A 287,176-nucleotide genomic window follows, 5' to 3' on the forward strand; every position below is an offset into this window, starting at 1 on the left:
CTCAAAATGGGTAAATTTTAAAAGAAATTAAAATAAATTTCATTTTTCAGACATTCCCATCTTTTTGCATGTGCAAAGTTTTTGTTAATATCTTGAAAAATCTAGCAGAGCCAAACCTGGCAAGGACACCTGCACATCTAATTAAATTGTAAAACGCTGCTGTCAAGGAGCTTTCCTTCAAATGAATGTTAAGCAAGTTTTCTCTTGTTTTCATGAATTTCATGAAGGGTTGATTCCCTGAAAGTGACCTGTTTCCCTGCAAACCATTTTCCTCCACTGTAGGCATCTATCTGTAACTCTAAAGGCTGCTCTGACTGAAAAACCCGTGTTCCAGCAGGTTGGAATAATTGTGGTGAAAACCAACTCAAGATGCAATGGAAACTAGCTGTACTTTCCTGACCATAAAACTATTCCTTACACCAAGGGCTCTGTCAAACAAGCTCTGCCGAGTGGCACTTCAGGGACAGAAACAGCAGCTGCCTGCTTTACATGGTTCCTTGCGTGTCACTCAGCTTGGTACCTCAGGGACAGCTCAGGCACCATCCCCTATGGAGATGGAATATCACAGTCCTCAATTTCTGATATATTGGCTTAACTCAGGTATTTCTGAGCTCAAGTGGAGGCTGGTGACACCAGCTGAGCATTCACAGAGTGTGTTCAGTGTCATGGACAGGGGCTCTTTGCTCTCAGCAGGCAACACATGCTTCAGAGTCTCAGTACCACCATACAAGAAGCATTTTGATTGTGTCTTTGCAGTCCAATTCCTACATAAGGCTCAGGAATCATGAACTACATGGCAGAAAGTCACAGGAATCACAGCAAACCCAGATGCCCATCCTGAAAATGAGGGATCCGCTGAGGCCTTGAGCAGACAGTTGGAGGTCACCAGGGAGGCTGGCGTTCACCCAGCATGTCCCCATGGCAGGCAAGGGGCCTGGACTGCCAGCCATTTTCTCCTCATCATGCTCACCCAGCCCTGGGCCCTAGAGGGCCTGGCTTCACTGGTGTCAGAATTTTGGGTGGCTTGTTCCACTCTCCTGAGTACTGTGCTTCTGCCCTGAATGATCTTGCGACTCCATTTCAGCATCAAGCAAGTGCTGAGAGGGGCAGCCTAGGGCAGATGTGACTGCAGGCATGGCATTGTTAGGTTGCAATGCTCCTCATTGTGTCCTTTACTACAACAATAAGAAACTGTCCCATTGTCACAATATTGCAAAGGTTCCATAGCATTGTGTTCTTATGGCAAGAGCTTCATACCTCCTTAATGTTTCTTGTAGACAGCTCCTCTAAGCACTGCCTCTTCCTTCTCCTCACAGCAGCCACCTAGCTCCAACACCTCAATCACCCAACCCACTCTTTTATAACACTCTTTTCATTGGCTACAGCTGTGGCCTGTTAAAGTCAGGCCTGCTCCTAATCTTTAATAATTAGCCCAGCTGCAACTCTTTAGGGATAAGATTACTTTCTATACTAACTTATTTTCTTATATTCTATCCCCCTACACTGTCCCATGTTTTATTCTCCATATGTGTTGTAGTGTGTTCTGTTAGTTTATTTAATTACTCCCCTATTTTCTGTATCACTCCCCCATTTTCTGTATGGTTCTGCCCTCACCAGTTTTTCCCGCCATTGTATTGTCTATCATTTGGTTACCTTGGTTACTCCTGCCTCAGTTTATGTCAATCCTCTCTGTTATATAATTTCCCCTCCCCTGGGTTTCCTTATATGTGAATTTGTTCTCCTCCCTGGGCCCAGTCAATCACTCCCCTCTCCTCCTAGTTTGCCAGAATCTTCTGTGCTTAGGGAGACTTGATTGGCTGTGGCTCCGGGGCCCCTCCTTTACATTGTTTCTATTGGGTTTTCTCTCATACCCGTTATCCTAAGTCCACTCCCTCACCTTCCCCTATTGGTTCCTTGTAAACCCCGCCCATGAATTCCTCCTCCCTTTATAATCCTATTGCACCCTTTGTTCTTGGTCACTTGCTGGTAGATATGTTTGATTCAACATCTGGGTGTCTGTCACTCCCTGGCTGACAATAAATCTGATAAGTCCCCAGTGAGTGTCCGGAGTCATTGCTCTCGTCGGCCAGCAGCGATTCCGTCTGCTGTGAGCGCAGCCCGAAGCCTTCTGATGCTGAGGGGTGCTCACACATTTGCAGCTGGGTGTTGGCCGCCCTTCTGCCAGCCCGACACCTGACTTTAAGGCCACACCTCGCTGCGCATATGTGAGACACAGAATTCTAGCAGAGTTTTTCTTACCCTCTTGTTGTTCCTCACTGCCTCATTTTGTCTCTTGACTAACAGTGAAATACATGGCTGAATGTATAGAATAGACAGTTTCTTTAAGCTTGGCTTGACCTAGTGTATTTTGTATATGTTAGAAGCCAAATATAAACTAGGAAGTGATGTGGGCAGGTAAGGCTGAGCTGATGTAGTTAAATTGGTGTAATATTACAACTTTATGCAATTTCCTGTGTTGGCCAAACACTGAAGAATTCCAGATGCCTCATTCAGATATTATCAATGACTGTTTCAACAGCATGTAGATATTATTCTGGGACTGTTCCATATTTGAAATCTCAAATATTATATGTATTATTGTTGTTTATTAAAAAGCAGTTTACCACAAATTCTAGGCACTGAAAAATGGTGTTCTGAGTCATAAAATTTGTACTCAACCTACCAGAATAAAGCAAGAATTGTAATTGCCCTAACTCCAACTGCCTGAACATTTAATTCCCAAAGAGTCTTCACACAAACTGAGGAAGACCAAATATATATGTGAATTTGTAGATTTTTGTGTGCAGAATGTTGAAGTTTTAAAAGACAATAAGTATCTATTTTCTATTTAAGTCTGAATATATTGCTCTGCAAATGAGGCAAAATTCTTCTGTCATGAGGCTTGTCTATCATGAGTGCCATAGGAGTACTGTAATGAAACCCAAAACATTTTATCAAAGTTTTCATTGAAAGCATTATTCTGATTGAAATGTTCTGATTTTCTAGTTGCTTGGCATTTTGTCAGCCCTCTAAAACCTCTCCAAAATGGGTATAATTTGCTACAGCTTCAGGATTCAGGACTGGTCCATTTTATTTGTATACAGCACATTACCTCTATAGAGTGCAAGGAACTTTGGTCCCTTCTATTATTGATTTTCCTTAGACTTGTTGGTATTGTCCTATTAGCAACTGTTTTCATTATCTAACACAGGGATGGCAGACAAGGAAAGGTAAGAGCCTTTGTCCACAGAGTGGACAAAATGTATGGCCATGCTGAATTGGATACAGAAACTTTCAGCAGCAACAGTTTCAAATTGGAGGAACCTGTCACATTTTCTGAGGATGTTGTCCCAGAAGATTCTGCTAGATATATTCTTGTGGAAGAGGTTTTACACTGACTTCTGTGAGCCAGAGAGAAGTTTGATAAGAGGATCCATGTTTACCCCTGAAAGAATTTTCTACCAAGGCAGTTGACATAAAGACCAAGAAAGAAGGATAAATAAGAGAAATCTGTAACTGCCTCTTCCAATAAACACTTTGTTTGTCTTTACTGACCAATGAGAAAAGTGTAAACTTATGAGTCTTGTAAGAATGTATAAAAAGCATGCATGTTCTAATAAAACTGGGTTTGAAGCCTTCTGAAAATTGAGTGTTGCTTGGTATTGTGACAGTCTCAACTATGACATATTCTGATGAATTAATTGGAATTGTCAGTGGCTTTGAGAACATGTATACAGAAAAAAATCCTAGAAAATGCAAGACCCACTCATGTATGCAGAAGAGTCTAATTAACTTTCCATGTCACAGGGTGAAATGAGTTGTTAGATGAATTTCCTTGAATTGGAAAGGCTTGCTTGCTGTCACCAAAATCACTGCTCTTCTGATAGCTTCTTGCTTTCTTCCTGAGATACTTTCTTCACTACCATTATTGATATAATGGTTTTGGCTATCATAACATGAATGCATTGCATACCGCAGAAATTACAATATTGTTATATGTATAATATAAACATATGATTTATATGAAGTATTATTTAATCATTCACAACTGAAAAAATTTTAAATGTGCCAGGGTAATTAATATTTCAAGATTAATAAAAGCCTAACTCTTATCATCTGAACCTGACATCCTCTGTCTGCCTTATTTCAATCCAGAGAAAAAATTATTTGTTTTGCAGCCAGTTCAGTGGTATGTAAAAATTGTGAAGAAGATATTGAGATATTTGAGCCCTACAGAAAAAGTACTCTGTGTTGTACTTCAAAAGGTGTGTCAGTATGTATTTTGGAAGAGAGAAGAAAAATGTTATAAATTGGATTGTGGCATAAAATGTGCAATATTTTTCTCATTCCCTACCTTCATCATATCCAGGTTTCAAGTGTGAAAGTCACCATTTGGGGAAGTTTTTTAAAATGCATTTTTTGGATCAGTTTGAAAGGAATAGAGCAGTCAACTTTGTTCTGCAATGATCACTGTCTGGTTTCCCTATAAAATCTCAAAAACCCATTCTGGAGTCTGTCCTATTTTATTATTTGCCTGCCACTTTTCTCTGACACAACCTGAACTTCAGGCTGCTAAATTAACTGGATTCAGGACTGACAGTACACTGTAGGTCGTGATTTTAAGCCACGGATAGAAGCTCAAGCCCTGATGGCTGCATATGTCACTCCCTGACATCACTGCTCCAAAGGATGTACCCCTCTTTGAATTCCTATAGGACTTCGTTGAAACCTCTGATTATAGCTCAGCCCTACACTATGGAGAGAGCCAGCCTGATACATGGAACAGTGGGCCAGGTTGGGATGTGTCCCAGGGACCACAGGGAGGCTGTAACACAGGGCTGCCACTTGCTGACCCATTCCCCCATTGCCATCCATCTCTCCTCCCACACAGCCCCTCCATGGCCACTTGTCCCAGTTCTGCAGCACTCCTGGTTTATTCATAACCAGTTACAGAGGGCACAGACACCTCTGATGGGCTTTGATTGCTGTCTTTAGCTCCACATGCATTCATGAGGAATCAGTCATCTGAGCTTCTCTTTCCTCACCTCCCAGTTTGCATTGCCAGGCAGGAAACACCATCATCAACCTCCTGAGATATTCAGTACCAGATAAGAACAAATTCTGTCTGCAGGGACACTTACCACAGCTGCTTAATTGCTCAGAGAACTGCAATCCTCACTCAAGACACAGAGCCAGGCACACATCATCAGTGCTCTGCCTCAGTGTTCTTTGGGTCTGCACACACAGGATAGAGTTTCAACTCGAGTCATCCTGAAGATGCACTTTGAAACTTGAATAAGCTTTTTTTGCCTTCCTATTTCAATACAGATAGAGTTTTTTTCCTGTCATAAATGCAGAACTCAATCTCCAAAAGCAGTCCAGCAGTGTGACAGTTGCACAAGTCCACAGAATCCATGTCTCCCACGGCTTGGAAGTCAGGTTGATGGCAAAAGCCAGTTCCACCACCCAGTTACAGATGTCTGGGCTGTCGGTGGAAGATGTTGAGTGCAGTCTTTGCACTGGTGCTGCTGAGGTCATGTTAGAACTTCCCTCCTGCTGAATCTGTTGCAGAAGGAGTGACTGGTTGGTCAAAGGAACAATTGAAATTATAGCATCTGGACACAGCTGCAGGGCTGCTGCCCCATGTCCTCAGTGGAGAGAGTCAGGCAGAAAGACAGATGAACAGAGGAACAGGAAAGTGCATTAAAAGTCTGAACTCTGGGTAAAGTCCAAGTGCTTTCTTATTGTCCTGCATAGTCTTTCAGACTGCATCAGTGTTCCAGGAGTTTGCCCAAAAAATCTGCTGCTTAGGTTCCTCTGAGAGCCATACTTAATAATTTTTATCCTGAACTCCAGGTTAGAGCAGTGGGGAAATATTACCAGAAAAACCAGAGGAAAAAAAATCTTCTTCCAAATGTCACAGATTCCAAAGTGATTTTGCTTCATTTTTCACATGGGATGAGGGGATATTCCTCATCTCAGAGCAAAATTAAGCATCTTACCAGCCACCCTCATCCATCACTGAAACTGTAACTAAGAGCTGAAATGCAATGGTGCTGTCTGTACATCTGTTCTGTCATCTTCTGATTCTTCCATAGCCAGTTTTTGGCTGGAATTTTGGCAGGGAAAAGAATTTTAATATATAAGTTGGGAGAAAAGGTATAGAAAATGAAGGTGAAAGTAAAGAAGTAATGTGTTTTAATAAATGAAATATCAACAACAATATGTGCACAGAAAATGTCAGAGCTTACACCTACAAAGAAGGACTTTGGGTAGAGGGGACCTTCAAAGACCACCTCATACAACACTGCCTGCCATGGTAGAGACACCTTCTACTAGAGCAGGTGCTGAAAGCCCCATCCAGCCTGGCCTTGAATACTTCAGGGGATGGAGCAAATGTCAGAGGAGTTCCAAGGTGGCTTTTGTTTTCACTGCCAGGCCATCAGGACACTTGCACATCCCTGAGGGTAGGCTGACAGTCTTCTTATGAGTGCAGCAGGCAAAGGAGAAAATCAGAGCTCCCTGGGGTTACATTCCTTCCCCTGTTTGCTCCTCCAAGGTTTCCTGTAATCTGTAACCAAACCACAAAGAGAGTGATGGTGTTCTTTTGAAACAGCCACAAGTTCCTCCTCATTTAGAAATGCTGATGCCCTTTGGATTTGGCAAGAAAACCTTTTTTTTGTTTTTTTTCTGCAGGTGGTGAACAGACCTGGCTGATCTCAATCCAGGTGTTTAGCTGAAATCAGTACCCATTTTAACTGCACTAAGCAGTTCACTAGCTGAGGTGTGCATTTCCAAAAAAGCATGTGATGGGTTACTCAGGACAGCTGCCCTTGGCACATCATGCTGCAGCAGGGCTGATGGCCAGCCCGTAGCAGGAGATGGCATTGACATGTCCCCATCCCTGCCCCATCACTGCCCCATCCCTGCCCCATCTCTGCCCCATCACTCTCTGGGCAGCAGGTCTCCAAACCCACTTCCCCTGGGTTGCTGCACTGGGCAAGGAACAACTTCCATGTGAACCAGTGGCTGACCAGGATTAGCTCCCTGAGCTGCTCCATCCTGAGCAACTGCTAACTTGGTACCTGACACTGCCTGCAGGCTTCATCCTGGAATGAGCAACCCTTCAAGAGGAAGGCAACCCCTAAGCAGGGCTGCAGGAAACAGGGTGCAGCACTCCATAATGAAACATCACCATATGCTTGCTCTGGTAATTAAAGGAAGGGAAAAAGAAATCCCAGTAACTCTCTATAAAGAAACACATGAAGAAAGGACTGCTCTTTTAAACCCCCCTTTTTATGAAGTTTTCCATAGTAATATGAAAGTTAAACTGTAAACCTGTTGCATTGATGTCAATACAGAAAAAGCAAAGTCAGTACCATGCATACATGAGTACACTGTGTCCCATTCCCAAGGACACAGCTGCTCAGTCAAGGGATATCTTTCGTAAAAAAGATCCCACAGCCAAGAGGTAAATGACCATGTAAACTAAGATCTTGTGAGAATACAGCTTCTGAAGCTTTGAGTTATTAATATTAAAGCAATTTGAATGACAAACTTATACCTACAAGAGTTCCTTAGCTGACATAGGTTTAGGTTTGTGAAATGCAAATGGTTTCTTTAAAAAAATAAATAAATAAATCTGCGGATCCACATCTTTGTGCTGGGTTCTGTGAAGTCCTGTGCTGACATCAAGTGGTCACATATTTTTCGTGCCAAAGGGAGCCAGACTGGCTGTGCTGTGTATGCATGGGATGATTTTCATTGTCACAAGAAGGTAAAGGCAAGTGGTCCCAGGCCCCTGGGGGGCTGCAGCAGCAGCCTCTGGCAGGTGGTCCGTGGGGATGGACAGCCAGAGGAGCATGGAAAAGCAGCACAGCCCCTGCAAAGCAAGGCAAGGGAGGTGAGGTGAGCCTCCACAGTGGCAGACACAGGAGATGCTGTCTGACACCCACCAAATGTGACCACTGGCAACAGCTCTCCCTTTGCTAGCCAAGAAAGCTCTGGCTGGGACAGGGACAGTGAGGCTTGGTGGCCTCAGGGGACTGGGGAGAGCATGGAGAGCTCATTTACTGAGGAAAGATGGACACACAGCTAACCAGAGGATGGGAGGCTGTCTTAATTAGTTCTGCAGAAATACCAGGGAGGGCAAAACAAATACATAAGGTCATGAACTGGCTGTGAATAAAATTAAGCTTGGTATTAGAAGAGTTTTAACTCCAAGTGAACTTCTGGAACAACAGCTTTGCAGGAAACTGCAGGAAAACCCTTCCATAAAGGAGTTTTAAAGGGCAGGTTGATAATTTGCTGCAGGTATTGTGGCCCATGATGTGAGCTGTAACCTCAGCCTGGGTTGGTAGGGACTGGCCTTGGTGAGGGATGTGGTTTGTTTCCCTCATTGGCCTCAGTACTCACTGAAGCTTGTTTTCAAAGGTGCAGTTGATGGGAAGTGCAGTTTTATTTGTGGATTTACCCATGGATGTTCAGGTCAATCATACTTTGTTAAAAGAACTGCATACTCAAATAATAGCTGGGGATTTATGATATGAAAACACAGAATGGTCTTGGTTCATAACTGCATAACTCTATAACATAACATGAAGTAAAAATCCACTCTTCCTCTCACTGGTTGCTGCTCTGAGTGTAGAAATGGTTCCTGCTCTTCCCAGGAGCCAGCCCATTCTGGGAGCCCTGCAGCCACACTGCCATTGCATGCCAATGGGTTTATCCTTCCTCTTGCCCAGGGCTGGGAAGCAGGGTCACCCTGTCCACAGGGTGCATACCTCAGCAGCCCAGGGAGTGTTTCTGTCCTCTCCAAATCTCCTTTCACAGACTCCATCTAGCTGTGCATCTCTGGATGACTGGAATCCTGATATCAGGAAAAGTTTTCCATGCTCTCCTTCATGGCTGGGCGTTGCAAACCAAAGAGTGAAAAAGAAAAATGCCATATCCATTCAGATGCATCCCTAGGGGGAGAAAATTAAGTCTGTGGGCTTGGTTGCTCCAAAAGCTGGTGGGATTTGCTCATTGCCACTCGGTGAATGTTTTGTGGGGACGATGTACTAAAGGGCCACGTCCTGTAATTGGTCCCTGAGGTCAATGCCCAGCCTGTGCTTTGGTATGGCACTAAGAAATGTTCGTGCTGTTCTCCATGCACGCTGTGTTACAGTAAGTGAGTGCTGGCCATGGGAGGAGCACCCAAATCCCAGAGCAGCTCTCACTGGCACTGGCAAAGGGCCCTGCAGTCGGCCAGGGCACGGAGAGGAGGGCACTGCTGTGCTACTGAGCTGGGCAATGATTTCTTTGGTTTGCTTTGGGTTTGTTTTTTGGGTTTTTTTCCCCATGTGTTGACATTGCAGCCGTGATTTGCCCTTAGAGGTTTTGTTTTCTCATGAGCAGGTGGACTTTAAACTTCACCATCTCTGCTGCGGCCATTTCCCACAGGAGCTGCAGGAATGCAAGCAGGCACCTGAGGCTCACAGGGTAACCATGGCAAGCTGCTCTTGGATGATGTTCTTCCTTCTCTCTGCCCTTTTCCCTCAGACAGAGCAGGCAGGTATGGCTTTCCTTTTGTTGCTCCTTTGGTTCTGATTTGTGCTGCTGCTTTTCTAAAAACCCCAGTAATTTTTTACCTTGTATATGTTTACTTTGTAGCACAGACTGAAATCAATGAAAACAGTCTGTGCCTTATTTTCTTTAAATTTCTGCTGTTTATTTCATGCAGCTAAGTGAAAACTGCTGTAAGCTAATGGGGCAATGGAGTTTTGAAGTACCATCATTTATGCCAGGGTAATATTTTGTCTTTCCTTACAATTTTTAGAGTGTCCCAGGTATTAAAGCGAATTTTGTTTTATATTTCTATTGCTGCTGAAATAAAAATGAGAGAGTCCTACGGAAGAGGCCAATATGCATGGTTGTTATAGCTTGAAGAAGTTTATGTTTCTGTATTAATCTTCCACGGTTTGTCAAAAATAAGGAGGAGCCGGGCAAGGGAGAAAAAGGTGGTGTTCTCTTAAGAAAATCAAAACACCCTGCAGCAGAAGTTCACTGCCAGCTGTGCTGGATGTGGCAGAACCACTGCACAGAAGAAATATGTGCTGGAGGGTCAGATAAAATTTAAAATGCAGAACAGAGTCATGAAGCTTTTCTTTTTTTAATATCATGTGCAAGACAGTTGCTTATAGGATATCCTTCAAAAAGATAACTTAACTGTACACAGTGCTGGAATAATTTTGCTATTGCTCCCACTTTTCCCAGTTCTATGATTATTGATTACTTCAACCAGCAGTGCTGGGTCCCCAAACACTGTATAAAAGAGAAAAAAACCCCTGAATATCCTGTGCCCCAACACATTTACTTTCCAAGCACAGAAGGACTGGCAAACACGTGCTGACACACATGGTCACACATTGCTTCATGGGGAAGATGAGGCTCCAGGCTGGCACCAGCTGCCCAGCTGGCAGGCAGATTTTGATGGAGGTGTCATTTGCAAAAAGGAGTTTTAAGATCTGTTAATTGGTCTCTCCTCCTCTTTACTCAAATCTGAAAGATTACAGTGTCTTCCACATGAACAGTGGTATGGGATACAGCCCTCTTAGCTATGAGCATTGCTGATGGGTAGTTTTTATTTACTCCCCTTAAGAGAGAATTGATTGAGAACTCAGCCATGTCATGGCTTTACTTCTCAGCAAAAAAAAAATTGCCATGAACTAAGACCAAAGAGCATCAGTTTGGATCCACCACCATAACTTAATACCACTAATACTCACTTGTACCAATGCATCTGAGACCCCTGTGCAGTCACAAAATAGCCTTTACCTTTTATAATAATGCTTTCCCCCTTTCCCTGGCTGTGCCACCACACCCTGCTCTGTATGTCTTGTGCAGGAAGGGTTTCAAATTCCCCCTGCCTGGGAGCAAGTCAGGCATTCCCCAGAAGTAAAACCTCTCAGCTCCTCAGGTGAATTTGGGCTACAACAGTAGAGCTCTTTAACTATGTAAGTTTAATATGGCTGAAACCCCAAATCTACCAAAATTATTTCTCTTAAAAAAGAAGGTAGAAGTATATAAGGAAATTAACCTAAGTACTTATATTAGTGTTTTGTCATTCAATGTTGCAGTATTTATATCAGCTCATGATGCAAACAGTGTTATCAAGAGACAGAGACGTGCCAGTTCCATCCTTCTGGAGGAGGTCCTTCAAGGCAGCTTGGAAAGAGAATGCCTAGAAGAGAGATGTACACATGAAGAAGCAAGAGAAGTATTTGAGAATGATGAAATGCTTGTAAGTATTTTGTTTCCCTGCGTGCACATTTAAAACTGCTGCTATGATATTTTACTTGTGAAACACAAGTAAACCCATTTGTTTGGGTTTCTCTCCATGTGAAATCTCTGCATTTGCCATCTCAGCAGGCAGCAAGCAGGTGTCTTCCATGGTCAAAATGGAAATGAGGAGGTCAGCTCTGATATTGTTCAAGTCCTCTCCAGAAAATGATGTGTCATGCTGCTTGTGTTAGTAAATCATGTGGCTGCTGACTACACACAGAAAGATAGCATCAGCATCCCTTAGGGACCAGGAGGTGAAGAAGAGCACCTGGAGGGCAGCACAAAGGAATTCCAGCCACTCCAGACAGTAAACTGGGTTCATCAGGGCCCAACTCAAATGCCTTTATGCAAATGCATGCAGCATGGGAAATAAATGATAGGGTTAGTTCTTTCCAGGGGCACTGGAAAAGGTTGTCCGGAGAAGCTGTGGATGCCCCATCCCTAGAAGTGTTCAAGGCCAGGCTGGATGGGCCTTTGAGCAGCCTGGTCTAGTGGAAGATGTCCCTGCCCACAGCAGGAGATTGGAACTAGATGATTTTTAAGGTCCCTTCCAACCCAAACCATTCTGTGATTTTATGGCTGGGACAGAGGGAATCAATACACCAGCAAGCTGCGGGACCTATAGAGAGAGGCTCACTTGGTGAGTAGCTGCAAATTCCTTTGCACCAAGGGTTCTCCAGACATACAGAGATGGATGCTGTGCCCTTTAATGGGAACCTGGATGGAGTTTTGCTTGCAGGGAAAGCAGAGGAAAGAGCTGTAGGGCTGCCATGGGCAGCTGTGGTGCTTTGGGGAAGGGATGGGCAGAGGTGTGGCTTTGGGGAAAGCAGCTCCAGGGTCCGCTGCAGAACCCGGGGAGATGCAGGGCACAGGGTGGAGGTGGCCAGCAGTGGTGCCCACAGCTCTGCCCTTGCTGACCCCTCTGCCTCCAGCAGCACCTGCCAGGGCCCAGGGGGATGGGACAGGATGGGGTCCCTTCCCAGGCTGCTGCACGCCAGACAGACAATAGCCAGCCAGTGTTTTCTGGAAGCTGCATTGCTAAAGGATCCAGCTGTTCCTCTCTGGCCTGTGAAGTGTTTATTTTCCTGTACAGCTTCTTAGGAAACAATAAAGTAAGCAGTAGGCAAAGCCCCTCCCTTCTCATGTGTATATTTGCTAGCAGCACATTATAGTTGTGCAACTCTGTAAACATTAAACCACTGTATATATTCTCTCATAACATGTTTTTTGATTTAGCAAAATATTTATGACATATTACATTACTTGGGAATTAAAATCTATTTTCCTTTTTGTTTTTTCACCCAGAAAATGTTTTGGGATATCTACTACGGTAAGCTGGCCTCTTGATTTCTCTCCTTCATGGTACTGTCACATTATGAAATGAACATGATTCAGTCTGGTTTTCTAAGAATTTATTCTATGAGAAGCAATCAGTGTCTATTTGTCATGTCTGTAGTAAAGCAGAAGGAAAATTCTTGATGTGAAATAATTTTTAAAAAGCAATATATAGCGAAAACCATTTAAATCTGCAAAAACAATAAAAGTAGAGGATGAGTAAAGGTTATCATAGTAAATAGGCTACTTCTTTTACTGAATCTGAAAAGGAGCCTGGGACATGAGAAAGTATGTTTTGCTGATACAATAGAACAGCACAGTTCTACCAGCAAAATCTCCCAAATACAGAATTAGCACTTAAACCTGGACAAGATAAATAGACATTAAAAGCTACTGAGCTGTCTACAAACTCTGCACAGTGGGATTGCATCATTCTCGGCCAGGTGCCAAGGTGAGACACAAATCTGTGGAAGCTGAGGAGGGCCTGACTAACTAAGTGCCACCTGAACAGGAGGCCTGTGGCACCAGCTCATGATGACTGTGCCCTATTCCCTCTCTTTTTTTTGTATGCTTCATCAAGTTTTTCTCTTGTTTTTAACTTAGCTATTATTAATTTCTAGTCTTAGATTTAAAGAGCGGAAAAGGAGGTGGCAAAACCAGCAGTCAGTAATAATTTTCTGCTCAAGCCACTAAATTACTTTGTCCTGGGAACCACTGCATAAAAGAATCCCATCAGAGCTATAAAGGTTATGAAGAATGATGCTAAATATCTGGCATTTTATTACTTCTGTGAGGGTGGGATTAGTTTCTAATTTGAGTCATTGGATATTTGTACTAAGCATGTCATGCAGGCTTCCTCTCTAGCCTAGGATAAGAGAAGGGAAACCAGTTCAGAATGGTCCCTCCAAACAAGCTTGGCCACAGTCAGGACACATTATTGACTTCAGCCTCAGGGATGGCTTTCTTATTGTAATTAAAAGCAATATGTTCTGTCTCCTTCCTAAAGAACAGCAGTGTGTGTTTCCTTCTCTGTGATGTCCTCTCTAACATTTCGGAGAGTGTTGCCTTTGAAAAGTGGCTTTTTCCTCCTTGCTAAACAAACACATTTTTTCATCCTGTCTTCCAATAATCTCGTTTTCTAGACCTCTGGTATCTGTGTTGCTTTCCCCTGAAAGTCCAGGGTGCAGTGGATAAATCTGCATTGTGAATACAAGAGGAAGCTTGTATTTGTTTGTTTGTTTGTTTGTTTTTTATTTATTATAAAGGCTGAGCACCCACCCAACTGCTGGGTCACCCCCCAGCTCTGTTCTGCAGTTTTGTCCCTTCAAGTCAAAACTGATGCAGTGGCACCTTGCTGGATGTCTGCTATCAGGGCACTTTGCCTGAGCTCACACTTGTCCCTGACCCTCGTTTATCAACAGTATAAACTTGGCCATTGCCAATCTCTCTTTACACATCACTTCTCAAAAGTTTTGTTCAAGCCTTATAGAAGTCTGCTCACTGAACGACAATATCATTGGAGACATTTCTATTTTATGATGTTCACTGATTCCCCCTAGGTCCCTATTCTATAATATGATTAGAATTAAATGGTTTGAATTATTTGATCTTGAAAAATATATGTTGGTTTTTACTTCCCACCTTTTAATATTGCTGTGTGCTTACAGTTTAACCATAACCTGCAAGTAAACAGAAACCAGGCCAATTTCTCTATACTTTGAATCTTCTCTTTCCTCCTTTAATAGAGCTAGGTGCTGGATTTATTTTCTTTCCAGCACAGATTTCAGAGGCTTGAATCCATCTAACTGCTTCAGGCTGCAGGGGTAACCCCTCCCTAGCTCCAGCTCCTCAATTCTGCCTGCTCAGCTGTGCAGGTGAGATTCCCCCAATTCACCCAAAAACCCTCTCTGGAGGCCTGCATTGTGCTTGGATATGCTGGTGGCATCTGGCTGCAGATGGGTTGAAGGTGCTAACTCTTTCAGCCAGCATTTTAGTACATATACACTCAAAGACACATGTGTGCCCATAGCCTAGGCAGATCATGATTGGTGTTTTTTTCCCAGTAGCTGGGAGAGTTTTCACTTTTCCATCCCCAAAATGAGGTAGGGCAGCCTGCTGACTGAATTAACCTCTCTGATGAGGTGTTCATTTTTAGAAAGGTTGGACAGCACGTCCCAGCTTAGGCTCTCCTGGCTTGCTCACTGATAGCCTATGTCTATAATAAGTAGTTGCTACTTGGCTCATGTTTTCAAACTGCTTAGGAGTCATTCCTGTGGGCAGCTTGAAGAGAAACTGGCAGCTCTGCCTGGTGCTTCAGTCACAGTGAGGACACCCTCCTGTTTCAATGCTCAGTTCAGCAGAAAGAGCAAGCTTGCTGGTATCTGAGCTGCTGCAGGATAATTGTGCAGATATAGAAAAGTTATATTTCCTCCTGTTTTGATGTTGCTTGCTGTACACTTGCTCTATAATTTTGATGATTTGCTATCCAGTACATATCAATTTTAACGTGGGAGACCTAAAACACCAGTCTTATGTCACATTTGTAGAAAAGCAGGAACTGTGACTCAGTCCTTTTTCCTGAATCGGAGCGTCCATCCTCCAGCAGGAGGCTCTGCTCTGGGCAGCTCCCGGCCTCTCTGACAGGGGCTGCACCTCTGGAAGGAGATTTGAGCTAAAATTTCGCCTGAGGAGCAGTTCAGTGGCACTTAGCCCATTTCCCTTCAAGCTGCTCTCACAACACCTCTCTGAAGAGCTCATGTGCTGGGATTGGGGCTGTGTAATTTGGGATCTGTGCTGGTGCTGACTCCTCCCTCTCCGTTTCTTCAGGCGGCAGGAGGTGCTCCTCAAGCCCCTGCCAGCACAATGGTGTGTGTGAGGACAGCATCCGTGGCTACACCTGCACCTGTGCTGAGGGCTACGAGGGAGAGAACTGTGCTTTTGGTAAGGCACTGCCCCCTTCTGAGGAGCCCCACGTCATCTTGTCACAGGCTGTCCCCATGAAGCCATACCCAGCTCTCCCATGGTGCCGCTTCCCATGGTTTTGAGTAAAACACACAGTTCTGGCAGAGCAGGGTGATGTGTGCTGCCTGCATGCAAAACATGGAATCCTGAGGTTCCAGAGGCTGTCCCTGTGCCCTGAGCCTCCCTTATCTGGGAATGCTGCAAAAGAGCTGAAACCAAACCACCTCATGGGTACACCCCAAAGCCAGCCCTGCCACTCCACCTGCGCTGCCTGGCTGCTTGTCCTGCTGTGGTCCCAGGCCTGAAGGACCAATGCTGCAGAGACAGGGTCCCTTCCCAGGCACCCTGGTGCCTCGGAGGCCACACACCCCCACAAGACAGTCCCTGAGGACAGAAGGACTCCAGAAAAAAAACTGTTTCCAGTGCAAGTGAAAAGTATAAAGTAAAACAGATGTGTTCTGGCACAGGAAAACCCCAGGCCAGATACTACATTTTTATATCTGCCAGGTTCTACTTTCCAGCCCTGACATCAGGATTTCTGCTGGTTCAGAGGGCCCCTGGGGTGGGAGACGCCCTGGCTGCAGCAAGGCAGGGTCGCTCTGTGTATAAGGGGTGTGACTGTGACCAGCTTCTGGGGAGCACAGAAGGTGACACAGCTTGGACCAGTGCTGTGAACTAGATCATCTCAGAGCCTTAGGCAGCCCTGTTATACAAGATTTTTTGCTACCTATGAGCCAGATCAAATAACATTTACTTTGTGCTAAAGATTTAAGTGATTGCTTAGCTATGCAAAGTCGAGCATGTCTTGAAGTTCATACTGCCTTTCTCTTTTTCTTGTCTTTGGTAGCTGATGTATGCAAAATCAAACAAGTATGCAAAATGAGAGCTACAGGTTTTTGTCAAAACCAGAAACCTTAGCTGCCTTTTTCCTCCAGCAATACTTGTCTTCATAAGGTGCAGCAGCTCCCCTTGCTGCACATACTTGGTGTTTTGTTTAAAAACCCTTGGCACCCTTTCCCAGAACTCAGAGGTGCAGTGTGTGCTGCAGGGGGAGCACAGTTTGCAATGAGTCTGTGAATGCTGCAGAGACTCAGCTTCCTCCAAGTTCTGCTTAACAAGGGGAAAAAACATCCCAGTGGTGAATACTACCAATCAGAGTCCCAGCCCACATCCACACAAAGGGAATTTAAAAAAAAACAGAGGACTCAAGCGATGAAAGGATACTCCATGTTTTTCTTCTGCTTGTTCTGTTTAGCTAAAAATGAATGTCACCACCAAGCAAAGGTAGGATGTGACCACTTCTGCTATCCAGGAAGGGATTCCTACCGCTGTTCCTGTGCTGATGGCTACGAGCTGGGGAAGGATAAAAAACAGTGCATTGCATTAGGTAGGTGTGGGCATGGAGGTGAGGGGGGCACCTGCTCAGGGCTGGGTGGGCAAGCCAGCATATAACAGATGGGATCAGCCTGCCTTGAGCCTAAAGCAATATTACTGGGCAGAAAAAGGAAACTAGGGAGCACCACCCAAGAAGCCAAAGTAATGGCAAAAGAAGGGCTATTTGATCAGAATGTTTAAGTAGGAATCAGCAGAGGGGGCTTGCACCACCCTACACATCACTCACTGGACCAGGTTTTCCACTCCTGTGTTTGGTAAAGAGCAATTCTGCTGAACATGTTTGCTTGGGAATGAAATTCAATTGATTCCTATCAGGTGACCCATGGTCTAATAAATGAAGGGAAACATTTGCTGCCAATTTAATTAGCTTGAAACAGTAGCCCTTTTTAGTTCTTCAGTCCCATATTAGGTATCTCATTCAATTTCATCCCCTTACAAAGCAGGTCTACACAGCGGTATATTTAGACCTGTGTCTGTATTAGCGCAAGTGGGGCAGCCAAATAGGAGTTCAGCTGTAGAGCCACACTTTTGGTGGTGACAGACTGATGTCCACACTCAGTGCACACTTCAGGTGGGCTTTACATCAAACTGGCCCAGTTCAGTCCTGTGGACTGAGCACCAGGCAGCTGTGTGCACCTGGAAGGTGCCCTCTGGTTTAGCTTCACCTGAGCAGGATCCAGTGTGTGTGACCCAAACCTAAACCAAGTGGAAGTGTGACAAATGCAGGTAACTGGGTGATCCAATCAAAAAGCATGTGTGCTGTTTGGACCAGATGAGAAAGGCATGCATGTCCCTAGAGTGGCAGCTGTAACAAGGAAAAACCAGCATTTACCTTGTCCAGGCTGGGCCGCAGCTCTCAGGTATTTGACACAATGTGAATACAGGCTACAAAGATGAAAAAGCAAGATGTGCTAATAGTTGGCTGGAGAGGAAGCCTCATTTCATTAGTGCAATGAAGCACAGTGAAACCTGATCACTACAAGCCTAACACAGTGACCATGTTCAGCCCATTGCTAAACTATTATGAGTACAATTGCCAAAGAAATTATTCCAATTTTCACCAGCTGAGAAGTTTTCATTCTCCTTTTTCTTTGCACAAAAGCAGAATCCCAAAGTCTGGGTGGAACAGTAGGCATTTGCAGGTATTAACTATCTTGAAATGATACTGCTATCTTGAAATGATACAGCATGAAGTTTTGATTTTTTTTTTTTTTAATTCATTTGTTAGATGCATGTGCATGTGGCAGACTTCAAGACAGTGATAACCTTATAAGTGAAACCAGGAAGAAAAGTGATGAGCGATTTCCTTGGCAGGTATTCCCCACAATTCATGAAACCCATCACTTTACCCTCACATGGATAGTGCTATCTATTGGTTTTTTTGCATTTTCTTAGGTACTGCTGCTAAACCCAGAAGGGAAAGGCTTCTGTGGAGGAGTGTTGCTAAAAAGTAACTTCGTGTTGACCACAGCAGAGTGTGCCCTTCTGCACAGCCATTTTCAAATCAGGGTTGGTTCTGGTAGGTGATTCAACATTTTTCCTTGCTGCAGCACATTTCAGTATTGACAAGCTAAATTTTAAACAAGCTTACTAAACTTCTTGCTGCATAAAAATGTTGTTAAAGGAAACAAATATGATGTTATTTCATTTAAGCACCTCAGCTACTCAAGTCGAGTAGCTGAGCTAGAACTACAGCTACCCCCCATTCCCCTTTACAAGGCAAGCAGAGATAAATACCTCTTGAGCACAGAGCAGAACTCAGCACTCAGAGATCAGCTAAACATGATGGATTGAGCGGTGACTTGTTTCATGCCAAAATCCACGTTAGTGCTGCTTATTCATGCTTACTGCTGAAATTATTCATGCTCCTACCAGCATTAAAAAGCTGCCAGTGTTATTATTCCTCGTTTCCCTTTACTGCAGAGGAAGAGGCCTTTAGCTGTACGTGTTTCTCAGCACAACCAGGCAGCTTGCATGCAGCTTTCAGGTCTCTGATAAACCATTCCTAAGAGCAGACAAATGTCATTGCTCCACAGGGCCTAATGGAACAAGTGGAACTGGGAAGATAATGCAGATCAGGGAGAAGCACATCCACATCCGCTACGATGAAGACACTGGTGAGAACAACATTGCATTGCTACAACTTCAAGAGCACGTTGAATGTGACAGCTCCCACCTTCCTGTGTGCACCCCTGAGAGAGACTTTGCAGAACATGTTTTAATTCCAAAACTGGCTGCTACAGTCAGTGGCTGGAGAGTGGAGGGGGATGAACTTCAAGGCGAAGAGCTGCAGGTTTCATACCTGCCTGCTGAGGACTGCAAGCAAATCCTCAACGTCAGCCTCACAAACAGGCAGTTCTGTGGGCACCTCCAGGAGGCTGTGCACAAACACCTGGCTGGAGGGAGCTTTTTGGTTACTGAGTACAAGGGCACATGGTTTCTGACTGGTATCCTGGGATCCTGGCCACTGGAAGACACTGACTGGGAAACGCTGCTTTTCACCAACACTGCAAGGTATATGGTATGGGTTAAACAAAAAATAAAGTAAGACAAACACAACCAACTCCCAAGCACCAAGCCCCTACCAATCATTGCAAGGAAACATATGGATGCAGCCAGTACTCCCATTTGACTCTACTACTATTTGCAGCAATGGAAGCTGCAACAAAGACATGTATTTAACTCCAGTTTATACAGAAAAGCCTGTTTGTCTTTCCTTCTGCTGACACACAGTACTCTGAGTCATGATACAGTAAACCTAGTTATTGAACTAAAAACTGATTTAAAATTTCCCAGAACTGTTCATCCTAAACCTCAAACCATGTTGAATATTTTTTCTGTGATTTCAAATGTTGCTAGTACCCTGAGGTTTGATTCAGCAAATTCATATTCTTTTTTCAGGATTCATACAAGTAAAACGTAAAAGACACGGGGAACGTCAAGCTTTTAAATGTCTATGTTGAAGTAGCACTTGACATTTTCATCACAGTAAAAAATGCTTCCCCTCATACATGGAATCCATGTTTTCCCTTATGAATGATGCCCATGTCAGTGAGAGGGTAAAATAAAACCCAGCTATCAAAGACAACAAAAAATAAATGTTTTATTTGTTTTTAAAATAATTTTAAAACCCCCAAACTAAAATCTCAGTCTGGATAAAGTTATATTGTACCACCCCCAAACAAACAAACCAACCCTCAGGGTAGTAACACTTAAAATACTGGATCCAGTGGTAGTGTTTTCCCCAGAAGCAAAATAAAACAGAGTATGGATAATTTAGCTACATGAGTTTTTGTTCATCATAACAAAAAGTAAACAAAATATGACCAGAATTAAAAAGAATCACAAAGCCATCTGTGGGCACCTACCACTCAAACCCATATATATTACTGACACAGTAAAGCTTTTGGTGTCAAACACTTCTCTATTTTTTTAAAGACAGTTTGAAGAGAGTATTTAATACCAGCAAAATTATTGAGACTTAAAGAAAAAATGGAAACCATGTAAGAAAACACTACTTCCACTCTGAAGAATGGATTAACACAAGTAACAAAGGCTGATACTTCTCTATGAAGGATAAACACAGAAATAGTAACATGAAGTACTTTATAAAAGCTTTTAAGTAGCTGGGAAGGAATTTGGAATGCTTTGCTTTATTTCTTCATGAGATACTTTGAATGATCTAAAAAGCCTGTGGAAACAACCATTTCAAAGTCAACATTTCATTTCAATGCACTTTGTAACCCTGGCAGCCTTGGCCATTCTGGGAAAGGAGCCACAGCCAGTTCCTGGTATTTCAGTCCTGGACATGTACCAAGCCATTGCCAGTGCTCCTGGGGTCACTGGGAGCAGCTCCACTGGGCAAGCTGAGTAATTGAAGAGCACTTGCATGGCTGAGATGCAACACTCAACAACACACTGTTGACAGTGGAGGAAATGGGTTCTGCTTGCTGACCACAAGCTTCTGATGCTGATGGGATATGTAGCCTTTGATGTGACCCTGGCAGAGGGAGAAAAAGGCAGAGTTAGTACCTAGAGCTGGAAACACAATCCCTACAAGCCATGCAAACTCCTACAAGCTAACCACAGCAGAGCTGTTTGTGCTCTCTCACCACTGCACTACTGCACCTAAATACCCATGAGGGTCCCTGGGTCACCCTGGAGAGCCAGCACAAGGCTGGAGCCACCACCCTGTTTGTGCACCAAGGGTGCTGTCACACTGAGAGCCTCCTGCCATGGAAGCCCATGGCTCTGCTTACACTGCCTCCAAGAGACAGAGCTCCACAAAAGTGTTTCTAAAGTCACTCTTGTTCACTTTAAAATGAGAATTTTAACCAATTAGCATTCAATACCTAATAAACTAAATGACATAGTACTTCCTTTTCAGCATAGTGAAAGAAATCTCGCAGTGACCTAGACCACATCAAATAATGTTTCAGAAACATAGTGGCTAATTTTCTTGCTGACACTACAATGATGCTTCACAACTTCTGATTTAATACAAATATTTAGATTTCAAGCTTTTATCCATTCATAAGCAGTTGAGATTCACTTAGAGTAAAAGACAAAATGTGGAACAGAACCAAAGAAATCTAGCTCTGTTTTTTTCTAATTTGAGAAGACCAAGATGCTCCTACTTCAAATGCAGAACAAATCTTTTTGGTGCCACTTGAATGGTTTGTATTTTTAAATCAATGTTTTTACATATACAGAAATGTCAGTATTGAATTTTTAATGTGAAATTCAACTTCAATTTTAACTGATTCCTGCAAAAAAAAGGCAGGAACTAGAGGAAGTCCTCAGGGCAAATGAAAACATTTTACTTTGAGCAGAAGTCTCTCAAAAAAAAAAAAACACCACAAGAAAACCTGGGATTACTGATGAGTTTTTTGTCATAAACTATTATTCTCTATCTAATATTTTTCACTGTCAGAAGTGTGGAAGCACCAGACAACAAGTGGTGAGCACTTACCAAATAAATGAGGTTAGCTAAAATACACTGGACTTCATCAATATCAACATCATCTACTTGCATGAACTTCAGAGCAATCAGAAAAGCATCTAGAGATAGCTGATGAGTTTTGAGCAGTAAATATCTGAAAGAAACAACAGGAAAAATGTGTTATTGAGAAATAATCACTTTAAAATTCTGTTTCTTAGAAAAATGGTCTTTCTACAATAATTCACCTTAACAGGAAGTCAGCTCTCTCAGAGAAAACTAAGGAGCATATACAATTCTACCCCAGTTCCAGGTGAAACCATATTAAATCTGCTTTTCCAAAAATGTAGTTTTTGTTATGCTCACACTTTCTTGAAGAGATTCCTGTATGTGATGATTTTCAGCTTCTCAAGGATAAGAAAGATTCCACATCGAATAAAGAAGGTCTCATGCTTTGTTAGAGCATCATTCAGAAGGAGAAGATTTCCTTCACTGCAAGGATAAAGAAATGAAAAAGTGAGAAGGTCTCACACCAGTGAGAAAAGAAAGTATGACTTGGTAGGAATATGCCTCCCCAGCCTTCCTCAACCACCCCAAAAAAACACTTTTTTACTTAATACTTTTTGAACACAAAGCAGAAAAGCAAGCATCATACCTCACAGACTTTGTTACTTCAGCAAACTGCATAAGGTCATACTTTTTTAAGAGCTGAACTGTTGGCATATGGCCCTGAAAAATAAATGGTGTCCAAGTTTTCCAGGGTAAAGTTAAATACATTTTAAAGAGAATCTAGTAAAAAAAATCTAGCTAAAAAAATTGTTATGAGAAAGAAAGAATTTTTAACCACTTTTTTTTTTTTTTTTTGCTACAAAATAAGAAGTGAATAAAAGTATTTGCAAGACAACCCCCTCATCTCTCTCAAACACCTCAAGTCACAATAACTACTGATTTATCATGATTTAGGGACAATTGATATTTAATATTAGGGAGCAACTATCAAACTTGTAGAATCACGATCCTGTGACACGAGGCCTTGGCAGATTCAAATTTCATGTCACAGTTGTATCATTTAATCTACAAACAGAAGAACTGCAGGAATCCCATGCATTTCCAAAGGAATATGAGCAGTGCTTCAGCCTTGTCAAGTGTTATCTCAGTCTGTAACAGATTTTTTTCTTCTCTATGCGTCCAGTAAATTTAAAGAAACAAAATTAACTGAACCATCTACAGAATCAAAAAGAAACTTTGCCTTTTATCCCCTGCACAGCAAAGATCAGAATGCACATTGACTTGGTCAGACTTTAAATTTAGTTACATCATCCTATGCTGTTGCTAACTCCTTTCCTGGACGAAGGATTAGCTGAGAGCAGAACTGAGCTGCAGGTTTACTGAGAGCTGTTAGGAACAAAAAAAACCAACACACAAGCTATTTTAGTAGTTTGGAGTTAGTGTTAATGTTTGGGCTCTGATTTAAAAAAAGCAACTGTAAATACAATGACCTTTATCTAGTTTCTTTAATGCCTCCTGTACACTAAAACTGCTTTAGAAAAGCCACAGTAGTTTTAGGCACTAACAGACCAACCAGTTTAAGGCACCCAGTTGGGACTGGGACAAAGATTTAGGAAGACTGTTAATAAAGCTTTTAGGAAGACTTTTTTTCCTTTATCAACCCTACCACTGATTGATCTGAAAACAACCACTAAGAAAGTCAACAAATAAATAAGGAAAACAGAAGTTAATTACCATACCCACTATACTCCCCCTTTACCCACTTGACACAGCAAGGGATTGGAAAGGGAGCACTGAAAGGAAAAAGCAGGGAAGTCATAAACAGGTCAGGGGGAAGGTGGAAAATGGCAACTCAATAAAGGCAGGTGATAACATTCTACATGGGTAACTTTGGGAACAGGGCCAGAACAGGAAACTCTAAAATCTACTTCCTGCCCCCTCACTCACAATGAATTAATACTCAGCATAATCCACTAATTCAGGGATACACAAATGTTAGCACAGCACATGGGAAAAAACAGGAACAAGAAAAAGAGGTGCTTAATTCTTTTAACAGAAATATGAAATAATCAAATAGTAACAAGTCTTCACTGATTTTTCAGAACCAAAATGCTCTGCCTCATGACCCTTCTGACATGCCTTGAATGGGAAAATGTAGGAGGTACAAATAAAAAAGCCAAAGACAGGCTGTAGCTGTGGCAAACCCCTCTCAACAGTCCTCAGACATCTGTTTGCACACCCTCCTTTCTTCCAGCAGCTGAAAGAGGCAGACAAATTTGTTCTATTGAATCCACACCTTCCCTGGCTTTTGTGTGCAGCTGATCAGCAGAGAGGCACTCTGCTACAAGACAGAAGTCACATTGTTGAGAGCCTCTCCAAAGAATTCAAACATACCTTCATTAAAGTAGTAAGATCAGGTTGCACCCTTAGGAGGGGTTGGGAGAAAGGTGGGGGAAAGGAGGGCCGGGTTGGTTTTGTTTGGGGGTGGGTTTTTTTTTGTTTGGCTGTGTTATTTCCCCTCCTATCTCCTTTCCCATGTTGCTGTAAATGACAACTCAGCAGTTTTTGCCCTCACATAACAAGGAGTGCATTTGCTAGCTCTTACAGGGGTAAAATAGCCTCTGAATTCCACTAAGGGAAAACCAAGAAAATACTGAGCATCAGTTCTAGTCTGCACGTGTACCCCTTCCCCTTATTCAGGAAAGTAGCATCTACTCACCAACAACATTTTTACTGGCAGCAGGTAGATCAAAATCATTCTTTTGTTCTTCTGGCTGGATCGGTGACAGTGCTCAAAGGCAAATGACAGATACTCCTCAGCTGCAAGCACAGGTAACACAAATCAACACAAGAATGGATTAAAGCTGTAACCCAAACTCTGTGCTCAATGTCTATCTCTCTTGAACACATAACATTTGAAACTGCATAAAAGAGAATCATGTCACTCAAAGTACATAAAGTTGGAGATTCACCCAAAATACAAAGTATTACTAGAAAGGTAAGTTCTCCTTCAGAAAGTCAAAGAAAACTCGTCAAGATCTTCATGTCAGACATTACAGTTACAAGTAATATTGGATTTTTCAGCTAATTTCAGTAATGTTATTGTGCTCCTATTACAGAAGCAGAGAATTTCAGGAAGTGCTGGTAATACACTCTACTTCCTAAATTGAGATTAGGTTCTTCAAGAGGTGAAAGCTGAATGTAATGCCCACATCTCCTGAGCTGCAGAAATGGGCCAGTGAGACCACACAGCATAACAGCATGAAAATCTCTCTGCAGCTTCCACCAATAGAGAAAAAATGATAAGCCTTAAAGGCAGAACACAGTTTGGAATAACAGAGCCAGCTCCAGAAGAGATGTTGGTCAAGGGCTGCAGTTAGTGAGGAAGCTGTACCCCTTAGCTCTAGAAGCATTTCTGTAAGCAAAATCTATTAGAAAATTAGAAAATGCAGTTTGTACATCTTCCAAAATCAATGGATCGAGAAACTAGAGTTTGCTACACTACAGTTTGCTGAAGATTTCCTATGTAGCACACAGCAACTTGGAGATTTGAAGGCTCCCTTGCAAAACTTTTACAAACCTATTCTTTTGGATGCTCACACATAATGTATAAGACTGTAGGGAGCTTCAGTGACACAAATATTTTAAAGCTGGGCATACACTACAATTAGAAGTGTGATGTAACCTCATCTCTGTTCCGAGTCAGCCTGTGGGCTTGGACCTTTCAGCATAACTTTTCCTTTGATCAGTGCAATTCTGAGTCTCACACACACAACTCCAGCAAGATTTCATGCCAAGCAGCAAGACTTTAAACTGGCTCACAGTACCTTGCTTAAAGTCACTGTCAAACATGGCCTTGCGTCCCACGTAGTATTTGTAGGTGACTCTCTGTGCCATGCTGTACTCATCCTTCAGATTTGAGCTGTCTATTGCTCTAATTAAGGGCTTACAGAGATGGAGCTTGTTAATCTGTTGAAAAAACAAAATAGCACTTTAATCAGCATGCAGATAGATGGTATCATATAAAAACAGGGTGGGTTTAACTTAGAATATGAAATACAAAACACAGCTTACCAGACTTGAAGCCTACCTTAAAATAAATTTTAAACAGCTGATTCACAAGAAACAACATGCCCCACTTCTTGGAGTCTTCAATGCCTGCTCGACTGTCACAAGGAAAAAGAAAAATCTGCTAGTACTGAACATTTTAAGAAAAGAATGGCTTTGTCCTCACAGTAAATTCATGCCATAGATATTCACTCCATAGTATTTTTAGGGTAAACAGAGGTGTAGCTCTGCTACATATTTTCTCAACATAATGAAAAGATGTCATGCAGAATATTGTTCATCTGCATCAGGGTCCTCACTCCAGTCTGCAGATAACACACACAAGCACAGCAGTGGCTTATAATACCTGAGATGAAAGAAAGACCCAAAAAACCCCATTTTTTCCACTTCAGAAGTGTTAAAATTGCTAACACTGGAAACCAGAGCCACCTCTTTTCCATCTAATTAATTCTAATGGAGCAAACTTCACAATTAAAGCATTAATCACCTTTCCTGAGAAACAGGGAAATAATCAGTCCCTCCCAACAACCTCTGCTAGGAATGCTGAACCTGAAGTGAGGGTTCTCCTTCTGCAGTTAATAGTCAAGAGATTAAGACAATAAATGAGAAGAGACAAGCCTCAGAAGTGTTCATTCTAAGACCCATATATGGTCCAAGTATGGGAAAATCTAAAGCAAAGTTCATGAAGTTTTTAGCAATTTTCTAGTGCAAGTGCAGCAGGGGGACCTTCACTTACGTGTCGCTGGCACAGACTCGAAAGCAGCCCATCAGCAGCTCTGCTGCCTTTTCCAACATGTCACCCACTTTGCTTTTCCCTTTCTTCACAAGCTGCTGATCTGCCTAGCAAGAAACAATATGCAATTCTACATCATTGTTCACTGGGTTGCAAAGTTTAATTTTAATTTAGCATTTTATAAAGTGTTATAGCAAGAGATCTGTCATGGCTGCTATCTCCCAAATCTAGAAGGCAGTCAAGCTCCCAGAACAAAAGAAAACACTCAGAGAGGCTCCTGGACATATACTCAATGCAGAGAAGGACAATCCTTGGAAAATAGCTCTGATCACTATTACCTTTAGTATCACTCAGCTTAATGTAGCTCTCAGAAACCTAAATTCAGGTTTATCACCTGAATTGGAGCATTAACACTTCAACTCGAGTGTACAAAGACCAAGAGCCTGGAAAAAATTATGGAGTTTTAGAAATTATCAAGTTTTAGAATTGAGTCTTAGAATTTATAATTCAGTTTCTCTCCACAGCCACAAAGACTAGATGCTATTTCTAAACCATATTCAACAGTTTCCAGTAGTGACACACACTGCTGGGACCTGAGACTTCCAGAAGAAAGACAAAACATATGTTACAGCAGAAAGAGGAAAAAAAAATTCAGTTGTCAACATATGGGAAAGATCCACACACTGACTAATGGAGAACTCCAACAGAAAAAATATAGCAAGTAGATATTTATTATGTGCTTTTTAGAAAGTTTTATTACAGTGTTTGCATTCTCACTAGCTGAAACATAAATAAAAGAAATGGAAATGCATCCTACTGCAAAAGTCTTCTCTGAAACCAGATCCTCTGAATACACTAAGGTTAGAAGATAGAGTTTAAACACTTCCAGCATGACTGATTCAACACTACCCTTTCTCATGCATCTCAGAGAGATGGATTTCCGTCATTCAAACTGAGAACTGAGACTCGTTGCAAAGCAGTCACAAACACAAAAAATACTCCCTGTGCAAGCATTCCACATGTGGTTTTGTGGGTAAGTGGGCATGAGAGAGTGATGAGGGGAAAATACTGGATATTGTCAAACCCTAACCTCACTTGAACCCCAGCTTCAACGCTTCAGGTGAACAAAATCACAACTCTGCCACTTACCTTGGCCTACAAGTTCTCAATAGATCCCTACACAAGCTATTTTAATTCACCAGCCTGAGAAAAATAATGTAAATTTGGGGATTGTTAGCATGTCAGCAGCTGTATGGGCTCACCAAGGGCTCCAAAGAGAACCAGAAGTGGTGCACACATCTGGAAAAGGGGAGCAGAAAGTTCCCTCTTCAGATCTGGTGAATGGTTGGATCAGCTTGGTTGTCTGTGATACCTCCAATTTCCACCAAATGCCAGGGAAAACATGTAAATAGTGACTTACACCACATGCCACTCAATAAAGAAAATATTTATCCCTTCATAAGTTCTAAGCAACTGCTGGGAGTTGCATTCAGATCCTCAGAACTCCTCTAGTTTCATCTGCAAATAGGAGGTGGACAGATTGAACAACCTCACTTTTCAATAGGACCGGATGAATTTAGCATGTCCACAAAATCCTAAACAATGAGTTAAAGAGAACTGAGCAAAATTAGACTGTGTAACAAACTCTGTAAAAATATTTCTATAGTGGAAATACCAAACAGATAAAAGTAATGAGGCTGTTAATCAGATCTACTTACATTATTAGCAAAAATTCGAAGATCAAGGGCTACAGAATACATAATAGGTAAGGCCCTGGAAAAGAAAATCAGAGTATACTTAGTAGGTGCAAATCAAGCAATAAGTAAGACATGAGAAATAAGCAATTTTTTTTGTTAGTTGGTCATACAATTAGAAAAGTATATATTAATCTTTAAGTGAAGAAGAATGCACTTCTTAAAAGGACAGTTCTTCAAGATCTCAGCATTTCAGAAACCCTACACTACAAAAATTATGTCTAAAGTCTTTTTTTACTGTGGCCTTAATAAAATTCCACTTCTCTTTGAACAAATCATTCATGTATTTACATATGGAGCATTCTATGTAATCAAGCTCAGATGTTTAGATTCCACACTTTGGACATGAAAACTCAACCAGGCAACAAAGCCAATTAGGCTTAACTTTAGCATCACTGGGGATAAATAAAACTAGAGGTATAATTTTAGTTTGACTCCAATGGTATTATACTAGGAAAAGATGAGGCTATTCTCTAGTAGCTTTCTACCATGTACTCACCAATTTTCTTCTTTATGTGCCTGAAATGCTCGCAGGAAAGATGTACTGCATTTAGGAAAATTTAAAATGCCATGAAACAAAGCACAGATTTGAGAAACAGCTGTTCAGTGGTACCATATATGACTTATAGTGGTACCATATATGACTTATAGTGGTACCATATATGACTTCATGAAAGACTAGAAATCAAAACACCATCAAGAAGTTGAGGAGCTGAGTTGCAGCATGGAAGAACATGAGCAGAGCCATGCACTCCTTTGAGTGGCAGCAGCAGTAAGGAACACTGGCAGAGATAAGATAGAAGCTTCTTTATCAACATCTTCCCCTCCAGCCACGTACAAACTGCAAGGTATCATAATGACTTGAGACTCTCCTATATTCTGGGAGGAATTAATATTCTATTTTAGAGCCAAGTAAAACATTCTTCCTTAACCCTATAGAAAGCTGGAAGAAGAATGTATCTGGATTTCCTTGCTCAGAAACCTAAACAACTGAAGTGTATTGGGAAGCAGACCACATTCTATTAGATTTTTAAAAACCATAAAGAGAACTTGGTCTACAAGAAGTTAATCTGAAAACAATATGGAAGATTTATGGAAAAGGATATTGGACAATAACTGTTTGGCATTTGTATGCTTCTATGAAGTCATGGTTTGCAACAGCATAAGTACACCTGTCAAAGAAAAGGTGCATTAGTGCATCAGAAAATATACATAAATGAAATACTTATTTTTGTGTCCTACCAGGCATGAAGTTTCACAGGTTATTTAAGGCACAAAGGAATATGACTAGAAGCATTCCTAAAACACTGGCACAAGTATTTTAATAGAGCACTAAGATTGATAATTGTAGAAAACAGATGCTAGAGATGAATAGGTATTTGTTCTACATAAGCTAATACTTATTGACACTGTCACAAAGATTAAATTTTAAAAATTCAAGACTGTTGAAAGAGACTAGATGCAGAAAATTATTTAGTAAAAGCCTCGCAGAATTACTTAGATACTAAGCTCTCTTAAGAGTACTTTTATCATTAAAATTCCCTTTTAAAAATATTTATTTCCCTCACTTATTTCACTCTAAATTCTTGTGCAGCTAGTAGGCAGAGGGGAAACAGCAAGCACTGACAATGCTGTGCCAATGGTCATACACAGATGACAGCCAGGTACATAGAGCAAACTTTATGTGGAGAGGAGAAAGAAAGTCTTTATTTCCTGCAATTCTAGCATTATTTATAAGAGTAATAAATACCAAGTTTTCAGGTGTAAGCCCTTTAAAATAGGAAAGTGAACTTAAGGATATCCTTCCCCATCCCTGCTGCACACCTCACAATTGACTTTACATTCTGGGCCCATCTTTACCTTAAGTGGGCTGCAAACATTTCATCATACGGTGATTCCAAAACTTGTTGGCACTTCTCCTCTGGAGATGGAAGCTAAGTGTAGAATAAATCAATAAAACATTAGAGGAACATTCAATGCACCAGAAACAGAACACCATATGCATATTTTGTCATGGCAGTTCTCACAGATTTGCCAGGGTTGGAAAGGACCTCTAGTAGGCATCTACCAGAACTTAGTTACATTAACAATCCTACCCAGAGTAATGAATTGCTAGTGTGCATTCTGTCTCCAGAACCTGAACAGCCAGCCTTAAATAAAAGCATCCAAAACACACAAACACCAAGCCCTTACTACTCACTGCTTTTTTGTCCACAGTGCCTTCCATGGTGCTATGCTAACAACTAATACTGGTCAGAAAGGACATTCAAAACTGTATCTGTCCATAAAACAATTCAAAATGGAACACAAAGAGCCAACCAGAAAACAAAAATTATATATAGTATCCTTGTAAAAAGAAAAGGGAAGCAAGCCTACATGGGGATCCTACCTCAGCCTGTGAAACAGATTTCTGAGGTTTCTCTCCAATGGAAAGGGACCTACACATAGAGCTGGGAAAACTCAAAGTAAAACAAAAGGTCAGAAAACACATCCTCACCTGTAGCCTTGGATTTGCAACATGTGGATGTTTAAATGAAACTAATTCTGCACAAAATGTACCATCTCTGGTCTCAATGGCTTCTTGCACCTACCAAAGTAAACAGTCACATTACAGAATAAAATCCAGCAACAGGCACACAACATATTTAACCAACATAACAGCTACAGCAGCCACCACCGAGTTACCACTGCTCATACATATTAATATCAAATCAAATGCAAGTTTTTAAAGGCTTAAAACTGAGTAAATAATTTTGTATTTCCAATACACCTATTGTTCAAAAAGGTCTCAGGGAGAAGGTAGAGAGAACACCATTGTGTTTTTTTCCTTATTTGTAGGATGCAAGCATATGTATGTACATGGGTTTAGCACTGTAAAACAGCAGATTTGGTTCAGCTTTTTAAAGTTACAGTTGGACTTATAAGCATCAAACACAGATGTAAAGATGCAATCTTTGAGAAATGCTTTAAAATGAATACAGGAAAATTTAACATGTAAATATCATTGCAAAGGCAATGTCTGATATTAGATTGATATTCTATCTGTATCAAATCCTTTTGAAACCTGCTAAGATTGTAAATGTTATATTCTGTGGAAGAATGGTTTAATTCTGCTTCCAGCTAAAGATAATTCCTTGTAAAAGCAGTCTGCTTGGGCAGGTTATTGTGACATCAAGGTGGAAATTTATTCAGTTATGGAGGTAGTTTCAGGTATTACTTCTTAAGAGTTTCCTTCCCATTGCTTGTGCTTTGTCATATTTTTGTCTCCCAATATGAAAAATAAATATTTTTGAGGTATGGAATACTCATACCAAATGGGATAAAAACCCATAGACTAAAATAGCAAGAAAAAAAGGAAAAATCAACCGTTTAAACTCTTTCAGAAATTTGCGTTTAGCTTTTATTTCAGGAAAAAGACATAATTTTATGTTTGCAAGATAGTTTTTCCTCTTGAATGGAGTTCAATGGAGCGTCAACCTAACAAAACGTGGACTTTTCAGAGCAGACCGCTGTCCTGGGAGACCTCAGACGCTCCACTTTTGGAGACTAAGACCCAAACAATTGCTTTCTTTTTGTGCCTTAACTAATGGCAGATGAAGTAGGATGGTAACAGCGACGAGAACACGACGGTCCAGCAAGAGCCATGCAGAGCGGGGACACAAAGGCTTGTCACTGACATCCAGCTGGAACCCCTGCGGCTCCTGACCCCATCCATCCATCCATCCATGGCAGCACTTGTGTCCGCACTTCTGTGCATCTCCGAGCCCGCATCCCTGAAATCCCTGAGCTGCACTTGGCCCTGGTTACACACACAGCCCTCCTGGCCGTTCTTACCCATAAATCACCTCAGAAACCCCCACACTCTTCAGGCACATCCCTGGCACGCAGACGGCGGGTGCCTCACGCACACTGAATGAAAATATCTCCCCACTCATCCTACGGTGATTTATTCCTTAACCAAGGCACCAAATTTACAGCAAACCCGCATACTCACACAGGGCCCATAGATTAATTTAAAAAACTAATTTAAAAATCGTGCTTACTTGCTGCAGGTACTGGTTAATGGTGATGTGCGCCATGGAAGGAGCGGAGCTGAGGCGGGCGCCGCACACCGGTGTCACCGCGCGAGCCCCGGAACTCCCGCGCGCTTCCGGATCCCGGCGCGGCCCAGGGCGGCGGGAGCGGCCGCGAGCGTCACGTGACGGACCCCAGCGGCCGCTGCCCCGCCCATGGCGGGTCCGGGGCGTGGCTTCACTCGGACAGCCAATGGGAGTGAGCGGTGGGCGGGGCAGAGGGCGCGCGTCAGAGGTAAACCTCGTGCGCTGGGGCGCGCCGCGCGCTGAGGTGTTGCTGTCACCCGTGCCGCCGCTTTACCCTCGGCTTGGACAGCGAGCGGGCTGTGCCCTCCGTACGGCAGGAGCCCAGTGGCGGGGCACTCCGATTACTTCCCCGGGAGTGCTATGGAGGCTCGCCTCCCCTTTCTCCTCGCTAGCTCCGTTGCCCACCGGGAGCGCTGGCGAGGGGTCGCGGTGAACTCGGGTGGAAAAAGTTCAATTGAGCATTAAACTCCCGAGCGGGTTGACTCCTAAAGGCGCGGCCGCCAGGGAGATGTGTGGCACCAGGACACGCTCCATGTTCGTGCCCACTGGGCTCGGTTGGGTTTGGCAGGTGCCGGTGAGCAGGACGCGGGCGGCCTCTCGGGCTGGTGGCTTTTGTGGGCGGGAAGGGGCACTTTGTTCCGGCCACCCTTCGGCGGGTACCAGCAAACAGAGCCAGGGCAAGCGGGGCACACCGAGGGGCTGCTGCCGCCGGCGGCAGGCTGCCCCGGCCCGGGAGCCATCTTGTGAGCGGGGCTGGCGCTGCCCGAGCGCCGCGGGCCGCCCGGACTCGGGAACGGGCTCGAAGCCGGAGCTGCACCGAGCCGGCCGCCGGGGCGGGCGGAGACGGGCGGGCGGCTATCGGTGCCTCCCCCCGGCGGCACTTGGCAGCAGCCCGCGGGCAGTGGGGGAGGGCGGCTGGGTGGTGGCGGCGGCGGAGGAGGAGGGGAGCGGAGGCGGGGACCAGCCGGCCCCGGCTCGGCCCAGCCCAGCGCGTTGCCCCGGCCGGACACGGCGCCCCGGGCGGAGATGGCGGACGAGCCGCAGAAGAAGTCGCACTTGTCGGCCTTGGTGGGACACACGAACGGGCTCACCAGGCCCGCCTCGCTGACCGCCACCCGCTCCCCGGGAGGGGGAGGAGGAGGCGGAGGCGCGACCGCCTCCTCCAAGAAACTCGTGATCAAGAACTTCAGAGGTGGGTACGGGGCAGGCCGGGCCCTCTGTCCTCGCAGGTGCGCTCGGCCCGAGCTTTGTTTACTGCGGCCCTGGCCGGGCCCCGCCGCCCTATCGGCGAGGGGCGGCTGCGGCGGGGCTGATAACGCCGCCGGGCTGATAACGCCGCCGGCACCGTGCCCGTGTCAGGGCTCCCGGGGACACGCGTGGGGCTCCGTGCGGCGCGGGGGCAGCGACCGTAGGGAGCGGGCAGGAAGCCACCTTAGTGTCAGCGCTGATTAAAGCCAGGCAGGGTGGTTGCCTCGCTAAAAGTAACACGGGCGTCAAACACGCAGCCGGGGGGTGAAGCGCGGCGTGCGAAGGCTCGGGTGGAATTAGTGACCCCTCTGAGAGTGCCAGAGTTACACGGCCAAGAGCACAGAGGCTTGGCACAACCTGATGGAGCAGCCGGGAGACAGACATTGCTGCTGCAGGCTCCCCTTGAAAACGGGTGGCCGTTTTCAAACTACCTGTGTCTTACTTCACAGAAAGACCCAAATTACCAGATAATTACACTCAGGACACCTGGCAGAAACTTCATGAAGCGGTGAGAGCAATACAGAGTAGCATTTCTATTAAATACAACCTCGAAGAGCTCTACCAGGTAAGCTACGTCAGGTTTTGGTTTCGTTTTTTTGCAAGTAAACTGCTTTGGCATGCATTCAGCATAATGTATTTTGATTTCTTAAAAGCTTTGCTAGATACTCTGTTTCTTGTCAGTTTTTGTTTATCAGTTCCTCCAAGAGCTACCATGATCTGGGCCTATGAAAAAGCAGTTTCTGTTGGAAGGCACAGAAAGCTATTCCTGGGCAGGGCTGAGATCTAAGTCATAGTATGTTCAAAACTCTGCCCACTCAACATGCTGAAAACAGGATGTCACTCTTAATAGGGTTATGAAGTTACATATTTTGTGATCATTTTTGTACATACTATGGTCTCTTGTAAATAGTAATATTGAAGTATTTGATATTAATACATTATAATATTATACTTCTATACCTTTTGGGGAATTAAAAAGGAATCTTGATTGAGTAGGCGACAAACTGTCACTTTATCCACATTTCAGATTACTGTTACATTTTCATAACAATCAAGATCTTAGTTTTTCTGTTCAAGTGGTAAAAAAGCACTTCTGGAACACCTGGGCTACTGGAGCAGGGGCTAGTGAGGGTAAAAGAGAGATGGGCTCCTGAGCCATTTCTCTGCTTTCTCCAATTATATGTGCTTTAGTTCTATGTTATTTCAGATGTATGTGCTTTGAGGTATTTAGCTGAAGTTGCAGCTCTTTAGAGTGATCGTGCTATAAAAGATTACTGATGTGCTAAATTGTGCTGCATAATGTAAGTTAGTTATGAGTTTCTGTGGGTGCAGATGTTTGATCTGCAGATAGATGTCCTTGCCAGACCAGGACTGCAAACATTATTATGCACACCTCAAATTTTCTAAATGTTTAGTTGAGGTGCAAAGGAGAGACTGTGAGAGAGGAGAAGGCCAGTAGTCAGTACTGGGTCCCTGTTCAAGAAGATCAGGATAGAACTAACTATACTTATCTCTTTACTTAAGGTATGTAATATATGGGTCTAAAATGGCTGATTATGTAAATGTATATTGACTTAAAATAATTATTCCCTTTAAATTGAAAGCTTGACTGTAATATATATATCTATTAATACGTGCAGTTTCGCACAGTTTGAATGACATAATGCATTTTATTGTTTTAAATTCAGCATTTGAAAAACCCTGCTTTTTCATGTCTAACAAAAAAAAAAAAAACCAAAAACAAAAACCAGCCCACAGATGCTTTGAGTGTTACCTAACTTGTTTTCAGAGGCCTCAGAAACGAGATTATAGTAATATGGCTATGAAATCACTAGGGTACATGCTTGAGTTTTGGCAGAAGAGGAGAGATTTCAGATAAACTGTGAAGGGAGAACTGTACTTCTTGCTTTTTCTCTTTGCCTGCTTATTTGTAAAAACTGTGCAAAGCTGATTGAATAGTCCTTAAGGCAGCAAATCAGGAAGATTTCTGCACAGTGGGTAGTGGTGTTCAGTGTGCCTGTGCAGGGACAGGTATTTACTGTCCTGCCAGAGGAATAAAAGATGAGGTTCAGCATCCATTGGAAACCTGATCTGTATTTACAGATCATTTTAACTGCCTGTTGGTGAGCATCGAGTCATCCACAGGGGAAAATATCTCTGGGTCCATCAGTTCTAATATCAGGCCTTTGTGGTGGTTTTTTTGGTTTGTTTATTTTTTTGAGTTTTTATCTGACATTATGGGAGGAAGTGAGAGGCCTGCTGGAGTTCAGTGCACTCAGTGGGCTGCTGTACCAGCCTACAGTTGAACCTTCTGATTTATTTATTTAATTTGGCACAGTGGCTGAGAAGAAACTGAAGAACAATGATGAGGCTGAGTGGGAAGCCTGAAGGATACTCCTTTCCAGGCATTAGAGGCACCATGGGATCAGGCATGAGGTGCTTGGCAGAAATGTAGTCAGTGAGCAATGGGAGGGTGGCAGCCAGTTTTTTGTGACTAAAATAGAAATGATGTCTGAGATTGGTGGTAGATTGCACAGATTTTGATAGAAGTAGCTTATACTTGATGGGATAGAGAAAGTGGGTCAGTACAAAGAATTGCTGAATGAGGAGTGAGTGATAAAAATAATGGAAAAAGAAAATTACCTTTGCAGCAAGGTCCTAAATAACCTGAATTGGGGCAGCACTGCCCTTTTGGAGGACATAGAACAGGACAGTGTAGTAGCAAAGAAAAGACAGTAGAGCAATGAAGGAAAAAAGTATGAGAGTCCTGACTAGACTTAGACTTGGACAGATGGAGTGGCTATAACATTATCTGCAAAGTGATTGTGTGAATACTGTTTGTTGCAAGTTATCATTTTACTTACCTTAAGACCAGATGAAAAATATAGGCACTGTTATAATTTTGTTTGTTTGCATGCTTTAATGTTTTAAGTAAAAACATTTAAATAAAAACAGATTAGATAGGTTAGAATCCTCTGGAGCAGAGGAAAACATTTTAGTTGTCCAAGTGACATAGTGCTTTAAATCCTTGGCAGTGTTCTGTGCAATATTGCCTCATGATATAACAGCAGTTGATATTAATGTAGTGATCACCAGAACATTTGGTTTTGGGCAGAATTGGCCTCCTTAGTTAACTAAGGATAAATACTCAACTAAATCCTGTGAGCTCCCAATGAATGATTTCAAGTCTTTATGTAATATAAATATATATAGTTAATGTGGGGTTGATTGTGGGGATTTTGTTATTGTTTGGGATTTTTCTTAATTATTTTTCCTGTCAATTTACATACCTTTGTGTGTGATTCAGCAGAAATACTTGGGAAGAAATAAGTTGATAAAAAGACAAGAAAGGAGCTATACTCACCATTTAGACAGACTGCTTGAAATGTCTAACCTAAAGTTACAAAGAAATTAAAATATTTGGTATGGTTGTGTTCCTGCCCCACAAAAGCACTTGTGTGCATACTGAAGGATGCACAAAATGGACCTTCTGGAGGAGTTCTACTGCTGAGCAGTACTGAAGGAGGCAGAATTCTGATAGTGTTTAACAGCACATCTGAAATATGACCCAAATTGTGATGGTGGATCTTGTTTGTGACACAAAGTCTAGCAGAATAAGAGGGGACCAAAATCAGGAAGGACTCCTGAAGTCTTAATTTTTCTACTTAACTTTGTTTTGATATTTTGGTTTTGTGCACAGCTTGAACATGTAACGCTGATTTTTTTTCCCTTGTAAGCCTTAATTACATAGACACAAAAATTTAAGTTGGTTTTTTGTCTCATTCCTTTGTCTCAAACCTTTTTTGGTTTTTAGGCTGTTGAAAATCTCTGTTCCTACAAAGTCTCTGCTACACTGTACAAACAGCTGCGACAAGTCTGTGAAGAACATGTGGAGGCACAAATCCTTCAGTTTAGAGAATATCCTTTTATCATGCACAGAAGTGGTTAGAATGGTTAGTTTAAATAATTATTTTTTAAAACAAGACTTTGCAAAAAATGCACCAGAAATTGTCCATGTGTTAAAGAGATTCTTTCTTATATGTTTTTAAATCAGTCATAGGCAACTTTAGTCATCTGGGTGAATAATTTTTGTGTATTGATGTGTAGCATCCTAGTAAGAATTTATTTATCACTTTAATAGGGATGCAAATTTTACACTAAATCTAGAAAATGTCAATAGGACTGTGAGATTTCTCAGTAGGTATGAATTTCTGTGGCAGGTGAGTAGTGATGCTTATGGCAGCAATAGCTTAAAAAAATCACAGTGATTATCAACAACAGTAAAAAAAAAAAAATCAAACATAGTGTCCGTGTTTGACCAAAATAACTACTGGTCAACAGTGATGTATCACAGAGGCATTCAACAAGCCCTCAAGTATTTTATGTATACCTTGGAAGGTTCTTGGAAGAGAGCTCTAAGTTCAAGAGATCATTTGGCTGTCTTGGGATGCATGGAAGGATGAAGTTTTATGGTAAATTTCCCCATGGTTTACTGAAGTTACATTGCTGGACTTTTCTTCTGGCTGAATGAGTCACAGAAGTGGCTGTAGATCTTCTGTGGACACCTGGCTGTAGCCAGCCCTGCTTCCTGAATCCAGTCAAGCTTTACATGCTGAGAAGGTGCTTTACATCATAGGTGTCTTTTGTGTAGTAGCCATGGGCTTGCACTGCTGGAGCGGCAGATGAATAGTCTGTGTCCACCTTGGTGTCCCCAAATTCCTGGAAAATGCCTTAGCCAGCAGATGATGGATGGAGAGTGACATATTGAACAGATATTACAGCACTGTGGCTGCTGGCATTGCTTCCCAGCTCTCTATGGATTTTTTAGCAGAAAATGATAGAATAAAGTAGAAAAGATAGGATAAAGTAGAAAAAACAAGGGGCCAGGGCCCAGAACAAACCTCCTTTGCAGGTGAGTGCTTTAAATGTGCTTTGAATTGTGACTCTCCATTTCTTGGTTCACTGCATTCCCCAGGTAGGTGCCTACACTCAGAAAATAATTTTGGGTTTTTAATAGTACATAGCACCGACATGATTTCAGGCTGTGTGGTTTTGGTTTTGGTTGGTGGTTTGGTTTTTGATTTTTTTGGTGCTTTTTTTTTTGAGTCCCATTTATGACATCTGGCTTCTACCTAGCACATTAGTGCAGTAGTGTTTAACATACCTGGTCTTTGGGAGCCAAATCTTATAGTCTTCTTTAAAGCAGTGTACAACCATTTTTTGCATTCCTGCTTTTTCAGACTTCAGATGACGTTATGAAGAAAACATTTTAAAACTAATGTTTCCAAACTTTGCTTTCACCTTGCCCTCTTGACAGGGTGATGGTGGATTGGAGGGTTGAAAATTTAATATTTTCCGGGTGTGCTGCTTTGTATCCCAAGGACATAAGATCCTTAAGATTAATCAGATTTGGCCACAATGAGTTGGAAATGATGATAATGTGTGGGAGAGGAAGGTAAAGCCTCATTTAGATTTACTTGTGAGATACATGAGAACTGTTTTATTTGTAAATAACAGTTGGATCTGTTGTGTAATGAGGAAGACTCTGTAGATTACTTAGGGTGACCTGGAGATGTATATGAAAAGAGTGGTATTTGGATTTGTTGAGGATTATTTAGAACTGTAACTGCTTTTAAGAGATTAGGGTCACTCCTGTTGTGCTCAGTGTGAACTCATTAAATAAACAAAATAACCTCTCCATCCCTGTCACCTCAGTTGGTGACAAACGTGTGTCTGACGCTGGTGGGATTTCTTGTTTAAATCTATATTAAGGTTGCACAGTGCAGCCACTAGATGGTATTACTGAAGAGCTGGGAGTGTTATTCCTTGAAAACACAGAGAGGCCTTTTGGAGAGCTGCCAGCCACTGTGCTGGGCAGCTCTGCAATTAATGGTTTATCCCTGGCAGGCACAGTAGCATTGGAATATCCATGGAGCAGCTTTGCCTAATGGCTGGCAAAGATCATCTCCAGAATATGGCCTCTAAGGATACTGGCAAACTAGTTTTCCTTAATGGATGCTGTACAGATTCTCTGGATAGTCTTTTATTTTTAAAGAAGATAAATAAATGCTGGCAAGATCATTGCAGACAAATGGTAAGTTGAATGTTTGTTCAAAGTATCTATCCTTGAGGTGTGAAATCTGGCTAAAATTAGTTTGTCATAGTTTTAGCTTGGGACTGCACTGCATCTCCTCCTCCAAGTGTTAGCATTGCTTTTCACTTTCCCTTTTGCTGGCTGAGGGAACTTCTGTTTTTGAAATGTAGGTTCTGTTAACTCTGACTTTGATAGGTTCATTTAAGGATTGAACATCACTCAAATATATTGACCCCGTTTTTCCTTTGGGTGGAAAGAAAAACTAACCAAGGAATGATGAAGTTGTTTGCTGTTCATAATTAAGTAATTTGGGGAGTCTTTGCTTTTAAATAACTCCAAGAACTAGGTTAACTTGTAAATTTTTTTTTCAAAGCAGAGATTATTATCCTTACTATAGAGCTAAAAAACAGAAAGGATAAAGAACTGAAACTTGCTTTCTATCTGCCTTTTTTTGTCTTCTGCCTCCACAATGATTTATGTTACAGAAAAGGTCCTCTCTGAAAAACACTCTATGAAAACTGTGCCTTTAAGAACTCATTATTATAATTCCAAACTAACATTTTACAATGAGTTTTTGTTGCATTGTCACTTACTTAGCATTGGCTGCTGATGCCCCATATGGTTAAATTTCTATTTTCATTCCTCAAGTGCACTGTTCTTTCCTTTCCTGTGAGGTTTGGGCAGAGGTATATGATTTTTATCTGAATTAAAAATGGAAGGTGTTAGGGGAACTATTTGAATTCAGCAGTCTGATGGAAAGAGTTGAAGATACTGCCTTGAAAATGTAGTTAGTGTGAACCTGTGTTTTCATGAAGGGGATTTTGCTGTGAACACTGTTTGATTTAATTACTTCTAAGCATTCTTTTTTTTTTTTTTTCTTCCTTGAAGCAGCAACCTATAGCAAGTGGCTCTCTTGCCCATGTGCTGGGTTAGCACTTGTGCTATTTAAGAAAAAACCCCACCTTTATTGCTGTTTTACTTTAATATGCTTGGCCAGTAGCTATATCAGCCTGAGAATTGCTTCAGGGGCAATGAAATCTTTTAGGAGTAGGTGGGCAGCTGGGAATAGAAATCTCTGTCTGGCCTGGGGGGAGTTCCTGACATCCGGAGTTACGCTAATGCTAAACTGGGAGTTGGGCAGCCTTCTTATGAACAGAGGTAAAAATGGATTTTGAATGTAAAAGTCTAGTAAGCTACAAAACCACCTCCTCCTCCCACTTCTTTATTAAAAAAAAAATAATACATTTTTATACCTTCTTTTGACTGTTGGATTTAATGTATCTCTATTATGAATTTGGCAGCTAGCTTTTACTATGAAAAGATCTGTTGCCCAGCTTATTACTGTCTTAGTTTAAACCTTTGTTTGTTTTGTTTTTTTTTTTTTTTTTTTAATTTTAAAGCAAGAAGCATGGCAGCATGCTATTTCAGGGTGTTTACTGACTGTATTGGAGGTACTGTTTGAATAGTATGCCAGTATACTGATATACCTTTGTATATCAGTGGTATAAAACTCCTAACAAGCTAATAAAGCTATTTAGTTAATTATGGATGTACTTGGGAATACCACCAAGTAATAGTATTAAATTCAATAGATTGCATACCAGTGTCTGTACAAGTCACCATAAAAGTTTAAAATACCTACATCAGTAAATGAGGTGTGTGTCTGTGATGTAGTTTTTCAAAGTTGTTTTATAATTTAAAATACCATATGGAGGTGAAGAGAAAAATATTTTTATTATATGTTTCAGATCATGATCAGAAGCATTTTCTTATTTTTGGATCGTACATATGTGCTTCAGAATTCAGTGCTTCCTTCTATATGGTAGGTATCCATGTAAGTATTCCTATAATCTTGAGAGTGTTGATGTGCTATTACATTTTCAAAGATTGAAAATAAATTTTTCACATTATATTTGATCTATATAATAGATCTCTAAAATTTTGTGTCAGTTTATGGAGATGCATGTGTCAGCATATGTGTGTGTCATGTCCTCCTTCCCCAGGAATACTCACTATCAAGGGTGGGTAAAAGAGGAAGGCTTTTGACAAAATTCAACATTCAGCTTCTTGCTCTGTTTTTTTTAAGTGAGTCAGATACAGTGACAGGGTGCAGATTATCTTTCCAGCTCTGGTCACTTGATGATGCTTTTGTACTTTCAGCTCATCATGGTCACATCTTTGGGCATTCTGCTTTAAAGCATCCCCCCCTAAGGGGCATTTTACATCATTGCCAAGCAAACAAACCCAGGCTTTGCCAAAAATTTCTGGTACTGCTACTACTTTATCTGAAGCACCCTCCCCACCAAAAAAAAAGTAGATAAAGTACTGAAGTAAGCTTGTCTTTTCCCTCCCTGGCTGGCTGCTGTGCTCTTGTGAGTTCCTCATGGTGTCTGAAGAGCCTGGTGTCTTTCTGCAGCCTCTTGCTTGTCCAGTGGACATCTTTTGTTCCCAGCTTCAGCAGTTTTCCTCCAACTCTGTGTTAGGCTTCTTTTTACTAAACATTGGTGACAAGGTCTGTTCATACTTTGTCTTATTTTTCTCCCACTGGTAAAATTCCTTTTATTGAAATCCTGATGCATGTGAAGAAGTCAGAGGTAACAAGTTCTATCTAGGATTGCTCAGTTTTCAATATTTAACAGTTGGCTGCTTCATGGCATAGAGGCACCATTCCTCATCATCTTAGAATGAAACAGGAATCTGATAGAGGTGGTAAGATCCTAAAGATACAAAGAATTCATGCTTTGAACAAAACTTATGAATTACACATAGAATGTCTGATCCAGGGAATTTTATATTAAGGTACATGATCAGTTTTGTTTGGTTTTTTATTTAATGAGCAGAGAAACTTATAGTCTGTTATGTGAAAGTTGGACAGGCTGGTAACAGTTCTCCACTGAAGTGTATGCCTCTGGTAGCATGTGATCTGGTATTTTTAGGGTAATTCTTGTTACTGTTTTGTTAGAGGATGGTATCAAAAAGACTACACACACTATTAATATATTTTTTCTGTATAATATATATACACACTATATATTTTAAACATATATATGATTTTTTCAAAAGAATCAACAGTGTGACTAATTTTCAATATTTACATAGGGATATGGGGCTAGAATTATTTAGAAACCATATCATTAATGACAAGCAAGTTCAAACCAAGACTATTGATGGAATTCTCCTGCTGATTGAGCAAGAACGAAATGGTGAAGCTGTGGACAGGAGCTTGCTGCGGAGTTTGTTGAGCATGCTCTCAGATCTACAGGTGAGTACAGCCAAATTCACTAGTAACAGCTTGGTTTAGAAACACAGTGTGGATTGCTGAGTCGTGTTTTGTTCAAAAATTATCCTGTTCACCTAGTAAATGTGTGTAAAATCTGGCTATTACATTGGTATGATTGCTTTTTTACCCCATGTGCAATCTTGTACTGTTTTTAAAAGAGAACTCTTGGCCTGTTTTCCTTAGCAGAGGTAATGGCCTCAGATCTTAATACCTTTGCAGTATTTTGTCTGTCTTAATCACTCACTGTCTCATCCTAATGCCAGATAAATGTAGGAACAGAAAAATCCCTCTCTGTCACTGTAAAGAGGTGTCACTTTGTGGAGTCCAGATCTTGGGTCTATATCACAAAAACATCACTCTGCTGGCAACTTCTTAGAAATGCTGAGGATAGAATGGGATGCCATATTAAGGCCAAGGTTTTCAGATAGATCATGTCAAGCTGCAACTTACTGGAACTTTCCATGAGCAGAGATAGTAAGCACCAAGGAGACTGACAAGTGCTGTGCTTCGGGCTTCCACATGGGTTGTCCTTGAGTTAAGGTTGCAGCCTTGTGTGATCTGCAGTGAAACTTTGGAGCTATCCTTCATTCCTCAAACCTGCTCAGATTGCTCCATTTCAGAGTGGCAGTACAGCATTACAAAACTGGCTGAAGGTTTGAAGGAGTTTGAAGAGGCAGGCTACATAAAAAAGCCCTTTCTGGTTAGGCAGCTTACCTGGTTTTCTGCCTTTCATGTTAATCCTCTTGACTTTAATCTGTAGCTTCCTCTCTCATCCCAGAAAAACGAGTCTGTTTGAGAGAGAAGCCATTGAAAAAAAAATTAGGTTTTTGAAAGTGATAGAATGGTTTGGGTTGGAAGGGGCCTTAAAGATCATCTGTGACGGTGTTCACAGGGGTCTTATGATGAGGGGAGAGACAAGCATCTGACTCTATATTTCAAAAGGCTTGATTTATTATTTTATGGTATATATTACATTAAAACTATACTAAAAGAATAGAAGAAAAAGTTTCATCAGAAGGCTAGCTAAGAATAGAAAGGAATGATAACAAAGGTTTGTGGCTCAGAGTCTGAGCCAGCTAGGCTGTGATTGGCCTTTAATTACAAATATCCACATGAGACCAATCACAGATCCAGTTGCATTTCACAGCAGCAGACAATCACTGTTTACATTTTGTTTCTGAGGCCTCTTAGCTTCTCAGGAGGAAAAAATCCTAAGGAAAGGATTTTTCATAAAGAGATGTCTGTGACAATCATCTAGCTCCAACTTCCCTGCATTGGGCAGAGAACCTTCAACTAGTAGTCCTTAAGAGACAAAAAGTGGTCAGAATGTAATGAATTTTACAGCTTTATGTGTTTTGGAAAAAATATTTTCTTCTATTCTTCCACCACACTCAAGGAAAATTCCCTTTTTCTTTCCACTGTCCCTCTGTTTACATATGAATCCATAGTTCCTCAGACTCTTATAACTTTTTCTTTATGTAGTTGTTCTTTCTGGCTTATTTCCTTTCTATAGTAAACTGTTAGTCATTATGCAGAGTTTTTTTTTTAATGTCTATGATTGTTATTGGTGCCTTTTTTGCACACCTCATTTGTTCCCTGTAGAAGAAGTTCACCTTATTTGATAGAATTCATTTTTCCTGGGCTACTGAGAGAAACTTAGCAGATCTGAAGATGTGTTACTCAGCATATTAATATTTTACTGATGACAGTTACCTGGTTTGTGCTAGTTGGAAGGAGTTTTTTGCTACAGAAATATGAGTGGGAGTTTAGATCTTGGGTGAATTGGATGTCATTGCTGTGATGTTGGGTACTGGTGTTGGGCTGTGTACCTTAAACAGAAGCTTTTTAATTTAGACTGTTCAAGAACTGATGACTGAAACAAATTGTTGCTGCTCTGGGAAGCTAGTTCTGAACTCAATCATTCTGAAATCAGTGGGCAAACAGAAAACTTGTTAATGTAATGTTACATTGACATTTCTCACAGCTGTGTACTTCCTTAAAATTTTACTTGCCCTCTTACACCTGACTAACAAAAATGATACTGTTACTGTGAGCTTAATGTGTGTAACTACATTGATTTCTCGAGCCAGGTTTACAAGAAATCATTTGAACAGAGGTTTCTGGAAGAGACAAATTGTTTATATGCTGCAGAAGGCCAAAGATTAATGCAGGAAAGAGAGGTAGGTGCATGTGGTTGATGATGGCTTTTAAGTTAGTTTTATCAACTCTGGGATTACATAAGAACTTTGGTAGTGCCATGGTGTATTATCCAGTGAAATTTACTGGCACACAGGTATTCAAAACACAGTATGTTGATATGGACCATGGTATTGTATCAACAGAGCAGACCCCAGGTTGTACTGGAATTTGATAGATACAATTGTGTAGTAACAGTGACATTTTTGTAGCTAAAGTCACATTATCAACTATAGTACCTTTAATATGAAGTAACATTGATTAATAAAAATACAGATTATGCAGTACATAACAACATTCTGTTGGAATAGTCCTTTCCAATTAATGTACTCTTTTAAAAAGGTAATTTGTCATGGAACAAGATTAGCTGCCTTTCATACCTCTATAGTTGAACTGATCATTCTCTTGTCTTGTTAGGTCCCAGAATATCTTCACCATGTTAATAAACGTTTGGAAGAAGAAGCAGACAGAGTTATAACATATTTAGATCACGGCACACAGTGAGTACAATTTTATTTTTTTTACTGTAAGTCAAGCATTCTTCATAAATCAGTATGATTATCTATGGTTGTAGAGACACTGAGATAATGTCTTCATTATCTTACAGATAGTATCTTGTTGAGAGTGCTTATGAAATAGCTTGTTTTTTTAAGACTTTGGTTTTATCAAAAGTTAGTTCCTTAAAATAAAAGTATATTTTCAGTAAGAAAGAAGACATATGTTCAGAAATATTAATTCTGTATAGTGCATTTAAAAAAATTTGTATAAGAGCTCAAATTTCCATTATCAAAACAGCAGCTGATTTTAGCCATTCATGAACTGATAACATCTTTAACCACAAATCTCTTGAGGGAAGGAAAGACTCATTAGAAAAAAAAGCAAAACCACAAACAAACCAAAACCCAAACAAAATCTGAAAAAACCCAGAAGGGCAGAGGTCATGATTATCATTTTTAAACAGTCCAAGGTGAGAGCTTAACAGTACATCAACTGCTGCCAATGCACTGTGTGAGGTAGCTTGTCCTTTTTCATGTGGGTTTTAAGTAATAGTTTGTGTTTTGTTAAATTAACACACTCCTGCAGGAACTGGCACTACATAAATCCATATAGAATTTATCTGTAGCAAGTGGTTGCTTTTTTTCTTTAGTTAAGAATGTGACATTAAATTTATTGGGTTTTAGTCTTCTGGAGGATTTATTGGCATGTCATTTGGTGTCTAAAACGATAACTGAATAAAAATTATATTTTATATATTTTATCTTCAGACATTTTATATAGATGTATAGATATACACATATGTGTGGTGTGTGTCATGGCACATATTTGAACTTGGATCTTCCTGTAAATGCTGATTGCAGGGTGACTAGCTTTTTCTGGTGAAATCACTCATATTGAAATATGTGGAACTTTATAAACAGAAAGTTATAGCAAATATATGCATTTATTTACTGTTCAGGTTAAAAAAATAGGTTGATACCATTGCATTTTCAGTCTCGGTAGACATCAAGTGCTTGCATTGAATCTCACCCTTAAGGGCTTAGAAACCTACTTTTAGTAGGGTTCATGCTATTTTTCTCCCCTTGCATTAAGAAACAGCAGTTATTAAAATTAGAGCACTTGAGTGTTCCTGGGATCATATTGTTTCTCTGTGTGTGCATGAAAACAGCAGAAAGGATGCTATTTAGCAGGATAAAGGATGCTATTTAGCTGCAGCTGGCTTGATCTTGAGATGGAAACAGTACTTCTAGGACAAACACCATTCCAAATACTTCAGACAGCACCTGGGACAACACAAGTGTGTTGTTGCAGCCCACAGGGGGATTCTTTCAGCCCAGCAGTACATGCTGCTCTGGACAGCTGACCAGTTTGTGTGTCACCTTGTCAGTCAGTAGGTGACCAAGGTACATGGCTTTGAGGTCATACAGAAGGTACCTTCTGACTCCTTCCTTAGCCAGGATAAATACTGATTTTGATTGCTTGCTAGGATGTAGTGCTTAGCGTCTTGGCTTCAAGCAGATAAATTGTCCCTTCTCCTGTACTCAGAATAGGTCTTGCAGGGCAGGGGGTGGTATTTCATACAACCCTGTTGGAAACAGCCAGCAGCTGCAGGTAGCAGTACTTGGAAATGGCAGGAGATATGGAAAAATGGCCATGTGTGTTAAAAACAAGGGTCTGTTTAAACAGCATTTCATGTTCACTTATGACCACTGAAAGGAACAACTAGAGGAAATGTCTGTGATGTCCTGACACTCTCCTGGAATCTTCCTGTTTTCAGCTCAGTGTATTTATTTTCTCAACGTGCTGGCGTTTGTGTCTTTGTATCTCAGAAATACTTGCAGTCTCTGATAGGGATTCACATCAGCTTTTCTGTCTGTGCCAGGCTTTGACAAAGGGCTCCACAGGTGATAAAGTGCCTCCTTTCAAGTCTGGTGCCCAGTAGCATTGCTGATGACCCCAGTTCATTCATTGAAAATAAAAGTGATCTGTCAGTTCCCTTCAGCCCTTTCCTGCCTGTTAATGGTATCCCTAAGTCCAGACATTGCAGTTGTCTCTCTTGTAGCTGCTGCTGCATGTTTTGGTCATCCCTGCTTCCTTCTCTGACCCTTTCCAAATGAAGGACCTAAACTGGTGTGTTGGGTGGAAGGTCAGGCATGTCACTGATGGCTGTTTCAGGAAAGAGGGTGTGTTAGCAAAGGTACCCTTTCAGCAAAAGTGAATCCTCCTGCAGGAATGGCTGCCATCAGTCCAAGCTGAGCACCTCTCTTTCAGGAAATCCCAATTAAGGTTCTGAGAACCAGTTTTGTAATACTTAATCCATAAATAAATAGTTGGTCTTAGGTTGTTCCATTCTAAGCAGGGTAGAAGTTTAAACATTGGAATTAATTAATGAAGTGCCTTTGCACTTCAGACATTTATTTTAGCTTTTAGGTGATGAAAGGTGTAAGGAAAAACTTCCCATTATTTTTCAGTCCTGTCTGAAATGCATATATAAAGGTAAAAAGTTGGGCATATTCAAGGAGAAATTTAAAATTTTTTCTAAATTTGTCTTGTGCCTCTTGCTCAATTTATGCTTGTGTGCATACATAACACAATTAGCTGAAAATTTTACAATTAGTTGAATTAACATAAGTAGTGTGTATTATTTTGGTTTGAACTTCAAACCCTTGGAGGTTTTTGGGTAGTTTGCTTGTTTGTTTCCAGAACTCAATGACTTTTTTCCAGTTATGCTTTTGTATTTACTTTTGCAATGTAAGCTTCTCACTTCTGCTGTATAAGGAATTTCATTTTCTCAATTTATTTTTATTTTTAAATTACATACACAATTTATTGTTCTTGTATAACGTGATGGTTTTTGTCTTAATTTGTAACCTGTAAGTATAAAATTGTTGGGTTTTTTTGCATTATAATGTAAGTTATGCACAACTACACTGTGACAGAAGGCAACTCTTTATAGTGTAATGCTTCTAATATTTTTTCTTGTATAATTCAGGAAACCACTGATTGCATGTGTGGAGAAGCAGCTTCTAGGAGAACACTTATCAGCTATTTTGCAAAAAGGTATTTTTTAAAATAATTGTAATCTTTGATTAGCAGTGGAATCTCACACTCTGCAATAGCTATAAATTCCATGGCTTTTACTTCAGGAGGTATATTAGTCATGGGAAAAACTTCCATAAACACAGAAGACCAATCCTGGGATTGTTACCCTCACTGTGAGAAGTAAATGGTGTATTTGGAAAGAAATGTCTAAAATCTAATTCCATATTTGTAAAGTCTGCTAAGCCTCTAAATCTCCTTTAACTTGCAGCAGTGGGCTTAGGAATTAAACCTTGGAACGACTTCTTTTCCAGAATTATATAAACTGCTAAATGAGAGCTGCAGTTACTGTTGTAGCTTCTTTTATGTGATAATCACACACCTCAAGTGCAATAATTTCAAATATTCTTGTGATTGTGTAGTTTAAGAATCATGAGTTACTGGAACTGGCAGCGTTTGAGGCAATGAGCTTTCCTATGCCTTTGTCTGTCCCTTTTGTCTGGAAATTTCAGATAAGAACTGCAGCCTTCTTAGGAGGTCCTTATTCATACATTAGTGTGTTCAAATTGCCATTTCTTTGTTCCTCTAAAATTTTAATATCTCCTTTTTTGCTGAATTTCTGGGTCTGTTCAGTATTCACTGATCTTTGAATACTTGAAGTTATTTTTTCTTTTGCTTGCGGTAGCTATGTTTTAGGTTTTAGATCTTCTAGCAAATTGTCCTTACATCTGTGTTTTCTTTTATGTTGCAAAACAAATGTCCCTGGTAGTCTGGTATCTTCAAGCTCCCTCACATCTATGTTTAACACTTTCATGTTATACATACCCTTTCTATGTCTTTTTTTTGTCCCTTTTAAAGATGAATTATGCTCAGTTTTATCTCAACTACGCTGGGAATAGCTTGTTTCACTGTTTTCAATACATTTCTAGAAATAAGCTTGGTCACTTCATCTTAGCTATTCTTAAACTTATAAACAGAAGGTAAAAATAATTATATTTTGCTGATATGTGTTAATTTTGCTTGCTCTTTAATTCAAGTATGATTAAGTAACTTTTATCAAGTGGCTTCAGCAGAAAGTATGTGGTCTTGTTTTAAACTGAACTTTTTCTTGGTTTACAATGTGTATGAGCCATCCTTGTAAATATGGAGAGACTTTTACATTTTTTGAGCTCTCTGGTTACTGTGCTTCATCACTCCAGGATTGTCAGATCAGGTTTTGCATTCTATGTCTCTACTGGAAAAAATAGTAAAAAAGCTTCTATTATCACTTGACTTGCTTAGTTTTCTGTATTTATTTGATCTAGGACACGTTTTAATTTGCTTATGACATCTTAGTATTCTGTTCAAGTAGAAGAAGACACTGTTTTTTGTAGGTTTTCTTCATGAAGTCAAGGAATGTGAAGTAATCTGTTTGCAGGAGTAAAAGCCTTAAAAATGCAGGGTCTGTATAAGAAACCTTTTTTCCCTTATATTAGTATAACTGCTGTTGACTAGATATTGGGGTCAGATCTAGTGGTGGGGGTTTCTTTGTGAGTAAATAGATTTACTCATAGGCTATAGCAGTGCTTTCTGGAAGCTCTGTGAATCCTTTTATCGGAGGACTTTGCTGCATATCCTTTTTGTTTGTCAAATGTGTGACTAAATATTTTTTTTCAGTTGCACAGCTCATATTAAAGGAAGAGGGAAGGCTGTATGTTGCTATCTAGCTTATAATAAAGCAGATAGTGTTCTTTAACTGAATAGGAGGTGTCTTTAATTGAATAGCAGGTAATGGGATGGGCTTTTCTTAATTAAGAGAGCTGGGGTTATTCAGCATGGAAAAGAGAAGGCTCCCAGGAGACCTCACAGTGACCTTCCAGTGCTTAAAGGGGCTTATAAAAAAGAGGGGGCAGATGGCGATAGGTCAAGGGGGAATGGTTTTAACTAAAAGATGAGAGATCTAAGATGAGATGTTAGGAAGAATTTCTCTACTATGAGGCTGGTGAGTCACTGGAATATGTTGCTCAGAGAAGCTGTGGATGCCCCATCCCTGGAAGTGTTCAAGGCCAGGTTGGAAGGAGATGGGAGCAGCCTGGTCTGGTGGAAGGTGAACCTGCCAACAGCTGGGGATTGGAACAAGATCTTCCAATCCAAGCCTTTCTGTGATTATTCTTTGATTTCCAGGATTTTAACTCCATGTTCAATGAAAAGAGAGCACTAAAACTGTGTATTTGGGACTGTGTAGTCCATTGTCTTACATTTAAAATATCTTTTGATATCTCAGAAGTTCAGCAAATCTTAGAAAAAAAAAAAACCAGCAGATAAAAGTTTACCTGGCATCATTCTTGCACATTGCTTGCCTTTCTGAACATGTATGTAAATTACAATATACAGTGAAAGTATTTTTAAGCTGAAGAATATAGCAGAATATGGGATATATTGGCAGTGATTCACAAGTCAGTTTTTAATATAATTTAAAAATTAGCATTAATGAAATATATTTGCTGAAGTAGGACAGTTGTATAGTGTCAGCTACACTGATGGTGGGAATTGTCAACCTCTGTAAAATCAAGCTTTTTGCTTTTAAAAAAAACTGTCATAAATCTTTGGTGCTATGCTCTGGTATTACTAAAGCCTCTGTAACTGACCCCAGAGTACTTCTGATTACACTGGAACTACATACATACTCTCAAATGGGAAAATGTGTATGAAGTTACTTGCTTGTTGCATTCTTTGGGCTTCACTTCTCCATTTGTTAGCCCAAAGCTTAGCCTCGTGTAGGGTGAATCAACAAAGCAAAAGTTGCTTGAAATGAATTTGTAATCTTGCGTTATTCCATTGGTAGGAGTGTAGGTTGTTCCCAGCACATTCTTAATCTAAACACCTGGCTCACCATGCTCCACAGGAAAAAATAGTGTGAAGTATTTATCATTACTTTAATTTTAGGGCAATTTATTTAGCTTCCTGTTGTCTCTAGTGGTTCTTGATAAAACTATACCCTTGAAGTCAAGGTCTCTTCATAACCATTCTGCAAAAGGCTCACAATCACCACCTTGTTGGGAAAGCATTTCAGTTGGTAATGCTGGTATATTCTCTACTAGAGAATATACTGGTATATTCTCTAATAGAGATATTAGAGATATACTGGTATATTCTCTAATAGAGATATCCTCTGATATGTGTCTAATTGTATTTATGTAGCTGTATTCAAATTTCCTTTATTTCTAATTAAATTTTTTTTAGGACTTGATAACCTGCTTGATGAAAACAGAATATCAGATTTGACCCAGACATACCAGCTGTTCAGCCGGGTAAAAGGTGGGCAGCAGATCCTTCTGCAGCATTGGAGTGAATACATCAAGGTATGTCAATGATCTATTGCTAATGTAAAAATTTGTGCTGTTACAAATTTCCTCTGTCAAAGCCAAGAATAATATATAGGTGTATCACCAAATTTCTGTTTTAAGTAAATATGGGGAGGGATGTTAATGCTTCTGCCTCAGTAACAATCACATGATAAGAAACAGCAACACCTACTTTGGTTTTAAATTTCTACTTGGAAGCTGCTTTCTTTATAGGTTTGAACATTATACAGGATGTTTTTGATTGCATTGCTTTAAATAGAACCACATGCACATGTGTTTAGACTATGCTGGACTGTACTATGTGTTGTTTTGCTGCAAATACACTCAAGTGTTTACATACCTGCAAAACCTGTTATTGTGCTGCAGCTTAGGCAGTGCTACTTGTAACCAGCCTACAACAATGTTGATGGATTTTAAAGCTGTTGGGAAGGGAATGCTCCTGTTGAAAATAATCCATCAGTCCTGTTTAGATGGTTTGGGTTTGTTTGTTAGGCATAACATCCATAGAGTATGCTGCCCCAGAGAGCTTGCACTCTAGTGCTCTTGGAAGATGAAGGCAGGAAAGTGTCACAGACAATTTTTCTCCCTGGAGTTGATAATTCCTGATGTCAGGGCTCTCCCCTGAACTGCCCATGTGTTCATCAACCCTCAGGATTAAGTGCACAATATCAGTTAATTCCAGAGGTGCATTTTCTGCATACCTATGTCTGGAGCTCAGCATGATCCACCAGTGCTGCAGCTCATGGTAATGGAACATGGTTACCCTCTGTCCCAGGACTGAGGAGGAGTTTATTCCTTAGGATGTTGCCAATTGAATGGTGGTGCTGTGGCTGAGGAGGATCTTCTTTCTTCTTCCTTTCTCCCAGACCATGCTCATCACTTAATCCTAGTGCTGCCTGCCACTACACAGGCTCTCCTGTGATCTGTTTTATCACAATACCTGGGCAAGGTCAGCTTAATCCCAGGTTTAGTGAGCCAAGGAGACTCACAGAAAAGTCCATGTGCTGGTCCAAGGGAAGAAGTAGGAGTTCAAGATGGGAAAAGGAATAAGGAAAGGAATCTCTCATAACAGCTGTTAAATTGTGTTATCATACCCTGTGTTTCACAGAGACAGACTTCTTACAGCTTTAAGATGGTTATGTACCCACTCAAAAACCTAGAAAACCTTTTCTGTAAGTGTCAGTAAATCTTCTTCCAAACATTGTGTGACAGTGAAGAGAGCCTTTAAGAACTTCTACTGTTTATCTTGTGAGCCAGTTTACTGTGGTAAGGGTCTGTGTTCCATTGCAGTCAGCCTTTTGTGAATTCAGAGGCGCCATTTGGCTTTTTGCATCTAGGTTTGCTGTTTCAGAATGGGGGGAAGCCTTACAATTTATGAATGTACCTGGTAGAGACTGTGAGATGCTAAAATGTTGTGTTAATGTAGGGGAAATTGTGACAAGTGGAAGATCTGATGGACTGGCTGACCATCAGAGGTCTCTTCCAGCCCAAACTGTTCTGTGATTCTGTGATACACATGTTGGTTCTGAGTACCTTGGGAGCCTTGTGTTCAGCTTTACTCTGAAATGTACTTGAGCAAGATCTCCATGAAAGATGACAGTAGCTAATTAGATAATGAAATGGAAATTCTGAGGCTGGAGAAGAACTTCCCCCATCTCTTCTACTGTTGTTGACTAACATACTTCAGTTGGCCAAAATGTACCCATTGATTACTGCTTTGCTTTTGCTGTGCCCCCTTTCTCACTTTGGAAAACTGATCATTCAGTCCAGGGCACTGATCAGTGTTACTAAGCAAATGTTAATTGTCCAGTAGGTGAAAATCCTCCTTTACAGGATATTTTAGATTAGACAAATGGTGTTCTGTCTCTGAGATAATAAATGTAGGAGCAGGAAGAGAAAGTCAGGTCTGTGGCTGCTTCTTGTGCCTGAGAAAGTTTTGTTTCCCTGCAAGTCAGCTAGGATCATTTTAGTTTAGAGCACTTGATGAAAAAGAAATCTTTGAGGGCTCAGCTGCAGCCCTCAAAGTTTTGCTACCTGTTTAATCAGTTAAGCTCTCTAGTGGGTTTAATAAAAATAGTGCAAAGTTTTCCTTCATACTTAACATTTCTGAGGCAGTTTCCATTTAATTTATTTTACATGAATCATAGTTCTGTATCGCACTGTGAACTTGCACATCATAGTCATGTCTACTGTATATTTTTTTTTTTACTTTTGTCTTAAATGTAAAATAATCTTTAAATCAAGCACTAATGTTTGAAATCCATCAATGTGTCTAGTTTTTATTTTGAATTTCAATGCATCTCATTTTTTAAAAACTTGAAGTCATAAGTAGTTCTGTAAATAAATTCATTTTCCTATGATACTTTTTATAAGGGTAAATGTGTCTGTTGGGGGAGATAGGTAGCACTCTAAAGTATTTTACTATCAAAAGTGTTTGTTTTACAGAACTTTGGGACAACAATAGTGGTTAATCCTGAAAAAGACAAGGATATGGTGCAAGAGCTTCTAGATTTTAAGGATAAAGTGGACCATATCATAGAAGTGTGCTTTCAGAAAAATGAAAAATTTATAAACTTGATGAAGGAGTCCTTTGAAACATTTATCAACAAGAGACCAAATAAGCCTGCAGAATTGATAGGTACACAAATATTTTTCTGTAAAATATTTCAAAAATCTATAGAAAGCATGGTAATGCTGCTGAGTGTGCTAGTGCAATAGTGGTGCAGTCGCATTCTGCTTTAGGAGACTGGTTTGGGGACAGCCCTGAGAGCCTGGGTGTGCTGCCAGGGGCTGCTGCAGCTTGTGTTACCTCCTGTCCCTGCACTGCTGCTTGCACAGGGCCTGGTGCTAACAACTGCTCGCTGCAGCACGGGGCTGCCACGGGAGGAACTGCCCAGGGGGAGAGCAGCTGTGGCAAGCAAAGGGGAACTGGCTTTAACTGTGGTAGTGGAGGAGTTCTGTGGGTGCTCTGGATATCTCAGAAAGGAGTAAGTGCAGCCCATCCATCTGCCTTGAAGGCTGAAGTTGGGTTAACAATTTTAAAGCCTTCAGATACAACGAGTTTTAATAGAGGGAAAAAAACCTCACTGCCTTGATAGGAGAACTTGTGCTTATTAAGGGGAAAGATAATAACAAATACTTTAAAAATATTTTTTAGCTTATCCCTGATTGAGCAAAAGCTATCCTGACAGTCTTGCCTGCTGAAAAACTGGAGCTGTGGCATTTTACACCAGGAGAGGATCCTGCTCCTTGGTTGTTTGTTTTTCCTCTGTACTTTGTTTTGCCTTTATTTGGCTGATTTTCCTGTCTTCGTTCTAAAATCAGCTTTATGTAGGATAGATTGCACAACACAGTGATACTGGTTAAAGCCATTATATGGGCTGTTGTCATTTGTGGATCATGGTGTCCCAGCTCCCACAAAGGTTTTCTTCTTACCCAGAAGGTTGTATAAGGATACTAACATGGCTTAATAAATACTTAGCTAAATTCAAGGCTTAACCTTATTTCTGGCATTCTGAAACTACTAACTGGAAAGCATTGCTTCTGTTAAAATTTTAATATGCTCCTACCAAGGAGCATGAGGGACATGGTAAAGATGTATAAAAATATAGTCCTCTTTATGTTGTTTGTTTCTGTTTCTCATAAAATACATTCATATACATTGTACGCTTCCAAAACATTGTCTTTCAACAAGTAATGTGCTTGTATAAGACAAAATCTGGGAATTTTTAATGTATTAATTTTAATTATTAGACTGTGTTAATTTTTTGCCTTGGACTCTTCCTTTTTGCAGTACCTTTCCATTATATATAGTAGGGCTCCAGTAATATTCCAGTAATACAGTAGGGCTCTGTCATTCCACTGAATACAGGGATGGGAAAATAGAAAATGTAGTGCTTATCCTATGTTTTAACATATATTAGTACTTAACATATAGTAATATTTCAAGCAGGAGATGCTTAAGTTGGTTATTTTAGATCTATTTTTTAAGCTGTTATCTAATTTCATTTATTTGTAGCAAAATATGTGGATTCCAAGTTAAGAGCTGGTAATAAAGAAGCAACTGATGAAGAGCTGGAAAGAATCCTTGACAAAATAATGATCATATTTAGATTCATTCATGGTAAGCAATAGCAGTTTGCTGTTGATGCAATTAAAACTGTTCCCTTTGCTATTAGCAGGGCTGCTTTCCTCTGAGTGCAGGAGATCTTTTTCAGCATGATTTTCTGCTCAACTCTGTCTTTAATTCAGGTTGCCTTACTCTTGAAGGAGCACAATAAATATACAGGGGAAGACAAGTAGTTCTGTGGAGATTGGCGAGTTACAGACCTTTCAGAGTCTTGTGAGTGGAGACCTAAGAGTTGGAGGTGTTGCTGGAAGTTTTTTAACATAAATTAACCATGGCGGTAACCACAACTTCTCCTCTAATGACAGTACAGACTTTGCTGTCCACTTATGTATGTTGTAGGTACAAAGAATGAAAGCTCAGCAGCTTTCCTTGACTTCTTTTTTCTCATGATAGCTGAGAAGAAACACAGAGGAGGGTTCAAAATGACAGGAAAAAGTGTTATTGCTGAGTTTCACTGCCTTTGAAATGCATTTCCCCCATGAATTAGCAAATCCCCCCCTGTCTTAGCAAAAACCTTCAATGTGTTAGGATTTTTTTTTTCTAGATTGGCTATCAGAAAAAACAGTGGTCTAATCCAATATAGATACATTGTCACTGCTCTGGGGGAGATGGAATGTGTGTCCTGGGCTGGGGTGGAATAGCAAGAATTACCTAATTCTGTATTAGTTTGTCTGACATCTGTGGGGTACTCTCCTCATAAAAATCCCAAACAAGTACAATATGATGGGAAAGCAGTTGAGTCATAAAGTAGTATCATTTGCATAATTGAATCATAATTGCAGCATTTTTGTCAGATGGAGATGGTGAATGAAAACAGTTGAACTGGCAGCTTGTCAGCCCAAGAGAATAATTTTTGTTAATCTGAAATTTTCACCAACTCTTTTTCTCATCATAGTTTTTGTAGTACTGAGCTAAAAGCATGGATTTTATTTTGAGCTGTCTGGTACATAAGAGCTCTTTCAAGAACAGATGATAATTAGTAGGTAGTTTCTGGGTATTGGCCTTTTTGATAATATCTTGATGCAGCTGGTTCATGAAACTTCATGAGGACAGGATGGAGAAGGAAGAAGGCTACTATAAGATGCCCAAATTGGAAGCTGTTCACAAGGAATTATGAGGGGCTGCTGTAGGCAGCACAAATAGTGCCTTGGGTTACAGCAAAATTGTTCCTCTTAAAAGGGAAACACCTTGCACTGTCATATGGGAGAAGTTTGTGGGTATCTACATGACTCTTTCATTTCAAAAGGCTATTGGCAAACCATGTGAGAAGACTTCTGCTAAATTTTCTTTCCCTTAGGCTTTTAAAATATATTCTTTAATATATAGAAAACCTCCCCCCCCCCCTTTTTTTTTTCTTAATAAGTCAGACCAGTGAAGGGAAAATGTTCTTCTGGACCCCAGAGTAATTTCATTTGATTTGTAGCTGATCCAGTGGGAAATACAGGGCAGCTCAAGTTCCTGGGGCAGAATAAAAAGAAATAAGTAACCATTTTGCAAAATATGTTGGAAATTATTAAAATATAAAAAGAACAAATTGTCTACATGTTTTTCTTCAGTGCTACATAATGAATATTCTGCTAATCAGCTTTTCATGAGAAAGGCTTGTGTCACAAACCTGAAGGGCAGTGATGCAGATAGAATGTATTATTTAAATTTTTTTTTTTGTTTCAATTTCTTTACAGGGAAAGATGTGTTTGAGGCATTTTATAAGAAAGACTTAGCCAAAAGACTGCTGGTTGGAAAAAGTGCTTCAGTAGATGCTGAGAAGTCCATGTTGTCAAAGCTTAAACATGGTAGGTGTCTTCAGATATGTTAAATTTGTATTACTTTTTGGCATGCAAATTTGGAATCCCTGTTTTCTCATGCTTTTAAGTGACAAGCCAAATTTTAAGTAATAGCTGTTCAGCTCTTAAATATTAAGGGAGGATGTAAAATGTGTGTATATATATCAGACCTTTCATTATGCTCATCAGCATCTATAAGGCTGACTTCTTAGGTATGAGAATGGTTTATTTGATGTACCTACAGAGGAGCAAAATCCTGAAAAGGTACCTATTTGTGGGTGCTCTGTAACCTGGTAAATGTGGCTCAGCTGTCTCAGGTAAAATGTTTATCACTTAACTTCTGTGCTTCTTTGTAATTGTGGGATCTTTGGGTTTTTTTTGTGTGTGACAGAATGTGGTGCTGCTTTTACCAGCAAACTGGAGGGCATGTTCAAGGACATGGAACTGTCAAAAGATGTCATGGTACAGTTCAAGCAGGTACATTGACTTTTGTATGCTAAATTTTTCAGTCATGAGTAGACATGTAATGGTGCTATCCCTTGGAATAAGCTAAAATTAAACAAAACTGCTTTTGAGCAGGTCCTAGTAATAGTGTCTACTTGCCTTTCTGTTTATACAACAGAATTTATTTACTGTATTCAATAATTTTACAGTTTTATTTGATTCCTTTTAAAGTAAATTAGTCTAAATACCAGATAGTAATTTAGTTGACTGACATCCTTGGAAGTCTGTGTCACTTTGTTCTGGTAAACTGGTGCTGCTCTGATGAATTTGTTTGAACAGCCCACACCAGAGAAACTCCCTGAAGGTTGCTAAGTGCACAGAAGCTGTGCCTGTCTCAGCCCCAGAGTTTCCAGCTTGTTGGTGACTGATGAGGGCTTGCAGGAATTACTGTACATGCTCACCCTGTTGATGCATTTCTCTCTGGGTACTTGTTTTGGGGCCTTACTGAAGGCAGGATGCTGGGTTAGAGACCTGACCCAGGACAACACCTGTAATAAAATACTGTAGTCACTCTTCTATCCCAGATTTTGCAGTCTGGCTTGACTGATGCTCTACTTCAATTACATTAAAAAGTTTTGTCTAACAGATGGAGGAGTCCAAGGAGATCTTTTTGATCTTACAGTCCTTGCCATGGTTTCTTTTCTTTGGCTTTATCTGTATGTGATTAAAGCTTCTTTGACCTTAGTACCCTGTATAGACAGAGGTCTAGAATGTTTCAAGGCATGTTGATCTTTTCTTTGTACTCCCAACCACTTGCTGTGTTTTGAAGTTGGGGAAGTGGTCATTAGATAGTTAGTCAAAATCCTGGTAGAGCATGTCTAACCAAGGTTGTGGCCTGTAAGAATTTTTAGTTGTTACACTAATCCTAAATTTCTAACTTCAGTGTATACATTTTCTAATTTAGTATCCAGATAGCATACTTGAATAATTTTTGTCTCTTCTATTTTAGTATATGCAGAACCAGAGTGACCCAGGAAATATAGACCTGACAGTAAATATATTAACTATGGGATATTGGCCAACTTACACACCTATGGAAGTCCACTTAAATTCAGAGGTTGGTGTTTGAAATCTTCTTCTAAATACGCTTTAACAAATTAAATCATTATCACAGGGTGCATTAATGCCCTTCATTTAAAGTTTTTCTGCTAGATATCTAATGTGTAATTTATGTAATTGTAAGGATTCCAGAATTGCAAAAAATAGAACATAGTGGATAAAGTCCACTCTTTTGAGATGATTATTTCACTCAGTGTGGGGTTTTTTTTACCTGCATAATAATATCATTGCCTTACTTAGCATTGCAGTCAGTTACTTAAAAGTTTGAAATGGGTCAGTTCACTTTAATTTAGTCAATCTTTAACTACACTGGTTAGGCACTTTGAACTAGTCAATAGTTATGTTTTTGCAAGTTCCTTTTTGCAAAAATCCTTCATGTGTTCCCTCCAAATGTGTCATACAAAAGTATCCCCTGCATTTAAATAGTATTTGCTTGAAAAATGATTGTTTCCAAGTTGAGAGATTCTTGCAAAGCTCCTTCCAGTAGGGATTTAGGTTGAAATGTGTATTTGGAGTCCCTGTTTCCTACAATACCTTGTTTGATCAGAGGTATGGAAAGTACTTCAGAGGCCAGAGGTGGTAATGGGGTTCCCACTCAATTTGGAAGATACGGAAGCTCTGGTACTCTTGTTCCTGAGGTGTCTTTTCCTCTGTGGCAGACTACATCTGAAGGGTCCAACCTGAGAAACACATGATGGAAAAAGGAGGGGTAGAACCCCCTTAGTTGGAAGTAAGAGGGTGTAAAGTAGTGGCATTGGACTGGAGTTCCATTGCATCCACAAACTACAGGAAGAACTTAGGAGCAGATGGTACTAGCCAGTGTAAAGGTGTGAGATGGATGCTTTTTGTCCCATGACTTCTAGGTCAGATTCAAAGTCAGGGACAAAACCAGTATCTCTTTTGAGGTTTAAAAACCTTTACAGGGAATTTATTTTACTGTTATTCAAAACAAGCAAATTAAAAACCCAAGGAAAATGCAGTTATTTTTGAATTGAGGCTTTCTTATATGCATAGTAGTACCAGTGTACTTGAGAGCAAAATTTTGCTCTTTGGGTTTTAAGTTTTTCCCACAAAAGAACCTATTATGAAACATGGTTGAAGAGAATAAAGAAATTACATGTGTGAAATCATTTGGTATCACTGCAAGATATAATGCTAGTGTTTCTTCTCTTTTCTTAACAGATGATAAAGCTTCAAGAGGTATTTAAAACCTTTTACCTGGGAAAACACAGCGGTCGAAAACTTCAGTGGCAGACCACTTTAGGACATGCTGTCCTAAAGGCAGAATTTAAGGAAGTAAGTTTGCTTACATAATGCTTTGCCTGTTAGGTTAAAATTTAAGTCAATTATTTGGAATCTAATTGTGTGTTGCATTTTTTATAAAGGTAGTAATATTTTTGTGGAGGAACAATCACAATTCAGTACTGTTATTTTGTACAGAAAGTAGGCTTTTTAAAATTAAACTGAAATACCACCTAGCTAACAAGACAACGATATTTGATAGGAATTGTTGCTCATTCCAGTAAATTAAGTTGTAATAAAGCAAAAAATAAGAAAAAGAACACGGCAATTTTTATCTGTAATTTGGGATTGTTTTGATTGTAGAAATCCTGGTGATGCTTTTGGTATGCTTGACACAAATAAAGAGACTGAAGGGTGTCAGTCATGTGATGGCTGTGGTCAAAATTTAAATGCTTGTTGAATATTTAACTGTTAAATAGCTGCAGTTTGTTCATGTGGTTTTGTTTTATCTCATGCAGTCTCTTGCCTTGTAATAGTGCAGCTTCACTGAGCCACAGCAAAGACAGAAAAACCCTTGAATTCTTCTACCTACTTGTTGTGAATGTTAACTTGAGTTAATTACAGACAAATTCACTCTTGATAGTGGCAACACCAAAATGTCATATAGTGTAATTAAAATGAAGTGAATCATGTGAAGTAAATACAAGGCCATTCTAATGAGCTTCTGCTGTGTATTGTATTGTCACTGTTAGGGGAGCAAAAAAAGGAGATTTTATAAATATCCTGTTTCCTCAATACTACATTCAGGCAAATTGTTCTGTGTGCCAGGCATTCTAAAATGCATATCCATTCTTCTAGAAATAGAAAAATTAATGTATACTTTCTGTAACTGTCAGTTGTAGGGGATACAATAGAAGATTCTCTCTGAATATTGCTATTATGTGTTGTTTCTCTTTTAGGGCAAGAAGGAGTTTCAAGTATCGCTCTTTCAGACATTAGTATTGCTTATGTTTAATGAAGGAGATGAATTCAGTTTTGAAGAAATTAAAATGGCTACTGGCGTAGGTAGGAAGAACACTTCCTTATTTTTAAATTTATTCATCAAGTGATTGGCAATTATGATTTGGTATGTGAAGGCCTAATATTAAGAAGTTTGTCACAATCATTAGGACAAACTTTATGTGCCAAAGGAATACACACACACCAGAAGAGATGAGGAGAACACACTGCAGGTGTTTCTTAGTGTATTTTCTTGGTGTGTAAAATTGACCCTTCACAAAATTATTAATAAGAGCTGTGTGGCATGTGGTACTTCTAACAACATATTAGATTTACAAAATGTTTCACTGCAATTCTTAAAGTGTAAGTGGTGATAAAGACTGTTGTGTGTACAGATTGTTTTTGCTCCTGTTCAGTTTCACATACTATATTTTGAAAATGATCTATTGTAGAATGCTCTCAGATGGGGGTGATTTAAGAGGGTATTTTCAGTTGAACTGTTCTGAGAGCTCACCTGCCTGTTGCCCATTCCTGTCACTGGGGTTCCCCTTCACAGCACGTCTGACGTGTTCAGAGCAGCACTGTGTGCTGGTGTGTACTTTGTAGCTCTCTGCCTCTGCATTTGAACCTGGAGGACAAAGAAAGCTGAGGAAGAGTACAGTTTTGTCTTTAACCATCTGCAGGATCTGTCTTGTGTTTTTATGTTCCTGGGTGGGCTTTTTTCCCTGCTTTTTTCCCTGAATTCTTACACTCTCTTGAAATAGTTCTAGCCAAAACATGGTCATCATTACTCTCTGCAAGTTTTGCATCAATCAGCAACTTATACCCTGTAGTCCTTCACATGTTGAAACTTTAGATCAACCTAATACAGCAGTACCTAAAAGAGTATTTGAGCCCTTAAAAGTACTAAAATATTGTAATATATTTACTGAAAGACTGTAAAATGGGGATACCAAGAATCCTTTTGGTTCAGAATGATGCATTGCAGAAGGAAGTACAGCCTGGGTGCTCCATTGTCTCAGTATCAGTGCTTCAAGTCACTTAGTCATCCTTTCCCTTAACAGTAAGGGAGCTGAAAAAATCCATGCCAGTGATGATAATCATCAGGATAGTCTGGAGAGGCTCAGTAGGTTGGAGTACCATGTTTACAGAACAAACACCGGTTCATGCAAGCCTGATCCAGGTCCTGCTTTCTCATCTTGGGTTGCTGTCCCTTGGAGCTGGTATTCTGGCTGCCTGGCAGCAACAGATAAAATCTACTGCATGGAAATCCATTCCATTATAGCACAAAATAAGGAATTCAATAGACTGTTTATAAGGCAGGTAGATGGAATTGATAGTTAAGAGCTACCTCTATATCATTGCACTGAGCTCCATGTCTGTAATTCTCTCCCCTTTGGAGAAGTAGTATAGAAATTTAGGTGGTGAGGACAGCTCATGGTCCATGGGGGTTCCTGTGAAGCCAGGATGAATAGCACAGAATCACAGAATGGCTGGGATTGGAAGGAATCTTAAAGATAATCTAGTTCCAGCCCCCTGCCCTGGGCAGGGACACTTTCCATTAAGCCAGGTTACTCAGAGCTCCATCCAGCCTGGTCTTGAACACTTCCAGGGAAGGAGCATCCAGAACTTCTCTGGACAACCTGTTCTAGTGTCTTGCCACTCTGACAATAAAGAATTTCTTTCCAATACCTAATCTATTGTTTCAGTTTGAAGCTGTTCCCCCCTTGTCATGTCACTACATCGTCTTGTAATTTACCAGTCCCTCTCCATTGTTCCTGTAGGGATTAACTGGCCATGGTTGGAACCTGTGTTTTCCAATCACTGTTACAATAAATCTTCATCAGCCTCTTTAATGAGATTGTCCCTGGTGCATTAGGACAGTGAGAAAATGCATAAACTGTTACTCAAAGGAAGAATGGTCACCTTCTCTCTGATTCTGCTTCTTCAAGATGTGTTATTCAAATATATTCCATGTTTTTACTTGCCTGTCAAGGGAGCCTCTAGGAGCTGTAGTTTTTACTTCTACTTCAGGGATTGATAGGTAATTGTAAATTCCTTCCCTTTGGCATCCTGTAACCTGTGACTTCACTTGCAAAGCTCCAGAGTGTTTTAACAGCAGCCTTGTGTTCGGGCAAAAACACAGCTCAGCAATCTGCATTTACTGAGAATGAAACACACAAAATGTCTCAAATGTCATAATGCCAGTTTAGCCCACATTGTTTAAAGGGTTTTTTTTTTAAGAAATCACAGAACAGTTGGAAGTTTAAAAGAAGGAAAAGGTTGCTCTGTGTAAAAGCTCAAGTATTTTAAAAATAGCAATAGTGTTAATCTTTTACTCAGCTGTACCTCAGCACTAGATTGCAAAACCTTTCAGGAGATCCAGCACATTCAGTGATAATTTTATACTGTGACTAAAGTATTCTAGAGACTGCAGAGGCTGTTTCAATGCAAAATCTTGATAAAAGACTTTGCAACATAATTAGAATGTTTAAGACTTCATTTTATGTTGTCTAAATGCTTTTAGCCTTAAATATTACTAGGTAAAATTTTCCTCACACACTTGTGTCTACTACTTTCCCATTTTGGGGGAATTTTGACTATAATAGCTGTCAGCTCTACCCTCCCACAAAACTTCATCCTGTCAATTTAGACTTCTGTGTTTTTATTTGATTATATATTCTTTGCTGTGTGATAAAAACACTGATCAAATCTTGAAATAGGTGACTTTGAGTTTCTTGTCGTACACTGACTTTTTCTTTTCCAAAGTCCTGTTACTACCACACATAACTAAAGCAATAAAACTAAGTTTGTGTTAATGTGAAATCTTTTCTGAGACTATTTTGGAAGGAAAATTCACTGAGATGAGCATAAATCTGTCTTTCTGATGTATATAATCCTGTGCATGCTCTCAGCATTTAACCTGTGAAAGATGAGACCAGGTTTGAAGACTGTGTGCTGCTTCTTAATTGGAACTTAGATGAAAGTATTAACATAAAACCACTGGCTTTTCAATTTATTTCTAGATTAATCCTATACAACTCCTGATGTTAATGTTTTGTTCTGCTTTCTCCCATATTTGAACTCTTCACAGAGGACAGTGAATTAAGAAGAACCTTGCAGTCTTTAGCTTGTGGAAAAGCAAGAGTATTGATTAAAAATCCAAAGGGCAAGGATGTAGAAGATGGAGATAAATTCATCTTTAATGGTGATTTCAAGCATAAGTTGTTTAGAATAAAGATCAACCAGATTCAAATGAAAGAAACAGTACGTACTTTTTGCATTCATTCAGTTTGTGTTATCTGTTTATCTGCATATCCCATATGGAAAGATGTAATCTCTTGTATTTTTTTCATATAAAGAAACAAATATTTAAATTCAAATTATAATTAATTTTCAGAGTAGTCAGGATGACTCAGAGAGGCAACAAAGACTTTAAAATCACTGAAATTGAAAACTTGGGTTGCTTCCTGTGCTTGCAAATTTAAATGGCTATATATTAAAGGGATCTTGTAGATGTTTCAGTCCATCTAGGAAGTTTCTATGGTATTGCTGAACTCATGAATCAAATGTCACCCTGTCATTCTATATTTAGCAGATAAGAAGTCTATAAAAGTTAAGGTTGTCCCTGATTCTGCAGTGAAAACAAACCTTTTTTTGTTGTATCTGAATTCCCATTCTTGACACAAGGTGACATATTCTAATTAACAGTGACTTGTTTCTTTTTTGCCTTTGCATATTAAATTCCCTGATGGTCAAACTGGAGTTTGACACAAAACACTGCTGGGTTTGGGCTGTCAAAGTGTTATGGGCTCTCTCAAAAATCTTAGGGGAGTTTCTAAGATTTACTTTTGTTTATCAAATACTGTAAGACACATTTTTTCCTTTACATTATCCTGAATTTTCTCTTGTACTTGCTTTAGCAGTACACTTCACAAATCACTTAGCTCTTGGAATGCAGCAATGCATGCATCTGTCTCAAAGATAAATAACAATGCATGAGCTTCATTTTATTGTGAAGGTTAACTATAGAGATAGAATAAAAGTAGCAACAGAGGGTGATATGATTTGTGGTGTTGTGTTGTTCTTTAGGTTGAGGAACAGGTCAGCACAACTGAAAGAGTATTTCAGGACAGGCAATATCAGATTGATGCTGCTATTGTACGAATAATGAAGATGAGGAAGACTCTTGGTCATAATCTTCTTGTTTCTGAATTGTATAATCAACTGAAATTTCCTGTAAAGGTAACTCATGTTTTTGTTTGTCAAACCATCCTAGATTTATCTAAATATATGTAATATGTGTTTCTATTTAGCTTGTCTGTAAGAGCAAGAAATGTGAAATATCATAGAATTAAACCCAAAGAAGAAGGTATTGTGTAAACAGAAATAAGTCAGAGTATCATACTACATCAATTATATACTATGATGCATTTCTTATGCAGCTTTTAGCAGTATTTTTTTAATATGTTTGCCTTTGTATTACTAACTGTTATACTAATCTCATCTTTTCTTGTAGCCTGGAGACTTGAAAAAGAGAATTGAATCTCTCATTGACAGAGACTATATGGAGAGAGACAAAGACAACCCCAATCAGTACCACTATGTTGCATAAAGAAGAAGAAATAGTTTTATTTAAAAAATTTTAAAAACCTTAAAAAATAAAAACCAAAATCATCCACATATATCTTTAGGACACCAAATACATATGCTGTTCCAGACTTTCCTTTTAGCAGATTTCATGCTGATGTACATTATTCAAGCATCTGCATGCATTGCTGTGGAAAAGAAGCAAAATGACATTAATTGATCACCTTTGTCAAGACTTCTTACTAATTTTAAATGCCCTGGGGTTTTTTTCCCTTCAGTTAATCGTTTGTTCTTTTGGGTTCTTCAAAATTTAGTTTTACAGTTTTCTTTTACAATGTCATTGAAGTTGGATGGAAAGGTAAAAGCACTTGTGTGAGAAATATTTCTGTCATTCAAGTCTGGTTTCTTCATTTAGGTGTTCCTAACTGCATCCACAAAGTCCCTAAATGCTGCATTCTTTAGCTACAGTTACAACTTGGGTAACTTTTTAAAAACCCTTCATTGATGAACGTGTATGTACAAGCAGTGTTGTTGAAATACACTGAAGTTTTGCACCATGAAAACCCTTAAACTTGTGTTCAGGTAATTTTCTTCCAAGTTATTTCAAACTTCAGTCTGGTTTGGATAAATCAGGTTTTGAAGTGAGATTCTTGAAGTGCCAAGAGGACAGCTGCGTTCGTGTGTGTACTGAGCTGTTGGATTCTTTAGCTAAAATATGGATTGTTCTATTATTACTACTTCTGCTGGCTTGGGTGGCAAAGATAGATCTGAGTCAAGGAGGCCCTACCTCATTTTAGGGCAGCAGGTATATTTCACTGTAATTGCTGTAACATTTAGTTCTGCCTTGAAAATAACATCCAGGGAACCTACTGTACAGCGTGCTCCACTTTAAGAAAACAAAACCTTTTTTTAAAAAAAATACTTTTATGGTCTCAATATTGGGAAAGCATAGCTTTTTGTCTTGAAAGACTGAGGACTTTGTGAGTACTTTGTTACATATTGTACATATGTAAGTTGATTTGAATTAAAGAGTGAAAGACACTGTAGATCTATTAGATAACTGTAACCATAAGGAAGACACCTTTTCTGGTAATACTTGCAAGACTCTTTGTTTTTCTTATTTGTCTACTGGTATGTTTCATTCTGAAAAAGAGCTACCAAAGGAGTTTTGATCACTACATAAAGGAGAATTTACCTGAGCAATATTTTCTTGAGAGATACCTTACTAAGTTTATGTAACGTGGGGTTTGTGCATCAATTAAAAGGCCATTTCTTAAAGTAAACAGTGCTATGAGGTGACAACTTGTGGAACTACGTATTAAAAGTCCTTATTCTGTCCTCTGGTGTTATTAATTGTATTGCATTCTGAATTATTTTTGTTCCCTTTGTGTTTGGAAACTAAACACGTTTAGCTTATCATATTTAAAGCATATTTAATATTATAATTTAATGTAGACTTATTTTAATATTTGAATCTTCAGTTAATGCAAATAAAATCTTTGATGCATATTAAGTATTAATTTCTTAGCCTTTGTGAGGATGTGGCACTTCAGTTTATTTTTGAGGTTGGTTTTTTAGTGTTCTACCATTCACTATGTAGTTCACTTTTTATGTATTTGGAAACCAGTCAGATCCATCTTACCAGACTTCTAAACCAAAAAGGAATATATGCCTGACAGAAAGGTAATGGCCAGAGAGGCTTTGGCTGCACTGAAAGCTGGCAGTAGTGTGCAGGAACTGTTAGGAAGCAGTGAGAATGTCCTGCCTGCCCCTTCTGAACCCCAGTGTTCTGGTTCAGTAGTTTTAAACAATAGCTTAAAGCAGTGCTGTTATCCTGAAGATGACTGAAATGGTTCTGCCTCAAGAAGCAATGTTAATTAAAAGTGCTGAGATATGCAGTTTTTCTTAATTGCCACAGACTAAGGGCTCTTTGGCCACTTTATTCTGGTCTAGCAATTAAAAATGAATTGTTCCACAGCAGTGGAAATTATGAAGCCTGTCTTTCTGTGCTGTATGCCCTTGGTACCCAGCTGCATCATCCCCTGCAAATAGCCTCAAGCAGCAGTACTCAGAGGGGTTCTCCTTGGTTCTCTACCCATCCCCTTACCCCTGAACCTACAGAGAATGTCATGATCTCTTATCCAGAAAACTTATCCAGACTGGTCTGCAAGTGGCTTCAGAGGTTCAAAAGCTTTGGGAGAGATTGACAGGCCAGGTAATTGTGACTCTCTTTCCCAGGTCCTCATTATTAATTTGATTTCCTCAAATTTTTCTTACTGGGACATTTTATGTGCTAAACCAAACAGGTAAGGAGTTATTTTATTAGTCAGCATGGAAATCACTTCTCCATAGTGGAAGAGCTGCATTTGATTGCTTTTCAGTAGCTGGTGATGGAATTTGGCTGAGCAGTCTGACTGCCTGAATCAGTTGGTTCTTTGGGGTCACATTGCCTGAGTGTACCTGTACCCACAGGGCAGAGGTTGCTAAACATTTCTTCCTGGAAGATCACCCAGTGTTGAAGATGTTGAGCAGCAGCAAAGTAACAGATGTCCTCTATAGAGCATCAGTGTTCAGGTATGTCAGGGAAATGGGGATCTTGGCAATTCAGTGTCCTTAGAACAAATTGTAGAGCAGCTTCTATGGAATCACAAACAGCAGGAGCCTGGATACAGCTGGGGGCTCTAACTTACCCAAACATATCCATTTAAAAAGCAATTTTCCTAAATGTGACATGCTGTTATCTGGCCCAGCATTTCCTGAGGGAAAGTGATTGTAAGAATGTAGGCTGGGTGCTGACTTACAGGTGCTTCCCAAGCCTGGCAGTTCCAGCTCTCCAGCCAACAGCCTCCTTTCTGCCCTCTCCTTGGGTCTTTTTTCCTTAGTTCTGTATTTTAGCTTTCCCTGGATTCCTTTAGCTGAACCTGGGTTTAGCATTTAACTCTTGATCTGCTGCAGCTTTTTTCATCCTTTCTTTGTGCCATACATCTTTGAAAAAAAAAAAGTTACACACCTTTCAGGTAACTGCAATGTCTCAATTTGTTATGCAGATCTACCTCTGCACTGCTCCAAGCTGGGGCAGAGTGCCTGGGAAGCTGCCCAGTGGAAAAGGACCTGGGGTGCTGGTGACAGCAGCTGAACATGAGCCAGCAGTGCCCAGGTGCCCAAGAAGGCCAATGGCATCCTGGCCTGGATCAGCAATGGTGTGGCAGCAGGAGCAGGGCAGGGATTGTCCCTCTGTACTCAGCACTGGTGAGGCCACACCTCAAATCCTGTGCTCAGTTCTGGGCCCCCACTGCAGGAAAGACACTGAGGGGCTGGAGAGTGTCCAGAGAAGGGCAACAGAGCTGGGGAAGGGTCTGGAGCACAACTCCTATGAGGGAGGAGCAGCTCAGAGAGCTGGAGTTAAGGCTGGAAAAAAGAAGGCTCCAGACAAGGAGCCTTATTGCTCTCTCCAACTGCCTGGAAGGAGGCTGTAGCCAGGTGGGGGCATTGCTCTATTTTCCCAGGTAACAAGTGACAGGATGACAGGGAAAGACCTCAAGCTGTGCCAGGGGAGGTTTAGACTGGATATTAGGAAAACTTTCTTTACTGAAAGGGTTGTCAATCACTGGATCAGGCTGTGCAGGGAAGTGATGAAGCCACTATCCCTGCAGGTTTTTAAAAGGCCTCTAGATGTGGTGCTTAGGGACATAGTTTAGTGGTAGGCTAGGCAGTGCTGTGTTGCCAGTTGAACTCAGTGATGTTTGAGGTCTTTTCCAACCTAAATGGTTCCATTCTGTTTGTAGGCTTATTATCTTTGGCAGGTATGTTCAGGAGAGTGGACTCTGTACCATGAACTTGGTCAGCCATTCCTAGCAAGTCTCTTCTGAAAGTAGGTAACTGTGTGAAGTCAGGTAATACTCAGCAAAAGGCTAGGGGAAAACAGAGTCACGTTTCATGGAAATTCTTTCCTTGTAAAATCTCCCAGCCTGTACTCTGTCTCCTTTGTTTGTACTCTGCCTTGGCTTCACAGGACAGTTTTTACTGTAGTATGGCTCCTGGCTGTTTCCCACGAGCAGCCCAATCTGCATCCACAGCTCTTAAGAAAGGCCAGGGAGTGCATCATGGTTCCTGTCTGGGCCTGTGAGCATGCTGCATGGCCAGCAGCTCTGTCAGATGAAATGTGCAGTGCCTGGGTATGGACTATGTTTCCTTTGCCTCAGTGACAGCACAAATCTGGACCTCCAGGCTGTGTATATAGCAGCTTTTACAGAAGCTTTGACTTTGTTTATGTCTTACCCTGCTCTCATGTTTGATTGATGTCAGCCAACAAGTTACCAAGCACTGAGGCTGATGGCCAGCACGGTTGTGCAAGACTCGATGCATTTGTCTGACAAACACCCTGGGAGTACTTGTACTGCAGGGAGGTGGAAATTGATATGGTGCTGTCTCTGCCCCATTAACAGTGGCCCAGTGAGCTAATGATCCACATCATGGAAGGTCAACATCATTCTCTGCTGATAACCTTATGTTCCTTATTTACCAAATGTTACCACAGTGTTGTTGCTTTATGCAACTTTTTTTTTTGTGAATAATCCAAACATCTGTAGTTTTTCCCTTCATAGATGCCTCCTGATTTTCCAGCAGGGAGGCAGAATACTGCACACCAAGTTTAAACCTGACATTGGGCCTCTCTCCCCATTTGTCTTTGTGTTCTGCAGGCCTTCCTCCACTCCCAGGGCAGGTTCCAAAAACAGTGATCCAAAATGAGAACAACCCATGTCCCACCTCCATTACCCTCAACCCCTCTGCAGATGAGTCATTCAAACACTTGACCAGAGCTGCCCATTATGTCCTTTTCAAACTAACTTCTGCTTTTGGCAATGCATGGAAAGAATCAAGATTGCCAGAAGTGCTGCAGGGAAAAACAAGCAAACAAAAATAATGCCTTACTGTGTCTAAAACTGCACAGGTAAAAATGCAGCATTAAAAAAGAAATACGTGTTTATAGCAATAGCGTTGAAAATGAAAGGCAGATCCCCATGCCATCGTTAAGGAGCAACTAAACTTGTCCAGGATGTTTTGGGGAAACAGGAACTGTGAGTGAACTGAGACAAACAGCAAGGAAAGGTCAAGTTCACAGCAGCTGAACTTGACTTTAGCAGCTGGGACTACCTAAATTGCATTTCAGATGGGTTCAATGTAAAAAGGGACGAAGGCAGCTTGGGAGCAGGAACCATTCTGCCTCAGAGATGAATCTGGAGCAGCCTGCAGTGAGGAGAGGGACTCTACAGCAGGCACTGGGACAAAGCAGAGGCACACGTTCCAGTCGGACTACAAACAGGATTGCAGGAGCAAGATACAGCTTCTGGGGTTTCAGGTGAAGTAAGCATCCCCTAGTGTGGATAAAAGAGAGCACTGGATTACAAAGTGATCAAGTGCCCTGGGCTGTCCATCTCCATTACGTCTGAGAATGTTTACAAGCTAACTTCACCTTTTCTGGTTTTCTCAAAAAAAAAACCAAAAAAGGATTCCTTAACAATCATCACACATCTGAAGCTATGTGAAATTGCAATTTTTACCCATGCAACAACACGTCATTAGCAGTCCCTGTTTTGCCTTGGAACACATGTGACTCATATGTGTATCTGGGTATACAGAGATAGAACACTTCGGCGACAACAGACCATAACCTTCCAATGTTTTTACACAGCTGGGACTGAATTAATCCTGTGTGAGAGGACTGTACTCACCTCAGACTGCCTTTAGCTGCAGTGTCACAAGCCCACCCTGGAGCCGCCCGGAGCCCAGCGGCACCGCCGGCCCCCGCACACGGCCCCGCTCTCGCGAGAACTCCCCCTCGCGAGATCCTCCCCGCCCTCACAGCCGCTGCCGAGCCCCGGCCGGGTCACGTGACGGGCCCCGCCCCCGTGACGTCAGCGGTCACATGAGCGGCCGGGGCCGTCGCCAGAGCGCCCCGAGCGCGGAGCCGCCGCCGCCCCGCGCCCGCCCTCGCTCCGAGCCCGCTCCCGCCGCGCCCGTCCCTGCACCCCGACATGGCCCGGGGGCTGCTGGCGGCGGCCGCCCTGCTCGGTAAGGCGGGGAGACGCGGGAGGCCTGTGCGATCGGCGGGGTGGCGGGGGCGGGTCGCAGCGGCCTGAGGGGGCCCCGGGGCCGGCGGCACTGGACGCGGCACCTGTAACCGGAGACCCGACCGCTCCGCCTGCCTGCTGTCGGCCTGCCCGGGCGCCGACTGAGCCGCGGGGGCTCTGGGCTCTTGGGGGCCATCCCCCGCGCCGGGCCCCTGTGGCGCCCGGGAGCCTCCGCGGCGATGAGGGACGGGAGGCGGCGGCGGCCGCGCTGGGCCCGGGAGCGCCGGGCTGGGCACCTGCGCTGGGTGCGGGGACTGCGCTCGGGAAGGAGCTGGAAACGCGCCTGGAGCACGAGGCACGGAGGCGCGGGGTACTGATGTCACTGCTGGGAAGCAGCGCTGTTCTATAGGATAGATAGTGCTCCGGTGCTTAACGGCTTTATTCCTGCCCTGTCTCGAGTAAAATATGGAACGCGTCTGGAATAGAGAGATTTCAGTGCCTTGATGGGAAGGTTTGTTAGGTCAGCGAGGCTGTTTAATGAGGAAGTGTGTCTTGCTTGTTTTCTGATAACTACCTTTCTTTTGTTTTCTTGTCTTGAAAGCCACATCACACAACGCTAGCAGGTTTCTGAGCTGTGGCTTTGGCAGCAAAGGAAACTTGTTCAGCAGCTAGCCAAAACATTTCCTAAATAGAGTAGCAGTTGAGAATGCTTATCTGCCATCATTTTTGAGCCGGGACAGTCCCTGGGACTCCTGTAACGCCTCTTTGGTAGTAAATATCGTTATCGCCATCGACCGGACTTCAGTCTCACTGAGCCCAAAAGGTGCCGCTCGGAAAGGGCAGCGAGCAGTTCAGATATCCAGCCCTCGTGAGCCAGTGCAGCAAGCACAGTGATTTACAGTGCTCCTGCCTTTTGGGGCTGCCAGCTGAAGTGTTGTTGAACTGGTGTCGTAGTGGGAGTTACTTGAATAGCTTGTTTGATATAGTTATGGCTTAAATGAAGAATTGTGTTATGGTTTGCTTTCAAATCTGCTTTTGTCATTTTAATGTGGTGCCACAGTTAATACTTTTGGCCATTGCAGTAGTCTTCTGCTTAATTGGCAGTTAAAAACATCATTTGGTGCACCATCTTTGTTGCTTTCTGGCATGTGAGATGTGTTAGGTTTCTGCAACTGAGGCAACAGATTAGTTTGTTTTACCACAGATTTATTTATTTTTGATTTTTTTAAAATTTTATTTACTGATAGTCAGGACTTTGTACCAGTGTCTAGTAGCTTGGTAGCTGGGTGTTTCTGCATAACTTTATACTACAATCTTGGGGGAAGATCTTGTGGTGCAGATAGAGACCCCTTTCTTTCTAGAGGTTGGGGTTTGGGTTGTGGGTAAGGAGAGAAGAATAAGAGAGAAAGATAATATATGAGCTGAAGTCTTTAGGTATTTTAGCTCATTTGCAGCCTTTTAATCATCTGAGTTAACACTGGTTAGGATAAGGTGATCACAGGAGACTGAAAGATTAGTATGGGTGGGGCTGATGTGAGAACTTGTTTGGTGATGCCTTGACTTCAGGACAGCAGAATTTTTTTCCCACCTGAATACCTCACCATACCTCACTTAGTGTTTCAGTTTTCTCTTTAGACTGAGCAGCAAGCACTAAGCTGAACGCTCCATGTGTCAGCATTGAGCATTTTGTAATCAATTTCCTCACTACCATCAAATATACATATGGAATTAAGAAAACATTTAGGTAGCATATGGCACATGCAGGGAAAGGGGGCTGTGGGAAATGGAAGTACCTCCCCTAAACTTAGCTGCTGCTTTTTGAAAGCCTGGGTGAGATGGAGCTCGTCTGTTGTGGAGCACGATGAGTCAGGTGGGTCGTGTGCCAAAGCCAGCAGAGCTGCTCCTGCTCTCTGAGACCTGGAGCACCCGTACATTGTTTCATTACTGAAACACACACACATCACAGAACACTTTCCTCTAGATTTAAAGTTAGAATCAGACACATGTAGTGAATAAGTAATGAAGTGTTTGAGAATTGCAGAAGGGAAAATTAGTTTTTCAAAGTAGTGTGATGACATTTCAGAGTCACTGACGTATAATCCACATGTTTCTATTGTGCAACTCTAGTCCAAAGAGGAATTTCAAACCTTACTACCCATGCAGAGATAGTTGAGAAACTTGATAATAAATTCCAGCCAGTGAGAAATCTGGTGCAGAATTGGTTTTTTTTTGGGTTTGGCATTATTGGGTGTTTGCAGCTGAGACCAGCATAACTTGGTTTTCACAAAATCTAACTGCTTTAATGTTGAGCAACTTTGGAAATATTGTTTTACCAAGTGCTGTCCTTGACACAGTGTTTGCTTGATAGCTGCTTGGAGTGTATGGGCAGAGTCTCTAAGGATCTGAATTAGCGTGCCAGTCATCATGTGATAGGTTACTTGGCAGATGACAGAGTGAAGAATTGCCTCTAAGTACAGAGGAACCTGACTCAAAGATTGATACTCTGTTGCAACATTAACTGCTGTTATCTCTGATAAGCCTCTGTAGGTCTCAAAGATAAACTTTTATTTCTAGCAAAAGGCACACCTTGCTTTTGCTTGTTTCAGCTTCCACAGTTTGTCTTTGCTCTCAAGTCAGCCGTGATTGTTTGGAAATTCCTTGAGAAAGCTTGGTGCTGAAATGGATTTCTTGGTATGTGTTCTCTTAAGCTTGGCAGAAGACACTTTTGGGCATGTAAGTGGTGGGAATTACAACAGCTATTTGAACAATCCCTTGCATTATCTGGACTCTACATTGCATACTTTTAAATGTACCTTATGTTTTGGTAAATCAGGATTCCACAGTTTTGGGGCATCTGACTTCAAGATGGACTGGTGTCCCTTTCAGTTTCAGTATAACAGTTTCTAAACCTCCTCTATCCCTTGACAGCACCACTGACTATCAGAACTACTTTTTCTACTGTTAATTTCAAATGTGAGAGTCTTAGGTGCACCCTGGCATTAAGAGTACAGAGTTTAAATGTGCTTCAGCTCTGTGGGTACTTTTTCCTTCCCCAGTGTTCAGCCTTGAGCACAGTAGTTCACAGTTAATACGTTTGGTTTTCTTGTATTAAACTTCTGATGGCATCTGTTTTCTTAACAGGAATTCACTCTGTGTGATATGGGAACACCTGTATTCTTACTTTCCTTGGCAGGGTTAAGATCTACTCTCTAGGACTAGGAGGGTGGTTTTACTCAGGCAGTTAGTTTATTTCAAATATCTTCTCCTCTGGGGAAGCTTTCTCTTTAAATTGTCACACAGTGCTCCTTTCTTCAAAACATTGTTTGGGGCTGGCAGCTGCCTTGAAGAATGTGTGTTAGTTGTGTGGTGTGATACAGCAGCACTACCCAGAGCCAGTGCAAAATGGACTTGTGTGAATGCTGAAAAGGGTCTGGCCAGGGGAGTTCAGCTCTCCCAGTGCACTCAAGCAATCACTTGCTGTAGAGCTATCCCAAGACTTCCTTCCTTTAGATAGGAAGCCATAAAGAAGTTTCACGTGACTAAACTTGAGAGAGTTGTGCAATTCTCTGGTCAAATGGCAAGTGTATGGCTGTTAGATTGCTTTTCCTTTCTAATGCTTTTGTGCTTGTGTAATTTGGTTTATAAGGACAGGAATTATTCATCTGCAAACTGAAATGGAAAAACAAAATGTTTGCTGCCTTAATTGAAATCAACAATATCAAAACCATAATCTGAGATGACATGAATTTGTCTCTTGGTTGGCAAGGATGCATATTCTGGGCAGAATCAGGAACTTGGTGTAATCAGGTGCTGCACCTGCTCAAGTGCAGCAAGTTCTCTTATCTCTGAATTAAGCTCTGTTCTCCCTTTCCCCACCACTGTGTGGGTATTCAAGTGAATCCAGCCTTGTGTTCTCCTGCCAGCTTTCCAGGCAGCCAGCATTCAGTCTCATGTGTCTGTTGGTGAAAGGTAAGTATAACTCATCCTTTCATGGAGACCATCTTGCCTCTTGCAAAGTGTTTTGTACGTCAAGCCTGTCACAGGATTTTCCTGCTCTCAGTTGTTCCTGTCTTTCTGTATTATCCCAAGGTGGTATAGGTTCTGAATCCTAAGGAAGTGGTCTTGACTTGGTCTTCTGATAAAGGACTTGGACCTGGTGTCCCTCTGGGAGTGGTGCATACATTGGAGGACAGAGTGTTGTAGGAGAGTGGAACTCCTTGGGGATTTTTCCATTCTATTCTCTGGCATAGATTTAGCAGTTAAAAGTGGTGACTGAAATTCCCACTGTTCCCAGAATGGCACTGAGATGACAGGATCATTCTGAAGCACCAGAATGAGTAAATTACCGGGCAGTTTGGTTAACGTGTACAATAGAAAATAAACCTTCTTTAGATAATGACCAGCATTTCTTATCTCCTTGGATTAATGCCCCACAGATAGCAGTGTTCACTGTGTTTGTCATCAGAACACCTGGGCAAAGGTGCAAGGCAACACATCAGTGCTGCAGCTCAGGTACAGGATGATTATTCAGGGCTGGCATCCCTTATCCCAGAGTGCTGCTGTGCAGCATTTCCAGGTGGGCTGGAGCTGAGGAGAGTCTGTGGCTGTGACCAGGCTGTGGGATCCTCTGAGCCCCATCACAGCACATCCCAGGAGCTGGCAGCTCACTGTGCTGCAGCCATGGTTTTCCTCCCGAGCACTATAGGCCATGTTTTCCCTCCTGAGCCCTGCAGGCAGGCCCATGCACCAGGTATCTGTATGGCTTAAAGTGCTGGTGATCCAGGATGTGTGCCCAGGTGGATCTGGATGGCTTGCTGCCCTTTATCCCAAGAGGGAGAACAATGCTAAAGAAGTTTTTACTTATGCAGGAAACTATAGTAATAAACCCCAGATTATACAGAAGTAGCTTTTGGTTTTTCCTTATTGTCAGTGTTTCATGTTTCTAATAGAAATTGGAGGCAAAGTAAATCATTAACTGAAGTAACTGATGTCCTCTTTGCAAGCAGATGGTGTACACAGTTCCCATTAAATCTGCTTGATTTTCTAGCACACAACAACCATTTGTCTCTCTCCTTAGTAGGTTTCCATTATATGGGAGAGTAAATCATGGGTAGCTGTGTTTGACTAACAGGATTTCAGTTATAAAAAAGCTGAAACCTGAAAGCATGTGCTAGATTGTTTTTGTTAGCTTTGTAGTGTTCAGCTTTAAACAAACAACTTTATGAGGTGGGTTTCTTTAAGATAAAATGTTAGACAATCAAGGAAGTATTTGTTTTGTTTGACTTAGTTATTTTATCTCAGATTGTTAATATACTTTGGGGTTTCTTGAGGTAGGTATGTTAGATAAAGAAGGATGCTGGATTTTATTCAAGCAAGATCTTTAGTTGTTGCTTTAACAGTTACCTGAAATGTTTTCTTGCGCATGACTATTTCTTCATTGCAAAAATGAGGTATGAAGGGAGAGATTGTCTTATGATTTTCAATTGAAAATATGCTGCTAAAATAAATATTATAAGCAGTCTTTTGTTGGAATTTACTGGAATACAAAGGAAGCATCTGAACCAAGTGAAATTTCTTTGTACATTTTTAGTAATTCCTTTACTAGATATCCATAATGTAGTGCTTCCAGCCAAATGATAATGTACCTAACAAAACTTACTTTTGGCTATTGAAAGATCTTGGACTGCTTCATTTAAATCTGAAGTACTGCACTTGCTGTGCCACGGACAGTTGTCATAGAGGGCTCTGCAGTTTATTAAGAGGAACATCTGAAGCCTAAAGTTAAGAATTTGGAGGTTGTATCAGTTTTTGTGTTTAACTACAAAGAATGATATTGTTATGAGATGTACAAACAATATTCTCAACTTGTAGATATGCCCTGATAGAATTAAGCAATACATTATGTAACCTTATTAGAAATATTCCCAGAATGGATTGATTCAACATCAGTTTGCTTTTCTGTAGTCTTGACATTTTGACTGTAGGCTTGTAGTGTTTGTGGGCTGGTGATGATTCATGCATTAATCACTACTTGACACTGAAACTGCCTTTACAAAACTCAGCAGCTGCTTTGCTGCGAGCTGTTCCTGTGCCTTAAACTGGCTGGAGCCGACAGTAGGCGGGACCTTCTTTCCTTCAGTGTCTTCATTTGTGCTTCAGCGTTTTTTTCAATTTTTCTTTGCTCCTATGTCCCATACATTTCACTTGTTTTCATCTGCATTCCTTCAGGACCTTGGGAGCAGATGGTGCTGCAGCTCAGTTCTGCCTGCTCACCATGCCTGGGAGTGTTGCCTGACTTGCAGGGAAGCAGCTCTCGCCACTCCACCAAGGACACTCAGTGTCTCGTGCTGGATGCGTCTGTCTCATCACTGAAACTGCAAATCCAGCAGCTGCTGAATCGTTCTTAAGGAGGACTGGGCTTTTATAGCATTTGTTCCACACTAATGAAATCAGGATTCATGTAATGATATGACTTTAACCTTACAAAAATCTAGTAGCTATGTAGGTGTTACTATTTAATGTTCCTTCATGCCCCTTATTCTTTATTACTTAAACTTGCTGAGGGTGATTTATCAACTCTTCATTACCAGAATTTGTCTCCCATTTCATGTTTTCTGGTACCTCAGTATTGTCTGTTGTTCTCTGAATCATTTGTAATGGACAGGTCTGTCATGTTTTCATTTAGGCCAGTAACATTTTTCTTATTTTTTAGTCTTTTCTTTCCCCTGCATTTCTTTTAAAAATTCTTTTTCTTTCATTCTTTTACTCAGTTACTTCATTATTTTTAGCTCTAAAATTGCCAAGATTTTAATAGCTATCAGACAAGGGAGTCTGCATGCACACTGAAGGTTTTCATTCTAGCACATTTTTCAGTCATAGTGTTAGTTCAAGGAGCAATGGATTCTTGTTCCCTGCCTCAACTCTTTTCTATGCTGTGCTAGAAATCATCAGGAGGGTGTAAGCAGCTTGCTTTGGAGAAAGCAGTGCTTGCATGAAATGTAAACAAGTTCCAGTTGTAAATGCAAATTGAAACTTTCATGTGGGTGAGCATTTTCTGATACTGCTCTGAATTGCAGTAAATAACATTTCTTTGGGAATATGTGCTCCTTAATGAACATTTTATGCTGGACATAAAGGCAAAGGTAGGACAGGTTTCATTTGAATTAAGTTTTCTATGCTGTCTGTTCTTAAGCATTTTCTTTCTTCTGTCTATCTCCGATTTCAAGTCTGGACTCTCAAAAAAATAGATAAAGTTGAATGGATTCCAGCTTTGCCCTCCTTGGTGCTGGGAGAGGATGTGATGTTGCTAAGGGGAGGGTGACAAGGGAAAATGCTTGCTGGGTGCCAGAGAAATAGTTTCCAATGTGCTCCTGCAACTGATGTGCCTTCTGCTGAAGTCCAGCTGACCAAAGTCCAATTTTTCCTAATAATTGTCTTTGTACAATTGTACACACCATAGTTTTGCAGTGAAAAGTTGTAAGATTTGTTTTTGGAAAACTTCTCAGGGAGGGAAGCTAGCTAATGGATAATCCCTCATCTGGATCTCTTTGCTGTTATCAGCAGTTGAATGGATTAGCATGTTTGACTCCTCAAAGCTTATTTGCTTGTGATAATGGCTTACGTCTTGCAGCTGTTTTTTTATCAGGTTTTCTGCAAGACTGAAGCTGTTGCAAATGCAAACTGATAAAGTGCTAGCATGAAGATGGTTCACACTTTTGCAGTGAGGTTCACTTGTGGGGTGTGGTGGTGACAAATTGAGAATCTGAAAAATAAAATATTCTAAAATAAAGAACTGGTCAGGTGCAGGAGCACTGTCAGGTATCCCTTGCCACAAATGAAGGAGGAGATAACCAGCTTTCCAGCTGTTTCCAGCCTGCCCCAGTGTGTCCCACGTGTGGAGCTTTGTTGGCAGTGGGCACTGTCCCACTGGTGCCAGTCCATGCTGCCAGCAGAAGGATGGCTGCGTGCTCCCCTTGCTGTGTGTCCTTGTTATGTCAGTACTTTGGGCAGCTGTCCCCAGTGTGCTCTGAGCATAGAGGCTGCAATGGAACAAGGTCCAGAAAGGCTTTTCTCTGCTCTTCTCAGCAGCTCAGTCTGAGTTTAGCTTAAACCAGTCAGGAAAACATAACCTCACTGTGTCTCAAGGTCTTGGCCTCCTCCTCCTCTAAAGTGTGGGGAGTGTGAGGATGGTAAAGAGAAGTTCTCCTGGCAGGGGTAGCATGCTCTATCATGCTATTTTTGGCAGTGCCTTCAAAACATCTGCAGTCCATCCAGGCTTTCTAAATGCTGCATTCAGTGCATGTGCAGCTGAGTGCCCTGGTACAGCAGGAGTGAAGGCTGCATGCTGTGCTCTGGGGGCAAGGCAGAGTGTTGGAGGCATGCAGGATCAAATAAGCTAAGCCAGGTCTGGCTGAAGATGGTGAAATGGTTGCTGTGTGCAGAGAGCACTGAAGCTGCCTTGAACACTGTGACTGCTGTTTATTGCATGTCTTTCTTATCTCTTAGGAACCAGAATGTCAACAGTTTTGGTTTGAGTGGCTTTGCAGTTTTATAAATGAGATGTTTAATTTGCCTTCTGTTTGTTAGTGATGTTGAAATTAATCTAGAGACTGTTAATGCCCAAGTTTCCAAACTCAACTCATGCTTAAGTTTTACTCCTAAAATGTACAGTTGTACATATTTGTCTCTTTGAGATTAAAAATGCAAATTTATGTGACACCAGGTTAACCACTTTTTATTTTCATCAGGCTTTTTACAGGCTTCCTCTTCATTTGAAGTGAAAGATTCCAGTGGTAAGGTCTGCATAATTGCTGATTTGACAGTAGCCTTCTCAGTGGAATACAAAGTCAATGGGCAAAAAGAGGTAAGGGCAGTGAGTATCTGACTGCTTCTCATTTATTAGTCTTTTTGCTATTTATAAAATACGTGGTATCTTTGCACGTGTGCAGTATTTAAACTTTCTGTGAGTATCTTTGCATGAAAAGCTGCTTCCACAAAGATTTTTACTCTTCCAGTCATGTTGCATCAGCTTTTCTTTATTACCAATGCTTCTTCTAATTAAATGGAAAGGTTGAGGCTGCCTGAAAGAAACACAAACAAAACATGTGCAATTACTTTTGTGACTGTAATTCCACACCTGTCCTGTTGATAAATAAAATGGCTTTCACTGGAACTGTAAAAGCAAAAACACTACGGAGTTCTCTTTTGGTAACTTGATCACACTCACGTGGATTAAATCTGAACTGAAACATAGCTTTTAAACTTTTTAAACTCTGGAAATCTGTGACCTTCTTACTTGGCAAATCTCTAGATTTCAGTGTATCTACAGACTAGTGCAACGCTTACAAATTGTTCATATTAACAGCAAAACCTTGTTAATGGAAAATTAAGAATTTACCTTAACAAATAAGTTTTGGGATTTTTTTGTATCTTCACTACTGAATAGGAATTGGGTATTATTTATAGTCTTATTGCAGTTTTGTGTTGTTGATTTATTTTTTTTTCCTAGCCATCAGTGTAATACAAGGTTAAAAAAATCCTACTACTTTACCAGTGGTGCACTTGCTCTGTGTGATTTGAACTGAGGCTTATACAATTATAATCCATGTTTTCAGTGGTGCTGATGGTCTGAAATCCTGCTGATACTGGTATATGTGTTCAGAACTGACTTCTTTCATAACATACTTTTGTCTGTTTCTTTTTGTAAGCAGTAAGCTCAGAACTTCAAAGTACATGTTGTGTTGGTCTTCAGATACCAATTTCTTCATAATGTGTAATAAACTCAAAGTGTTACAGCCAAGCTACATAGGATGTACCATTCACTTTTGTTCTTGCTCAGTTGTACTACAAGAAGCAGAGCTTAAATTCTCCCATTTTTCACATGTCCAGAGTTTGCCAGATTTGATTCTTGTAGTACAGAAGTACCTGCAAATTCATATTGCTGGTTTAGAAGGAAGAAAAGTCTTAGAGGTGCTGTGAGTATGTACTGTTTAGTCCTCCAGTTTCAGAGAGCAGGATTCTCAAACTTCAATGCCAGTAGCACGCTGCTTGCTGTATACTGGTATATAAGTGTCATAGACATCTTCTATGAAAAATCTTTTCTTTAGGACTTTTCTTCCTGAGAAACTGGGAGGCTTCAGGAACAAAATGTAAACAATTATTATCTGCTGCTGTGGAATGCAACAAGTGGATTTATGATTAGTCTCATGCTGGTGTTTCTAATTAATGACTAATCACAGTCAGCTGGCTTGGACAGAGAGTCCAAGCCACAAGCCTTTATCATTCTTTCTCTTTCTATTCTTAGCTAGCCTTCATTATCATTCTTTCTTTTTCTATTCTTAGCTAACCTTCTGATGAAATCTTTTCTTCTATTCTTGTAGTATAGTTTTAATATAATATATATCATAAAATAATAAATCAGCCTTCTGAAACATGGAGTCAGATCCTCATCTCTTCCGTTATCCTCAGACCCCTGTGAACACTGTCACATCTAAGTAGACATCTTATATGTTAATGTCTGCTGTATGTTTGTAACAGTTTCACAGGATATTTAAAAAGCTGTGAGGAAAAGCTTACATGTGTTTTATTTTCTACCCCACAGTTTGTACACTTTTTTCTTCCACAAAATGCTTCAGTAGACTCACAGAGCTCATGTGGTAAAGATAATGCATCTCATCCAGTTCTGGTATTGGATTTTGGAGCAGGACATTCCTTAAGCCTGAATTTTTCAGAATCTGCAGACAAGTACCAAGTTGAAGAGTTAGTTTTCCACTACAATCTGTCAGATGCAACTTTATTCCCAAATTCAAGTACAGGTAAAACAAAAACTTACTGTTGTTACTGCAAAACCCTTCCAGATATAATACTAAGTCCTTTCTTTGAATACTGGTCCATACTAATGCAATGTATTTTTTTACAGTGGGCATGAAGACTGTGTCACATAAAAGTGTCATTCAGGCACACATGGGCACAAAATACAGATGCATCAACTCCAAGCACATCAATATGAAGAATGCCAATGTTACTTTTAGCAATGTCACTTTGGAAGCCTATCTCACAAATGGCACTTTCAGTGTGAACAGTAAGTATCTTGTAACAGAAAATGAACTTGATGAGCTAATAGTTCAAATAATAGGTTATTTCTTTGTAAGTCCTGACTAATCGTATTAAAGGTGAGTACTGGATCTAAAACTCTGACAACAGCATCTTTTGAAATGAATGGCCTTGCCTCAGGTTTTCTCTGTAGGATGTCAGAGTCTGTGGCTAGGGGATAGTGCCCTGGGTTCCCATGGGTATTGTTCTGGGCTGTTCATGAGTATGGGTGTTAAACGCATGCTGCAGTAGGTTAAGTGGGCACAGGGCCAAAATCCTAGTTTAAGAAGTATCTGATAACTTCCAAGCATTATGGCCTCTACCAGAGTAATTTGAACTAGTTACTCTGTGCTCTGGGGAAAATTAGTGAAATAATGGCAGACAGTAGAGAATTGGTCTGTAGAGAGCAGAAACGAACATCTTCCTACAGGAGGTTTTATGTCAGCTGTAAAAGTCAGGTTTTTCTCCTTCAGAGACAACCACTAAGGTTTTTATCCTGATTTTTTGTATAGAAAAGTAGTGTGGAATTTTACTTCAAATTATTAAAGGCAAATTACTTCTTGGTGTGTTCATGTCCTTTGCTTTTGTGGCAGCAGTCTTCAAACACAAAAGAGCTGTATAAACTGATTACCCATACTATCTTAGAGAGTGATAAGTCTTTGCCCTACTTTTAGAGTCTTCATTTTCCCTGGGATGTAGAACTTTCCTTCAGCTGGTTCATCGCATTTATGCACCTGCTAAGTTGAAACTAATAATAAAAATTAGGGTAGCCAGTGCTAGCATGGAATGGTTACAATGAACAAGTGCCTTCTACTGGAGTATCTCCCTCCACCTTGTCCCATTTCTGTGAAAAATACCTTGCCTGATGCATGATAATAGTGGCATTGACTTCTTTTATGGCTGCTTCACATGACTGGCTCAGATTTTTATGTACCATTCCCTTGGTCAAACTTTTCCATTCAGTGAACTAGTTTGCAGTAAAGATGTGTACCTACATTTATGCTTTAAAAACCCCCACACCAAACACTGATTTCTATTTCTGGAGTCTTCAGAACTTTTTTTTTTTTTTAAATTATGGAACTTTGATCTGATTGTTGTAGCAGTTAAGTATGATAAGTGATTGTTTATCAGCAGGTTTAACATAAGATATGATACTGGGAAAAGCTGATTTTTGCTTCTACAAAACTTCAGTGAAATCTCCCTACTGTGTAATACTTTTCTTTTTAAGACATTAAGATCTTTTATATAATCCTCTGGTTCCATTCTTGTAGGCTTGTGCCTTCCCCTGTCCCTTAGGCAGCTAGTTATTGATAAACTTCAGATCTGGAATTTTTCCTTAATGTTTTTCTTTTCTCTGCAAATCTTTAATGAAAGGATATTTCTGCCAGTGATTGGTACAAGGCTCACTGAAGGGAAGAAGGATCAATATTCAGTTCATCTGCATAAATGGAAATTGTGACTCTGTCAGCGTACTAGAAGTTAGTGACTGAGGGGATGGTAGTGGTTATCTGCAGCTCTGAAAGGACACTTCCTTTTCCTCTGTGTTGGTAGTTTTGCCAGCTGCTTTCCTCTAACTGTCAATAAAAGACATAAGGATTTGTCTCATCTTGTGATCTGTCCTGAAGAGCTACTAGAAACTGCTCTAAATCAGTTCAGTAAAAACAATGTATCAAAACTCCAACTAGGCCAAACTTCCGCTCAATGTGATTTTGTTGTTTCCATCTGTGCCAAGTTAAAGAGCCTCTGTGTGTTGAGGTCTTGCAGATAGAGGGTAATTCTCCTTTGAAGTGCCCAGTAAGATGTTTTTTGGTTTGTTAGGAAATGATTTTGGGATCAGACCAGTATCAGTCTATAAAATGCAGGATCACTCCTTCTTCATCCACCTTCATTCTGCTCTTGGACTTTCCAGGAGTGGAGTAGAAATAGGAAAGCATGCTATGTTGGAGTGTGTGTGACTTCAGACGGTGTGATTAAAGTTCTTCTCTCTGAGCCATAATCAAACATTAAGCTGCTTAAACTGTTTAAGGCTATTTATTAGTTGTCTTGTATCTGTGAAACATGTATGCGTTAAATTTTAGAAGTAGGCCCTTTGAGTGAGAGTTGATTGTTGCTGCAGTTGCTGTTGTCCTTAAAAAGTTGCAAGTTGTTATCCCTGGCATGTGGAGATGACCTTGGCTTGGAACATGGAAGTCTCTACTTGAGTAATGTCTTTGTTATGACCTTTGGTTTTGGCTTAGATGTTCAATGCAGGAACCTTCTTGGCTCCCAGATCAAGTTAAGAGCTTGCTGCCACATGTTTCCAAGTAGTCTGGCAAATAAATCAGAGTCACTGTTCCCTTGGAGGTTGCTGCTGGACTGGATGAAAAGAGAAAGTGAACTTGCACACCTTCACAGCCTTGTTAACCCCGTGGAGGGTGGCTCCTCGTGCAGGACTGAAGAGAGCATGAATGTGAGAGGAAACAGCAGAAAAGTTGGCATCAGAAGCAGCCTTAGAATCCCCCCCTAAGGACAGAAGAGCCAGAGCAATATATTAAGGCTACTCTGGTTATTGCCAGAATAACGAGAGTGAGGGGAAGGAGAATACATCTGGGAAACCACTTTGAACAGTGAGCAGGACTCTTCCTCTGCTTCTCCCACACGAGTGCCCAGAGTGTGTGACAGGGATCCCAGCCTGGCTGTGAACAGACAGCAGGAACACTGCAACAGCAGGACAGCAGGAATGCTGGGTCTGTCAGATTTACCCTGAGCTGATGGCAAAGTGAAATGATGGATGTGAATGAAAGTGGATGTGGTCCCCATGCATTTAGTAAATTACCAGCAGAGGTGTAATTTTCTCATGCCATGCTTTAAAAGGGTCTCAGACTTTGCAACAAGACTTTAGGTAATGCTTTACTGTTGTGTTTCTGAGCTTTTATTATCTTTTGTTAGGAAAAAAGCTACTTGAAATTGTGTTGTCTTTCCCTCAAGGATTAAAAAGGTAGATCACCCACAGCTTCATTTTCTTTGGTAATGACTGTTTTCCTTTCTCTGCAGAGACAGAATGTGCTGAAGATATGGTCTCTACTACTACTATGGCACCTACAACTCCTAAACAGACTACTGGCCAGGTTCCAACAGCTGGCCCAACACCAACATCATCACCCCAAAATCCCACAATTGGTAAATACAATGTGACTGGTCCAAATGGAACTTGTGTCCTGGCCTACATGGGCTTACAGCTTAATATCACCTATCCAAAAAAAGATGAAAAGGTACATTTTGATTTTTGTTTTTTCAAAACCTTCAGATTTCTTCTTTGGGGAAGAGTTGGTAAATTATTATAAGCTAACCTTTTTCTTTTAGAAGCTCAGGTGTTTGTGTTCATCTATCATTGTCCTCTATTTGAATTTCTTAACCTGCTCTGGACTAGTGACATTCCAAACACTTGTACTGAAAGTGGTTCTTAAGGATTATTCCATTCACTAAAAGCAGCATTAAACTGGTGTGTTGAATCCAGGAAGTGTATATATGGTCATTTAAGAGAAGTAGTAAAAATTACCAAGATATGACTAGGGGAATCCTGTTATCAAAGTTGCAATCAAAACAAGATTTTTAAACTGTTAAATACAGAAATTTGGCCTGAGGTATAGAAAGAGTGAATGACTAGTAGAAGGGAAAATTACTATTGTAAAACTGGACAGGCTTCTGACTTAATTACCCTCCAGCCAGCATTGAAGACATTTGGGTTTGACTTTGATGCTTAAAAGATACATAACATCTGATTTTAGTAGTATTTTAAAAAAGAGAGAAAAAATACAAGGTATATGTAAGATCCAGCCCTGGCACAAATTCTTTCCCTGCACTGTTGGTGCAGAGCCTGGCTTGCCAGCCCTATGGACAAACCCAGAGTCCTAAAAGGACTGCTGAATGCCTCCAACAGGAAACAGTGCTACTGCATTTATTTATGATGTTGATGACTGAAAGGTAAAATCATGATCACTTACAGCTGCTGTGTGGCTGTGCACTGGCTTGTGATGGTAACTGTGTTTTAGCCACCTTAATTGTGTGAAATTCCCTGATTCTGGTGTTCTGCTTCTGGTGGAACAGCTGATTTCTAGTGTAATGACCAGTGAGGAGGTGGCAAGTAGGTTTTCTGGTCACATGAGGATCAGCTAAGACCTACTGAAAGGGTTTCTATTTAATTGTTTGACAAGTGGCATTTAACCCACAGCCTTCTGCAGATGCAAGACAGTATAAAATCACAAACCATGGACATGTTTTACAAAAGTGAAACATTTTGAACTGAAATGACATGTAAGATGATTTGCTGACAGGTGGTCCCCTTAATTGCTTCTACCTTATGTCAAAGCAGTATTTTATAGCATCTTGCCCTCTGTGTGGTGTGGTGGTTCTTGATGTTTTTTCTTATGCCACAAGGACCCAAGCAGTTTGTGTGGAGAAAGCAGTTGGGTTCTGGCCTGCAGCCAGCCAGGGCTGCAGAAAGCTTTGTTGGATGTGCCCTTTGTTAGTTGTGTGTCAGCCTGGTAACTCAGGTGCAGCCTGCACAGGTCTGCCCTGGGGTCTGGAGCACAGGGCAGACACAACTGTAGGCACCAGACACAAGGCAGCCACAGCTCAGCTGAGTGCAAGGTGTTGTGCTCAGTCCCTTCAAGTGTCATAATTGCTCCTCTTCTGTCACAGATGGGTTTGGAGTTGCTGAATTTCGTACCACATAATACAACTTCTTCTGGGAGATGTGACAATTCATCTGCCTTGTTGAACCTGACTTTTGAGAAAACGAGGGTTATCTTCCAGTTTGCCTTGGTAAGAATCTGCACCAAGTGTGCAGGGTCTGCAGCACTTTCCATGTGGGAAAAGTAACTGGGGCAAGGGCAAGAAAAAAAAAGACAGCAACAAAGAGAGTAACTAGTTCCTTTGGTTTTAATACTAGGATTTAGTGGGTTTTATGCTTGGTTACCATTGTGTGAAAGGAATGTGTTTGTGTATATATGCACACGTACACAGAAAAGTATTTTGTTTGGAGTGGGAACTTCCTTGAAGATTGTGTTGCTTTACTCTTTAAGGCTTCTTGCTGAAACTGGGAGCAGCCTGTGACAAGTGGGCATCTAATCTAACTTTAAGCCTGGAGCTGGGTTTAAGTTCTCATTAATATTCTGTGTACAGCCCAAAGGCCAAGTGTGCTTGTCTTCTGGTCTCCTGTGATGGTTGGGAATGCTGTTTCCCACAGCCCTGCCCCAGGTGCTGTATTGAGCTGCATACCTTTGAGGACTGAATCCACTGTTTGTCAGAGCTTCATGCTCCTTTTCATGCTGATCACGTTGAGCTGTTGCTATTAAATGACTCCACAGCTCTGTGGGGTACCAAGTTCACTGCAAGTAGGCTGCTTAAGCAATGGGTGGGACTATGCCTGCAGTGTGGAATTCAACAGTTTGGGGATGTCAAGGCCTCCTTTCTCTGGCTCTTTGCCCTCTCACAAAATAATCTTCCTTAAGGTGCATACTTTCTGTAGCTTTTCTCTCCTAAAGTCCAACTAAACACCTCCTCTGGATGCTAATCCCATTTGTGGTCTACATTTTAAAAACCTTTCTCAAAATGCATGCAGATTGGAACCTGAACATCTTATTTTGTACATCGTCATCCTAAATGACAGCTACTGATTTGTTGGTTTTTGTGTTTTTTTTAAGAATGCAAGTGCTGAAAAATTCTTCCTGCAAGGTGTGAGTGTAAGCACAACCCTGCCTTCTGAAGCAAAAAGTAAGGACTTCTAAAAAAATCTTCTCTCTGTGACTACTTCTTTAAATGTTAAGGGTAGCCTGCATTAAATAATGTATGAGAAATGTTAGGGATGAATGTATCAAATTGTGGCTCTATGACTTACAGCTCCTGCTCTTCAGATTTATATAATTAATTGAGTTTCTCTGAATATGATATTAATAAGAGTTTCTCTTACACAGATCCAAAATTTGAAGCATCAAACAACAGTATGAGTGAGCTGAGAGCTTCAGTAGGGAACTCGTACAAGTGCAGCTCTGAGGAGAATCTGCAGGTCTCGGACCAAGCCCTTCTCAATGTGTTTAATGTTCAGGTCCAGATTTTCAAGATTGATGGAGACAAATTTGGGCCAGGTAAGAGGTTTGCATTTGGCAGCCCCTGTCAAATATCCAAGATTTGTGAAGTATACTTAGCTATAAATACAACATTCTGTAGTCAAATGTCAGCCTGTGGGTGCTATGCTTAGCCTCTGCGTGCCCCACTACAGATGATGTGGGGGCTGATTAAGATGTCCAAGTTGAGGCTAGTGGGAGAAGTATGTAAAAAGCTGTGAAACAACTTGGACTTGTTCCTGATGGTCCAGAGAAGAGTTAAGGAAGGGTGCTACCTTTCCCTCCAAACTATGTGCAGACAGTTGTGTGAAAGGGGCAAACCTGTCCCTTGTGACTATGATGAAAGCAAAATAACTGTGGGAAGGGTCATGTGGATATTTATGATGGCTGAATTTGTGTATAACAGCTCTTGAGGAGGAAACAATCAGTATAATCTCCATATTGTGTATACAGCTGGTGCTAGAAAGACTTCATCCTGAATGATCATAATTAGTGGACCTGGCTTCCTTTTCACTGTTGACAAGCTAGCTGAGCCAGTTTTATTGACATGCTGAGAGCAGAATGCTGAAGTTCTGCATGTAGCCATCTGTTGGTGCACTAGTACCTAACATGGATCTTTTTCTCTCTCTTCAGTGGAAGAATGTCAACTGGATGAAAATAACATGCTGATCCCTATAATAGTTGGTGCAGCCCTTGCTGGTCTTGTTCTAATTGTCTTGATTGCTTACCTGATTGGCAGAAAGAGGAGCCATGCTGGATATCAAACAATTTAATTACTTGCACTAAAATCCAGCATAGATGAAAAGCAATTGCAAGAGGCTGGGGGAAAAAATCCCCCGACATTTCCCCTGAACTGGTTGATATTGTAAGGTAACATCTTTTCTTGCAAATTGCTTCTTTAAAGTCTGCTTTATTAAATGTGAAATCATCTTGCAGCATTTAACTATGCACAAAAATAACTTCTGAAGATTCTGGTGTTTAATTTTGCTAACTAGTTTTAATATTTACCCACTTAGAAACAAGCTAAAAGTTTTTAAGGGTGCTTTTTTGGAATTGGCTAAGATTATGTCAGCTACAGATTCCAGAGAGGGATGTTGCTAACTGACTCAATTTCAGAACTCTTAACAAAGGGAAAAGGTTCATTATTTGCACCGCTGCCATTGAGCGATGATGTAAAGTATACTGATGATGCATTTGAAAAAATTTTAGTAACAACTGACAAAATTGAAATCTAAAACCTGAACTTCACCTTGTCTCTTAGGTGTGTATTTTTTACTAAGCTTTAAACTCAATGCCTGGCACATGCAGGGTGTGAAAGACGCAATACTCAAACCTTACAGGAACTCTTTATGATTGGACAACTCCCCTGTTTGATATTTTTGATGCTCTGCCAGCTTGTTAGGAGCTGGTACTTTTTTAAAATGGGTGTTATTTTTATTTACTTTTTTTTTGTAAAGTTATTTCAGTCTGTTCTGTTGGAAGGTTCTGAGAGATCCTGTTACTGCACATGTGTACAATATAGATCTCAATCTGCTGATTCTACTGCTTTAAACTTGGCTGGGGGGTTGTACACTTTAAGGATCAGTTCTTATGTATGCATTGCCTGTAACAATGCTAATAAAGACACTTTTTTTTTCTGTATTTCTTAGTATTGCTGATCACTCTTAAAACTGTTTGTTGAGGGCTGAAGTCATGGTTTGGCAATACTTGGGAAGCTTGAGGCAATCATTAGTGTGGAGTTAAACAAGCGCTTAAATTTTTTCTTTGTGGCACAAAGGAAAACCTTAATCTGTGTGTGTGTGTTGGAATCAGGTTGGTTTTGCTCTTTGTGTTTGGAAACAAGGAAAGCTTTGCGTTGGTAACCTGAGACCTGGAGGAGTTAACTCTAAAGTGTCACTTCCTGAGACGTGCTGTACCCTGCCTGAGCCTCACTTTCTGACAGTGCTGATAAGGCTCTTAGTCTAAGGACTGTGTCAATGACATTTCATGTTTGATTCTGAAGTTGGCCTCTTACCACAAACTAGGAAACTCACATCTGCTGTGTGCTTAGTTATGTGCTGGAAACGAACCTTGGTGTTAAAGGTTCCCTGACTCCTCCTGCAGGGAGGCTCTGGTGTTAGCAGTACCAGCTCTGCAGGGCAGGAACTGCACAGAACACTCCTGACCAAGGGAACCTAATGCAGGGCAGCAAGGCTGGCTTTGGACCAGTGCCCTATGATTGGAAGGTAACTGGAAGCTGAATTTTCCTAGGAGTGAATAGTGTTTCCCAACACCTGCTGCCATACTAGGAGTATGTTACTGCTACTGTCCTTATAATTCAGTACTTGAGGAAAAGTGTATGCCTGGTACCATAAAGGATAGGATACCTCAGAGTCACTGCAGAAGTAGCAGTCTTGAGTTGTCCAGAAGAGCAATCCTCTACTTCCTCTGAAAAAGGGGATTTTTTTTTTTTCTGCTGAGGAACGAAAAAATCTCAATGTGCAAGACAGGGGGAAGCCACGTTGCACGAGGAATGAAGAGAGCTTGGAGTGCTGTTTAAGGTGAGGCTTTCCAAAGTAGTTGTTGCACATGGAACATAAAACCCCACGAAGTGCTCCAGTTGTCTCTCCTTTCCCCAGCTGGAAGGAGAGAATTTGGCCACGAGAGGGCTCTGTATGGACAGGAAAGCAATTCCCAGACTCCTGGCCCCAGCAGGGCTGGAAGTGGCCCGGTGCCAATACAGACTTAGGAACTGTGCCGTGTCTTCCCTGTCAAAGAAGTCTGTTCGTGGATGTCTTTACAAATGTTTCTCCTCAAATTTTTAGGGCCACGGGTGTGGGAGAATTGCACTACAACTGCTCCATCTCACACTGCATAGATCAACTGCTAGTGATGATCACTGATTGCTCTCTTGCCCTTCACTTTGCTCTATTTGAGTTCCTTAAGTGAGAGCAGTGAGGAAAAAGATGCTTGTATTCTATCTAATGACTGACAGTCAGGACTCAGATCACATAATTTACTCTACACCATGAAACAGGTTCTGACAAATTAAATTAATTTATTTTGTACAAATGGTAATAGTGTCACAGTTAACACAGTAATACATAATTTTTTACATCTGTTTGCTTTTAATATTACAAAATTCCCTGGGATTATTTATTTAAAAGGAGGGTCCTCCTGACATTGATCACATTCTAGTCTGAAGATACCTTAATCCTTAAAAAATAAAAACAACACACCACCAACAAACAGTAACAGAACCACCAGTTCCAGTTATCAAATCTGACATACAGTACAAAGTGTTAACACACTTACTTACAAGGCAGGAAAAATTGGTCAAGTGTCAATTAATTCATGGAAAACTTAAAGTGTGCTTTGATCAGTGCAAATAGAGGAATGTGTCAATTGCTGCAGTATCTGACCACCTGGTTACATCTGGCATTTATCCCTGAGAAAGCACCTTCTCCCTGCAAGTCTCTCGGAGTTTGTTGATTGTTGCCATGGAGAAGCTTCCAGGATCAGCGAATATTTTCTGAGGGGAAAAGAAGAAAATTGTTAGTTAAAATGCTGGCTTTGGACAGCATGCTAGAATTCTCTGAGGTGTCAAATCCCTGCTTCCATGTCCACACTGTGAAATTGCTCACTGCTCTTTGGCCTGCCTGTAACAGGGTAACATCTTCACCTACTGGGCTGTAACCACACAGTAAACCTGCAGCTCATAACAAGTGCAGTAAGTTGCACAAATAGAAAATTGGGTTTGAATGTGTGTCCAGTTGAGATTATTTTAGATGGCTGGTGGTAGAAAGTGGCAGATTTAGAACATATTAAACTGTCCTGGGTAATGTGACAAAGCACCAGTGCACTTCTTGTGTGGTGCCAGCAGAGGTGGTCAGGCTCTGGAACACAAAGAAACCAGTGTCTTCCTACTGCAAAAAATCAGTTTTAATCCTTCAGGACACACTACCTTTGCTCCTCTTCTCTACCAGCCTTCCCAGAGCAGTAATGGATATGGATGTAAGGACTTGGTGGGTGCTGAATGCTAGCACACATCTTCAATTAGTTTTTTTCTTTTGTTTTCACTTGTTGTTTAAGAACAATATATTTGTTTCCACTACTTCACCTAGAACTTCTGAGTGAACAAAACTGAAGCAAAGCTCCAGATTTATGCACTTTAAGCTACAGGTAAGGTGTGTGGGCACCTCAGTTCTCTGGAGCTGTTAAATGACAGCTCCAGTGATGAGACTAATTGAACCAGTTCAGAACAGCTTTCTGGCAAAGAAACCTTCAAACTGAAGGCTAAGGTTCTCTTCTGGGGGAGGAGGCACAAAGATACCTGCCATCACCTCTACTGCTACTAACACCTGATAAAACACCTGCTGATAAAAACCCAACAAACATCCAAGCACTAAAGTTTCAAAGTTACAGAAGAACCTAACCTAAATTGTTTATCTAACTGTCTTCAAAGCCCCATTACTACAATAAATAACAGTTAAAATGCTTTTGCTCAGGGTAACTGCAAGAAAAAGGTGGTTGATTTTCTAAAAATAGCTGGTGTAAAATTTAACACAATTAAAGGTGGGGGGGGAAGTCCTTCAAGGACAAGTGTTAGCATCAGCCTCTGAACAGGTGTTCTTAAGGCAGTTAACGTTTAATAAAATTCTTATTCTAAACTGTTTATGGAATGGAAAAAACCCTCACACATCTTCCTTCTAAATTAAAGCTGTACCTGTGATTTTTCTCTTGCTCCTTTAATTAAAATACTTCAAAGTGTCAGTAAGTTAAGCTAACTTTTCTTCTATATGAATAATAATGAAAGTATAAGTGACAGCCTACTGTGACTGACCTAGGCACAGAGATGTGTCATGAGCATGAAACACTTTGAGGGGTAAGTGTGACCCTCCAGGATGTGGGTTTGTGCACACTGAGCAAAAAAGGATAGTGGAGTTGACCAAGTGATTTATGACAGATGTGCTCCTGTTACTTGTTCTGCAGCTACCACCTTTTATGTTTCCATCTCCTGAGATAAGCCCTGAATCTAATGTTTTATACTCATGTGGCACCCATTGTATTAATAATTTAAAAGAAATTGCTCTCTGCAATTTCTTAGCTTGCAGACTGTCATAGCATTTGGACATTCAACTTCATGAGTTTCTGTCTGGAAATAAGAACCTGCCAGTACCATCTTGTTCTAAACAGAAGTCTGTGTGTTCAGGCACTACAGCCAATTACCAGTGCAAATTTAAAATTCACTTTGTGCTTATTCCACAATACTGTATTTACAGTTCATCTGAAGGTGAACTGCACAGGGTCAATATCCACAGTTCACTGGAAAAATGCACTAAAATTATCTTCTCATCAGATTTCCTGCCTTGACTGGTAAAAAGGGCAAAAAGAGTTTTTTTCCCCTGTATGACAGATAATGTGGATGGATTTCTATATATGGAATTAGGTAATAACTATTAAATATAATATTTAATTGATAATAATTATTAAATATAAATTATTTAATATATTTATTAGAAAGGTTTTAATTTCTTATTTAAAAAACAATCCTAACAGCTAGGTTTCTCCTAACTGTATCCATCCTTTGCTCAGTGAAAAACATTTCTAAGTCAGTCTTGGTTTTAATTTGGAATGACTAAAAGCTGAAGAGAATTTACCTGCATGAAGCTGTGACACTCTGTTACAAATGTTCCTTTGGTGATCTGCTTAAATTTATCACAAATGTCAGGGAAATTTGTGGCTTCCAAAATAAAAGCTTGGTTTTGCTTAATCAATGTTAAGGCCACACGGAAGATGATCTTTGACCCTTCATAGAATAAACAATCCCATATTCGGAGCACAGTCTGCAGTAAAGGAGAGAATTCAGATTAACCTTGGTTTCCAGTAAGCAATTACTGAAGCAGTACAAATGAAATAATCAGGGGTGTAGTAAGAGAACTTTATGCTACCAGTTACCTCCACTGGAAGGATGTCAATGAACAGGCATATAAACCAGCGTGACACCACTAGGGTCCACATGACTCCGTGTCTTTCCATCAGCTCTGCCACAGCTGGAACTTTCATTTTCACAAGTTCTCCAAGGACTTCCTGATCAGTTTTCAGGCCCAACATTGCAGGACTGTAATAATCTTGGAGAGAAGAAATCAAAACTCAGGAATCTGTGCACATAATCCTTTCATGAAATTGAAGAGAATGTCCTCTGCAGCTGAATGTATAAAGGCACTCTGAGCCTAGGAATCCAAAGTGAAGTAAATTAACCCACAGCACAAAGATCTCTGCACTGTGGTCACAGAGTGCTGCTTTTTCAGCCAGGCTGATCCCTCCACACAAACACTTCATTCATTCATGCCTACTGAAGTATCTTCTTTGATGTTTTTTGGCAACGCATTCTTCCTTCCCAAGGAAGGATTGTTTAGGTGGTTTTTGACTGCTAGCTTAAACTACAGAAATTTAAATAGTTCAGTATTACCACCACCTCCTTCCTGTGTGGGGGCTGCACAACTCCCAGTCCACATGACACTCAGGGAGGTAACACAAAACCCAAACCACCACCATAACCTGTAGCCTTTAGACCAGGTCCAGACAAACTAGAAATGCAAATTCCTCAGACCATCAGCGGTGCAGAGATGCTGGACACTCCCCATCTTCCCAGGAGTGACCTAGCCATTAAGGTAGAAGTTTTCCTCTCCTTTCAATGAAAAATCCCATTTTTCATTGAATTATTTTGAAAAGAAGCGAATTACAGATTGCTCATGCAACATCTCTTCCTACTTAACTTACCTGCAATACAGGGACTGAAATAAGAACTACATTCCTGCACTTGGGGTCACTGCAGTAACTGGTAAATTCACAATTAAGAACAACAGAGCACTCTGGCTGTCAGTCCACAGCCTGTTTGTCAGGGTAAGCAATTTCACTACCAAGGTGCAGGCAGAATAACAAGCATCTCAGCTCTATAAACAAGTAGCTTTGGGTATATTTAAGGAAAGAAAAAGATGTTGCAATTCATAAGTATTCAAATGCCCCAGTATGACACAAGAATTACACGGATGTTTAAGAAATTTGTATTTTGGTTTTATATGCTGACAGAAACATTTGAGCTGGATTTGGCTGCTCCAGTCCTGGGAAGCAACTTTTGATAGTTCATGAGCACTTTGCTGACAAGACCTATGCTGTTAACCTTTGGTTATGGAAAGAAACCAATGGTAACACAAGTGCTTTTCTATGCCTTCCTTTCCTTCACTGATTCTGGAAAGCTGCAACTCAGGTTTCTCTGTCTTAACTGGCTTCTACCAATGGCCCCAGACACACAGCACAGGCCAATGGTTCATATAGAGGTGAAGGAATCAGAGCAAAGTGTATTTGACTGAAATAATCTAATAAAGCCTCCCAGTGTCACAGGTAAGTTTAAAAATACATCCAAACTATGCAGTATAACCACTTAAATTTCTGTAATTTCACAAGAGCAGTTTAATATTCCACTCTTTCCTGTGCCAATGGTTTACCTGAACAGACACCCCACCCCATGAATTATTTGCTCTGCATTTGTTCTGTCCAAACTGGAACATCCACAGGAGTTTTTAATGGTACTACAGAGCATCACATTCAATCTTTAGGAACTTAGCTTTCTGTCTGAGTTCTCCCTGAAGACTGAGATGTAAAACTCCTCTACAGACCTAACAGTCACTGCCACTCAAAAAATTACTTAACCATCTGCCTTCCAATTGCTTGCAGGGAAAGCTCCAACAGCTTAAACACAAAAAATCCCATGGAAAAGTGTACTGAAAACACACCATGACCTCTGAACCAGCACAAAACCCTCTATTTCTGCCTATGTTGTATTTAGTGCTGTGCTCATTTTGAACTGGAATGCAGTAACAGCAACATTAATTGGCTGAGTACATATCTTTTAATGTAATATTTTTTAAATTTTTATTTTTTCACTTGCTGCTTTAATGCAAGTGAAATCTAATCACATCTCAAATAACAAGTAGCAGAACAAGCCCTTTGCCCTTCCTATCCGTCCTCCTCTCATACATCCAGAAACCATATTTTCCTCCTTATCTGTGCTCCTGAAACATGTGAGTACTGAAATCTTCAAGTTACCACTGGCAAATGTCCTCAGGAGGAAGGCCAGCAGCCCACTCGCTCTGCTGCAATCATCTGATATGCTGAAAGCAACAGCAGCTGCTATTTTTAATCTGTACAGCAAAGTAAATGTCACGCTCTCAGGAACACAACTGGACATGTACCCAGCTCTTTGAGAGCTGGGAAGCAAAAAGTTAACAGATAGATGATGTGGCTACTTCACAAATTACTGAACCAGCCAGGAAGCTTTGGTGTAAATTAAACTTTCATTCAAGTCTGTTAGATTGTACTGCTGGAGAGGAAGAAAAAAGGAGCTATTCATCTATGTGGGGCAGCCCCCTGCTGTTCCTCGTGGAGCAGGAGCAGCTCCCATGTGCCCTGGGACACAGCACGGCAATGTTCAGCCCAGCCCTGCTGCAGAACCAGGGGGAGGAGTGATTAACTATTTATGCAAATGCCAATAACTGAGCAGCAGGGGTTTTCAGGATATTAGCTGCCAGTTCACAACAGAAGTTAGGTTAAAAGAATCTGCACCCAAGACATGTTTACATGTAATTGTTGTATGTCAATTATAGTTCATGCAGGTATTAATTATAATTATTACACATAATTAATATGTAATTACAATTTTCTATTTATTTTTCCTGTATATATACTTTTATACATAAATGTATATATATAAGATTAGCACCTCAAATTAGGAAAGCCACGTTTTGGAAATCCTTCAGAAACGTTCCTGGAGGACCTTATATTTGTGCAAAACTTACCCACAGATCACTTACAAGGAACACCTTTCACAGTCCACGTCTGGTTTCACTAGGGAAACTGATTTTGTAACTTGGTTCAGTGCCTGAGTGCTTGGTAACATGTAACCTACATGGCTCTTCTGTTCCCTTCTTATTTACTAGGGATTCCCAGCCATTAAGCCTTGTGGAAATGTCCCCTCAGCAAAAATCCTGCAGCGCTCCCTTGCTGCAAATGCTTCACTGTGTGCCCTACTTTCCTAATATCTTGTAATTGGCTGCTCTGCCCAGAAGTCAAAATATCCTTGTTTATAACCAAGTCTACACAAGCCTACCTCTCCCCCACACCACAAAGCTGTTTTTCAGAAAATACAGTGCAGGCAATTATTTTTACTCACCTACCATGGAAACGCATTAGCTTTATATTCCTTACATATCTTACATCTTACAAACTGTGTGGAAATTTTAGATTTGCATGATCCACATTAAATTAGCATCTTAATTATTTTTTCCCCTCTCAATAACCTGGCAAAATACTGAGCAGTTCATGACCCAGAACAAACCTGAGTCAGTAACTGCTCTCAATCTTCCACTTACTAATTAAAAAATCAGGCTAATTATATTGTTGATATCTGTTGATCTAGGTGGTTTATAGGAATGTCCTCTGACAAAATACCATTCCCCTGAAAAAACATACATAGCCAGGCTGTTTCCTATTTTCCTTCAAACGGTCAAACAGAAGTGATAATTTTTAGGTGATCACAAACTACATTATTTTTCATCACATTTTCTGGAAGGCGAGAAATGAAATATTGCATTATAAATTATTATCGTATTATTAATTTATTACTAAATTCCAGAAAAATACCTAGATGAACATCAAGTTTCTCAATTTGCAATTTGGCATTTTCAAGCGCTTCTGTAACCTGATCCAAGGCTTTCTGTACTTTCCTCTCAGCTTTCCCTTTGTTGCTTACCCGTGTGCTTTGCCCAGTCTGCTCTGAGTAGAGGCCTATGGATTTTGGATGCCTTGCTAAGTTTAGGAGTGCCTGAGAGTGTAATAGAGGGCAATGTGAGCAGGATCCCACATGGAATTCATCCTGCCAAGTGCTCCTTCCTCATCAAAGTCCTGACCCTGAACAGCAGTGTAGCCCTGTAGCTCTGTTGGGATCATCAGCTGCTGCTTCTTGGAGTCAAGCAGCAAACAGGAAAAGCCAGCTTCGCCGGCTGCCAGCTACTTTATTGCTACTGTACAACACAGGTGACCACATGAAGGGACCTTTTCCCTTGTTCAAAGGGCTTTTTGTTGCTAACACTGCACTGCCTGTGGCATGCAGTCACTGAGCTGGAAACCTGTCCTGGCAGAGACACTCCTAACAGCACATTTCACTGTCTCCCTGTCACAATAGGCAGCACCTCTGGATCTTACCAGAATGTCCAGGACTAAGACATAACTGGCTGCTTGTGCTCCAGAACAGTAATAAGATTTGCAGGAAATAAGGATAAAGCTTGTAGGGACTCTATGACCTTGTTCTCTGTTACAAATAGATTAAGAGGTTCCAAAAATAAAAGTTTAAGAAGCAATACTCTTATAGTCTTAAATTATCTCTAGGAGTCAAGAGCTACACAAGTTAAAAAAAAATCCTTCCGGTCTGTTGTGTATATGTCAGGTTAAATATACACATTCCTATGGAACTAAATCTGTAAGTGCTACAAAAATACCCAAAACAAGACCTCAGCTCTGCTGCTTATCTTCCAGCATTTCTATTATTTCAAGAGCCTACAGAGCCCAGCCTGGAACAGAATGATTTGTCTTGGAGATCCAAACCAACTGGAAAGTTAAAAATTGGCTGATTTAACTTTTCTCACAGTCCACACAATGTAAAGTATATGTTTATAAATGTCCATGAGAACTGGGATGGGGTGTGTGTGAGAGATGATAGTAAAGCTCTCTCTTCTCCCATAGTAGCAGAAATGGTTCATTTTTATACCACCAAGCACCATTCAATAATGTCTCCTTGCTGGAGATACCATTTGGTACCACACCTCACTGAAATCCAGGAGGGAAATAGAGCACGCCTAAGGGCTGGCACAAAATCTCAGAGGTTTCCATGAACAGAATTTCATTAAAAGCACTCCATTCTACATTTCCTATGTTTCAAGTCAAACCCAAAACAGATTCCATCATGTGCATTTGTAGGGGGAAAATATAAACATTTAAAACATATCAGCTTTTGTGCCTTCTAAGTATCTACATCAGGAGCCTTACATTAAAAGCTGAACCACCTACATTTGGGAAGAAATCAAGCCACAACAGGAAAAGGAGGAAACCCAAGAGTACTGCCAATTCTTTTTGCAGGATCAGGCCAGAGTGACCCCTGCAGGTGTCCTGGCCAGAGTGATATCCTGCAGATATGTGGTTAAATGGCAAGCTACAACCTCTTAACTATGCCATTTTTAAAGCACAAGTTCCTCATTTTCCAGGGAACAGAAAAAACAAAAGACCTCTAACAAACCAAGCAACAGACTCAAGTTATATTTTATCTCTTCCTTCAAACTAAACTGACTGAACTTCTGTCCTGGGGTACTGAACTCACACAACAACCAGCATTAGCTGTATCATTCACAACTGAACATTGGCTTTAAGAAAATATAAGGAAATCAAATTTATTTTGGATAGCTGAACTATCTTAAAAAAATGGGAATGCAAGCATTTTATAGATCCTTATTGGTTGATATTGAGATTACACAGAATTTAGAGTAATATATCTTGAGAAATGACTTACTATTAACACCTTTCCAGCAGCACAAAAAGGCAGTGTTTGTTTCTACATAATGCCATCTGCCTGCATTCATCTTTTGCTTCTAGTCCCAAACTTGGAAAACTGATCCCAGGGAGCTGAAAGAGCCTTTGGTTTCCCATCTGCATTTCACAGAGCACAGTGGGATTCTGAGCAGATGTAGTAGCTACCTGCCATTTGGAAACTGAACAAGGATGCTTGTTGATTAGAAACACAATGGAAAGGCAGGCAAAGATGTCATCCTTCCAGACATTACAGAAGACAGAGACCAAATACAAAGAAACAAAGACTTAATGTATAACTCCTCAGAGAAACAAACTGAAGTTAGCAGCATGTGTTTGGAAAACACAAATGCAACTTTCAGACATTCTAGTTACAGAGAATGAAACTGGCTATTTTAATTATTTATTTATGCACCAGTTTTATTATGTGTTGCTCAGTAGAGACATTTGCATAATTTAAAACTAGTCCAGCTTAAAGTTATAGATACCAAACCACTCCCATATAGCTTAGATACGACTGAGCAAAATACTGTTGGCCAGCTCTCCTCTCCTCCCTCTCTCCCCTCTCCATATCTGCTACCATTGGAATGGCTACGTTTGTGGATAGCAGTTTTTCACAGTATCACTGAGCTCACAGACACACTACACACAAAATATTCCCCACTGGCTGTTTCCAAATAGCCTGGCCTGACTCCAGTCATTGCACCCCATGAATTGTGCCTGCCTAAAGAGCTCCATGCTTTGGAGAAGTCTTGCAGCTTATGGGGCTGACCCAGGAGCCAAGGCCTTAACTCTGAAAACCCTTTGACAGACTTTTATCACCAATGTCCTCAAACAGAGAGGAAATGCAAGAACAAGCATTGAAAACCACAACTGCTTATCATGCCTGTTGAGGAAACAAACTTTAAAAAAAAAGCTTACAACTGCATAATGAGTCTTAATGACTGATGACTTCAGCTGAATAAGGATTCCTGGATCTCTGTCTATAACTCCTCCATGGGATTAGGAAGAATAGGTATTTTATCAGTTGACCACACTGACAAGTTATTCTTAACACCTCAGCACAAAACACAGCAGTGATATCCTCTCATGTTTAAGAAGAACCCCATTCTTACTTTCATCAGCTCTTCACAAGAATGCTACAGTCACACCATGGGGGCTGCTGAGCACACGACGTGAGACTGGGACAGAAGCACCTTAAAACTGAGAGCTGGACCAGCAGATATAGTTCTAGTGCAACCAAGGTTGCATTTTCTAAGCATCTCTCTCAAACTAAACACTCACATCTTGTACAATGAGGTAGACAAAAGTCACTACTGTACATGATTTTCTTCATTTAATTTTCTTAACTCCCAAAGCACATCTCCTTGCACCAACACATTCTTTATGTTGCTACCTGTGCTGCATGTGCATTATACAATATTTTGAAACGGTATCAAAGCCTGCTGTCAGTGCTTCTTTCTGCCATGACATATTTTAAAAAACCGAACACTTAATAGAGTTGAACTTTTGAAAAACTCAATTTTGCAGTATCTTAAGTTGCAAATACAATAAAAATCCAGAGTAATCACATAATAGCTCAAAAAAGCCAAAGCAATCATTGGATACATTCACTACTGAAGAGAGAATATATCATCTCTGATTATGACATTAGCAAAACTGAGGTTAGAAAACTCCACCCAGCTCTGATATTTACAATTCAGGCAGTTGAAGAACTGGAAAAGACATGAAAGAAAAGGTCATATTTAGAAAAACTGAGTTCTGCAAGGAACCTCTTTATTTGTAGCATTTATGCAAGAAAAATGAAAAGTAAACAAATCCATAGAGAAAGCACACCAGGCATTGTGGGCTTTTCAATATAATAGGAGAAAGACTTCAAAAAAAGCAATACCTGCAAATTCGGACAACTCAAATTCCAATTTAAAAATATAGCAAGTGTTTTTAATAAGACTGATTTACAGTTTGAACACATTACTAGCAGTGGTGGCAGGGTCACTCTTTCAAACCAAGTCTGGGACCTCTCAGATATCCTGACCTGGCCTTAAACACTTCCAAGGATGGGCACCACAACTTCTCTGGGCAGCCTGTTCCACTGCCTTACTATCCTCTGAGTAAAAAATTTCCTCCTGACATCTAATCTAAGTATCCCCTATTTTAATTTAAAACCATTCCCCCTTGTCCTATCATGATCTGCTCCTGTAAGAAGTTGTTCTCCACCTTTTTTTGAAGCTCTCTCTAAGTACTGAAAGGCCACAATGGGAAGAATTACTATTTCCTCACCTGTTTTTTTTGTGTGGAAAGTTAGATTTCCAGTTACATTTCCAGTTTTATGAGTTTTGGTATTTAATACACAGATAACTTCAAGCATATTAATACATTTTATGGGGATTTACAAGTTAAAATACAAAACTGTGTACTGGGTTCTGCTTTGAGCACGTATAACCCATCACACATTTGTCAGCTGATATGTTACGCTTCTTACTGTCAAAGTGACATATTCAGGAAGGTTCATTTATTAAAATTCTAACTGAACATACAGAGCCCTGGCTGACCATCAGAAAGTAACAAAATCCAAAAAAACAAAACCCAAAAAAGCTGCTGTGGCTGTGCTGCGTTAACTCTGCAGGTGGAACAGCACAGTCCCTTCAGCATGGAGATGGCTCTGTCAAAAGCATCATTTCAATACCACATGCACAGGAGTGCTTTCACAACTCAAGCCATTAGATAAAAACAAAATTTAAAAAAATGCAACAGCCCTCCAACATGGCTACTCTAATCAAATATAATCTAGCACAAAATAAGTAAGCCTTGTGCTGCATACTAAGGCTTGGCCACTAATAGGTTCTTCCACATCACAAAAAACCCAGGACCTCTTCTCCCAAACCCACCCTTCTGTGTTTATGCTACTCTACCTAACTTCCTCCTTTGTATGCAGCCAGGGAATTCTACCTTTGATCAATCCTAGCTGAACTAAGATTTCATCTGACAAGTTATTCTGCTGATGGCTTTTGAAAGGGATGAAACTTTGATTTACTAGGTAGATAAGCAAGCAAATAGCACATCTGCACAGACAGCCAAAGGCTGCAGTCCCACATAGAGTAGTGCATGGATGGCCTACTGAAGATACTTTAACATAATCAAATTATATCAATGAAGGCTTGCTTGTCAGAATGAAGGAGGCATTCTTGACTTTTCCTTGGTGGAACAGGTCCTGCTTCCAGTGTAAATACAGTAGTGTAAAGACACACGTCAAGGAACACAATATTCTTCAGTGTTTTTAAACACTAGGGTGCTTTTGCTGCATGCTTCCTCACAAAAGTAAGGCTGACAACATGGATATTCTTGTCACATACAGCAAATTTCTGTTTCACACAAAAGTGTAAGAGTTCTACCCTGCCACCTAAAACACACCTAAATAATGAGATTGTTCTTTTATTGATGAGGTTTGAGAATTGGTGGGAGGGAGATATGATACAGAAAGTAAAGAAATTATTTCAAATGTTTCAAATTACCTGAGTAATTTTAAAGAAAAAAACCTCATCAGTTGCTTATTTCCTGCTTGCTCAAGTCTCACAATCCCCTAGCAGTTCAGATTTATAAGTAATGAGGATTTCAGGCTTATCATGGTTTCTAAATACAGGCACATGACTCCTTTATTCCACCTTCAGCTTAACAGGACAGTGCATGCTTAATTCCTAGGTATATTAAACTGACCTCTAATGCTCAAGCATTAATGCTTTCATTGTGGCTGGGGGTTAACAGTAGAACATGATGGAGTCCCACATTTCAAAGCTCTTAACTGTTCAGCTGACCAGCAGAATGCTCCTGTCTCTGAGTGCTAGATGTGATGTTGGAGGCCAGAGGGGCACCCCACTATGCTTCAAATGCAATCACAGAGGAACTCCACGGACGAGTGAGAATCCTGCCAACTCACACACCTGTAGCTGAGAGCTGCCAGAGGAAGATAAAGAAGCAGCCCAGAACTGATCAATGAGCTGAATTTTTTTGGGTTGATGGTACTATAAAAAAAAGCTCAGTTCTCAACAACAACTTTGCAAACATGGTGTCATGCATGTCACACATAGCCTTGAAAGGAGCTTTCCACACCAAAAGCACATGCTTGAGGTGTTCAAATCTTCTCTCTGAAAGGAAATGCTTTTCATCACAACAGTCCCCATCTTAGGCTGCAAATTCAGCTCAGTTTAGAAGTGTTTTCTACCTGCACAGCTAAATAAAAAACACTTCCTGTGAAGAGGTCCACTCCCTTTGGAGATGCAGATCTGAAAAGATGCAGCTGCCAAGCCAGTTCTGCATTCAGAGGTTCCCTGGCAATACCCAAGCAGGGTATTTAAATAAATTCAGCCACAAGAACAACATAAATACAGGCTCAACTGCAATTAAGAGCAAACAGTCTAAACAGAAATACTTTACAGCTTAGTACAGCCTTCTGCATTTCCCAAGTGCTCCTTCCCTTCAAACCTGGAAGTCTGTATGATGGGACTCAAAAGATTGTTATAACATGAATCACTCAGAAGGATATTCAAGAGTTTGATACATAGCTATGATGCCATTCAGTTCAAATATTCTCGTCTCTTACCCTGCCTAATCTCTTGTGCAACCTGGGAGTCTCTGGCTGATACAACTGTGAGCCAGAGAGCTGAACAAAGATGGGAGATATCTGCTCTCTCAGCATGCAGCCACCTGCCTTAGCCAGCAGGCACTACACTGCACACCAGTGGCACCTTGCTTTGCACCTTGTGCACTTGCAGCTAATGCCAGCTACTTCAGTGCAGTCTACTGCTTTAGTGACCATTTCATCATTCAAAACTCTGCTCTTTTTATGTTTTGTAAACAACCAGGCAGTACACATGGGTAGACTGAAGGAAGATTGTTATGGCTGCTAAAAAGTAATGAGACTGATTCTTGAAGAATGCTACACCTCATTTAAGATTTTTATTAAGAACGTTAGAGAAAAAGAAAAAGCCGGTATTTATTGACAACACTAAACCAAGAGATACTGACCCATTGTGTATTGACCCATGTCAATACACAAAGCACAACAAAGTAACGGTGGAAAGACTGGAGTAAGAGACATAATGACATTGAAAACAACAAGAATGTGCAAATAAACTTCAGCAAAAAGGTGTTATGAATTCCTAAATGCTGTGGGAAAAACTTCTGTTGACAATAAGAGAGAAGGAACAGCACATGCATTATGATGGAGATCACAAATCAAAAGCAGAGTGCCACTAGGGAGAAAAGGCAAGGGAAATCCTACAGCTTTTCTCTCTTAAGGAAAACACTTTCCACTGTGAAAAGAGCCACTGCACATGGCACTAGCTGATTTTCCACCAGAAAATAAAAGTGTGCCATTGTGATCAGGTTTGCAAAAATAAAAACTGAAAAAAATCAAACTGGAACAAGCACACAGAATAATTATTAGGCTAAAACAGGAACAAAGAAAAGTTTCACACATGAGAAGAGTTTGACTGAAGGGTCATAGCCATACAAAAAACCTCCAATATTAATTGACTGCATCCTACAAATACATAAAAAGTAAGCACAAAAGAGAGGGGGACTTTTCTCACCCCCAAAAGTTGACATTGACACTAAAATAAACGGATATCAAGTTGGCCATGAATGGGGTAGTGCAGAACTCATGAGACCTCTGTTAACCACAGGAGAAATACTCTACAGCTACTTTTCAGTAAGAGTAACTCCAGTATAATAGTCCAGTAGATTTGTTTTGTCCAGTAGAGTATACACTGATATACACAATTGCTTCCAGAAAACCACTGAAGGTGGAAGGGAGGATTATTCTTGTATATGCAAGCACAACTGTCATGCTAAAATGAGACCAAGTTGTTGAGTTTTTCTTCTCATAAGCTCACCATTTAACCACAAATATGTAAAATATGACAAGTATACTCCTTTACTTGCATACCGAGGTACCACAGTTAAAAGGTCCTACCTACCCAATGCTTTCTAAATCAATCTCCCCACTCTTTCCTTAACAGCACAAAAAAAATCCCCAGAACTTCTCAACGAGGATCAGAGTGATGAACAGAACAGAAACATCAGAGCTATGCTGTGTACAAACTGCAGGCATATCCACTCTGAGCTGGAATTGAATCTATACTGCTTCTTGTGGGCAATGCTGTCTGCTCCAGCCATCTGTCTGAATGAACCTGGGAATAAAAACAACTTGGTAGCACCAAAACTTCAGTTAAACAAATAATTCTCTTCCCCCTTGCAGTGTTTAAATGATAATCCCTCCAAATCCCTGGCTGAGCTGCTGACAGACAACAGGCAGAAATGCATGGGCTTGCCCTCAGCAGAAGCAGCCTCGCCCAGCTGTATCCAGCAGTGCTGGATAAATGAAAGTTCAGCCAAATGAAAGGCATGCACACAACTCCTCTTACCAATCAACCAAAGCCTAATTTACTGGCTCTCTCTCCCAGCTGTGTTATTTTCATTTGGATGTGACAGAACAATTCAGCCAGAAAACCTTTACTGATGGAGTCCCATTTTCTGTCACTTGCCCAGAATGTTCCCATCTGTCACACTGTACATTTACCAATCAATGCCATTGATCTGTGGCTGGCTTAGTTCATCTGCTGACCAAGAAAACCACTGTCAGCACCACGGTTCTGGAGTGGCTGTTTATTGTAATTAAATGTGTGTGGGCAGGGGAGGAAGCACCCACAGGGACACGGCAGAGGGCACAGAATGGATTTCCAAACTGTCCTAAAGCACCACTGATTTAACTGGAACTGACAGGACACACTCAAAAATGAGGACATGACCTGGAGGCATATTTGGTGCAATGATAGGGGGAAAACATGTATATTATAGTCCAAACAAATCAGGAAAATCAAATCAGCAACCAAACTAACGGGGAAATGTTGGCTAATCCAACTGACAGGATCCAACAAAACTGATTCCTTGTCTTCCCTCTGAAAACCTGGAAAACATTCAAGATCTACAAGATCTTGAGAGATGCTTCTCTGCTTCCCTAACAACTAATTATAGGGCTTAAAACTGAAATGTGCAATACCTTGCACTGTTAACAGGCAGTAATCACTTACCTGAGTGAGTTGCTTTATGAATATGGTCTGTCTGAATCTTTCTCTCACATGTGCACACACAGTATTTCACTGAAATTATGCCAATTATTTTATCTGTCATGCTTTGACTTTTATAAATAAACAAATCAAGCTATATTGGAGAGTGGTAGGAATAGAAGGGATAAAAATATCTTTTAAATTCTGGGGCAGGGAAAAAGAGCATCAGCAACAAGTTTTCTGTCAATAAAGCCTTGTATTATTCAATACAAATGTTCATACTATACAGAAGATTCATATTGCCTAGTTGGACACAGGCTAAAGTCAGTAACAACAATCGTGTTACAGAAAAGTAAAAATACACCTATAACTTGAGTAAATATACACCTACTTTACACACAGTAATTGCATTTCATGTTATGAGTTTCTTCTCATCACCAATGCTACCTGCCTAAGATAAAGTCAACAGCTAGGAAGGAAAAATAAGAACAACTTTTGCCACAAGTATCAGTAAAGTGTAAAGGATATATAAAAATGAAGGCTTTCTGATAAAGTGAATTAGGTTCCCTGCCAGAAACAACAAACAAAGTTCTGACTCCACCTCCTTTGCCTCAAAAAAAGTGTTTAAGACTATTGAAAGGATTAACAGCAAGAGTTTCCACACATCACTTCACAATAAACCTGCCTTTTACCGAGTGCCTTGTCCCTGACACAGGGATGTCAAAGCAAATACCCATGCAGGGCAGGGGCAGGTCCCAGGGCAGACAGCAGCCCTGTCTCCTACCTGTTTGCACAGCTTAGAGCTCTCAAGGCTGAACAAAAGCAACAGGCAGTTGATTTCTTTAGCCTATTTTTACAGCTTGAAAGTAAACTTCAAGGCTGCATAATGTTAAATATTTGCAGACTGACTGAACAATTCATAGCATTCCCTGCCTGTCTCTACTCTTTCAGTCTGGAAACAAAATCCAACCACTGGTTCCACACAAGGAAAATCCAAGTTCCTACAGGGTGTATTCAATGTAAAATAATTTCTTACAGTCATTCAAAAGCATGAAGAGAATCTTTCAGCTGTTCTTCTTTATTTCTCAAGGTCTTTACTTTCTATTTAATAGGGAACTAAATTTTTTTTTGTTGTTTAATCTTAAACATGAGCAGACAGAAGAAAAAGTGAAAGTTTCAATCAACCTTGACCAGTACCTAGTAGACAGTGTCATACTGAATTCCACCTCCACCTTTTAATTGAGATAAAAATCTGTGCAAAAGCAAAACCAGGCCAATAAGGAATCAGTCCTCCATTTTCTACTGGTCTTCCAATGAGACCTTCCACCTACCTTAAAGGTGTATCTGTAGTCAGACTGTGCAATGATCATAGGAATTCACGATAAAACCATTCTCCCTCTTTAATTAAATCCCAAGAAAAAACATTCCCAAATGTTTTTGGAGTAAAAATATAGCTGTAAAACCTGATCTGTTTCTGGTTTTAAACTACCTCACATGTGCAGTGAGGTTCAGCTTATACATGGGGCAAAACTGATTGTGTAAACACCTCCTGCAAACCCAGAGACCAGGCAAGGGAACTCACAGCTACTGAACAGACCAGATCCAGTTACTGTCTACAGAAGAATGCAAAGATAAAAGCCAAGCTCCAATACATGAATAAAACTATACTTTTAACATACCAGGCAATATTCTTCCAATAAGAGCATCTAGTAACCAAAAAGACTCCTCTTCATTCTTTGTAATAAGAATCAGGTATCCAGCAATGAAGTTCATGCCCTGAAATAGAAAGATTTTGAGATGCATACACTTATCTTAATAGTTTCTAGCTTACTTCTTTTGATTAAGGGCTAAATTGCTACAGTTCTACAAAGTCTGCATATTCAATCAATTCTAGTAATGAAGGCCACTGGTTGAGTAACCTGCTGAACCTGCACACAAGAATTATTAACAAAGATCAAGGAGAGGAAAATTAAAAGGAAAGGTTTAGCAGTCTATACTTTGAATTTTGCCCTTTTTTTTTTTTTTTTTTATTCCAAAGCCCAATGCAACTTAAAGTGGCTGTGGCTTTGATCAGAACCCAAACACAGCTGTATTAGATGAGTGCTACAAACACAACAAACCTGCAGGTAGATAGTGAGGCTGCAGGAGGAGAATGTCTGACCCAAACACAAAGTAAAATGTTGCAGTTCCAGCAGCTTTTAGAAGCTTTTGCTGCTTAACTCACACAAAGGCTGTGTACAAACCATTTTCTTCCATAATACCTCCAGTCCTCCACAGATACATATAATAGCACTGATCCTGCAAGGAGACCAAATGTGCAAAGAATCCACACAAGGGTCTTTTAAGTGTTCTTCTTTCATTAGCCCATTAAACAGTACAGGTACCAAAATATTTTATTAACAATTGGACATGTAGAAGCTACTATGGTTTAAGAATCCACACAAGGGTCTTTTATGTGTTCTTCTTTCATTAGCCCATTAAACAGTACAGGTACCAAAATATTTTATTAACAATTGGACATGTAGAAGCGACTATGGTTTAGAAGTTGTGTGTTGTGTTTAGCCACCTCTATATAGAAACCTGACACTTGCAAAATGGAGTATTCATAATTCTACCCCTTCTGTTATTATCAACATATTAAAGTTATATTTTATAATAGGTATTACTGAAAATAATATAAATAATTTCTCTTTTTAAGAATGGAAGTAAATTTCTGTACTAAAACTAGTTGGGGTACACAAGAAAAGAAAATTTTGTTCAGAGACTTCAGTGCACATTTAAGTCCCGCTAAGTCTTCTCCTCTCAAGATTTAAAAAAATACCGTTCATATTCTTTCAACTTTGGAGTAACTGTATTTACTACATAACTTTCTCAGCTAAATGAGCTATGTGTTAGCACACACATTCCTGCTCAGGAACCGGTGGAGACAGGAGAGAACTTAATAAGTGAACTGAAAGCACATGTTGCTGATAACAGCGCCTGCTTCTGTAAGATCCTTAAAGACAGACACTTTTTTCTTGACTGTCAGACTATCATGAATCAACTTATGTTCTTTGTGTCCCACAGGAAACTTTACAGTACTTGACAGTGACAACAGAAGCTTTCTTGAGCTGCCATCAAAGCAATATCAGGTTGAATTTCAAAGAAACTTTCTTCCTACTTGTGTTATCTATATTGGGAGATGGCACTAAATAATGCTATCAGCCCCCAAGCACACGATACCACATTCATGTTGGTCTTTCTGTACTTTGAAAAACGTGACAGTGAAAACACAGGAAACTGAGATCTCATGATGCCTTGTAGATCCCAAGGACTGTGTGGGGAAAGCTGGCAGGGCGAGGGAAAGGCAAGCTCGCTCCCTCTTGCTCTCCAAAGCAACTACTTATGTTGCAGCTAACAAATGGAACCAAATTATCAAGCTGGCTACAAGAAATTCAGAAGGATATCTGAATTTGCCTGAAGCTATTCATACCCTGCCCCCCTCAAAAACCTCTCAGGGCCAGTTTATTAACAGAAATAGTTTGTGGGTATGCTTCTAAAAACACACATTCAAATGGACAAGAGCAGTCAGCACTGGTGAAATGCAGCAGTGTTTTCAGAACAGTGATTACCCACCTGACAATATCCTACTGCTTTATTGTGATGCCCATATGCTACCAACACGTTGTAGAGTGCGTGTTGCAAACACGGATCAGCAGTTTTGCGGAATTTTACATTATCTGGAAATGTTCTGTTCATGTCTAAACAAAAGGGAAAAAGACCAAAATTAAGAGCTGTTCCTTGTCAGTTTCCAAAAAAAACTTTTATAGGTCTTCTGAAGTACAACTGAAGCTTCACTACAGTTCATTGAACTGTTGTTTTGGTGGATTAATGTTAAGAAACAGCTTTACCTCCATTTTGGCTAAAAGGGCACTTGCATTCAAGGATTATCTATTCCTAGAAAGAATAATCCTATTAGTGTACAGAAACCAATTTCAAGCAGACCTAAAGAAATTCTCCTGCAGACTGAACTCCCTCTATGTCTGCAAAGGCTTAAATGAAAGGAAATCAGGTATTTAGACTGACAGATACAAGACATGCCAAACTTCAAGTCAAGTGGCATGACATGAGTTTGCCTCTAGGAAAGCACATACTCCTAACAAATCAGATGAACTTTCAATTGACTTACTCAGTGAACTTCTACTAAACAGCAGCAGCCAAAAAACCCCAGACCTGTTCCCACAACTGCCAACTTCCACTTAAAAATCCCTTTTTAAAATTTAACTTTCTCCATGATGTGATCATGAGAAGAGTTGCATCTTCACAGGTACAAGATCATCAGGAATGGGAGTGGTTTCTGATAACCAAGCAGCAGACAATATTCCCACATGCTTCAAGCTCAATGCTTAACCAAGTAAGGAGTATGCAATTATTACTGACATTTCCAACCATTTCTTTCAGACCAAACATTAACAGTAGGATTCATCTCTCCTTACAAAGGTCTAAAAATTAGACACACAAATTTGAGCTAGTCACCCCAAAACAGCCCCTGATTGTTGGAAAAAAACAGAGAGAGGTAATTTTTGGCCTGCTTCACTCCATAAAGAGAAAACCCAAGGTCACTGGCACAGAGCTGTGCATTTGATCTTTAAATAGAATTTTTCTCTCCAACTTAACCATCTAAAAGTAACTTCGCAGATTTTCAAAACCCAAGAGTTATTAATAAAATATGAGTAGTTGTTTGGGTTGTATTTAACAACAACAAATTGGGTTAAAGTTAAAAACAAACTTCAGTAACAGCACTTCTGTACAGATCTTCATGTCCTAAGAATTATCACTTTTTATCAGCCTTTTCCGGCATAAAGGAAGAAGTCTGTTACAGCTTTGACACAAAGTTCAGCTATAAGCAACCAAAGGAAAGGAAGAAAGCTCCCCAAAATCATGATTAGTGTAGTGGAAGTCACATGCATGACAAAGTTATCACACTAATTGCTATCTCTTCCTTTTAAAGGGAACAAATCATTTGCAGGAAAATATTTCACTTCACCTTTCATGTGTATGAAAAGAAAAACACGAAGAAAAAGACAATTTTTGAGAGGACCCGAACAAGAGATTGTTGCAGGATAAATAAATTTCTTTTGTTTCTTCTAGGTAGGAAGATTATGTGGCATAGTATTTATATAATCAGAATTTATTCTTTATTAAAGCAGATGTGGAATGTTACAGAAAAGATTAATGCTGAATTTTAGCCATGGCTCTTCTCCCCAGGTATGCAGAGAAAGGGTGAGGGGAGAGTAAGAAAAGTGCATCATATACAAAGCAGGGACTACTCAAACTGAACTCATCTGTAATTTCACAGCCTGCAATTGAGAGAATCAGCTGCAACTTGTTTTCTGATTGCAGAGCATGTTTTTTCCCCACAAGGACTGGGGGAAGCCTTCCCTAGTTTTATGAAGGATTTAAAACTATATTTAGTAAAAATATTTTAGTTTAGGGTAAGGGGATGGAGAGAAAAAACAAGACACAAGAGCTAAAAAGCTTTACCCTTAATAGAAGATATGGAGCATGGTCTTACAGGACTACTTGTGCCAGATTATTCCTTTGAGCACAAGAGCAGAGGATCCCATTCCCTCTCCATCCTGCCCTTTCTGCTCCATTTGCATGATCTCCCTCCTCCTCCTCCAGTTCTGAGGCTCCTCTGACTCAAGATGAGGAACTCAACCCTCCACAGGCACACACAGGCCAATGTTTTACCATGGCACAAGATGAGGGTCAGAGATGACTTGAGGCAAATGGAAGAGCAGGCAAGGACTGTTCTTTTGGCTTCACCACTTACATCCACTTTAATCCATCTGTTCCAGGGGAGACATACAAACACCTCCTTCTCATGCTCTGCACAGCTTACCCTCTGACCTACTGTCCATTAATTTACTTTGCTCTTAATAGACATTACTGTCCAAAGGAACACAGCCTCAAACTAGTACTGTTTTGGGGAAAAAAAATCTGGGTTCTTTTCAACCAGCAAAATGAACATTAGAATCTTACACTGCTACATAAATCCCAAAATTATGACCATCTTTTCATGTACAGATCTGCTGCTTGTAAGTAAATTAGGTATGGGAGCACAGAACCAGGAAGGAGGTAACAATGAAAAGATTAGCTACTCTTTTGTTGTAAATTCAGATTAAATCCCAATAGCAATTTTTTACAATCCTTCCAGGCTCTGAGTGGGCTGTTTTATGCTGCTATAAAACAAAAACAATCACCAGCTTTCCTGCTGATTTATCTCTGTGCAGCAACCATGAGAAGACCACTGAATTCTTTCTCCCCTCTCATGAGTCTGCAGTATTTCAACCTCATTCAGTAACACAAACAGGCAGAATAGATTAGCCTCAGTTTATAAAACAGATGTCTATTTTGGTACCAAGAACCACAGTCATTGATGCTATTTCTGGAGCAGAGAGATTTGAAAGCACAGTCCAGAAAAACAATGCTTTTAGATACAGTCTCGTGCTTTTCCTACTTAGGGTACTTCAGAAGTCATGCATCTACAAGACAACCTTCACACAGCTACCTCATCCTTCCTTTTTGCCCTGATCCCAGCCAGGACAGAGTTAATTTCTGCAGTAGCTGGGAGGAGGTGTGGCCATAGGGCCTGGAGGTTGTTCTGTGCCACCTGACCAATGCCAGGGGCCTGGCAAAGGGACTGTCTTCCAGGGAGAAGGGATTCCATCCAGTTGAGAAAGTTGCAGAGGGAGCCACCTGGTATTGTCTATTATCCTTTGTTTTCTTTCTGTGTGAATTGTTTTATATACCTTTTGTTATTAACAGTGTTGCTGTTACTGTTCAATTTCTTATCTCATTGCTGTTTCCAGTAAATTGTTCTTATTCCAACCCATGATCTTTGCCTTCTGTCCCTCCAACTGGAGGTGGGGAGAGGAACAGGCACATGCTTTTAGTGGGAGTGCTAAACTGAAGAATTCATTTCCTTAACCATGGCACCTTAACTTTCATATCCTGGGTACTTCCCACTCCAAGACACAGGTGGTCAGTAAATTACACAAGTATTTTTATAACTAACATATTCTACTCCACTTAAGTTCATTTTTGCCACTGCTACATCTGTGATGCACATCTTCTCTGAAGAGCTTCCAGGCAGGGGATCTTTTCTTTTTTTTACATAGTAGAGAGCAGAGCAAAAATTCAATTGTCACCTACAAGCACTCAAAAACTCCATTGCAAATAATGAGGTTAGGCCATAAACTGCAACTTGTAAAAACTTAAGTATACTTAAAGGGTGTTTTATATTTGTCATAACTGGGTGTTTAGCAGTCATCCTCAAGCTTTTTCCTGCCATACCTGGAATTATAAATTGTTTTGGAGGCTTGGGGGGTTTGTTTGTTTTAAGTTAAGGCCAAGTTTTTCATTAACTAAAGTCAGAAAAGCTGACCCTCACAACCCCCACTACCAAGTAACAGTTCAAGAGCTTTTAGCAATCAAGAAAGCCAACGGGGTTAGGATTTCCTACAAAAGAAGAATATTGCCACTGTATAAATCTGAGAAGCACATGCATAAATTCCAGTCCCCTTCATCTCCAAGAGGTGATACCAGAATTAGAGAAATTACAGAAAGAATGGCAACAAGGAAGACCTTAGATATAAAATGGCTACCTTATATAGCATAAACCCAGGTGGATAAAAGCTACTTAGTTTAAAGGGAGATGCTTAACAGCATTGAGACTGCACAAATCTGCAAAATTATGTGCAATTATTTGAAATGTTTTCCCATCCAGCATTATTAGGTACAAACATGCAGCATGTCTTGGCAACTCTGAAAACAGCAGATAACTGGGGACTACGAAAAACATTCTGAGGAAGTGTCACTACACACTTTACTCCTCCAGTCCTTCCTTCAGCTGTTCTAGTAGACCAAAGACCACAAGACAGCTGTTTGGATACGACCTGTCAGGGCTCCTCTAACAGAGAGCCACAAGAGCTGACAGTGCCCTTCCCCTTCCTCTTGCATGACTAAATGCTTTAAACTCACCTGAAAATTCCCAACTTCCACTCACAATTTCAGAGATGCTTCAGAAAAAGCTTCTTAGTGCTTTGATAGTAAAATATCCCCTGTCTCCAGTGAAATGGCAATGACCATTGTTTGAATTACTGTCAGCACAGCTCAAGCTCTGGGACTGACTGTTAAGTATAACACTGTAGGCTTCACAGCAACTACAATTCCTCCTCATTAAATGTAAGAGTGGAAAAACAGATTAGCTGCATGTACATGCCTGAGCACTTGCAGACACAGACACACTTCTGTTTTTCAGTGGAGAGAAAGGATGAGATACAAGAGCTAAAATTCAGAACAGCCCAGCCTAAGGAAGCTTCCCCCAAGGAAGCTACAATTTACAATCCAGTCTTTCTGCACCCAGCATGTCACCTCTCCATTAGAAGGACAGCCACTTCTATCTTACAACATCATTTGTCCTACTAAGTTTTTATAAAATAGGGCATGTAAAACAAAGTGTTGCTGGAATGCATGCCCTTCTAAATGTGTACATAAACTAAGATATTAAAATTTAGACACCTGCATTCTTTTAGCTCTTTCTTAATAGAGTAAGAAGCTTGTTCCCTCCTACATTTTTCTTAATAAACAAAAATGTTCACAGAGCAATTACCATATAAAACAAAGTAGCAACAAAGCTCATCAGATCAGAATCAGGAAGTTAAAGGGCAAAAATGGTGAAAGAACAGATTACAGATTTAATTAGCTGAAAGACTTCCGTTGCTATAAATAAAAATCTGCTTAGTAAAAGATTAGACCATTTCTTCACACAGTCTACCTGCCCTTTTTAACTTGATTATACCATATCAAAGACTTTCCCATATGAAAACTAGTTTCAAACATACATGAAAATTGTTTGCAGCTTCTGGGTATGTGAAAGAAAGAGGACACATTGGCTCTTATACATTTTAAATTGAATTTGAAATAAAGTCTTTGGTTGGCTTTGTCCTCCTGCCCCTCCCCCAGGAAAAAAGAAAAAGTGTGATTGCTGTTCTCTTGTTTATAAACCCCAGCACTGTGCTGGGCTGTAATCTCACAGCTATGGGAATAAATACCACACTGTTGCCTGAAAATTCTGGAAACTGCAAATATAAAAGCAAGCAGCAGTACAATTCCACATCTTACCTTGCTTTATTATTAAAAGCAACTACAGTAATGGGAGAACAACACTTGAAGAAACAAAATCAAAGTCAGGCAACAATTCACACTGAAAGAGTCCTCAGCCAAAGCCCACTATAAAATGTGCACAGTCAACAGGAGTTCATTAAACACATTAACCACAAAGTTTACATTCACCTTAAGTACTTTGTTCCTTTCATCCCTCCTATGTCCACATTGGTTCTTCCTTTCTGAAGGAGAAGTGTCTGAGGTCTTTATTATATTTGTTCCCCTCCAATAAAATCTTCCAGGCCATTTTCTTTATCTTTTCCTTCACTTGCTCCACATTAATTTTCTCTTCTGCAGTTTTCCAATCAATGCAGTAGCTCTTCCGAAACTTTATTTCCTCTACAGTTCACAAACAGATCTTTATCCTCTCCCAGTATTTTTTCTCCCCCACAATAATATTTTTATTTCATTTTAACCTGTGGGGAAAGCCACCTACAGACCCTTCCTGTCTTTGTCTAGTACTGGAAAAAAGTTGTTTTCAACTCTCTCTTGCAGCACTTTTACCCCAATTGAATAGTTTGATGCTTCTCCAGACCCTTACCAAAGTGGGCTTTAGAAAGTCATCTTACTAGCTCCCTCTTTATTCACAGTAAGAGCTCTACTGTTTCTAGTTCTGAGCAGGATATAAGCCTGCAGATTTCTGGCTAGTCTCCATATTCATAGGAACATGAAATTTCATGCTCCAAAATACCTTACTAAGGCGTGTAGTCCCAAAAGCCCAAAGTACTGCTGTTGCGGGGAAAGGCAGAGAAGAAACTCTGCATAAACCAGAAGATTTTGGATGCTTATCCAACTTGAAAAAAAAATCCACAAGACCCAAACTTGAAGTACCTGGCTTTTTACAACAGGAAGAAGACAACCTGCCTTTCTAACCAAACCAAACAACCTCAGCATTGTTCTGGAGCAGAGCCCAACCTCTTGACTTTTTAATTGGACCATTCAGCCAATATCAGCTTGGCCACAAAGGCTCTGCTGTAGCAGGTTTCAGGACAAGTATCACTTACATCAAACTCCTACTTGTTTGTCCTCACCTACTGCCTTTTTCCTCCCAGTGGGCCAGCCTAAGGTCTGGGTGCCCTTATACCCTGCCATCAGTACTGGCCAATGATCAATGTTCACAGAAAGCATACATGAAAACAGATTAGTAGAGGAGGGGTGTTTCACCTTCTACATTTCTCCCAGGGATTTACATTTAGTGTTTAATATTTCATGCATCAAGTGGATTCCCCCACCTCTCAGTTTATCAAATTCCTTTTCAAACCAGTTCATACTTCTAACCTCCACAGCACAGTAACAAGCGCCACGACTCTTCTAAACCTGCAGCACAACAAATTTCATTCAGTGTCCTTGGTTCTTATTTTACAAAAACCAAATAACAACTGCTCCTTATTCACGCTCTTTGCACCATTTATAATTCATATAAATCTATCAGCAGCTTTGTCTTAGCTGTCTTCTTACTCAACCTGAAATCCTAGCATACTTCACCTGCCTCATATGGGCCTCTGTGCCACATCTTCAACCATCCCTGCTCCAGTGTCCTATGGGACAGAATTAAGGAGAAACAGACTCAAAGGCAGATGTCATGGCTCAAAGTTACAACTCTTCAATCACTTAGATGACACTGCAATGTTTTCTAGTTTATTTCTTCTCAAATAATTTCTAATCTTTCTTAAAAACATTCCTTAATGCTTTTAACCACATGGTGAACCTGGAAAGATCTGTTCTGTTAAAGAGCTTATGGCTAATCTAATTTAAGTGTTAATTCAGCACTTAAACCACTACTACAGAAACATTAAGTTTTCCATGACATAACTTGATCTCCAACACTTAAAGCCACAGGATGGATAAATACAGACAAACAGCATTATCAAGAGAATAACCTGTTTTGATTGCTTCAAGCAGCTTGGCATTCTTCTCTCCTTCAAGTAGTCTGTGGTAATACCCAGGGTTTTGTTCCATGTTGGTTTGGGCTCCACTCACAATCATCCAGACCAATGCACGGTGTTCATTGGGGATGCCTTTCCTGATATATCTCTTCACTGCAAGACAAGAAGTTTGGTTTTGTTTGTTCATGTTTAAAGAAATAAAAAAAAATCCAACTGTATAACTGTTTTTTAAATGAACAGCCTGAATTTAAGAAGTCAGAGGAAAACTATGACTGGATATTATTATATTTTCCCTCCTATGCTACCATTTTAGGATAAGCATTTACTTCTCAGCTGCATAGTATATTTTAGATTCAGTCCTAAGTTCTTGTCACTCAGACTCCCCCCTCAGATCTTCAGGCTCAGGTTTTCCTCCCTCCTCTCTTCCCTTGCGTGAATTCTGAATCTTTTCCTCTTCTTCTGCTTTTCTGGATGGAGATACAAACAGCAAAGCCTCCCCCTTGATCTTTGTCCTTTTTCATTCAGACAAGCACTGACTTGACTTTTCCTACATCACCAGTGGCCTCTGAAACCATGGCTCTGCCCATTTAGTTCCAGCATCAATGGCCATGTTACCATAACCCTATGGCTTCAGCTCAGCACTTGACCACTGAAGTACTGCAGAAACTGAGGATTATGAAATATGTGCCTCTGGTCTAAATGAGCCCTGGAAAAACTGGAGTGATGTGAGTGAGCAGCAGCTGACTTTTTCCTAGAATAACTGTGGAAGTCTTTTCAAATCTAAAGTAGCTCTTATCTCCTGCATCATTTTCATCATAAGGGTGTGCTTCAGGGTTTTTTTTAAAGCAGATGATTCAGTGTAAATAACTATGATGCAAAATTACAGGAAGAAGCATCAGGCTAATGGCAACGAAAACAGCCTCCTCCTGGGAATGGTATGAAAAATATTAATAAGGAGTCAATGCTGCTTATGGGTACATAATTCTAAATCAGCTTTACCTTTTCTGACCCAAAATGACAGCTGAATGTTTGAGATTCTTCTCCTTTTTTCGCAGAGAAGAAAATAACAAATGAAACAGACATTTTGTGCTAAATGAATCATGTTGTATCAATAAAAGCATCAACTTCTCCTCTCTAAATTTTATGGGACTCAAATCCAAGTGGGGATTTTTATTCCACCCACACATTACCACACACAATATCGCTACCTAGCCAGGTTTTATTGAATCACACAGTTCTGTAATAAATGCTGCCTAAATTAAAGGCCTTAAAAACAGCAGAGTGAAGCAAGGTTGTACAACTCAGCCAGACACCTTCCAAATACATTCCAGCTAATTACAGCTGCCTCTCCTTTAGGACCCAAAGCTGCTTCCCCCGTGTCACCAACATAAAGATGCACATATAATGAGCATTTCACCCACCTAAAATCTGGTGTTTTCTCTCAAAGAAACATATTGGTAATAAATGCCTTGTCTGCAAGGGTACAGTTTTTGTTTAGCTTTTCAATGAGGATTTATATTACGTGTTACACACTCTACAGTTCTAGCTGTAAAGTTACCTTAACTACAACCTTCTTTTAGACTGGAAATAATTCACTTGTTTCCATGGTGGTTTAATAATCCCCACTTCATCTCTTTTACAAGATTTTGAACTGTAATGCTCAAGGAATCCTAAAAATCAACATAGCAAATACAGGAATGACTATAAAGACCTAGTTCCATTTAGGTTAACAAGAGACATTCAGATGAGCCTAGAAGCAAACTTACTGCCTTAAATACTGGGCTATAGCATTTTAGCACATAATCCCAGTGGCATTTTTTGGGGGAAAAACTGTAAATTCTGGAAGCACAGCCAACATTGATATCCAACAATACACATGGACAAGCCCTTGACAGTGGCACAAGGGGAAAGCAGCCTGCAGCAGAGCACGCACTCATTATTCCTCAGTGTCATCATTCTCGTGGCAGTAGACAGCCAGGGGCTTGTACCACCCCAAGTGACTACTGACCCAGCTCCCTCACTCCCTGAGGAGTGCAGAGCCCTTTACAGTGGGCTTTTTTTCCCTTACACCATTATGATACTTGCTAGGATCTGCAAAGTGGCATTCAGAAGCAGCAGAAGAGTTCTGAAAAGGAGGACAGCTGCAGTTTAATAGATATCATTTATATGTGTAGATAGACATAGATATATCATATTCTATAAATAGAGTTGTGTTTATACAAACATATATAAGCTCTCTTCCACATTATCCTAGGGAACTAAGAAGCCCTTTCCCAGATGAAGCCAGACTGTACATGGATCTCCACCCATACATGCAATACCAGTTATAAACCAAGGGCTTGATCTCAGAAGCAGCACTGTTGAAAACCCCCAAGCCCTGCACACAGAATCACTCCCAGGACAAGCACAGTAGGTGGTCTAAATTCTAGACCATACACAGGTAAGAAATATCTTTAGGCAAAATTTTGGCCTCTGTTCATTAACAGAATATGAAACACCAATTTTTAGTGGGGGGAAACTCTCCCCCCTCTTCATAATTCAATTGCCTCTGACACTTACTGCCAGTTTCACAAGTTTAGAGTCACACTTTATGAATGTGGTTTCCTTTTTACAAGAAAAAAACAGCTACCTGATAGGGCAGCAGTCTAAAACTGCTAAGTACCTAAAGTAACTTTCAAGAGAAAAATATGCAGAAAATAACATTTCTCTAATACTATACACTACTTACAGTAACAAGATGTAAAAATAAGTAATTTCAACCTGTCTGTCCTTGTTTGATGGTAGAATATGAGAATTTTGGAGACTTCTGCTTCAAGGCAAATGTTGCATTGCCTTTTTTCCCTACTAACATTGTTTCACTCTACAGCATAGACCCAAATTTATGTAGAAAAAACCCTAAATATTTAAAACCAAAAATTATCTCATCTTAAAAATATTTTTGAGAAGCATCTGCACATCTACTTTTTCAGGTACTAACAATTATAGTTGAATGTTGAGGAACTTGTGCTTAGAAGAAGAATTCTGTGGAAAAACTGGAAACAGCATACAAGGGACTGAAAGCTTTATTTCATGAATACGTAACAAAAAAAAACCAAAGCACATAAGTGCTGTAATAAAGTTCCAGTCAAACTGACTTTCCTTCCACCAAACCCTGGAACAGAAATGCTCATGTTATAACCACTGTTTAATATATTTATTTTTCCCTTTCACTATATTTTATCAAAGATCAGAAAATATCTTCTGCTACTGGTCACTTTTGCCTAGTACACCCAACAGCCAAATTCCTTTGTGTAGCATGATTTTGGTCAGAATTAGGATAGTTTGAGCAATTATGTGACACAAGTTGTTTCCCACCTGTAAACAGAGCAGAAAACTGTATTTTGGTCCCATAGAGATAGAGTTGAATGAAACAAGGAAAAAATTTGGAGGATCTCAGTAGTGGCAGAGGGAGAGAGACAGAAAGAAGGGAACTGACAAACAATGAATATAAACTCTCATGTGCAGTGGAAACAAGGTGAAGATGGAGGGGGATGGCCACAACAAAATACCAGAAAAATAATAAAAAGGAAGAGACTGGAGAATGAGTGAAAAGAACTGCCACCCAAATTCCCATGATCAGCAGGCTGCAACACAGAACAACAGAATGCATTGCTTAATTACCATTGTTAAAATGTAGTCTAATTCTTTTTCTTTATAGTGGAACAGAATTATACACATACAAACCACTCTGGATATGAGGCAAACCCAGCAGCATGTGAACAGGCCACATTTCCAAACTGGAAAATTAACACAAATCATCACTTCTTCCTGTTGGCCTGGGCAGAAATTATGAGCTTCTCTGTGTGCAGACAAATGGGTGTGGAGCTACTGAGATACCACACATACACTGCCTCTCTCACACCTACCCACAGCAGGACACACAACACTGGTTTGGTTCACAGCTACTGTGTTTGGGGAGGGAAGTGGCAAATCAAATATTCTTCTCAGTTCTAGCTTATGGTAGAGCCAGCAGTTCTGAGCAAAGCTTCATAGCAATGAAGTCAGGTCCTGGAGGAGGGAAATTCAGTGAATTAACCAGCAGAGCATCTGCTCTTTGCCTGCAAGGAAATCACTGCATAATCATCTTGCAGGATAAAGCACACACCTGCTTACACAATTCCATGTGCGTGTCACAGAATTCAATCTTAGTACTGAAATGAGAAGGACAGTATTTAAAAATCAGTCATTGCACAGGTTAAGCTTTCCCTCTCCTCCTCTGAGGTACCCGATGAGGCTAATGCAGGCAGCTTTTTGTAACAACTCTGAATCTACACTCAGACATTTTCTCAGTATTACTTTTTCCTGCCACTCTCCCTGGAATTACATGTGTATGAGAGAATCCATAGCCTAGAAATCCAGGTATCTTTAGCACAAGTCAGCAGCATCAAAGGTGATGTACCAGCCCACAGGACTGGTGACAGTCCAGAGCCACTACCTGTGTCCCCTCAGTGCATTTACAGAATCCCAGTTTCCACAATGAGCAACCTATTGGAGACAATCAAAGCCACATTAAAGGCTGCTGCCATTATGTGCCCAGTGGGGCAACATGACCATTGGTTCTGAAGCCTGGTGGACAAGTTGAGAGATTTGGTCCAAGTTTTGGCATTCCCACTGTTAGGATCACCGTAACATACTGGTTCTAAAATGCTAGAACTGGGAACACTATGAGAAACTAAATGAACTCACAGAAATTGCTAAAAGCTGCCACTGTTACCACTCACACATTAAGAGAAGGGTATGAATCAAAACTGACAGTATTCTTCCCCAACTAGAAAACAAAATTCTGCAAAAGTTCAAAATCCTCATTAATTTAAAATGGCATTATGTTCTCTCTACATTCAAACTTGACACCCCAAACAAAAACATCTTTACATTTCTAAGAAAAAAATAATATAGTAGAAGTAGATACTTTCTGGTTAGCAGCATATGATCTAGCAGTTATAGCTCAAACCTACATTTTCTGGAATTTCTCACCCGTAAAACAGACATCTGTACACAAAATACACTGTTAGACTTAAAATGTCTCACTAGTTATCATCCCATTTCTGGTGCCAAGGAAAAAAAAAACCAAACCCAAACCATCAGAATCACCAGCCAAAGGTTGCACCTGCAGCACAGCTCTAAATTTTACTCAATTTTTCCTTAACAATCTTCAGAGAACTCTGCCCAACTCCAAAAGACACCCAAAGAGAAAGCAACCTGATAAGCACCATTTACAGCAAAAGGAAAATTTAGATGCTCCTATGAAAACATAACCCAGAAAGAGAGTGGGAGGAAACTCCATCCTTTAGTTTCACAGGATTCCCTAACACCTTCTGACTCTCTGCATTTATTTCTACCTGTATCTCTTGCAAGACAAAACATTAGTAGAGGTTTTCATGCTCTTTGAGGCAGACATTAACATTTCCATCAGCATTTCATCCAGTGCTGCATTAGCCCCTGCATTAAGCTTGCTGTCTTCACTTCTAAAGGCATCTATCATCAGTTCTTAGTACACAGCTTTTCAGCAGCATGGTACATGTCATTTTACAAAAGGAGGATAAGGAGATCTAGAAAATCTCAGCAGCCTAAAGAACTGTTAAAGAGGCAGCAACTGAGAGCCCCAACATCCTGATCCCTGGGGTTCAAGACAGCATCTTCTACAGGATCTTCATAATCCCATGTCTTTTTAAAGAGAGCACAGAGTACAATACAGCCAACAGCTGCAAAATGGCATCTTGGAGTGCCAGTGGCCACAATAGCTGAGTTACAGATGTAACAAGATATTCCTGTGCTGAAGAGGGATTACTCTTTTGGAAGGTTTAAATGTAATCCCTCTAACTTGCTTATGAATTATAACTGTTTATACTACTGGTTTTAATTTGAAGACAGAAATAGTATTCAACACTTAAAAATACAAACCTGTTGAATCCTAACATAATGCACTTTTATTTATAGAGACATGAAGCTCACCTTTTAAACTCTTCTGTATACTGTTATTCCCTTTTAGGAGCTTGGACCATTTTATTGCTCTTCTAGTGAGTACCACTAGATATCTGGAAAAGAATGCTTCATAGGATGCATAATCAAAGTCTTCTGGCCTCTCAAACCCATATGGATCAACCCTACAAAATAAAAAGAATTCCTATAAAAATGTTTCTACATACCTACAGCTGAAGAAAAAAAAAAAAGCAAGTATGCTTTAAATAACTTCCAGCTGCTATTTCTAAAAGCAGCTCAAGTCTCCCTCCTCCCAGCAAAAGCCTACTTAACACAAACTGTTACACTCCATTTAGCATATCAAAGCTGTTTAAATAAATTAACTTAAACATGCACCGTTCAGTCAGTTTCACAGATTCACTGTATTTTTAAGTAAGGAGTTTTTGGAGCAAAGGACCCATTATGTGTGAAACTGACACAAAATTATGGCCACGTAGAAGTCTGGGAGGTATTTTTCTCCACAACACAGGCAAACAGTTGAAAAGTATGAAGTATAGCACAACAGCTCCAATATGGCCTGAATTCCCTTTCCAGACAGCTCTGTGCAGAAAAATGACAACAGAAAGTACACATGTAACAAGTTACAAAGGTTATTTTTAAAAAGGTAACTTCTGAAATTGTCTTCATGAAAATATACAACATGGAAAAAGACAAATCCTTGTGTCGAGCTGTCTTCTTCATATGAGTACCAAAATGCTTATTCTTTTATCTTTTACAATTGTTCAAAGTTACAGCACATTATCTCAGGCAGCTCAATAATGACACAGTATCAGAACTGCACAGGTGATTCTGTTCTAATATATCAACTCACCTGGCTAAATTATATTTATGGCAACTTCCCAGGGTGCTTCATACCTGCAAATTATCACCTGAGTACAGGACATTAATGGGCTTTACAGAAGTTAAACAGGCAGAGGGATCTGTCCAGTCAGACAAGGTTTCAGGACAGACGTCAGGATTTAACTTCCCGAAACACTGCCTGTTTCATTCATGGCGAAGGAATCTGGCCATGGAGCAGCACTGGCACAGCCTTGGGAAAACTGGCCCACGGGAGCGTCACAGGTAGTAAAGCATGAATCAGATGAGGAACAATTAAATATTCAGAACCACAAATCGTTATTACATTGTTCGCTGTTTAGAAGAGCACCTTAGTATTCGTGTACTCCTCAAATCTGACACGAAGCCCACAGGTGTAAAAAGCACCGAGACCCCCGACACAGGTTTCTCTGAAGACACGGAACATGAAACCACACACACACACACACAAAACCCCCTCACACGTCCATCAACGCACATCTCTTATGTACGACTGCGACTGCCCAGGCAGCAAGTACAGATTAATTTCATGCTCCACTCCATTCCGAAGGTAGAAGGGGAAAACAAAGAGGGAGGACGCAGGGTTTTAGGGAAGCCGCCTTCCCCGGCTGCCCTCGGGCAGGGAAGGTTGCGGCGGCCGCTCGGTGCCCTCAGCCACCAGCCGCGCCCGGGCCGCTCCGTGGGGGCTTCCCGCGGCCGCAGCCCCCGGCAGGGCCGGCTCCGAGCGCCCGGGGAGGCGCAGCTCGCCCTCCGTGCGCGGCCGGCGCGGTCCGAGCTCAGCCTGCCGGCAGCCCTACCTGTACGCCCAGTCCCGCCCGTCCTCTCGCCTCGCCATCGGCCGCCCCGCTAGCGCCCGGCCGGGCGGGCGCTTCCCAGGCCGAGCAGCGCCGCGGCCGCGGCCCCGCGCCGAGCTCCGGCTCCTCAGTTCAACTCCCTGCCGCCCTGCGAGGGGCGGGGGCGGCCGCCGGGCCCGCCCCGTGCCCGTGCCCGGGCCGGCAGCGGGCAGGGAAAGCCGGGCAGGGGAGGGGAAGGCAGAGGAGGGCAGGGCAGGGCAGGGCAGCTCCGCGCCCTCGGGGCCGAGCCGCCTTCCTTGCCCGGCCAGCTCGACTGGGAGACGTGGGTCTGAGGGTGATCCCGGCTTATATTTGTGCACTTCACAGTTTGCTCATATCTTGGGGAAAAAAAAATAAATTCAAATGTTTCAGCACGAGGGAAATATCTCACTAGTACGAGGGGAGAGTGGTTTCAGGTACAGCTCTTCAAACCCAAGGAATTTCCCCATAACCAGGAAGAAAAGGTTGTTGTGTTATTATTTAAATTCACTTGGTTGGTTTGGGAATGTTTTTCCCCAAATCACCACAATCTTCTTTTTAATATTCCCAAATTATTCATTACAGTCATAATCACAGAATATTCTGAGGTGAAATGGACCCACAAGGATCATCAAACCCAAGTCCTGGCCCTGCAGAGGACACCCCAAGAGCCACACCATGAGCCTGAGAGCATTGTCCAAATGCATCTGGAGCTCTGTCAGGCTTGGTGCTGAGATCACTTCCCTAGGCAGCCTATTCCAGTGTCCAGCCATCCTCTGGGTGAAGAACCTTTTTCTAATACACTGAAATATTCCCAACTTCAGCTTCTGCTGATTAGTTTCCACCGTAAACTAACATTCATTTAGATATTATTTAAATAATAAATGGCAGATTGTTAAACATGTCGTGTAATAATACAGAAAATTCTATTTTAAAAAAAAATTGGCTTCCCTGTTTCCAGAATCCACCTCTAAAATTAGCACACTGTTCTTCATCTTTAGAGGTCTTGAACAAAGGCCGAAGCTCACAAGGACTCAGCCTTACTGACTGTCAGCAGTTTCATTCATAACACACCGCAAAACAGAAGGGAGAGAGCAAAATTATGTCCCTGCTTGTCCTTTTTTGAATAAAGTTCTGACTCTGCCCCCAGCAAAGTGCTTGGAAAATTACAGCTACTGCTGGGGAAACATTATCTTGTTCAGCCAGCAAGTAAGAGTTGCTGCAGACAACAGATGGGATTTCACAAGGGAGATCAACAGTTGCTCCAGCACTCTCTTCAGGAAAGCTACCTTCCCTCTGCGGGATCTCGGGCGATCACCCACACAGAAATGTAAAAGTAGTTCGGCTCCAATGGCAAGGGAAAGAAAATAAAGAGGTTTGTGCTTGGTTAAACTGACACTGCAGCGCTGTGAAAATTTGTGATTGTTCAGCAAAACGTAATTATTACCTTTTTTGTGCGGGAGGGCGGGAGGGAGTTCTGTGCTCCAGTGGGCATGGGGCTGCTCCTGCGGGAGGGGAGGGGAGGGGAGGGTGGTGCTGCTCCGGTTCCCGTGCGGCCCCACGGGCTGGCCGGGGCACCGGCAGAGCCGGAGCGGGATTGCAGCCCAGCCCCGAGAGCCGGCCGGGGCCGTGCCAAGCCGGGATTGACGCGCTGCCAGCGTTGCCTTGGCGGAGCGTAGGCAGGGCACGCTCAGCAAACAGCTCTGCCCTGCGACATGGCCACGCTCTCACAGAAAATCCTTGGCAGAGGTGTGAATAGGCGGGAACGTTGTCCCACGGAAGAAAAGGAAGCCTCAAAATATCCTCTACTCTTCTAAATCCTGAAGGCACAGACTTTTTTAGGTCATAGAGTTATACTTCATCTGTCAACATCAGGCTCTTTGGTGCCTTTAAAATGAGGCATCAAAAGTTCCCTGCAAACAGCAGATTGTTTCTGTGATTAATTAAGGTACATCTGCTGTGCAAAAAGGGTAGCCTTGTCTATAAGATAGTGTCCTTTTATTCAAGCCTCAAATGTTATGAACAGTTTCTCTTGTGCTAACACAAATACAACTGTGTGGCTGACTCAGATTTATGCCTCTTACACACAAAAACTCCCATTAACAATGCTTAGGTTATTAATTGATTAATAGAAATAATTCCTAAATTTCAGCACAAATTTTGGACCCCCATATTTTATATGAGCCAGCCCACTGTCAAGAGAGAATACCTTGGTTGTCCTTCCCAGGGTATCAATGCTGCTCTCTTCTGGGCAGATACCATGTTGCTTTTAAAGGCATTCAAAGAAACTAATGCATAAACCCTCGAATCTGAAAACTGCTTTGGTGGTGTGATCAGCAGAAAAAGATACTATTTGCTTTTGATCCTTTGTTTCTGAAGGAGCTGGTGACAGTGGCAGAGTTCAAAAGGGTAGACTTAGTTCACATTCAGAACACTGAAGCTCATAGCCTTCCTATCTGCCATCTGGTGCAAAAGGAAATACACTTCATATATATAAAGTTCTCCCCACCCCCTTTTTGCACCTGAACCTTATCCCTGAGGTTTTTATGTTACGATGAATGTTTTTGGTAGAAATTCTCATGGTTCTGCTCCCAGAGTAAAATAGTGACTCCCTTAAAATAGTGACTTCCCTTTAAGGGTAGGCATTTAGATGTGCTCCCTGCAAAGGCAGATGAAGACAGCAGATGAGTGTTTCACAGGCTGAGGCATTCAGGGCTTTGCTTGTCTCATACCCTGCATTTTAGTGAGCAAGGCTTCCCTTCTTGTGTTTGCAGAGCAGTTGCTAAATTGCAGGATGATTGTCAGCCTTATCAGGAATTATTCTGGAGTGGCTTTATGCTTCCTAACACTGTGATATATGTGCTACGTCACCTATGTTTGATGTATCAGCAGTGCTGAAATATGGTTCAGCTACTCATATACCACCCCACAGCCATTTGTTACTCTTAAGACCAGAAGTGGAGAAGAAGCACCAGGAGAAAATCCTCAATAATATTTGTGCTGGAAGTATTCTTTGACTGCCTGTGGGAATGATAAAGATTCTTTATCTATTCAAGAATGACAGAAATTTATTTATTATTTTGAATATCAGATATGTGTCTGGAGTTTTTTCCCCCGAGGTTCTTTTTTGCTGGCTTCAAGGAGGTCAAAGAAGAGAAATTGTTAGGGGAAAGAAAAGCACTACAGGACTGAGAAAGAATAAGTTGTGTGTGAATATAGGTGTACATGGATATAGTGTGCCTAATATTTTTAAAACAGCGTGGGTGAATCTGTTCATAAGAAATACCAGTAAGAAACACCATTTCCAGCAAAGGCAGCAGCTCTGCTTTTTCAGATCCAGACAGCAATTTAAACTTTTAAAAAAACCTTAACTGCTTACACGATGGTTTAATAGCCTCTTTTAAAAAATATGAAGGCATCGACATGGAAGAAGAGATTAAAAGATAATTCTCACTACAGACTGGGTGCTGTAGTATCCTAAGTAAGGGATGAAAGTCCCACAGCATACGTGGCTTCCCTAGCTCATGTGATTTTCCATACAGCCACTCATCTTTGTGTCTGTACTTGCTTAACCATGCCACACAAGTGTACCCTGCTTCCTTGCAGCTCTATTTTTTGGCTGGAGCTTTCTTCCCATGACCTGAAATAAATCTGCTCTCCATACTTGGGGAAAAACAGTTAAGGTTAAGTATATTTGGCAGTATAGAGTATCCAGTAAGAAGTAAACAGTGTGTGTGTGTGTGTGTGTGTGTGTGTGTGTGTGTTTATATATATATAATCATCACATCCAGACACCTTTAGTTCCTGTTACAACAAGCCACCTACCAAGTTTAGTCAATCCTCACCTACATATGGATTAAGGCTCTCAATCCATAATGAAATGTAATGAAATGCTGAACTTGTTCCATGTTTTTGTCCCAGCAAATTGCATCATGCTTACATAATTGTAGTCTGCAGGCCTGATTAAACCTGTTCACGTTGAATTGTTCCATCAGCATTCACTGAACTTTAGAACAGACTGCATAGCAAGGACAGAAATGTATTTTTAAAGCTAATTTCCACTATTCCCTAAAGGCTTCACAGCTTCATGTCTATGAAGGTTACTGGCTGTAAGGATGAGTTACATCCACGTGTAGTCTGGGAACCGCCAGTATTTTGATTATTCTTGGTATGACTGTGGCCCTGGGAGTCAAAGCATACTGATAACTGCATCTATAAAAAGGAGCTCTAAAGCTCGCTGCATAGCACTGCAGCTGCCTGGAGAATCAACATTACCCATGGAAACCTCTGCAGAAGGGTTTCTGCACCCAGCTGCCAACCTCCAGCTGCGTCACAAAAGAAGGCTCAAGGCTGTAAGTGACAATGCTGGAAACAGCAGGGGAAGAGAAATTATATGGTAGTGCCCTCAGTGTGAAAAACACAGCAAAATTATATGTCAGAAGTGATATGGGAAAGGCACTTGAACATTATTAGCAGGAAGCGTTCCTAAGGCAGGGACAAGGGTGTCCTTAGGAAAAAGGTCAGCAGCTATCACAGATCACTAACCCAGCAGTGGGGAACTGAGCAGAGCAGGAGGGAAATTAATGAATCTACCTTAGGTCAAGCTGCAACTCTGTAAAATGTTTTTGTTATTCAGCTGACAAAGTGAAGTATTTTTGAGATGGCTTTGTTCTGTTTATCTTGTTTTTCCTTATCTACTTGAGTGATCATGAGGGATGTGCTGAAAGCCCTCTAAACCATGCTGATGATGTTTGCCTTCCTGGCTGCATGAGTACAAGGCTTACAACTGGACTTTGACATTTCATAGGGAGAGATGGTAGGCAAGATTGGAGATTATTAACTTCCTACTTGTCCCATCCCCTTTTCTTTCTTATCCCCAATTGTGAAGGTACCCTGCCTAGCAAATCTGGTAGCACAAATGTCTGCTGATTAGGGATGGGGTTTAATTTGGATGTTCTCTGTCTGCTATGACTTCACATTTGTTCCTAGTTGAGAAAAGTTAAGGCAAACCTTGTCCTGGCCTTTGATGGCTTCTGCATTAGGATTGCTCTGCAAGGGCTCTCATTTCAGTTGTCTCAAGTAGTATCCCAACTGGTAAAAAACAGGAAGAGTTATCATTACAGGTCTTTAAATACAGTATTTGCATATAAATACATCGTCTTAGTTGTGGATAACATTAGCTATTTCACATAGTTCTCTCTATGCAGTAAGGAGTTTCTCTAGAAATCATGCATTAAATAAATTTTAAAAACCTCTTAAAGTAACAACATGATTTGGTGTAAAAAGAAGAAGGTATATCTACCCACTCAGGAACAGTCATCAATTTCACACATGGAATAAGGATGAGTTTTGTAGGAGCACAGATGTGAAGTTTCTGTAATTAAATACTATTTTATAATGCATACATACAGGAGTATTTAGTTTAAGTTAGATCAGCAAATTCCTTTTCTGTGAGTTCCAAGCTTTGAAGTGCTGAACTCTGCAAAAGGTAATGTGCTCCCAAGGAGGTTTTCTTCACCACAGCTTTCTGCATTTTTATCCCCTACACATTTTAGAACTCACAGCCTGAAAGAAAAAGAAGTTTTGTGAAAACCTAAAACTGGGTTTGACAGCAAGAGTGAGTGAAGCTTCTTGGAACTGCAAGGTTATAGCAACAACCATCAGCACAGACATGCCTCAGTACTTACATGGGATCAGCATATCAGCTGAAGTATCATGTTTTTAAATTCCTTTGGAAGGGAAGAAACTGTGATTGCAACATCTAGGATCAAATTATTACTTTCTTCTGGCTTACTTTGTCAGGTTACAAATTACATCACATGACTAATACTGCAGGAAAAATGTCATTCTCATTTGGTGTTAATTTGCAGATAAGTGTTCCTAGTACTATGAAAAACTGGTACATTATCAAAATTGAAATAATTTAATTTTTCTTTTTCATATTTCAGGTTTTTCTGACACTATTCTTTCCCATCTTAATCACATTGAAGAGGGAAGCATAACATTGAAAATCAGCAGCAACATTTTGGTATTTCCATAGTTTGCTGCATAATTAGATACAAAAATATGTTCTCAGTCCACTGTTTGATCCTTTTTTCCATTCAAAGTGTAGCTCTTTTGTCAATAAAACACCAGTTTGTGTTTTTCAACTAAGAAATTTTATTTTAGCTGTGTATGAATTAAAGAAAATTATAGAACTTAATTTGCTGCAATTATTCAGGGAGCCATAACAATCACTGAGTGTGACAGTGCTGCACATTTATATTGCTTCTGCAACAGGTACTATTTCTGCTTTTTCATATTTCTCAAAAACATACTTTTCAAAAATTTTCTTCTCAGAAACTCCAAATGTCAAATTTTTATAATTTCCTTTTACATGACATCTTTTCACTGACAATTCTCCACGAGCAGTTGCTAATTTTCTGAACACAGCCAAGTAAGCTTTACGATAATTATTATCTTTCCTGATCTATGCAAAGTATTTTTTTGGTATAGTTGCAAATCATTGTCTTATTAGACATTGATGGAAAATTCTTGATGAAAAATTGACTGTAGTCATAATATACATGTAGATACAAATCAACTCACCAAAATACATAAGTAACTTAGAATTGACATTTAGGGTTTGACCCATTAGGGTTGTGGACCTGCCTTGTAGGGGCCCTGATTCCCTGCCACACAGTTACATTTTAGCACATGATATCTACATGTGAGGAAACCATCTGGAATTCTAAAGAATGACTGTAAAAGTAATTCCAGCTGCAATTCTCTTAACTTTGCTGTCTTCTCTCAGACAAAGCTTTTTGTATTTCGATGGCAGCATAAATGCCCTGTATAAGATTTGTTGAGAATTACAGACTTGGAGAATTTAATGTTTCTTATATGTGGGCAACAGATTAGTTTGTATAAATGAAGCACTTTTCAGCAAAGAAAGCTCAGATTCAATCCCACAAAAGTCAAGGGAATGGGCTGAGTGTTCTTCATGCCTCTTAGTAATTTTCAGTTCTTTGTTTCATCCTGTCCTAGCCCCTGGGGTTCAAGCAGCTGAGGAGTCGAGGGTCAGAGAGAGTGTATGAATCACTCAAGAAGAGATGATTCTTCTCCTCTGTGAAAATCTGTCATTCAAGCCTTCACTCAAGAAAAAAAGGTGGTTTCTCTCTCCAGCTCCAGTGTCCAGCTCTGAAACCCACCCAAGTTTTAGAGCCTTCCAAGGTGCATCTCAGAGTTGCTGATCCAGAAGAAGCAGCGCAGGGAAGATCTAGTGCTCCTCCTAGCCAGGAAGATCCAGTCTCTGCTTGAAGGAACTGACTGTCTCCTATGAGATATATTACATGTGGCTGCTCTGTCTCTCACATGGCATTTCTTTGCTTGTGTTACAAAAAGTACAGGTGGGGGCTATACATTAAAGCAAGTAGATCATAAACATGGAGGTGTAGTCACAGTTTTACTTCACATCTGAGTACTCAGGAAAAGTAAGCATGAAGGAGCTGCAAGTAGAACGAAAGTTCAGCTTTCCATCTGGTAGAAAAAATCTGCTGTGCAGAAAATTGTACATAACAATGCAGAATTTCCCTCCTGCACATACAGGATCACTTATTGCTCACACCAAATTTTTAAGTCTAGCATCTCTATGTAAGCTGAGAATCAAATGGTCAGATACTAGAAAGATGGATGCCTTACTGAGAACTTCCTCAGATTCACCCAGTGCTTCAGAAAAAAAGAAAAAAAAAGGAAAAAAGGAAAAAAAAAGAAGAAGGGACTCTTGGAAGTCCTCTTCTAGGGAGGACTCAGCCTTCAAAGTGCACACAGTATTCATGAGCATGACTGAGACTTATTCTGTGTGGAAAAACACTGTAGCTCTTTTGATTGCACTGCCTGTATTTTAGAGTACTGCTGTCTGGTTACTACAAGGGGTGGCCAGAGTTCACAGTGTAGGTTCTAGCACCAAACAAATGCAGGATTAGCAAGGTGTTGTATTTCCCACAGCAATGATAGTGTGTCCCTGACAATACCTTTCATATTCTCAGGAGAGAAAGCTAATGCTGGTCCTTGCAGTTAAGTTTATGCAGTCATAATAAACAGTACTTAAAAAGCTCACAGTTGCTGTCAAGGGTCCTCACAAAGGGTCATTTGTAATGAAACACAAGACAGCTCTGGTGGACTGATTTCTGGACAGAAATAACAATTAGGTAACACTTACATAAGAATCAATGTCTGGCTTTAGCTTTTCAGTGTGTCTGATTTGCTGCTCCAGCACCCTTCAGTACCTTTTGCAAATACATCCTCCTGTGCACTCATTGGCAACTTGCACTCCCCTGACCCACAGAGCTACCTTCAGTTGTGTGGGTCCAGCCTGCATGTAACATTTCTTGCTAAACAGTTTTGAAAACCAGTGGAGTAACATCAAATAATATTTGAGAAATTTGCAGGAGATGATTGCAAGCAGCGAAGCTGTGAATGCTGAAATATTGACAATAAGGACATGCAAGATGCTTATCTTGTCACTTCCATTTTACCACTTGCCTTTAATTAAACTGAAAAATAAAGGCATCTTGGATCTTCTCCCTGAACATGCATACATACTGCAATACAGTAATTGTGTTGATGGTCTGTACTATTAAAGATGGGTAAAAATGTTTAGAAGAGACAGAATCTGTTTTTGACAAATGTGAGGAGAGATGAGGAAGGACATCACAGAGAATCACTGCATCAGGGTTTTTGCAGCTCTAATTTGAACATGGCTATTTTTAGAAGACCTATTGTACATACCAACAACACTAATAACTGCCAGATGAGACAACCATATTCCTAAAACCAGTGACATCACATGCAGCATGTGTTTGGCAAATAGTGATAAAAAATAATTAATTCTTTTTGTTTCCATCAAATTGAATTATGCTTTTATTTTGCCTCTCTTTTCCTTTTAGTAGTCTTGAGAGTAATTTTACAGCCTTTAGTTCTTACTATTTAATGGAGTGAATGACTTTCCTACAAAATTCAGACTTTTTATGTTATGGATGTCTTCCATACATGACTTCCCGTTACCTTCATTTTATTGCTATTCTGTGATCCTTCTAAGATTTTGGGAAGCAAATAATCCTTACACAGAAACCTGTCTCCCCCATTACTAAATGGCGAGACAAGCAGAGAAGAAGACTCTGTAATTGCTGTCAGGAGACATGTGAACACATTTGCCATATAGACCCACATTTATAAGAGGGGCATCCTCAGCTGGCCCAGAATAAGGGAGCTATTGCAGGGCAAAATTCTGCCTGCCTTTGCCAAGGGCATCTTTCTTATCACCATTTACTACTAGCAGGCTGTTCACTCACAGATCTACCCACAGTGCTGAATGATAATGTTCATAAGTGATAAAGCAGCCTCATTAAAAAAGTTCCCGACTGGCTGTCGTGGCTGGGGAATGCAAGTTGAGTGGCAAGCATGGGGAGTCAGAGAGACCACTTTGAGCTATGCCTGCAGCAGAATAACACCCAAAGAAATCACTGTGCAGACACTATCAGTGAATGTCAGAAGGGCCTTGAAGTAAATTGTAGGGGACTTGATTGTTGGTCTCAGCAAAATACCATCCAGACCTTGTCAGCTGTGGAAAATGGAAAGAGTTGGAGCCTATGAAATGCAAGGGCTCCAATAAGGCAAAGCCTCTTGGCTCTTGGTTCATGATCAGTGGAGGTACTGAGCCCACTGCAGACACAACATAGAATCACAGAATCTTAGTGTCACCAAAACCAAGGGAATCAAAGAAACTCTCCAACACCATCTTTTAAGTATTAGAGAATCAGGCAGTACTTTATTCTGGCCAGGATGTGCAATGAAAATCCTTCCATCCACACATGACAACGGTATCAGAGCATCATTTCTGTTGGCAACAACCTTTAAGATGGTTGAGCCCAACCATTAACCAGCACTGCCAAATTCGCCTTTTGCCCTGAAGTGGCAGAAATGGGGTGGGGAGGAAGAGGGAGGGGCTGCAAAAATGGTTTGTGTGAGGTGAAGGAGCCAGCGCTGTTCTTAGAGAGAGATTGCCAGTGTTACAATCCTCCTTTCAGTCATGCACAGCCACATCATCTAAATGACAGCAAACCCTGAGATTATTTTCGTCCACAATAATCTGGAAAAGCAGTTGAAGGATTTTCATCCTATAAAATATAAAAGTACACTCTGTGCCAAGTGGTAATAGGGCTTTAAGACCTCCATGGTCTGGTACTCCTAAGTCCCTCTCGAAACTTCTCTGTCAGCTGAGCCTGGAAGCCCTGCATGCATCAGGAAAGGCAGAGGTAATGACAAAAGGTCTTGGAGCAAGGAAAGGAGGTTGAGTTAGCCAAAATTCCTGCATTTTATCAGCCAAAAAGAGCTGTGTGTGCAAAGGGAATGCCTCCAGACTGGCACAATATGGTATGGAGGTATTGCCTCTGCTCCCCTTAGCTTTGCCCATATAACTCACAAACTGTTGTGGGGTCAAAGACAAGCTGTTAAAATCTAGGAATGAAATAGAATCTCTGGATTGCCGGAGGGAAGAGGCACCAAGTGCTGCTCTTTGCCAGCAACAGGGGCTTCTGGGCATAAATCAAGGTTTCATCTTTGTTACCACAGCCGTTGCTGTGCATTTCTCCTTCCCTGGTACTGTAGGAAGCCTCCACTCTCTTCTGTGCTCCACAGCTGCTCATTATCATGGAGGGCAGCCCTGCAGCAGCCCCAGGACAGCTCCTGTCATGGTAGCAGCCCTACAGCTCTGGGAATTGGATGAGCAGAGGGAAAGCCATGGGCAAATACATTCATGTATGTGTCCAGGTGATGTCTTGAGTTTCTTGCACAGTCCACCCATTCCCATGGGCACGTGGGGGACAGTGGTGGCAGTGGCAGAGCAAGGGGAGGCTGGTGTTTGTACAAGGTTTTGGGTCAGGGCTGCCTTACAGAACACAGCTCTTGTGGTCTTGTGGCTTTAGAGATGAAGACGATGGCAGAGCTCAGCCCTGCTGCAAATGTAACAGGCCTGGCTTGTTTGCTGTGCATTTGTGGTCTGATATCTGGGTGCCAGACATCCTTGTGCCATGCTGGGAATGTCAGAGGGGATGCTGTACCTGCTTTGCAGCAGTAGCACCAGCTGCCTGTCCCTTGTGCTGCCCAGGGCTCCAAGAGGCAGAGGACTCTGCCTTCCTCACCAGGTTCCTCCTGCAGCTGGGGTTGTGGCAGAGGGTAAAATCCCAAGGTATCCAGGGATGAGTGGGTACTGCCCTGGAGCACAAGGAGGGGTGGAAATGCTTTTTCTGCTTCTCCCAGTATTTTAGTTATTTGAGCACCCAATTGTCACCAAATTTGAGATCAGCTGCTAGAATGCAGTATATGTGTGCATCTGTGTAGCTGATCACAATAGCACGTTCAAAATGCTGGAGTTTTTTTAATGTCTGTGAGTGATTTCTTTAAAAAAATAGCAGTGAAACTTCAGAATAGAAAGATTACTTTGTTACTGAAAACTCAGTTTGTTTTCAGGGTTTCCCCAGGAATTAATGAGCAGCTGCATGTCGGAAAGAAATTCTTTCTCATGAGGCTCTTGGGAGGGCTCAGGAGTCTTTATTGAACAATAACTGGAAAATCTGACCCAGAGAAAGACTTCTCTATGTTTCTTGGAAACACATGATTCATGTTCTAGTCTCATTTTGTAGCCCTTGAACAAGACAGAAATGTAAGGGGAAAAGTAGGAAAATGAAAAGGAAGAGAGGGAAGCCAGCAGTAGGAAATGCATGTGTCACAGGATGAGCTTGGCAGAGTTTCCATGTGAGCAGTGAGGGAAAAACAAATGTTCTTTTGTCTATTAAAACTACTCTATGCAACACCTTGTTTTTACTTTTGTGAAGCATTCATAATTTTCCTTCTGTGAATTGATGAAGGAATCCAGATGACTTTTAAACACAAACATGGGTTTTGAAAAAACATATATGAAAAATATATTTTCCTAGAAAGTGGTTCAGTGGGGCCCAGTCTGAAAATTTTTGAACTCTTGAGAATTTAACTCATTGTGGCACAGAGATCAGTAACACTGCAAGTCATTGCTTGAGTCTTAATCCTGGACCTTGCTGTGGGACCTTTGGAGTCAGTCAATATATGGGTATTAATTCAAGTCTGTGTATTAGTGAAGATTGTAGGGGGGGCCAGAAAATGATCACATAATCATCATAATCATCACATACTGTTGCTTCAGCTTCTGGAAGAGCAGTTTTAATGATTTTGCGCTGTGGACTGTGTCTGCTGCTGCTGAAGTGGGGAGTAAAGATCCCTATTTCCATTACAAAGAGTGATGTTTAATGATCAGCTGAAGTATTGATATTACATCTTTGGGCAATATCCCCGTGCCTGGCACAGCTGGTCATGCACACAACACGAAGCATTGTGGGAGAACTGTTGGGTGGGGTGAAGAGTTAACTCTGAGCTCTCATCTTCAGGCAGAATTTGTTTTCCCGACTCCCTTAAGGATGCAGGGCTTTTCTTTGGCTGCAAAAAGACACATCTCCACATGGCAAACTCGCCATCTGCAGGCCAGTGAGAAAACCCGCCAGGGGCGGAGACAAAACAGCTCCACAAGCTCAGGGACACCTTGCTTACGGTGGTCTTACGGTTTCCTGCTCTTTTGTGCCCCATTTAACAAAAGAAAATCACTCTCTGGGTGTTATCCCAAAGGAGCTTAGAGTGTCTGTCTCTGGAGCTTAATCCTATCCCAGTAGATTGCTTAAAAATGTAAAAAAAATGAGACTTAATGTTCTTCTGCAGCAGGCTTCTTCTGCCCTTATTGACTCAGGTCTGCTCTCAGCTGCAAGGAGAGAGCACAGCTTCCCAGCCCAGGCCTTCATACCCTCCCCCAGCTACTGCAAATCAACGCTGATTCATCCCATGAAACCCAGTTTTGATTAGAACACACTGTTTCATAAGCATATTTTTGCCATGAGAGCATGTTTTATTTTTTAAAAATACTAAAACCTAGTCTTGCAGGAAGTTTAGGCTTTCTGTGCCAGGCTGGAAGAATATTATTGGAATGCATTTTTTCTATTTGAAATAAATCTTAAGGAGGATATTTAACTTATTTCAGTGGTGATTTTGTACTGCTCTTGAATGTCAGTTGCATCCAATTAACCATAGAAAGTCAAAACCTAAAGAAAATGTTTAGTTGTCATGCTGTTTCCTTTCAGCCCTCAAAAAAACCAAGAGGAAACTGAAGCAACCTCCATTTCCCCCGATTTTGAATAAAAACTATCTCTAAGCTGAGGTGATTTTTCATTTAAACCTGGGTTTCTCAAGAAGAAAGCATAAAGAAAGACCTGATTTTGCATTTCTGTCTGCCTCGAGTTGGGCACTGGTGGTATACATTGGAGAGCCGTGTCCACCTGTTTTTAAAAAAATATTTAAAGAAGACTGAACCTGATATGGTCACCAGATTACTGCCTTCTTCTGCCAGCCATGAACCACAGGTAACCAAACCTGATCCAGCCCTGCCACAGCACCAGGTTTGTTTCAGGTGTGCATTTGAAAACTGCCCTCACCAAGCAAAGGCAAGAGAGGCAATCAGGTCATGCAGCCCCGGCCAGCCATCCCTCTGTGGGCAGAACAGGAGGAAGCTGGCCCAACCAACCCTGTCCTTAGCCCATTGCTGCTCCTGTTTCAGCAGCCAGAGTCACCTCCCTGACACACAGTTTTCCTTTTGCCCATGGCTGAGGAGCCAGCAGGGAACAAGCTGCAGAAATGTAGTTTGCTGGGCTCTTTTCAAAGCCATTTCATTTGCATAATTAATGTTCCATATTTTCTACCTATTCCCAGCTGTCACATGAAACTTGGCATGTGTCAGCTCTCCTGGGAGTAAGGCAAACAGTTTGTATACTGATGAGACATTTACTGGTGCTGTTTGTCTTCATTTCTCATGCTTCTTCCCTGACAATGACAGAATGAATACCAAGTTGTTATTTTATATGCTTTCACTATTTTAATCTTCTCAACACACAAATAAGACTCAGTGGTACAAATAAGAAACCCTCTGAGGAGGAAAACAGTTTTATTAAGAAATCTGTATGGTATGACAATGGTACAAACTTTCTTGTCACATGATGTGTGTAATATAAATGAGTTAATAAAGATGTCTTTTGGGGATTTCTGGTCTTCTGCAATAAGTGTCCTAGAGCTTGGAGACAGAGTTGAGATACATTTGGTGGGACCTTATCTGGGTGTTTGGATCACTGCTGCCTGTACTGTTTCCATTCCTGAGAGGAATCCAAGATCTCAGTGACTGGGTTAGCAATCCAGAGCTGCCTTTTGATAGTCCATTGTATTGGTAAGAATCCCAGGGAGCACAAAGATTTCACTCTGATGGTGCAATTTGGCTTAACAGTTGTTTCTTGAGAAGGATGGGCTGGCTCTAAAGTGTCCAAAAGGCTTCTTTCTGTGGTTCCTTCCAGAAGTCTTGGGAAGTACAGTGATGGAAAGGACTCACCTACTATTTAGACTGCATCTTAACCTGCAACTGCAGCAAATGGTGTTGTGCAGGTCAAAATGGTGTGCAGCCTGCAGAAAGTAGTTGAAGTTCTTTGTGGTAAAGGCAGGCACTGGCTGCATTCACCTACAGGGCTGCAGGGAGCTGGCCATCCCTGCACACCTATTCTTTTGCTCACATGCTTTTCTTTTTGTGGGGAAATAGGTGGCCATGAAACTCTCCTGTATTTCTGGAATCTGGGGCACTTTATTTAGAAGGGGCTTTGGTTGCCTAACATGAAGCATCTTATGAAAAAAATCTTGATTTTCAGAGAGCAAATGCTGAGCGCTTTCCCCAAAAATCAGATCTGTGATAAGATGCCCCTTTTTGGACATTTGGGGTCACTATCAATCTTTAAAAGAGAGCCCAAAGCTATTTGGTGGCTTTTTGAGCATAACCAGTTCAGTGCATTATCGATTTTTATGGCTTTATTTCCCAGTGATTTTTCCCTCTGGCAGTACATTTCTGCTGTTGAATGACAAGCACCATTGGGAGCCTGCTGTAGTGCTTGTTTGCCAAATGAAAATCCCACCATCTTACGCAGTTGTTTTTGCACCTACAGCTGAGGACACATTGAGGTTACTACCAAGCGTAGAAACAGGAGGTGTGTAGCAATTCCTAAACTGTTTCAGGTCCTTCAGGTCATAAGAGGTAAAAAACTGATCTGCTGATTCTTTGGTTATTCAGGATAGAAAAAGTCTTTTAGTTGGCAGGAAAGTAGATACCTAGCAAGCTTCCCCCTCGCCCCCCTACTTTTCCTAAATTCTCATCAAGGAGTGAAAAACGTTTCAATTCTATAGAAAGATGTTGATGGAAATGAAAAGGAGAAATAAAGCTCACAGGACCTAATATGTTTTGGAAACCACATTGTGAATGCAATAGTTCAAATTGTTTTGCTGATAATACACATCCCTGTGCTCATTTCTCAGGTAAGAGAGATTTACTTTAGTGTTCCAGAGAAACCCCCTGCCCCAGAATCTGTAAGGATCCCAGCTTTTACTTGTCAGGTTTCTCTGATTAACCAGACAAATTTCTTTTGGATGGTGTCCATCGTGGCACAGGAATAAGAGAAAAAATGTTTCCCTAAATTTTCCTACTATTCCTGGCACTATTTTTCATCTGCTTTTACCACTGCTTGCCTGCATCCTGCTTTACAAATTCAACCATTAGGTGGGGCATTTCTACTGTCAGCTGCCCAGATTTCATTTGCAGCATCCTGTGCCTGGGACAGATGCTGGATAGTGCTGGTATATGAGGTCTCTTCTGTTATCTTTAGTGCTTTCTTCTTTTATCAGCTCCATTGACATCCAAAATAGTACAAAGCGGGAAACCTGAGTCAAATGAGGTCTTGGTCTCTATCGGTTTTTTGTCATGTGTGAAGTGTTAAATGTTATCCAGCTGAAGAAGATGCTGATCAATTCCTAAGTTATACAGTTCATAGCCAAAAGTGTGCACTCACTCATTTTTTTTCATTTCATTTGAACAGTTTGGAATCAGACAGCACTTCCAGGACAACTATTTGTTCCTGGTTTTGATGTCTGGGTAAAAGCAGTGACACATTTCCTGATACTGCAGTGGATCAGTTGTGTCTTATGATACAGCACTGGCCTCTGTTCTTCCATGGGGTAAACCTTCACAGGGTTTGGGCTTCTTTTGCTGGGAATAGCTAGTCTTTATGTGCCCTTTTTAAATTTGAAAAATAAAAAAAAAATCACAGAGGAGCTCTTTGTTATACTTATGCAGAGACAATGCTCACCCAGCAGGGCTGAGCAGCCGTTCTGAACTGGGAGGAGAGGGAGCTCTCCTGTGGCCCTCTGAGCTCTCTTAGCAGTGAAGTCCCAGAAATATAGGCATCACTTTCACTTCATGAAACTTGTGGAGAAAGTGATGGGCTCTTTGCAAACCCCGGATTCTGAGGCCTGGGTTTGTCCCAGTCAGCCCCAAGTGCTTTAATCAAGGACTGCATTTCTGCAGATGGAGGGAGAGAGAGGCACATCCAGAGGGCAGTTGAACTTGTTCTGAGTTTGGGGACCTGGAGAGGGCCACAAAGGCATAGGTTTGTCTCCCTAGAAATGTGGGAGGATGAGTGGGGCTGCTGGATCTGGTGGGCATTTGCCCAGCACTGTGAACGGGACTGTACTATCATAATGATGTGCCAGGCCCCAAACCAATCCTTCTGGGACTTCTGTATCACTAAGCCTATCTGGCAGGTGTCCTGCCAAGAAGAAGGGCTAGGAGAGATTTGACTGTGGCCTAATTAGAGAGGCCATAAGGCCATAAAAAGTCTGAAGGACTTTCTGATGGCTGGTATTGGGAGCCTGCCTGGCTTCTCTGTTGCTTCATTCTCTAAGCACCACTAACCACTGAGCCCCCCTCAGAGCTGCTTCTGCAGATGGGGCCCTTCAGGTACCCCAGCTCCAGCTCAGAGTCTGGACTCCCCTTAAATGCCTCTTTTATTCAGGGTTTCAAAAACTTCTGGAAAGTTTCACTTTGGAGGCTCCAAAGCAATGGACTATGCTTGAAGCAATAATATTGTCATTAATTTTGCCCAGTGTCCTTAAAAAATCTCTTTCCATGAGAGTCTAATTTCGTAAGAATATGAAATTTCAAAATATTTTGTCATAGAGGGGGAACCTTGAAAAACCTTGTCTACCTGGGCTTTGGGGTTTTTTTATATTCCCTGCTCCTGGCCTGGTTGTGACTTTGTATCTGTGTCTATAGCTAAGCCAGGGCTTTATGGAATCATTACTAAAAAAATTCCTGCTACTTTTAGTATATGCTAAGGATCTAACTCCTCCAGTGACCTTGAGAGATGCTTGCCTTGAGAACTGCATATTAGTAAAACAGAGGGCTGTAGTATGGAAAAGGAACAGAACTGCACAGAATTACACCCATTGTCCAGATCCCCCAAAACCACAAAAAGATGTGCTGGCAGATGCCTCAGAAGTATCTGTTATTAGGTCAGACAAATTGAAGCAGCAGCTGGGAGGACTCTGTTCACTGCCTCTCCTGTGATGGAGTGGGACATGTGCCTAAAGGATAGCAGGGGCAGAAGTTCTCTGCTCCCGGGGGTAAAAAAATTGTGAAGGACTACTGGACACTGAGAATGAAAGTGTTTTCTGTTGTGTTAGAAAGGGTCTCATCAGCGTTCAAGTGTGGCCATTTGCATACCTGGCACCATTTGCAGAGATTAATATATCACTCCTCAAACTCTTGTTCTTCTGAAATAATAATTTCTAGCATTTCTTTGCTTATCACCAGTACTAAATTTCCTGCCCACATGGTCTGGAGGGGCTTGTTTACTGCAAGGCACACCAGTCTTCTACTGCTCCATCATGACTGGAAGTTTTATGGCCTTGTTCTTTTCTTTCCTGAAGGATTAAGTGTGCTAACTCCCAGAATGAAGTGATTTTCTTAAGTGAGGCTTTACCCATAGGGATGCATTTCATGCAAATCTATGTCAGGTTTTAAGTGTACCTTGGGGAGGGTCATTTGACTTGGACGGATTTTTTATTTTACCAGCAGAGATTAAGGCATGCAACAGCCTAAGATCTGAACCCCACAAGATGACTCTGCCTGGCTTACCCTGAACACAGGATGCTGCATCTTAGTCTGCTAGAGTTGCATCTCTGCTGAGAAAAGCAAACAAGGCAGGTGTAAACTGAAAGACCTACGACCTTCCTGGTGCCCAAGGACAAGCCTACTGGGAAGCACCTATTTAATATCTGTCTGACTTTCTGGCAGAGACAAGAACTCCTTCAATTTGTTACAGCGTAGTAATATTTCCAGGTGCAAATAAGGGGCAATGTCAACCCCTCCAGTTTCTTTTAAAAGGTTAGCAAAAGAATAATTGAGATTGCTTCTAATTAGAATAATTAAATTCTAATTAGATTAATTAAAACTCTCTCTATGAGAAGGTGGCCTGTCTAGTGGGTAAGGGACAGGCTGAGTATGTTGTCTAACTAGACCTTAGAAAAGCCTTTGGCACTGTTTTCCAAAGCATTGACCTGGAGGAAGTGGCTGCTCATGGCTAGGAAGGGTGAACTGTTTGCTGGGTAAAAAACCAGACGGATGGCCAGGCCCAGAGGGTGAGGGTGAATGGAGTTCCATCCATCTGTTGTCTGGTCACCTGTGATGTTCCCCAGGGCTCAATACTGGGTCCAGTCCTCTTTAATACCTTTATCAATGATCTGGACAAGAGGACAGAGAGGCTGGAAAGGTGCCTGGAAGAAAAGGACCTAGGGGAGAACATGAGCCCATGTGTGCCCAGGTGGCCAAGAAGGCCAATGGCACCTGGGCCTGTGTCAGCAATAGTGTGGCCAGCAGGAGCAGGGCAGTCATTGTCCCCCTGTATTCAGCACTGATGAGGCCACACCTCAAATCCTGTGTTCATTTTGGGCTTCTTGATGCAAGAAGGACACTGTGGGGCTGGAGCATGTCCAGAGAAGAGCAATGGAGCTGGTGAAGGGTCTGGAGCACAAGTCTGATGAGAACCTGCTGTGGGTGTTTAGCCTGGAGAAAAGAAGACTGAGGAAGGACCTCATCACTCTCTACAACTACTTGAAGATAGTGAGGTTTGTGTTGGTCTCTTCTCCCAGGTAGCATGAAATAGACAAGTCCAGCAAATCTTGGACTTTAATAGTCCAAGACTTGAGACCGCGCAAAACTTAAGTGGTCCCAAGTTGTGCTGAGGGAGGTTTAGATTGGAGAGTAGGAAAACCTTCTTTATCAAAGTGAGTGTCATGCATTGGCACAGGCTGCCCAAGGAAGTGGTGGAGCCACAGATCCATGGAAGTGTTCAAAAAATATGTGGATGTGATGCTTAGGGACATGGTTTAGTGGTGGACTTGGTGGCACTGGGTAATGGGTGGACACAACAGTCTTAGAAATCTTTCCCAACCACAACAATTCTATGATTCTGTGATTTTCCTGTACAGGCAGAAGAAGCCAGCCAGCAGAGAATTTATTCTTCAAGTCTGGTGCAAATGCTTCATGCTTTAAAGACTTTTCTCAAATGTGAAATGAAATAATGGACAATAAAAAGTAAATTGTGCTTTTGGTTTAGCACAAAAGAATAAAGTGGCCTTTATGGTTGCCAGCTTATAAAAGTTTGGTTGGGCGAAGTAAACCCTGTGTGTAAGGGCAGTGTTGTATTTCCAATAAAATCTATTTTAGTTTTTGAGGACTGGTGTGATGCATAAATAAAATTTCCATTTTGTGACCCTCTACATGCCAGAAAGCCTAATTCTTGGCAGGTTGGGAAGGAAAAAGAAATCAAAGTTTAAGCCTCTTCAGTGGTCAGGAGACACAATGTTCGCATTCCCACTTCCTCCCAGCAATGTCCCCAACTGGGCCAGCCCAGATGTCATGTATGTGACTCAAGTATATTGTGCTGGCAAATGGGTTTGATGTCAGCTTGCTGCCAGCCTGTTCTTGCCCTCAGTCTCTTGATGGCAGTGGGTGGGGGCATTCTGCCAACCTGTGCTTCAGGAACAGCCAGCCCACAGCTGCAGAGTGTGGCCATGGAGAGCATCATAAAAATGGAAGGGAATTCATTGCCACAGGGAAGCAGGGCTCTGTTTGTATGAACCCTCTGTCCTGCTGAAGTTCAGTCCTTGGGATATGTCTTTGGGCTCCTCCACAGTAAGTTTTAATACAAATGTGCAGTTACAATGCTAAGCTAAACTCCTGTATGGGAGAGCTGGAGCTATGAGAGGTTCTGTCTGTCACAGCTTTGCTGAGACACCCCAGGCAGCCACCCTGCCCTTACTTCTCCAAAACACCATTCATCACACACAAACTTTTTGCAGAAGATGCTATTATTGTAAACACAAAAATTTACCCTGTTTTTAGGATTCAGTGACGCTGGCTGCTTTTTACTGCTCTGTTTCACATTGCATTGTAAAATAAAAACTTCCTAAGACTTTAAATGCGAGCTGAGCACCTGCCTCATGTCTGTGTGCCCCAGCATTTAGAGTGGGACAGATGTCCCAGGAAAAGCTGAATTGCTATGTCAGAGTGTTGAGCCCCTCTGGCTTACCTTGTCTTCATGGCCTTTCAGCATTGAGCTTTTTTGAGCTCTTACACTTGTTGCATATTCATTTGCAGTAATTAAGAACCCCTTGAAATAGTGTACCTTTACAACAATAATGCATACAGTGTGTATGGCCAAAGTGCAAATAGCTTCAGAGGAGGTTAAATCACAATTTTTCCAATATTAATATTAATGAGGCTGACCATTTGCATTTGTAGTAAATCCTCTTGTAGCATCAATGTCCTTTGAGGATTTTTCTGCAGATAAATGAAGCATTCCCCTCCTTCCCTCACTACATCTGCTAACAGTGTCACTCAGTGCAGCAATAGATTAACAGTTCCTGCTAATCTGTGAAAAGGCAGAGCTTAGAACAAGTGCTTTTTGACATAATTAAAGCTACACTGCCTACCACTATTCCTGGAAGAAGTAATAGCAGAGTTTCATTAGAACAAGTAAATACAAATAGAGTTCAGTCTGAGCAGTTGTCTTTGTTACAAACAAAGCCCATTAGTTAGAAAGGAGAATTTGAAACAGGGCTGAATTCACACTGATCTCAAAGCCCTTCTCATATTTAATTTATAAACTGATGATTAATTCAGTGATTAGCTAATTCACTTGCAGTGATTAATTTAATTCATGTCTTCAGGCTAATGTTTAAGAAAGAAAAAAATCCTAGCTCTGATAGATGCACATCAATGTCCTTGTGATTAAAAAATTATAATATAATGCCCTGGAGAAAAAAGGAGAAAAGAAAGATCAAGTGAATCGGTAGCATGATCTGTTGTAAGTTCTTGCCTAAGCTGTAGCCGTAATTTTTAGCTGTGATGTTTGAATGTGTCAGTTACTCTAATGATCAATGGTTTGAAAGCTGAATCTAAGGATCCTTCACTGTAGCTCTCCACTGTGTATTTTGAGAATGGCGTTGCTTTAGAGCAGTCCTCCAGCTCTGCCTTTTTCTCACTGGTTTTGCCAGCTGCCTGCCCACTCCCCTCCCTTTCAGCAGCACCTCTCTCATGCCTCACCAAAGTCTTTGACGAGAGCGCTTTGTACTTCTTAAATCCAGGCTGCTTTTCTCTGTTTCCAGCAGGATTTATTTCATCTTTTGATGCAGCATGTGATGATGAGAATGTTTTGGGGGATTTCTCTGTATTAGACAAACTGGTCTCTTTTGGGACAGCACTGCTTTTACAGTTTATGCCATTGCTTGGTGATGGAGCTTGATAGCTTCTGAAATCACCCAGAGGGCCCTCCTCTCCTGAGCCATCATTGCTGTGCCTCTCTGACTGAGCTGAAGAGCCTAGCTGGTATTTCTCTCTTCTCTCAGGTTCACTCTTCTTTTCTGGACTACCACTTTTATACGTTGGTTTTTCATCATGTGGTGGTAGCAAATGCTTCTTTTTGACTGTGGCATTATTCTCTTCAGACTTCACGGGCAAATCTGAGTGTGGGGACTGGCACATCCCAGAAGCTGGATCTTTGCTTTTATCTTTCACAGCATTTGCATCAGGCTTTGTAAAACTTTCAGATACAGCTTCTGGTTTTTCTCTTCCTGGAATATTTTTCTCAGGCTTCAATAATTTACTTGAAGGAGGTAACGGATGGTCACCAGAAGCTTGGTATTTATCTTTCTCTTTCTCTTTTACATCCTTTTCTTCAGGTGACCTGCTGTCCTCTCCTGCTGGTGTCTTCTGCTTCCTCTCTCCTGAAGCACATTTTTCTTGAGGCTTCAGTACTTCATTTGAAGAAGGCAGCTTCTCAGTATTTGGATCTTCATCCTTTTCTTTTGCAGAATTAGTACCAGGCTTCCTAAAGCCTGAAGATTCTGATGTTTTTTGCTTTTGTTCTGTAATTTTTTCTTGAGGCTTAACCAATGTTTCTGGTGGTACTGATGAACACTTCCTGGAACTTGGAAGTTCCTCTTTCTCTTTTGCAGTATTTGTATCAGGTGTCAGAAAATCTTCAAATCTCATTTCCTGTTTGAGTCCTGGATTATTTTCCTCATGCATTTCTGATTTTCTTGGTGGAGGTAACTGGTGCTTCCCAGAAAACTGGTGCTTCCCAGAAAACTGCTGCTCAATATCCTCTTTTACAACCTCTGTTTCAGGTGATCCAATGTCTTCTGCCACTGGTGTCTCTTGCTTCCTCTCTCCTGAAGAGCTTCTGTCATGAGAATCTGGCACTTTGTTTGAAGAAGGTGACTGGAACATCTCAGAGATATGTTTTTTGTCTGGCTTAGTTTCAGGCTTTACAAGACCACCTGGTGGCATCTGTTTCTGTGTCTCTAGAGAGGTATTGTCCTCATCGGCCATCTTATTGTCCTGACTTGTATGTCTTGGTGGCATTGAATAATTGTTGAAGTCTGACTTGACATTTTGTAGCCCTTCACTGTCATTTGTAAGTTTCATTGGCTCATCTGATGGGTCCAGATGTTTTTTCCTATTATTGTAATAGATGTTTTCATCTCCTGTCACATCCTCTTTATGTTTCATAAAATCTTTTGGAGATGCTAGATTCTCCAAACTCTCTCCAGTATTTTTCATGCCTTGAATGTTGGTATCATGCTCTGATGAAGGTAATTGGGATGTTTGAAGACTGTGAGCATCATTCTCATTTGAAGAGTTATTATCATGGTCCACAGTATCACTTGGTGTGAATACTTGTTCCTGCTTCCATTTATGCAACACATTTCTCTCTTCTTTCTCCTCTGTCTCCACGCTATCAATTTCATTCTTCATGTCATCATCTGAGGAGAAGAGCTTATCCCTTGTGCATTCAGATATTTTATTTCTACTTTTTGCATCCTTCTTTTGGTCTGAGACCAATTCAGTTGATGACGGAATCAGGTTCTCTTCTAGCATACCACATTCTTGCTTTTTAGTATCATCTAATATTGGTGTTTGGTTCTTCCCCAAGGGTAATAGGGGATTTCCTGCTAGTGTGGTTTTATTTTCATTTTTTCCTGGCTTTGTGGTTGAATGTGAAAGACAGTTTTCAAGTCTCTGACATGTATTTGTCTCTTTGTCTGTAGAGTTTTCATTTTCTGTTGCATCATCTGGGAAGAGTGCTTGGTTCCTAAAATTCCACCCAATTTTCTTCTCCTGCATTGTGTCATCCCCACCCTTTGTCAACTCAGCTGAAGGGGGGTGTGGATGCTTCTCACAGCCATAGCTGTCATGCTCGTGTTCCGCAGCACCAGCTCCCTGTCCCACCAGATCAAGAGGTGGAAGTGCAGGAGGATTTCTAAGAGTGCTGTGGATACTTTGTCCTGCAATCCCACTCATCGATATTGGTGAAGGGGCTGCCAAGGGTGACTGCCATGCCTCAGAGTCAGGCCAGGGCATCTCATCTGCAGTGTCTTCTTCATGCTCAATGAAGGATTCAGATGGCTTGTGGCAGGTCTCCAGGTCAGTTAAGGAACTCCTTTGCAGGGCTTGATTGTTTGCATAATTCATCCCTTCATTTGATGAAGATAATTTGTCCTTCCCAAAATCTTCTTCTGAAATAAAGGAACTGTGCTTCACAAGATCACCTGGCAAAGGGCTTTGTGTCTTTTCCAAAGGAGAAGAGGTGTCCTCTTCTGCTGCAGCACCAGGCTTTGGCTCCAGGCTCTCATTTGAGGAGAGTGTAGGTTTGTTCTGATTTGTGTCTGGAACTTGCATGTCCCCACTGGAAACATTAAAATTATTTTGTGAGCTAAAATTCATTTGAGGAGCCTGAGGCTGCATGGTTTTTAATTCATTTTGCATTTGGCTGTTAGGTAAATTATTTTCCTCCTCCTCTATATTTGGGACCTCACTATCATTTTTGCTGGAAGTAGAAGACATTTTGTCTTCACTGTGAAATGTTTCTTCTTTTTTGGCTTCCTTAAAACATTTGCCTCTTAAATCCAGTGCCTCTATTGGTGGCTTTGTGCCAGAAGCTGGTATTAGGACCGTTAGCTGTTGATCATCCATTGAGGGCTCAACTTCACAAGATGCTGAAAATTTTGGAGAGTAAAATGGCAGCATGTTTTCCAGTGCTTTCTGCTCTGGAACACATTTTTGGCCTGCAAAGAAAGGATCTTTTTCTGGCTCTGTGAGCTCTGTGTCATCTTCATCTGAACCATATACATAGAGAGATATTTCAGGAATCTCTCCTGGTGTAGTATCCTGAGGACTTTGTTCATGGGATCCTTCAGCTGTGCCAGAGTCAGGTGAGTCAGAAGGTGGGCTGTCTTCCTTCACATGTTGCAGAGCATTGGTAATTCCCAATAGTGAAGATGTGTCAGGCCCAGCTGGCATGTTAGTCCTGTCACATTCAGGTGAGGGAGGGATGCAGTCTGCAAGAGCTTTGTTTTCATGAGTAGTTGAAGAGTTATTTAGAACAGGGTTAAAGTTGGGTTCCTGTTTTGTGGAATCTATTTTACCCTCAGCACAGTCCTTTGCATCTGACATGGCCTCTGGTGCCACTAGTAACTCTTCTTTGTCCTCCCTGACCTGTGCTGCATTTCCCAGGGTTTTGTTCTCTCTGTGGTCTCTGTTGGATCCCTCCTTTTCCCTCAGCAGTGTGCCATGACCAAAAGGCTGCTTTGTGGCATTATTTTTCGACCAGCTCCAAGGATGGTTAATTTTGGTAGCAATGCTGAATCTGGGCACTGGAACCATGGAGCACACTAAATTTTGGGACTCTGGACTCTTTATACCTGTGGCTGTCATTGCTGCCATGCGCAGCACTCTGACCTCAGGCTTATGAATAGCTTTTCTGCTGGGGAAGGTTTTTGTCTTTCTCTCACCTTTGCGCAAGAGCGATGCTTTCACTTCCGCAGCTGAGCAGAGAGTGCTTTGTTCAAACTTCTCCTTCAGTTTGGACAAGACTGAATTCTTGTTGACTATTTTTGGCAAACTGCTGTTTGCTCCCTTCTTTTTCCAGCTGGGAGACTCCCCCTTGGCTTCTTTTTCTTCAGCAGCTAAAAATTTCTTCAGGATGTTCTTCACTGTGTTTTTCCCAGTCACACTAGTCCACCTTGCCCTATCGCTGGGTGCTGTGTCTGCATCCTCATCCACTGCTTTTCCATCTCCCTTCCTGTCTCTGCTTCTGTCCAGCTTGTTGCCAGCCCTGCTCACCCACATCTTCTCTTTAATGACCAGTTTGCCGACTTCTCTTCTCTTCTTGGTGTATGGCTCGCGATTGGTGTTTAGAAACCTGGACCGCAAGAGCTGAAATCTGGTTGGATACTGAACCCTGACTGGATCTGGACATGGCTGGTTAGAGCTCACCTGGTTTTCTTTACCTTCTGCCCATTTTGTCCTCTTGTTGCTGATCTGCGGATCGCCGGCTGCGAGCTCAGTGACGTATTGCAGCAGGCTGCTGAGAACAGCAAAGGCTCCTTGCTCTGTTGCCATCCTATTGAGCTTCTTCTTCAGCACCAGAGGGTCTATAAGCATCTTATTGTCTCCACAGAAGTGTGCGCTTTTGGTGCTGTGCAAGAGAAAACAGAAATGGCTTTTCAAGTTGTCAGCATTCTGTTACTACCTTCTTACTTCGCTTTAATGGCATGCTGCTATGCATGAAATGGAAAAAAAACCACTTAGATGTAGAACTTCTCAAGAGAGTTGATGTTAGTGGCCTGTTAAAAAGCATGCAAAGTGCCAACAAGCTTCATGAGTCATGGTGTAGCAGGAATGTCAGGACTTCACATCGTCCCACACAGCACTGTCAGCTCTTTCTTCTGTGTTTTGTGGGCAGTGGAAGCACTTAGGGAAGCAAGCAATGCTAGTTAGGGTCACTGCATCTCCTCTGTGCCACTAGTCCCTCATTTAGAATTACCATCTCCTAAAGTGAGGGCAACACTGAAGGTATGTTCCTTTCCTGCGAGGTAAAGTGTAGGTAAATATAAATATAAAGTGTAGGTAAATATAAATATGATGAGATTGCAGCTAGCATGAAACCATGGTTCTGTCTGTGGTTTATAACCATTAAAACAAAATATCAAGGCTGAGGGGCCCAAATGTACCACTGATGGTTTTTATTACTGGTATAGGTTAGAAGTCAGTAGATACCTCCCCAGGATTTTAAAAAAACAACAAGGGTTGCTGTTATTTGCTTTTTGATAGCATTCAAATCCCACATCAGGTCTATGCTCTTAAATCTGCTTTGTGAAGGCTATCACCACACCAACAACCCTGGCAATGTCCCTTCCCTACAACCTCTTTTAAACTAGAGGAAGAGGGATAGTATGTTGGACCTTTGCTTGTTTGAAGAATCAGGCCCTTGGACAGCTGGGGATTTAGGCAATGCTTTAATTGGTGTGGATCAGTTACTAAATAAAATTCTGAACTCAGCACAAAAGCTGGAGCTTGAAGTCAATAACAATAGATAGGTCTAGGAGGGAAAAATCAAGAGGTGTCAGCTTTCTGACACCATGAAAATCTGGAAGGTTACTTCACTGTGCAGTGAAATAGCTTCATGCACAGAATGCAGCCTGCATACCCCGAGGGGATTAATTTTTATGACCAGAAGTGGAATAAAACCATTCTTTAAATTAAGTCCTCATGTAGAAAATTAAGAAAGGCTGCAAAGAGGGACATCCGTTAGGGAGTGTCAAGCTCGGAAAGTTGGGGAAGGCCCAGCTGTGCCCCAGCAACTGGCACACCATGGTGTCTGAAGGAAACCGGACCCAGCCCCTCGCTGCAATATTATGGAGGCTGTTTGCAAAGTGAAGGGCTGGTCCTTGTCCAGTTGGGTTGTGATATTTGGATTCCACTTGGCTGCATTTCAAGTGCACATATTGAAAATTACATCCCTCAGCTGCATTTGCCATCTTGAATGGAAGAAAGTCTATTTATAATGACTTTGTAGGTATTTTTAAAGGCCAGTAAAAGAAAAAAGCCTGACAACTGGCCCATGTCTAATGTGACAAACAATACCTTGTAGGTTTTGACAGGGAATAAGCACATTTCAGCATAGCACAGGTGGTATCAGTCCTTTCTCTTACCACATTGACCACAGCCCAAGAGGCAAAGCTTCTATGTTACACCAAGAAGCCCATTTGTCCCAACCATGGGAATTTTCAGAATAAAGAAAGAACCAAAATTCAGAGTATAATTGGCTAAAAATATACAGGTTCATTCCCTCTCCTTGCAAGTCGGCTGGTATTTTAACTGCAAGCTTACCATCCTTCTCCTCCCTAACTAGTGTCTGGTGTACTCAGAAAAACATGTGAGGCCATCCACCAATGTGCTTCAGGGTCATCTCTGATCTCTCAGAACAGCAGTGGAACCAGATGCCCTGCTTGCCCCTCCTTTCTGGACTGCTTTGGTTGCTATAAATGGCCACAGCAAAATACAGACTAGTCTTGCTTTCAGCATAGCCAAACTTGATTGTGAAGGAAAGGAGATCAGACCCTCTCTGCTAGGAATATTCACAGTAATTAATCACATATGAGCTATGAAATTCAAACAACTTCGTTAAAATATACTACGAGTGAGCTCTATTCAAGGATTTCCTTTTCCATGTTAGAGTGTTATTACAGGATGCCATCTGAAATGTAGCATTTGTGGGAATACTGCATTCTGCATTGCCTTCAGTACCAAGACCTGTTGCATGGGTTGAGTGTTTGATCCATATTCACCAGGCAGCAGCAGAAAATGAACAAACAGCTATGGCACCTATTTAGGGCATCTGCAGTTCTTCCAAGAAGACGTCACCTGCAAATGACCATTGTGACCATGTAAATCTGAAATGCATTCTGTGCCAGGGCAGTGGTACAATGACACTGAATTCTGAGACCACCATAGAAAACTGAGGTAGTGGTGAGTCTGCTTTAACCTAGGGTTTGGGAAACACCATGGTTTTTCCCTCAAGGAAGGAGGCCTAAGTAAGAGACTTCTCATGTTTGGGAGCATGACCACCATTCTCAAAAGGCTAAATCATGATCCCTAATTTTTCCTTACTGTCTTTTCCCAAGTTGCATCCTGCTGCTCTTAAACTATGTCAGCTATCAATGAAATATAGTCACCTCTGTATCAACTACAGACAGTCAATTCTAATCCCATTGGGAGTATCCAGCCAGGTAGTTCCCATGCACGGGGGAACCCCATGCCAGCAGAATTCACTTCCCATAGCACTGTGAGTTATGCCATATGACAAGGCAGATACTTGGGCTCCTCCCTGATCCTGCAAAATGGAGGATGTGCTTTATCTCCCTCACCCCTCTCTTCCCCTGGAGACACTGGTTTCCACTCTTTTTAATGACTGTGATGTGCCTCAGTGTGCTGCCGGTTATGGAAGCTGGTTCATGCTGCTGATGGTTTTCAGTGTCTGGGGGACAGACTGCTTGGACCTGTAGAGGAGGCAAGGCCACCTTCAAAAGTTTCCTGTCCTCTTGGCCTACAAATAATTAAGATGCATAAGACAGGCTGCTTAGTTACTTATTTATAGGTTCTTTGGGGACACTTATCACAGGCAGCATCAGAGTGGTAACAGCCTAATATGCTAATGGGCAGCAGTGCAACCCTATCCCGCTGTCCCAGAGAAGCCTCTGCAGTGTCACAGACAGAGGAGAGCTGAGGTGCCAAGGCCAAGGGACAGGAGCTGGCACCCTCTCCCAGACCTGCCCACTGCCTCCTGCACCAGTGCCCTCCAGCCTTTCTATTCAGTTAGGAGTCCAGGTGCTGCTGAGTAGCAGGGCGTGGTGGCATCCCATGACATTTGCTAAAAGCATACAGTTGTAGGATTTTCTGGTTTAGTGTCACTGGCGTGGAAGAGAGAAGGCCCTGTCTCCTGATCCTGAATTTCATGTTAAATATCTGACTACCCTTTCAGACACTATGGCAGCCCAAAGGACTAGCTGTTGCAGGGACAGTGGCATGGGCAGAAGGAAACAGCACTATGGAGGCCTCATCAAAAAACAAGAAACAAATTGAAACCAGTGTCCTGCAAAAGCTGTCAGAGATCAGTGAGATTGGTCTGTTGGTAGGCTCTGGGGAAATGGCCATGAGCTGGAGTGTGCAAAGTGCTGCATCTCATGACCTCCCTCATCCCTCGGTATCCCTACCTGTCTCTGTGTGGTGTTTGGTCCAACGACCTGCCCCTAGATAAGGAAGACAACCAGGAGCAGCTCTGCCCACTCAAAATGATGCACAGGCCTTTTGAGTGCGTTCAGTGAAATGATGGCCAAGGCATTGCTCACCCCAACAACTGCAGAAATGGTGCTTTAGAGGTTCAGTCCTTTTTTTCAATGAGATTCTCTTACTGATCTCTGAAACACAACTTGGTCTTGCTCAGGTTGGGTAGAAGGTAAAGTGGAAAAATTATAAATCCCCTTAACATTTATCAGTGATTATTTTTTTCCTAAAGGAAAAAGAAAAGCCAAAGTACTAGAAAAAGTCCTACCTTATGCAGAATATGTTCTTCTCTCTTCTCTATTGCTGAAATTATTACAGGACTAGGATGCTAGAGGCATCCTAAACTAGAAGCAATGTTTTCAGAAAGTCTTGGTATTCTCTGGCACCAAAAGCTACTGACACAATTGCTGCCTTTGGTTTAACACATCTCCAAAGCAAACAAGGAAGCACCTTGCGAAGCTGCCGAGAGAAAACATGCTACAACAACAGAGCCAGAGGTAAGGCGCGGTACGGAAACCTTCCCATTCGGACACGGTCATGCAGGCTGCTATTCCCACTGACAGGCATCACCTGCTCCTGGGGCTGCCACACAACATCTCAGTGATGATTCCAGCAAGGGCTTACACGGAAAAAGGCGTAGGAAAGTACTCATGTATTTTTAGCTATCTTTTTAAAACACAGTTCAGCAGCTGGAGAAAGACAGGAGAAACCAACACCACGTAGGCAATCACGCATGGTGGAAATTAGAAAGTATTACGTAGGTCTCACTTTCGGAACTTCTAAAGTAAAACATGAGGTTAAACGTGGGAACAAATTTTGAGCTCACTTCTGCGTTATTTCATTGAGGATTCCATATTTGTGCCTGTGCTGCTCTTTGGGGGCGTTAGGATCTCCTTCATCAAGCCTACTGTTTGCTTTGTTTATGGCATGCAACTTCTAACCCAATTGTAGTTTCCTGGTTTTCTTGAAAAATGAGAAAATAAAAGAAAAAGGAAAAATGAAAAGAAGGGGGAAAAAATGGAAAGGCAAAGGGAAAGGAGAAGAAAACAGGATGAAAAAGGACAAGAAAAAAAATTTAAAAAAAAATGAAAAAACTTAGAAAAAAGAAAAAAAGAAAAAAGAAAAAAGAAAATGAAGAAAAAATTGTTGAAAAATAACTTGGAGAGGAAAGGTGAGATGAAGCCAGGCAAGGAAAGGAAAAAAAGAACAAAAGATAATAAAATGAAGGGGAGGGGAAAGGTAAAGCAGTTGTAACTTTTCTTCTTGGGGTTTTCATGGTGCTCAGACTTGTGAAATGTATCACAGCCTAACTGTTGACCTATTACAACTGCTTGAAGACCTCAGCCAAAAATTCTGATACTGATACAGCAACATATAATCTGTTCAATCTAAAAATAAAGACTGATACTTAGAAAATAGTGCAAGATTAATTTATTTACAAATATTTCAGCCAGTTATATTTTAGAGAAACTTTTGTTCTGAAGACTGAAGAAGAATAAAAACATAATTCAGAAATTTTAGACACATTGATCAGAAATTTTAGACACACTGATGCTTTGCTTGTTCCTTGGAGGTATTTTTAGTGTTGGCTTTTCCTTTTTTGGAAGCTTCTAATGTAACAATACCTTACACCACAGTGCTGATACAGGGATCAGTGATTCATTAGAAGCTAATCCATGAGACATTAGGTTTACAAGTGTCACAGACACATTAGATTTGAGAACAAGGAGGGACACAGTGGTGAAAGGATTGTCAAATATACAGAGAATATCCCCGTGAGTGGGTACTACCATTAGTTTTGCAAGAAAGCATTAGTTCTGAAAATTAATTTCATATGTGTAATTACTGGAAACAGCTGTTTAAGAAGTGGTATTATAGCAAGTTAGACTGAAATCAGTCAAAAGATGTTTTATTTCTTTTTTGCCATTTGAGGTTTAAGCAGCACTCCTTATATTTAGAAATCCCTAAATCTGTAAAAAACCCACAAATATCACGTATATCTAATCAATCTAATAATTCTAATCAGTCTAATAACTCAGCTATCTTCACTTGCACGCAATGTACATAGAGCTCTTCAGACTAACTCAGGGCTACCTCCTTCACTATGAATGCCAGTCAGATATCTACAGGGTTTGATATAATCTTTAGAGAAAGAGAAAATGGCAGAAACTGCTTTACTTTTCCTCCATGGAGAGCCGGTAAAGGTTCTCGCCCAAGAACTCGAGCCTCTCCCGTTGTTCCAGGTCCTGGTACAAGCCCTTGGGCACCTTGCTCAGGCCGTAGACCAGGCCGAACAGGCAGCCCGCGATGGAGCCCGTGGCCGCGCTCTCCCCTGCAGGGTCAAACACAACCGCAGTGCTCTCTTAGTGCCACCTTCACACACAGCCAAACACTGCCCTGCCGGGAGGGGGAGCATTCCACACTGATGGAGGGAGTGTTCCACACCTATTCCAGCATATGGAGTGCAGTGGGGACGTGTTGGGTCAGTCCTAAAGGCCTAGGATGCCTAAAGCAAGAGAGTGGTGCCAAGGCAAGCACATGGAGGTGCCACTGTGGTGTGCACTCCTGGGCTGGCAGCTGACTTGGTTTGGGAAGATCTGCCCCAGCACAGCATCACTTGCAGGCAGCTAACCATTGCTAAGAACAAAGGAGGGAATAATAGCTCCAGGGGTGTCTGCTATACAACAAAGGTTCTGGACTGGACAGTGTCTCTTCCCTATGCACAGCACAGCACAGTGCAGGCTCTAAAACACCCAGCCCTGCTGAGGAGCCCTGGTGCTCTGTGCAGGCAGTGCCTGTGGGTTTGTGCCTGCCAGGGTCTGCAGTGGGGACTGTGAGCTCTCACCACGGTGTTGGGGCAGGTGAGAGACCCAGAGCCTCTGCAAAGGGCCCACACCACAAAGGGAGGGAGTGGGTGGTTCAGGGCTGGGGTCCTCCCCCCAAGCTATGCTGGCCCTCCCAAAAGCCCAGCAAGATGCATCTGCTATTGAGAAAGTTCCCTCTCACAAAGCTGTAGAAGTACTTAATTGTGTGCCTCCAAGTGCTGGATTTTATCTGGCTGGCACTTGTTTAGGTGCTGTATTATTTTTCTCCCTAACTTGGTTTCATTACATGCAGATAAAAGGTTGTTTTGCCAAAGGTGCCCACGTTCTGCCAGCATCTGTCAGCACTTTAGAAAGCCATACTGGACTTAGACTTCATGTACGTCTGGTGGAAGAATGAGATGTAGATGGAGCAGCATTTGAAAAGTGCTGTGAATGGCTTGTGTGGCAGCTGCTGCCAGAAGAATGGGGTTTAGAGGCTAAAACCAGAGGTGACAATGTTGCAGACAGCATGGCAGATTGGACAACAGAGGCAGCTGACAGCCAGGGGGGCTCTATCCCAGCCCTGGCAGGGGCAGGAGGCACAGCAGGGAACCTCACCTCCGTGGAACATGGAGCGGTTGCAGAGCTCTGTCCAGTCCCCCCCACAGCCCATCAGGGCGTCGTAGGCGATCATGGGGGCGTCGTGGCCTCGCCGTCCCCCCCGGCCTTCAGAGCTCCAGCGCCGGTACGTCTGTGGAGACACAGCTCAGTCAGGGCAGGGCACTGGAGCTGCAGGCCTGGGGCAAGGCCATGCCAGGCTGGCATCTCCCCTGCTGAGTGGGGAGGGCTCCTAGGGCTGGGAAAGGGCAGCAGGGGCTGTGCTGTGGCTCCTCTGGTGCGGCGTGGGATGAGCCACAGCGGCAGCTCCAGCAGTTCTGGTGATGCCCGGTATAAGCCTGCACCCCAGCTTAATGCACCAGGCCAAGAGGCTGGTTTAAGCAAGCCAGAAATGCCAAAAAGTAGATCAAGACAGATTTCAAGTTCACATCCTAGAAATTCCTTGTCATATAAAAAAAAATACAGTTGGTAAGTGTAGGGGGCTACAGTATAGGTAAATGAAGGTGGTATAGAAAGTAATCTACACCCTAAAGATTTGCAGCTGAGCCAATTACTAAGGATTAGGTGCAGGCCTGATGTTAACAGGCCACACCTGTATCCAATCAGAAGAGTGGATTCCACTTTTGAAAGAGTGGGTTGAGGGAAGTGGAGTCAGTTGGCTGCTGTGAGGACAAGGAAGAGTCAGTGCCTAGAGGAGCTGCCTACAAGAAACATCAGGGAGATATGGAACTCTAGCAATATGGAGCCCTTGCTATGCAATGATAATAGAACCCTTGCGCTGTATGACAGCAGGTAAGGACACGCTTCATCAGTCCTCTTACTGCCTCTGGGAATATTCTCAGCTCCTCTTATCATACATTTGCACATGTTTCAATTAGCCAAATTTTCATGGGAGGTGAAAATGTTCTGATCCAGTAATTTCTTTAGGGCCTTCATTTCAGACTATGTGATTCAAGCCCCTTTCTCTGTCTTTTTCTTGCCAAGCTGTGGAGAATGTAAGAAAATAAAGATAGTGCAGAAGGTAGTCTCACCCCTGAGGAATTGCAGCTGTGCTAATCACCAAAGATTAGGAACAGGCCTGCCCTTAATAGGCCACAGCTGTGTCCAATAAGAAGAGTGCTACACAAGAGTGAGTTAGCTGGTAGAGCTGAGAGTTGGAGTTTGTTGGTTGTGCTGTGAAGAGCTGCCTGTGAGAAATCACTGAGAAGGTATGGGAACTTTTGCAATACAATGACAACATCAAGCCTTTTCTCTCCTCTTCTAAAAGTAATTGTTGAACAAAAGGGAAAATAATTTGCAAATGTAAAAAACAGTTCTTCCTTAGGAGAAGAAGGCAGGACAAAGAGCTCCAAACCCAGTTTGAAGATTTGCAAAGGAAAATTGGATTTTCTCTAGAGCAGATACTTCCATTCCCAAATTATCTCAACATGAAGAAATTTGTAGTTAAAAAATATTGCCCTATGAAGAAATGGGCAACTTTATTTCCTGAAGTTTAACTTACATCGTGGCAAGTTGGATGTTCCTGGTTGGCTGGCTCTTGGCTTCTGCATCATGTGTGAAGAGCTGGCATTTCTCTCTATTCACTTTCACCTGACCTATTTCATACTTGGTTGAGATTTATCTACACTTACATCAAACATGCCAGAGTGCAGCTTCACTCTATTTCTTTCTTTTTTTTTTTTTTTCTTTTTACAATTTAGAGGGATTATTTATGCCTGTATGCCATCCTCTGCCTGATGTAATTTTCCAGCCCTATTGCTGCAGTTTGGATGCTGGTGAAGCAGCACAGACACTTTCAATGCTACCAAAGGCAGGAGGGCTCAGCACAGAGGGGCTATTCTGGGTGTGCAGCCAGGCTGCTCAAGTGTCACCCCAGTTATTCCTGCTCATCCCTGATGCTCAGCACACGTCTGATGTCATCTTGCCTTGCTGAAACAGCTTTACATTGCAGATAGCTGTCCTGGGACTGAACCTGGCAGGACTTAACTGCCCCAAGGCAGCACTTCCCAAACTGCTTCATTCTCCTTTCAGCTCCAGCACCCTTGTGCAGCCCTGTGCTGTGGCACCAGCCCAGCTTCCCTTGGGTGGACCAGCAAGGACCTAGGACTTGGATGGGGTGTAAGCATGGACTCTCTGCTGAAGGCACTGAGCTGCTGCCAAGCCCAGGAGGTAATTCACATCTCCCCTCATTGCTGTCAACCTCTGCCACCAGTAATTACAGCTGCCTCTGACTTCCCCACCCTTCAGGAGCTGACCCTCTGCTGGCTAGCACTCCTTTTCCATAGTTTTTTTTTTTCCCCCACCTTTCTGGGTTCTTTCTCAATGCTAGGTTAAGCAACTTCATCTTAAGGAAACAAGGTTCTTATAGTCTATTTGTCCGGGATGTCTTTGGTTTCTTTCCTCCTTCACTTTGTAGCACACTGTGTCCTTCACAGGAAAGTAAGTCAGGTGAGTATTTTGTTTGCAGAGCCAAGGCTGATCCCACATGTTGAGCAATGTCTGCCCATTCACCATATATATAGCATCTTCCAAAGGCACATCACTGAAAAATTATATATGGCAGCTTCTAGAGAATATGGCCTTTGCTGCTAAACATTTCAGGGTGTGATTTCTTTTTGGGAGGGAAATTGCCTTTGAAACGTGCTTGGATCAATCCAAGCCACATTTGAGGGCTTCACTTTCACATAGAGCTGGCAGGAAGGTGCACCTGGCCAAGCAGGAACACATGTGGTGATCTGTGGGCAAGGGTTGTGCCAGACACTGGTGCTCTGCATGTGGAAAGGCTACTGGCTGTATTCCCAAACACAAGGGGACAGCTAGTCTGGAGGGAAGGCAAAGGGAGGGCACTCTTGGGGAAAAAGCAGGCAAAGCAGTTACCTTCTCCTCATCTATTCTTTCCATAGCTGCTAGTACACTAATAAAGTATCTTATCTCTGCCTGATGGGGGAGTTTAAGGCTCAAGCACCATTTTTCCTTTCTTGTTCATCAAAATACATAGCTCAGTAGGCCAAAATAGTTGGGCTAGGGTAACAAAGGTAAATTTTGCTTTTGCACTGGAAGTTCATACAGTTCCCTCTTGAAATGGTCATGGGAAATTGCTGTTTGGTTTAATCTCTCCTAAAGCTCTGGGGAGACTTCAGTGGTACTGGAAGGAATATAAAGCTAGTAGCAAATTCTTGGCACTGAATTAGTAAAATAAACCTGGAAAGGAATGTTCTTTATACTTAGAGTGAGCAGTTTCTTATTATCCACAGTCAATCAGACTTCATCACCTAAAAATACACAAAGTGGCTCATAAGCATAGAGCTATATTTACATAATCTGGAAAAAAGGGATTGATTTATGGCAAAAGGTGTCAAGAGCCACATACTTATTGCTTAGCTGCTAAGTGGAGAGCTTTGGGGGGTGCCAGCCCATATCAGATAGCTGTAAACAGCAGGGAAGAAGACACATTATTTCTCTCCAGTTAAGAAGATATAGCCAGCAAAGAAAAGATCATGTACATTATAAAATAGTATCTCATGGAATGTGGTGAAACACCATCTCTCAAGACACTTAAAACTAGCTTGGCACAGACCAAGCTGGCAGCAAATCAATCACTTGGGATGTCTGTCTTCTGCTCAAAGGATCAAAAAATTATAGACTTGTTTGGATTGGAAAAGACCTTTAAAGACCATTGAGTTCCAGTCCCCTGCCAGGAGCAGGGACGCCCTCCACTAAACAAGACAAAATCCAGCTTCGAATACCTGAGGGTATTTTCATCAGACTCTGGCCACAGCTCCATTAGGCTTTAATGAGAGCTCCAGGCAGGACATTTGCCTTTTCTACCCTCAGCCTTGGCCCGTATTTTGTACCTGCTCAGGTACTACACTGGTACTGTCATCAGTTGAAAAATAGTGGTCTCTTTGAAAATACCTCTGTTGGTTCAGAGCCGTCCAAAGAACTTTTGGAAATTACAGTTACCTTTTCTCTCTCCTCTGCATCATAGTTGGCTGGAAAGACAGGTTGATTCTGATTTTCCTCATTGATTTCTCTCTCCTCCAAATAAAACTGCCACTTGGCTTCAAAGTAAAACCAGTGCTCTTGATATTCTGAAGCAAAAGAAATTAATGATGTAGTATTTCATTTCAAGAACATTTTCAGTTCTACTTTAACATATTTTCAGGATAATGACTGACATGAAACCCCAGGGACTTTACAGTAATATACTGCATATATACTAAGTATGTATGGAGTGAGACTTCTAATTGAAAACAGAGGATGCAATGAAGAAAATACTTTCAGAATTTTGTGCTATTTTAATGTCATTTAATATATATCAAGATGAAATTTTACAAGAATTTTCAGAAAAGCACTCCAAGGAAAAGATATAAGAGTCAACAACAAAAAAAAAATCAATTCTTTGTCAGTTTTTATTCCTTTATTATGATTAAAGAATATCTAAAATTGCTTCCACATCCTAAATACAATTTGCCACCTACCTCAGTTATAAATTTTTATTTGGATAAATTCTCCAGTATTTCTGTTCTATTTGCATCTCATTTATTGTGTGATCATTAGGAAAAAACATAGGAAAGTCCAAAATTCTCATTTGCATATATTGTAATACATATCAAATGTAGCAAAGGGCTAAATAAAATACATATCTGTTACCTGTGCCTGTAGAAATAAGCCTTTTTAAATAATCATTTGTCTTTCTCCTTTTTTTCTTTCACTTTGGTGAGTGATCTCTAATCGTGCCTAATGTTCCCTGTGTAACTAAACTTATTAAACTTAGTTTAATTTCAAGCTAATGCTCTGGTTCACCGTTTTTATAAAGGCTTAAAAAGGCACCCAAGTCAGCCACACTGGACTGTTAAGCACATACCCATGGACCTGCCTGCAGAACTGAGACCTGAGGGAAACCCTGCCTGGCAAGCTGGGGGGCGGGTCAGGAATTAGAGAACAGAGGGGTGGCCTGAATGCCTGAGTGTGCCAAGGCAAACTAGCAATTTGGGATGGGACTATGGGTGCAAAATAAAATTTAGCATTCCCTCTTTTTCCTGTGTCTCTCCTGCTTGGCTGCTCAGTGGTGTGTGCTGCAAGGGCTGAGAGGCACACACAAAGCACAACCAAACCATTCACCTGAAGGATGTAATCTGATTTTGCTTCTTTTCCTTAAATGCCACAGTGGTGACTTTCTTTGGCAATTAAGATCTTTAAGGGACTTTTGTAAAAATCCAAGTGGCTCTGTAGGACCTGAAACTTTTACAAAGTTGTCAGCTGCCAGTGTTCCAGCCAGTGATGAGCATTCAACCATGTGCCTGAGACACCTGGAAATGTCCAGCTGCCCTTTTTCTGAGACTATGACCCAGCTTGGCCTCATTCCATCCCCCAGAACCCTAAAAAGGGGAGGTGTTTACAAAAACAGACTGAAAGGGCATTTACAGCCAACAGGTCAAGGAGAGCATCTAGATGTATTTATGGCATTTAGAGGAAAACAAATGTAAGCAAAGCAAATGTAAACTATCAACACCCACTAGAGCAGCTGGTTATGACAACTTTTAGAAATGTGAGTGACCTGACCTGTCTCTTCCTTTTTTTGTTGGCTTTTTGGTTATTTGTTTGTGGGCTTTTTTCCCTTATTCCCTCATGACAATAAACCATAAATGTCTCAGAACTGAGTGCTTTCTATGTAGCACCTTAACAAGCAAGGTGCTTGTTCCACAGCATCAGGAATAGAGGGATCAAGCGGCTGAAGGAGATTTCTGTTGGGTGGATCTGTACCATGGCCAGAATCCCATGGCACATCCCCTAGCAAGGCTCTGCACCATCCCTTGAGCCCAGCTGAGGTGGTGGCCACATTCAGGTCCATGGAACCATCTGGCCAGTAATTGCAACTGGATATCAGAGAGGGGTGTAGAGTCAAACTCTCTGTGATATGGATAACAAACTCTCTGTTTGTTATCCATGGGGGATAATATAGCTAAAATAGGATTTTCTAAAACTGGAGGACTCTGGCAGGATTTCTCTGCAGCACATCTCAGCAGCCAAGGAGCTTAACTTTAATGCAGGACACTTTTCCCGTTACCAAAATAGGATGAAGCTCAACAATACGGGCACTGGCTGGAGGGCATGCCTCAGGAGCCCAGCACACATACCTCCACACGAGGGGTCCTGCTCCACTGGAGTGACAGGGACCTGCTGCAAAGCCACTCAGAGAGAAGCTTGATCACATTAATCCTGCACCTGCTCCTCATGGGTCTCTGCTAAAAAAATCCTGGTGTGCAATGAGGCACAGATGAAAACGCAGGGTCTTTCAGAAAGCCTTCCCGGAGCTCCTTTCAGATTTTAAAGCAGCAGCTTTTCTTCAGGGGTTAATTTTAATTTCTGAGTGTTCTTGAGTAAAGATTTCTATAGAATTCAGTCTTTTTCAACGGCTGTCCCTTAATCTCTTACCTGGATGTTTCCACGGAACGATACTCATCAGTTCACGGCAGGTCTCATCAAACATCATTTCCTGGCAAGGGGGGACTAAGGTACCTTTGCCCCAAAGACCACATGCATAGCAATAATAAAGTGGTAGTATCAAGTTCAGTAGTTGGGTAACACTTAGTTGTTTGAAAAAAATCTGTTCAGAAGAGCAACAAGGCAAATCTGAATTGTGGTCAAAAGCCAACTCTTGGTCAGGAGGCATCTCAGGTGAAATTTTCCTGGTATGATGAGGAGTGGCAGTGGGTCTCCTTAAGGAAGATGTTGAACTGCACTAATTGATGGAAAGCAGCTGAATAATTAATCTCAGCAGTCAGTTTGCCTAATGACCTGCTAAAAATAATTTCCTTCCTCCCCCCTGCCCAGCAATCTCTGAAGATTCCCTGAAAATAAAACTGTGCAGTAGGGCATGGTCTTTGCTGCTTTGCTTTGTATTTTTGCTACCAATACACCAGGGAACTAACTGGTGGTAGAAGAAGGTGGCACCACCTGTGAAGGGCTTACTTCTCTGAGCAGAGAAAGCAGGAGGACAACCTCTGGAGGGAGGAGAGGGGGGAAAGCAGAAAGGTGTAAAGACTAGGGAGTGACATTTCTTCAGTGCCTTTCCAGCTAAAGATAGCCTTAAGAAAATAAACATCTGATCCAGAGTTGGTACCTGCCATGTGACGAATGGTCTTCTTACAGTATTCTTCAGCCATGGGCACAACCTTCATCATTTCTCTGCCCCACTGAGCAAGGGGTTTCCCTTGTATTGCATATGACACAAAGAGAGCTGTGCAAAGGGACCCTAGGAAACCTGGAATTCACAAATAAAGAGGATTACCAGTGTGCATCTGTGCTGGTACCATCCTTTTGTCCTTGTTTTTCCTCTTAAAATCAACAGTGGAATGCCTCATGGCTGTCAGGTAGATTAACAAATGTACACAACCCCTCTCTGCCTGTTTGCAGCCTGGCTTGTGGCATGTCGAGATTATTGGCTATTGAGTGCTGCCCCTTGGTTTGCGACTTATCTTACATGGAAGGGAGCTTCTGTTCTCAGTGGTGTAATGTGATAGAAATTGAGGTAGGGGTCAAAAATAAACATCATCTACCAATGGGATACTGAAAATCTTCTAATTGAAGTCACATGAAATAATTGACTTGTACAAAGTGATTCAATTACAGGCTATATCAGCTTGTTTACAGCATCATCCAGTTTAAGAGTTGTGGTTGCTAGATCTGACACTATTTCTGGCTCATTTAACTCTAAGAGAACAAACCCATGTCCCCTTAGAAGAAGGAAGAAATTGTCTAAGGAAGACATGCTTGTCCTCTACTTTGGTCACAAATATTTCAACATTTTAAATATTACAAATGTTATAACTGTTGATGGGCACTCAACACTTCCATGACACCAGAAACACAGCTCATTTCTTGTATTTGTCCTCTTGGCATTCTGGCAAGGGCAAAAAACCAACCTGGTGCAGTGTGCAAAAGAGGCTTAAGAAAACCAGCCAGTCATTTAAATAAATCCTAGCTGAGCAAAGTATTGATGCAGGTTCTTCTCTCAGTGCATGGGTCCAAAAGTGTTCACTCATGCATAGAGGTAATCATGAATTTTGTGTGTTTTGCTGAAGATAAAACAAATTATCTTAGGAGGTGACAAGCCTAGATGAGGTGTTTACTAATTCCCTCTGCCACAAAACTTGCAATACTGGGTCAGGCCCAAAGCACATTCAGCTTGAGTCCCATAGATGTTCTCATAAAGAATAACAGCCCGTGAAACCCAGCCCAAAGGGTCTCACACATAAACAGCATTTAGGCCAGATGCCACAAAGATCCTTGAAGGCCACGTTTACTGTGAAGGTGGCAGCAGAGGGTTTAGATTGTGAATCAAAGGGCTAGCAGGGGGCAGTGGACAGCTCACTCAGAGGGTGGCAGAGGCTGGGGTGTGCCCTGAAGGTGTCCAGGGGCTGGCAGTCTCCTCCTGCCCCCTCCCCAGGCTGCCCACCCACTGTAGCTGTCACCCTGCTGTCCCTGCTCACGGCAGCCCTCACAGAGCCTGCTGCTCCTCTCTGGGGAAGAAAGCACACCTGGGCAGGGTGTCTGCCTCTGTAGGACAGAGGGAAGCCCAGAGTGAAGTGGTTTGGCTTCTCCATTCCCCTGAGCAACCAGGCTAGTTTTAGGGGCCATTCTAATTACACAGCTTGTTTGATTTTGACAAGACAGCCTCTTTGCCTGGTCTCCTTTGAACCCAGGCATACTTGTGGACTTTGCAGTGGCCTGTAGCAGCAAGGTCTGAGGCTTCACTGTGCATAACAGGGGCAAGTATTTCCTTTGTCTTCATGTTTCAGTCCCAACTGACACACTTGTTGGGTATTCTGAGTTTGAGTTATGAGGATCACAACTGACATTTCCCTGACACGTTTCAGGATGGCAGTGAGGTGCGTGGGGTCCTTCCACCCCTCTCCTTCCTGCCTTCCTGCTGTGCTACTTGTTTCTTTTCCCAGCTGAAAACTCCTTCTGGATGTAATTTCTCATTGTATGGAAGGTGTCTGACAACTTGGATCCTCCTTGCTGCCATTTTCTGGGTCTCATAAGCCCTTTCTGACATGATGGACACAGACTACAAGCAGTTTTATGGCTGCTCATGCACCACAGACTTTACATGCCAGCCTAATTTTCTGCTTTGTTTTGAATGCTTTTCCCTAATTTTATGGCATCATAATGACTTTTCTGACTGCTTCATAGCACTGAGTGTGTTGAACATGTCACCATTCATTATGGTTTTATTTGTTGCTGTTTAAAACAGACAGAATGAATACGTGTTTACATAGCATAACATTATCAGAATGACAGACTTGAATATTAAAAACAATATTAAATATGCTTATTTCAGTTTTGTTTAGAAAATGTTTCAGATTGTGTCCTAAAATATGTGGAGTTAGGATTTTTTGGCTTACTACCTTTACCTATGGTGATTGGATATGACAAAACCTGCCAAGAGAAAAATGTTGTTATCCCCTGAACCATAAATTTGCATGGTAACAGTGAGTCATCTAGATATACATGAATCCTAAAATTTGATCGGGGGAACTAACATGAATATGCTTTGGACAAGGCAGGTTATGTTTACATTTTGGGATTTTAGGAGAGAAAACAGCTGTGCTTGAGGATGCTGTAAGCATAATATACAAGCAAATATATAAGCCTACATAAGTAATATACACATGCATGTATCAACCAAGCAAAGTTCAAACTGAGGCCTTGAAGCCTGCAAAGCAGAAGTGGGTTAACCAGGGGAGTTCACAGGAGCCATGTCAGTCCCTGCAGAAGAGCAAAGCTGCCTGAGGGGATGTCAGAGTGCAGGCATTACCTGTGGGATGGTTGTGAGTCATTCGTCCACACTCAATGCTCACTTCAATGAGCGACTCCAGCCTTTCTGGCTTCCAGTATCGCATCCCTAAACACATGGCTTTTGTGGAGGCTCCAAATCCAGAACCTAGAGCAAAAGGATAACACCATGCATTTAAAAGGAGACTGATCTCACACAAATATGTTGATAAAATGTGAGACAAGCACACTTCATTAATTCAGTTCATGTGTGGGAAGGGAACTTTCCTGGGAATGGGAAATTACCATGCAAAATGAGTTACAAGTTTTGAAAATTTCTTGTGAGGAATTTTGCTCCTACACAGTCATTCTGGTTTTACAGGAATATGCCAGTATAATCAAGTGCTATGAAGACCACAGTTAGCTCAGAAAGCCGTGTGCTCTCTTGTTCACAGGACTTGTTTGATCCAAACTCTCATCCCATCTTCATTCATTTTTGGCTGACTGCTGTTTTGCTTGCTCTGGGAACCCACACCAGAAACAGAACTTGAGAAACAGATACATTTCCACACACCCTTATTTTATAAATACAATTAAAACACTTCATATGAGCTTCACAGTTCATGTTTCAATTTTAATGCCTCACCAGTTTCTGCTACGTACAAAAATAATGTGTCCAAAAGAAACTAAAGGCTACCGAGCCAAATCCTACAGTTAGGCGATGTCACAACTGAAGTTTCTCATGCAACCTGAAATTAGTGCTTGTTGTGCTACAGCCTACACTTACCAAGCTTAGTCTTGGGAACTTCCACCCCCATGTAGTACAAAATTTGTTTATTGAAGAGCTAATTCAGAATTACTTTTAATCCTTAGCACTGAATGTGTGATCCCAGGTGTTCAACTTTTAAACACTTCATTGAATGGAGTTAAACTTACTAATGAGTTTCTCTGCAGTACTTATCACAGTAATTTTAGGATCCCGGAGAAGTTTTAATGAGCTTATCTTCACCAGGCACCAGTGAGGTGATTATCTCCTCTTTGCAGCTGGTGAGCCAATGCCCAAAAAAGCATTAACTCATTGCAGGCAACCACCCTGAGATGGATAGGCTTCTATTTTTCAAAGTACTTGGCATTTTTCAGAGCTGTCTTTGCTCAATCACACTTCCCAGTGACCTTGGGAATAGCTGAGAGCAATCAGCATTTCTCTTCTAGGTTCCTGGAAGATAAGGGGCATATTTATGCCACCTAATTTTAGCTTGTGTGAACCTGCATTAGGAGCCCACTCTCCTTGTCTTTCCCAGGCAGGCAGCATGGAAAAGGCAGCATGTCCATTAGTGAGTATGATGGCATAGTAGGAGCAGCTCGGGGGCCAGAGTGAATTGAAGCAGCAGATGCCAAGGAGCCAGGGTCACAGCTTTCAGTCACTTTTCTGGAGAAGAGCCCTCAGCTGCTCCACTGGGCTTTGTCGCTGTGACAGCAAAGCACCAGGGGCTCTTTTGGAACATCTCTTGCCATCAAGTCTCATGCCAAGTGGCTCCAGCTCCAACGTCCTAAGATTATGAGTGTAATCCAAGTGGAGCAGTGGGGGTGGCAGTGAGATCTGCTTCAAACCAAACTGAAGCCTGAGCCAAACTAACATAAGCCACGTACTGGCATTTCCAGGTGCAATATCTGAATTTGTCTCTTATGAAAAGAGTTCTTCCTCTCCCCTAGAGCAGCTCTCCAGGAGCAGATGAAACTGTCTGCCCAGCCCACAGATCACATGGAAACCACAAGGAAGAGTCAGGAAGGAAATCCAGTCTCCCAGGGCACCACTCAACTGGGAGAAATATCTCCTGCTTGCAAGACCAAGCTCTGCATTAAATCATCTGCTGCCACAGAGTAGCAGATGAGAGTGTTCACTGTGCAGACCTGGTTTCTCCAAAGGACACAGTCCATGCTGGATGTCCAAGAGGGGAGGCTCTTGCACTACACAAAGCTGCTAATTAAATGACATCTCTCAGTATATCCAAAGTGGAAGATGTACTACAGTAATCTGACTGCTGGTCTGGAGGAGCTTGTCTTTGCCACTTCATTGCCTTCCTATCGTCTGGGAAGTTCCATTAAAACCTTCTGCACAATTAGACAAGTAAACTTGGTAACAAAAAATTCCATCACATGGAGCAACATTAAACCCATACAGAGCTGCAGGGAGCTAAATCCCATCTCTCACATCTACCATTTGAACTAAGAACACAGGGACAGTAAGACTAGTCCAAGCAACAGGAGTGACACATGTGACAACGTAAGGACTGTCCTCCATGATCAGACCAAAGGTCAAGCCAACTTATCACGTCTGACAATGAAGAGGATACTCAAGAAAGAGTAAAAGTCACATTATCCCCTTGTACTAACTAAGCTGCTGACAATTTGTCTCCCTGATCCAGGAGGCAGCTGGCTATTCATCTTTCTGCTTAAAAACCCTTGAAGGATTTCCCCTGGGTGAATTTGCCTAGCTTGTTTTCAAACTCACATGAACTGTAGCATGTGCAAATTGGCATTGGAAAATAGTTATGCAGTTTATGTAGGTGTTGTGTGAAGTCCTTTTTTTTTTTTTGTCTTGCTTTGAGCTCATGACCTCCAAGTTTCATTAGAAGTCTCCTGAAGTTGCTGTCCTGGAGGAGACAGTGAATTTTTGCGGTACCTATCCGTTTCCCAGTTATTTTCCTTTTCATTCATGCACTACATTATTCTTTTTTAGTATGTCATACCTCAGTGTGATTTTCTTCACTCAACACCTGTAGAATAACAAAGATTAGGGTAATGGATGCTAAGCCCTGAAGAGGATGTGCCTTTTGTGACGACAGATCATTCTGCATGAAAACTTAGAGCCCAGCACCTTTATCTCCTGTGCATCTGCAGCTTAACCTTCTCTTCAACTTTCCCCTCACTTTCCTCAGTTTTCCTCACACTTTTCCCTCATGGTCCTCTGCCAATACCACCTGCAAAAAGTTCTCAGATGCTTCCAGGAGGCCCAGAAGTTGCTTCTACAGCTGCAAATAAAGACCTGCTTGGATGCAGCAGTCTCAGCCTGAAATACATGTGATACAGGTAGGGCCCAGCTATTTGACCCACCATTTGACTGGCCCTCTGCAGTCACTCCAAAAGCAAATATCTGGCTCAGGGGGTACTACCTTCTTTAAATTTTAGTTCCAGTTCTATAACATCAATTATTCTCTTCTGAAGAATTGGAAGCTTTGGCACTGGGTCAAAACATTTTAATGTGTCTCAGAAACAGCAGACTCACCTGCATCAAAACTTTAAACGAGTACTTACAGACAAACAGAGGCAAACTCTTAATGGAGAGAATTTTAGCCTTGTGCTTATCGTGTTGTAAATTGTAAACAAGCTCTTAAAATGGAAGGTGTTAGACAATCTTGGGCAGGTTTTTCTGGTGGTCACAGGAATCTCATCAGCCTCTAACATAATCCAGGTATCTCTGCAACGAGCGTGGCAACGAGCATGACATGAGGTGGCACAGACACATAGGGCAATTTGACTTAGGGATTTAGTATGCTGACTAAACCCACAAGAATTTGAGCAGAGAAGCATCCATAAGCAATGCAAAATTACCTAAGATAAGTCCATGAATGCTGGCACATGAATTATTGCTGGAAGCAAGATAAGATAGAATGCCCACAGCAAATCAGCCTGTTGGTTCCAGCCCATCCAAAATATAGTCTGAGTGCTAGGCATGCAATCCCAGGCATTCAATGCCTGGGATGAGGCATGGTTTTGCCTCAAGAAGAATTTTGTGCAAATTCAATTAAAAGTTAATTATGTCCATAGCACCATTGGGTCCCATAGAAAACAGAACATCTTCACTTCAGGTTCTTCTGCTCTCAGGGTGAAAAAAAGGCTTCCTGAAATGTTCTGAAAGCTTATTTGTCAGACCAGATGGAGAAAGTGGCTTTTAGCTGCCAGATCTCAAGGAAGGAATTAATTTTAGATTCTTCTAGCCCAGAGTATCCCCAAAGGAGATAGTCCATGGAAAGCTGGGGAGGAGGAAGGCTGAAAGAAGAGTGGTAGCTCCAATACTGCGGTGGATCATGAGTCCACTGCAACAGCCATGCTCAACTGCTTGTCAAACAATGTTAAGAGCTACCTGGGGCCAACAGCAGCTCCCACCATTATTTTCCCCAAATTTTATCCACTGTCAGTCACAAAACACATAACAACTGCCAAAGGGGCACTTTCTCAGTTCTGGCTGGCTGATAGCGGGGTGGGAAGAATACACCCTTTTCACTCCCAGCAGCTGTTGAGAGGAGCAGGGGTCAAGTGAGAGATGCTTTATTCGTCAGAGAAAACTGGCTGCAGAGACCCAGAAATAGCCATGGCACTGTGCCACCGGGTCTTTGCCATGGTGTGGCATCAATAGGCAGTTCTGTTGAGGCAGTGTGCTCTGCAGTGGCTGAGTGTCACACCATGGACACAGCCACCATGGGTGTGAGCTGACACCGTTTGTGGCTGTCTGGGTTCCCCCTCTCTGATAATGGGGTGTCTCTACAGGATTTCAGTATGAATAGCTCTGTGTGTGTATGTGTGTGCACAGAGCTGTGTGCATGTTATTTACCTTTAAGTAGAAATTTTATTCATTGCAAAAGTAAATTATCATAAAGGGAAAGAAGGAGAGGGACAGGCATAGGTAAACCAGGGTAGGAATATTAGGGACTATCAACAAAACAATCATAGTTGTTAGCAGGGCATCCAAATGGAGAGAAGTCTCTGCTTTCCATTCAGTGAACGTGTTGGTGCTCTAGCAATTTACAGGCTCGGCATTTTGTTTCAGATCTGGTTTAACTGAAAAGATCCAAGTCTACAAATGTTTAAAGGAAAAATGGCAGAAAATATTTCTTAAAATAACCATTAAACTCAAGGACAAAGATCTGGACCCTGAGGCACAGAGCCAAGGACAAAGTCTCTTTAAATAGATGTTAAAGAGGGAGGGCTTTGCTTACAAGAGGACACAGTGCCCTACAGAAGGAATTCTTGGCAGATCTCTTGTCATCCTCAGGCAAGCATGGAAACGTTTCAGGGGTAGTGGCCTTTGATGTCAGGGGAAAAGGAAACAATTTCCATATAGCCACAAACACAGAGAGCATGCACTATTCCAGCCAGGCCCTCTACAAGGAAAGTGGTACTGTACCCTTTTCATTGAAGGGTGTGTGCCAGGCCAGGAGGTGGTTGTCTGGCTTTAGCTCCCTGCAGCCCTCGATGGTGGCGGGGTCCGGCCGCCGGCCCGAGAGCTTCTCCACAGCATCCACGTAGCGCTTCACCAGCTCGCGGTACAGGTCCTCCAAACACCAGTAATCTGCCCAGAGCAGGGAAGAGAAGGTTGTTGTGTGAAGGCAGAGGAGCACACAAACATGCAAACAAGCTCACCGTGCATTTGAGAAATATTCCTGTTTCCACTCCCAATATACTGAGTCATGCTTCTGGTGCCGCTGTCACATTTTTACACAACATGACAGCAGGCTGGAGGGACAATGGTCTTGACTCTCAGCTCTCATCTTCCTCTTCTTTTCTTTCCACATTTAATTCCTTCACAGGCATGATGAAGCACTCTGTTAATCAACAGTAGCTGCTGAGGGCCTTTATTTAAGCTCTGTGGTGTGAAATCATTACAGAGGTGATCAACTGTCAGGTGACAGAGTGGCTGCCATGGGCTCTGGGTAAAGCCAGATGTGGCTGGCTCAGCCCCTGCCTTTACAGACATGAATCTAATTTAAAAATGAAAGTCTTTTTTTTTTTAATTACCACATTACGGAATCACTTTAAGAGATATGTATGACTAGATAAAAAAACAAATTGCAATTTCCTTTTTTAAATTTGTATGTTATATGTATTTTGTCTAAAATTTGTAAGTCTTTCATGCAGGGTTCCAAATATCTTATAATATCATGAACAGTGAGGTTTTAAAAAAAATACTGTAAAAATCAGTAAGAGTAGTAAATCTCAACTGCCTGAGGTGGTTTCCAGCACATAAATTTCTCTCTGTAATAAGTTCACTAATAACATCTGTTTATAGATTGTTTTTACAAAGTCCTACAGTCTTGCCTAAGGAGGAACCTTCCCTCTGTTAAACATAAACTCTTCAGTATTGCTGCTCCTCTCGGCTGATGTTGTCTGTTGTTGGTCTTGAAGAATCCTGAAAACCTTCCACTGGCGTCTATTACAGCTGTGCAATCAGTGGGAACAGAGGCTAAAGGGATTTATCCACTTATATATTTTCTGCATACTTAGAGAAACCCCATTTAATACTTGGTTAGTTGCACAGGTTGAATGGCACAGCAGGGGGAGTTCTTCTAAAAATATCTTCATTTTGTCAGAGACGGTGAATTCCAGAAATCCACAATTTAACTTAGGGGAAAGTTTGGAGTCCCAGAAGCAAGAGACATTCTGAAGTACCAGTTATGGAGGCAGGCAGAAAAGAAGATGAAGAGCAGAACAAAGATTCCTCTTGTTTCGCATGAAATAATACCCTACCAGTTACACTGGCCATCCCACATAACATCCCTGAAGAAACAAGACACTTTCAAGCTGCCAGCTCTTTCCAGATTTAGGAGTCAGGTGTCACAGTTTATCCAGATGGGAGCCAGGAGCAGGGTTTATGCCTGGCAGCTCCTGCAGAAACCTTGATCCCAGAGCACAGAGTCCCTGTGCTCCAGCACCTCCAGGCTGTTCAAGCCCACCATAGCTCCCCATGCCTGGAGCCAGATTGCTGTCTCAGCTATCAATAGGACAGGTTCTTTCTTTAGAAATAAACTCTTATTTTTTTTTTAACCCATGTGTAAGCAAGAGAGGAAAATGACAACGCTTTTGTTACAGAGGTAGTTTTCCTGCATTTGAGGATGCTGTCCTTGTTCCTCCTTATAGAACAGACTCCTCCTGGGAGCAGATGTTGTGTCTGTCCTTCTTTGTCAGATCAGCCTTTCAGTCAGGGCACACGGTAGATTTGGGGAGCAGCAGCTCAGTCTGCAGCAGTGCCCACAGCCCAGGCTGCTTGTGGCCATGCCCCTCCTGGGCTGTTCTCCTGGGATGTTCTCTGTGCAGCTGCCAAAGCACTGGCCAAAATCCCTTCCCCAGGTGGGAACAGCCTTTCCCTCTCACACAAGCCTGCCCCTTGGCTGCTGCCTCAGCCTCAGGCTGGGAGCTCCCCGAGGAGTGCCCCGACAATGACTGCAGGACTTCATGGCTTTGAGGGCAAGTTTCAAGTTTGTCCCAGCCTACAAATATCCTGCAACTGCAGGTGAGTGTCTGGGGAATGCTGTGGCCAGCAGGCAGCCAGCCAGGCAAACAGGGTGTGCAGGGAGCAGGGCAGGGAATGACAGATATTTGTATTGCTTATTTCCCTGCCGTTTTTTTTTAAATCTGTTTCCACAGCAGTAGGGGTAGGTCCCCAGGGCTGGTGGCAGATGCCTTCAGCCTCACAGATGTTCACCTTCTTCAGCTTCACTCTGTTGATGAGGGTGATTTGGCACCTAGGCTGGGCCATGAGCAAGCCATGGGGCTTTTTTGCATTCCTCATGTCAGGAGACACTGCTGTGGGCAGGAGTGGTTCTTGTTTCCCTTGTGGGAAGCAAGAGAAGGACTTGTTTTATCCCACTCACCAATGCTGCTGTGAAATGCGGATTTTTTTTTCTAAAATTCCCTACTCCATCTTGCTGTTTCCTCTCCAGCCCATGAAAGCACCTTTTAAAAATGCTTGTCTGACCAGGTGAAAGAAGTGAGAGTGTAGGATAAACACAGTCAATGGAAAAAGTAGTTTAAACTTTTTTCTTTAGAGCAATTTACAGGCTGCTATACTTAAGAGAAGAATTATTGTTTTACTGTTGTTCTAACTGACTTGATTACCCAGAAGTTATGATTTTAGAGGGTTCAATAAGCAAGAAACATATGATACGTATTTAATCATAGCCTATATTCAGAAATATGCTAGTCATCTTTTTTCTTGATAGGCTGACATCTTACTCTTATCTTTAGTGTATTAGCTATCCCTTAAACCATTGGTTAGCTAATAGCCAAGTATGAAGTGTCCTACACACTCTTCAACTGATCTCTACCTACTAAATTTAGAGCAGATTGGAAGCAGGCAGATAAAGGAGTGAAACACTAGCACAAAGGAAACCTCATTGATGTGAAGTATACTCTGCTACACTGGGAGCTTCTGCTACTCATAGTTATCCAGTGTTATGGATTTTGAGAAAAATCAGGAATGCTTTTACAGAGATTTAAGAAAAATTGAATCATTCTGAAGAGGCAAAATATTGTTGAGAGGTCACTGTATTCTGGTGCACTTTCTATGCCAGATCTTGCCAGTCTCAGAAAGCTCCAGTTTGATGGGTAAGGTGTCAACACAAGCACTTCTCATCTTAAAAACACTACCCCCATCTCAAGAAAAAACAAATGTTCTTTCTCAAACATTGTGATTTTAGAAGACATCTTAATAACTTCCACTATTCTGACAGATTTCATTATAAATACAGTGTGTTAGGATACTTTTTGGACTAAAGACATGGAGCTCTCCTTATAAAATAAATAAGTTTTTACAGATGCAACCCTTTGTTTGAGGGGCAGCAAAGAGGAGACAGCACTAGTGCTTTTAGCCTGAGAGAGGTACTAAGGTAACTCTACTCCAGCCCAGACATGAACATGTGAAAAATGCACTCAGAGGAATTCTTATCTGTTACAGAAGACTCTCTAGTAGCTATATTATTCCCTGAAGTACTCCAGCATACAGATAATCTACTTGTCAATTAGTTTGTTATGCTGGACATGTGATATTTGTCTTTAATCAACTGTATATCTCTGGGGAAAATATAGGAAGAGCCTGTCCATGCTCCAGAAATAAAGATCCCCCAATCTGTGAGAGGGTCACAGGATTGTGCTCATGGAGCAGCCAAGCTAATGCACATTCTTATTCACAAAAGCAGCATTTCTGACACGCTTTCTCATGATCTCCCCAGCAATCAAGCTTATTCTAAGAATGCAGCAGCTCCACAGCTCCTCTGCAGCCCGTGGCCGCTGTTCCCGCCGTACCTACCTGTGATGACAGCCTCAGCTGTAGCCATGTGCATGAGCGTGTTGTCACTTACTGGCCACTTGTCAGGAGACAGCACCAGGTTCTCGAGCCCTCCGATTTCCTTCAGCTCCTGCTGGATTTTTGCTCCTAAGGCATTGTTTTCGCGGGAGAAATTGCGATAACCGAGAGCATCCCCTACCCCAGCCAGAACAAGTGCAGCCTTAAATTTATCCATGCCCAAGGCACTTCCCACTTTCCTTTTGCCTGAGACAGCCACCGAATCTCGATCTTCCTTTGTTCCTTTGCCTTCTACTCAGCTCCCCCGACACTTTATATCAGCCATTGTGTCACACCAAGAGCTCTCTCTATAAGGCAAGGACTTCCTTTTCTGGCTCTGCAGATGCCATCTCTTGTCTGGGACCCGACAGAGAGGAAATATTTCATAACCCAGGGATTTTGCAGGGGCTTTGTTCAATGAAACTGTAAGAGCAGAACTGCAAAAGCCTCGTTTCTGCAACCCAGCTTAAAGCAAGCCTGGAGATCCGTAGCCCTACCCAGCCAAAGTAACTCTACACCCAGAAAAACAGATGCCTCCACAGGGGTGCTCATTTATTCAACAACTTGTAAATTAATATTTCTCCTTCTGCCCATTTCTGATATGCTGAAGTCAGCCTCCCTCTCAGGGACTAGTCAGAAGTAAAGGCTATTATAAAAGCAGGCTTCCAGGCTCTGCACAATCTAGAAGGAGGGATTAAGCAGTAAGAAATCAGGTGAAATGCAGATAACCTCTCCCATTTCTAATTACACCCTATGGCGATATTTTGTTAACAGCTTTCTTGTTCTGTTCACCTAGTACAAGAATGTTCTGCTAATTCACTGCACCCCTGGATAAACACTGAGCAAAACAACAACTTCAATTCCATGCCTCTTACTCCCTGGCAAAGAGTGACTTTTTCCTAAAGCTGAGGTCAGTCCACACTTCGACTCTGGAAGGAAACTATTTTCAAAGATGTATTGAAGTGGCATCCTGTGAGTCTAATAAAATCCTAAAGACTCACAAATTACTACTGCATTACAGACAGAAATAGAAATGTAAGTATAAACATAGAGAGGTAAACAGAAAGCATTGATTGACTTGAGTGTAATTTTGATAACTGATACCAGGGGAAAGGTCTTTGTTTTATTTGATCTTTTCCAGAGGGCAGTACTGGTTGCTATTCAGATGGAAAAGGCCAGTAATGTAAGGGATGCATCATCTTAGCACCCAAAACAACAAGTTAATAAGCAATAAGTTAATCACGGTCTGAGGTTTTGACCTGTGTCGAAATATCTCTGTACTTAATGGATTTTCAGCACACACAGAAGCATTGCCATGCCTGCTCTACATTAGAAGAAATAAAGGGCCCAAATGGTGAAATAGCTTCTGTTAGTGCACTCTTGTTCTAAAGATGGGGATTGGTTAACAGAAGTGCTGTAAAGGACATTGAGAGTTTTCATTGCTAGAAAGTAACACTACCGTGCTGAAAAAGCAAAAAAAAAAAAAAAAAATTTAGAAAAGGAGAAAAAGAGGACAGTTATGCCTTAGGGACCAGAGGATATGCAGGGATAAGCATGGCCAGCCTGCTCTAGGGCTGGCTTGCCCCAGGTGGTGGATGCCAGCCCTGTGTGGGGCAGGGGGAACAGCCTCAAGTCCCACACCCAGGGCATTTATGCAACACAGAGGTAATCTTAGAGCCACCCCTGCTCTGCAGGTTGCCTCACGTTCCACGTGTCTGGAAACAAACACTAAAAATGGAAAACCAAGGCCAGGGCAGCTTACAGAACACACCAGGCAGAAGCACTGAGGTTGACATCTCTGTTACAGGTCCCTCCACCCCTCTGTGGCACACACCTGCTCTCTGTCCCTGCATAGCATCACGGTTTGGAGGCACGTGGGCATTTGAACTTGCAAAGCAAGGACAGGAGGAATCACCTGCTGAGGCACTGTGGTGAGCTAGGAAGGGCCTCATCAGATGGAAGGTTCCTCCCTGAAAATGGGCAAAGCTATTCTTAGTTTTCCATTTATCTTTTTCTTCCAAATGTGGCTGGCAGTTGCACTGCCCTTTTGCCTCCCATAGACTTCATTCTGTTGCAACACAACACACTGAGCTGCTCAGAACACAGCCCAAATTAGGTACAAGGCTGTAATAAAAACCCAGAGAAAATTTCAGAGGAGTTCTATTTTTCAACTCTGTAAAACAGAACATGCAGTGAAGACATTTTTATATAATATTTTAATTACACATGATCTCCTTTTCATGTGGTACTTCCAGCTACTGTGAGCTTTCTGAGCAGAAGTAGGCTAAACACACTAAACTACCCCTACTCCCCACGAAGGAGACAATTGTAAAATATACCTGTAAGTCTTAAACAGAAATAAAATACAGTAATTCCATGAAGATGGGTAACTACTCACAATAGGAAAAAAAGAGAAGACCTGAGCAGAGCTGGCAAAACTATTTGGTAAATCATATTAAAATGCATCTTTGGTATCTTTTCATTAGTGTACATATGACACCTTTTAGATGGGGAGAATCCATAAAAAAAGGAATGGGAAGGCAGGACAGAGAAAAGGCTTGTCTGTGTTGGTACACACTGTTGTTTCAGCTCAACTGCCTTTGGAACCAGAGGAGAAAACATGAAGGCAGCCTGTGGCAAACGTGGCTCCTGTGCCTTCTCCAGCAGAGGGAAGTGCATGGGTGGGCTCCAGGCCAGGACAGAGCCTGTGCAGGCTGCAGGTGCTGAGCTCTGCTCCGAACCAAGGAACTGGCAAATGGAGCTGGACTGACACTGTGTCCACACAAATCCTTTTGAAGTTAAAAGAGGACTGCACCCCAAATGCTTCCACCATGACTGAGTGTGTGATCCTTTGCCATTCAAAGGCACTTGGCAGAGAAATGCTCTTGATTCCAAGTTCACCCATCCAAAGGATGCAGAGCCATATCCAGGAAAAGTAAGGTTGATACCAGGTGGGTGCCAGACTTCTGACAGAGCTGCATTTTTACAGCTCTTGGAGTGAAGGATTTTCCTTGAGCATCAGGATCATTCCTTTAAAACACATTCATTGAGATCCAGGAAAAAAAAAAATAAACTGGTTTTACTCAATTCTTTAACAATGGAGATGAATTATTTCCATACAGCTTTACACCACTGCCTTGAAGGAAAAAAATCCTTTAACACCACTGGATGGAGTTCTTTACTGTCTTGACAGAAAGCTGAGGTCATGACATGAAACCTATAGGGTTTGCCAAAATAGAGTACTTAACTGCTGGGAAAAGGAGGCACAAAAACCCCCATGGGAATTGGTCAAATATATGCACCAACAAGAGGAAGTATGCCAATGCTCAATCAAAATGTGAATGCCCCTGAATTTCCCCAGCACTTCTCATGAAGAGGTGAACATTGCACCCACTCATCTGAAATAGAGTATGTTCTGCATGTGGTTGTAGAGGCAGCTGCAGTTCAGGTCCCTCTGCTTTTAGTTTAGAACTAAAAAGTTAATTTTAGAGGTGTATCACCTAGTTCTACCCAGCACACTGCAGATAGCAAAAAATTCAGAAAACATGTTTTGCTGAACAGGTTTATGGTTGTAAAAACATGCACTTATTCTCTTTCAGAAGGGCTGTGCCTTTTGGTGAGTGAGATGCTGGCTGGCATCAGCTGAGGGAAGTCAGTGGTGCTGATACTGAAAAGAAAACAGGCTTGCCATGGTTCAACTATCATCTGCAGCTTCACTGCCATAGGAAAACACAAAACTTGTGCAACACCAAAGCAGTCCATGGTTGGTGAAAGCACTGGAGAAGGATGGCAGATAAAGGACCACTTATTTATTTTGACTTGAACTTTCAGAAGATAATTAATGATAGGTGAATGCATAACTCTGAAAGTCTTTGCACAGATTTCTGAGTATCCTGCTTCTCCAACAGAGCTCAGATCCAGGACTGAGCAACACTTTCCTGCAATTACAGCTCCCACTGCCAGCAGAAACGAATGACACAAACTGGGGAGAGTCTGGTGACCAGCAGATACATGCAGTGAATACAGCACTGCAGCTAAACACGTCAAGCCTCTTAAAAGCTTAACAGTGAGGTGACACAGATGACCAAACCAAATATTTATTAAGGCCATGTAAAAATTAAGGCGTTACATCCTTACCCCCCTTCTGGCTGGTGGAGTGGTAACACAAGAACCAAATAAATGAACCAGAAAACAACAACAAGAAACTCCTACTAGACCAAGACTTCCAAAGCAGAAAACTGACAAGAACCATACAGACATCTCACATACTGACTTCAATCCTTTGACAGTCCATTTATTCCTTTTTCCAGTGCCAAAAAATATACACACATGTACAGCTTATTAGCAGCAAATCTCCCAGGTGCATTGAATGAGCAGATGCCTGCAGGTTTGCTCTCCTTGGCATGACACACATGATAAATTACGTTTAAATTTAGAATTGGCAAGTACAAATCCTATGGCTCAGTTTCAAACCAAACAACTTGGCACCAAGTTTAAAAATACATACAGCATATCTGTGAAGTAATACTGTATGCACTGAACAACTTGAAGACATCTGTACCATTTAGGATTATAAATTGAGCAGCCTAGGTGTTACCACTGTATCAGCTTACTTAAAATGGAAGTCAGAGTACCCTGTAAAGTGAAACTGCAGACAACAGCAAATGATTAAAATATGTAAGAAACTTGGAAGGTGAAAGCAGTTTATTTGCATTTTTTATGACTGTTCAAGTGTGAAGGTGTTACTTCATACAGGAATGTAAAAATCACGTGTGGTTTAAAACGGATAGAGGAGCAGGAAGAAAAAAAAGAAAAAGGAAAAGCATAGCAAACCTCAAAACCTGGTTCACAAGGATCAACTACTATCTCTGGAGTATTTTGCCCAGTCTTCCACTGTCACTGATGAAGGATTCCCCCAGGACTGAGATTTAAGAGTGTGTGTGTGTGTATATATGTACACACACACACTGAATCCTGGGCTAAGCATCCCTTCCTTCTTGCTCTGATTAACAAGGAAAAAACCCTCAACCCACATGCATTTTTTATGCTCTATTTATTCTAAAAGGTAGAAGGTTCATCAGAATGATTTGATGGAGCTCTCATCATGAGCAAATGTTTCACAAGCTCTAGTGCTATGAAACTTCATTTACATCACATAGCAACAAATTAAGCTACTTCTGATCAGTTATATTTTATCTATATATTTTAAATGGCAGCTGTGTGAGTAACAAGCATTCCATTGCTTCTGGCTAGGCAAATGCACTTGAAGCTGTAAGATGTTACACATTCTGCAAAGCCTGTGGGACAGATACAGAAATGGCTTCTTTTGGGGAGGAGGTGTAGATAAATCAAAAGCAGTAAAAAGAGTATAACGGCTTCTAGCTCTCTGCTGACTTCTGTAGAATACTTGGAGTTACACAAATGCCATTCTAGAAGGATGCAGTCAGAAAGCAGCAGTTTGGCAGAGCCTCAGGGGGTAACTGCACAGGAGCTCCAGGCAGCAGCGGGCTCAGACGCTGACACCTGGTGGCTGCTTGGCCAGGGCTGACACTCACAAAAAGAGACAAATACTCGTACCAAATCACTCACAGGGCATTTGTAACTCCCTTACTAGGCTCTTACTAAGAGAAAAATCATTAATTTGCTCCAATTTTCCCTCATCTTGCTTTTTAAATGCCATGCACGACTGAAATTCTAGCAAGTGGAAGAACAAAGGCAGTGTCTGTATGCAGCATGTACACTTGTCCTTGTACATTGTGTTGACATAATGCTTATATGAAACTCTAAATATTAGAGTTTAAGAGAATATTGTAAGCTTTTATACCCTGGCAACTATAAAATAAAAGAGTCTGCTGTCATGCAACACTTCAACGATCCAAACAGATATAATTTATATAACTTAATGCACTATTTTCTCCAAAATTCTTGCATCTATTCAGCCTTAAATACAGAAAATATATTGACCATAACTGTACATACTCTCGAGCAACTCTTCATTTTAACAGATTTGTACAGTGGCTATGACAAACTCATTTTGATGAGGTAGCATTTGCAAGAGCCCTGTGTGAAGACACGCTGAATAGTTTCTGGTAAAACCTTTTTGTGCTCAGACATCAGAAGACACCGATGAGAAACAGAAGACTGACAGCACAGTGCACATCATAATCAATGGCTGGCAAAAGGGGAGAAACAAGTGACTGAACAAATTCAGATTTGGTGAAAACTGATCCAATTTCACCAGCCTTGAGATCACTGAAACTGCATTAATTTGCTTTTTAATCCCCTTAAATATAATTGAATGCACAACACATTCATAGGCATGAACACTTGTAATCATTAATTTGAAGTCTCCTTACCCCTAACTATTTCTCCACCATGGAAGCCAAGTAGTTAAGTCTTCAGGCTTACTCACATCTCTTTTCTGTGAGAAGTGCCAAGAAATAAATTTACAACTATGTTGCATTTAGCTAGAATTTATGATATGTTTCAAGCTACAAATAAAATCCATATTACACCGGTTCATTATTAAAAATAAATAAAACACATAATTGGAGACTGAATTATGATAACTAAACATGAATTATAAAAGCATCTTTGGTTGTTTAATGTCTGCTTTAAAATGGTTACTAAAAAAAGCTGGAGTTGCAACACAGCATAGAGCAGCAGCCTGTCCTCAGCAATGCTATTGTTACATGTCCAAGCACTTCAAGAAGAAAGATTAGGAAGTGAAATTCACTGGGAGAGAGCGAAAGGCTGGATGTAATCACTGTATACATCTAGGATGTGAATATACAAATTTAACATTTTGGCAATAAGTTAAAAACAAAACAAAAAAACCCCATACGTTCATTTGTTTGGGGATTTTTTACAATTCTGTATTAAGACAGATCCACAGAACTAACTTTTATAAAAATACAACATACTGCATAAGTTTTATTTATGGATTTAATTTATATACCACAAATACTGCTTTTAATATAAGTACAATATAATACATTTTTATTTATGTAACTGCTGGTGTTCACTTTGGATTATGAACTGAATGGCATGCTGTGCTGTCAAAACTTTAATAAAATGGCCTCTAGTTAAACTTCTCCAAAGTATAAAATCATGCAAAATCTACATCCTATATGATACAACCAGTACAATAATTGAAGCCAATAGCCTACAAACAGCTTGGATCTTCTGAGTTTGTTCTTGAAGTGTCCACACATCCACCATCATTTTCTTTAGGCAGAAAGGAGGAATTGCAGTTTTGTCTGCAGAATGTCATCATGACCACTGAAACCAGCACCAATGTGCAGTTATCAGCTAACAAATCTGCATTACCCACTGCAGTTCATTTAGTCCAGATGAACAAATCTGGGGTTAGGAAGTTTTATGTTTTCCTCCTGTGACTACTGGTCGTGCATATTCCACAAAATCATCTATTAGAACGGGCCAGGCTCCTATAGAGAAATCAAGCAATTGAGAAATTATCCAACCATTATCAGCAGCAAACTGGTGTAGCCTACAAATACAAAGTATTAGAAGCTCATCTTGACATTCCTGGCCTTGTCTTTAGCTTTAACAGACACAACATGACAAAATACTTGAAAAAAAATCCTAACTAATAAATTCCACATTTAAATCTCTTCTTTCAGCAATAGTTCTTAAGACAACCAAAACATATTTAAAACACAGAACTCCACACTACAGCTATAAACATTAGCTGAAAGCAAAACCACAGCATTCTTATTATAGCCATTCATATCTTAGGACTTATTTCTGCACACATTCCAAAACAGAATTAGTAACAGAGTAAACTGCATTTAGGGTAACAAAAATTTTGTACAAAATGTTTCACTCAGAGGTCTATAGCAAAACACTTTTAAATAATGTGCTCTATCATGGTGTGACTGTATCTTTACCCCTGTTTTCAAATTACAGCAAACCAGTTAACCTTCTTATCACTACTATTTTGGCAATGACACTGTATTGGCAGCTGAAACTTTAAGGGTAAACAAATTAGGACACGAGGTAACAACATGTTCTCTTGTTCATTTATAGCAGTATTTCAATTCTGCTGTACCAATTTTTGAAGATATTCAGGTACTGCTTACCTTCTTCATCATAGTTGGACATATCGTCTGCAATCATATTTCCAAAATCTAACAAAAGATTCCAAGTATCTTTTGGAATTGATCTTTTATGATGTTCCTGTACAGAGGAATAACAGTACTGTTCAGTCCAAACTACTTTCAAATTCCATAGCAGTATTTTATATTGACACGTACAGAAATACCCCTTTTTCAAACATTTCTTCACCTTCTTTATCTTAAAAAAACAATAACAGAAAGAAATCCATCTGAAAAACTTCCTACTTGCTTCTTTCTCAGGTTGAAATCTTTTAAAGTATTTCTTCTCAACTAAAAGTTCAGGTTAAATATTTGTTCTAAAGTAACACACTTTAAGACCAGGTTGTAACTTGTAGATTTTTCTTCAGTTGCATCGATAGACCTGAATTTGGATGTCTGAAAATGTACTGAGGCAGTTAAAACATGAAATGGTTTCAGAAGCCCTCTTGATGAAACTGGTACCTTATTCAATGATTCAAATATATATACTGCCATGAAATTTAGGAAAAAAAACTACAGAAAAATATTTCAAAAAGTGTACACCTTCCCTATTAAGCCCTGGGGGATGAAAATGCAGAAAGACTTTTGATTTCTCCTAAATTACAGATCAAAATATAAAATGAAGAAAATCAAGATAAATTATATTTTATGCAACTTCATTTTTTGTAATTATATAGACATGGCAAATGTAGAAACATGGATGAGTGAATAGGGTCTTTTACAAGAATATTTTTGAATTTCTAAGGTTTAATTTATGCATCTTTACTTCACTGCCCACAGAATTGCACTGGTAATAAGGAAACTGTCAAGATCAGTTCACTACTATCAGCTAAAAAATTAATCAACCTAATTACTCACGCAAAAAATTTTGTGGAAAATGGGAAGTCTCTTAACATTAAATTCTGGTATGACTAATTTAAAAAGACTGAGTTTATGCATTAGTACTACAAAAGGCAGAGCATGGTAAAATACATGGCTGGCAATAATCACAGCTGTGATATTTTATCACTGACAATCAGCAGCACGAGATCCATCTACAATCATGGCTTCCTTTCATGCAGGAACTTTCCTAAGTAGGAGGGTACAGGAATAAGCAAGCAGAACACTATGACTTTGCTGCATCTTTTTGCATTCTTCTAAATTAGAAAGCCATAAAGATTTGATTTGGCTTGATTTGAGACTATTTTATATCAGTTTTCAAAAAGGAAAAACCTCTTTTATCCCATCTTTTTATTATTGGAAGCACACAGCCAGCAAAAGCCAGACTACTGTGGAATAAGATAGGCAGCAAGGAATAAAGCACATACTTACCAACAAAAATTTATTCCAAAGATCTAAAAATTTAAACCTTCCTGACAAGACTAAATTCCAGTATGCAATTGCCATTTCAAGATCTGCAAGAGATAAAGCAACACGTAAATATTGCAGTACATTATAAGCAATTACTTCCTTCTGGTTAAACTATTAATGCTGCATCTAGAATATTATAATACAAATAAATAGCCTTCTTTCAAAAATCACTAAATTATAAGGAATTGTTTTCTACTCTCCCTGATCCAAAAGGTACAAGACAAGCAGTAACAGTATAGATTTTGTATTGAACAAAGTCAATAAAACTAAAATATGTTTGTCACCATCCACCACTGCCAGATTAAAACTACTTTCAATCTACAGAAATAGGAACACTTAATGATAAATCTCTCTGCAAATTAAAAAAGAAAAATATACACAGATGCACAAACATAGCAAACATTTAAATCCACAGATGTCAATGCCTCTTAATTTATCACATTTTGCACTCACTTGACTTTGAAGGGAATTTAGGGACATGAGGGGACGAAAAGAGTCATTTATCTGTGGCATTATCCCTTTCAGCAATAATTCTGGCATCATTCAGTGGACAAACACCTACACCCAGTACTGAAAATACAAGTCCAAGAAATCAGCCTTATTCTGCATCATGACCAGTGATCTGAGAGCAGGGTTCAAGGAAGAAGCAGCACTGCCACATGTTCCAGCAGAAAGGCAGAAGCAATATTAGATGCAGCTGAAGGGTAGAAAGGATGTTTCCTTGAAGGCCTGTTTTCATCCTCAGCAGCTCACAATGCCTAATGGCCTTGGTGCTTGCACTAAGTACATGATCACTCCTGGGAAACTACAACATAAGGCACAGCCTTTCTGAAACCACAGAAACATTTCAGCTTGTGCTTTCAGTATAAACAAAGTGTAAACAGAACATGAAGCTTAAGAGAAAGTACTGTGATAGCACATAAAACAGAAGCTCAGCCTGCACCTACTAGAAGAATGGTTTTTGAAATTGTACATATCACACTACAAACCAAAGGACACTGCCACCTGAAATCAAGCTTCACAGCTGAGAGAGATGTTCCAGATTTTAACACAGCCATGCCCCTGGAGTCCCTGTTTCAGACAGGGCTGGGCCCAGGATGAAGTGCAGCAGTTAAGATGCAGAGAAATGCAATATGCCTCTATCTATGGACACAGGGACAGGGCTGCCACTGTTTGTCCTACTGTGGTCAGTGCTCTTCAGTACAGAACTTGAATTATGCTCTAATAAACTTCCTTCAGCTCTTCCTGTCTATGCCACCACACTCATTTTTCACAAAAAATATGAGGAAGAGAGTAATTAATAGCATTACTTGCTGCTTAGATATGCAGATTATTATTCTTATCTGTTATCCCAAATTAAAAGCAAAAATAATGAAAAAGAAGAAACCTAATAGTTTCTGAACTCCACTGTGAAGTAACTGGCTTTGATCCCTCAGGCTTCTTTATGAAGACTCAGGCTTCTTTATGAAGACTCAACCTCTCTGAGCAAACCTTGCAAATCTTCCATGTGACAACTTTAAGCAAAATGCACTTTAAAGAAATAACACCTTAATAGTTGAAAAGTTTATACTTCTGATGGAAATATTCCTTGGAAAAAGGAAGAAAGTAAGGGAAACAGAGAAAGGCAGGGAAACAAAGATGATTAAAGGTACCACAAAAGAAGAGGTAAAAGGGAAAGAAGAGAGAACACTTCCTTGTTTTTTGTCAAAATCAGTACTATGTTAGGATGATTATTGCAAAATTGTGTTTAACACAATGCATGTGAAATACTGCCTTAAGCTGACACTCAAGGGACACTGTGTACACATGTCTGCCAATGAATTCTCCTGCACAAAGACACAGAAGTTATTTGCTATAACATATGAAAAATGCATATCCCATTGAGGATGCTGCTCTGTAGTGGATCAAACAGGTCCACATCATTTCAGTAAGATTTGCTAAAGGGAGGGGGGGGGGGGGAAGTCCATCTTTCTCATCTGGCTCAGTGTAATCCCACAAAGCCATTAACTAATACAAGTGTTATTTGAACACAAGGACTAGATGGGATTATCACTTTTGGTAGTGAAAGTGCTAGTTTATGCAGCCTAAAAGTATATGAGCAAACTAGGCTTCAGGTTTGCCACAATCTCAGGGGATATGCCTACACTTCTGTTTGAAGACAACTCCCTGCCTAGGCTGAAAAATCTGGCATTGGAAAACAGAAAAAGAGGATTTTACTGCTTTAAAGGGAAGACCTAGTTAGAGAGTTCAAGTCTACATTAGCATGCTGACAATAGTATCAATAAACAGTACTGCTGTGGATCTACTACAATTAGTGCTGCACTGATAGATACTGAAAAAAGAGAAAAGCCCTTTTGCCATTAGGGTTCTGCATTCCCACAGGAAGATGCTTTTGCAAGGCAAAAAATCCTCAGGCAGTCTTAGGAATACCTCTTTCAATGCTGTATATACATAAAGGCATCATTACAATAAGAATCAAACTACAACTACAATATATGCTGGGTTTTTTATACCAAAGTATATGCTACTCAATTATAGAACAACGATGTAACCTTAATAAACAGAAGATGACAGATGCATGGATCTCTGAAAACACCTAGACAAGGATCAGTTTAAAAGAGACTTTATTGCTAACATCCATTTTCATATCCAAAGCACGAAATTGCTAAAAGGTTGAAGAACATCATAAAAATCACATCATATACTGAACATTATATAGTTTGAGCTTTCCTTTCAACCCAAAAATATTTTTAGTATCACTATCTACTGAGAGTTGTCATCATGCAGACCCTTAAACAATCAGCTTTTCTCAATCAGAAATAGTACTTTGCATGCAGCATGATCTATTCTCAAACATTAAAACCTCATTCTAAACTGGCTTTTAAAAAAACCTTAGCCTCTTCTATCCTGATTGAACAGAATAGTGGTACAAACAAGCACAATTAATGCAGAAGGAGAAATACAGCCTGTGTCTACTTTTAAGACTTGACCAAATCTTGTTAAGAACAGAAAAAAGTTATTAGATTGCCACATGAAAAAAATAAGAATCAAATTAAGTTCTTCATGCTATGATTTTGGATCAGGGCAATGAAGTCACTGCACACTAGAAATTAAGGAAGTGTGAAAACAAAAAGAGAAATAAGAGATAGCAAGGAATTGGCTGGAGAGCAGGATTTCTGAGGAACATGAAACGCAGCTGATTTACACCTGCTGTGCCAAAACCGCCCTCTGGGACTGCAGCACTCACTCATCATCCTCTGCCAAACAGAGCTTTCCAGCTCTCAGCCTGCCCCACCAACAAGACCTGCTCATACACTTGTGTTTGAAATAGAGAGAACAGAGTATTATCACTAATTCATCTGAATTACTAGTACAACTTTTCAACACTGTGTTGGAACTGATGCACAGGTAAGAACAATGGAAGCTGGTGTCAATCTGTCTCAACAACAGGACTATAATACCTGCCTGACCAACAAGCATCAAGTGAATACTTGCAAGATTCAGTGATATAATAAATTCCTTGTTTCTTCATTTCTGAATGATTTTTAAATCTTCTTTGGCTTCAAAATGGCTAAGAACACAGACATAAGTATTAGTTTCTTCTTTCCTAATCAGCAAAATAACAAGAATATACCATGAGGATTAAACCTAAAAATACTTAACTGAATTGCCAAAAGCTTACAGCAAAACAGGCTGTAGTTGCAACTGGAAGCTCCCCCACAGAAGATGGGCAGAAGGAGAAAGAACAAGTTGTGGGGGGTGATACAAATATAGATCATGGCTGAAGTCAGGATCTAGCTGAGCTGGATCCACTCATCCCTGCAAAGGCATCAGCAAGGAGCTTCCCAGTGCCCTGTGTTAGGGACAGACAGTGCAGTGCCAGGCCCAAGGGCATGTGGTGGACAGGAGGAATGGTAAAGCTCAGCACAGGCATTTCAGAGGAGCCCTGCAGGGTCTGGCTTTGTCTCAGCATCTGCCACACTGAAGCAGCCTGGATCCATGCAGAACATTTCATGTTTATTGTTTATCACTTTAAGCAAAAAACAGATGAACTGCTTTGGAATGCAAGTTAGATTTAGGAGACTGTCAGAACATCAGTTTGAGTGCAGCCTAATGAACCTGACTGCAGCCCATTCAAAAATCCTTTTGCCTCTCCGCAAATCTCTCCATGTACCATTCAGATAAACAACAACAACAGAAGACTTACTCATGTTTGGGCCTTGTTTGGGAAATGAATATCCAGTCAACTTTAAAAGAATCAATGGGGCATTAGAAGAACTGGCAGTTATGCCACACTTTTACTGATCAAAACACCTCTTCTACAAGTTTCCCTTAAACTGCTGGCATTTTCAACATGTAAAATGTGAACAAAAATAAAGCAAGAACCATACACATAAACCAAGGTCACTGGAACACCTAAAATACAGCATTTACAGACCTCTTACAAAATAAATATAAAATTCATTTACAGACCTCACTCAACTTCTTCCATGCACTCACTCCTACAAATTGCCTATCAATCTAATTCTTCATTGAAAGGGGAGGACATCTTGATAACTAGCTTGGGGGGGAGGCAGGAGTAAAATAAGAAAACAAAACAGAAAAAAAAAATCTTTCCCTAATGTCTAAAGATCTCTTCAAAGAATCTTGAGATACTGCTATGATAAAAGCCCAGCTGATGTTGCTTCAATTAAAAAGAGTACATTATACTCATCTGCTTATAGGAGAGGAAACCTCCTTGAAGTCCACATACCGGATGCAAAGATAGTCATTCTTCTGGTCTTGAGGTAATATCTGATTCAAGTCTGAATGCCCTCCTCATCTTTCATCTCTTGCTTGATCCCAGGAAACTGGCAGAGAGAAGGAAGCACAACCTTTTGAGCCAGCAATCAGATGAAGGGATCACAAAGAAGTGATGAAGGACCCAATCGGCTTTTTGTTTCCATGTTGGAAGGTGAAGACCATGAAGAATGCATTAAGCTCCTTCCTGGGGCTGAAACAAACTCTAACAAACTCCTGAGCATGCCTTTTTGGGGCTCAAAGGGAGACCCAGTAAGAGAATCAAAGCAAGCATCAGGTTCAAAAAACAAACAACCAAAAAAAAAGAGACAGAGCTAAGGCCTTGTTTAGAAAGTGCCCTTAGAAATCTGAAATGCTCTGTAGACATGACAAAAGACCTATAATTCTATTCTTTAATACACTTACCAACAAGATCTAGGATACAAAATTTCACTCAGATTGCAGTAGAAAAACTGAATCTTGGGAGTAGAATGCAAGATAAACCCCTCCGAATCTGCACTATGCAAAAATTTAAGATTTATTGCACTATATACAGTAGTAAGAACATGAGAAATCAGATTAAAGACGGAATCACAGTTATCCATAATAATCACTTTTAAAGTCTCCTGGCAAACCAGATAACTTGATAAACTGCACCTTCAGAATAAAAGACAAAATGCAAATCAAGTTTGATATATCTAAATATTATGTACTCCAGGTCCAACACACAGCCATTGAGATGGCACTGCCATGCTGAAACTTGGCAGGTTTTTTTTCCTTAATTCTGTCCACCACTTACAGAGTCACAGTTTTAACAGTTATAAGCATCCACTGTCTTCCTGGATAATGATCAAATCTATTCAGATGTATCTGAAAGACACTCGACAGTTGAGTGCCTAGTAACATTCATCAGAACATCATTTTCTGCTTCAAGATCATCATGGCAGACCCTATGCACTGAGCTTTTGCCTCCTGCATCTCAAGATATCACCCTGGGGCACTGCTACTACTGTCACTTCTTTAAACAGCATGAGCCCAGGCTGGAGCATTCCACCTGGCAATACTGAGCTAACGAAAGTAAATGCAAACATTCGAGTTGGATGAGACCACAGCAACAACAGAAGTCCTGCAGATACAAGAAGAAATAAAAATTCCCCACTGTCACCACATGAGCTGTGGAACAGAGACTCCTATAAAAGGCAGTCCTATTTCTAGGAATGAGTATCGGTGTACTGAATTCTGTGTCTATTTTAGGGCATGACAGAACAGATGTAACTTAGTTTATTGGAGAGGATTTCTTCCCATCTAATTATATAATGGCAGAATTTCTTGCATTGGTTTTGAGGGGAAGTGGAGAAGAAGAAATTAAAAAGCAAGGAAAGACAAGCTAGTTCAAAAATAGATAAAACACAGAACTACACACACACTCCTACTCTCCAAGACCACCTTCCTGGAGCAGAAACCCCTCTGAATTATGAAGACAGCTGTGTCAGGTATCATCTAAATTCTTCTATAACCACAAAAACTTCTAAGAAGGGCTTCTGTGCCTTCCCCTCCCCATCTTACAAATGGCAGCTGGTGTGATAAAAGATACTGTGTCCTGCTGATAATAACTCCAGAAAGTCTGGGACACTCACAGATGTTTTCCAAGCTATGCTCCAAGCAAAAAAGATCCAATGAAAACTGATGGTTATTTCAGAAAAAAAAAAAACTTTTAGAAATTCCACCTTCAAGCACTGCTGCCCAAAGTGAAGCCAGATACAGTGAAATTCACCTCAGTATGCTGAAGCAATCTCAAACTCCTACCATGTTTGAAACTTCACAGTGGTCAAAGAAGTTCTGGAAGAACCTCAGGCATTCCCTGCCAAACTGGGAGAAAGTGACTCATCCAAGCAGGTCAGTCCTGCATCTAACACTGCCCAATACTTAAGTAACTCAGATGGTTAACAAAGAAAACTTCTGTTAAATTTTCAACTTAGACAAAACCTTAAAAAAGTCTGACACAACAGAAGACAGGATTAGGATTCAAAATTATTTGGACAAATTGGAAAATCATGTGGAAGTAAGTAAGAAAGATTTCATTAAAGAGAAGTGCAAAGTCATATGCTAATGAGAGTAATCAACTGCAGAAATATCAGATCAGAAGGATCAGACTCAACTGGGTACATTGCAGTGCTGCAGAATCCCAACAGTAAAACAGACTGCAAACTGCAGACAGTATCAAACTTCAGCAAACTCAAAAGGATGCAAAACAAGAAGTAAAATATCTAAGACATAGGGAAGGTTATCTGGCTTGTTTGGGTACTACATGACAAGAGAAAATTAGGTCAATTTGATTGCAAAGGAAATGAGTGTTGGAAGACAAAATTGCAATATCAGAGAGCTAGGAGGTAAAATTTACCAGGGTAGTTGGTTTTACTCAGTCCAGAGACTAAATGAAGGCACCTACATGATCACTAACTATGTAAGAAATCGTTACTCACTCTAACAAAATGTATGCTGCATATTTACTTTGGCTGGGTAAAGTATTAAACTGGAAAATTCAGAAGCAGAGATTTAACTTACATGCTAGAAAAAGAAAAAAAATTATTTAACAACAGGTTTAAGTAAACATGGACAAAGATGTATGAAACCTGCCATCAAAAATTTAAGATTGTATTTTGTGAAGGCAATGGCTCTCAGACTTGTTCAGCCACAGGACCAGTACAAATCAAAGCTCTAATCTTGTTAATACCTATTGAAACTGAAAAGGCAATTCAGTATATGCTGTAGCATACCGCAGAGCATTTGGTTAGAAAAGAGTGTGCAAGAATTGGTTTTGGTAGATGCTGACCTTGTCTAACATAAGGGAATACACTATGTAAGTATTTCTCTACCTTTTATATTTAAAGACCACCTGGCATATTAACAAGGAACCCATAAATCACTATTTCCTGATGTTTTTCAGAGGAGAGGAGACAATAAATAAAGTAATAACGCTTCATATCACTTCTTAAAACATCAGATACAGATTTTTAAAAAAAGTAATCTGAAACGATGGAGCAGTGAGCATGACTCATAACCAAAGCATTGCTGCTTGAACATTTTAAAGATATTTCACTCATTTCTTATGGTTTCAATATGCTAAGATAACAAACAAGAAAAAAAACATTAAAAATAATAGTCAGTCTGCCTATCACAGACAAGTTTCTGGTAAGCTCTAGTCTCAAGAGTTATTTCTTTGAAAAAAAAAAAAGATGCCCTAGCACTTAGCCTGAAGGACCCAACAGAAGGAGTTTAATTGCTAATAGAAACCTTTCATAAAAGAAGATGTAATCTGCTAAGAATATGAATTCCTTATTTGTCCTTGGCACTATGTCAAACTTGGTTAGTTTTCAAATAGGCACATTTATAGGTTATGTGTATATCCAAGAATCAAACAATATTCTTTTAGCCTACAGATCAGTCCCCTAACCAGTGAGCACAATTACCAGACTTGGTGATTTAAGCTCCCAGCCAAATAAGAAAAAGCACTGAATACTTCAGACCCTAGAAAATCACATTAAAATATCCTGCAACTGAAATTTAGGAAAGAATTCCTATATTATTTCCACTTCATTAGTTCAAACCATTCACATTTATCCTTTACTTGACATAAACTTACAGACCTCTCAGTCTCCTCCAAGTTACAATTCACCAGAAAGACTTTAAGACAAGCAGCTTGGGCAGGAGCTAAGCAGCATCCTGTATTGACTGAATGCCATCTGAGGTGCACGTGGGAAGGAGGAGAGGTGATCACTGTAAGATGACCTAGACAGAGCTAGGCACAGATTTCCACCAGCTCAGATGGTAACAAATCTAATTATTCATTGGTTTAACTATCTGGACTTAATCAAAGTGAAGGCTCCAAACTGAGTAGGATAGAAACAGACTTTGTACATGGCTGACATTAATTTCCACATCTCCTTGACAACAGAGCACAAAGTCATTGGACACAAATACCAAACAACCCTGGAGACAGGGAGCAGAGATGGACAGTTTCTCATTCCAGGAGAATATATTAAGTATACAGAGAAGAGGATGCAAAATAAAAAAATAAAAAAAACCAACCTAAACCTGTATTAAATGTAGCTGAAGCAACTACAACTCTCAGCTCATACAAGCACCCCAGTAAAATAACTGGTGGGATTTTCTTCCTTGGTTACAACATACTGCTTCCTTCTGTGGCTATTACAAACACCTACCTGTAAATTTACTTTTTTCCTTCACCTCTTTGCTCCACTATGATGGATAATCCCTGTGAAGATTCCAACTCCAAACCTATACAGTGCTAAATTTTATTTGGGTAAGGTATCACTGGCCTCTATCACTCAAAAATGTCACATTAGTCCATATGTTTGCTCAATAGTCTCTCTCTACTCAACCTATGGTGATCCAAGAAATGGGGTGTATCTCCACTGAAGTAAGAAAAGAGGCATCTGCTTAAATTTCTTTACTATCTAGAATCATCTTAGCAAAACCAGAAAAAGTCTGATGAAAGGTGCCACCAATATACTGCCGTGTAAGAACTAAGTAGTAGAAATTAAGAGACTCTACATATTATTGAAATTACTAAAATTCCTGAAAACTGAAATCAGCTACAGTACCCACCAACTCATTCCACAGTTTAAGTTTTACTTCACTTCTTGCACTTCTTACTTTCTCCTGCTAACAGAGCAACTCTTAATGCAAGAAGGAACTTTGGAACTTTCTGGCAATAAAACATCTTTTTTACACAACAGAGAAGACAGACTTATAAATGAAAGGACCCCCAATGCTGAATAAAAAGAAGTACTGGAAAACAAGTCAGTTTCCTCCTCGTGTCAAATAAACACTACATTCAGTTCCAAATCTGGATTGTGCTGCCTCCCCTGATCCACTATTCATACAGGCTTAGGTGAGAAGCTTTTGAAATGTAAGTTCATGAGTGCCATGCTGGAATGACCCAATTAAAACAGGAAGCTATCTGTGATATTTCTTTAGGTATCCCATAGAGTCCAACTTCAGCTGTAACTGATTTACCTTTCCTGCAATTTGGAAGTACTAAGCTTTGTTAATGAAGACTAGCTAAGGGATAGGATCCTAACCAACTTCACAGAGGCACTACAAGACTTCTTCATTTTTGTGTCAGTAAAAGTGGCATGTGAGCCATGAGAGAGTCACAGATGAAATGAAAAATGGAAGTGCTGAAAAAAATGAAGAAAAATACAAACTGGCTAAAAGTTGCCCATAGTTTATATATAAACAAAAAAGATTACACCAGGAAAGACAATAGAGATTATTCAAAGTCAAGAATGTGGAACAGACACACCTGGTTGAGCAGTGAATTGATATTTTGCTCTCCTAACAGTTCTGGAGAAACACATTCATAAACTTTCCAAGTAATTTAGACACAGATTTAAAGTGGCTATGCTAAAAAAAGAAAAAAACCCCAACAAACCACCTCCTCTCACACAGAGCACAAAGAACAGGGATGATGGTACAGTGCTATTCTATATACAAAACATTAATTCCTTCCTACACAGGATCTTCTGAAAGTGGACATAAATTTGAAGAGAGTGGACTTCATCTTACTGGTTTTTTTTTCATCTATTCATAAACTAGATATTTTTGATTTGAAGAAACAAATGGAATTTAAATGGTGTATCAGTTTTACTCCAGCAATACAAGGCATAGATTGGGATAAAGCTCCAACTTAATGAAGAATAACACTTTAATGCTATATAAACTATTTCTGTTTTTACTCACTAGTTTTAAACCAAGTTCATAATGCTCTTTTTCTAAACTTTACATAAAAACTGAGCTAAAACTAAAGATTTTAAGGAGAACAGTAACTTTTGCCCAATTTTCTCCCTCTTCCTGGGCTGATATGGACATCTTGTTTCAGCAGTTCTTAACATACAGAACTCAATAGCTCAGTATTTAAAATAAATAAAGTTTGACAAGTCTTGAAAAACTGCAGGAACTTCATTTGACAAGAGGTGAGAGAACATCAATACTGGCAGAGAACCCCATTAAATTATCTGGACCAAGGGGATGTGAATAAGAGATTAAATGAAAGAAGATGGGAAGGAGAAGTCAGTGAAAGAAATCAATAAAGAGCTTACTATACAATTGCCAATGAGAATATTGTAGTACTGGAAACATTTGGAAGACTTGACTGACTGCAGACATTTTCTCTTTTTTTTCTACTTACCTAGACCTTTTTGTCCAGGATTTTTAGCAAAGTTAAAAGTAAACTGATAAAAATCTTTGAACTTTGCTGGATCCTTTAGCTCTTGTTCCAGCCTTGGCAATAGAGCTTTTAGCTTTTCTGTAGTGTCACACCTGTTCAAAAGAGATTACATTATTTGCATATATTTAAAATTTTTTCCTACTTTCCCCCACCTTTTTATGGTTTAGTTTAAAAGAAAAACAAAACAGTGGTTAAGATATAAAGATATTATCTTTGTGGATAGCATTCTGAAAAATATAAATGCTCATGTGCCTTTACTGAAGAATTTTAAGTGGAACATTGTATATAGGCATCCATTAGGTACACAATGCAAACAGGATACAGTGGTTTAACTTCTCTTATATCTCTTGATGAATTTCTGAACAGTTGCTATTCTGTTCTTAAAGAACACCCAACCCTCACTGAACTCGGTTACTCCTTCCCCTGAGACAGATGCTGTAACACAAGTGTGAGGTTTTGCTTTAATCTAGATAGACAATGCTTATTCTCTACTCTCCTGAATAAAGAGCTTCACACTACATTTTTTACAGTTCATCTTAACATTTGAGGACTTTTCAACTAAATGAAGTAATATTTGCAGTCATTCTCTCCCCATCATAGAACAATTGAGAATAAAACTGAGGAATAAAATAAGTCCTGAATGATAGCCTGAAGGCTGGCAAACTATTGAACAGCCTGGCACAGGTAAGCTAAGACAGAATCAAGTTACTGAAATTCTAAGAGAAACACATCCCTGAATAACACCACCAAAGCATTTTCACTGAAAACACCTGAGCTGAGAAGTCACACTTTTAAAAGGGAAAGTGTTCCTGCCACAACAAGGCATCAAATGAATATTCAAGGTTCACAAGGACAATACCAATATCTTGAGTTGTACCTAGAAACTCAAAGTGAAGCAAAAGGGTTTTAAAAGAAGCAGTATCACAACTAACGCTGTGTATTTGAAAGTTCCCCAGTTAAATGTTTGTATTTTTTCTAAAGATTCAAGAAAAATTCTGTTAAAGGATGGGTAACTATAACAACATCCATAAAACACGAATGCAGTTTTAACTGTCTTGCATGGTACAGATAAAAATAAGTACCTTTCTGGTCTCCAGCAGTACCTGGCAGAGAAAAGAAAGAATTCTGCCAACAGTCTTCAACTGAGAAGCTCAGTTTGGGAGCTTCTTCTAGGGACTTGATCTAGACAATAAATATACTTTCTCATATGTATCCTACAGATGCTATGTGATCTAAGCCTCAGGGAATGTCTTTCCAACTTTGACTGCTCACTTGTGTTCATTGCTAAAAACCACAGACACTGTGCCTCCAAGTATGTAACAAAATCATTCCAAATTCTCAGTAAGTACTGTGGCAAGCAGGCACAGCCATATTATGCTCCTAAGAACAGCTGTTGCTCCAAGAACAGGTGGTTTAGCAAAAGCTTTTTAATCACTTCTATGAAAAAAAAAATTACAGAAGCTGGCAACCTTTAATATAATAGCATGAGCACTTAATTTCTGACCGTGGTTAGAAAATCATAATTATTCTTGTAATTTCTACCCAAAGCTACCCAGTGGGAAAAAATAATGCAGTGAACTTCAGACAGTATCAGAAATTACTTCATCACAATTTCCTATAAAGGAAAGCTTAAAAAGAAATCAATAACTGATGAGGTCAGTAACATCAGATTGCTACAATCTCTGCTCAAGAAACAACCACCATATTTCCTATAAGTTAGTCTGTCTTAGAAATGCATTGATTAAGGTGCCATTCTAAGAATGAAATTGTTTATCTACAAAAAAGAGGAATAAGTAATACTCTGTACTTATCCACCCATTTAATGCAATCTGTTGAAAAGAGGCATTTGATATCTCTAAATATTAAAAATGCTGCTCCTCTTGCAAGGAAAAGTTATACACAAAATATTATTTTATGATGATATATGTTTGGCTTTATTGGTAAGCAGAGACAACATTGAAAGTCTATTATCCAGAACAGCTCCATAACCCAGAAAGGAATTTTTTATCAGATACAGCACAGTTGGACCAATGGTTTCTACTACCAGTATCCTCATTTTTATTTCAATTCCTCATAGATATTTTATACAAATGAAGTATCTAGTATGAAAGAGAGGAAAGTCGAGGTGGTAAAATGGACAAAAAGAAAGATGGGTCCATTTGTTGGTGGCAAGGGAAAGAATTAAAGGCTCTTTTCTGTTTTCCTATTTCCTTTCTGCTTCAACACTGACATTTTTTCCCTTTCACACACCTCCAGTGAATTTCAGTTTTTAACAGCAGGAGGTCCAACTCAAATCCTTAAATCCTTAACACAAATATGCATATGCTTACTATGAACTACATAAAAAGATACATGAATCATCTGACTCCCTTGCTGTACAGGTAGAAATTGTTTTGCTTCCCCCCTGCTGTGGTCATTATGGCTTTGCAGTAAAGCATCAATTTAAGGCAGACAAGACACTACAGGCATTTTGCACCTGTTAAGCTTGGCACTAGCCCCAACAGCTTTTTAAAGCTTCACACAATTTAAGTGAAAATGTTTTGTGCAGAAACATGGTTTGGGCTCTACATTACAAACTATGCAGAAATGGATACTTACCCCAACTCTGTCATGCCATCAATAAATTCCTTTTTACTGAATTCACACTGTGTGGCTGCCCTGAATTTCCATGCCACAACCAGAACACTGATACTGGCTGGGTCCAGGCTTAAATCATCACAGAACTGCTGAATCCCATCAATGCCAATTTTATTTTCATCTTGTGGGTCTGCAGTTCAAAATACAAATAGGAGAATAATTATTTATAAAACATATCAACAAATTATCATCTGACAGCTCTAATGTGCTGCATAATACAGGTATTCATTTTTTCATAACCTTCACAAATGTTTTCACATGAAGTCTAGATATTTTTAAAAGACAATCAGTAAATAGATTAAGTATTCTGTAAACTTACAGAGAAATTGGTTTGCAATTTCTCCTGAACTTCCCTGCTGACATCAACTAAATAATTTTGTTTTCTCTCCACAAACCACTTTAAAAGATTTTAGTTAACTCAGAAGATGATGCCTACATTTAGAAAGAGTAAGGGTGATAAACACATCAAAATGTACAACATATTTATATTGGTCAGTGTGCATTAAGCTTAAAAAAATCCCCAAAACCAATCCAAAATCAAGTCCAACAAAAACACACCTACTACATTAGACCCTTGATTTTTTTTCCCCTGATAGTGACATATGGGATCCACTATAGCTTCTTAAAGACCATATTCAAACATTTTGGGAGTTTAATTAAAAGTCAGGGAAATCACCAAAACATTGTTCAAGCAATGCCTTAGCATAACAGAGTCTTAAGCTAACTAATACAATTTAGTACAACTGAAACAAAGTATTTCCCCAGTAGTACCTTTCTGAATGTTGATAGATTCCTTATAATAATTCTGTAACAAAATTCTCTCTCAAAAAGGCCTCCAAACAAACAACCCCCTGCACATAAACTTAGATAATTGGAGAAAAAAAAAACCCAATTGAAAACAAAAGAAAATAAACCCAAACCTCTAGTTTGCAAAGCTTGAGACTTTACAAACCACAAAACAGTCTTTCCCAGCTTTTGAGAGGAAGACATTTCAATATCAGAAGTCAGGCTATGTAAAAGAAGCATCTCTTGAGAAGATTTAATACAAACTTCTTAAATTGCCACCATTTTCAACCATGCCATTTTTAAGTCCTGATCCAAGAAGTTGATTTAAAAAAAAAAAAAAATCAAGCCTAGATAAATCCTTTAGAATTTTATTTTAATTCTTAAGTTAAGATCTCTCTTACTTTTCCAGCCAATACTACAGTGAAAGAAACTGTAAATTCCAGAAAGGAAGCTAATTTGGCAAACAGACGCACATCTATTAAACCAAGAATTACACCCATGGTATAATTCAGGGAGCTTTGATCCCAATAACACATAAATACATCTATTCAGCTACTTCTAAGACATGTAGAACATATTTCTTGTGTATTTGGGGAGTAACTGAAGAACTGAAGGCAAGATGTGCACTGTCTTGAAATCAGTGGAAAAATTCTGGTGGATTTCAACAAGGACTTTTCATCCCTATCATATTTCATATAATCCAGGCAACTAGTAACAAAAATGCAATTGTTGTTTTGACATTGTTGCTAAATAAACAGGTAGGAAAACAAAGAAAAAAACAGCACAGAAAAAGACATTTCAGATTTCAAGTATAGTGCACTATTCTATAGGCTTTGTAGAACAAAGGAATCCCTTATTGTTAAGGGGTCAGTGACTCAGTTTTAAGCTTGATATGAATCAAGGTAAGGTCCTTAACTAAAACTTTTATAGTCTTCTGTCAAATCTTGTGAAAGTTTTTAATGTTTACACCTTCAGTTTTCATATGCCAGAACTGTAAAGGTGTGCTGCTAACTAAAACACTGACATAAGCTGGCTAGACCTGCTTTCACCCAAGTCAAATGGTGCAGTTTGCCACTGCTAGAACTTTGAAAATAAGAAATAACATTTGTGACAATCTTCTTCCATTTCAGATAGTCTTAACAGCATTTATGAATTTGAATATTTTTGACTCCGGAATCTCCAAGACTGACATTCAAGGAGCAAACAAAAGATTCAGATGTATGCATATTGCTACCTACATAGATAAAAACATTCACATAGGCATATATAAACCAAAATATGGTTCTCTGAGTTTTGTCTCTGGGTTTTTGTTTTCACAAAGAAATGCTATAGCATTTCAGTCTCTTTGTCCCTACATAATTCATTACCACACAATAATGAAGTATTAAAGAATCCCTACACTTAAAATAGAACAGATTATGCAAAGAACAAAAATGGTGGAAACAGTAACATAAAAAATGATTAAGTGCACACAAAGCATACCATATATTTCAATTGGAAAAATACATAAAATCATAGTTGGGTAGTGGTTGAGAGTTCATGTTTTCAAACATGAGATGTATGGATTTCCACAGGAGCTAGCAATGATTCCAGCCTCCACTGCTCCAACATGAACAATGCACACTCATGTCAGATGGCCCCAGCTCAGCAAGCTGGATCACATACTTTATTATATTTAAATGCCTATTTTTTTTTTTTGTTGTTCTTTTTAAAAATGGCAGAAAATGAAATTTGGACAAGAAACCACTCTGCCTTTAATCCACTTTCCTGTGGTTTTCCCTCCAAACCTCTCTGAAAAGGTACATCACTCTTGCTGTAATATGCCAGTATGAAGGAATTAAATAAGGCTGTAGTATCTAGTTTTTGAGTTCTTATTTGACTGTTTTGTCACACTCCTAGCTGTAATACCATCTGAAACATTTTTGCTTTTAATGTATAGAAATATTACTGTCTCTGAACAGAACTAATTCCCCCAAATATTAGCATAAGAACAATATGTGTTCTTTTGCCATGGGAAGACCATCATACACATTTAAGAGCGGCTACTGGCAAAAAAATCATGTAAATTGCATAATAAACTTTGCTACAATATTGACAGCTGGCACTTTTTCCTCACTGGAAGTTTAATTTCCTACTTTTAAAGCCTACAGATATCTCCACAGAAGTTGTGTATAGATCATTAAGAGCATCTAAAACCTTTTGTCACTCTTATCTTATTACTATAAACACACAGTGAGAAGCAAAAGTTAGCAAGCTTTACTGAAAACTCCTCAAGAATGGTAGTGGGCAAAGCAGAAAAAGTTCTCACATAACATAATTTAGAAAAAAACCAAAACAAAATCCACAACAACAAAAACCCCAAGCTGACCAACCAAAAACTCACCAGAAAACGAAACCTTACCTTTGTATCGATTATATAATTGTTCTAATTTCTTCTTGTCTACTGAATTTTTCATGGATTCTTTGTAGTACAAGTCTGGATTCTGGAAGTAGTTGTCTGTTGCCACTTCTAGTTTCCATTCATTCTGTGTTAAGCAGTATATAGCAGTCCTTTCCCCAGCCTGGGTAAATGCCATAAACTGGCGCACCTTGTCCTTCTGGGACGATTTAAGTTTATGCTTTGGGATGCAAAAGAAGCAGGAAAGCCAATGAAGCTAATCCAGAAGTTTGTTTCAGCATTCTACTACTAACGCCTAGCTTTTAAAGGTTTTAGTTTTCTTGTTGTTGACTTTCACGTCAGAATTACAGGAAGACAAAGCCTTGTTCTTCTGCAGTTAAATAGACAGCATTTTCTTCTGAAAATTGAAATGACAGCATCTATATACACATTTTTAGCAGCACATATTCTGTCAGTAACAAACTTGTATTTCTGCTTTATTGCTCACATATGCTGACGTTTTTCTGTTCTGTAACAGCAGTAAACACAAGTTTCGTCATATTACAATATGGTTATCTTCTGAAAGATATGCCTAGTGGTTATAAAAAAGAGAAATTAAAAGGTGCAACTTACAGATTCTTAAATTCTGTATAAGTCCATACATGGAGGAAAAAATACCCAAGAGTTTTCCTAATATTTTCTTAGCAACAATTAACAATGCAAAGTTTAATCAGTCATCAGCTGAAAAAGGCAGAAGCATTTGTGATATAATTATGTTATAAAACACTGTCAACAGAAGACATAAGGCAAAAATAAAATAGATGAAATGGACACATTGGAGACTGCTGAATGTTACAATGAAACTATAAGATTGCTGTAAATGTGATCTAAAACTTTAATGTGTTAGTAGTATAAATAGATTTTTCAAAGTTTAATTGAACAACAAAAAAGCCTATTGCAGTGGTCTATAGGAATTAATATGATGCTTTGCTCAATTAAAGCAACTACATGGAGACAATATCCCCAAACTTCTGGAACACCCAAGAGGTAGGAATGGGTATTTTATAGGGAGAAAATTTGCTAGTAACATATTTCAACCTTATTCTTTACACAAAGTTGGAAGCAGAAGGAGATAGCTTAAGTCAAACTGTGTTTTTTATTATATTCTGTACTTTCCAACTTTGTTAAACCTTACTTAACACATGTTCTGGGCCAGCAGTTAAGCTGAGAAGTTTGTATAAATTCCCCACTACAGCTTAAATAGTCAGATATAATGGAAAATTTACATGTCTCTTAAAAGAGAACCGGATTCTGATCCAGTGAGGAGTAAACATGGGACCATCTTTCAGCTTACTTTTTATCTCTTGTCCCCATATGGACGTCTTGACTATAGATGGTCCTGAGACAAGAAACACATCATGTAAACAAGATAAGGATTTTGGTCTTTCCTACAGGAGTTTTCAATCTAATGTAAGAAGAAACATGCCAGGTTTCTTTTTACACAAGAAATGTGTACAATGGGAGGAAAACCGCGCAAAATATAACTACTATATACTTTGGTAAGTAAATAACTAATAATCCTTTGGCTGCAAGCTCCAGCCTGCCTCCAAATTTTCATGAAGGTCTAGCTAAGGGAGTCCCTGCACCTAGACCTTCCTCAGTTACATAAACTTCTTCTGGGCAACAAACTTAGCGATAATCACTTCAAAACAGAGGGCTCTGCCAACAACGCCAAAGCAAACCCCGCGTCCCCTTTCAAGCCTAGCTAACGGCAGGCATTTAGGATATTTTCCAGCGGAATGAAGCACTGAATTATTTGAAGCGATAAGAAGCACACAGGGCTCTCCAGCCCCCTGCCCTGCCACGTAGCACGGTTCGTGCCGCTCACCCGCGGCCGGTGCCTGCGGCGGGAGCGGCTCCGGGGCTCCGTCCCCGGCGGGACCCCTCGCTGAGGGCACCCGAACGCGGATGCGCACCCCGCACCCAGGCACGGACCAGCCGCGCTTCTGGAGCCCTGTCCCAGCGCTAATGACACCGTACCGCACACCCCAGGGGAGCGCTGGAGCTGCTGCAGCGGCACCGGGAGAGCCCTTCCTTCCCAAAGCGGCCCCGGCCGACCCCGCCACCGCGACCCAGCAAGGGACTTGTAGCGCACCTTTCCCACCGCCTCCGGCTGCACCTGCCGCGTCCCGCGGCGGGGAAGGGGCCGGTGGGAGCGAGGGACACGCAGCTCCGGTGACCTGCCCCGCCAGCCTAATCCCAAAAAAGGGAAAGGTACGCGCTGCGCCGGCTGCCTGCGCTCGAAATACCCGCGGCGGGGCCCGGCCCCCTCCCTTCCCCCGCCGCCCCCGGTGACCTTCCCCGCTCCCGGCCCGGCGGAGGAGGCGGCGGGAGAGCGACTCCGCTCGGGGGGTGCGCGCCCCCGTGTCCCCGCGCCGCTCGTCCTCCCGCCTGGCGCCTCCCCGGGCAGGGCAACGGGACTCGGCGCGGCGGGAGGCGCGGGGGCGCTCGGCTCGCCGGCCCGGGGGATGCACTGGGGCTTGTTCGAGGCTCCCCCTCCACGGTTTCGTGGCCTCCCCTCCCCCCCGGGCTCGCACAACCTACCATTTTATCACCGGCGCTCCCACCAACTTCACCGCCCGGCGCCGCCTCCCGCGCAGGCGCGCTCCGGCCCGCCCGCGCCGCCTCCCGCCGGGGAGCGCTCCGGGCCCGGGCCGCAGAGGCGGAGCGCGGGGTCGCGGTGCGGAGCCCGCAGCGCTGCCGGGGGAGCGGCGGCGCCCGCGGCGCTAGGGCAGCTGCGGGGCCGCGGCTCCGACTACAACTCCCGGCGTGCGGCGAGAAGCCGCCGTGACGTTTCCCGCCGCGAGGCGGCGCTCGGAGCGCGGGTCCCGCCCAGCTGCGCTCAGAGGGGCCGCCCCGGCGCTCGAGCACCGGCGCGGGGCGAGGGGCGGCCGCAAGGACGGGGCTCCTCGGTGCCCTCCGCCCGCGGCCGCCGCCCACTGCCACCCGTGCCTGCCGCCCCGCGATCCCGCCCTCCCCGCCCCGCCGCTGCGGGCCTTCCTCCGTCCCTCAGGTGAGCGTCGCTGCCGAAGCGCCGGGCGGGGCAGCCGTCTCTTTTCCCCCGTCCCTCCGCCGCCATGAGGGAGAGGGAGCCGGGCCGGTCGCCCCGCGCTCCGCTTATCTCCTTCCGTTCTCCCCTTGTGCCCCGGCCTACCGCGGGGAGCTGCCGCGGCGCTCAGGTGCGAGCGCACCGGGGCGGAGGTGCCCGGCGGGCACGGCCCCGGCCCCGGCCGGCCTGCGGCTCCCGGGAGGAGCTGGCACTGGGAGAGGGGCGAGGGGAGGCGAACCCGCAGACGTTCCCGCAAGAGGGGTCTGGAGGCAGGGTCCGGCATTCCCAGCTTGATGAAATCTGGTGCTACAGTGTCGTGTTCAGGAAGGAAAAAGGGGGAAGATGAGCTGCAATCCAGCAGGAAGCAAACGCTGCTTAAATAAGGACTCTCCCTCCGATTTGATACTGACTGGCGGTGAATGGAGAGAGGAGTGCTAGTTTTTTTGCCTTAGTTTGGTTTTTTTGGGGTTTTTTTTGTGCTCAGCATCACATCATTCATTTTGGTACGTGAGATCTTTATTCCCTTACGAGCTTTTGAGCTCTGCCCCAGGTGTCGCTCCCCGAAACAGTTTTAGCTAGCCAAGTAAAAAGCACAGAAACAAAATTGTCCCCATGTGTGAACCACAGTGCTAAGTTTGCACAGCGCAACAAGGAGTGAACTTTGCTGGTGTAAATCTCTGCTCAAAATTTAGTTACGTGGTTTTGACATACCACATAAGACATGCAGTCTTTTACTCACCTTGGATACACACTGGGTGTTTTATTCTCCTTCTTTCTTGCAGAAATAGTTTGTAATATATATATAATAAAATCTCTGTCCCAAGCCTACTAAAGTGGAAGAGCATTAGTTTGTATATATGAAGAAATATTTCCTTAAATTTCACTCTAGAACTTTGCCAGACTGTGAGGATTGTTATTTTCCTGATTCCTTAAAAGTAGTAAGCCCCAGCTTTATCGAAGTTCTGAAATGTTTGTACTTTATTATTTTATTGAGATTATAGTGATGTAATATGCTTTTGCGATTTTGATTGCACTTTCTGTTCTTAATTTTAAATGTTTTAGCTCTTTGTGTTATTAAACCCTAGCCCACAGTCAGTGAATAGTAACTTAATACTTTGGCTTGCATTTCATGCACTGAAAAAAGAAATAAACCAACCCACAGATAAATTTTATCGTTTGTCTCTGAAACAGAGATGGGAGGGCTTTTAACAAATGAAGGTGGTGCATGACTGTGTGTGCCATGTTTGCTTGCCATGGAATCCCAGAATGGCCTGGCTTGGAAGGGACTGTGAGGACCAATGGCTCCAAGCCCTCTGCCGTGGGCAGGGACGTCTTCTACCAGGCCAGGCTGCTCAGAGCTCATTCCATGTGTTGGTGGTGGCTGGCTTGGATAGCTGGAGTTGTGACTGCTACTGCCTTGTAGGAAAACAGGATTCTGTCTTAGACTGCTTCCAGATGCCTGTGTCTGTGTGCTGGTTGCTGATTAAGGCTGCTGGCCCAATGATCAAGACTAAATAATTTTTTAGGGAAATACCTGCTGTATCGATGATCTGTTAACATGTTGTGTGTGATGTGAGTCTTTAGAATACTAAGTACAAAATTTTATATATTATGTGTAACTTTGTGGTGTGAGGGGTTTTTTGAGGGTTTTTATGTTTGTTTGGATTTTTAAAAGAAAATATAACTGGTATTTTGTGCAATAATGTCAGTAGTGTTCCTTCTAGGTTCTGATGGAAGGAAATTAATTTTTAAATTCTCTCCTGCTTGGTGTTAAAATTAAATGCAGCAGTTTAGGTATAGATCTTCAAGTAGTTCCTGGGAAATGAACTTATGAATGAATTGATTTAGTGTTTTTGTAATTTACTTTAAAATCTTGAAGATCCCTAATAAGTTTTGAAGTAAAGTACCTCAAGGCCCCACAGCCTTTTAGATGAAGGAGGTTTTTGATCCAAACCAGTAGCACTCAGAAGTCCACAAAGTTTTGCTGTTCTTTCTTCCACAATTATGATTTATAATGTAATCTGATTCAGTTAGGTTTTGTATTTTTATGTTTGTTGAATGTGTGTAGCTGAATTGGTTAATGCTTCTGAGACTTGATAAATAACAAATGATTATGATACAATGTTTTAGGATAGGTTTTAGAAGAGACAGGAGATTTACTGACAGCTAAGAATAATGGGTTCTAGTGCTGGGTTGAAATGCAGCCTATGACATCGTGGCCTGATATTTGTAAAGGCTTTTCTTTCATGTAAGAAGTGCAGATGAGTACCATGTGAAGTGACTAAGCTTTCCAGTCACTGCTTTTAAAACAAGATGCTATCTAGGAAATAGTCAAGGGAAAAACAAAAATCTGTCAGTAGCTTGGACTGTTTCTGGGTTTTCATAAACGTTGAGTGAAGAAGACTATGTGTGTTCTGTTAAAGCTTGTGGTGCAGGGAGCAGTCTTGGATTTATTTTCTACATTTCTGTGATCTAACAGCCCAACATTACCATGTTTGATAACTGATTGGTACTGTCTTGCAGCCTGCTGTGCATCCTGGAGATGCAGAAACCATGTAGCAGAAAGCTTTGAGCAGCTGTGGATGATCACTTTCTCCCAAGAGGAGTAAAAAGTGAAGGATGAAGGCGACTGGATTTATTTCCCTGTGGACGTTGGTTTCACTGCCTTGTGGCCCGTTAGCCAGCCCTGCAGAACGTGAGGATGTGGTGAAACATGCCATCAAGCTGCACCGTGGGAAGGGGGCTGGCATCACTCAGAGGAAGCAGTGGGTGTTGGAGAGCTGCAGAAAACTCTCCGGTCTTCTTCGCCAAAAGAACGTTGTCCTCAACAAACTAAAAAACGCCATAAGAGCAGTTGAGAGGGATGCAGGACTGTCTGACGAAGAGAAACTTTTTCAGGTGCACACCTTTGAAATCTTCCAAAAGGAGCTAAATGAAAGTGAAAACTCAGTCTTTCAGGCAATTCATGGCCTTCAGAGAGCTCTACAAGGCGACTACAAAGATGTTGTAAATATGAAAGAAAGCAGTAGACAGAGACTGGAGGCCTTGAGAGAAGCTGCAATTAAGGTTGGTTTCCCATGTTTGTTACTAGAGGGTTCATATTCTACTCGTGATTTTAACTTTATTATGGCACAGTTTCACTCTGTTTTAATAAAAAAGGGTATCTACATAAAACTTGCAATGTTTACTGTTTAATGAAGTATTTGTTTTCATTAGTAAATTTACAAGTAATTCTGGTATAGAGCTTAAAACTTATTGGCAGTCAATAGTTCTTGTCTCAAAGCTAAGTGTAATCATAAGACCTATGGCAAATATAACGTTAAAGGGAGAAGAATAAGAAGAGTGAATGAGTACTCATAGCAGAGTTGCACTAGACAGGCCAGTGGCACCAGCTGAGTGGAAATAATGCCATCAAATGGTGAAATACTAACTGTTTCTTCCATTTTAAATGAGAATTGCTCAATCAAAGTCCACAGTTAAAATGACTTGCTGCCTTTCGTTTCCACATTTGTATAGATACAGGTAAAATGGACGTGCAGAACAGTAGGTGATTAGATTTTTAAACTCAGTATTGCACTCCTAGCCTAAGAAGTGCAGGTTTGAAATGCAGTGCTTCCAAGAAAGTGTTAGCTGAAATAACTTTGGCAGGAGAAAACACAGATGAGTAACAGTTGAACACAGATACTTCATGGAAAGTTTGAGTTCCCATGTCTCATTAGGTTGAGCACAATCTGCCACTGTCTTCTGGACTTGGTAGGGCTCAGACTGTGTACTGAAAGTCTCCTATTGAGAGAAAATGCAATTTAATGTATTTGGTATTTCAATTGCTCTTGTCCTTTCTCTACTCTGCAACCTCTGGAGGAATGTATTAAGAATTTTCTTTATTTTCTGTCTTCCAAAAGAAGAGGCTGTCCATGCACAAGGGAGCAAGAGAAGGAATAAAAATGTAATTGGCATTTAGCATTTGAGTTGTGAGAGTCTCTGAAGGGCATTTGTGCTAAGAAATGTGCAGCCCTTGACAGGTGAAGTTGGAAAGAAATTATGTGCAGTAAAGGTGTCCAGTGAATCGTGCCAAGATGGGCTGTTGGAAGCAGAAATTAGGATGTGAACTTGGCAGTGTGCAGTGATTCTGTGCAGTGGAAGTGTAGACAGGATTACAGCAAATTTGAATAGGAAATAAATTGGATCTAGATGTTTTCCAGTGAACTGCTTTATATGACTGTGTAGTGATACTTTATGGTAGTGGCAGCCTCTGCTGCATAGAAATGTCATAGAAATTGTCATGAGCTTTCCTTGGTTTTCCACCTTTTTTTCTTTCTCAGAGCTTGTAAAATAGCAGCAGTGAGGCATTCCAGAACCTTCTCTCCCATTTACCTAATTCTTGGTAATGTTACTCTAAAATAATGAAGTCCATTTATCCTTGAACTTGAGAATGGTTCTTCTTCTACAAGGAAGCCTTTGTGTACAATTATGTGTTTTAGAGGTGTGTCCTGTCAAACGTTTACTTTTGCTGAAGTGGATTGTGCAGGCTTTTTTTGTATTTTCAAAATATTTACTTGAGTGAGCAATCTTTTGCCTTTTCCTTCTTATGCCATGCATGTGGTTATTTAAACAGAGTATTTGTGGTTCTAACCTTATAGTTGTTGTATAAAGAGAAGCAAAAGATAAAAATGGCATGGGAAACATATGTTTTGGACTTGTTCTTAGTTCATAAGACACAGTAGGTCCAACTTTGTCCCAGTTTCATTTTACTGTAATGATTATTTTGTTGGTGTACTCATAGAACATCTATTTTTTAAACAGTGAATGAACGGAAAATACAAATAAATGTAGGGGGTGCTGGACTCTTCCCTTTATTATTTTATCTCTATTGAGTAGAAATGCTTGGAAGACATTAGTGCTGGGATTTGTGTGTGTGTCTGTTGCATTTCTTGCTGCTTCTGCTGCTGTGAAAAGATGTAGTGGGATCATTCAGAGTGTAGGGCAGGGGGAAGTAAGAAAGAAGCACTGAAGATGGTTTCTGCCTTCTTTTGCTCCAGGATCCTGTTTGGAAGTTAAGGAAAAAAAACAACAAAATCTCACCTGTTTTTTTAATTAATGTCTAATTTCTTGGATGCCTTCTAGTCAGACATGGGTGGAAAAAAATGACTTGCAAGTATTGCAAAGATGCAGCCTCTTCTGCATGTGCTTTTGTCTCTGAATACACAGTAGAGAGCAACAGCAACTCTGCATTCTGAGTCAGCATTGCCCCAAAGTCTTCATCTTCATTTTGCTCATGTTTTCAGGTGTGCACAATATTAAGTACACAATCCTTATCTGTATTACTTTGCTTAAGAGGTTTCTGGTTATCCTCGTGATCAAGTGTCTCCAGTCCCAGCCTGAGCTGCAGAACAGTGTTTGTACTGTGATGCCCTTCTGCTTAGCAGGTAGCAGGTTGTTTGAATTAACTTTTTGTGGGCACCATTGCCTTGTGCTTGGGACAAGCTATCACATTTGTCTCTTGGTGGAAACAGATGCCACTTTAATAGACTACAAAAACCTTAATCATCATTAATTGAAGGAACTTGCAGCTAAACTCTAATTTTTTCAAAGCTTTTCTACCTTGCTATTCAGGGAAAGTTAACTTCTTTGAAATTAGCCATTATTTTTTATGTAGTTTGCCTTTAGCTCTGTTCAGCCTGTTTGTCTTGGCCAACGGGAAGGACCGAGATGGGCTCCTTGCACCCAAAACCTCTTCCACTTTTGAGGGGAAAGAATTTAACCATTATCAATTTCACCTTGTGTTCTAAGCTGTTGCTGAATTAGCAGAGAATCTGCAGCTCATATGGGGACTGTTTCTTACATCTTTTGAGCTGTGTCTGCTAGCAGAGAGCTACAGATAGGAAGTGTTTTTCCTTGAGGCTCTATGAGAATGACTGTGTCTCCTACTTACGTGTTGCATAAGAACTAATTGTTGACATTGAGCCAAACACATTAATAGTTACATTCTTCCCAGCTCCAGTTATTTTGGGCTCTGGGTAACTTTCACCATGAGGATGTAACTGTGATAGTTCTAAAAACCATCAGACACCAGCATTGTGGTTTCCTCACAACCAGAGGCATTCACCCGACTGTCAGCATTTCAGACGGCTTTGGCTGCAGTTACTGCTTGTACTGAACATATTCTTCTCTTGGCATCAAGAATTGACTGAACTATGTGCATGTTCTTGTGGGTTCCAAGGGGAAAAATGTCCATCTGCAAATGTGTGGAGGAGGAGACACTCTAGTTATTGAAGCATAGGTGTTCAGGACCATTTAATAAGCTCGGGTTATTGAAGATATCTCTGGAGGGTAGGCAGATAAAACACTCAACCTATGGGAGATCTGTGTTCTCTGATTTCTAACTGGGCGTGGCAGGGGCAGGGCATCTGGAGACAGCAACTTGTGTTTTCTGAGAATTGAGTCAGGCCTATAGATGGCATTTTTTTGCCTGTTTTTTTATTTTTTCTTTTTAATAATATTGGCTGTTTAAAAGAGCAGAAGAAGGATCTCTGTCATCCAGGTATTCTCAGCATCCAGAATCTAACTGAAAGGAGCCCTGTCCTTGTGTGTGTTTCCATATAGCTGCTCTTTCAACAATCTTTAGAAAATAGAGGCATGTAAAGGAAAGAATCTTTTCCCCCCAAAACCCTCAAGTTGTTCTCTGTCAATACACAAAGTATTCTGTTTGGTTACTGTCATGGTAACTGTGTAAAAGGTGTTAGACCCAGTTGTTAGGAAATTAAGCTTTTTAGTTATCTTTTTCAACCTGAAACATCATAACTTTATCAGGGAAATTACTGAAATATTTTCACACCATATCAAACCATATCAGCATATTTTCTCTTTTTACTTCAGAAACCTAGTAATTTCAGAAGTTGTCACTGCAAGTTGATAAGAGACCCAAACTGAAATAAAGTGAAAAGTCACATGTTTTAATTCTGATTGGAAAAGTGCTTTTTGGGAAACGTGAACAGGAAGCTTGGCTAGAGTGATTGGCTGCTCATCTCTACCCCAGCTCTTTTTTTCTTCCTGTTTCCACAGTTACTGTAATTTTTGAATACCATAAACAGACCTTTTCCTATGTTTACAAAAGGGCTTATAAAGTTAAGGTTCATTGTGCTTTACATCTAAATTGTTTGTTTGTTGTAGATAGTATAGCTATGCTTTCAGGGTATTATGCTTCACTTCAAAAGCATGAAGTTCTAAACTTTATTTGGCTCTGAATTGTTTCCTAGGGTTTCTCAAAGTAAATCCTTTCTTGTATTTTCTGGATCATAACCTTGGGGCAGGTCTGCTGTTTAATGTAATAGAAAAGGCTATTGGTGGATCTTTTGTTTGGTTGTTTTGGTTTTTGCCCACTTACCCAATGAAAATTGGCCCAAGAAAAATCAATCTTTAAATATCTTCATGATGTTTATATAGCTTTTGCAATTCCATTGATAAAATGTTTTGTGTCAAAAGAAGCACACATTTATGTCAAATGTTTTTTCTGCTCAAAGGCCTGCCAACACTTTATCTGTGTTGTAAAATTCAACAGGAAGAAATGGAATATGTTGAACTCCTAGCAGCAGAGAAACACCAGGTTGAAGCCCTTAAGAACATGCAGCACCAAAACAAAAGCCTGTCAATGCTTGATGAAATTCTGGAAGATGTCAGGAAGGCAGCTGATAGATTGGAAGAGGAAATAGAAGAGCATGCCTTTGATGACAACAAATCTGTAAGTGATGCTTTAGACTTAGTCATTTCATTGGAGTGCGTTTATTTATAGTTGATTTTTGCCCTGTGTGTTTCTCTTGTGTCATATAGTTGTTAGGATTTTAGTGATTGTTAAAGAGTGAGCAAACAGGAGTGATTGCTCCTTTTTGCTAGTGATTTCTGTGGTTTTGATTTGAAGGTGCTCCCTGCAGCTGCCACTTTGACAGGTCCAAGTGTGGTACATCTGAGTGATACAGCCTGTGATAGATGTGACATCTCTGTGGTGGTGGGAACTGTGATGGTTGGACTTGCAGGATATGGAGTTACCATGTTCACTTTTTAATTTTCTTGACAAAGTTATGGCAGAGCAAGAATCGTTGCTGTTGGTTTTCACAGTCTGGGAAAAGAGATATTTTTCAAAGGAAAGCCCTGAAATGTGTTTGTGATGTTACATTCTTCCATGTCTGACTTCCTCTGCCTTTTGTACCTTGGCCTACCTGCACTGATCCTTGTTTTTATGTTGCATGATGGGACAGTATCCTTCAGGTAAGGCTATATGTCTCTAGAGCCAGGAATACCTCAATTTATTCTAGTGTCTCATTTTTCCATCCTCAGATAGACTCCCCAAATTGACCCTGTTTGCATAAACACGGGTTACAGTTTATTTGGCTTCTGCTCTTGGGGGTTTTTTGTTGATTTCCAGGTTGACTCCCGAGGCGAGCATAGCTCTGGAGTTCTGCTGAGGAGGCAAAACCATTTTCTCTGCAGCAGAGAGCCAAGCCGTGTGTGGTTTTGTTCGGTATTTTTGTAGTTGAGCTCGATCCGAGAGGAGGTGGAAGTCGCATTTTCACTTGGTGAAAATTTCAGCGGGTGGAGCGGCTGCGCCCGGCGGCAGGAGCCGCACCTGGCGGGGCCGGGCCGGGCCGGCGCAGCGCCCTCTGCTGGAGCGGCCCCGCCGGAGCCGAGCGGGAGCCCTCCTGCCGCTCCGGGAGCCCTCCTGCAGCCGCTCCGGGAGCCCTCCTGCCGCTCCGGGAGCTCTCCTGCCGCTCCGGGAGCCCTCCTGCCGCTCCGGGAGCCCTCCTGCCTCTCCGGGAGCTCTCCTGCCGCTCCGGGAGCCCTCCTGCAGCCGCTCCGGGAGCCCTCCTGCAGCCGCTCCGGGAGCCCTCCTGCAGCCGCTCCGGGAGCCCTCCTGCAGCCTCTCCGGGAGCCCTCCTGCCGCTCCGGGAGCCCTCCTGCCGCTCCGGGAGCCCTCCTGCCGCTCCGGGAGCTCTCCTGCCGCTCCGGGAGCCCTCCTGCCGCTCCGGGAGCCCTCCTGCCGCTCCGGGAGCCCTCCTGCAGCCGCTCCGGGAGCTCTCCTGCAGCCGCTCCGGGAGCTCTCCTGCAGCCGCTCCGGGAGCCCTCCTGCCGCTCCGGGAGCCCTCCTGCCGCTCCGGGAGCCCTCCTGCCGCTCCGGGAGCCCTCCTGCCGCTCCGGGAGCCCTCCTGCCGCTCCGGGAGCCCTCCTGCAGCCGCTCCGGGAGCCCTCCTGCCGCTCCGGGAGCCCTCCTGCCGCTCCGGGAGCCCTCCTGCCGCTCCGGGAGCTCTCCTGCCGCTCCGGGAGCCCTCCTGCCGCTCCGGGAGCCCTCCTGCTCTGCTGCTGCTGCCTCCATCCCTGGAAGGAACTGTGAAGTGCAGCCTGGAGGTCTATGTGCTTCTCCGTCATTGCAGGGAACGGTTTTATAAACTAAACAGTGGACTTTTACAACAGACAAGCTTTAATACAGTAATCAATATTCTGATAAAGACACAAGCTTCTATTAAAATATAGCCTAATAGTGAAGTGTGTAGCAGGTAAAAAAAAAAAAATTAAAAAAAATCTGCACTACAGCCTGTGTTCAAGAATTGCTGTTCTGAGAAATTAAATCCTGAAAATAACTAGGTAGAAACAGTCCTTATAATATCTCCTTCAAATTTACAGGATAGTGACCTTTTCTTAACTTGGAATGCAGTCTTTAGTTCAGATTTTTGTGAACTGAATATCACTTCGTAATCTCCAATTGATTTTATTCAAGGTAAGAAAATGTTACTTTTAAAGACATCATGATAAAGAGATTGAAAGATTTTTAGAGAAGAAACCTGCAGTATTTTTAGTTGGTGTCAACAAGTTCTGTAGAAACTTCAAGCACAGCTAATAATCCTTCTGTTATTATGATATGCTTAATTGACTCCCCTTTTTTTGTTTGTTTGATTATTTGTTTTCTTTTTTTGAAAAGGTAAGAGGTGTAAACTTTGAAGCTGTTTTAAGGGTGGAAGAAGATGAAGCCAACTCCAAAAGAAATGCTTCAAAAAGAGAAGTAGAAGATGACTTAGGACTTAGTATGCTTATTGATTCTCAGAACAATCAGTATATCCTTACTAAGCCCAGAGACTCAACCATTCCTCGTGCTGATCATCACTTCATAAAGGTAATAATTTTAGAGACATTCTTGTCATTCACTTTTGGATTTAGTGCCACAAGTTTGCACGTCAGTGCTACTTGGTTGGAGTGAGTTATAGTTGCAGCATTTGTCTATCTGAAGTTACCCCAGCATTCATGACTCCCCCAACTATGGTGATTCAGCCATGTCTTCCCTACTCTTAGGTTTGTCTTCACAAGACTGATCATGATGCCACTCTGTTTTTATTTGGCTTCTCTTGTTGCACCTTTGGGGCACTGTCCCTTCTCTCAGACTGCAAAGTGTTAAAGCTACTGCTGTGCTTAATAAGCCACTTGCATGTTGTCAGTAGAGAGAATTTATCTGGTTGTGCCTTGTGATGAAAAAAGGGATACTGAAAAATACATACACATGGTAGAGGTTTGATTGTATTTGTGCTTTATATAGAGTAACTGGATTGGGTTTTTTTTTTAATTATAAAACCCAAAACAATTCTGTTTCACCATGTTTAAATGCAAGGTATCATTCCAACCAGGAAATTGTCTACTTTCTGTAATATATTTAAAATATTTATAAATTGATTTAAAGTCCCCAATTACTTAAGGTCAGTACCTCATCTGCTTCACCTAAAAAATTGCTGTGCTTACATCTGCAACAGCACTGACGTTAATTTACAGGTTTTTTTTCTTTTCACGCAAAGTAGTCTACATTTAATTTTACAGTGCTATTTGTCTTTTGAAAGATAATAGTCTTCAATTTCATTCCAAATGTATGTGTCTTTTATATTAATGCCTTTGTAAATCTTGCCTTTTTAGGATATTGTGACAATAGGAATGTTGTCTTTGCCGTGTGGCTGGCTGTGCACAACAATAGGATTGCCGACCATGTTTGGATATATCATCTGTGGAGTACTCTTAGGACCCTCAGGACTAAATAGTATCAAGGTAAGTGTGCAAGTTAGTTCTTGACTGATTTAATTCATTGAAATCTTTAAAAGTAGTTTTAAAAGGATATGGTATTGCCAGCCTCAAATGTAATAAAAAAAAAATTCCCAAACCTGAACCTTTACAAGAGGAGAGCTTCAAATTTTATGTCTTTGAATAATTTTGTTTTCAATCTTTTTTTAATCCTATAAAATTATGACAAGTGTTGAAAGTGAAAACTGAAGGTTGTGTGTTGTGAAAGTTTTATGTGAGGTGGTTTGTTTTTTTCTTTCTTTTTGATTTTAATCATAAAGCATCACAATTGGGAGCCAAACTATTTAAATGACATAAAATATACAGAAACTTGCAAAAAGTCAGTGTTGACAATGGAGAAAGCATTTAAAACAAATAATTCCCCAAGGAACATAGCCTGCCTTTCTGGAGAGTTATTTTGCGCCTCTGTAGTGCTTTCATCCACCCTGGTCCCCCTGTTCCTTTTCCAGTCCCCTGCCCACATTCCTGAGCTCTTTTGAACCTTTTTAGCTCCCTCACGTGTACCCTGATTAGTGGCTGCTGTGGAACCGTGAGCTGGGGCTGGCTGGACACGTTTCCATTAAGGGCTCTGGTGTGCATTAACAGATTGTTTGGCCAGCAGGCAGAACAGAACACATGCTAGGGCTGCACAGTAATGCCTGCTTAAGTTGCCTGTGTCTGCTGCATTGATATCCATGAAACCACTTGGAACTTACTGTCTTTGAAACATCTGCTCCCTACATGGGCTTCTGTTGAGAATGATTGTTGAGCTCAAAAGCAGGGATTAGTAGAAATTGTAGGATTTTGTTGATCTTGTATTGGAAGAGATGAAATAATCTCAACCTCTGTGCTGTACATAATTTCTGGGTGGAAAATTTCTGGGTGGAAAATGTGTGGAAAGTTTGATCACTTAGACTGAGAAACAAGTCTGTAAGCTTGGCATGAGAAAGAAACCCAACAACAAATTTTCAGGATACTTACATTGAAAAAGATATGAAAGAAGTTTCTTAAGGACAGCTTAAGTGACTTGCCTTTTTCTTGTGAAGCTGTGATTATACATTATTCACCTGGATAATACTCTTGTTGACTCTTGTTTGGTCTCTTGGCCATTTCCTAAAAAAGTTGAATGCCTCAGAAGGCAGGCAGATTCTAATCTGGCAGAAAAGTTGGTTTCCGTCCTCATTTCTGTAATTGATGATAAACCTTGTTTTCTTCTACTCTGGCCTGTAAATACATAGAAAAGAAATACTAGGATTTTAGAATAGAATTGACTGTTCCAGTCAATTGCATGAGCACTTCAGCACTCACCAAAAGTTAGAGCATATTGTTAAGGGCATTGCTCAAATGCCTCTTAAACACTGACAAGCTTGGGGCATCAATCAGCTCTTTAGGAAGCGTGTTCCAGGATTATCACTCCTAATGTCCAGTCTGAACCTCTCCTTGGGCAGCTTAGAACCATTTCCACTCATCCTGTCAGTGCAAACCAGTGAGAAGAAGAGCTCAGCACCTCCCTGTCCAGCTCCACTCCTCAGGAAGCTGTAGAGAATGATGAGGTTGCCCCTCATCCTGCTTTTCTCCAAGCTGGGCAAACCCAGAGTCCTTAGCTGTTCCTCACAGGACATTCCTTCCAGCCTTCCACCAGCTTTGTCCTCTTCTGGGTGCATTCAAGAGCCTTCACATCCTCCTTCCATGGTGGGGCCCAGAACTGCACAGAGTGCTCCAGGTGAGGCCACACCAACACTGAACACAGCAGGATAATTTTGGGTGACTGGTGATGCTCTGTTTGATGCACCCCAGCATGGGGTTTGCCCTCTGGTGTCTCACACTGAGCCTGCTGTCCACCAGCATCCCCCAGATCCCTCTCTGCAGGGCTGCTCTTCAGCCACTCCTCTTCTCATCCATACTTGTGCCTGGCTTTACACCATCCCAGGAGGGTCAGAATCCAGCATTTTGAATTTATTTGTTAAACAATTTCCTCCCATTAATCATTGCCTAATGCTCCAGAGTATTTACATCCCTCTGCAAGGCATCTTGTCTCTCAAAAGAGTGAACAGCACCTCCCAGTCTGTTATCAGCAGCAAACTTGTGAGTGGTGTGTTCACCTCCTCCCTTCTGATCATTGGTACAAGTCTGTATCTATGGAAATGAACTGGCCTGAGAACCCTGAGGATACACACCAGTTGCCAGCCAGAAAAATCTCCATTTTTCTGTTGTGATGAAGACCACCACCATTTTTTCTGCTGTTGGATCCTTCTATCTGTAGCACAAAGGCTGGTTGGTAATTGTGCTGGTCTGAGAGATGGATGTGTGGAGCCTGTAGGATGGAGAACCACAGCAGCCACAGTCTAGCAGAAAGATTATACCAATAGACCAATAAAATAACTAGCAAGAAGTGGCTTGTGGAATGCAAGCCTTGGAGATTTAGTAGTACATGCATAAAGCATAGCCTATTTTTTTCAATCAGCAAGAAAACTTACTGTTAAGGAAACTTTCCAGTCTGACCATTCACAAGGCTCTCTGCCTTCATCTTCATGCCCTTGGTTATCCCAAAGGTTGGTAGTTCACTGACCCTTGTTGCAGGCTCCCACTGAGAGTTCAGTCTCCATGTCAAATCTTCAGCTTGCCAGCCAAGCAATCTGGATCAGATGTATTCCCTTCCCAAGAGCAGTGCCCATGTGCACATTGGGTGACCAGCACTCTCCCACCAAGCTACTGCCTAGTATCAGCCAGGGGATGGGAAAAATTGCACTCTAAAGGTGCTCTGGGGATTTCTGATGTCATATGAACAGCAAATGAACTACCTGTGGAAATGTAATGAGAATCAATTTGTTTTGTAGTGTATTTATATTATATAAGTTCTGTATTGTGTATAAATTTTGTATTATATACAAAATTTATAATTTTGTATTATAAGTTGACTGCTGTGCACTGATTTCTTTTTTTTTTTTCCTAAGTCTATTGTACAGGTGGAGACATTAGGAGAGTTTGGTGTATTCTTCACTCTCTTTCTAGTTGGTCTGGAATTTTCTCCTGAAAGATTAAGAAAGGTATTTTTTTGTAATATCCCTGCTGGGGATTTTTATAATATCCCTGGGATTTAATTGCTAATTACTGAAACTGCAGATTTCAGTTATATTTTAGATTTTTACACACTCCCTACACTACACTGTTGTAGCTTTGTACATTTTTGAAAAGACATATGTGACATTTGCTTCTGCACTTTGGAAAGAACAGAATGCATTATTTATTCAGTGTCTCAAAAAAAAATACATTTACTCCCTATTTTAGTAAAACAGTTTGATTACTGGAAAAATCTCTCACAGTTTGGCAGTCCATCTCTGCTTTATTTTAACATGCAGTAATGTGCAATTGCTGTTATGGAGTGTCAGTGATGTTTGCCATTCCTATTATAAAAAAATCTGAAAGTGTAAGTACTCCATACTGAATTGATGATACATAATCTGCTGGCTCATAAACTAATTAAGCAAGTATGTTAACACAATCTGGAATATTAAATTATGTGGCCACCAGAATTCAGCAAAAGCTGCAAGTTTCTTTTGGTCTTAATTTAAAAAGAAAAAGTTATAAGCAAGCTAGAATTTTAATAGTGGAAAGTATGGCTACAAGTATATGAAGAATTGCACTGTGTGATCTGTTCCTAAACTGATGGCTGTGAGTTTATGGTACTAGAAAGCTTTAATGGAAATATGTTATAATTAATGACCATTTATCTTAAACTGCAGTTTCTAGTCCACCTAAAGTCCAAGATAAAAATCAGTAACTCAAGGGTTCCTAAACTGTAGTAGGTAAATTGCTGTTTCAGATTTGCTTCTGCACTAGTTTGGGGTGGGTTACTGGTGTTGGCGACTGATTTCGCCACACCCATTTTTCCTCATCTTAGAATCACGTCCAATAACTGATCTTTCATTTGGTAATTTTAATGTATTTCAACCCATACTGGACCATTTGGTCTGTAATTTGTCTGTGAGCTTTGGGAAATTCACCTGGTTTCTGGCAAGGAGTCTCTTGGGGGAGAATGTCTACTCAGCGTTGTAAATTGGGAGTAGGTGATATAGTGTGACGATCCATTACTCTGTGCCTCAGTACTACAGCCCCAAATCACACATCTTTAACTGCTTATTTGCAATAAAAAACGTTGTAAATTAGCAGTGAGAAAAGTGTCATAAGATCTTATTTTCTTCCCAAGGTATGGAAAATATCTTTGCAAGGACCCTGCTACATGACAGTTCTGATGATTGCCTTTGGTTTACTGTGGGGCCATTTGCTCCAAATTAGACCAACACAGAGTGTCTTCATTTCCACTTGTTTGTCTTTGTCAAGCACACCACTGGTGTCCAGATTTCTTGCAGGTAGTGTTCGAGGAGATAAAGAAGGTAAATATGACTGTAAATATGGACTGCTGTAGTATCTAATAAAATTTGAAAGTTGACTTTGTAATATTACAAGAGAAGCTGGTTAAAAAATGAAAACAAAACCCACTCTTAAGCCTGGTTTACAAACAATCATCCTTATTTAACATGGGCTAGTGTTGTGTGTATTCTTGCCAGGAGGTGTACTTGATTTGTACATAGCCAGTCCTCTTTGGGAAAAGACAATGTAGTACAGCCATTGTAGTACTCTCCATTGAGAACTGACTTTACTGAGTGTCTGGAATCCTTGAACTCTAAGAGGTTACCAGATTAGCCCACTGCTACCTGTCATCAGGGCAGAAAGGTTAATAGAAAAAATTCACATCCTTCTTCAGGAAACAGAAACCAGCTCTGATGGTCTTTCATAGCTAACAGCTTTTCAAATAAGGACCTTCAAGGGCCATATTTCTAGCTTCTCAACTTCTAAATGTTTCCTTTTGAAAGTTTTGACATCATGCTTTCTTCCACTTAAATCTCCCTCATACAAATTGTGTTAAAGTACTCCTCACCCTCTAGAATATTCATTCTAATGCCACAATTCAAGGTGTATATTTTACATATGCTAGCTTGAATGTGTCTTCAGAATAAAGCCTGTATACTCTCAGTAGAGGAATTTCACTCAGTGTGTAACTAGTGTTTAACTGCTAAGCAAAGTCTATGTTTTTATTGTGTAACAGAAATTTCATATTAATATTTTGTTTGTATTTTAATATGTCTTTATAGATACATTTAAATTTACCTACTAATGGGGAAAAACGTTCATAAATTGCTTTGAATGACCTTCAGCCCATTAAGAGCTATATTTGGCTTCCATTTCATTAAGGCTTTTCTAGATTTGAGTGTTTGCAAGCATTCATAGTTTCTGATGACTGTTTCCATGACCATTTTGCTGGTGTGCAGGGGATATTGACTACAGCAGCGTACTGCTTGGCATGTTGGTGATGCAGGATGTGCAGCTTGGTTTATTTATAGCTGTCATGCCTACACTTATTCAAGCAGGAGTGAGCACATATTCCAGGTAAAAAAAATCATTGTATGGATCTTCCCTCTACCCCTTGCAATTAGTATGTAGATTGCCAATATGAATGTGAAGGCACTGCAGTTAATGTCAGTTCCATGGAATATAGGCACTCTGTTCAGTGAGATTTCCTTTACTGTTCCTGCTTGCTGTGAAGTAGAAACCTGTAGTAGTCATATGAAATCAGTTGTATGAAAATAATCTCTTTGCTATAGCTGCTTTAATCCTGTGTGATAATTAAAATTTTGAGTGAAAAGTTTGTTACTGTAAAAGAACAAGTTAATTTCTTCACTCACTTTATTCCTGCGGGGCACCTTTTTGTCAAAGAGTAAGCAATAGTATTATTGTGCCTTACCTTTGGCTTACCTTTGAATAGGAGATTAGTCAATGAAAATCTTTCTGAGTCAACATGGAAGTAAGTTCTAGACTGTAAAAGAGGTTTCTGGGCACTCTGCAGATTTAGTCTTAATCTTGTTTACTAATGTATCTAAATACCTTCCTGATTTGAGCATTTATGGAATTAGGTATTTTCATTTACGGGGAACTGGTTGGGAGGTATGAGAGCACTTGAAAGAAACTTATTGTTTGTTCTTCTCTTCCAGCATTTTCAAGGAAATTCTGAGAATACTGATCCTGATTGGCCAAATTCTGTTTTCTCTGGCTGCTGTTTTTCTGCTATGTCTTGTTATAAAGACTTATCTCATAGGACCGTATTACCGCAAGTTGCACACAGAAAGCAAAGGGAACAAGGAGATCCTCATTCTAGGGATAACTGCATTCACCTTCCTTATGTTAACGGTAATCTTCTGCATGGATAAAACATTTTTATACATGGGGTAGTTTACTTCATCAGTGTCACAAAAGCCATCAAACTTAGTGTTATTGCATATACATGCACCTCTGTAATTGTCTGGTTTTAACTTGTTTTACAACAACCCCCAAATGTGCAAATGATTCCTGCATTATAGCACAGATGAGCAAGAAGAGATAACAATTTGAATGTGAATCAGCTGAAATTCTGCTGTTTAGATCATGATAGCTCAGATCATGATTCCTAAACTGGCTTTTAATACAGCCAGTTTAGGAATCATGATCTTAGTTTTAATTGTAGGCTACTTCATGCATTTGAAAATAATTCAGGATGGGTTTTGAGATACTGATAATGACAGTTGTGACATTTGCTCACAAATTTCTTCTCAATACCAAATTCTCAACAGTGTTGTTACTGTAAAATAATCTTCTTTTTGTGTGAGAGACACATTTTGGGATGAAATTAAGAAAGTAGAGAATTCCTTAAGGTTTATGGATTTTGATTAACCATATTGGGTGTAGTTAATTTTCCCCTGAATTCTCCTTTTTTGTTTCAATCTCATGTTTCAGCCTTCTGAAAACCTATACTGCTGGAGAGCAGAATGTGACAGTTGCTTGATAATGTTATGGGTTTGACACTCCATTATCCTGAATGTGCAGATTGTTACATCCCCTGAGAATAATTAAGCCAAAAAGTTCCTGTGCCTGTTTTTCTAGGGGTGTTAACTTAGTTACTACAGTCCAACAGGAAAACCTGACCTTCTTCAGGAAGAAGGTTAAAAAGAAGTTAGTGAGACCATTGCTTTAGTTAGTGACTTCTACTGTATAAGTTAAAAATTCCATTGCTCTAAACAGCTATTCATATTTCAAATGTGTCCTCTAATAAGAGAAGAAACAAAACTAGTTTCACCCTTTTACTTTCTAACAAGCAAACATTACGCTTGTAAAAAAACTTTAATAAAAAACAGCAAAGAAACCACTGAAGTTGTGTATAGTATTATGGTATCTAGAAGCAATTTTACTTTAATTAAAACCATGACCTTCATAAAAATTGGCTACTTATATCCAAATTGCATTTCAAATGCACAAGGAGTTTGTATATGTGACTTTACACAGTACATGTGCATACACACACATGGTGGGGGGGGATATATTTGGGTTTGTTGGATTTATACTGCAAATCCAGAAGGCTTCTTCAGCATTTTCAGAATTCTTTCCTTTTAAAGTTGATGAATAATTTATCAAAGGGAATGCTACAAAGGATACTGCAGGTAACCTCAGTGAACCAGTTGAGATGCTTGATATTCACTGACATTTATAAATTCATTATAGTAATGGTACAAGTTATAGTCTGAACACATAAACTGAAAAAAAAAAAAAGTGAGAAAATGTTTGCTTGTTGAGTTGAATAGGTGAACAAACAAATCTTCTGGGAAACCAATCTTAATTGGTATAGATGCTGTACTTTGTCAGGAATACAAACATAGGATGAGTGATTGCAATCTAAGCTAGAAGTGTTGCATATCTTTGGAAAGGTTGAATTAAAGTTTTTGGACGCCAGGTAGGAAAACAATTAAACTCTCATGGATTCTGCTAAGGTCATTCTCCTTGGAAAGCCAAGCCTACATATTGAAGGAGCTTGTGTAATTAATCTGCAAATACAGAATTTTCTGTACTGATGTAATTCTAAAAAAGCTTTTGAAATATAGAGGAGCGATAAGAGAGTGCCTATTTTAGCATCCTTAGCCAAAGACAACTCTGTGGCTCCATTTAGAAAATTTGAGTTGTGTTTTTAAATAAAATCATTTAACTCACTGTTTGGTAGGACACATTCTTTCCAACACACAGAAGAGAGACTAGGAATGATAAGGTGTTCCTGCCCCATGCATATAGTTACTTATTACATGCTTCAGTGTTGGCTGGGTTTCTGGGGTCCAGCTAAGCTTATTCAGTATTTGGATTAATGTGTAACACCAGCACATGTAATGCTAATTATATATAAAGTTCATTTATTTTGCTTGTTCCTGTGTTTGAAAAATCTCAGATGATTAATTAAACAAGAATTGCCATTTCCCTGGTGATAAGGGCAAATTGTGTATGGGAGGAAAGAGGGGAGGTGAGATAGAAGAGGTTCCTGTACTGCAGTGTGAGTAAGCAATTTTCATATAAGGATTATCATGTCAGTTAAGGAGCTTTGAGTATGGTTGTGACTTTTGAGCATTTCTGAGCTTGAGTCACTTAGATAACACTGCAACTTGTTACACCTGCAGATGTTTTAATAAGACTTGGAGCTTAATATACCCTTTCTGTTCCCAGTATTCTCAGAAATAATTGTACTTCCCCTCCCTTTTATCCTTCAACTAGCTAGGCAGATCAGGGCTGGGAGGTGGGGATTGTGTCAAGTGCCAATCCTGTAACAGTATAGATGACACTGAGACAAAGTTGTGCATCTTTGAATCATGTACCTTGTCTTCAGTAACAAAGGATCAGTAGATCATTATTGTTCTTTCAACAACTCCTTTTCAAGCTTTGAGTTATGCAGATAGCAGTTTGATTGATTGTTTCTTCATTTGTTTGTTTGTTTTAATTGGTGAACTCTTGTCCTGAATTGCAACATAAGGAACATATCTAACTTAAATCATGACCATTCAGAATCAATGGCCAAACTAGTAGTTTTACCAGGTATTTACCAGGATGAGCTGAAGAATATGTCAGCCTAAGGATTCAGTGCTGGAGTGTTGCTTTTCCATGTTCTATATGTACAGAAACATTACAAGGAAAATTGTTTTAAACACTGTCCTGATAATGAAATGCTGTATTGGAAACCTGTGGAACAACAGTAGTCAGTTTTATTGTTTTTTAAAACTGAAATTGTGGAATGTCATAAGGGAAATGAAAAAATATAAAACCTGGGCTGACAAGAAGGACAGCAGTTACATTTACATGTTTATAGGACTGTGCATACATGTAGGGGAAAAGTGACTAATAGTCACTGCCTGATGGTTGACCTGGGATGCTGGCAGCAAGTGGAGGCAAATTGCCAGTTTGCTTTATATACCAAAAAGAAAATACAGTGATGTTATTGCAGTACTTTACGTATGAAAATGTGCTAAGTTTTTCTGCAGTGTCCAGTGGATATCATTACTAGTATTGGAATATTGTTCTTTGCTTGCCTGAAGTACTTCTCAATGGCTAGTAAACTGCTTATGGACTCTTTACTATCAATTAAAAGAAGATTAAGGAAGAACTGTAATCTCAAATATTTTAGTTAATTATTTCATAAAACAGTTGAGATAGAGTTTTTACAAGGTTCACTTAAAATTGTTTCAATTTCCTTTACAGCTTCACTTTCTTGAAATGCAACCTTAAAATTCCCTCTTTGCTCTTGAGCAGATCTAAGTTACTGAAGCCTGAAACTTCCACCAAAATTTTATTTAATTTTACTGCTGCCTTATCATATTCATTAAGCTTCTGTGATGATGAAAGAGTAGCTATAAGATAGACATCATTGGAGAATATAAGCAAAACAACTGCTGAACAGATGGTTGAGATTCACCCAGAACACATTATAGCAGTATGTATATTTATTTATTGATGTGGTGGAACATTTGAACATAAAAATCCATTATTCTAGTGAAAGCAAACCAATCCTTTCTGAATTGGAATAAAATGGGACCCTTGAATACAACTCAAAGCTTAGTTGTGCTGAGAAAAACGTGTGAATTGACAGAGTTTTTAATGTAATTTTGACTGAAAAAGCTTTCTGTGACATAGGAGTTGAGAAGAGGACAGTGCAAAGCCCAGGGATTAGTAATGGCTAAAGCCCTGTTGGTAAAGGTTGAACATTAGAAATGATGCAGAGAGGGAATACTACATGCTCAATACTCTCCAGGTTTTGCTTATGTAAAAAGCTCTGCTGTGAATGCCTTCCTGCCAGTAAAACAAGTCCTCTCCAGTATGTGTGTGCACATGTGCCCATGCATTATATATAATAAACCCTGATGCTACAGTTTAGTTGAGGAAATGTGTCCACTTGTAGATAATACTGTGGGACAACTGGTGACCAAGATGGGAATTGTAAAAGGAATTTCTGTACAAAGCTACATATAAAAGGTTGGACTTGATATCCAACCTAGGTGATTCTGAAAATCTGAAGAACAAATTGGAGGAGAAGAGAGAGTGCTAAGAAGATGATAGAATTTTTGGTTCTTTTCTTGCTCTCTGATAGACTTTACACTTTTCTGTATGTAGAGTGACCTATGGATTGAGTAGAGCTGAAGTTGGGTAGTACCCAGAGACTAAACAAGAAACAGTAAAACTTGCCTATTTTTTTTACCAGGCCCTTGAGCTTATACTTGACTTGCCATAAACTGAAGGAATGTAATTCAGTTTTTATGCTGTGGGAACAAATTCCCAGTTAGATATGCAGTTTGCTCCAGTTATGTCTGATGCTTTCTGAACAAACATGTTTCTTTCACACTCAAATTGCTCCTTGCTTGAAGAGGGATTCTCACAACAGTGCAGTGTCTTGCAATTCTGATACAAGATATGCTGCATGTCTTCCTTTATGGTAACCTAATCCTGGCCAAGGGAATGTTTAAAATACTAGCTATAAAAATTTTGATGTAGAGCTCTGTTGCAATTGATAGCACTTAAGTATGGGAAGATTATAGCTGAGTAGTAAAAATAATTCCAACTTTATTTGAATAGGCTGTATTGGATCTTAATCATCCAAAAGAGGCTGTGACTTTTAAAACAACTAATATATGATTGAGAAGAACTTAAGTGTTTCCTATTCATAACTGTTTCCTTAATTTTATTCATCTCTTGGTGACTTTAAAGTCCTTCATGTATATATTGCCTTCTTCCCTCTTACAATTTCAAATTGTTCTAAAAAGCACTGAAAATCCTTTTGTTTTAAAATGAGAATTACATTGCCTTGTTTGCTTTGCATGATCAGCAACTAATTATATTAGTTGACAGAACCAATTTATCACCTCAAGTATCTTGGAATAAATTAGAGTGTTATCACAAATGCACTTGTGTGATGAGCATTCAGACATTATTACTTCAGTACACAAAGGTCTTGGGGTTATTTTTAGGTGCCATCTTATGCAGAGAGTGGAGACTCATTTATTGTGTCTTTTGCACTCCTCCATTGGAGGAGTGGAACCATTCAAGATACAATGAATGGTGTCCATAAATGTACTATAGTGTATTCCTTCTCAATCTAAATTAGAATAAAAGTAAGTGTACTATAGTGTATTCTTCCTCAATCTAAATTAGAATAAAAGTAAGTCATTGGTTTTAAATGTTCTGTTAATATTAGTAATGTTGTCCTTTCTCAGCAAGATGACCATCTTCAGCCGTGTGATTTTGAAGTAATTATTTTAAAATATACTTTATACCATACCATGCATTAGAGGTGCAGTTTGCTTTTTTTTGTGTTCCAAGCTTTGCCTCAAGCAGTTGTTTAGTGTTTTGTTTAGTCTCTTTACGTGTTTCATCTCTTCTTCTAGTACTGCATTAAAATATTAAAGAAGAATGAAGCAGTCTGAATTCTTTCAAGTAGTCATTGTGCTTCATTTCAGCAGTTTACTTTTTACACTTACATGAATCCTTATTCAGTAAAGCACACAGGCACATTTGAATCAAATTTACAATAATAAAATGTAATTTATGCCAGGGACTTCTGCTAGATTGAGACTCTTCTCCCAAATATAAGCTTGGATTTTCTTTTTTTTCCTTGTTTGACGGCTGGAAAATACCTTGTTCTTACTGCTTTATTTCACATCCTCAATGTATTATGTAATCCTGACTCCAAAGCTGTCACAGGCTCTCTCTGACTTGTGAAATCAAATGCTGTCCATAAGGATCACACAAAGCATTGCAATGTAGATTAAGAAATTTATTTTTGTTTTTGTGGGAAAGAAGGTAACACAAAGGGAGAAACTAGATTTGTGAGTCTTCAGTATAAATACAATACTGCAGAACATTGAAATACACACACTGAATTCTGTTTGTTGTTGAACTTGCATAAAGACACAGTAATTTCCAGCATTTGGTATAATGTAAAGTTTTATAGTTTCACTGTGAAATGGTATATAAAGTCACTCAGCAGTAGATTCTCTGTTATTCCTTAACAGATCACAGAGCTGTTGGATGTTTCAATGGAGCTGGGATGCTTCTTAGCTGGAGCTCTGATCTCTTCTCAGGGTCACATGGTTACTGAGGAGATTATGTGCTGTATTGAACCAATACGTGACTTTCTTGCCATCATTTTCTTTGCATCTATAGGTAACTTCCAAGAAATCTTACTTTACAATATTTGATACTTATATGTAATACTAAATAATGTTAAATCTATACTATATAAAATATATACAATATATATAATATATAAAAACATTGCTTAAGATGTGGGTGAGGAGAAAAAAATTGTGTCTGTAATGTGAGGAGAAGAGATATGTTTTATTTTGTTACAATACTGTTAATTGACCACAACATTGGTTTGCCTTTGCTACTGCTTCTAAATGTAACATGCAGTTTCAGAAGCCATTTCAATGTTGTACTTCTAAGTATTGGTTTAGTGTCAGTTTTTCACGGTTAATTCTGAAATCACTCTATTTAAAACATGTAACTAAATATATTAAGATTAAAAGGCCTTGGTTTGGTTGTTGATTCGTTGGGGTTCTTTTAAATGTTCTTTTGTCTTTCCAGCAGCTGTATATGTGTTTTATACTAAAATTGTAGTACTGTTTGACTCAATTGATAGAGTAGATTTCAGAGTTTTGTGACTTGGTTTTCTGTAGAAGCAGAATGTCATAATATCATAATTTTGTATAGCTTGTTTCTTTAGAAATTTAGTTGGGAGTGTGTGATCTACATGTTCTCAATGCAGGGAAAAAAATAATTGAAAGAAGCTGTATCTCAGACACTACTTGAATGCCAGCTGAAATGCAGCACTGAGGTATAAGACAAGGGACTAACTCATTGTGCTTGATATCCAAAAGGAGTTAACTCAGAATACTTACAGTAAATCAGTAACCTCCTTTGGAACTGCTGCATTCTCCAGCTGTCTGAGCATGCCCCAATACCCTTTGTCTGAAGGAAACTGGAACATGTTACTGAGGTGCTCAGCTACAGTGGGTGAGGAGACAGGCCCTGGGAAAGCTGTTCCCTGTGGATTGTACAGGAGGTGCATGTCCCTATGCTGGGGACATTGCAGTGTCCAAGAGGGGGTTTGGATGTGACCTGGTGCACCAATCCAACCTCCTTCAACCCATGTTTTACCCAGAAAGTCCTAGGGTTTGGATTTTTCAAACCACCATTAGTTTTTCTTCTGCTGTTATTTTAAGTTTTTAATTGTTCTTTTTATCTCCACATATTTATTCAGATAACAGTAAAGTCCCATCATCAGCATAATTTTAATGTTTTTCCTTATATACCTGTTTGCTACTCATTGTTTCATAACAGGAGCTAAAACTGGTGGCTGTCAAAACAAAAATGAAATAGCTATGCTTGCCAGTCTTAATTTTATTTTCATTTTTTTAATCCAGCCCATGATAATAGTTTCTGGTGATAAATCAGATTACTTAGTAATAAATGTGTTTATTTGAATAACTTATTTTTTAATAATGGAAGGAAAGTGATGAGCTCTGATGAAACGTGGGCCCATATAACTGACAAGTTTGCATGAGTAATTGCTAAATGCTAAATTACAGATCTAAGTTGTTTATGTGTTTCAGTAAAGATGGTGATGGAATGGATAGTGTTATCAGAAATACAAACATGACAAGTGATTATAAGCCCAAAGTTAATTTTACAAGGGACTGAACAAAAATACTGTCCCACACTCTTGCGGCTTCATAAATTAAGACAAGAGATAAGACTTTACTAGAGTAAAAGAAAATAGCAAGACCTCAGTTGGCACACTAGCAGCACTCCATACAGCCTATATTGTGCTCTAAGGAAATTATTTTAGTCATTCTGCTACAGAATTTTTTAAAAAATCTGTTTAACAAATTTTGCCATTATAATTGCAAGCAGGAGAGGAAAGAAAATTGCATAACAAATTGGTGTGATTTTATAGAAAATGAGTACTATACCTGCCCCTGAAGAAAATTAGCTAGAAAAATCAGAAGAGCTATATCATAGGCATCTGACAAAATGTGATAATGCTTAGTTGTTTAAAAAAACCAACCAAACAACAACAAAAACCCCTCCAAAACTGACAAAAAAAGAAGACCTAAACTCTAAAAACCTGCCACCCTCAAACAAAATCCCCTTCCTCCCCAAATAAAAATTAGCTGCTGCTCCCCCCTTTACTTTCAGTTACTTTTAAATTTTGTGCTTAGCAGAAAATTCTGTGGCAAGGAGGTAGGTTTTAAAAGCAGTGATGTGATGTTGCAAAGAAAACCTGAGTAGAACAAAAGGTATTCCTTAATTTTTCTTCTTACTAGATTTCTTTTTAAAGACTTCTTGCTTGCTTTTTGTTTATATATGTACACATGCAAATTATATGTATATATAAATATGTAGAGATTTACTGTGTGAAATTATGTACAAGCCACAAGGAGAGATTCTTTCCCCCTGCCTAAAGAGAAGTTGTTTGTTACTATATGCAGCAAGCACCTTATAGAGAGCAGAAACACTTGAGCTCAGGAGGAACACCAGTGCAGTAGTATCATTTCTGGTCCCTTTAGAATAAAGGCACAAATGGAAAAAATTATCTTAATTGAAAAGTGACTGTAAGTGTGTCATTTGGAAAAGTTCATTCCTGTTTTGCTTGTCTTAAATGCCTGCTTTTCTGTTCTTACTAGAGAAATCCTTCTGGTGCCTTAAAGCTGAGCTGAATATTACTTGTTCATGTAATATCCATAGCAGTGGACCTGCCCTTGACCTGTGCAATGGTGCTGCTTTAAATTTGCGCTTGGGTGCATTTGTGGGAGTAATGCACCTTTGCAGTTAGGCATTAACAGCTGCACTTGGAGTTGCTCTCTATCTGTACATTCATTTAGGCCTCTGGGTGCTCTTCAAGGTTCTTGGCACTCTTTATGCCACCTCCTGAGGTTAAAGAGTTTCTGTTAGTCTCTGTCCTTACTGATAGTTTTGAGAGAACATCATGAGCAATCCCTTAGGGCCACATTTTGGGCACTTTCCTTCTCATTTCTGTTTTGTACCTAGTGCACAGATCTTTACCGATACATCATTTGATTTTGTTTTGATTACTTTTTGAAAAGATGGAAGGCATCTTTCATAGACTGTTTGACTGAGTATAGAATTTGAAACTGTGCATCAAGACCTTCTCTGCCACTGGTGAGGTAACAGATTACTTCCACTGACTGACAAGTTGTATGTTCTCAATGTGCTGTACAGATGTAGCCACCTGCCAGGTTCCACATTTCCCCTTCCGAGTAACTCCTGTGATCCGTGTTGGACCTTGAATGCAAGGTGCTGAAAACCCTTTAACAGCTCAGTCTTTTTCTTTAGAAGATGGGAGATGCTGACACTGCCTGCACCACCACTGTCAGAGCAAAATGCACACAAGGATTGTCTAATGAGCCTTTTTACTCTTCTGTTGAATCTGAGAAAATCAAAGGAGGATCCCAACTAGAACTGCATGCATCCATCCATCTCCTTATCCATCCAGCTCTAGTGCTTTGTTTTTCTGCATGGAGCACAATGAAACTTGGAGGTTTCATGCTCTCAGAACTGACAATAGAATCAAAAGAACTTTTCCCTTGGGAGAAAGATTTAAGAAGATTGGTTTTCTCCTCTGCTGCTTAATGATCTAGCCAGGGCTGTAGGATTAATTGCATTTGCAGGCTATGATCTTAGGTCTTTTAGTAGACACAGCATCTCAATACATAGCTAATTTGATTTTTCTGAGTGATGTCCTGTCTTGAGGATGTGTCAGAATTAATTCTACTGGCTCCAGTTTGACTCTCGGAGTTCTGATTTTTGTGCTCTTGTTTGCCATCAAGGATCTTCAAGATTGCTTTTTTGGTGTTGGATCTGACCAGGATATAGTCAAGACATCTGGATCTTCACATGCTGTTTAGAAGCTATCCATCAGATTGGTATAATCTGCCTAATGGAGGAAAGAGGGAGTTTACTAGTTAAGAAAAAAGTACTTTTTAAAAGATTGTGCAAAGTCTTGCCTGTAATTGTCCACAGAATACATACCAACTGCTGTGAGTGAGCTGTGCTTTTTGGCTTGACAGTGATGCACCCCAAGGCCTCTGTTCCAGCTCTTTGTGAACACTGCTTGGAGCTGAAGCTCTGGTAGCTTGTGGCCAATTCTGTAAAAGTGTACCCAAGTGTTACCCTAGCTGTTGACTACTGGCCAATCTGACATGTGCTGATGACACTCCTGAAGTTTTTGAATTATTTGAAGTGTTTCTTCCATGTTAGAGAATGATTTCAGAATTACTGCTGAGCTTAGTTGAAGTCTGATCAAAGCCATTGCAGTAATTTGCCATCTTCATGCACCTTCTGCCTGTGGAATTAATCTTTCTGATGGTGTTTGTGTTGTCGGGAAGGCGCCATGTGCTTGTTTAGAAGTCTGATAGCACTTCTGGCCTTATCCTGGCTTTTCATCTAGGAAGGGGCAAAGGTCTGTACTGACCATAAAAATATCTTATGATGGGATTTATTTCCTTCAAAAAAATGTCTGGTTTCTGGCATGTTGATTTATCTGCTCAGAATAGCATATGTGACAGGTTTAGGCTTGTTTTCACCTTGGAGACACTGTTCTCCAAGCAATTGGTATAGAAATCTGCTGGAGTTTGTGCTTCAGCTCTTTGGAATATGGCAATAATCTCCACACTGGGCAGCTGTTCAAATGGACTTCAGACTGCCTGTGTGCTCCAGAACTGAACACATATTAGTGATGAGAGCACTAGGCTTTATTTATAGCCTCTCTTGGAAACCTTCAGTTCTAGATCTGGCAGAATTGTCCCTCTTATCAAACATGCCATTGCTATGGGCTGTATTTCTCTGATTGCTTTTCATGTATTTTCTGAGGTCAGCCTAAAGGTGAAGGAGCACTGTGCACATGATATTGCAGTGAAGCTACTTCCACATGCATCTGTGCATATATGTGGATTTCTTTTTTTGGTGTGGTTTTCATCTCTTATTCTGCTGTCTCTCCTCTTACTTTGATAGTCTTTTGCATTTGCACTTCAGTAGTTGGAAGGAAATTAAGAAATAAAACCGGGTGTGTGCATGCTGACTGGGTGGCACTTGTGTAAAGATCTCTGATGTAATTGAAGAAGGTTTCTATTGGCAGTTGAATATGCATGCAGACAAAACCCTCTGAAGTTACTGTAAGGGATGAGAACTCTTGGTTCTCTGCAGATCATCTTGATCTGCAGCACTACAGAGAGAGAAAATTAGTGGAACCTTGTCCTATGTTAAAATAAGAAGTTATTTACAGCATTGATTTACATGCCTTATGCTTTAGAAAGGCAAATTTTTGTCCTTCATCAGAAATAATTGGGTTGGAGAAATGCCAACTATTAAGAATTCGTCAGGAGCATCACCATTATTTGATTTCACTTTTTAGAAGGTTTTTATGAAAAAAGAACGGGCATCCAAAGATATGCAGTTCTGTTTGCCTGCAGAAGTTCTGCATACTTCAGGAGATAAAATTGACTTAGTTGTAAGATTATTCCTCAGTGACTCTAGGACTTCTCCAACAAATAGTTCTTTTTCTTATGTTTAATATTTGCAGGATTTAGTTTTATGTTTCTGAGTTCTTTGTGGATCTTGTTACTTTTCTTTACATAATTGCCAAGTTAAAATTACCAAATATTGCAAAAAAACCCCAAGACAATCCACTCCAACAAAAGAAACCCCATCAACATCATAGCAATGGGTTTTTCTATAATTCCTTAATTGTTAGACCATGCTCAAGGGTTTATGGCCTTACCTGATTCCAGTCTAAGTGACTTTTCAAGTTCAGGTGACTTTCAGAGTTTGGAAGTGAAGGTCGTAGAATGAAAACACTTTGGATTTCTGTTGTAGCTATAGTCTATGCACATACTGAGTATCATGTTCCTTCCACTGTCACAGTTCCTCCCACTGTGATACCATAAAAAAAAGTTAAATGACCAGCAAAATGTTAGAATGACTGTGCATAACAATGGAATTATTTTCTTGCAGGATTTTTATAGTTTTCATTAGATATGTTTTGCAGTTCAGATTTTGTATTGTTGACTGGTGTGGAAGACAGAAAGCTTTAGAATTTGAAGTGCTCATGCATCAGTCATGTGGAGCTTAATTCAGTTGGAAATATTGCCTGTGCTAAACCTCCCCAAAGGAAAGGGCTGGATATTGTGGGAAATGCTTTTGTGATCTACTAGATAGTTAGGGCTTTAGTGGTCAAGTGGTTGGTAGGCGAGTTAAGGCTTTTTGTTTGATTTGTTTTGAGAATACAGTGTTACAATTAAATATATTACTAACCCAGAAAATTACCATAGTAAGATATTAGCCTCAAACTGTGCAATGCTGTTTTCTTTCCTTCTAGGACTTCATGTTTTCCCCACTTTTGTAATATATGAACTCACAGTCCTGCTATTCCTTACATTGTCTGTCGTCATAATGAAGGTATTTTCTTTTACTCTTTTTAAAAATATTTTAATCTTCATTAATCTAAGTGATCTTTGTGCTACGTGCCCTAAAGACAATTTATGCAAGAACTGAACATTTGATATAACAGAGAATATTACTGTAAATATATATTTGGAAGAATCTTACTGATTAGAATACAGTTTGATACAATATTCTCCAGATATTTAAAAAGAAAATTATTTAATGTTAAATATAAATTGCACATGGCAAAGGATCTATTTCTCCAGCCTGGGATTTGTGACAGTAATAACTGTGTTTTAATAACAGTAATAAAAGTGTTTTATTATAGTAAAGAAGATGCTACTTTTTACTGTGCAATGTACATTTGTCTATTTTGACATTAATACAGAAGACACACTTGGAAGTCCATTATTTTATGTTATGTTCAAAAGTATTCTATTTGATTCTGTGTATCTTACAGAGATCATACTATTTTAATTATTACACTTCTTTATTTAAACAGGCAAACAAAACAAACCCTCAGTAACTCAAAAAACCCTGTTTTTAAAGTTTGTCTTGGCAGTGCTTGTCCTTTCTTTGATTCTTCCAAAGACCAGCCAATATATCAAGTGGATTGTCTCAGCAGGACTGGCACAAGTCAGTGAATTCTCTTTTGTTCTGGGAAGTAGAGCACGCAGAGCAGGGATCATATCTCGGGAGGTAAGCTGTTCTGTGGTTATTAACTTCATTTTTTGCACCTAAATAACTTACACTGTAATACAAAATCCCAGTATTTAAAACACCAACACACTCCAATTTTGTGGCACCTCTGTTAAAAAAAAGTTAAACTGTTAAAAAAAGTAGAATCAACCCATACAAATGGATACTTGTATGTCCCTGACAGGGTTCTTAGTGCTGGTTCTCACTTATTTCATACTGTACCTTAGTATTTTAAATAACTTAGTTATAAATGCTTTACCTTAACTTCTTTCACTTACAACTTAACTATGTCAACAGTTGCAGATAGCACCCAAGTCATAAAGACTGAGAAGCCTTTGCTTTTAAAATCTTGATACAGCTATTGAAAGAGGTATAGGAGTGTACAATACAGAGAGACTACAGGATTTGAAGAGGGAAATACCAGTAAATAAGAACTGGAGAGCAGATATTGTGAAAATTGCCTTAACATTTAGACAAGCAAATACACTTGTAAACACTTTAACCTGAAAAGCTTGTTCATTTTAAATCCTCCACAGAAAAAAATAACCAATGTTTTTGGTAGTCATGAAAAAGTCCCCTGGGAAAGAAGCCTTAAACTAAGTTTCATACTGAACCTGTGAGAATGTTACTTTTTTTTTTTTTAAGATAATCTGATTTATGAAATTAGGTAAATTATGGCTATAGAGATACAGGAACTGACCTCACTTTCTAGTACTAGCTGCTTTATCCTCTGTGCTTCTGCTCACAAAAACATGCTCTCCTGGTGCTCCGAGTTTTTCATTTTCATTGATCAAGTGAACTGAATAGTGTTGGAACCAATTCCAAATAAAGCACATGTGAAAAACTTACACAATGCTGTTCACTTGTAGGTAAAGGTGATTCACTTTCATGTTCACACTTTCATATAATTAAGAGTTACAAATATTGCATGTTTGCATAGAGTTTCAAGATATCTGTATGTGATAACAGAACCAGTTTAGGGGCCCACCCACTGAGCTTGGAAGTTTTTAGACTTTCATTTTTTTCTGCTCTCACATGATTATCTAAGGTATAGGTTTGTATACCTCTGAAATTTCCTAAACTCATTCTTTTGCTTGAGACCTCAAAACTACGTCCTGCCACTGTTTTCTAAGACTTATTCAAACTATGTAGTTAGGATCTTTTTCTTTTCAGAAGATGTATGGTATGACTTAAAGGGATTTATGTTTGCTTTTTTCTGTTGATAAGTGAGCTAGCCAGTGAACTTTGCCATTATATCATTAAACCAGAATAGTTTAGAGTGGTGGTGGTGAGGTTTTTTACTTGCTTGATTGGTTGGGGGTCTTTTTGGTTTGGTTTGTTAGTTTAAGGATTTTCATTTTGCTTTTTAAATAAAGTGATAATTGGCCTTTGACTTTTTAACAAATACTGAATTTTCAAAATTGATCACTCCACATAAAAACAATTGTTTTTCTATAAGCTCACAATGATGTTTTTGCAATTGTATCTTCACACCATGTAAACAGGTAATTAGATTATTTGAGCATGTATTGTTTGCTTTTGTAGCAATATGCAAAGTTGCTTAGGAAGACAGGTGAAGTCTCTTGAAAACATGGTCTAGAAGAGCCTAATCTCCTCAAACTTCTTTCTACTGTCATGTAACCAAGAGAAGTAATGGCTTTTATTTGCCTTTTGCAGGTCTATCTTCTTATTCTGAGTGTGACTACTCTAAGCCTTTTACTTGCCCCTGCCCTGTGGAGAGCTGCAATTATGAAATGTGTTCCGAGACCTGAAAGGCGCTCAAGTACTTGATCAAGATTTGCACAAATTGAAGGATATGTCCTCTTGCAAGGAAAACATCTTCATTGCTCATTGTATTTCTATGCACTCAGAAAACAAGACCTGTTGAGTAGTCAGTCCTCTTAATAAGCACTTGGTTATAAGCCTTACACTGACCTTAAAACAAAATTCAGTACTAAAAAATAATTGCATAATATGAATTGCACACCTTTTACAAAATTTACTTTGACTGATTGGAATCTACTAGAACATTTGTTTCTGATCCAATCTGTTATTCAGAGCATAAATTATTTTTTTTAAATATAGTCTCATGCAAACTCTGTTTAATATTTTTTTGCCTGAATGTGCCTTTTAATTTTCATCCTGTTAATGCTGGTTCATCACCAGATTTTGTTCAAAAAGGAAAAAAAGATATATATATATTATGGTGCCTATGGTATCTTCTTTCACTAAATGACTTAAGTCATTTTCACATTTATGATTTTAATATAGCAGTATAAAATTAACTACAAACCAAATTTCTGATGGTTAATAAAAGTGTGATCCTCTGCACAAAGAAAAGGTTAAACTGTTTAGCAAACTGTTTAGCAAGTAGTTAATTACATATTCCAGTTCATGCAGCCAGTACTGCATGATATTTTATTTCAAATTGCAGCATATAATGTATTTTCTTATAGTGGTATATTTTGTGTTAGCTTTTGTATTTATTTACATATTTGACTAAAAATTGACAGTAAGAAAGGGCATAATTTATGTTTGCAGACTGACAGTTGTTACCCATTCTTGTTGCTAACTGCTGCTACAGTAATGGTTTACAGGGGTGTTTTCTTTTAAATAAAAAATAAATGTAGTAAAACTGGGAAGTGTAATTTCAATTAGATGTGGAAAAATAGTACTTCTGTAACCTTGGAGGTTGGATCTTAGTTGACACTATTCTAGATTTGAAATTATTTTGGATCTTAGTTGACACTATTCTAGATTTGAAATTATTTTAAGTAAATTAACTTGCAGAAAACTGGAAATGGCAGACTGGATGTGTATTTGCAACCCCATGACCTTTTAAGTTACATTTACATTGAATAAATTGTTAGTCTCTTTAAAATACCATGATATTTTAGCAAACAGTGTTTTGAATGTGATCTTAAATGTGGTTTTTCTTTAAAATGTTGTATGTAGTGAGATAGGTCTTGTAAAAGCCCATTATTTAAGTGTCATAGAGAAAGCTTACTCATAGGCTATAGTCTACTCTGTGACAAAGCATTTAAGAATCATCTTGAGGTTCATCTGCTAAAACCAATACTATTTAAGATACATTAACACTTCAGGTCAGTATTGCAGTGTCATCTGAAGTAACATTGATACCCACAAAATGGTTAGAAAAATGCATGCTATGAGGTTTAAATTGTCAATTAAAATGAAAGTTGTCCTCCAAGTAGCAACACAAAGCTTTGGATGGATCTTTGTGCTCTGTACCTTTTTGCCCTGTAGCAGCCTCAGTTTCTTCTGTGTTTTCTCTGACATCTGCTAGGCTTGTCCAGATGACACTTGGATTACTCTGGAGTGTGTATGTGCTGGTGGGACAGGGTAGGGATCATCATATTTGAGTTCTTGTTCACTGGATTTGGGGCTTTCCCTCTATGCACTAATGCTTCATAAAGATTGAAGGAATGTATGGCAAATCCACCTCCCCTTAAATGGTTTCAAAAGTTGTCACAAAACAGACAAATGCAGAACAAAAAGCTGCTCTATAAATATTTTTAAATAAAATTAATCTATAACAGAAAAGAAACTCAACTGACTTTCTGCTATATTTCAATATTTTTATTCAAAATAGAGGAGTTTTATGGTTAAGGTTTTATGGTTCCATTTAACAGTCTACTAGCTCAGACCTTTTACTCTTTTCCAGGTACCTCACTGAAATAATTTGTTTCTTAACTGTCCTATCCACTCTGTCCACTCACCTAGCTCTGTGTTTCTGCGTGAAATACAAGTATCTCTCCTAAATGCTTCATTTTGGCTTTGAAAGATGCTCATTTCACACATAGTTTGCCACCTGTTTCACAGGGAAAAATGTATGACAGGTCATGGTAGGGACCTCTGTATGGTTTCCATTATGTCACTTAGTTAGCCCTTGAAGCAATTATATGACGTATTGCAACTGTTATGAGTCAAACTTTTATCTAAATAAATTGCTGTGGGTAGTTGTAGTTCTCTAGAAAACTCTTTAAAAGTCAGGAAAGAGACTAGGAAATACTGATGGCTTGTGTCTCCTAAGAGAAATAAAATATTTTCCTTAATATCTTTTAAAAGATTTGGGTGAAAAGCTCATTTGGTACCATGTTCAAAAATGAAAGCAAGCGTCTAGATACATTACTGGTTGCCTCATCTCTCTCAGTCCTCTCCTAAATGAACTTTGTCATGGTTTAGGAATGGTATCCCCCAATTTAGTGCTCTCACCACCACTACCCTGTCAGTTGTTTCCCCTCTCCCCCCAGCTGGAAGCACAAAAGGCAAAGATTGTGAGTTGAGATAAGCACCATTTACTGGAAACAGCAATGAGATAAGAAAAACAGTAACAGCAACAATATTAATAACAAAATTGTACAAGGAGGAGCCCCAGACAACAACAGTTCCCCACCAGTTTCGTCCTGAAATTAAGAGAGGGAGCCCATTTTCCCTGCCTCTGGCAGTGAGGTGAGATAGTTTATAATAACAAGGTACACATGCCCACACCACTCCAGGTTCCACCTTCTCATGCCTACTGTGAAAAACTCTGTGCTGGCCAAAACCAGGACAACTTGGCTAGGCTTTAGGAGAACTGGGAGAAGATAAATAGGTTAGTGTGAGTACCAGTGTTCTGTGCCTCTTTGTTGACACAGATTTGGATTGCCTAGTTCAATATTAGATGTAAGTGCAAATTAGTAATCTTACCAGACATATGGTAAGTTTGTTTGCAATCAGACATTTGAGATTTCCTCATAGAAATCTGGAGGTATATTGAGATACTGTAAATATTTTGTGAAATGCAAATAATGGCTCCATGCATAATTCCATGTCCAAATGGGGTACTCTCATGATATGATCTTAGGACAGAAACAACAGACCTTATTCGTGAATGATCACTCATTCCTGTATGAAAAATGGGGAGAATATTGCATAACCAGCCCACTTAGATATAATTGCAGCTTTTCAGAAACCTTATGCTTGTACTGTGGAATATTCTCTTTCTGTGTCAGGCAGATAAAATTAAAGCAGAGTTCCAGAAGCCCTGAAAGGAAAATCTACTGATTTGTCTTTTCTGGAAATTCTTGTTCCAGCTTGTTGGACAGTGGTTCTATCTCATTCATTAATTAATGATCAGTTAAATATCATTTTAATACAGAAAAGCTGATACAGAGCAGAAGCCTCATTAAGTGATGAGAGGATATTCTTATGGTCAAGCTGAACTTAAGGGAGTGAAAAGGCAGGTCTGCTCTATGCTTGAATTGCAATTCATTCAGCTAACCTATTTTGGGGTTGATATTCAGGGGCTTTTTTTGAAGGGAGGGATTTTATTTATTTTGTAGGTGGATTTAGCTGTGCTTATTTGGCATGGCTTTCTGAAAATTTGAGTTCTTGTGTGTTACCCCTTAATTGCTATCCTTGATAATTCTGTGACGATAAAGGAACCAAAGCAGTTTGAAATCTGGCCGTGTGGGCTGTGCTTTGTGAGCCATTTCCCTGGCCCTGGGGTCAGATTGGCGTGTATGGACCCACAACCACCCTACTTGTGGCTTATCATACAGAGCAAGTGGCTTCAGTTCGTCAGTAGGAAGGTATTTGTGGGAGCTGTGAGGTGGTTCCCTGAAACTGTGACTGATGTAGGTCTAGGATGGCTCAAGAATGTGGTGATGGTGGACAGAATCCATGGCACTACATAGCTGTAAGAATTTATACTTCCTATCATTCTCAAATATGAGGGAAAACATCCTCGCAAAGCCTTGTACTTCACTTGTTTTATGAGTGGACATCCTGAGCTTTGCAGGCAGGAAGATGTGGGGGTGCCTTGCATGACAAAATATTGCTGTACGATGATGCTTGATGGAGAGGGTGAGAAATCTAGTGTGGTCTTGCCTGTTGGAACGAACCCAGGAACAGTCTAACCACAAAAGCACTCCTGGGGTTTGTCTAGGGAAGGAATCCATAGTTCTGCTCAGTAACCAGTCCTGGCAGTGTTCCAGCATGTGGGCAATGCCAAAGGTGGAGGAAACGGGATCGCTGAATGACAAGAGGCAAGCCACACTAACAGCGTTGCTATTTTGTGGGAAATGCAATAGCTTGTAAGGAGCAGCAAAGTATCGGACATCCTGTGTTGATGACCTGACAACGAGGGAGCCAACACAGCTGCTGCAGGGAGAAGGGAGAACACGGAGATGTCTTCAGAGCTCCGAGGTGTGCAGCCCACTCAACCCCTAAGGGCAGGAGGGCAAGGCATGTCTCTACCTACTTCACTCAGCAGCCCAGGAGATTTGCTGCTTGGGTTCTCCCACCGCCTCTGCTGGGTGATTACCACTGCCGGCTTGGGATTACCGACACTCTGGAGACAGTGGGACTGGGAAAACCTTCTGCTGGCTGGAGACAACAAACTGGACAACGTTGTGACAAGAGTGACCTAGGGATAACTGATCCTGCCTTGTGGGAAAAACCTCGATCAGAGAGTAGTAAAATTTTCAGTTATGGTACCAAGATGAATTTTTTATTTCCTGAAATAGAGTGGAAATTTGAGAGTTGGGAGATAGTACCTCCCGACGAGGCCAGATGCTGACAAGGTGGTCAGGTGACATGAGGTCTTTACTTAAGTCATGAGTTTGCACAGATCACAGCGTTCAGATTGCATGGCTCCCTGTTCCCGGGCATTTCCTCTGGCATCTGTGGAAGCTTTCTGCCTTTAGACTCCATGACCTCTTGAGACAATTTCCTCGCGTCTGTCATGCACTCCTGCCGCGCTGGTGCTGTTTAAAATTATGATCTGTTCTGCTTTTTGTGAACCCTTAAAAGGGAGAGGTACTCCCCAGAAAACTCTGAAGTGGAATAGCCTGCCACTACTACTATCACAAACGAAATCCTAAAGCTCAAAAATACCTGCAAAAGGTGTGCTCAGAGATTAGAGAAGTGTTGAAAATTTTTTCACTGGTACAAACACTTCAAATTAGTTGTGAACAACCCTCGGCTGAAGGAAAAAAAAAACCCCACTACCCAAGAGTTGGGCGTGTTTGGGCAGTTAGTATGTATCAAAATAAATTCTAGCAAACTGGGACACTCCTTGTTTGTGCTTGTTCTGTTGACTCGCAAGTGTTTTTCCTACAGGAATTAATGTAAAACAAAAGAGCGGGAGGTGGGTGGGTAGGGACGTGAGATACACAGACGGTTTGAACCCTTAGGCACAATATATATGACCTGGAGGGTGGAGAGCGGCACTATCAACTGGAGATGTCTTTCAGGAAGCATTTTTTTTCTGCAGCTGGTTTATGGGTTTTGTGTGTGAAAGTTTTTGCTGCTTTCTGAAAAGTTATAATGTTACAAACACAATTTCATTATCACCTTCTTTCTTCGATGGCAAATGCCTTCAAGCTTAATCAAGAGGAATGAAGAAATGGGGTTATAACCTAGAGCAGCACGGGGGGCGGGGGAGGGGGAAGGGGAAAGAGGGGGGCATTGTTATTAAAAAATCCAAAGATTGCTATTTATCAGGAAAATGAACGTAGTGTTTCATTATCACTGTAAAGCACAACAATTCAACGTCTTACAAAAAAAAACAAAAAACAAACCAAACAACAGAGATGTAAAAATGAATGCGAATCTCGTGGACTCGTGAAAAGCATCTCCTCCAGCACCCTCTCTGCTGGGTTTGTCTGCTCCGGCAATGTAGCGGCTCTGCGGTGGTGTGTTCTATTCCCAGCTAGCCTTCGTTCCCAGGAAGCAGCATGAATTTAGCGAAAGGACGAGCCTCTTACTTCCTGCTCCCCTCTTCGTTGCGTTATGAGCAACCTTGTACCGTGCAGAACTGTGTGTAGCTTCCTCCCTCCCCATCGAGCAGCCTTGCATCCACCCTGTGAGCCGCACGACTCTGGAGCTTTCCTTGCTCTCCCGCAATTCCCCCTATTACGGCTCTGCCTTTGCAGCCCCCCAGCAACGCTGCAGCTTTTGGGGTTTTTTCCCCAAAACTTACAGGACAACGATGTAATTACATCACATAACCCTCGCTAACATGCTCTGTTCCTGCGGTCGTCATTGCTCGCAGAGGCTGCAGCGCCCCGAGGTGCTTTTTAGTTTTGGGCGCAAGGTTAAGAGCTGCAACCGCCCGAAGGAAAACTTTCGCTTGGATTACCACAAAATCCCTAATTTTAGCAACGATCGCTGCAAGCGAAACTTTGCTCGACTAACGGCCGGACAGAGGGCGATGAGGAAGCGCTGGCAGCAGGATGTTGTGGCAACCAAACCGCACGGCCCTGCCCGGCCGGGTCCCGCTCCGCGCCCGCGGGCACCGCGCGGCACCGCGGGGCGGGCGGGGAGTCGGAAGAAGGCGCGAAAATCCCGCGCATGCTCCATGCCCGGCTCCCTCCGCGCCTTGGAGCGGCGGGCGGGCGGGTTGGCTTGGCCGCTCCGCGTGTGCCCGTGCGAGGCGCGCCGCGCCCGTGACGTCAGCGCGCAGCGTCAGGGGGACGCACAAAAGTGTAAGTTTCAATTTTTTTTTTTTTTTAATTTTATTAAAAAAAAAAAAGAAAAAAAAGAAGAGACAGGGGAAGAGTGGCGGGGTCGCGCGCGCAGGGTCCGTGTGAGGGTGGGGGGACAGCGCTGCGCTCGCTCTTCCCCCTCGTTTACCCGCATCGCCCCCATTCCCGCCGGCAGCCCCTCGGCGGCAGCGGCGCTGGGCAGGTGTGCGGGGCCGCGGCGTGCGGGGCCACGGCGTGCGGGGGCGGCCGGCCGGGAGCCCCGCGGGCTGGCAGGCTGGCGGCCGGCGGGGGCAGAGGAGCGCTGGGAAGTGACAGCCCGCCGGGGGAGACCCTCTTGCCCCGCCGCCTCTTCTGCCTGCACCCCCTCCCCCGGAGCGCGGGGGGGGAAGGCGGTCCCTGCCGGTGCCCTCTCCTCCCTCCCCGCTTCCCTCCCCTGTTCCCGGGCTGCCGATGTCGGTGTCCCGCCGCCTCCCCCCGCCCCTGCCCCCTCCCGCCAGGCCCGCGCAGCCGCCGCACATGTGCAGTCGGGCGCCTCCGCAGCGGCAGCAGCAGAAGCGGCGGCAGCAGCGCGGCGGCGGCGGGCGGGGGGTGCTCCCGCTCCGCGCTCCGGGTCCCTGTCTCGGGGCGGCGGCGGGGGATGGAGCCGGCTCTCTCTGCCTTCGGCCGCTCAGGTGCGGGCAGCCCGCGCCCGAGGATGGGAGCACCGGGGCTTGCGTGGGACGGCGGCGGGGGCGCCGCCGGCGGATGGTCGGGCGCGATGGGGATGGGGACGGCGCGGACCCGCACTCCGCCCGCCGCCCCTTCCCCCCGCGGCCGCCGGCGGTGCCGCCGGGCGCGTCCCCCCTTGCCCGCGCCCCCGCCGCCGCCGAGGCGATTAGCGCGGCCCCTCGCTGCCGGGGGGAGGCGGCGCGGGGCTCAGGGCTCTGCCTGGGCGGTGAGGCCCCGGTCGGGGGGCGCGGGCGGGCGCGGGGTGCCCGGGGCGCAGGGGCGGCCGCCGGTCTGTGGCGCCCGGTGCGGCCGCGGCCCGTCCGCCGGCGAGGAGGAGGAGGAGAAAAGCGGGGCTGGAAGGCCCCGGGGGGAGCTGCCCCTGGGGCCTACTTGTGCCTGCTGCTGGAAATGGGGGTGGGGAGGAGCAGGAGGCCGTGCTCGTGCCCGCGCTCGGTGCTGGAAGGGGCGCAGCTGGACAGGGACCGGCCTCGCGTGGGATCGGGCACGGGCGGGGGAAGGGCTCGCTCTGCCCGGGCACGGCTCTCCCCCGCCGTCGGGAAAGGAGTGCCCCCCACACGTGAGCGTGGGGCTCCAGGGACGAAAAGGTGATGATGGGAAACTTTTCCCTTTTTAAAAACGTGGGCTTTTTTCAAAAAGAAACCTAAATTGTACTTGGTAGTATTCAATAATTTCAATTGTAAAAACTTTCCCTCCTTTCATTTTTTATAGCTGGTGCTGTCTTTGCTTTCTGCTTTCCAGAAAATAGCATTGTCCCTGTGTCCTGCAGCCATCAAGATTTTAAGACGACTGGTTTTTAGTCTTTGGTAACATGGCAAAAGATGTAAGTATATTTGCAGCACATACAATGTGGGTGCATAAAATGTTTTTATTAACAAAAGCAAATGGGGTCATGCTTTATAATAGCTGGCATTAATGAATATGTGGAACTTTATCTACGCTGTGCATCAAGCCTAGGCTGTTTTCCTGTAGACAGCGTAAACCAGCTTCAGATCTGCTGCCATTTTTTCAGAGTGATTAATCTTGAGAATTCCCTATGCTAATAACAGTACTTGGGCCGTTGTCATTATGTGCTTTCATATTGAACACTGAAAGAACTTGGGTTTGGATTGGATTGGAAAAAACCCAGCACGTGTTGTTCAGATGGCAAGGCTGTCTTGACTACCATTGTCAACTAACGTGTCCTTTCTTGAGTTCAGGAAGGCATCAGACATTTGAGGGAAGATGGTTCATTCTCCATATGCATTCATTGTTTATCTCTGTCTACCAAAAGATGCTCGTTAGTGTCCGTAAAAATCAGCTTTGGGAACTTTCACCATAGATTTCCATTGCTGCTGTCGTTAAGGTTGGCAGCTTCGATTCTGTGACCTGCCTCATGGAGCATGTTTGTTCTTCACCTCTTCCAGTACTCATTAAAAAAATTCCAGTTTATTCTGCCTTTAAGATGTCAGTCATTGTTCATACCTAATATAACAGGTTTTCATGTTTTCTTATTGAAAATAAGATAATATACTAGTCTGTATTCAAATTAGACCATATCTCCCCTTTCAAAAAAAACCCAAAACCCCTAAAAAACAACAGCATGCAAGCTAAAGAAGAGTGACACAACTCACTGAGTTAGACAGCAGGTTGCAGCCTAATGTGGAGTATTGCAGCCCTCAAATAGCAGGGATTTCCATGAAAGAGTGATTGGTTTAAAAAATAATCCTGTAGGGAATTCTAGCAGTTCAGCTGAAAAACATCTTAATGTGTGGAGAAGCAACCAGACCTACGTAGTCACTGAAAGCTTGCCTGCAAGAGATAAGGGTGGCCAAGTACATGACAGATAGCAGAGTTCAGGGAATGATAGGCCATATAAGCGGGAAGAAAACGAAAGTGGAGTGTGTTAGACTAGGAGGTGAAATTGAAACAGTTCAAAGTAATTGAGATACCAAAGTGCATTTGCTTTAATATTAGCTTTTGGGAGAGAGATCACCTAAGTGAAGAGTTGCTAGCACCTGGAAATACAGATGAATGTCCTGCTAGATCTAAGTGAGAATGAGATGTTTAAGAACAAACCTTATTTTTGAAAGATCTAGCTTATTCTAGGAAAGAGAGTAATTAAGGAAGAAAGGAAGGAATAACCAACCTCATAGTAAACTTAAGAAATGAGAGAAGGTGCTACAGATCCAAAAAGAAATTGCTTTCGATATATTTATTAAAGAAGTAATCAACTGAATTTGGAAAAATGAAAATCTAGGTCAGGTTTTAGGCAAAATTTTAAGTGTACTTGAGCACTGGAGCAGGGTAGCTAGAAAGGGTATGAAATCTTAACTGAATATTGTCTAACCTGTTCTTAAAAACATCTACATATACTTCAAACCTGCCTCAGGGAAGAAATATGAACTGCTTACCTTTTTGCAGACTGTACCCACCATTACATGACACCTAAAATGTGTAGTGAGTGTTGGGAAGTTTTAAATTTCTAGGTCTGAATATGGGCCCTATGAATTGTGGTTTAATGCTATAAGAGAGAGATGTTAATTGGTATAACACTTATTTTAGTTTTCAGAAGGGAAGAGATATATTTCCATATTTTTGTTCAAAGTCCAAGTTCTTTTTCAAGCAGAATAATGGAATTCAGCATGATACAGACAGTATCACTAAATTACTGGGCACTGAGTCTCTGAAAACCCGTGTTGCTGTAAATTTAAACATTCTGATGTGAAAATATTGCTGTGATGAATGGCTTGTGGTTCTGCCATGTCACCCATCCAGTGCTCTAACTGTGAGATGAAGTGGTGAAGAAGATGGCATAGTTGATGATTGCTCCTGCCCCTTCCTTCCCTTTTTCTCAGCAGAGCTGAGGTGGCTAAACTGTGGGAAGGGCTGTGCTGCTACAGCCCTAAGTCTGGACTTCAGGTGGCATTTCCATGGCCAGGCATGTTCAGGGTGCTCCAGCCTGGATTGCAGCTGAGGTGTGCATCCCTTATAAAGTATTAAAGAATTGCAAAAGTAGTGATCAGATAAGCTAGCAAAATAATGTTTATGAACTATATGGTCCAGGTCTCTAAATTCTGGGAAGTATTACTTTAAAATGTATCTCTCTAATGCTTTGCAGAGCATACAATCAAGAGAAAATAAGAAGCAAAACATTGATTTTAATTTTTTTTTTCATTTATATTTTGGGGTTTTATGCAAAATACTTTGATTTCCTCAGCAGTAGTCAGGAAGCTATGAGGTGGGGGGAAAAGGATTCATTCATACATAGCACCTTAATTAAGAGCCTGCTGGTGGAGTTTACGTGCATAATCATAATGTTGTAGCTGGATAACTTGAAAAGTGGTAATGTAAAAAGAAATACTGGCTTGTGAAGGTTAAAGTATCCATGGGTATATCAGTTTATGTTTTGGGTAGGGTATCTGAAGTGCAGTAAAGATAAAGGACAAAAAAAAGAAGTGTGATCTGGTAATAGCAATAAGCACAGCCATTTTTGAGTTTATGAGCACCAGTGCAGCTAAGAAGCAGTTCTAACAGAATTAGGCAGATGTGGTATTTCACATTCAATTCAGGACATCTTAGTTCCTAGAAAGACTTTACTGTTTGTGCAATAAAAAAAAAAAAAAAAAAAAAAAAAAAAAAGAAAAGAAAAAAAAAATCAAAAATAGGTGTGGACAGGAGAAGAGCAATTGCTGTATCTCAGGGACTTGGATACCTTGAGAGTGGGATCATTGCATTGCTTTTCAGAGTCTGGGTGACAAGTTGAGGTCAGTAGGTTTTGGTACAGTTTTACATCTACATTTGCACTGTGTGGGAAGTTTCTTGGTCATTGCATATGGGCAGTCTCCAGAGACTCCATCTTAGGCAGAACTCCTCTTTCTGGTTAATCAGTGTTGCTCTGAGTTTGTCTCATCTCCTGTGAGCTCTTCCACTACTTACAAATGTGGCACCTTCCAGGCAGGAACTGAAGGAGCCAAATGTGCAGCCAAGGTCCTCAGTCTGCTTGTTCTCCTTACTGGATTCATGGGGGTAATAGGTGGGGGGAAAGCAGTTCCCTGTGTGCAATGGTCACCTGTCCACCCTCGGATGCCTAAAACTAGCCAGGATGCTGCACTGAATGAAGTAAAAGGAATTACTGTAGCAAGAAAGCAAATTTGACACATTAATTTTTTTCCTGCTTCCACACTGCTTTCTGGCCACTTTTGTATTCAGCTATAATCAGTTATTTGCTGAGAATTATCTGTAAATTAAGATGTTAAATACTTTTTTTAGTAGTATTGGTTAATGTGCCTTTCACCATTAAAGGACCAGCTTCTGTAGAATGGCTGAAGATCCAACTTGTGGTGACCATGTTTCTCCCCTCAGTTACTTCTGACACTGCTGAACTGTTGGGGCCTCTCAAGGAGCCATAGGGAAAGACAAACTTGTGGATCTTTTCTCCAAGACTCAGTGTTACATAGGAGAAGAAAGGCAGGAATAGTGGAGTTTATTTTCTGCCAAATTTCTGTACTCTTAATACAACCACTTGCAGGAACTGGATCTGTCATTGAGGATGGTCTAGTGCATGGTGTTATAGTGAAAATTGAAGAGAAAGGGGCTAGACAAAAGGGATCAGTATGGTTCCTTCTGTTCTCCTATGAGTCATATAAATTAAATATTCTTATCTAGTTGTGTCGTTTGTGATTGTTTCTGTCCACCATTAGTGGATGGACTGCTTCAAGCCATGTAAAAATAAATTGTGCGCAGAGAACTTGAAGTTGGAAAAAAACATTGAAAAACTTGAAACCAACATACCACTGTTAGCCTTCAGAATTTCTCACAGACTAAAATACCTTTCTTGAGAATTGTTCTTGAGTTACTGTTTCATAGGTAACTGACAGTAGTGTTGGCTTTGGAACTGCTTGTTCTAAAATTAGATTTTTTAAATTTATTCTAAAAAATTATGTTCTACTGTCATCTTTTGCTTGAATTATTTTATGAGAGATTTTTCTCTTGATCCCTAGTTTGTATAAAAATTACTGTGTCTCTTTAGTTTTTATGGTACTTGCATGAATCTTACTGAGTAGTAGATATGGCAGATATATCCAGTTTTGCAAAGAAAGCCCTGTGAAGATGTGGAAATATGAGGACACACCATAAAAAGTGCAAAAAGTTCATTACCTGATCTGACATTACTGTTTAAGAGATGTACAGATGTGGGAATTAATGCTGGTGGTTTACTTCAGTTAACTATTCAGTATACATTCAGGTATGTAGCTTAATTTAGTGAATTTATTTCACAGTATTACTAATATTTTGTTCAAAGACAATTTAGAAAAACCCACAGCAAGCTGGTTTCTTCACACAGTTTTGCTAGTTAGGTTAATAGGGCTGCTGTTTTTGTGGAAAGTCACAATCTGTGCTTTTGTATTATTTTTTTTTGCCAGAACACCACAGAAGTTGTACTTTTTAGTAACTGCCATGTGATGTTTCTACATCAATCTTGAGCAAGTCTAAAAAATTTGAGTTTGGGATGAAAACAAGAACCCAGTGGAAGTAGGAAAACCACTTTATTTTTGACCTTTTTTACATGATGCACTTTCAATCCCTAGAAAGTATTGAGAAGTCTTCAGAACATTTTTCAGACTTTTCTTAAAATACCAGCATGCATTTTTCCTTTTATGTTTATTTTTGGGTTATGTGCTGGAAATTTCGTTGAGGCAGACTAGAGAAGTTAAGTCTTTGAGGAATCTCAAGTGGTCATGCACCTTCTTTGATATCATTTTAGTTCAGTAGCTTGATCTACTTCTGTTTGCCTTTAGTGAGTTCCAACATGTCCAGAAGTTTGCAAACTAGTGATCAAATAATATTACGAAATTAGGTCATCTAAAAAGGCATCTCTGTTTGGGATTTTGAACGTTGCTAATTTTTTTAATTTGCCTTGTCAAAAAAGGCAAAAGGAAAGTGATCTTTAGGCTCTCTTTTATACATTCCAGGCATGCAGTCAGAGCTGTTGTTTTCTTATGTTGGTTTGTATTATAAAATTAGGAAATAGCAGCTCCGAAGTTGCCTGTCACCTTGCCAATTTATTTATCTAAATGACGCATTTTCTTGTAGCCTGTAAGTGTTAAACTTTATTAAATGTATGTGCCAGTTAATGGTAGTGGCTTGATATAGGTATGTTGCAGTATTTTACTTAATAACTACACTATGATGGCAACAGGCTCAACAAAAATGCGGATTTTAGAAGTTAAGTTATGCTGGGAATCAGTTGTTTTAATGGTTGCATTTGACTGAGTGATTATCTATTAATGGAGATTTATTATGGCTAATTAGGAGTGGGAAGAGGAATGGATCAACCTTTGCTAAATGTTGTCTGTATTGAAACAGTTCTCAGGTAGGAGACAACTTGATTTTAAGGATGGACAGTGGTCCATGTTCCCCAGAAATGCTTCTGGCTTGTGTTACATTACATTTGCTGAGGGTTCCAGTATTGCATTATTGGTTACACAGACTTGGTTGAAAGTTGCACCGTGGGCCACTCCAGCCTTGTAAGACACTGATAAGGACGTTGGTGAGGCAAATGGCTCTGGAAGGGTCCTGTGCAATGTTATTTGTTGATTTTGGCTGTGGTTCAGGTGCTGATGAAGAAGCTGCTCTGAAGTCTTGGTTTGGCTGCTCTTTTTGGTCAAACCTAGAGTGGTTGCAGGATGTACTTGTGGAAGTGGCTGCTGCTGGTACCTCCACATGTGGTCATTTAGTCCAGGAGGATACTAATGATGATTTTATTTTCTTATTAATTTATGTGGTAAAAGTGGAAAAGCAGTGCTTTGATGTCATACTCACCGCTAGGAGTCTCACATTCAATTCTGCTTCATTCTTACAGCTTCATGGTTAGTGTCTGGGGATATCAGCTTTAAATTTTGCAAGGGTTGTTCACTTGAGCAATTGAATAACTGTGAGAAGCAACACCAACACCATGGAGTGACTTTTCACTCTTGAGGTGTTTTTGAACTGTTGGCTGCCTGGACAGGACCACCATTTGACTGGTCTTCTAAGTGAGTTCTTAATTTAATTTTTGCTGCATTTTGGATGTGTTGCTCTTGTCAGAAAGAAAAGCCAAGAAGCTAATGGTTTTGACATATTCTGCAATAAAGGAGACCTTGGGTGTCATTTTGTGTACTGCTCAGTGTCCAGCTCACTTGCAGTATCAGCAGAGCCTGTATCGACAATGTTTGACTGAGCTTCTCGCCTGTATTTAGCTTTTTGCCCTCACAATTGTGTGGTATCCAGACCTTTGTTTTAGTGCTTTGGCTGTGCCTTGATAGTTAAGGTAAAATTCAAAAATATTCTTTGGAAAGCTCATTTCTGTGGTGCAGCTCATTGCTGAGTGGTTGGCAGACACATTAATCTTGAAGATACTGCCATGATCTGAGGAAGTGATGTGATTATCTCTGTTCCAGAAAAAGGCTACTAAAACACAGTAAAACAACACATCTCAGAATTTTGAACAATCAAACTCCTGTAGCCCAACTTCAAATGTTTTTATGCAATTTATACAGTAAAGAATAGTTCTCACTGGCTTCATTTTCAAATGAAATCCAAATGTTTTAAATTTAAGAACTTTTTACCCTTTTCTACAATATTCCTCTACTTAATATCTTGATTGCCCTTTAATTTTTGCAAAAAAAAAATGAAATGGATGTCTCATAACAATCTTTTGTAGTTGCATAATATTTCATTCCTAGAGCACGTTTGCTCTGGTCCCTGCATGAGATGAGAAACCAATGGGGAAAGTTGTTCATTATCATCTTCTTATAAATGACATTTGCATATGGATAGGGATGAAAGAAGAATAAAGGTTGTTTAAGCAGTCTTAAAATAAGGTTGTTTATTTCTGATTATAAGCTTTATTCCAGTTCCACTTTGTAACTTTGCTTATTTTCTGTTGCTTCCTGATATTGAAATAATGCAAACAAAAAAAGGAACCCTGCATTGTCAGTAAAGTAGCCCATGGTAAAATGGCATGGCATGGAGCCTTTGGCCATGTTGCCTTTAAAGTGACTGGGGGATCATCATGGATGGAGTTAGTTGCAGTTTTGCACAAGATGGGTGTTTGTTTGCATTGGCTTTGCAAATGCCTGTAGACAGCAGAGGCTTCATCCTGGTCATGAGATTGTGGAACTGTTATGGTTGGAAAAGACCTCCAAGATCAAGAAGTCCAACCATCAACCCAACAGCACCAAATGCCCTGACAGGCTCTGGGTGGAAATGCTTTTATTTCACAATTCCTCCATTTTCTGATTCTGCTGTCTTTACTTCTTTCCTAATTTATTTAGAACTTCTCTGTCCGAGTTCCAGCTTATTTCCCCTTTCAGCTGTAGTTTAGGTTGTGTTCATTTTCCCACTTCCCATGTTCTTCCCTGCCTCTCACAGGATTTGATCTCATTGTTCCATTAAAGCTCTCTTAGGTTCTCATCAGTTGTTTTGCCTGTACTTTTTCAGTGACTCACAGTTTCTCTACCTCAACTCCTAATTCTGCCATCTTCCATCTGATTTTCTAGCTCATTTTCTGTGTCTTTCCAGCCAGTCCCAAAATTGTCTCATTTTCAGACTGTCCCATTCTTACTCCCATTCTTTAACGGTTTGTGTATCTTTGGCGCCTGGATCTCTTTGTCAATCCCAGTCCTGTGCCTCCATGCTCTATGGGTTTGATCTGCTGTTAACAACTGAAAATTTCTGTCTTGAGAATCAAGCACATACCTCTATTTTCATGTATCTCTACCCTTACAGCACATACCTCTATTTTCATGTATCTCTACCCTTTTTGCTCTTCTTTCAGCCCTTTTTCAGGTAGTGTTCTTAAAATGGGCTCATTACTTAGGAGCAAGGTAGAAGGGGTATTTCTGTGGCACAAAAGCACCCTTCTCTCCCCCCCATACTTATTTGAAGTAGTGTGGGGCAGTGTGCCTCTTGGGTTAAATCTGATACACACAGCACATGTACTCATTCAGTCTTGTTTTTGTCAGATAAACTTCTTGCTTTTATAGGTTCTTTGTCCTTTAGTCCAAATTCACCTTGCACATTTTCCTGTTTAGTTTAAAGGTTCAGTGAATAATTTGATGCCACTTTTTATTAACAAATTGAATTGCAAGGCTGGAAAATTGTGGAAGAAATTATATTTTTGTTGTAAGGATGTTGATTTTCTAGTGCATAACTTCAGAGACTGCAAATAGTAGCTTGTTAGTAAGATACTAAATTATTCTCTTGTAATCTTTAGGGATTTTTTAATGACTGAAAATCTCTGCATCTTCAGAAAATTTTGTTTCAGTTTAACTTCAGTCCTAACAAAAAGATACTTCCCAGTTTGCTGGTTTTCAGGCTGAGGGCACTTGTAGTGCTTTCCAGTTTTCACTTGTAAACAAAACAGAAATAGACTTCCCAGTCCTTAGGACTGCAGATGATCTCATAGCAGGCTAAAGCTAACTTTAGGTGATTTTTTTATATGTTTAGCCCTTCAGTTAATTTCTTTTTCCTGGGAGCTCTGAACAATGAGCTGAGAGCAAACCTTGGTGATGGTTGGGATCTCCAACCCACCACGGCTTCTGCAGTTCAAATTACCAGATCTGCTGATTTGTCAGTGGGCTTCACCCTCCTTCCTGGTGCTCCGTGGGAAGATACTAAGTTATTACAGCTTCGATGCTGTGTTGGATGTCAAGAGCAATTTTTTTAAATCATTGTTGGTTTTGTTGCAGTGTGTGAAGGATGAAGGCTGTATCTGTTGCCTGTTTAGGGTTTCAGGGGTTTCTTTTTGTAGCTGTAGAGAAGTAGACATAGCCAACGTGTGTCTTCAAAGAGAAAAACTTTGCTGAATTGTGAAGCTGAATACATTAAATAAGCCTCCAAAATCAGGTGTAAAGAGCATTATTATTTCAAGCAGCCCCAGGATCACCGTCGAAGGATGTAACACATTTTGAGATTGAGGATCATGAGAAGATAAGAAGAAACTGTGGAATACAAAAAATACATAGGAAAATAGTAAAAATCCAAATATCTTGTTACAAGTAGCTTGATAAGGCCTAAAAACTAAGTGTATTTTCTCATCAGAAAATAGAATTTCCTTGATGTCTAAACTCTTCCTGACAGAAAGTTACCTTTCCATTGGGGAAAATCCAATACTTTTTCCTGGGTGGGTGTTTTTGCGGGGGGAGGGTGTTGGTTTTGGTGGCGTTTTGGGTTTTTCTTTTTTTTTTTTTTTTTTTTTGGTTCATTGTGAATCTGCAGCTATAATATATGGCATGGGAGCCATAGTTATGTTTTCCTCTATTTTCTTTCTCTTGGGCACTGTGCTACAGGGGTCCCAGGGGAGTAATCCTGGTGCTTCCTCCAAAATAACCTGGCTTGAAAAACAGGGAGAATGTCCTCAAAATGCATGCAGAGAGATGTTTTGTCTAGTGTTTCCATTTCAGAACAGAGACCCCAGAATTCTGTATGGGAAGGAAGTTTTGCTTTTCAGTTTTCTTTGACCAAAACTTGTCCCTTCAACCAGGGATAAGCTTTGCTCACCTTAGAATTAGAAGTATATTCAGAAGTGTGAAGAGCATACTGGGGCTGGAATAACAGAATTTTCACTAGAAATGAGTTTTCACTATGAGTAATAGCAGCTGGGGGCTCTGTTTTGCTGTGGGATTCATGGTTTTCTTTCCCAATAGCTTTCTGGGGTCTTTCTGGGTGTATGCTTACAAAGGGGTTGAATATGTGCCATTTTAACTGCTAGAGGTGAACCTTTACTAAGACAGTGGAAGAAAGGTGGTGGAACTGTAACCTCTGTATTGCTCATTAGTATTGCAGTCCCTGAGGAGATCCTGCTTGTTATCCAGTGATTGCTTTTCTCTGAATTTTACCAAATTGTTTTCTTTTATTGATTAAGTGTGGTGTTTTTCCCTGAATGTTCTCTAGTTTTTCAGTGACTTTTGTACTTTCAGTCTCACAAAAGCATGGTATAGGGCATGTATCATTAACCTGAACCTTTGTAATGCTAGATTAAATTACGTTTTTTGGAGTTACATATTGTTTTGGGTAATATTTTTTCACTGTATGTTTTAATTATGAAGAAGAAGACTTGAAGATTATGAGATTATTTGATAGTATGATGTTGGTTCATTTACTTCAAATGAATAAAAAAGATTCTACTGGAGACATTCTAATTTGAAATAAATAGAAAATGGAAGGAACCAATAAGTAGTTGATTACTGAATTGCCTAATATTTCAATTACTGAAATAGTGATTTGCATTAATACTTGAATTTGCTGTATATCACAGCTTAAATATTTGGTTTTGGAGTATCACTGTAACTGACAAGCACTTGGTGCAGGTTTGCCTTTGCATATTAAACCAATGAATGGATTTAATAATTGAAAATTATTAAATTCATATGCTTAAAAGAAAGACATTACAGATTAAAATAGCCATTTTCTTGGTGGTTTTCTGATCAAAACCACAATATATGAAATGCTTTTCCAGTCTCATTTATAATCATTATTTATTCTCATGGAAAGAAGAATTTGCAGGTGTCCTGAGTACAAGCCTCTTTCTGCTGTGGAATACAAACTTAAGTACTGCATTGCAAGAAATATGACAATGAGACTGCACTTTCTGTGTGGTTTAACACTTCTGGTTTGAAATTTAGATAGAATGGGAGCATAAGGTAACACTTAGCCAAAAATTTTCCTTCATGTTTTCCCATGGAGTTCCAGTGTTCTGGAATGTCATGCTGCCACATTAGCCCTAATAACATCTCTGTACACAATTTTGGTCTCATATCTTTTACTTTGGAGGTGTCTGATGTAGTCTGTTGCCTTTCTGAATTATGTGGTTGAGTGTGATAAAGAGTGAGGCTTATAAAGAGTTCTGGTGCCTGGGAACAGGGAGGTAAAACTGTCCTCTGTTCAAGTGGGTCTTAGAAATCCCTGCTGTGGGCAAGGAGGACAGGCAGTGTTCTGAAGCAACTGAGAAGTTGTGGCAGCCTCTCTAAAACGATGTTATTGTGTTACTTTTTAGGAGGGGGGAATGGAGGACAGAACTGCCACAGGCTTTTCATTCCATCCATCCCTTCTGCTCTCTGCCCACTTACGGTTTCTCTGTGCGTCCAGGTCCTCATTGCTGCCATGCCATTACAGGCCGCTGCTCTTTATGCCTTTATTCCAGCTTGTCTCCTGTGCTCCATCATCTTCTCTCCCCATTCACTGAGGAGAGAAAGTTTCCTGTTTCCTAAAGTTCTGTGTCTTTGGTGGGAAATCCTTGGTCTGAGATACCTGGATAACAGTGGCTCCACAGCATCACCTAGTGGCTTCCTTGTTTTCCCAAACTTCTGGCAGATCTCAAGTCGGGCTCTTCAGGTAGACTTGTTTGTAATGGAGAAGGTTTTGCTGCTTTGGCTGACAGCAAAGCCCTTGATCCTTGCTCAGGGATGTCAGGAAGCCTGTGTGTACCTGCTGTGCACAAAATGCAGCTCAGGACTTTTCAGCCTCTGGACTCCATATGCTACACTGTGGTTTAGTACAGGTATTGACTTTCTTGCTGTTGTTTCTAAATGGAAACAGTGTGTCCTGTGTTCATTAAGTTTTTTTTCAGAACTGTTCTGTCTGCTGGTACAAAGAAATTACTGCATCCTGTTCTCTATTCAATTAATAGTACTTTGAAAGTAATCCCTACTGTGAGACTTCTCAAAGGATGGTGATGGCTTTGTAAGCCTTATGTCACCCTATAGCTTTTTTAATTTTAGAGGTTTGTATTCTGGTCTTTAAAAAAATAATAATTGAAAGGCTCAATATATTTCTTATTAATGATATTTTTCCTGATTAGAATGGCCCAGGGACTCTCCACTGCCTGTGCTGTTTTTGCTGTAATGTTTTTACCTTGTGTATTAGGTGAGTAGTATCTACAGAGAGAAAGGAGTAGTTGCAGTTGTCTGTTAAAACAGTGCATACACACTGTAAGAGCTTAGGACACAAATAGCAAAGTTGGTGAACACTTATTTTCTGCTTGCTCTAAAGAATGTGGCATTTATAAAATCAAGACCCTAAAATTTGACAAGTACTATACTCCAAACATGGTGGAGGTTTGTGACAAAATGAGAGTGGTAGAGGCCGCTGGTAAGATACCTTTCATCTTTACCAATAAAAGGCTATCTGTGTTTGAAAAATTAATAAAAGTTGTTTCTTTAACAGGCTGGACTAATTGAAGCCAATGGAGAGCTTAAGGTGTTTATAGACCAAAACCTAAGTCCTGGAAAAGGTAAGAACACAATTCTTAGTAAGATTCTCCATTTCTTGATTTTTAGTTGTCATACATTTTACTGGCTTTAAGCTGCTTTCTTAGCATAGCTTTTGTAAAGTTTTTCTTAAGTCATAGAATCACTAAGCAAACTGTAGTTTTGCTGTGGTTTATAATTGTCTTAAAACTACAGGTGCATTTCAGTGGTGGTTTGTCCTACATGTGATCTCCTTAGTGTAGCTTGTGTTGGAGTATAAAGACCAGGATGTTCTGAAGCATCTTTGGGGCACTGTGTGCTAGCAAATGAAAAAAACATGCAGGGAGGTAGAAGTTTAAAATGGGTTATGACAGTTTTTATGATAGTGCATCCACTCTCCTGCAAGCTTATCTCAGAATATATTGTGAACAGAACTGTTTTGGTCTTGCAGATAATGCCTGTGCATGTATGATAATGTAATGCCACTAAGCAATTGAATAAAACACAAGATACAAATTAGAACTTGAATTTGATATGTGAGCTAAAGAACTGAGAGTACCTAAGCTTAGGAGGTGCACTGTCCCAGTTAGCATGGCTGGGGGAAAAGCAGAAGGGACACTGAGTTCCAGGCCCCTGCAGCTCTGGACAGCTGTGTCATGTAACCCCTCCTGTAAACTGATCATGCTGCCTTTGAAGACTGCATTTCATGTTTTCTTACAGGAGGGCTGCTGCCAAAGTGAGACTGTAGAATTCTTATCTAATTCCAGTAAAGTATTTTCTTGTCAATTTTTATGCATTCTGCTGGTGACAATTGTTTATCAGGTTAATGATTTTCTTCAGCATGTTTGCCTATTCTTTGTAAATAACAACTGAGTATCTTAACAGTCTTTACTAGTTTGACAGCCATCTAGCCACTGTTTCCCAGATTGCTCATCAGATGTGCTCTTTGTCCCCTCTGTTTTCCTTATTGTATCCTTTGGGCCTGTTTGATTGCTTTCATCAACTTTCTTGAATACAAGTGACTAAAACAGTATGTGTGACTCTCAAGTGAAGTGTCAGTCATTTTTGTATGGAGAGATCAGTAATTTTTCTGTGCAACATCATGTTTGGTTCATAGGCACCTCACAATATATTTTGGTGAAATGGCCATTTTCCTTTGTTGTTACTTCCAAATAATAAAAATTTGCTTTATTCTTGTGTGTGACAGATGATGTCCTTTGATAGGCTGTATGAAGTAAGGTGAAATTTATATTAGCACAGTCATTTGTGTACTGTCTGTAAACATTACTGTTGACTAATCTACTGGCTTTAAGCATTGTTGGAATACTCCAGTACTCCCAGATTAACCTGTAGTCCAATTCAGGTGAACCCCTTTAGTATTACTGCTCTAGTATTTTGTATACCATTCCAGGAAACCATTTAGCTTCTGTCACCACCACTAGGTACAGCAGGTATTTTATTGGCATCTTCCTAGACTCTGTCTTGGACATTTCCTTTTCTAACATATACATTGCTTTACAGAAGGGGGATATCCCACTAATCTGTCCTGTTCTGCATTTGGTGGAGGGGGCACTAAGAGTCGAGTAAAGACAGGCATTAACTGGCAGAGGTGTATTTCTGTAAACACAGTCACACCCCCCTGAGCTAGACAAGTGTGCAAGTAGGTACCTGATCCTTAGCAGCTGTACTGTATGGCCTAACCCTGTGGGCAGTAACAGTGAATTTTTGCAGGGCACATACTTTAGGAGGGTACATTTTACACCCACAGAGGTGTCTAGACCCTGTTGCAGTCAGTGGAGATCTAGTCATAGCAGTGCAGTCTAGACAGCAAGAACTGGAAATATGACTCTTCCATTATTATATAGATCTTCAAGTACAACTGCTCAAATTGGAGGGCATTTTATTGCTTATAGAATTTTGTAAATAAATTCACGTTATTAAATAGTTTATTATAGCCCTGCACTTCATCCAGTTTGAGAGTCATGCTCTCTACTCTCAATGTATAACACAGCAAACTGAACTGTCCTCAGCCCATTTCTGCAGCTCATTGCTTTTAGGGGAGTTCTGTGAAGTTAATAGACAGTTACTAATTCTTAATATTGAGAAGAAACAGCTATTTCTCTTAGCTTCATCAGTTTGTGGGTCTTGTCTCTAGCTTGTCTGTGTTTCATGTGCAGGCTCTGTAGTTTTAATTCGAGCTTAAACTTGCAATTATTTGTCACTAAAGTACTCAGATATGTATCAGGATTTATTCACTAAAGTAGTGCTTTTTTCCTTTGCCACCTTTTTATAATTTTTAGGGGGTTTTGTGCAGTCTTTAAATGTTGATGTTGACAACTACACACAAAAGTACATGGCTCTCTCTAAAAGTAGCTGTCTGCACTGCATGCCCTTATATCAGCAAAGTACTGTCCTCTGCTATTTCTTAAAATCTGTGCAAAATTTCTCTTAATTTCATGATGGAGAGGATTCAGTCTAGAACAAGCATGAAGTAAGCTTTCCATAGGGTAGCAGAAGTGTATCTGGTGTACTTTTTAGGGGGAGTTGAAGGTGGTTAGGGAAAAAATCTGTACGTTCTTATCTGGTGGTCAACATTAAAAGGTGTTTTTGATATTTTTTTTTTGTTTGTTTGTTTGGGTTTTTGTTTTGTTTTTTTCTTCATCTTCCCCTTTGGATTTGTATTTCTTTTAAGGAAAGAAATTTTGTATTTTTCTTTATATTTCTTTTCTGGAAGTTGCAAGTCAATCACAAGAAGAGATTGAGAGTACATTGCATGGTTGATATTGGTTGTGGGGTTGAATCTCCCTGCTGTGTCAGATGAGGGGTTTGTTTAGCCCAATCTGCTGCCCTTGACAACCGTATTGGGGCAGGCTCTTGAGGAAAAATGCAGGAGCCTGGCTACTTTTTGAAGTTCATGCTTCTTATTGCTCCTACAGCTCTCAAAGTCATTGGACTAGTAATACCAGAGGGTGCATTCCATCATAGTTTTGGAAAAGTCCACCTTTGAAACTCAGTGGATTGAGAAGAAAATCCAACAAGCCATCTTTTACTTGGCTTCAGTTCCTACTTGTTGCCAGCCAGGTGTGAAAGGAGGAGGAGGAGTTCAGCTGTCAGAGGAATAAAGGTTTTAGGGGGATGGTAGAGGACAAAAAATTACTTGTGTGCTGGGTCATAAGGACGTGCTTGCAGAAACAGGGTTAAAGAGAAAGAGCAGAATATTGTTGGTGAAACAGTTCTATAACATTGTGGTCAGCAGTCTGTAAGGTACGTGACTAAGTGGTATGTGACTATAAGGTATATGACTCAAGTAGGAGAGATAAGCAAAGATTGGCTCTTCTGGTCAAAACCAGTTATGATGCAAAAGTTCTCACACCTGAGCAGATTTGTTGCAATGCTTTCAAAATGGGCTGTGAATGAGCTTCTGTGAATTTTTAATCTGTACTGGCAGAAGTATGGTAACTGGATAAGTTCTTTTCAGACTTGAGTTTTGGTGATAGGGTTATGTTGCTGGTGTTTCTTAGATGAGTAATAAAGAGGGAACATCACCATCTTGCTGAACAGTTATGCTGAACAACCTCTTGCTCAGAAAGTCCTAAAGATTTGGAATCAGATAGAGAGGGTATGTTACAGAATAATCTCTGTATGCAAGTCTTATCCATACACTCATTCCTGACTGTTCATTGATGTCTGCTGACAGAAACAGGGTACCAGTGTAGAAAACCTTTTTGCTTTAGCAAACGGGGACCTGCTTCCAGTATCTCATGGAGAGACTGATCTCAGAAAGACTGCTCTCAGCCATGAACTCCAGATTAGGGATTTGTGTTTTAAAGCAGAGACAGACTGTTATTTAAGAGGAGAAAACAGTATGTAAAAAGCCCCAAACAGAAACACAGCAAGCCCCAAAACCCCAAACAATGACCCCACGAAGGTTTGTTAATAATGAGTAACGCATGCAGTTTTGAATAAATTAGTCATGCACATAAAATACCTTTGGGAAAATGCTCTAAAAATGTATTGCTTCAAAACCATCTCTAGTGTGAAGTAGGAGGTATCAGCCTGTTTGTGGTAGAAATGAGATGGCAGCTTGTGTTTCCTCCAGTGCTTGTGCAAACTCCAGAAGAAGTTGCCTGTAAATTTGCCTGTGTTTTCTAATACCCCTGTGCATTTCTATTACTGGAGTGTAACACTCCATATAGCCCTGAAAAAACACTATTGCTGTGAAAGGTTTGTTTTCCTTGGTAACCAGGAAGGTAGTTTCCAACTGGCTAATTAATTTTGACAGTTAGCAAATACATATGGTTTGGAAGGATAGAAAGAATTTTAAATAGGGGCTGAACTAGTAAAACTTCCTTATGAGTTTGTGTTTTCTATTGGTTATTTGGCAATGAATTTTAGACACTGAGAAATTAAAGCTCTTAGTTTAAAAGTTACTCAGTAAGAAAAGTTGGATCTTCTCTTTTGCCAGTAGGTGGCATTATTGGTATGTAATCAGAAAATGCTTGTAAGGTATGTCTCTAGCTCCTTTCACTGCTTACACTTTAAAAAAAGGGTTCACAGTTTATAGCTTAATTATATTTACATTTCAGATTTGAAAACGTCAAAGTCAAACATTTTAAGGTGTGTTTAGACTCGTATTTCAACACTGCCTAACTATAAGACTGTTTTGTTCTTTTTATTTCTATGACAAGAAACTTGCAGAGTAATGTTATTGTTACTTTTACTTGAAAATTCATACTCCTTGATTTTTAACAGTGACTGCAATTGTACCTTTGGAATAGAACAAGAGATCAATTTCAGAACACCATGAATTATGCTTCAGCAAACAGATGCTTGAAATTGGTTATAAAATCTATATTACTGCAGCTGAGGTAAATCCAATTAATACTGTCTAAAGTCAAGCTAAGGAAATAAAACTATTTCTGGAAGTAGAAATGGAATTTTGGAAAGTCTAAAAGTAGACCCCAGTTTATTTCAACACAGACTTGGAAAAACTGGTTTGTAATAGCTGAATTATTACTAGTCATATGTAAAGATGGTAAGAATCATGTAGGAGTCTGAGTTGTGAGTGAATACTATGCACTGGGAAACATGGATTTCAGTACAAAAGTTCAGAATTGCTGTATAACATGATGGTATGGCTTGTTCAGTAAGTAGAGGTGCTTTTACTTGGCTTGGCACACAACTGGAGACAATAATTTGTGTACTGTCGCACAGAGACCCTTAAAAAGAATTCTGTATTTTCTGAAAATTAGCATATAACTAACTAATAAAATAACATGAAATATTTATGGTGTTCCTGACAGAGATGTTAGCAACTGCAGTGTCACAGGAGTGACATGTGGGGAATCATCTCTCAGGATATTGTCATGTCTATTGTATGACAGAACTTAGTTTGTTAGAGACTGCATTACAAGGGAACTGAGTTGCTTTTCTGCTGACTGCTCTCTTTTTCTCAAGTAAAGAAAACATAAAGGTAAATTACGTAAGAAAATGGTAGAGTATCTAGAATGAGTGGGATTTCTGCTCCTGAGGCAAGGAGTACTTCAGCCCATCCTCTCTATGCTGAACACCAAATTCAAAGTCACTACTGTTTCAAGAACTGGAGCAGTCAGCTTTTTAGGAGATCCACCTCACTGTCTGCAGAGGGCACTCATTTCTTTGATACTGTGTCTTTTTTCTGTGTCATCTTAAGATTTTTAAAATGTTCTTAATTAACTGCATCACCTGTCCTTTAAACTGTCAAATTCTGCAAAGGACTTCTTCTTTTTGGTAAAACTCTTTGGTTTGTTTTTACATGCCAGGGAAGGTCGAGTTAACCAGTAACCAAAGAGAGCACTTCCTTGTTTGTAGACAGATAATAACAGGTTTGTTAGAGTGCTGCTTCTTTCCATCTGCAATTTTTTTATGCCATTACTCCGTGATTCCACCTGCATCATTATCTTGTATTTGGAGGTATTCTGGAACATCATACTGATGAAGTTCTACTTCCCTTTAGGTTTAATGATTGCTTATAAGTTACTAAAAGTAGTTTTCCAAACATTTGTGACACTGAGAATATAAGTAGTAGTAGTAGTTATATCCTTCTGTATACATTGTTTTTTTTCTGCTCTAAATGGCATTTTCCTATGGTTCTCAAACTCCTCAAGGGAAAAAAAAAGATGTGTCAGTACTAGCAGTATTAATAATTTGTTTTGAAAAGGAAGAAGAGTTGATGCCATTAAAATTGTTCACAAACTTGTGGTTTTAATTTTTACATGCTGTTATGTACACTGTATGTTGTCTACAAAATACAGGATTATAGGGATTGCAGTGATTCCTGAGTAACAGTAATTAAAGAATTAGTAGCAAGATTTGTTTGAGAAACTGAGCTGTCAGTCACTTGCAAATCTAAGTTGACAAAATTACTTCTGCTTGTATTTAACAAACAAAAACCTCCCACATATTATGAGCCTTTGAAAATGCAGATGAATATGACTAAAATGTTTGCATGTGAGGCAAATGAGAAAATAGAATGCACTTGGACAGAGACATTGAAAATATCCTCTTAAAAGTGTTGTTGTCTGTATAATTGAGCAGTTAGACTCATGATAGCTTTTATAAGTTGACTTTGCTTTGAACAGTGGTGCTTGTGTTACTATTCTTTCACTTACATTTATGTTTCCTTGCCAGTCAGTTTGTGCTGTACAGAAAGATGAACCTTGTAGTTTCTGATTAGAGCCAGGTTGGCTCAGTAGCACAAATGAACTCTGGCACAGCACTACAGGAAATGTTAGTGTAATTTAAAAATTCAAAGAAACATAATGTGTGCTCTTTCCTTCCCATGGATGTTTTAGTTGCAAGGTAGCTATTTCTGTTCAGAAAATAAAATTATTAGTAACAGGAGGCGGGCAGCCATCTCTTAAACCTTACCTTCAAAGCAGGATCAGCTTTGATGCACAGAGCCTTCAGTTCTTGAATTTTTGTGTATTACCAAGGAATCTCCTATGCAGCCTGTTGCTGTGCACTGCCTTTGGCAATTTCCCTGGCTGTCACAAGTAACAACTTGTGATTGTTCCCTCTTTTCCTTTTGTTGTGTCCTCTGTCATCTTTATACTTCCCTTTAACAGTTGAAGGCAGTGATTTCTGCATATAACACCCCTTGCTCCACTTTAACCTCTTCCAGAGGCTGAATGCACCAGGCTCCCTGAGCTTCTCCCTGTGCAGGACATATTCCAACACCCAAGGCACACTGGTGTTCTCCTGCTGCACTCTCTCCTGTTTGCCGGTGCCTCTCTTGCACCTTGGGCCCTAAAACTGAGCAGAGTCATCCAGGGACAGTGTAAGGAGTGCTGAAAGAAAAGGAATAGTCACTTACTGTTATATACTTCCAAATGCAGCCCAGGATGTGTTTAAGTCTTTGTTAGCATAGGGGAGCACCTCTGGGTCACCCAGAGCTTATGGCCTGCCCAGGCCCCTGATGTTTCCTGAGCATCTGCTCCTAACCACTGACCCCAGCCTCTGCTCTTGTCTTGACTGACACTGGCACAACATTTTTGTCTTTGTTGATTGTGTAAAATTTTTTAATGAACAACATGATAGCATAAAGAATTATCTTATTTTAAAACATACCAGAATAATTCTCTTGAGTGAATGTGAAGATTAGAGGATCTTATGGGAGTATTGTTCTTTATGAAGTTGTCCTACTGAAGTAATATTTGGAAGCTGTTGTAGAAAAATACTCATAATGTGAATGGGTAGCACTCATTATAGAAAATTGTCTATCTTGTCTGTCTGCAAGGAGCTAGCAATGGTGCTTCTATCCTTGTAACTCAGTATGTGTATAATTGATATAGTACCAGAAGGAAAGAGAGCAGCATAGCCTGCACTGATTTGGGAATGGCTCAGCTAATGGCAGATGAGTAAGTCATCTTCTGTGGCAGCCCAGAGCATCTAACAGAGAAGCAATATATGTGTGGACATATGTGAGAGTGGCCTTCAACAGGGCTTTTCTAGAGGGAGGGGAAAAGGCAGGGTCTGCAGTTACTTCTTTTCAAAGTCATGCTTTGAAAGAGTCAACAACCATGTGGATAAGGATTATCTAATCAGGATTATGTCCTTGAATTTCTTAAAAATAATAAAAAAAAATTGATTATCAAGGTCCTTAATCAGCCTGTTAAGCTAAGGTGTGATAGAATGGGATGGTCCTCCCATGGGTTAATAATTGGTGAAAACTGAACTTGGTACAATGGGTATCTCAAGTGAGCTGTTAGCGCTGAAGAAAGGTCTTGAAGTCATCATAGGTTATATTAATGAAAATGTGGTATCAGTGTTTGGTGGGGAATTTTGAGAATTACTTGGAAAGGACCAGGGAATAAAATAGTAAATGAGCTGTAAATAGCATACTGCATTCCTTGGTAGTGGAGGGATGCCTGGATCTGCAAAAGAAAGGGCAGGAGAACTAGAAAGCATGGGCAACAATGACCATGAGAAGTAAGGGAGGGTTAGTTAAAGCATGGTGCTTATAATGCCAGGGTTGGGGGTTTGATTCCTGTATAGGCCATTCACTCAGTTATTAGAATTGATGATCCTTGTGAGTCCCTTCCAACTCAGACTATTCTGTGATTCTGAGATATCAAATAGTTGAGATGTCTTAACCTTGGAAAGCAGTCTTTTATACTGGAAATACAGTCTTCAGATTGCACTGAATTTTTTTAAAGCAGTGAGTAGAAGTTAAAAAAAAAAACCTCCAGGAAGCTGAGAAGAAGCTACACAAGCACTACTAGGCAGGGTAGTTTATATTGATTTGTTGTATTCCACAGAGAGGAAGAACAAACAAATTCCAGTCATGATATGATGCGTGTACTTGGAGAGACAGGAAGGTATAACAGACATTACAAACTGGGTAGCTGCTGACTTTCTGAAAGAGCACTGGGAAGCTGGTTCGTAATGGAAGAAAGACGTGCTGCTGCATCCTGTTTGGGAATAGATTGATCACTGAGAGTAAATTCTTACGTGAAGCTATCACTTTGACATGGTGTAGTAATAGCAGCTGGGAAATACCAGCCTGCTGGAAAGCAAGGCCTTAAAGAAGATTTGAATTGTCCTCAGATTTCCTGTAGACTTCCTGAATGTGTAAAGAGGGTTGCTTAAGGACCAGTTACAACCCTCTTGATACAACTCTTGTAAAAATGCTCATTTTATATATATATATAGATATATATAATATATATATTATATATATATAATATTGCTTCTGTATTGGACAGTCAAAGAAAAGAGAGGAATGAGAGTTGTACCAAGTCCTTCTGACCCCATTGGCATCTTCAAAAGTCATCTCAGCGAAACAGCTGCTAAACCTGACAACCCCTTGACAATTGATTTGGCAAAAAAAAAGTCTCCAGTATTTTAAGACTGGTTGGTTCATAATTTTCTTACTGTAGTCAATCTTTGTTGCTTTTTTCTTTGCTCTGTTTTGTCGTTGGTTGGGGAGTTTTTTGTTTGTTTTGAATAGGTGGGTTTGGGGTTCTTTCCTCTGGAACATCAGTCTGCTAGCAGATACCTGGGTTATTATTTTTGTAGTTGATTTATCTTTTACATGGCTTAAGACTTGCTTTACCTACCAGTGCTGATTGTGTATAGGTTATGAACAGGGAGAGAGAACAACCTTTCCTCCAGGGTCAGGCCGCTGAGTTGCATGTATTTTTCTGAAATAATGGATTCTTGGGGTTGTTTGTTCTTTAATTCACTGCCTTCAGCTGTAGGGGGGAGACTTAGATGAAAGTTGGGAATATTCTCTTGGAAAGGCCTGTTCCAGCTAAATTTTATCTCCTGTAGATCAACATGTTTCAGAAGGCTATGCCATATGCTGTGGCATTAGTCATGTTTGTCAGGTGATACTGAAAATGATTTCAATAGCCACAAAGTGTAAGGGTAGAAAAAGAGGATTATGCTTATTGTTAAATGGTGGTTGTCTCTATTACTCTGCTTTAAGAGAAAAATTGGAAGACGAGAAACATACTCATATTAAAGCAGTGACCTGTAAGTTTTCATAGAAGAAAGTTTGAGAGAACATACTGTGAATTTTAATTTCTTTTTATGCTTCAAATGTGTAAATGCTACATTTATATTGAGACTACATGTTTCAGGGCTAGTTTCCATTAATATGCATTGGTAGTATAGATGAGACTATTTGCTAAAATACTACAATGTGCTGACCTGAAGCTCTCTGCTTGTATTTGTTTTAGGGGTTGTTTCTCTATTGGCTGTTCATCCTTCTACAGTAAATACAATTGGAAAACAGCTCCTGCCAAAAACATTTGGACAGTCTAATGTCAACATTGCACAACAAGTGGTAAGGACACTTTGTGGGGTTTTTTTGGTTTCTTTGTTTGTGGGATGTGGGGGGTTTTTTTGGTTGTTGGGGTTTTTTTGTTTGTTTTGGGGTTTTTGTTTATGTATTTTGATTATTTGGTTAGTTTTTTTTTTATTGCTTATCCTATTGTTTACATATACAGCAAATCTGAAGTAGCCTGGTAGTCTGTATCACTCATGATGGGCAGATAATATAAGTTTGTTTCTAATTTTAGTAGACTTAGGTTAAAAAAAAATATGTATTGTGTAAAGAAGTTCAAAGGTGACTCACAAATGAACGTGAAGTTACCTCAGTGTTCAGGTGGCTTCACATTTTGTTAGTCTTGCCATTTAAAATCAATGTCTCTTTCCTCTTTCAGATTCTGCTCTGAAATCTGGCATAGGGAAATGTAAATGAAGTCCATAAACGTGTTTTTGTGGAAATTTGAGCTAGATGGAATAAAATTGAAAGCATAACTAGATTTTAGTTCTTAATTTAAATATTGTTTTGCTGAAATACTTATTTTAAACTTTGTGTGAGATATATGAAATTAGATGTTCTAAGGAATCTTATAATAATGCAATAGATAATGCATAGGTTATAGTAATTCTTTCAGTAATCAAAATTAGAATTCAGTGATCTGAGTAGAATTAGTCTCAGTCTTCTGGAAAGCAACTGTAACATATCAACATTTGAACTAGAGTGTCTTATATTTGGGCTTCTTCTTCATATGAAAGCAGCGGAGTAGATTTTGAATGTAGAGTGGATGTTAATCAAACTTCTCTGTCCCACTCTAGAAATGAACCTGTGAATTTGTGCACACTTCATTTCTTCCTTTCTAGAATTGAGTATTTCAGGACTGTTCTGAGTGCAGTCGAAGTTCAGGGTTTGCTGCTGCCAGTTTGTTTTTTCTCCAGCTGTAATTATATTCCTCCTCAACCCTGCCCCTGTTCTGGTTTGGCTTTCATCTTATTGCAGAGTGATACAAATTCTAGAGGTACAGTGGTGGGGCTGCTCATGGAATTAGTAAGGCTGGGAATTGGAGAGTGGGACTTTCTGCAAGCAAGGTGTTATATCATCTCTTGCAGTCTTCTGGCAATTCATCTAGGGAATAGAAACCAGTTTACAGCTTTCTTCAGTTCTCCATATAATCTATTTACTTGAATAGCACATGGGTGGTTTTCACTCTTTGGAGACATTTGGTGAGCCAGACCAGTTGGTATCAGAACTGACAGTACTTTTTTTCATGGGGATAAAGTGAGCAGGTTCACATGTGTCCTGTGCCAGCATTCCCCACCCTCATGCCATCTCCTACAATTCTAAGTTTTCTTTATGAAAAGCAGTAGAGGAGATTTGGCTTTACATAAGAGACAGAAACATTTCAAGTATGGTACAATGCTCCTGAAAAGGCATACCTAAGATATTCTGGCTGTCAGAAGTGGATATGGGACACAGTCTCAAGCTGCATCAGGGAAATATAGGTTGGATATTAGGAAGAAGTTTTTCACAGAAAGAGTGATAAAATGTTGGAACGGCCTGCCTGGGGAGGTGGTGGAGTCACCATCCCTGGATGTGTTCAAAAAAAGACTGGATATGGCAGTTGGTGCCATGGTTTAGGCCATGGGTTGGACTTGAGGATCTTGAAGGTCTCTTCCAACCTATTCATTCTGTCATTCTGTGATATAACAAATTTATACATTAACTGCTCAGAGATGTGGCATAATATAAAGAGAACATTTAGGAAAAAATACAGCTGTTTGTCTTTCGAGATAGCTGAAATCCTACAGTCACTAGACTACCTTAGGCACCATCTATGTAACTTTCACACATGAAATGTTTCATTTTCAGTTTTTGTATTTTACTCTTGTTGAGACTTAATTGTTGAAGATGGCTTGAGGAAGAAAAATTAAGTTTTGCTGCTCAGACAGAATGTATCTGCAGGAAAATATGGCAAGCTTGTGGATGGTTATGGATTTAGGTTTGGTTGATGTTTTTTTCATTTACCTGATGTCAGGGATGCAGCCAGCTGTCTCCACTGGGAGGTCAATGTAACCCAAAAAAGTAGGTATATCTTTCTACAAAAGAGGAATCTATAGGATATATTTTTCCCTCTAAATCCATATTTTCTAGAAAGTTACATTTTAAACAATTCAGAGATAAAATCACCTGCAAAAGTGGATGTTTTGTTTAGCTAGTTTCAGAGATAGGAGGGCACAGTTCTATGTGTATGTTATTATTACTTATGGTCAAATTACCACATCTTCAGGACAATTCACATGGAGGGTGGAAGACTGTGCTTAGCCAAGTGTGTGCTCTCAACATGTTTGCAGTGGAATGGGTATGCCTAATTTGATGTCACTCACTGCAGTGATGAAAAAAAGTCACCCTTATTCTTTCTTGTGTCTAACACAGTAGTTTTGACTTTAGTGATAGAGGCTGACACCAGGAGAGAGGGTTCTTGCAAAAGCTCTGCATTTTCTCTCTGGTTTTACTGATTTTCAGATTTTTTTACATTCATATTTTAACTGTAATTTACTGCAGCATCCTTATACATAATTTGGTAGGGTAGGGGTTTTTTTCCCTCCCTTTTCCCCCCCATTTTCCTTGGAGGGAGAGAGTGTGTGTGTGTTTTGATCATGTCTAAGTTATGCTGAACAGTGTTAAGAAATCCACCAAGCAAGAAAACCTGATTGAAGGAGGTTAAAATATAAATGCCCATAACTCTTGGGGTGTGCACTAACTATATTAGCTGTAGTCAGTTTTTTATGTGTGTATAAATTAGATGCATCTAAGAGAAGTATGTAAAGTACTAGTGTTTGGATAATGCATCATTTCAATTGTGTCACTTACAAATGTCTTGGAATTCTTACCATTTTCCACATGATTTTTCTTCACTGTAGGTTATCGGTACACCTCAGAGACCTTCAGCACAGAACACCATCCTGGTAGGAAGTCCACACACACCTAACACACATTTTGCATCACAGAACCAGACTGGAGATTCTTCACCTTGGTCTGCTGGGTGAGCAAAATGAAAGCTAGAAAGGATTAATAAAGTGTTGGAACTTTTGTTGTAAGTGTTGTGATAGTGTATGTACTCCTCAGGCTAGCAGTGTGCAAAAGTCTTTTCCTTTTCATCAAGAGCACTTCACCACTGAAGTCTGCTGTACTAAAATAGGGAGTACTCACACCATGAGTGCCTCTTCATTTCTTGTAAAAGAATGCAGAATATTTTCTGTAAGCTCTGGTAGATATTCTGACATTACTAACTTTTAGAGAATTTAGCTCCTAAAAGGACACAGAAATTTGTCAGACTTGATTCTATGATTTCTCTTTGCTGCTGTATTTTCAGAAAAATATGGTGTATTTCTGATTGAACAAGGATATCCCAGAGTGCCACTTGAAATAAGAATGTACTCCTTTTTGAGAAAAAGTATTAAATACAATGCATGCATTCTTTTGACGTGTTTTTTCATGCAAACTTGTTTTTAAGGGCATCTTGTTAAATGTAGTTGCTTTAAGACTAAATTTATTATTGGCCTGTTACACATAAATAGATTTCTGCTTTGGAATTATACAGTGAAATGAGATGTAAGAACTGAGACTTCCCCTTGCTGAAACTAATTTTGTTGATACTTGTATTTTCCCTCTGGTTACAAGGATATTTTTATTTAAAAACTTCACAAAGCAGAAAACTTTGTTATACTGCTTGTATCTTGTAACTTGGAAGTTCTAATAGCAATTTCATATACTGTATAACTTCAAATCTGTGTTCTAGTAATAGTATAATGTTTAGTGAGTTCAACCAATACCAGACTTTGTCTGTTCAGTCAGTATCAGTATCACATTTCATAGAAAATGCTCAATCTATGTGCTACTTAAAAATAAAAATTTTTTAAAAGGACAAAAAATTCTCTCCTCTGATTCAGTTTTCATGTTCTAGTATTTATCCCCTTATCTCTTCTTGTCTTGAAGTTTGGAAGGTTTATTTATTGACTTCTTCAAGTAATATCCCTGTTGTTAATTTATTGTCTGCTACTGGAAAGAATTCTGGTCAGGTTGGATAGAGCTTTGGGCAGCCTCACTGAGCTGAAGATACCCTGGCTCAGTGCAAGGGGGTTGGACTAGATGGCCTTTAAAGATTGCTTCCAACCCAAACTGTTCTATGATTTTGTGATTCTACTGAAGCTAGAAAAGTTGCCAAAATAATAAATTTATATTGTGTTTCAGCATCAAGATACTATAATTGTGTGTAAATATTGTAAAATGTAGGGGGAAAAGTGTAGGAGAGAAGGTTGGTAAGGGATAAGAAATGGAAGAAAAGGGAAGGCTTGGGTTTTTGACAGCAGTGTGCCTGTATTTGAAAAAGAGACATCAAATATTCCAAAGTTGAAATCTTCTTAAAATATATATTATACGTATATTTAGGAAGCGGAACAAAAAAGGCGAGAAGAATGGCAAGGGTTTACGTCATTTCTCTATGAAGGTTTGTGAGAAGGTACAGAGAAAAGGAACCACCTCATACAATGAGGTGGCAGACGAGTTGGTTGCAGAATTCACTACCACTGATAATCACATTTCACCAAATGAATCAGTAAGTATATGGGAAGTCAATTACATGTGAACTGAATGGGGGAAGAGAAATTTCTCTTGAGATTTTTTCTGTTTTTCCTACTGCTAAATGAAACAGTTCAGATATTAACTGAGTTTACCCATTTGCTGTAATATGTTTATTTTCAAATATTTTTGACACAGGTATATTTTTGATTAATGCACTGTGTCTACAGCAGGCTTATGACCAGAAGAATATTAGACGACGTGTCTATGATGCCTTAAATGTCCTTATGGCCATGAACATTATCTCTAAGGAGAAAAAGGAAATCAAATGGATTGGTCTACCTACTAACTCGGCTCAGGAATGTCAGAATTTGGAGGTATGTGCATGTGGAACTTCACAATGGCTTTGTGTTTGAGTAAATGTTTACAGCTTCAATATGTTCCCATACAATGTGTGCCTATAATCTTCTGAGGTAGCAACATGGTCCTCTTTGGACTCTTTTTACTTTATTTTTAATATACTGAACACACACTCTTCAACTTCCAGATTGTTCAAATGTGTCTGTGTTTAATTCTTCTATGTCAAAAATACAGCTTTTAAAAGTATATGTGAAGTGGTTCTGAGTGGAAGGTAGTAAAAAATTAATGTGTATTTCCAACATTGCAACAGTGGTACTCGGGAGTTGGGAAGATTTGTTTTCTCCAGATGTCAAACAGACAGTAGATCTGTGATGATAGATGTTGCATGTAGGTCAGTACATATAGGCATCTCCATGCTGCAGGTCTTACATTTGGTGACAATTCTCTTAAGTGAGTATGTCAGACTTTCTTATTGCATGTCTTGGGGAGGAAGTGAACTGCTTTATACTGAAAGAGATTCGTGAATTCTGACAGGATTTTTTTACTGGCCTGAGATTTGCAGGATAATAAAGTTACTGAGGTTTCCTGGAGTAAATTCACTTCATCTGAATGGAATGGAACGTTGTATTTATTCTTAATAAGTCTAAACTCCTTCAACAGGACAAAAAATGTCAGTGAGAAGGTGCCAAAGTTAGGGGGAAAGTGGAACAAAAGTATTTGGGTGCCTTATCTACAAAGGAATGGTTCTAATTTTTGTTTGATACAGATAATTGGTTTTTCATTTATTTTTTTAATTACTTTTGTGGCAGTGAGTTTCAGGTGCATGAGAAGCTTCTTATGACATATCTTTTGTTTGGTTTTGAACATCTTGATATGTTGATATCTGCTGAATATTTTTTTTAATTGGAAGTGATGATGAACTAGTCATTCCTTATTTGCTTTCTCCATCCTGTTCATTGTTTTATAGGGATCTCTCTCATGTTCTTCCCCATTATTTCATTCTCCTTTCAGTACAGTCCTAATTTATTCATTATTCTCTTGTGTAAAATCTGTTCTGTATCACTGATGATCCTGATTGCTCTTTCATATAGTTGTCTTGAAATAGAACCATCAGACCTACAGAATTCAAGATGTAAACGTTCTGCTTCATAGAGTAATGTAGTGATAATTCCTGTTTGGTACTCTCTTTCTTGCCTAATAATTCAAGTTTTTGGCTGTCACAGTGTAGTGAGCTGATGGATTTTGCAGATACTGCAATTTTAGATCTCTACTGAATGTCATTTTATTTCTAAAGTGTGCATGCATTAGCTTGTTTTCTCACACATACCACACTATGTTTACCAGAAATAATTTAAGTGATGTAATCACAAAATGCTGTAAGACACTTGGAGTTTGCTTTATGACAAACTCTTTTTACTATGCCAGGTAACCCAGCATTGCCAGCAGATTCTGTCACCTTGACACCTTAATCTGATTGTTGTTAGAGTAACAGTCTGTCAGTTTAATCCCCATGGGAATCTCTGGGGAGCTTCATCCACTAAGAAAGCTGTGCATTTCCTAGCTTTTAGTCTCTTAGCTCTTTTGTTATTATTTAGTACATATTAAATACTGTGAGGTCTTAACCTTGGGCTCCATAGCAGCTTCCTGTCTTTAACCATCTTTGATGGATCTTCTCCAATACCTCCACTGTCAATAAATTCTACATAAATAGATCTTTTTTGTCTATCTTTGCCTCTTTGAGAGAATTCCAGTAACCCTTTGAGGCATAACTCAAACATTCTGTTTGCAAAGATGCTTTTATCTTCTTCACAGGTTGTTGTATTTTATTCCCCAGGGCTCTAATTCTGCTTTTTGTTTGTGTCCATAGGTAGTACTGATGTGTCTTGATAGTTAAGTCTCTAAATTATGTGTACAACCTTAATGATTGATTGCTATATTTCCTACCTCCAGTGCTCTGGTATTGAAATGATTTTAAAGGGAGAAAATGTTGCATAAAATGCTACTTAAAACCAACAAACTGACCAGTCCTTTTTGTCTGTCTTAAGGTGGAGAAACAGAGAAGAATTGAAAGAATAAAGCAAAAACAGTCTCAGCTACAAGAACTCATTCTACAGGTACAGTCAAGGTACTCTTGTCTATAGGGCAAGGTAACTTATATCTGTATTCCTCTTGTTTTATCCCAGTCTGAGGGATGGGAACTTCTAGGAAGGCTAGAGGTGAATTTCAGGATAAGGTGTATGCAGCTTTATTTAACATTGTAGTTTAGCTGGGACCATGCTTGGCCATTGCTGTTGGGGATGCCATCAACCTTCCATCAGTTATGATGAGTTTATTTGGAGTTTCAAGTATGTTTAAATAGGATTTATGTTGATAGAACTATTTCATACCATACCCTCTGAATTTTCCAGTTTGGTTCAGGAACTGAACTAGATACAGACATCTAGAATTTTCTTCTGTGTTAGCATCCACAGATAAAATTATGTGACTGTACAAGTTGTCTGTCATGGTGCTCTGCATTGTGCCTTGCTGGAGACTTGCTGCCACTGGTGTGGAAGTGGCTGGACCACTGTGAAACAGTGGCTGAACTCCTTCCCAGATTTCCCTTACTACACCTGGGGAAGCAATAGTGTATTTCCCAAGTCACTGTGCTGCTGGTCCACAGAAATGTATTCCTGGGTAGCTGTGTTGCCTACACAGTGGGAATGAGAATCTCAAAAGTACAGACAGCTGCCTGATTTTTATCAGTCTCTGTGTTGGCTTTGGATTTTGGTCTTAATTATTGTTTATTTCATTTGATTTTGTGACCAGAAAAATATTTTTCTTTGTTCAGTAGCTTACTGTATGATTTATTACTTGAGTTTCTATGGTTTTTAATTATTCAAATTGCTAGTTTTTAAAATAGGAACATTCCATTGTAAAAAGCAATTTTGGTAAGATGTTAAAGTCACTAATCTTAAATGGGTAATTCAGAAACCTAATGCCAAATATTCAAATCCCAAAAATTAATTTTTTTTGTATATAAATAATTTCAGTATTAACATTTTTTGGAGTGCAGCAGCTAGTAGGGAGGCGTAAATGGAGAGGAGATAGGATGCTATGGGAAAATTTATTTTTCCAGTTATTGTTCTCTCTCCATTCTGCCAGGAATCTGTCCAAGGACCTGTGCTGGTGTAGTTAGTAGAATATGCTTTTTTTTCCTCAGTGAAGTTTTACTGGGTTGCCTTTTTTAATACTGTGATCTGTGACTCTTGTTGCATCTTAACATGCAGAAATATGGTAAACACTGTCCTTTTCTGCATTTACTTCTGCAATCATTGCTGGAATCCTTAGGAGTTTTGTTAACATGATCCTAAAGGCTTCATTCATGCTTTGATACCACTGTTGCTTTTTCTAGCAAATTGCCTTTAAGAACCTGGTGCAGCGGAACCGTCAAGCAGAGCAGCAGGCAAACCGACCTCCCCCCTCCAATTCTGTCATCCATCTGCCTTTTATCATTGTCAACACCAGCAAGAAGACAGTGATCGACTGCAGTATTTCAAATGACAAGTAAGCCAACAAAGTTTGCCATTTGGCCTTTGGTGGAGCTCTGAGTTTGTATAAATGTTCATGTAGATTTGTTAAAGGTTAAATACAAACTTACTTTACTTGTGCCTTTGTATATTGAGAACATGCACTTCACACAGCTGTTTTATATATTCTTTTAATCAATAGACTAATTGATTCACATTTGATAACTTATTTAAGACTTGCTATCTAGATATACTAGGCATCTCTCTTGACATTTTATATCTTACTTAACCAAGCAGTGTTCTCCTTTGTCTTTAACACCATGGAATGCAGCCAGTGGAATTGAAAATGGATTTCACTTTCAGAGCTGCTGTTCTCTACTTTTGCTTCAAAAAGCTGTATTTTTCATCAGCTAAATAAAAACTGAATGTAAACAGTCACAAGCAAATACATAAATCTTGAAAATTGATTGCTTAATGTGATGTGTCATTAGCACACTTAACACTGTGTGTAAAGCTTTTGAAATGCTGCAATTCCTGAAAATGGAAAGGTAGTTAAAGTTGTTGAAGTTAATTCAGACATTTTTTCCTCTCCAGGTTTGAATATCTATTTAATTTTGACAATACGTTTGAAATTCATGATGATATAGAAGTACTAAAACGAATGGGAATGGCTTGTGGGCTAGAATCTGGAAGCTGTTCAGCAGAGGACCTAAAAATTGCAAGGAGTTTGGTTCCTAAAGCTCTGCAACCATATGTGACAGGTTAGTTACACCAAAAAAAGTTGATTTTTTTCCTCCTTAATATAGGACCCTAAGAAAACACATGAAAATACCTTAGATTGGATAATTTCCATTGATTTGTGGTAAAGATTTCTGTCAAGTTCTGAAATTTGTCTGCTTTTTAGTGTATCTTAGGGAGCAAATAATATAGTGATTCATAAAGAGTGGAGTGTTGCTCTTTGCAAAACATTTTGCATTAAGCCACACAAGTAGATCTTTGCAGTATGTAATTCTTTTAAGAGAACAGTATTTATGCTTGATTCACTTGCAAAGGCAAAAGGTAGTGAAGTGCAAGCATATGACAAATACTGAAATCATCTGTCTTGCTTACTTCAAAACAAATGGTTTTTTGAAATGTATTTTGAAATTTTATTGTTGCTTGCACTAGCCTTTTTTAGAATTATGCTGATTTGGATATAGTACATAAATATGTTTTGTTGTTTGGGCTGCAAGACTCCTTTTCTGGACTTTAAGGATGAAGCATTTCCACTGAATTAGATGGGTGTGTTTGGAAGGATTCCTGAAGAAGCATGTTGTTTGTTTTACAGAAATGGCTCAGGGATCAATCAGCAGTGTATATGTCACATCTTCATCAGGTTCTGCATCAAACGGCACAAGATTTCCAGCCAGGTGAGATGAAATTTTCAATTAGTTTTTAAAATCTGTGGTCATCAAAGAGATTGGATATTAAATGCTTCATGAAGCAAGTTCTGTTTTGATTAAATAGGCTGTAGGTATGTGTTTTAAATTTATTCTCACACATCACTTCTGTGGTGGTTCTTAGTAGTGTCATTAAGGAAATCCTTTCCTGTATACTGGAAAGGTGTTAGAATGGTGTTATTCTTGAATGTGTGTTTGTTTGGGGTTTTTTTCTAGTTTAGAGTTTGTGACAAGAAAACAGATACTTCTCTAAAGATAGAGTATTGGAAAGATTAACCCTTGATCATTAGTGTCTAACTTAAAAAAATATTTTGACCTTTGGGTTTTAAACAGCAATCACAGAAGCTGGTAGCGTGATAAACCGTAACTAGTATTCAACTTTGTTACTCACTAGTTTCTTATTAGTGTATTAATCAAAAATATGTCCTTCTGTGAGCTCCACAAGGTTGTAAAATGAGTCAAATATTCAGCAGTTGGATTCTGTGATCTCTGAGGTCTTTTCTAACCTAATTGATTCTGTGATCATTGAAACGCTTGACATTCGTAACAAATGCTTAAATTAAGTTCTGCATGTTTTGTGCAAGGGAACTGAAGCTTGAGTGAGAATTCTGCCAAAATATCTTTAGAGATGCTGAACAGTACCTAAAATCTCTGTTTTGAGTAAGTTTCCTTCTGTGGTAATGAGCATAGGGTAGTGAAAAAGAGCACCATGTGTTTTTAAGACTTTGAAATTTGAATAGGCCACTGTTAGCCAGAGACCAATAGAGAACCAGAGGCTGACTGGGGTTCATTATCTTGGTGAGAGTACAAGAACTTCCAACATTTCAGTTTCTTAGGAGTTTGTAAAAGGGCCATGACAAATTATATTTAATTATAGGATATATATGAATATTCATGGCAATAGCAATGAACATTAATGGCAAGACAAGTTGTGCTGCCAAGGCAAATAAAGGCTGTACATTTATTTAACAAGGTCTCTAAAGAAAGTCTGCAGAAGTCTGAAGATGCTGCTACCAATACTTTCATCCCAGTTTGTTTGCCTTACTCAGTAGGATACTCGCATTATGAAATCCAGTTGTTTTTATCTAAAAGAGAGGAGAATGGATTTTGGGTTTGTACTTTCAAAGTTTACAAAAACACAAGAATAATCTCTTTGTTTTGTTTTCTTTGCTTTTGAAACTGCTTTTGCAGATAATTATGGCAGACCTGTTGTGGGTTATCTGCCTACAGCTCACAGATATCTTAGTATCTTGCTGCTGAATAAGTGTGCAGAACAGCAGAAGTGCTTGCAGGTGTCTTACTGGATATGTTTTTCCTGTGAGTTTATAGGGTGTACCCTGGCAGTTTCATTCTGTGATTATAGACCATTGAATTGGCTCCATACAGCAGCAAGTGTGCATGATTGAATGTGTGCATTAGCTGGATCAGCATTTAAAAAATTACTAGCAAATATGTTTTTGAAAGCAATTTTTAAATGATGAATGTCTTTCAAGGGAGATAGATAATTTTGTACTTTTGATACTTAGAAGGGAGATATTTTTGTGAATTTAAAACCCCATTTTGTCATGAATTTGTGGTCAAGTATAATAGTTTACCAAACTATTTAGAAAGTTGGCAATTAAATAGATTGGCAGAGTAGCAATTAATAATGGAGGCAGGAATTTTCTGGCTCTATTAAAACAAAATACTGCACAAAGAGAAGAAAAGTTTCAAATTAAAAATACAGCACATGACAGTTTGCTAAGTATTATCAAGGAGTTAAGGAAAAGCTATTAATTTTCCAGGTCTTTTATTCAAGATTAGTGACTCTGAAACACATGATTCACTTGCAAGTGTTCAGTGCTACACAAAAATACTAAAGAGCTTGGCTTTGTAGCCTTAACACTAAATGTACTTTAGAAGAAACCTGAAAAACATATTTATAAAGTGCCTGTGATAAAGTTTATTTTTTATATTAAAAAACTAAAGGAAGAAACCTAATAAAAACCACTTCAAAATTACTTGAGACTGTTTCACCTTTTGGAGACAGCTTGGACATACACTAAAGACAGTTTATAAAGTGGCCGTGGCAGATTCATTAAAGGAATGGACTAGATAAGGGAGAGATCGTGAAACAATGCCAACTGGATTTTTTTCTTTTTCAGTGACTTTTCCAATGGTGGAGATGGAATGTTGGCTACAAGTTCCAATGGATCTCAGTATAGTGGCTCCAGAGTTGAAACACCAGTTTCTTATGTTGGGGATGACGATGATGATGACGATGATTTTAATGAAAATGATGATGACGACTGATGCCCTTTGCTTGTAGACTATTTTTTTGTTAAAATTCAGCAGGCTTCAGGAATAAATTGTTCTAGGGAGAAGTGTCTCAAATTACTTTGCCCCATCCCCCAAGGAGAATATTGGTAAGCAGTTCTGAGTTTAGAAATTGCACCTCTGATAAGCAAACAAGGATTGTTTTATGTAGGATATTTTTAAATGTGGTGTGGATGTGTGTTTTTGATACCAGTGTGTTAATGCAGAGCCTTTATTTACTCTTGTTTTAGGGGTTTTTGGTTTGTTGGTTGTTTTTTGTTTGGGATTTCTTTTTTACTTGAAGGAAAAAGAATTTTGCCCCAAATGTTCTTTCAAAGTTTGCTAAAGAAAATGTAGACACATCATTGAGAAATAAAATGCTATCCTTCTGTGGAAAATGAATACACTGAATGGCAATTTATTTGGAGTGTATTTTGATTATGCCACTTTTTGAGGGATAGTGAGCTAATGTAGTAGTGTTTTTTGTTAATCATGCAGTGTCCAAAGAACCAAACAAGAAAGATACGTCCTACTTTTTTACATGTTAAATTCCAGGAATGTTGTTGTGAACTTATTTTCCCTTAAATTATATCTAACATTATGATTCCATCAAGTTTATATACTTTTCACTGTATGTTGGGACATATGAATTACAAAGTTTTTGGCAAATGTTTACTGCCAGTTGGTGCAGCTATATAAAATGTCTTGAAGGTTTGGAATGATTTATTGCTTATGGTAAAATTTGCCTGATTTCTTACAGGCAGTCTTTGGAAACTTTTTATTATATAGTTGTTTACATACTTATAAGTCTATCATATAAAGACATGTACTGAAACAAATGTTTGTATTTGTTTCATAAGCATCTTCCTGTAATCTATTATAAAGTTGAAATTAAATATAGAGAATGTTTTAAGTTTTTTAACTCAAAATTTGTCAATCATTTTTAATAGTTCATTTTTATAAAAGGAATTTCAGGGCAGGTGGTAGTCTTTTTAAATTTATTCACAAACAATTAACTGCACAAATACTGTCAGCTGCCTATTCTAAGACAGTAGTCTTTTTATTGAAACACAAATAAACTTTTCTGTAATATTTTATGAAATATAAAGAGACTATAATTGTTTGACTTGTTTAACCTTGGCACTGTTAGTTTTTATTAATAAAACGCGCATGGGCATTTTTAACAAGCTCTGTGGTTTTTCTAATTCTAGGATTATTTTAGAACATTTCACTTCTCGTCACAAGACCTAGAATTAGCTGTCTTGGGATGCTGCATCTGTGCTACAGAGGGCCCAGAGTTTTTGCTTTGATTTAGTAATTTGCCCTTAGAGCTCTCGATAACTTGTGATGCAAAAGGCAATAACTTACCTGGTATATTCTCTTCTTTCATACCTCCTTATTTCATCACTGTTGCTCCTCAGCATGACAGGTCGATCTTAGTACTCCTATCTAGCTTCAGTTTAAAATCCCATGCCTAATGTCCTAACTTTCCATCCCATATTCCTCAGTCCTAACTTTCTGTCACGTGTTCCTATGTCCTCCAAAAAGCTTTTAATCTACTTTTCATTTGCTTCCTTTTTAAACCCTTCTGTCAGATCACATCCTCTGCTCTCACCTGTAAGAGGCTACTGAGCTGGCTCAGTCACTGCAGGCTACTGTCACAGGCAGGATTTGATACTTCCACAATGTCCAGAGAGTTCCTGCAAAGAATTAATAACTGTGCTGACTGTGGTGGGGGCTCCTGGATGCACTTAAACCCTGTGGTAAATGTGAAGTGTGTTTTTTTCTTGAAGGGATTATGCATAGACAAATCTGTGTGGGGATATATGTTTTTAATATAGAACAGCTGATACACACTGAAGGTTTTCAAATTGTATCAGACCTTGTAACATGAATGAATGAAACAAATTACTTTGCGGGACTGGGGAAAATCTGGGGGAGAGGAGGCTAATTGGATGTTTTTCTTCTCAGTGAAGAGGCAATTCTCTGCAGTGCTAATGCTAAACACAGGGTTCTTGTTGTGGATGATACAGTTGATTCAAATTGTCTTCGATGTTGAAAGGCAATTCAGTTTGCAGAGGAACTTCAATTATTCCAGTTTGCCCTTACATTCTCTAGTGTATGATCCAAGATATACCTGCAAGGAGTGAGTAGAGGGGTGTTAGGGAAAAAAGGCTGAAAGACTCTGACAGTTTTCTTTTGATTCTTATTGATGGAATAATCCTCAGATAAGATAAGGTCACGCTGGGAGTGAAAATGTGACAAAACATACATTTTTAAGATGTTACTTTTCTCTTATTTCTTTTGCTTGGTGATGAATCTGAAATGGAATTCGATAATTTAAAAGTTGGAGTGCTTTTGGGGAAATTATTTTTTATTTCTGTTTGAACTTGATGATCTTAAAGATTTTCTTCTAAACAATTTTACAATTCTGTATAACCTTTGTTTTGGGAGAGCTTTCTAGTAAAGGCAGCAATCAATAACGAGAGAAAGTCTATAGACTTTTTAAATAGTTGCTTGACTTGGAGCAGTCACTTGGTTACAGTGTTCTGGTGAAAGAGGAGAAAAAAGAAAGGCAAAAGAGACCAATGGTGAGGGGCCAGGTTGAGATGAGGAAGGAAATGTGAAGAAATATGTGCAGGGAAGGGTAAAGAAAGAACAGATTGTAGCAGGGTCTTTGCAGAGGAACATAATAAGAGAAGAAGGTATAAATTGGAAAGAATGAGAAAATGAGAAGACTAGTCAAAGACTACTAAAAGGAGTAGTAGTAGAAACTTATTTTAGAAAAAGAAAGGTAGAGAGTATAAGTATTTAATAATGTCAGGCGTAGCATGAAAGGAACTGGAAAGTGAAAGGTAACTTTAAATTGTATGGTTCTAATCTCTGAAAAAAGTACATGTACAGAT

General features: G+C 40.5%; 9 protein-coding genes across 15 annotated transcripts; 5 read left to right on the forward strand and 4 right to left on the reverse strand.

Annotated features, from left to right (window-relative positions):
* The first annotated feature begins 9,489 nt into the window (after positions 1-9,489).
* PROZ (protein Z, vitamin K dependent plasma glycoprotein) lies at positions 9,490-19,795 on the forward strand. Its single transcript, XM_058044940.1, has 8 exons — positions 9,490-9,556; positions 11,121-11,284; positions 12,631-12,655; positions 15,487-15,600; positions 16,877-17,008; positions 18,245-18,330; positions 18,412-18,535; positions 19,053-19,795. The coding sequence occupies exons 1-8, from the start codon at positions 9,490-9,492 to the stop codon at positions 19,562-19,564; spliced, it is 1,224 nt and encodes a 407-aa protein (XP_057900923.1). The 3' UTR covers positions 19,565-19,795.
* A 305-nt stretch (positions 19,796-20,100) lies between these two features.
* On the reverse strand, positions 20,101-32,695 carry PCID2 (PCI domain containing 2). Its single transcript, XM_058044941.1, has 14 exons — positions 32,563-32,695; positions 31,017-31,106; positions 30,380-30,453; positions 29,624-29,691; positions 29,019-29,058; positions 28,484-28,538; positions 26,769-26,872; positions 26,055-26,130; positions 25,792-25,933; positions 24,684-24,784; positions 22,611-22,684; positions 22,322-22,447; positions 21,989-22,112; positions 20,101-21,016 (listed from the first exon to the last, which is right to left on the reverse strand). The coding sequence occupies exons 1-14, from the start codon at positions 32,596-32,598 to the stop codon at positions 20,924-20,926; spliced, it is 1,203 nt and encodes a 400-aa protein (XP_057900924.1). The 5' UTR covers positions 32,599-32,695; the 3' UTR covers positions 20,101-20,923.
* Positions 32,696-33,603: 908 nt separating this feature from the next.
* CUL4A (cullin 4A) lies at positions 33,604-68,618 on the forward strand. 2 transcript variants are annotated; one of them, XM_058044938.1, is made up of 20 exons: positions 33,604-33,811; positions 34,317-34,432; positions 37,682-37,785; positions 39,892-39,961; positions 41,710-41,783; positions 43,061-43,223; positions 45,332-45,421; positions 45,855-45,937; positions 48,928-48,995; positions 52,197-52,315; positions 54,764-54,956; positions 56,337-56,441; positions 58,130-58,240; positions 58,623-58,708; positions 59,685-59,792; positions 60,977-61,090; positions 61,996-62,101; positions 65,130-65,302; positions 66,128-66,280; positions 66,555-68,618. In XM_058044938.1, exons 1-20 carry the CDS (start codon positions 33,646-33,648, stop codon positions 66,648-66,650), a joined length of 2,298 nt encoding a protein of 765 aa, XP_057900921.1. In that variant the 5' UTR covers positions 33,604-33,645; the 3' UTR covers positions 66,651-68,618. The 2 variants fall into 2 exon arrangements, with proteins under 2 accessions (XP_057900921.1, XP_057900922.1); XM_058044939.1 differs by lacking the exons at positions 54,764-54,956; positions 58,130-58,240; positions 58,623-58,708; ... (4 more) ...; positions 66,128-66,280; positions 66,555-68,618 and having other exon boundaries at positions 56,337-56,439.
* A 3,982-nt stretch (positions 68,619-72,600) lies between these two features.
* LAMP1 (lysosomal associated membrane protein 1) lies at positions 72,601-91,532 on the forward strand. Its single transcript, XM_058018506.1, has 9 exons — positions 72,601-72,697; positions 81,444-81,559; positions 83,297-83,510; positions 83,615-83,776; positions 86,821-87,038; positions 88,468-88,590; positions 89,472-89,541; positions 89,742-89,912; positions 90,525-91,532. The coding sequence occupies exons 1-9, from the start codon at positions 72,661-72,663 to the stop codon at positions 90,662-90,664; spliced, it is 1,251 nt and encodes a 416-aa protein (XP_057874489.1). The 5' UTR covers positions 72,601-72,660; the 3' UTR covers positions 90,665-91,532.
* Positions 91,533-92,904: 1,372 nt separating this feature from the next.
* On the reverse strand, positions 92,905-127,374 carry GRTP1 (growth hormone regulated TBC protein 1). Its single transcript, XM_058045684.1, has 8 exons — positions 127,299-127,374; positions 125,659-125,810; positions 119,662-119,820; positions 112,187-112,311; positions 110,251-110,347; positions 95,829-96,001; positions 95,531-95,716; positions 92,905-93,402 (listed from the first exon to the last, which is right to left on the reverse strand). The coding sequence occupies exons 1-8, from the start codon at positions 127,334-127,336 to the stop codon at positions 93,313-93,315; spliced, it is 1,020 nt and encodes a 339-aa protein (XP_057901667.1). The 5' UTR covers positions 127,337-127,374; the 3' UTR covers positions 92,905-93,312.
* Positions 127,375-158,397: 31,023 nt separating this feature from the next.
* On the reverse strand, positions 158,398-179,482 carry ADPRHL1 (ADP-ribosylhydrolase like 1). Its single transcript, XM_058018393.1, has 7 exons — positions 179,269-179,482; positions 175,372-175,536; positions 170,230-170,355; positions 167,530-167,670; positions 164,367-164,494; positions 160,404-160,536; positions 158,398-159,313 (listed from the first exon to the last, which is right to left on the reverse strand). The coding sequence occupies exons 1-7, from the start codon at positions 179,480-179,482 to the stop codon at positions 159,156-159,158; spliced, it is 1,065 nt and encodes a 354-aa protein (XP_057874376.1). The 3' UTR covers positions 158,398-159,155.
* Positions 179,483-183,995: 4,513 nt separating this feature from the next.
* Positions 183,996-208,287, reverse strand: DCUN1D2 (defective in cullin neddylation 1 domain containing 2). 2 transcript variants are annotated; one of them, XM_058018762.1, is made up of 7 exons: positions 208,208-208,287; positions 205,628-205,844; positions 202,402-202,570; positions 199,765-199,895; positions 188,733-188,815; positions 187,407-187,503; positions 183,996-186,752 (listed from the first exon to the last, which is right to left on the reverse strand). In XM_058018762.1, exons 1-7 carry the CDS (start codon positions 208,208-208,210, stop codon positions 186,673-186,675), a joined length of 780 nt encoding a protein of 259 aa, XP_057874745.1. In that variant the 5' UTR covers positions 208,211-208,287; the 3' UTR covers positions 183,996-186,672. The 2 variants fall into 2 exon arrangements, with proteins under 2 accessions (XP_057874745.1, XP_057874746.1); XM_058018763.1 differs by having other exon boundaries at positions 205,628-206,021; positions 208,208-208,237.
* Positions 208,288-208,604: 317 nt separating this feature from the next.
* TMCO3 (transmembrane and coiled-coil domains 3) lies at positions 208,605-241,844 on the forward strand. The gene is made up of 13 exons (XM_058045455.1): positions 208,605-208,676; positions 211,236-211,778; positions 216,271-216,450; positions 218,680-218,871; positions 219,657-219,785; positions 222,752-222,844; positions 224,005-224,191; positions 225,128-225,245; positions 225,848-226,043; positions 232,202-232,352; positions 238,588-238,667; positions 239,202-239,351; positions 241,029-241,844. The coding sequence occupies exons 2-13, from the start codon at positions 211,332-211,334 to the stop codon at positions 241,140-241,142; spliced, it is 2,037 nt and encodes a 678-aa protein (XP_057901438.1). The 5' UTR covers positions 208,605-208,676; positions 211,236-211,331; the 3' UTR covers positions 241,143-241,844.
* A 5,928-nt stretch (positions 241,845-247,772) lies between these two features.
* Positions 247,773-285,443, forward strand: TFDP1 (transcription factor Dp-1). Of its 5 annotated transcripts, none has more exons than XM_058018333.1 (12): positions 247,773-247,843; positions 249,311-249,392; positions 261,758-261,824; positions 272,004-272,110; positions 275,011-275,132; positions 276,539-276,704; positions 276,898-277,044; positions 279,073-279,141; positions 280,422-280,573; positions 281,131-281,297; positions 281,864-281,945; positions 284,120-285,443. In XM_058018333.1, the coding sequence occupies exons 2-12, from the start codon at positions 249,381-249,383 to the stop codon at positions 284,265-284,267; spliced, it is 1,239 nt and encodes a 412-aa protein (XP_057874316.1). In that variant the 5' UTR covers positions 247,773-247,843; positions 249,311-249,380; the 3' UTR covers positions 284,268-285,443. The 5 variants fall into 5 exon arrangements, with proteins under 5 accessions (XP_057874316.1, XP_057874315.1, XP_057874314.1 ...); XM_058018332.1 differs by having other exon boundaries at positions 247,827-247,843; positions 249,281-249,392; XM_058018331.1 differs by lacking the exon at positions 247,773-247,843 and adding an exon at positions 248,385-248,514 and having other exon boundaries at positions 249,281-249,392.
* Positions 285,444-287,176: the final 1,733 nt, after the last annotated feature.

Source organism: Melospiza georgiana, chromosome 2 (assembly GCF_028018845.1).
Source record: "Melospiza georgiana isolate bMelGeo1 chromosome 2, bMelGeo1.pri, whole genome shotgun sequence".
NCBI lineage: Eukaryota > Metazoa > Chordata > Aves > Passeriformes > Passerellidae > Melospiza > Melospiza georgiana.

What these genes read in the sequence shown, in the direction of transcription:
- PROZ (XM_058044940.1), top strand. Translation starts at nt 9,490, where the DNA reads ATGGCAAGCTGCTCTTGGATGATGTTCTTCCTTCTCTCTGCCCTTTTC. An exon ending in GTTTTGGGATATCTACTACG is followed by an intron (nt 12,656 to 15,486) that starts GTAAGCTGGCCT and finishes CCGTTTCTTCAG; the next exon opens with GCGGCAGGAGGTGCTCCTCA. An exon ending in TCAAATCAGGGTTGGTTCTG is followed by an intron (nt 18,536 to 19,052) that starts GTAGGTGATTCA and finishes ATTGCTCCACAG; the next exon opens with GGCCTAATGGAACAAGTGGA.
- PCID2 (XM_058044941.1), bottom strand. Translation starts at nt 32,598, where the DNA reads ATGGCGCACATCACCATTAACCAGTACCTGCAGCAA. An exon ending in TTGCAAATCCAAGGCTACAG is followed by an intron (nt 30,454 to 31,016) that starts GTGAGGATGTGT and finishes TTCTACACTTAG; the next exon opens with CTTCCATCTCCAGAGGAGAA. An exon ending in TGCCAGTAAAAATGTTGTTG is followed by an intron (nt 22,685 to 24,683) that starts GTGAGTAGATGC and finishes TTTATTTTTCAG; the next exon opens with GGCCATATGCCAACAGTTCA.
- CUL4A (XM_058044938.1), top strand. Translation starts at nt 33,646, where the DNA reads ATGGCGGACGAGCCGCAGAAGAAGTCGCACTTGTCGGCCTTGGTGGGA. An exon ending in GATTAATGCAGGAAAGAGAG is followed by an intron (nt 45,422 to 45,854) that starts GTAGGTGCATGT and finishes TTGTCTTGTTAG; the next exon opens with GTCCCAGAATATCTTCACCA. An exon ending in ATTGGAGTGAATACATCAAG is followed by an intron (nt 52,316 to 54,763) that starts GTATGTCAATGA and finishes TTTGTTTTACAG; the next exon opens with AACTTTGGGACAACAATAGT.
- LAMP1 (XM_058018506.1), top strand. Translation starts at nt 72,661, where the DNA reads ATGGCCCGGGGGCTGCTGGCGGCGGCCGCCCTGCTCG. An exon ending in AAGTCAATGGGCAAAAAGAG is followed by an intron (nt 81,560 to 83,296) that starts GTAAGGGCAGTG and finishes TCTACCCCACAG; the next exon opens with TTTGTACACTTTTTTCTTCC. An exon ending in TGGAGACAAATTTGGGCCAG is followed by an intron (nt 89,913 to 90,524) that starts GTAAGAGGTTTG and finishes CTCTCTCTTCAG; the next exon opens with TGGAAGAATGTCAACTGGAT.
- GRTP1 (XM_058045684.1), bottom strand. Translation starts at nt 127,336, where the DNA reads ATGGCGAGGCGAGAGGACGGGCGGGACTGGGCGTACAG. An exon ending in GCTTGAAGCAATCAAAACAG is followed by an intron (nt 112,312 to 119,661) that starts GTTATTCTCTTG and finishes CCTTTTGTTTAG; the next exon opens with ACATGAACAGAACATTTCCA. An exon ending in AGTGTCACAGCTTCATGCAG is followed by an intron (nt 93,403 to 95,530) that starts GTAAATTCTCTT and finishes TTTTCCCCTCAG; the next exon opens with AAAATATTCGCTGATCCTGG.
- ADPRHL1 (XM_058018393.1), bottom strand. Translation starts at nt 179,482, where the DNA reads ATGGATAAATTTAAGGCTGCACTTGTTCTGGCTGGGGTAGGGGATGCT. An exon ending in GACTCACAACCATCCCACAG is followed by an intron (nt 167,671 to 170,229) that starts GTAATGCCTGCA and finishes TGTGAATTCCAG; the next exon opens with GTTTCCTAGGGTCCCTTTGC. An exon ending in ATGCAGAGGAGAGAGAAAAG is followed by an intron (nt 160,537 to 164,366) that starts GTAACTGTAATT and finishes GTGTCTCCACAG; the next exon opens with ACGTACCGGCGCTGGAGCTC.
- DCUN1D2 (XM_058018762.1), bottom strand. An exon ending in ATTATATAATCGATACAAAG is followed by an intron (nt 202,571 to 205,627) that starts GTAAGGTTTCGT and finishes TTTGAACTGCAG; the next exon opens with ACCCACAAGATGAAAATAAA. An exon ending in GATGGCATGACAGAGTTGGG is followed by an intron (nt 199,896 to 202,401) that starts GTAAGTATCCAT and finishes TCTTTTGAACAG; the next exon opens with GTGTGACACTACAGAAAAGC.
- TMCO3 (XM_058045455.1), top strand. Translation starts at nt 211,332, where the DNA reads ATGAAGGCGACTGGATTTATTTCCCTGTGGACGTTGGTTTCACTGCCT. An exon ending in TGAGAGAAGCTGCAATTAAG is followed by an intron (nt 211,779 to 216,270) that starts GTTGGTTTCCCA and finishes AAAATTCAACAG; the next exon opens with GAAGAAATGGAATATGTTGA. An exon ending in CCTTTGATGACAACAAATCT is followed by an intron (nt 216,451 to 218,679) that starts GTAAGTGATGCT and finishes TTTTTTGAAAAG; the next exon opens with GTAAGAGGTGTAAACTTTGA.
- TFDP1 (XM_058018333.1), top strand. An exon ending in TCAACATTGCACAACAAGTG is followed by an intron (nt 272,111 to 275,010) that starts GTAAGGACACTT and finishes TCTTCACTGTAG; the next exon opens with GTTATCGGTACACCTCAGAG. An exon ending in GGCACAAGATTTCCAGCCAG is followed by an intron (nt 281,946 to 284,119) that starts GTGAGATGAAAT and finishes TTTCTTTTTCAG; the next exon opens with TGACTTTTCCAATGGTGGAG.